Source organism: Tympanuchus pallidicinctus, unplaced genomic scaffold (genome assembly GCF_026119805.1).
Source record: "Tympanuchus pallidicinctus isolate F22 unplaced genomic scaffold, pur_lepc_1.0 scaffold3, whole genome shotgun sequence".
Taxonomy (NCBI): domain Eukaryota; kingdom Metazoa; phylum Chordata; class Aves; order Galliformes; family Phasianidae; genus Tympanuchus; species Tympanuchus pallidicinctus.
Window position 1 is genome coordinate 55,206,388 of NW_026294747.1, and position 283,333 is coordinate 55,489,720.

Genomic DNA, 283,333 nt, shown 5'->3' on the forward strand with positions numbered 1-283,333 from the left:
TAAGCTGATTAAGTGCTGAGGAGTTAGAGCCTTTTATAATTTTATTACATTAGATTCCAGAGATGAAATGAATAGAAATGACCAGACACCGAAGGAGGCAGAAATCTGTGTCCGCAGATTGTAGAGACTATCAATTACATTTGTCCAATATAGCTAGGTGTCTGCTAGAACAAATCTAATAATAGAGCATCCGTCTGTTTGACAACATGGATAAACTCAGGCTGTTGGCATTGTACAGCACTAAAAGGAGAATTGCAAGCAAGAGCACAGAGAACAAGCAAAGGTCATCAGATCCCAAGGATTCATGCTGTCCATCCAAGGGACATCAGTGGCCATAAGTACTACTTAGCGACTGACTGCAGGCTCTTATTACCTTTGCTAATTATCTGTGGTAAAAGATGAAGGTTTGCTGGGCTGAACAGGGGACACACTCAATAAATCCACCATCCCTGCACGAGAGGTCTGAGCTGGATCCAGCTGCACCATAGTTGTATATAAAGGTAGTTATTTGGCTGAGATTGGGAAGATAGCCCAGATATCTCCCAAAATCAACATGGAAACAGCAATATCCTTCTAGACATAATGTAGACATGGATTTGACCTTGGCTGGTTTGACTCATTTCAGACTTCCCAATCATTTCAATGGAGTGTCTTACACAAGTCACCTGGGAATGGCGATTATGACTGAGGCTTCTGCTTCTCAAGCCCCTTCCCATCTTCCTTCCAAAGGTTCAGCTTTGGCTGTATTGACCACACGACCTGGTCTGTAATCACTTGACAGGGTGATTTATGCAACTTCCCAACAAAGCAGGCAGTGTGAGTCATGCGACCCAACGTACAATGTGAAATTCAAGGGATATTCATGCACCAATGCTTTAAATTTTTCTCTGGGCACCGCTGTCAGCAAAATGCTCCAGTATTCAGATGAGGGTCCTATGAAAGGTCAAACTGAAATTTGCTTGCATATCTCAACAAATATTTGTGAACAGTTTTCCCCATTATCCCCTAAGCTTCACATGCAGCCCATTTGGCAGAGCGGTCCTTCTCAGAATATGGGGAGGGACTGCAGCGACTTAAAAGCAGCCTGACATCAATTAAGGAGCTGACTACTCAAACACATTTTCTGCAAACAGAAGTTTATTTGCTATATATAGATAAATGCTACCAGTGGGCTAATTTGGAAGCATTGTTGATTACCCATTGTAATGAGGCCTATTACATAATTAAAAGAGTTTTCTCCTAACTGCATTTTCCTGCTAATTAACATTTTATGCCATCTACAATGGACACTTTGGGCTGCATCAAAGACATTATTATGCAATTTTATCCTAAGAGCAGCCTATGAATTATTAATTAATATTAAATCTGTTGATTAAAGGGTAATTTGTAAGCAAGCCAGTCATAACTACGAACAAGCTTGGCCTATAAGTATTCCCCTGAAATAAGCTCCAAAATAACATGTACTGAAGAGAAGGTTAAACAAAAAAACCAACAAAATCCAAAGGATTGGAGAGTGTGAAACATGGGAGAATGGGGCAATTTGTTTATGAGAACCCCTGATGTTTTTCCAGACATTCCATTTGCTGGTGTTTCAATTAAATAGAGTCTTCTAGGATGCTTTGTCATGTCCCAGCAGGATGCACAACGCAGTCCTTGTTCTTTTTGCACTGACCACAACCTGGAAGTCTGGGTTAGAAAGCAGCCATAGGTGGAGCAATACTGGAGGCAGCAGATGCTGGCTGAGATCAGAGACATCTAAAGACATGTGTGTGCTCGTGCATCACCTTAAAACTTGAAACATGGGACACGTTGCCTTTGTGATGGTCACTAACACAGGTGCATTTATCTACATAAAGGTTCGGATGATTACTGAATCATAGAATCATTAAGGTTGGGAAAGACCTCCACAATCCCCAAGCCCAACCCTAGTCCACCCCGCCGTGCCCACTGCCCACATCCCTCAGTGCCACATCTCCATGGTTCTGGGACACCTCCAGGGACAGTGACTCCACCACTCCCTGGGCAGCTGTGCTAATAACTCACTTTCTGGTCTGACCAAGCTACCAAAATGAGATACTGGGCAACATCTTGGCTTGCTGGAGTCAGGAGCAGTCTTCCTTCAACATCAGCCAATATGTCATCTGAACTGCCCACCAGGGATGACTGTCACTGCACACCAGGCCCCATAAATGTGTTTTCACACCAGCTGCTCCCCTGCACATCAGCTGTGAGGAAACGGGAGGGCTGGAGGAAAACTTGCATTTGGCCTTATTTTATAGGTGAGGAAACAGGCACACGAGGCTGGTAGGACAGGGTTATGGTCCCACTCAAGAGACCAGAACAGGACAATAGAGCAAGTCACCCAGAAAAGTCACTCTGAGGGCAGCAATGAAGGCCAGAACCCTGCAACCAGGGCTCATCCATCACGTGCTGTCCCAAGGCTCAAAGACAAATGCACAGCCCCAACCCCAGCATCTGCTCAGTGCTGCTGCAGCCCCTTTGTGCTCTGCACTCAGGCTCGTATCAGCTGCTTCCTATCTTGAGGTTGGGAACACTATAATTGCAATAGTAGCAATGATAATAATAAGAATAATAATAACAATAATCAAAATAATAATGATCAAAATAATAATAATCATCACCATCATCATCTAACAGCCTGCTGATGTGTGTGCTGTAGCACAGGGAGAGGTAGCCGGGCTGCTTTTTCTCCAACCTGTCAGCCTTGCTTGCCAACACAAACAGGCTGTGGGAGTACCAGGGGTTACATGATGTAATCAAGCCCTTGTGCTTTAATTATTATTGGGGAAGCAAGGAGGGAGAACATGGGGGTTGTTGCAGCCCTGACTGTGCAGTGGATTGTGATGTGTTTCACACACAATGTGATCAGAATGCCGTGCAACTCGGCTGAGAAAAGTAGCAAAATAGGTCAAAAATAGAAAAACAGGTCAAGCAGATGCTCCAGATCTTGGACCTGCACCGATGTCTTGGATGGAAAGGGCATTTTTGGAAACAAAATCAAATCCAGCATATTCCCACTCCCCAGAAAGTGAAAATGTCCCAGATTTCTGATTCAGACAAATCCTCAGCCCCAAAGGCTACTGTCCCATCCACTCTCACTGCAAGAGCTGCTCGTATGGATTCATCCAACCCCTGCAAGCCTGTGCCTGCACACAGGCTGGCCGGAGGCACGTCATTAACTCCTCATAGAAAAGCTAACGAAGCCCAGCATCAATTAGTCGCAGTCCTCCTCCCAAGAAAAGTACACAGAGAAAATAACTGTTGGAAGCCCTTGGATACAGAGATATTTAATGAGAGTAGCTAACTCGAAAGATGTGTAGGAAGAAACAGCTTTGTTTACGTCAGCCTTTCTCATTATGTTTCCCTCATTTTGACTTTTCCCATTATTCCGGGAGACCTAATGCAGAGCTCCTTTTGGTCATGCCATTTTCTTTCGTTTCTGCCCATCAGGGCAAGCATAGAATCACAGAAGCATTCAGGTTGAAAAGACCTCCAAGATCCCCAAGTCCAGCCCCGTCCAACCCCACCATGCCCACAGCCCATGTCCCCCAGTGCCACACCTCCATGGCTCTTGAACCTCCAGGAGTGATGACATCCACATTAACTGGATGCACCCAAAGGCTCAAACCAACCCATTCATTTTTAACACAGAGGGCAAACTCCTCTCCCATCCCAGTAGTAACACCATGCCGTATTTCCTCCTCCTGCCATACGACACTGTGCACTTTCTGAGCCAGGCTGCTGGCAGAAAGCTGCACCACCCTATGCCTTGTAGCATCGTTTTGATTTTTTAAAGTAAACGTATTGCGTGTGAGAGCCTATAAATATCCAGGCAATTTACTGCAGATTTACCGCTCTCCGTTTTTCTGATCTCAGCGCCACAGCTCCAAGTTCAGCCCCCAGCCAAATTAATACACAGGGGTAGCTTTGCATGTCAATTAGAGCGAGAGGGTTATTCTCTGGCCTGACCTCTGATAGCAAGTGCTAATGCACTACAGGAAAACGCAGTGATTTATCATCCAAACTCCAGCAAGGAGCACTTTTTCCTATGAGAAGGGTTGGCAATAACTTACATGATGCTATCCGTCATTTCTTGGCCTTCCTCGCAGGGGCATTTGCAGAGTTACGTCAAGTGCTGCAGGACCAGCAGTAATCAGCCCCAGATGATGATTGAACTCAACATGTTATTATTCATTTTATGCTAGTAGCTTCATGCTCTGGTCATGGAGCAAGACCCAGCCATGGAGAATCAAAGAATCATAGAATCATAGAATGGCTTAGATAGGCAGGGACATGAAGAATGTCAAGTTCCAACTCAACTGCTGAAAAACGCACTGGTTAAGGAAAAAAAATGTGAACTGGTGAACAGATATGGCTGGAAGCATTCAAAACACAGTTTTTAAGCAATCTCACTGCCATCTGTGTATATTAGAGATCAAGGGGCAGGTACAGCATGGCACAGAGATGAGATGCTGCCATCAGCAAGTGATATGGTTTGATTGACGTGGTGTCGTAGGCACTGTGGTTGTGGGTTGATGATATTAGTGGTCTTTTCCAACCTTAATGGTTCTATGATTCTATGATCAGACTCCCCTGAGCTACAAAACCTCTCCCATCTGGGGCTTTGTCATGCCTTTCCATGCCATCATCCACCTTGCTGGTGAGCATGGCTGGGCTTATGGAAGGGCAGGACAAGCAGGATGGGCTCATGTCCTGTAGCTGCAAGGAAAAGCTTTCAAAAAGAAGGTTAAAAAAGAACGTTACCTTTCTACTTTTGCCTTTCTGCTTTTTCTTCTTCCCTCCCTTTCTTCCTGTTTCCCAGAGCCTCACACATATGGCCAACAGTAACATGTCCCCACTGGGTGGTGTGGATGAGGAAGACACCATGAGGCTGAGGAATGTTTCCCAATACCTGCTGTACAGCACATCCCCATAGCAGAGATGCTCCTCCTGAAGCAGTAGTGGGAGAAGACTCGCAAGCAGGAAAGGCTCCATGTCCACGCGTCGCTTTGCTTTCAGGAGCACAACACCATCCCACTTCTGAATGGCTCAGGGCCTCATTTGCCTTTTTTCCCCAATTGCATATTCATCTGCTTAGCCTGTGAATCTCTGGAGCCTCGTTTGTCCAATTAGTGTTCTCTAAGTCTCTCAATACTGGCCAATAATAGGCTCTTCCATGCACTATTGCATTACCTGAAGGAAAATTACTTGGTGGCTGAGAGCTGAGCATCTTAGTGCCATGAGGAATAGAGAGGCAGCTCCTGCCCTTTTGCTGCCCTGACACAAGCCCTTGCAGGGACATGGGGTTATTTAAGGAGACCCTTGCTTGTTTAGTGGGAAAAAATAGCTGGAAAAAAAGCTGTATTCAGATACAGGAACAAGGAGAGCATATCACTAAAGAAATCACCCGTGCTGGAATGTAGCAGAACCACAAAGCTCAGGTTTTCTTCCCTTTAGGCTGACATTCAGGCTAGGCTTATATATATTCCTTGACAGAGGTTTGTGAGCAATTTGACCTGTGCTAATTCTTCACTCCAACTGGGAGTGTGCAGCAAGCCAGAAATCAATCTGCTCGCTCAATTCCTTGTCCAGCTCTCTGCAGTTCCTTAGGAAGAAGCAAGCGTGTCCTTCCTGATTTATCATACAACTGCAGTAAGTGCATTTTATGGTTTAGGGCATATCCTTTCACGACTCTCATTATTTTAGACTGGTATTAAAGCAAAAAATAAAAAAAACAAGCACCGTAAAAGTGTCTTTCTCCAGTGGAGTCAATTAGCCCTTCAGTTTAAGCCCCCCCCCATGACTAGGAAAGAAGGAACTTTGTCAGTGTAGAGTAACACACCAAGATGAGAATGCAAATAAGTGCCTACAAAAGGTGTCTAACATAACTGTGACTCCAGCTGGAGTCTGCTGTACGTTGGTTGCTCCCCAGGATGGGATGGATGTGCTGCCTTTCCCAGATTGCCAATTCACATCCCTAGAGAAGACTCTTCCCATGGCTCTATTTTGGCTTTATACAGGAGTAAGGGAGAGCAGAGTTAGGTCTGCAGCTGCTGGAATACCATCCGTCCATGAGCTGGCTTGGTACTGAGCAAATATGAAGTTGCATCAAAGATTTCAATGGGCACTAGGCTGAACCCTTTGTTCCTCTTCAGAACTGGAAATTAGCCAAAGCCAGAAATACTCGCCCAAATTTCAGAATAAGCTGATCTAAAACTGGGAGTTCAGTTTAAAGTAGAGATTGATCCAACCTTAAACTCCAACATCTGTGCATCCCCACAGGTCCTTTACATGCACAAACATCCTTGTGAGTACTGTATGCTCTGCTGCCTAACCTCAGCTTGGGCGAATCTGGGCTTCCACTTGTGGAGGTTCTCATTAAAAGAGATTTTTATTTAATGATCATGGAGGATAGCAATTTCTGGATATGATCCCCATCACTTTTTTTCCCTCCCCAGTGCAGGGGATCAGCCCTGAGTGCTGATCCTGAGGATCTCTGCTGTATTCCAAGTGATGCAGCCAAGCAGAGACCGAGGACTGGAAACAAACCCATCCTCTGGCTTTTAAAATCTTATTTCCAATTGGTACAGACAGGGAAGGAACAGCTCTAAACTTAAAAAGACATCTCAAATTAACAAACATGAGCCGAGCCAGACTGAAGGATTAAATAAAATAAGACAAAGGCTGCCAGTGCCTGTTAACCTGCTCAGAGCAGGGTAAATGTTTGCACACCAGGTCTATTCTGCACTTCCAGCAAACACCCTTCTGTCAGCTCATGAACCAGGAGATTTCACTGCCCAAATGTGCTCAGAGTTCTGCTTTCACCATGAGTTGGAAGGGACCATTAAAGGCCATCTGGTTCCACTCCCCCGCAGTGAACACGGAAACTCATGGACCCATCAGGTGCTCAGAGCCCATCCAGCCTGACCTTGGGTGTCTGCAGGGATGGAGCATCCACCGAATGGGCTGAATCTCACTGCTACAGAGGCAAACGGAGGAGCACCCAGCATCCATGTGTAGAAATGCTTATAAAAGAACTGCTTTAATTCAGGATCCTGCTGTGTTAGCTTAGAAGAACAGCAGGACAACAGCAACCCCCCCAGGCAGCATAAGATGCCCCGCTGCTGCTTTTGGGGACAGAAAGAAGCTGCTCTGCTCTATTTCTGCCGTGCCATACCAGAGGAAAAAAAATAAGGCCATAAAAAATTCCTGTACAATCCAATGGGCCATGCACGTATCTGCTCCCAAATACTCATCCTTCAGCAAAAAAAAAAAGAAAAAAAGACATCTGCCTTTGAACTGCACACTCAGCACCAAACAGCAATTATTCCTCGTGAGCCCAAATAGGCGCTGAGTGAGTCACGACTCTGCTGTGGAGCCCTTTTTGCTCTATTTTACAAATATTTGCTCTCGAGAAAAAAACGTTCCGTTTGTCACACCAGCAGACTGCATCCTTTGTGCAAGGAGTCTCTTTGTGCGCGGGGAAACATCTGCTAAACGCAGGGATACAAAAGATCTCGACAAGCAAAGGCACACAGATGGAGCAGGGTCCAGGCAACACAAGTTGTGTCACGACACACAGATCCCAAGAGCCGCCAGTCTCCCTCCAGGCTGTTCCCAGCTAAAGCTGTTAATTAGGTGGGTTAAATGCTGTCATCATTAGTGTCAGCCTCAGTTCTGGCAGTGGAGGAGGAGATGCTGAGTCCGCCCGGGTTGGATCTAATTGTTGTTTGGTGTCATGAGCCCATAATAGATTGTAGACAAAGATTCTGAGGTGTCGTGTGCTGTTGTAGGCTGTGTGCACCAAAGTGCTCGGGGAGGCACCAGCTCAAGGATCCCCACGCTTTCAAGGTGCCAACATGTACCTCACTAATGAAACCTCCTTGAAGGACCAATAAACAATGCTGTCCTTGGGATGGGAGCAACACTGAGCCCAGTAGGAAAAGCTTTTCAGGCAGCCCAAATGACCCAAGCATAGAATTCAACATAATGCCACTGAGGCTTACAGCCAACATTTTTTATTTTCCAAGCAATTTCAGCGTGGACCAAAGCAAACAAGTTCCCATTCCCAAAAGCTCTTTATTAATCAGTTCTCTGTTAGGACAGCTCTCTCCAGCCCACAGCTCAAGCAGACTGCAGCGGTGCTGGTTGGGATGGGCGGCTCAGCAGTGGGAAGCGGGATTGCGTTTGCAGGATATTCCCTGTGGGACACAGTTGTATTTACATCCCAGAGCAGACAGGAACAAGGCCAGTTCCTGGAGCAGAGGATTTTCCACTCTGAGATAGACAGAGGTGGACAGAGCCTAGGGTTGTGCTTTTCCTGTTATGTGACCAAAGCTATAGGTGGATTTCTTTGGGTTTTTTTCCATCTCCCTCTGACGATTCAGGCTCATCTGAGAGCACCACACCTACTCACTGGGGTTCTTCACCCTGACCTTGATATGTGCAATGGGCATCCATTTGCTTGTGCAATTGCCTCAGAACAGGAGGAGTTCCACGCTGCTCAGAAAGTGCTTGCTGGCTGGAAGGGGCTGCGCCAAAGAGCCCCAGGAGCAGGAGGAAATGGCACCAAATAGGAAACTGTCAGCTAAAATCCCAGCTCATATACACAAGCATAGAATTCCAGCTTGTGTGCCCAACCACACACACACAACCCTCTTTTTTTCCATATCATTTTTCTATGCCATTACTCAGGGCTTTGTTCACAATGCATAAGAAGCAAGAAGCAGCTCTTTGAAAGCCCATTCACTTGGCACCTTCATCCATATTTCAGACTGCTGCCCAAAATGAAAGCTTGCTACAAGCATGGAGTACTGCTACCCTGCTCCACTCACCAGCTCTGGAGGTGACCAGATGGCAGATGGCACCACACTTAATCACCATGGGGTTGCAGGAGATAAGCCAGGAGAGTTCAGGTCCACCATCAGGTCTTCTGCAAGGGGCTGAAGCATTTTAGTTGTATCCCACAATCAGGAGACCATGCAGGGTGGAAATAATCTGTGTTCAGTAAGGATAGTGTTCTCACTAGCAGATGATGGCATTCCCAGGACATCACAGAGCCATCCAAGGTGACCCAAAGCCCTGGGAAGGTGATTAGCAGCTGATAAATATGGTGCCTGCGATTTATCTCTTTTGCAGGCAAAGAACTGAGCCAAGAGGGCACAGAGAGGGAGATATGGGGGACTGGACCAGTAGGATTCAGTGTTTGCCACCTGCATTGGCCATTTGGAATGTCTCCTGGTGCAGCCAGACACAAAGAGATCTGGGTTAAGCACTGCCTTTTTTTTTTTTTAATTGAAAGCAGGAACATTCCATGATGGATTATAGGGCTTTAATGAATGTGTGCCTTGCAGCCAGCAGAAAGGAATGGAGAAACCTCTTTGCTGGAGGATGGTAAAGCTTTGGAGCAGGGCTTAGGGTAGTATCTCCATCCCTGGAGAGTTTCAATGCTCAGTCAGACCAGAGGAACCAGCAAAATCCCATACATCCTGTTGAAGACTCCACAGCATCCTACCTCACTAGCATGCTGTGGCCCATGGCCAGGTGGTGCACAGTTTGCCTTTAAAGGACATAAAATGAGTTGACTTCTCCTCTGGTAGCAGCAGTCCCATGGCCCCAAGACAACATGGTGGCACACGCCTGGTACAAACACAGAAATTCCCACCAAGAACCCTCTGCCAACAGATCTGGACCAAAGGAATCTGAAGTAGCATTGAATGGTGGCGATGGGTTGCTGGTTGGATGACCGTAGTGATCTTTTCCAACCTTAATGATTCTTTGACTCTATGAATTTCCCCAGGATCTGAGTGCTGGCTCTGTCAGGTCTCTTTGCAAGCCTCACCCCAGTAGCAGCAGGGTTATGGGAACCAGAACAGCCCCAGAGAGCATTGCCTCACCATAAGCACATGTATACCTCATACACAGGGCTATGAACCCAGCTCCATGGGACATACATGGGTGTGTACACACAAATTGTTGACTTGCTGCCACTAATTACCCTTGGTATTGATGCTGTTAAGAGATCATAACCCTGTAATGAGAAGCAAGAGAAGGAGATGAATGGGTGGGGAAAGACTAGAAAGCACAGGATGCAGCGGATCAGCTAGGCAGGCTGGAAGAACATTTGCAGCAAGAGTCCTCCATGAACATCTTTAATCTAAATTTAACTGGGAGCTTGGAAGAAGCCTTTTCCATCTGTTCTCAAGGAGGGAGGGCCAGGGGCATCCAAGCTGGCCAGAACCACATGCAAGGGATGATGGCTGGCCCTGACATCAGATCCCCTTCAAGGATTAAGGACAGTGAGGCACTGGCCCAGGTTGCCCAGAGAGGTGGTGGTGCCCCATCCCTGCTGACACCCACGGTCAGGCTGGATGGGGCTCTGAGCACTTGATGGAGCTGTGGCTGTTCCTGTTCATTGCAAGGGAATGGGACCAGAGGGCCTTTAAGGGTCCTTCCAACTCAGAAGATTCTATCATTCTATGCTTTCCACCATGCTTCATTGCCAGCAACTCCTAGACAAAGAACAGGTATCATGGCACGTACCGACCCACTCCATCTCCTGTGCTTGCTCAGCCCAGCAGCCCCAGGGGAGGATGGATTTCCATCCCCACTTTCAACTCTTGCTGCTGATTATTGGTTAACGTCGTATCAGCCATCAAAGTTCCCATGAAACCAGTGAATAGGACACAAATTGCAAATTAGACTTTAATTAGAAACTGGCACCGGCTTTCTGACCAAGAAATACAATGAAGATGTCTATATGTTACTATGGCAGTCCAGCAACATAGATTTCTCTTTCAGGACCCTTTGAAGACAAATTTACTCAGCACTATAAACTTGTATGCCAAAGTGATTAACACTTTAATGCTAATATCAAGCCGGACCAGTTACACACATTTTATTCATTAGAAGGTATCATTTTTCAACTGTGTCTTATCAGTATGTAAATGAGATTTTGACTCGGTCGTTGTCTGCTCCCAAAAGCACAGCCAAAATGAATTCAATTAATGCGATTTACATCCCAATGTGACACGGGAGGCTGTGCAGGGCTTGATAAGGCAGCCCAGATGGGAGCTGGGCCCTCAGCCCCGCTATGCCGTCATTTCCATCTTGCCAGCTACACTCCATGGAGTGGAGGATGTAGGGGAGAGAGCGAGAAAGAAGCTCAGCTTGGCCAGCTTGAGCCCAAAACTGACGTCCACCTTCATGCTCCTATCAGAATCACAGAATTGTACAGGTTGGAAGGGACCTCTGGAGATCATCCTGCCCAACCCCTATCAGCATCCTTAATCATAAACAACTGATGCCTCCTAATATGTCAATAATCACAAATAACTGGCTGTGGAGCCTCCAATTCTGAAAATTCATGGGCAGAGGGTCCAAAGATGAGCCATGAAGGTGATCAAAGGGAAGGAGAATCCATCCAGTGAAGACAGGTTGAAGGAGTGAGGTCGTTTCACTCTGGAGGGACCTCATCCCAGTGTTCCAGTGCTTACAGGGCAGCTAAAAAGGGACAGAGGCTCTCTATTCATGAGCTGCTACATGAAGAAAACAGGGCAAAGGGTACAGGGTGGCTACAGGCTGCCCCAGGAGGAGTTTCATCTTGATACAAGACAATTTTTCTGACATAAGACTATTTTTTCAACCACTGCAACAATCTCCCCAAGGACATGGTAGAATCACCATCACTGGAGGCTTTCAAGATGCGATTGGACAGGATGAAGGATAAGCTCATCCAAGCTCCCTTTTCTCTAAGAAGGTTGGACCTGACACTCTTCTGAGGTCATTCCCAGCCTGGGCTGTTCCATGATTCTGTGACTTCCAACTACATCCCACCTCCCAACCACCACCGTGCTGCCAAACCTGCTGAAATAGCACTGAAACCAGCCCAGGATCACACTGGGGTAACTGAGGACGAGTTCAGCCTTTCTCTCCAGCCCCTGCAGAGGTGGAACACAGCTGGCCAAGCAGTTGGCACAGCAAAGTCCTGGCTCTCCTTGCCCTCTGTGGCACAGCAGGCAGTTGGCTCCATCAGGGATGATGGCGAACGATGCTGCTCCACCAGCATCCACCCCGAGACCACTAAGTAGGGTTCAGTGACTCTCCTAATGCAAAATGCAGCAATTTGCCCAAAAGAGCTACTGATGCATTCAAGAACACGCACCCCTGGGAGAAAGACAGAGCCATTTCATAAAGTGGCTGAGCTCCATCTACAAATTAAACAGTATTCTGTGCCTCTGCCCTTGCTGGGAAACTGCCCAGATGCCATGTGGCAGCAGCCCCTCCGCTCAGCAAGGGCACAGGGCTGACTTATGGACCACGCTTTGAGTTTCCTTGTGAGGGAACAAGCCCTTGCTAAGATCTCTGAAGCAGGCAGTATTTATAGCTTTGTTTGTTCAGTGCTGCTTGTGTCCAGGTAAATCACCGGCATCTCCCCCGACCTTCGGAATAAATACAAGGGAAAGATCCCTGTCTGTGTGCCAGCAGAGCCTGATTCATGCTGGGCAGTGGCAGGAGCATCACACACACCACCAGTGCTCTCAGAGGCACCATGTGCTGCTTTCCCAAGTATTGAGCCACACTTGGGGACAAACAAGGACACAGCGTGGCCCCAAAGCCTCTACCCCATCAACACCTCGCCCACCCCATCTGTGAATGCTCGTGTCTGAGCATGCCCCTTTCTGCTTTGTGTTGTGTGGGGTGGGAAAGGTTTTCCACATCCAGCTGCCAGTGAACTGTTTGTTATCATACCTGCGAGCTGGCTTCACATTTTTCCACAAAGAGAAACTTTCCACAATAATTATTTGTCATAACAGTTTGATTGTGGAGAGAAGCAAAAAAGGAAAACGTGTTCCTGCAGAACAGAAGCGCAGGAGGGGCTGCAGCAGCCCCTGGGACCCCAAACCCCAAATCAATTCATGCTAAAAATTCTCGTGAGTAGGGCCCAGAGGACAGGCAATAGGTGAATTCACATTACTGCTGTGCCTTAATGAAGTCGCAGAATTACCTGCTTATTCATGTGAATTCTCTGTGACCAGCTTAAGTGCATTATCCGGTGTGGGGACGTGAAAATAAACAAACTGAGTGCCTGGGGGAGATTAGCAGAGGGAACTCAGGACCCTGTGTCAGCACGAGCAGCTGAGGTGCTTCCAAATATCCCGATTAACTGCCAGATTGGCCTGGTATTAAGACAATACAATAGGCCCTTATTGTCTGAGTGCAGACAATAACAGCCTCGTGCTTGGCTGGGCACAGCCCTGGGGTGGGAAAAGCCAGTGCTGGGAGGGAGGGACCAAGTGATGGCTAGGAGATGCCAAAGGATGCCCATGTGCCACCCTCACTTTGTAAGCTACCCACTGGCACCAGGAAAGCACATGAACACGCAGAGCCCAGCTTCATTTGTGCAACCTCCAATCATCATAGCATCATAGAATCATTCAGGTTGGAAAAGACCTCTGAGATCCCCAAGCCCAACCCACCCCGCCATGCCCATTGCCCACATCCTTCAGTGCCACATCTCCATGGTTCTGGAGCACCTCGGGGGATGGTGACCCCACCACTCCCTGGGCAGCAGTGCCAGCAACTGATTGCTCTTTTGGAAAATAAATATTTTCCAACTTGAACTTCCCCTGGTGAAACTTGAGGCCAAAACATGAACAACAAGAAGCACCATCCTCCCACTCTGGGAGGATTTATCAATCTCTGTACACCAATATTGGTGCAAATTTCCATTTCTCCTTCCCATATCACTGGCTTGTGCCATCTCTAAGCCCCCACTTGCAACAGCACACAAGACCACGTTTTACACCAACCAAACAGACTCCAAGTGTTTCCTCCAGAGAAATTTGGGTACTCAGAGACAACAATCCACACCCAAGTAACCTTCTGAGCATGATTCAAGCTCTGCCTTTGGGAAGAAAACTGCAGAGATTTGGGCAGCCCTGGAGCAGTGAAATTAAAGACCCAACTGGGAGAGACCTCATCCAAGCTCCAACACTGGCAACCAAGGCCATGCCAGCCTTGGAGAAAATGGGCTCAACTTGTCCTGTGATAAGTGTGCGAAATAGGTATGTGCACCATCCAGGATCCATCCATCACTGAAGCAATGAGCTGAACAGAGGGATTTGCATGCAGACATCTCATGTTGGTGACTTCAAGTCCAAAAAGATGAGCAAGAAGAAAGAGATCTCCAGAGACAAGAGCCATGCAGAGGGAGCTGGGAATGACATTGAGAACCCCACAGATCTCATTAAACTTGGCATTTCTTACAAAAAAACCCCAAACATATCTATATGGAGATGTAGGTGTGCTTGGCTTGAGGCTGGGGTTTGAAGGGCAAGGAGAAATAGGGCAAAGGAAACTCAGCACAGAACAAAGGGCAATGCCATCATACAGCATTTGCTCCCCATTCAGACCCCTCCTACCAGTAACATTTTAGGGCAGATGGTGTTGGTCTGAAAGCAGAGCTGGGGCACTCCCAGAGCACACAGTGCAGGTGGACTCATACAGAACAGACGAGCAACCTCAGCTCCTGTGTGCAAAGCAATTCTAGTTCAGCTTCAGGAAAGAGGGGCACCTTTGGAAATGTGATTTTTCCATGTGTTATTTTCCTATGTGACAAGGCTGCTGCAGGAACACAAATATTAACTTCCTTTTCCCTTATCAGCTGGGGGCAAAGAAATCAGCAGGCTGCTCACCCCGGCTAACCCCTGCCACAGCAACAGCAATGCTGTACACGTGTGTGCTGCTCCGCATGTAAATGAATGCATTAAAAGTATCAGGTGCCAGGAAACCAAGAGCAGCTTTGTGGCTCTCATAATGCTGAACATGCTCAGGGCTACGTGGTTGTGGATACCTCCTCTCTGGAGGTGTTCACGGCCAGGTAGGATGGGGCCCTGGGCAGCCTGATCTGGTGTCCAATTTAGAGGTTGACAACGCTGCCTGTGGAAGGGAGGTTGGAACTCGATGATCTTTGCTATCCCTTCCAACCCAGCTATTCTTTGATTTTATGAAAAATAAAATGCCAGGGTAAGGTAGGTATAGCTTGTTAACAAAGGACATGGGTGTCACAGTGCTGGTTCTTTGGCATTTTGGCCAAATGAGGACACTGGTACAAAACAAGGAGAGGAGAGGAGAGGAGAGGAGAGGAGAGGAGAGGAGAGGAGAGGAGAGGAGAGGAGAGGAGAGGAGAGGAGAGGAGAGGAGAGGAGAGGAGAGGAGAGGAGAGGAGAGGAGAGGAGAGGAGAGGAGAGGAGAGGAGAGGAGAGGAGAGGAGAGGAGAGGAGAGGAGAGGAGAGGAGAGGAGAGGAGAGGAGAGGAGAGGAGAGGAGAGGAGAGGAGAGGAGAGGAGAGGAGAGGAGAGGAGAGGAGAGGAGAGGAGAGGAGAGGAGAGGAGAGGAGAGGAGAGGAGAGGAGAGGAGCAACAAAGTTCAGAATATTTCAAAACCTTACCTTATATTAGGTGAGCCCCATGTCTGTCCCAGAGCTGACTTCAGCACTCATGCATCAGCAAAATAAGGAGACAATGACAGCGGTTCCTTTTTGCAATTCCTTCTCCAAATAATCAGAAACTGCATTATTTATGGACAGCACCAAACTGTAGAGGAAAGTGCTTTTACAACAAAGCCAGCCCAGCTTGCTAAGGGAACCCACTGCTGCAGAGCAATCTGCCATTTCAAGCTCATGGTGATTTTATTGTAGGCAAGTTCTGATGGTAGATCCAACAGCAAATCCAATGGCAGACCTAACAGCAAATTCAGTTAGAGAGCTGAGGGCTGGGATACCTCCCAGCCTGTTCCCACGGGCAGCTGCTGGCCCAGTCCCTTGACAGTGCCAGTTCCCTTGCCCACCCTGGTGTCACCCAGCACATCACCACCAGCCTGTCCCCAGCATGGGGCTTGCAAAATGCTCTCTCATCCAAAACACCTGCTGCTGCAGAGAGGTTGTTCAGGCTTTTTTTTTTTTTAATTTCTCTGATTTCCTTCTCTGCTTCCCATTCAAAACTAAAAGCAGCAGCTCTCTTTAGGAGCAGCGAACAAAAGAGCTGTAAAATTAGGCGGTTTCATCTGAAAAGCAGCTGTCTGTGCCATTCGGGAGGTTGCAGTGCCCCTGCTTCCCTTTTGAAGCCTGTTTGTAAAACCCCATTATTCTTCACTCAAACACACAAAACAACTACAGTCAGGCCTCTGCTGGAGGAATAATATCTTTGCCTTCAAACTGCACACTGCCGTTAGTGTTTTATTGCTCTTAAAGTACTTCACATCCTCCCTTTCCCCTTTCCCCGACTCATGACATGGGATATGCTTACACCAAGCTGCCCTGCAGTCCTTCATCCTCCTCGTCTGGGAGTCACCAGCAATTGGGAATGCTCAGCCCAGCTGAGGATAAGGATTGAATGGATTAAAATTGGAAGCTCCTAGGACACCAGCCTCTTGACTTCTGTGGTCTCCTGGCTTGGATTCAGCTCTGTCCAGATGAGCCATTTGGTGAACCTTCCTGCAAGGAACGTGATGCTCAAGGATGAGTACATCTGGGATGGGTGAGCACCATCCTCCCTTCTGCTCTTCATATTAAGAAATTAGCAGCTGGGATAATAAGCACCCAGCAACAATACCACTATAACAGCACCAGCCAGCCCCCTCCTCCCTCTTCCCACCACCCCAGAGGAAGCAGGACAATTCCACCTTCTATGTATTCCCTATCGATGTCCTGAGCCTTTCCAAAGGTAAGGAAATCTTTTAATCCTCTACACTCTTATATCTCCATATCTCCTATTACAGCCCATGACCAGAGCTGATGCAGTTACTCAACTTGGTGAATGATGGCACAGGAGGGTAGCAGTGGTGTCACCAACCAGCTGTGGACAGGAGGCTTTGGTGAGGGGGACAGCAGTGTCCTATCCAAGCACAACATGATGGTGCTTTTTGAAGCCTGTTTCTGTCTGGAAAAGGGTTCTGTTTCATAGAATTATAGAATCATAGAATCATCACCATTGGTAAAAGACCATCATCCAGTCCAACCATCCACCTACCAGGAATCATAGGATCATTCAGGTTGGAAAAGTCCTCCCAGATCCCCCCAGCCCAAACCCAGGCCCCACTATGCCCACATCCCTCAGTGCCACATCTCCATGGCTCTGGAACATCTCCAGGGATGGTGACCCCACCACTCCTGGGCAGCTGTACCACTGCATCACCACTCTTTTGGAAAAGCTTTTCCTCCTTGCCAACCTTTCATTGCCCAGTCTGGCTGGTTGGGGACCCTCCATTTTAACACCCCGTTAAAGAAAGACATGTGGCAGGCACAGAAATTGCAAATGAGGTTACGGCCCTCCGCTCACACACAATGCAAATTATTTTAATGCAGGGTGAGGGGACACCAGCTGCTGCCCTGCTGTCAGCCTGAGGCAATAGGGCCAGAGCAGCACGGCTCTGATGCTCCAGACAAGCGCTGTGCCCAAGTCCTACATGATCCCCCCTTAGTGCTGCTCCCATGGGATGCAGAGTGTCTGTTCCCTTACCTGGGCCAGACATTGAGATGTAAGAAAGTCATCAGCAACAAAACCCCCCAACCACTGAGATGTTTATATGTCAGTGGGATTGCTAGCAGCATCGTGTCCCGTATCCCTGGACCACGCTGGTCACGTGCAGGGCAGAAAAATGCAAAGCACAGTAATTATCTGTTGCAGAGCCCTGGTAATGATTAAGTTTGGGAACCACTAACAATCAAGCCTATTGAAAGGACTACAAGGGTTTCAAAGTGTTTCCTCCGAACCATGTGACGGCAAATTGTTCTGAGTAGACGGCTCTTAATTCAAATGCTGGTTGTCATGGGGATGGGATAACACCCCTCCTATTCAAGGATGCCACACAAGAAGCCTACTATTCGCTACAATAGGCTTTTAGTTCAGGCTACACTTCATAAGTAGCCAAAAATATATATATCCAGATAGTGATATTGGCACCGACCTTCCTTAACGCAGCAGAGCCCAAGGGCTGGAGGAAAAGCAGTGAGGGCATGGGCAGATGGATGGATAGACTGAGAGCCCGTGCTCTGCCTGCATTGATTGGGCTCAGCCACAGGCATGTGGGTGGGCAGCTTCGTTTTAATTTCAAAATGTCACCAGTGAGGTCACCTCCCACTCGTGCTGGTGCCAGAAATCAGTCTGGATGTGCCAGGCTCCTGCAGATCTGGATTGGAGGAGCGGGGCTGGAGTCACATCCAGCCTCAGCTGGGAAGCCCACTTGTCGCCAGAGAGCCCAGACATGGAGCCAGCACCCCTAGAGTTCTTCCATCAGCGCACAGCAGGGTCTGCTGAGAAAGCTGGGTAGAGTTATGGATGGGAGCAGAGGATGTGAAGGGGGAAGAAGGCAACACCATGGCACAAGAATAGGAGAGAGAGGAGGGCTGGGGGCTACAAGTCCATCCCATCCCATCCCTGGCCCCATAAGACACCAGCATGCACCATACATGAGGCCCAGCCAATGTGGCCATGGCTGAGAGCAGCTCCACTGACTTCACACTTAGAGAAACTGAACTTACTTGCTTAGTAACTGGGGCTCCACCACAGCACCCAGTAGCATTCCTTACTTTATCCTGAGCAAGAAGACATCTGGCTTGCTGGAGTTGTGCATGACTTACGTCTCCATCAGAGCCACCTATCAGCCCTCATCCCAACAGTGATGCACTGCCCAACATCCCACACCAGCACAGCTCTGCCACGGATCACCTGCATCAACACAGAAGAGGAGACTTCACGTAGCTCATCTGCTGCTAGAGAGTGCCACTGTGACTCTGCCCTTCCCGGTGCTCTGCCCTGCACTGGCAGCTATAGGAGATGCAGGAGCAGCAAGACAAGCTGTATTGTTTCCCCTGACAAGGAAAGAAAACCACCTTCCTGCGTGGGAGCAGCACTGAAGGGTGAGAAGCAGCCTGCTAGACTGATGACTCATTCCATCACCTCCTCCTCCAGAGCTTGGCACCCTCCAAAGAAGAGCACTGGAAAAGAATCCTTCCCCTCCCAGCTCCTGCTTTGCCTGTAGGAGAATACAGAACTGCAGCCCCAAAACTATCCAGCTCCCAAATCCCAGACCCCAAGGCAGCACCCACAGAGGATGTGTGCTGCTCCACAATGATGGGGCAAAACCATTGTGCAGCAGCATCACCCACACCCAGTGTTCCAGCTGCACTTGGAATCATAGAATCACAGCATGGCCTGGGTTGCACAGGAGCACAGCGCTCATCCAGCTCCAACCCTCTGCTGTGTGCAGGTCACCAACCAGCAGCCCAGGCTGCCCAGAGCCACATCCAGCCTGGCCTTGAATGCCTGCAGGGATGGGGCATCCACAGCCTCCTTGGGCAACCTGTGCCAGTGCCTCACCACGCTCTGGCTGAAAAACTTCCTCCCAATATCCAACCCAAACCTCCCCTGTCTCAGTTTAAAGCCATTCCCCCTTGTCCTAAATGCAGTGTGCAATTGCACTGCAGTTTGCATGCAGCAGCACATGGGATCTTCTACACGGGAAGAAATTTGGCAACATTTTCTGCTGTCACGTAGCAAAGGATATTAAAAGACTCCAGGATACCTCATCCTCACTGTTCAGCAGCAACAAGAAAAACTCTGGGTTTCACATTAAAAAAGTTTGGGGTTGTGGGGGTTTTTGATAGAAGAAAAATGATGAAAGCGGGAGAAAATAAACGAATGGGAAACACTGAACATCATTGGGAAGCAGCGGTTCAAAGTGTCTGTGGCTGTTGGTTTATGTAAGCTCAGTGCTTTAATCAGATCAATCGCAGCTCCATACGATGCCCGCTGCCCTGCTCACAGGGTACACAATGTGTTCATTACGCAGCGAATGGGAACAGAGGCCATGTGGGGGAAGCAGCAGCTTTTTAGAGAAATAGGAACAAAGTCATAACACGAGCGTGACAGGAGATGGGCTGGCTGGGAACTGCTAGCCATCATGGTGGCCACAGCCAGGGTGAGTGACTCCAGCAGTGCCCAGCCCTTTTCTCCAGCTGTCACCCCTCCCAGCAGTGGCACCCACCTGATTTGGGAACACGGAGACACGGAGGATGAGCCCCCATTTCTGGTTACAGAAAGGCTCATCGTCTCCTGGGTTAGCGCCCTCCTTATTCTTAACGGACGCAGCACTCCTCCATCCTCCAAACTTGAAGGCTGACAATAATTATCACAGTGAGTCCTCATTGATCCAGACCTCCCTCCCCTTCAGGAGGCACAGATCTAACACCGTAGCAGTGAACATGAAGAGCAGCTCTTCAAAGCAGGCGTTGGCAAACCTGTGGTCTTGTAATGAGCAGATTAACACAGGATGCAGATGTGTCCCTTTTTAAAGCGAGTATTTCTTAAAAACACATCAATATATCACTGCTGTGGCACACATGTAGCTTATTAGCAAGAGCCCCCCTCCTGAGCTGGCTTTTGTCAGCAGCAAACAAAGCCACGGAGATGAACAGTGGCCCCTGTAACTAGAAGTAGCCCTCACATGAACGCTGACACCTCTTAGAGCAGCACATTGCTGTCTGCAACACCAGGAGAGCACCAATGGCAACAGCAACCCTAACAGTAGGCGCTAGGCACATGCATGCACACGTACACCAAATCATAGAATCATTCAGATTGGAAAGACCTCCAAGATCCCCCAGCCCAACCCAGCCCACCCCACCATGCCCACTGCCTACATCTCTCAGTGCCACATCTCCATGGCTCTGGAACACCTCCAGAGATGGTGACCCCACCACCTACCCGGGCAGCTGTGGCAATGCATCACCACTCTTTCAGTGAATAAATGTTTCCTAAAATCCAACTGACCCTCCTCCTCCTCCTCTTCAGAAAGCCATGACACTGGCTGTACCACTCTACAAACAGAGCTGTACCACAACCCATCAAACACCCCAAGGTCTATGACAAATACGCTATAAGTGACAGCATCCAGAATCCAAGGGGAAGGGAAACCCCACAAACCTTATGAGGTTTCACACTTGCCCTGAGAGGAGGGAGGCGTCATTGCCTCCCTGTTTCAGATGGGAAAGATGATGATGATGCTCACAAGATACCCACGTTGCTGGGGACAGGACCCAGCTCCATCAGGTTGTTCGGTGCCCTTACTCCTATATCATCTCTGCAGCACCAAGCCAGGAACTGGGAACACACCGTATAGGTGCTGAACATTGAGACTGGATATCTGTATGGCCCCTTCCAAACCAAACACTTCTATCATTCAGCCCTGCTGAACAGCCAGCAAAACCTCAGTTTTCCCCAAACTCCTTTATCTGGACACACAAAGCTCCTCTGCAGAGCACCCCACTGAGGCTGTGGGGAAGCTGCTCTTGTCATTTCAACTGTCAGGCATCTTCAGCCAACTTACAATTGCATCCATTAAATTAATAATGATGAGCCGGCACTGGCACTGCTGATACAGAACTGCTTGCCCTGCTCCTGAAATATTCATGGACTTTAAAGAACAATATCCCCATGCCCAACATGGCTCAGGTTGTTCTCAGCAGGGTTGGATTAGGACAAGTCAATTTGTTTAAATAAGAGGCCGGGCCTCCAAGGATGTCATCAGCACAGAAGCATGGAGTCATTCCAGTTGGAGAAGACCACTAAGATCACCAAGTCCAACCAACTGCCAAGGGCAGCAAAGCAGCTGGTTCTCAGTGCAGGACTAGATATCATAGAACGGCTTCGAAGGGACCTTAAAGATCATCCAGTTCCAACATATGGACTTGGCTCTTCCCTCTTCAAGCTTTAAGCAGGGCTGGGAGTGGATGAGTGCTTTACCCAAAGGTGCCCTGCAAGTAGCAGAGCCCCTGGATCGCCCAAGATGGGCTCCATCCATCTCGTGGCTTTGGTCCCTCAGAGACATAAATGGACCCGTGGTTGTGTTTGGAGAGGAGGTTGTCAACACAAATAACTGCTGATGAGCCTGGAAAGCAAAGGCCTGATGAGCCCTTGGTGACGTTAACACCAGGTGTCTATAATTTAGTAGGATGCCATTCATCATCCAAAACCATTTCACAGAATCACAGAATAATTCAGCTTGGGAAAGATCATGAAGATCCCTGGGCCCAACCCCAACCCACCCCACCAAATGCCCACTAACCATGCTCCCATTTGCCCAATCCCATCTCTCACCCAGCTGAGCATTGAAGAGGTCTGCAGCCAACTCTGCTCACGGGGCTGAGATTGAAGATTCAATGGGGAAAACAGAAGAAAAAACTAACAGTAGGGAACAGGCCCTGGGCAAAAGCCTGTGTTTCCTACCAGTTTAATTAGCTCCTCAACAACACAAAGGCAGAGCCTGCTTTCCCGAGAGCCTAAAAACATATTCTTAGGTGCAACAGCTCCAAAAATAGCAGCAGGAAGCTGAGCAAAGCCTCCAAGGAGCCACATGTGGGTCGTGCTGCGGATGCAGGAGCCAACAGCTCACCCATCAGCATGGGGGGGATGGAGGCACACAGGGACCTGGAAGCATCCCAAATACGGCCAGGGCAAAACAATGGAAATAAAGGACATGTTAAGAACAGTCTTTTGTATGGAATCAGGCAGCACAGGGCTGCAGGACATCTGTCATCCCAGGATGGCTCAAGAAGGGGAAATGTGGCTGATGGGTTCCAGGCGTCGGGCTGAAGCGGGTCCCAATCTGCTGCAGATCACCACTGTGGATGGGAGATGCTGTTTTCTTTCCTTCTAGGAAAGAAAACAACAACTTTTTTTTATCCTCTCCCAGCCAAAACACAGGAAATCAGTCGTTTTGAAGGGCTGGGGTGGCTCGGCCCTTTTGGCAGAGCCATTTTTCATTTACTACTGCTCTCAGCTGGCTTCTCCTTTAAAAACAGAGCCCGATGCAGTAAAAGAAAACATTGAGTGAGGGAAACATGGGACATGAGTGGCCCAGAGCACCAACAGCCCTGGGGAGAAAACACAGCAGCACCACCACAAACTGCTTTAATGGCAAAAATCATTTGAGGGCGAATGAAAGTTGCACGAGATTTCTTTTTTTAATCGCAGTAACAAATAGCTGAGTGAGTCACGGGCCAAGAAAAGCCAGCAGCAGCTCCAGGAAGATGAGCAGGGAAGTGGGGGGGGAGCAGGAGGAGGAGGGGGAGTCACACTTGGGGACTATGAGGATGCACAGCTCCCGGAGCTGCAGTGGGGACACAGAGGGCCTTCCCCTGCCTTTCTCCTTCCCGTTTCTCAGAGGTCGATTAAGAAACCCGCTCTGAAGCTGGGAAGCTCACAGCACCGCGATGCACGCGATTTCTCCAGGAGCAAATTGCAATTAAAAACCCATTGCTGGCATCTGAGCATCCCAGGGTTGGCCTTTCTCCAGCTCAGCATCCATCAGCCATTGTCTCCCTCTAGCGCAGGCCTACGGCTCGGGGCTGCAGCTGGGAGACTTGGCAGTGATGACCGAGCTCCTTCCAATTGATTTTTAAGCCCTCGTGTTTTATTGTAGCAGATGCCCAGGGCACGGCTTTCCTAGTGACCAAACCACCTTCCAGACTGGAGAGACAGCTGCCAGAGGCTGCAGTGCTCAAAGATTGGGGAGGACACCAAGATGAAAGCATCCCCGGGGCTATCCCAGCACTCCAGAGAGGGCATTGGGCTTTGCTCAGCCGGGCTCTTGCAGCTGCCTTTAACACCTTGGGACATCCCTCCTAAAGCAAAGCAGAAAACCTGCACTGAAATTTATTACAATAAATAAATTGCACGTCCTCTCCAGGGAGGATTTTTGCCAAGAGGAAAGGGAATGACGCTGCAGTTCTCACCCCTTTGAAACTGAGCTCTGCAGCTTAACCCAGAGGAGAAGTTCAAGGACCTGGAGAACGTGCTCCCACATTGCCCCTGCTCCTCTGGATGCTGCATCTGTGGCACCCAGCCCACAGCAGGGGTTGGGATGGGATAGGCTTTAAGGTCCCTTCCAACCCAAACCATCTTGTGGTTCTGTGATTCGGCTGCTGCCTACCCACAAAAACAGGCCTCCAGCTGCCTGCTGAAGGATCAGCACCTGGCCAGAACCTGAAGACCTTCCAGGGCTTGGCTTCCCCTCAGATCCAGTTGTAAGGAACGACCGTGGCACTAGAAAGTGCTTCAAAGAACCAACAAGCAGTCTAAGTTGTACTCAGTGACATAACATATCTAAGCAACACTGGTTTACTTAACTGCAGACATGAAAGGCAACCTCTGCACAGAAATACAGGCTCTAGCTTTTCTTTCCCAATTCGGAGCTATCCTGGCAGGACTTGCGAGAAACTCACTGGTTTCCTGGGTGGTGCAACATTGAGGCTTCTTGCTCTCCTATCTGGCTGTCTGAGTCCCAAAAAGAACAAAGCTCAGCAAGAACATCATGCAGAACTGAAGAGTTCTTCTCAGACACGCATGGAATCACTCAAACTTCCAGAGATCCCCCAGCTCAACCTCACCCCACCATGCCCACATCCCTCAGTGCCACATCTCTGTGATTCCTGCCACCTCCAGGGATGGTGACCACCCTGGGCAGCCGTGCCAGCTCACCACTCCTCGTATTAGGAAATGTTTCCTAATACCCAACCTGAACCTCCTGTCACAATGTAAGGCCGTCGCCTCTGTGCTATGGCTGTTACCTGGGACCAGAGGTTGACTGTTCCCCTTCAGGCAGTTGTAGACAGCAGTAAGACCTCCCTTGAACCTCCTCTTCTCCAGACTGAACCATCCCAGAAAGGAAAAGCACCTGAGCTCCCACACACCCAGAGGAATCCCTGTTCCACCTCTGAGCTCCGACCTGAGCAGACCCCCATCTGGAAGGAAAGTCTCCAAACAGAGCTGGCAATCTCACCTGAGCCCAGCGTGTCCAACACCAAGACCAGAAACAGCACAAATAATAGCATCCCTTTATTTGCTGACACCATTACAAAAACTGATTACATTAGCAACAAAAAAAAACCAAAAAAAAAAAACCAAAAAAAAGGAGTGTTTACTTGAGGTTGAAGTCAGAGGCAGCTAATCCCAAAAATGTATTTAAGTAAAACAGTGTACAACATCAGTATTAAAATGTTATATCCCATTGGTGACTTTGCCACATTGGAGTTTTCTGAACAAGTTTTACTGAGCAAAAGAAGACAAAAGATTACGTGTTTACTGTCTCTCCAGGAATGTCAAGGTCTAATTATCCAAACAGGTTTTCTTGTTATTATAAAACTAAACTCTGGAGGTGTCTACAGAGTCGGGTTTTTTTTTCTTTAAATCAGTAGTCTAACAAGGATTAGAAAAGACAAAATGCTGTTCAGTGTCTCTGACGAAGTAGAAAGGGTGAAAACATAAATAAGGCTTTAATTTGGCAAAATATAATACAATGCCTTCTGCTATCCTCAGATCAGCGATTCGCCGTGACTTCATTCTGCAAGAGAAAGACACAACGCCACGTGAGCCCAGCAGTTCCTGACACGTTGGCCTCACCCACTGCTGGCCCTGGGATGACCTCTGCCAACCCTCGGCTCACTTTGGGCCATTTCAGAACTTCAGCAGCATGATGCAGTCAACCACCAAAGCCCAGGTCTCAAAGCTGGCTGAATATTAAAATGAAAGCCCTGTTGGTGCGTCTGTAAGCGGATCAAGAGTTCATGCCAGGCTGATGCTTTAGGTATTCATATCCCTGTGACCACAGCACACCACTGCTGCTAACTGAGGGAAGCCCAGGGGGGTTACATTACATCCCCAATCCCAAAGCAATCAGAGCTTACAAGTACAGACACTTCAAGTACAGACACTTGGCTCCTGTAACAGGGAAGAAGGAAACAATGCACAGGCACTGTGGGAACAAAACTTTGCAAAGGATAAAGAGTTGTGTGCCTGAACTGAGAGGGTCATGGATGCGAGGTCAGTCCCAGTTGAGTGAAACCTGGCCCCAGAGAGGAAGAAACCTGGTGCCTACCAATACTGCTTTTAATGCAGTGCAGATTGCAGAATATCTCAAGTTGGAAGGGATCCATACGGACCAAGTCCAACTCCTGGCTTCACACAGGGCCACCCAAAACTCAGATCTTATGTCTGAGAGCACAGCAACAGAGATCACAGAACCATAGAATGGCCTGGGTTGCAAAGGAGCACAGTGCTCATCCAGCTCCAACCCCTGCTGTGTGCAGGTCGCCAACCAGCAGCCCAGGCTGCCCAGAGCCACATCCAGCCTGGCCTTGAATGCCTCCAGATAGGAAGCTTCAGGTTTTAACACCCGTCTTGTCAGACCCAAACCAAATCCCACACCATCACGGGGCAGCACCCCAGCCCTGCACACCCACCTACTAGCTGGTAATGTTCTCGTCCCTTTGACAGCATTTGGCTTACTGACACGAGCAGCTTCTTGAGATGACCTACATCCTGGTTAAGATTCACCGCCACATTTAGTCTTTTATCAGTCAATTCCTGGAAGAAGAAAAAAAAAAAATCATTAAAAACTCATTTACAATCTAATTACCAAGAAAGTCTAGAATTAGCTCATCTGTATAAAATTACAGCTCCTCACACAGATGGGAACAATTTCTGTAAGTCAGAGGGTTACAGCCACATTTAAAGGGAACACTGTTCAAAGTCAAGAAGCCATTTCCCATTCCAAGGAATCACCTGCACACAGCATCGCTGCCCCCTGGCTCCAGAAGGATCACATGTGCTCCCTGCTTCCAGGAGCTGTGCTGCTTCAACTGCAGCTAAGCCAGACCCAGACAGCAGTGCCAAGCCACGGCCCTGCAAGCCTCACTACAAACCACAGAGTGCACGTGTCATTCTGTAGGATGGTTTCTGAGCCTGCTGCTGGAGGAATGAGGCTGCAGGACCACCAAGGGCTTGTCTGATGGGGTGGGAAAGGGACGGCTGCTTGGAGCTGTTGGTGATTTCAGTGTACCATGAGCTGAGGTCAGCAGAAGAGATGGCTGAATGGCATCCCCAGGTTGTGGTTTTTTGTCCCGTGTCTTTTTTCAAGGAACTCAAAGCCTAAAAGCCACTGAAGCCTTTCATTTTCTGGTCTGCTGCCCTTTTGGGGATCATGTCCTCAGCACTATTGAGTAACTGAGCTTCAGTCAGCAACCCAGAGAAATCTTTTGGGGATATCTGACTGGACATCCAACCCTTCATCCTCTGCATCGGCGCTGCTGGGCGCACGGTGACAGAGCTGCCCTGCAATGGAAACACCCAGCTCACTTTTTTCTCTCCTTTTTCTTTATTAAAAGGAGTCCAGCAGCTTCATATTAATAGGGAAGTCCTGCAGCTCCAAAGTGGACTCTTCCCCTCCTGCCCGCCCTTCTCCCCAGGTCAGGCGTGCTGCGCTAACGGCGCTATAATCCCTGTTTGATTACCTTTATTGATTGCCTCCTTCAGAGAGGCACCAACTCCGCATCAGAACCGCTCCTCATTCAGCTCCCAAGACAGACGTGCAGACAGACCTGCAGGAGAGCTTCCCCTTGCAATTCATCAGCTAAAAATAAGCAAACCTGCCTCGGTGCCAGCGCTACAGCGGCACCCAATCCCCAACATGAACACGGCAGCGTTTGCGAGCGCTCAGCATCAGCCAACCGCACTCCAGCTGAAAGCAGCTCTCCTAACAGAACAAGACTGATGCATAATGCTGCTGCAAATCTCTCCCTGGGGTTTAAGGGAAATTAGAGCAAGTTCAGAGAGGGCCACTTTCCCAGCTCCCATTTGGCTCGCAACGCGGCTAGACTTGCTGTAACGCAGAGAGGGCAGTAAATCAAACTCAACCACCTGCACCATTACAGAAACTACTCTGGGCTCAGGCAAGAGAACAAAGCAATGTATTGCAGAGCTCTTTGCTTGCGTGCAACTGGTAAACATTTTTCTACTCTAAAAACCATTGGCATTGTACAATAGCTTTAACCCATTTTACCCTTACTGAAGTAGAAAAGCAACTCTGTCAAGGGTGAGAATTCACACAGCAATCTCCTAAGGATTGATTAAAGTGGAAAGGCGAGTGCAATTAGCATATCAGCTAATGAATGGACCACGGCACTGACCAACAGCACTGGGAATGCACACACGTTAGCATAGAAACCACCACAAGCAGAAGCAATGGAGGAGCCCTCCATTTCCCCCCCAGCCCTCACCTCAAGGAAGTGCCCTTCTCACCTACATTTGCCTCCTCCTCCCTTCTATTTTGTGGCTTTACTAATCATAGAATCATCATTTTGGGGTCAGAAGAGAAGCTAAGGCACCCCCCCCTCCCCCACAACCCCACCATGCGCCGTTGCCCCCCATCAGATCAATCTGCCCAGGACTCCATCCAGCTCAGCCTTGCTTACCAATGAATTACAGACATATCCTCAGCTTTCACTGAGTCGAATCCTGACCAGTCTTCAAACGGGCTTGGGCTCAACTCAGGCACACAGCAGCTTCTGTTGGCCCACAGCTGCATTATGGGGCTGGTGCTGCACCCTGGCCCCATAGTTCTGGGGCTTGGGGGAGAACACCTTTGGGATGTGGGGAAGTAGAGAGGCAGTGGGGTGGCCATAGGAGCCTCTCAGAACCTGAATGATTTCATTCCCTCCTGGGGACGTCCCCGATCAGGTGCTCCATCTGACAGGCACTGAGCTGACAGATTCACCCCTGCTGTGCTCCACATGTACGGCATTCTCAGTTTTCAAGGATGGAGTGTTTCACACAGATTCAGGGAAGAAAGCCCATTAGATTGCATATAATCCTCAAAATAAGTTTACTGCCTAAGAGAGCTGCTGAATATAAACGACTTCCTTAAAGCACACTAAAAGGCAGCCTTTAGTCATCATCTAGTCCCATAAGTGACAAGGAAGCAAGCTAATTAGAAAGCCCAAATGGTCTATTTTTAAATAGAAAGAAAAGGAGTCTAACGAAAACACACAGAATGTGTTTGAGGGTTTGTGCAAGCAGCATTTCTCAATTTTGTGGGTTGGTTCCAGTACCCAGAAGGAACAAATATGCTCATTTGCAAGCATGTGTTTTCAGGTCCCTCTTAACAAAAAATAAAAAGTCCCTGTTGCTAGGTGGAAGTGGCTGGAAGACTTTCTTTTTTTAATCTAACAGCTATTTTAAGCTGGGGTTTGAGGCTTCTGGGGAGACAGCTTTGCTGGTTTTTTTGTTCTGAAAAAAAAAAGCAGCAGCAAAAAAGGCATAAGGAAGGAGATAATGTTCTAATTTCAGCCTCTGCCAATGGCTACCTGTTTACAGCAGTGTTTAGACAATTAACTTTTTTTTTTTTAATTCTAATGAAGGCTTAATTACAGGTTCATTAGGACTGTTTTTCCACACTCCTAAGAATAAAGCAACAGATATTCTACAGGAAAACTGGATAGGGCCCCACAATGCTCCCACACAGCCACAGTGGAGCGATACATAAAGCAGAGGGGTTCTGCCAGGCTGAGGTGGTGAGAGCCCAAACAGACAGGGTTTGGCCATAGCAGGGAACATCTAAGGACACCTGGCCAGCATTACCAGCCATGAAATGCCATGGCTGACAGCATCACGGCCTGGCTGACTCTGAGCACTGCAAGCAGGAGGAATAGGCAGGACAATGGATTCCTCTGGTGGTCAGCTTGTGCTGTTAGCCCTGCCCCAAACCCTGCACTTGCCTTTTCAGCAAATTGGGCAGCCCCTGGCATCAAGCCCAAAGGAAGGCCAGGTAGGCATAGCAGAAAACAAGCAGTTTGTCACTGACTTAAAGAGGGCTGCTTTTTTTCCATCCTGCTGCAGACAGGGACATGGAGCACCCAATTGTCACCACCTGGCTTCTGCTGTCAGCACAGGAGAGGGCTCAGCAGACCCAACACCCCTTCCAGGAAAGCAGCTCATAGGGTTGGGACATCAGTGGTTTCCCAAGCCCAGCTGCAGCTCTGGCCCTGAGGTAGGAAGCCCACAACACATGGGTCGATCAGCATCCATGAACAATCACTCTGAAAAAAGCCATCTCTTTCCTGCTAATGACTACAAAAGCTTTAATACTGTGCTCCTTAGAGGACTCCTAGCTTCCTGTCTCAACTGATGAAGCCACATATTTTTAGTGGCTAAAAGGAGTCGATATGAATTACTCATCCTACCAGCAAGTGCTCCTTTCCTCCTCAAATGGCAGCATTTCCTACCACTCTATCCATCAGATGGAAACGGGTAATGAGTTTCACCGACGCCTTTTAGCTGTGTAAAACATGCTGGGAAGACATCTGCTATACCCATCCCAGCTGCCTACTGGAAAGCTCTTCTGAAGCCATTTCGAAGCTGATGAGAATGCTTTTGTTTCCAGAGGTGGGGAAGCCCTGTTATGACACCAGGACTCAGGCACCTGTACTAGTGGTGAGGGACAGCACTCTGGGATTACCAGCTGCAGAAACAGCTCAGCAATCTTCCATGCAAACAGTAACCCACAGGCTCAGGCAATTACTCATCAACATGAGAAAAAGCCACTTTATGGTCCTCCAATTCCAGATCTTACAACTGCAATCCAGTTACCAGAGGACCTAAAAACAGTCAGTCTGCAGAGTTCTGTGCTCACAGCACAAAGCAGCACTTGAGTTGGTTGCTTACTGACAAAGACTAGCATGACCTTGCTGCAGGACCACACCAAGGTCAGCACAGAATGGAGCAGGGGCCAGCTGGAGTTGCATTTAAGCACCTATCTGTGGCTAATGGCAGGCTCCTGCCCACAGCTGCAGAGAACCAAAAGGCTCAAGGTTCTGGCAAGAGATTTTCCCAGGACACTCAAGATTGCCCTCTTCCTTTGGTATTACTTATGCCAACCCAATTGCCAATATTTTAAGCTTACTTAGTAATCAGCAGATTTACTTGTAGCATCTCTTCTTGAAGGGACAAGTTTGGGGAACTTCCCTTAACTTTTCTCTTCCCACTTCTGCTCAAACCAACAGCCAGATCTCACATCCAGAATCTTTTCCCTTCCTTCTTGCAAATTTGACCCACAGGAATGAGGTCATAACCCAGATGACAGTGGAACACCCAATGCTTAGAAAGAAAGCACTGTGACAAGCTGAGAGACAGGAAGTTTCATCAAGCTTTTATCTCCCCATCAAAATCATGCCTAAGCTGCAGCTAACTTCCCAAACTTGATACTGTGCATGAGATTTGTGCTGCTCTGAGCACAAGAGAAACACTCACCGACTCTGTGCGAACGTCGCTGTTTTCAATAACATTGGCATCCCCAACAACTTTTCCAATTTCTCTCTCAAGAGATGCCAAGGACTCCTGGGCCTGCAGGGTGGGAAAACACAAAACAAAACAGAGGAGGCAACAATTAGCAAAGGCTGAGAACTGAAACTCCCCCCCCGATCTCTCCAGGAGCAGCATTAGAGACACAGGAAATCATTGTTCAGCAGGAAATGTGTTTTATGCCAGATTTGCTCAGGGGACCAATACATTTGCCAAGATTGACATGTCTCCTTACAATCAGTACGTCGTGTGTCAGCCTGCCTGCATTTTAAAGCAATTCTATGGGGGAAACTCTAATAGTCTTACATCAAGTTACTACGTAAAAAAATTGCGTATTTTTTTTTTCATTTCATGTGAGAGCAGCTGCACAGGCAGGTCTCCAGAAGCCTGATTGCTGATCTGTATTTACACTGAGCACGCCACAAACCACAGGCATCAGTAGAGCTCCCTTCATTTGTACACACCCAGCATAACTGTCCCAAGCAAAAGGTTTTAAACACTTTATCATAGCAGATCTCCTTCGTCTTCTCACCTCCTGGCAGTGCTTTAGTGACTCTGTCAACCCCACTGGCCCATCACTGACAGGTCTTAGAGTACCTCAAGAGGCAGGACAGCTGTAAAAGACGCCTGGAAGAACTGCTGTTAACCCCAGACCACTAGCAACCTTTATTTAAGGCTTCTACATTCCTTCCCATCTTCATCTCGTACTCGTGGCTGAGAAGACAGCATCACAGAAGGAACAAAGTGTTGTAGAGCCTAGAGCCTGGCCTCAGCTACTCCACAGGCTATTCTTGTCTCCCTCCATTTATCAGTTCTCCCATGAGAGGTTCCTCCCAGGAGTGACAGCACTGAGACCTCACATCCTTAAAGATATTCCACTCCAATCCATCTTGCAAGAGCAACCAACGCAGAAAAGCAGAGGTAACCCAGCTGCTTGTCTCACTGAGCTTGTGTTGAGCTAACTTGAAAGACTTGCAGTCTCCTGGGCTACAGCCAATTTGTAACCACGTGCAAATGGGCAGATGGCTTGTGAGCCAACTTGTAACCATCACCATTTGAGCCTGGATTTAAAAGCTTTAAAAGGCTGTGATGTGGGTGTAGGGCTGTGAGATGGGGTTTTATTAGGCTGGGTTTCTTAAAATAAAGAATTATTTGTCAGCCTCAAATCACCTGTTGGCATAAAATTATCATGGACAAGAGACACTTGTGGGTAATGAAACAAAGCTGTTTGTTGCATTTTTATCATTTCAGAAGACCCACAGGTATCATGCACAAGCTCTTATACCCACAGCCTCAGCCACTTGGGAAAGCAGTGAGTGCAGTAACACCCCAGCAGGCAGGCAGTTGGAAACAGCACATTTTCCAGCACTGTAAAACTACAGATTGAAAGGGCTTCAGCTGTATTTACATCTGTAACTGTTAAGGGTATCTGCTTACCTTGGGCAAGTCACCAGCTACCTTCTGCCTCTCGTTTTGATCAACTTTGAGTTTCGACAGTGTTTCACTTAACTTCGTTTTCAGCTGCAAAACAGTAACAAAGAAAATCAGTTTCCCCCACGTGCAAACAGATGCAATTTGTCTCTCCTCTAGCTTGCCCTAGTGCACACTGCAACAGGAGTAACACTGCTAACGATTACTGCACACATTGGATTAGTGAACACGTATGGTGAGGTTTACAAAGACAGTCAAAGAAGAGAGAGTCCATCTGTAAAGATAAGTGTCAGGAATGGAAACTACAGAAGAAAAGATACAGTTGGAATCAGATTAACTACAAATGATCTCAACTAATAAGACCATTAGCAATATCGAGTGTACATATGCCTCTCTAGCACTCCTATCACAAGCCAGTCCCAGCTTCAACTCAATTCATAGCAAATACCCCAAAATGTAGACTGTCGTCTTCCTAATTCAGACTAAACTGTCACTTCACTGCTGAATAAATTAAAAAACCCCCTGCTTGTCATCTTAATAAAGCACCACTTGTTACAACTCTGTTGACTTAATCAGTCTGCTAATGTCAGATCAGGGAATGAATCACTGGCAGGGGTGTATTAAGTTGTCGATTGTGTTTAGATTCAGTCCAAAAAGTGAAACTATTTCCACCAAGAGGGATGAATACTTTGCACTGCCTGCCCTTAAAACACAGCCTTCCAGAGAAAGGAAATAAACTTTCTTTTTTTTCTTTTATTTTTAAAGAATATTTTGATTGCTCTTCAAGGCAGCACACACAGCCAGCCACAGCACTTCAGACTGGAGCCTCAAATAGGAAAACTAATAAGAAGCTTGAGTGGCAATTTTGTAGGATTTGTGACTCTGAAGTGCACTGCACTAATGTCCACTATTCCTGCTGTCAATCTTCCTGGGAGCCAGCAGGGGATTAAAGCATCCAACAATGGGCTACACAGACAGCCAGATTCTCCCTGGTTCCAAACCTCTGCAATACACATTTATCTCATGCACAGAAGGCTTCCCCCTTTGGAGCACTGGTTTCCACATTTTGGGGAAGCACTCTGCAGTGGTGTCTGTTTCTCTCCATGCTCAACCCACAAATAAATGGAAAGCCTTACAAAATCCCATCAATTCCTATTGCTTAGCCTCCTGCCCACTGCCAAAAACAAAATAAAGAGGGGAAAAAAAAGCCCTCCTGTGCACTGGAGGCTGCTCCTGAGCCATTTGCACACAGGTACTTGTTTACTACCTCTTCCAAATAGCACAGCATCACCACACTGCCAAGTCAAGCTGCCCTAGCAGGGAGCTCAGCTTTTTAAGCTTCTGTTGTTACAGAACATAATAGATTGTTGCCTCCTATATTCAAGAGGTTGGCGTTTGCTGATTAACTTTAAGATATGCATTCAATTCCCATTTCCCTTGCTTTCAAAACAGGAGGCTTTGGTTGCTGAGGAAGGATGCTAATGAGTGCTGTATTAGACTTGCCAAGCATGCCATTACATTTAAGCAGTGTGTGAATTTTTATTTTTTTTTTCTTAAATTGACTATTTTAGCCACATTTGTGGAGGTGCCCAAGGCCATGGATGGAGCCCTGGGCAATGTGATCTGATGGGGGACACCCAGCCCACGGCAGGGGGTGAGGCTCAATGATCTTTAAGGTCTCTTCCAAGCTCGGCCATTCTACAATATGCTTCTATAACAGGTTCTATAACTCCAGAACCCACCGAAGACACAGTGGCAGAACCAACCTTCTCTTGATCGTGGCTCAAAAGCACAAAGAAAGTTCAAACACAACCACGGGAAGGAAAAAAAAGACACTGAAACAAATGAAAGGACTCAGATTGGAGAACCATGCATCTAGGGGTCTACAGGTCTGGCCTCGGGTAATCCAACTGCTTCTTGAGAAAACCTGCAACAAGAGCATTATTGGCTGGATAGTGCTTCTAGCCAAGCATGCTGCACGTGGTGTCTGCCACAAGCCAGAAGAGTTATTCAGCCACATCAAAACACCAGCTGCAGAATGGCTGGATACTCAGAATTAATTCAATATTGCTTTGGATCCATCTGTGCATGTACATAGAAGGATGGAAAAGCCTCTGCCCAGTCAGAGCACGGATATCACAGGTGCATCCTCAAGAGCTTTGGAGAAAAAAAGAAACAAAAAACAACCAGAGAATATTCCTCAAATTGAAGTGATGGGAGCACGTCTGTTGCTCCAAGGATGTTATAACTGCATCTGTCTACACTATATAGCATTGACTCTCAAGAAGGCTCGGGTATCAAAGACAGAAAGACTTTGGAAAGTCTTAAGAACCAGACATGCCGTTGTTAGGAGCAGAGAAAGAGACAAATTGTAGAAGTCAGACTACACAAATGACCGAAATGGACAAAAATATCAAGCTGAAGAGGTTAGCAGAACAGACAGGACTTGGAATGAAGTCTCTGCTTCATAAGTAATGCTGGGAGCCTACGTTGTGCCCAGCAGAGAACAAGCTTCTTACCAAATTTAACTCTTCATTCTGTCTTACTGCTTCAGAATATGAATCATCAAGTTTTTTCTGCAATTCAGTCAACAGATCTTTGAGCTGAAATGAAGTTTAGAGTTTTAGGATTTGTCTCCTTAGGATGCCCACTTTTCTTCTGCTCATTATTAGTGTGCCGCTCTACCCTAAGGTCACAAGCATACAAATTCCTCAGCCATAGGGGCTAAGCATTAGATTAGTTTGCCAGCCAGGTGGAAACCAAACAAAGGAAAAAGGACAGCTTGGTCAATCATGTTTACCTCTCTGACTTCTGAAACATAAGTAGATCGCTCTATTTCTGCCTTTTCTAGTTCACTTTCCAAATGTTCTCTCTCTTTTTTAAGCTAGAAACAGAAAAACAGAGTTAAAACAAACGTTTTCAATGTCTTCCTTGCAGCATCATTTTCTTAATTTATTATTAGCTACAAATTTCTATCAAGTATTCCATGACATTTAGAGAGCATTTCAAATCCAGTGACTGCCTAGCACAGATTTAAACTGTTAGACTTCAAAAAGATCATAAAAAAAAATAAAAAGATCATAAAACAAAACAAAGAATCAAACCCAAGATTACTTTGATATATCTGCTTGTTGGCAAACTGCTTGGTCTCCCAAGAAAAGGGCCCCACTTTCCAGAGACTCAATCCAGTGGATGAGTACTGAAATAAAATCAGAACAGTTTCTAGAACTCTGCACCTCAGCTTCTCAAAAGCATGTGCCAAGAGGTTCAGCTTTAACTACAAGACAAGATGCACACTGCTTACAGAAGAGAAATCCCAGCATACTCAGATTTACAGCACAGGATTAAATTATGCTTTGAGTAACCAAAAGCTTCAAAGAGAAAAACACTTGCACGTACAGTTTCCACTTCTTTGATCTCTTCTTTTAACCTCTCTACCTCGTGCTCCAAAGAGGCGACCGATGAGCGCATCTGCAGAGATAAACACATCATTTGGTTGTGTTGGCCTAAGACAAATTTTCCATGTACACATCTAAAAATGTTAGGGATGATCAAAAAATCAGTGGCTGAATCAAAGCAGGTGCTCACTCCAGTAACTCAACATACTGAGCCTCTATTATAACACTTCTGCTTTCTCCCAGCATGAGAAGTTGCAGTGCATATTTACAGCCAGATGCCCAAAAGATTTGGAGTGTAAGGACTAAACCAGTTGTCTGTCAGTCAGGGAAATACCTTTCCCAGTCACCTAACAGGGAGAGCAGTCTCCATTCACGAGCTAATACACAGCTGAAGCCAGCATATTTAGCCTTACTAAGGTCTGTATAAGCGCAGCAGATGGTGGCACATCTACAGCTCAAGATCTGACAGCCTTTTATAAGCCCCCCAAACAAGAGGTTTATAAATTATCTACATGTATGCTTCAGGCTCATACTCTCACACTCAAATTTGCTAAACAGAAATACTTTTCAGAAATAATTTCTTGCAAAGGAAAAAAAAACACAGTTTGACCTACTTTTACTCTAGATAAGGAAGGAAACATAAAAGGCTTACTTCTTGCCACTCGTGCAAGCAACAGAGCTTTCCTAAAAAAGCAAGCTTCGGAGGCAATCTCAAGTGTAATTAGCTGGCCATAATGGATTAAGTGCTTCAAAGAAACAAAACAAAAGCATCTTGCTTATCATTATATGATATTCAAACCTTAGCACCAGGAATCTGCATCTGCTTACAAATGGACTTGGAAAACAACAGGCACCTAACAGAAACACAGTTTGAGCTGCCCTGATAAGAAACCCTACATTCCTGGGCACTCTAATGGGACGCATACACTTCTGTTCTATTATTTGCAGACTTCACCTTTTTCATCCCTGGTCACGCACAGAACAAACCATGCAGCTGGGGCTGTTCTACACAGTCTCTGAGGCTCTCAAACACCCTCTGCTACTTCAAGCAGAAGCTGCCTGACTAAATAAAAAGCAGATCTTCAGACATACCTGTTTGAGTTCCTTCTGTGATTCTTCAACTTTTATCTTCCACTTGCTTTCTTCCTCTTCCACGCTCCTCTGTAGCCTCTGTAAAATCCCCTCCTAGAAAGAGCATGGTTTGAAAGCTTTCAGCAGAGGAAAGGCAGCGTGCAGCACACAGGATATAAGGAGCAGCATCCCGCTTACCGTCTCCGCCAGAACCGATTTGTATTTCTCACACTCCAGTTGTAACAGTATGTGCAACTCCTCAGCCTCCTTCAACTTCTGCTCCATAACCTGTCAAAAAAGACAACCAGAAGTCACATTGCAGCTTTGAGTTCTACTAGCTACCTTACTTCAAATAGCATTCGATACTGGCCAGTCTGACTTTCTACCCCATGCAAGGATGCCAAGAGAATCACAGAATTATGGAATCACAGCATGGCCTGGGTTGCACAGGAGCACAGCGCTCATCCAGCTCCAACCCCTGCTGTGTGCAGGTCACCAACCAGCAGCCCAGGCTGCCCAGAGCCACATCCAGCCTGGCCTTGAATGCCTGCAGGGATGGGGCATCCACAGCCTCCTTGGGCAACCTGTGCCAGTGTCACCAGCCCCTGCGTGAAAAACTTCCTCCTAATATCTAACATAAACCTCTGTCTTAATTTAAAACCATTCCCCTTTGTCCTCTCACTATCCACCCTCGCAAAGAGCTGTTTACAATAGCAAGCACAACATTCACCTACACAGTCACAACCTTCAGAGAAGGGACTGCATTAACTCTACTCACCCAAAACCAAACCAGTTACTTGAAAAAGGAACCAGGAATTTCAATCAGTGCTTTCACAGCTCAGCAAGGCCTTTTTCAAAGATGCAACCATATTTCCAGTACACATAATACCAATAGTTATAAAAAAAAACTTCTCTCAGCACCTGTTTACCAATTTGAACTTCACAAGTCTGCAAGATTTGTACCAGAAAATAAAGTATGTCATGCACAAGGACTGTCCACTACTTGTGCTTACCTTGATATCTTCAGATCCTGAAGCCCCTCTCAAATACTCTTTAGCCATCTTCTCAAATCCACATATCCACTCGCTATGGCTCTGTCGGGAAATGCATTCAGTTAGAGCAACAGGCAACCTCAGTAAAGTTATCTTGAGGACATCTGTCCTTCAATTGCAGTATTGTGAAGCAGCATTTCAGTCCCCCAGCTCCCACAGACTGACCAACAGCCTGACACTGGTTATTCATCCAGTACTAAGAGGTTTGAGGGGAAATTCAGACTGGATATAAGGAAAAAGGTTTTTTTGCAGTTGTTTTGTTGTTGTTTTTGCAGACATCCACGCTCAGGCTAGATGGGCTCTGAGCACCTGATGGAGCTGTAGGTGTCCTGTTCACTGGAGGGGAGTGGAACCAGATAGCCTTTAAGAGTCACTTCCAACTCAAAGCGATCTGAGTCTACTGCAAGCAGCCCAGACTCAACAGACAGCAATCCATGAGCACAGGGTTATGACAGACACAGCTCATGGGGGTTTGCAAGTACTGAAATACAGTGGGGTCACAGAGGTCTCCCTGCAAGTGCCAGGGCTCTATGATAAATATTTCAAGAGCTAAAGAATCTTTTGCTGTTGTTAGATCTTTGAATGGCTGAAGCAGACATTTGCCATGTAACTCTGGGGATCTCAGCAGGAAGGTTCCTTTATAACCTTGCAGAAAGCCATTTTAAAGACTTAAGCCTTGCAATGTATGGTCATCATCAGGACACTGAGAATACTCAAATAGGGGTAGCACAGGCAGGTGAAAGAGATGTCAGGGAGGTTAAAAGGAAAAAGAAAGGATAAAGAACAAATGCTGTTCTCGAGGTAGCCAAGCTTTGCCTCTCTGCTGCTACCAAGCACACATCTCACAAGCAGGAAGCACTCGCTTCCCACTAGAGAACCCTTGGGAGAAAAGACTGCAGGGACACATTGCAGAGCACCAATGCAGTGGGAACCCAGCTCCCAGCAGGTCAGTGAGCCCCACTTCTCTTACCATATCAGGAGGAAGAGAGACATTGGGGAACAGCTTCTGGAGCAGTTCTCGTGTCTCCACCTCGGCAGCTTCCACATGCTGCTGCTTCTCCTAAATCAAGAAAAGAGCTCATGTGAAATAGGGCAACACACTCCTCTAGTGTGGCAGTAGCCTCTCCTACACACAAAGTAACTTGTTTAACCCAGAAACATGGCTTTCAGTGAGGAAGGCTCTGTGGTCTCTAGAATCACCAGTAAATAGCTTCAAAAATTGACAGTAAATTGCTTCAGAATTTGGCCTTCACGTTTGTTTGTGCTTTTAAGGTTTTATTTTCTTAAAGGTCTCCTCCAGCCTCGCCTGTTGGCATCGTATTCACACCACCACTCACTTGTTCACAACACAACACAAACTACACTGTGCTGAGTGACCGGTTCCATAGATCACACCAACACTTCCACTCAAGTGACCTCAAAACCAAGAGGTTTGGTCAATCAAGGTTTACAAACACTGTACTTTTTTCAAACAATTTTAGGAGGGGGGGCAAAACAAACAAACACTGTAAATTAACATCATCTCATCAAAAACAGAGCATTAAAATCAAAAGTAAACTTTGTGTTAATGCACATTTGAACCAGGCCAAGAAAGCAAGACTGTTCCCTGTTGATTGCAGGGAGGTTGGACCAGATAATCCTTAAAGGTCCTTTCAACTCAGACAGAATCATAGAATCATTTAAGTATTACTTTTATGTACATAAGAAGAGGACCCTTACACTCTCCTTCCCCAATTTGGGTGAAATGGGAAATAATTATTAGAGCTGTGTGAAAACCTTCAGGTTTTTTGCTTTGCAAACTCAAAAAAAAAACCCAAAACAGCACAGAGCCAAGGGGTATCACAGATCCATCACTCCTTCCCAATTTATCTACCATGAAAAGTGCCCAGCCATGGGATGTTTGCTTGCAGTGCCTGTGGACACTGCTCCCCATCAGGCTCTCACTGAAGGTTAAATGCTGAAGCCTGACTCTGCACGAAGGCAGCTTCCAGTAAATGTCTCTTGCTAGCATTTAATTTCTCTTTTCCTTTGACATCACTGTTACTGCTCTGAGTTCCTCTGCTGCAAGAGACCAGCGGCATTACTAGGTTGGGATCCAGAGACAGAAACAGACAGCAGACACAACAGGTTGTGAAGCTGTGCTGGGTGCATTATTTCTCAGCAATTTAGAAAACACCCCAAAGTGTCACGTGGCTGCTTAATGAAGCCTTCAGACTGCACGAGAAAGCAAGCAGGTATTAGAACACAGCAAAAGCACGTACACAAGTTCTTAGAGCACAGGGCTGAGCAAAGGAGCAGTGACATCTCCGGGACACAGACTGGCAGCCCTGAACCAGAGCACAGCTGCTTCTGGCTACCTGACTTTTGTGGTTTTTTCAGGTTATTTGAATGCATTTTTGTTGTTGTTGTTTCCTTTTTGTAATTCTGCACAGTGACAATTAGCATCAAGTCAGGCTCATAACAAATGCAAGCTCATTCCAGGGCAATTCAGACCCTGTGTCAGGTTAAGGATTGGCTCTGACAGGCTCTGTCAAGCTTCAAACAGTTTCAGGGAGGAAATTCACTGCTGCAGCGACACAGTTTTCCTGAGAAGTTCCCAGGTTTTTAAATAATCATCTGGTTCTAATTCTGCGTGGGGCCAATCAATGTATTGAAGCACAGAAGAAGCCCTGTAGATGAAAGCAAGTCGCTGCCCAGCCTGGTTTTGTTCTGGATCTCCTCACCAAACCATTCACGACAGCTCTAACAATTATGCAAACGAATCACAAGTCAGCATGCCCACAAATTAAGGAGAAAAATGAACAAAAGGAACCTGAAGATGACAGGAAGAAGCAGAGGTGAGAGCGTATGAATGATCACTCAGAACAGACGATACTTAAATTGCAGTAAAAGTTAAATGCCTCCATTCCACTTAAAAATAAAAATAAACAGCTGCAGATCTGCTTCTGGCTTAACGCATCGTTTCTAGCAGTTAACATTACAACCTTGGCAGTCTTGTTCACTTTGTCCTGCAGCAATTTTTCAGTTGATGCCAATGCCTCCATTGCTTTCCAGTTTTTCTCCCGAAGGTCCTAATCATTTTTAGAAAGAATCATTTCAGTTCAGCCAATATTGAAACCGTTTCCACTTTTACTTCAGAGATATATTCTGCATTACACTCCACCATTTGCATTTAAATGCTGGTTACTGCATGATTTTGCTGGGTAGGATGACATACGCTAGCAAAAACACGTGTCATGACCCAAGAGTTCAAAGGAAAATGGGGAAAAATAATGCCAATTTCTGCCCAATGTGCCCCATATCCAAAAACTAATCCCAGCCCTACCGGACTGCAGAGCACAGCATTGCAATGCTGGCAACCCCACACTTTGACTGCACTTGTAAGAAGAAAGAGGGAAGCTTCCAAAAGTAGTGAGGAACACAGACACCAAACCACAGATTACACAACAGAGTGTTAGGCATGTCGCAGTGCAGAACCCAGCATGGACCCAAATACACATGGAGGTGCACACACTGACGCTCCCAATCGTGCAACCAGATCTAACGGCGGCCATCCCAATGCCTCAGCACAAACCTATTAAGCCTACTGACAAGGCTCGGGGCCTCAGCTCGCAGCACGAGCCCAAAGGAATCCTGAGGTGCTCACCAGTGCCCTCCTGAAAAGCTTTGGGCTTTCACCAGAGGTGGGCAGGGCTCGGAGTGCTGCATCTTTCTTGGCGAGGTCATCAAACGTGCACTGCCATGAGTACTCAACAAGGCACAGCGAGGCTGAGAGCTCGTACAAAAAGGGCCTTGTGGGGAGGAGATCACAGTGCTTGGGACTTGGAGCTTCTTTTAATCATTTTTTTTTTTTCCCCAATCCTCGGAGCAATCTGCTTCAGCAAAGGACTGGTTTAGAAAGGCATCCAAATCCTTGCATGTGCCTACAGTGGCTTTATTTCCTCACTTCCTCACTCTGCCTGTCTGTCCTAAGAGCTCTTTCACGGCTCAGAAAACAAAATTGGCTAAAATTGCAGCATGGCAAGCTGGGACTTACAGTCACGGTCCACTCTTATCAGCAACCAAGTTTCTGCCTGCACCACCAAGGGTACTTGCAGCTTCCCTGGAGTTGGTAGAAAGCACACACACGTTCTACCTCTCTAGCTCATGTGTTTTCTGAGAAGACCCAACCACTTTCCCCTACTTTATTTCAGCTTTTAAGCAATCCTACTTGCTCAAAAGCAATACATTCTTAGTGTTTTCCTCATGTGTGATTCTTATCATGTCTCACTTTTAAGCAGTGAGGCATATTGTAAGCATTCAGTAGGTTTTATAGGCCATTAAGTGAGCTAGAAATCCCGCATTTTAACAGCTTTCCTCCATATAATTTAAAGACACCATTCTCTTGCTCTTCACAAGTCTTTGTATTAAGGGAGGTACTTCAGAGAACTACAGTGGAAGATGCAATCTTTACTTCCACCCGCAAACAACCTCCCTGGTGCTGCCAGGGGCTGATGCGAAAGGAGGCTGATTGCCCTCACCACCCCCAGAGGATCAGGATTAGCAGCTCCCAGGAGTGGGAAGTGGCAGATCTGAGAGTCTGAAGGTAATATCTCTTCCCATGTACCCACAGGACGCTCGGTCAGAGCACAGCCCTTCTTTCATCCTCCCACCCTTAGCCCCCTGGGAAAGGCTGTGCTTCTGAACGGGGCTGACAAGGTTGAACTCGAGGCTGAGAGCTGCTGCAGGATGTCTCCTCCCTCTCATCAATTCAGCAAGTAATTATAAAGCTGCCTAAACATAAGGGATCCTTACTCACTCCCAAGAAAAAAAAGAAAGAAGAGCGTCCAGAGGACACAATATGGGAAACAAGTGTCAGAAATATTCTCTTAGCAGAATGCCCTAAGAATTGAGGAACGCCATGCATGCAGGTTTCAGGGAAGGCTGTTGTTTGAATGTAGAGGGGGAAAAGTTTCCTTACATTATTCTTTTTCCTCTGTTGCTCAAAAGCATTTCTCTGGCAGGCGAGCTCATTTTGGAGACTGGCAATTTCCTTCTCTTTCCCTGCAACCCTGCAAAAAAGAATCATAAACAAGTCAGGAGACATTTAAAAAGACTTCACTGAAGCAGTGCTGCCCTATTACATATGCTCACTTTCTTCTCTCCTAGCAATGCACCCTCTTTGAAAAACTGCTCTTGCCACTTGGCAATCCCACTCGCTTCCAACAGCTCTATGAACTGTGGGCTGCCAGAGCACAGCCCATTGTAAACCTGCTGTTTGCTTACAACAAGCATCTGCACACATTTATCAAGGCCACAGAAAGGCAACACATTTGTTGAGGATAACTCAGCCAGCCCACGCTAGCACAATACCACAAAACAGGCACTGTCTGCTGGATTAGAGCGTTCCTTTCTGAGCACCTAGTCCACAATTTACAGCATTTAAAAGAAAATATTTCAGCCAGCAAAGAATGCATGACAGTGGCAATCTGTGTTGAGCAGCATAAGCTGGCACGGCATTGGCTTTCACATACTTCTTCATTCATCTCAAAGTTACAGCATTCTCCTACCCCCAGGACCTTGCCTGGAAAGCAATCTCTACCAAACAATTTCACAATATGGACAAGAATCCTACATATGGCTGAAGGTTTAAGGAAAAAAAGGCTTGTTATTTTACTTGAAACACCACCATTTAAGTTTTCAGACACGCAGCCAAGTTGGCATGCACCTAAAATTAAATCAATCGTGGTTTGCTTACTTGTGGTCAAATCATATACTGCAAGCACTGCTGCAGAAGATCCAAAATAAGAATTACTAGCATCAGCTGAATCTCTGTGCTCAAGTTTTGTGAGATACTAAGTTGTGTGTTATTGATTTTTTGGGGTTTTGTTTTGAACTGCAGCTACTGTACATTCGGCATTTATTTCATCTTCTACAGCCTCCAAGCAGCAATTGAAATTAAGCACTTATCTATTGCACTCGACCTCTGGCAGTACTCACACTTGCAGGAGCTCCTCACTTTGGACAGCCAGAGACGCCTACAAACAGATCAGAAACTCATTAAGAGCAGATCAGCAGCAAGGAGTGATGCAGCAAGCATGACGTGCCTCATTAATCAGGCTTTGCTGCAACATTCATCAGCAGCACTCCTGGCCTTCAAAGGATTCCTGCCCAGTCTACTTGAGCAGAAGGACCCTAGCTGTGCCACAGCAGGTAAAGATAGGGGTGGAAAGCTAGACAAGAACACAGGAGACATAAGAAAGAACACAAGGCTGCAAACCCACACACTAAAGGGAAGCAGGAACGGATATGCAACAGCAAGAGAAGCTGGCTTAGTGCAATTCAACCCTGAAGGTGTCCCCGGATTTGCATGGCTAATACAACTCTTGGTTTTCCACACATCCACATAGGCTACAGCAACCCCCATTAACTGTGCTCAGTAACAACGCAATTGAGAGCTGTACCTGCTTGCTGTTCTCCTGCTTTAATTCTTGAATTTGAGCTTTGAAGGATTCATTTTCATTTTGCATAGCCTATTTAAAGGAAAAAGACAACATTTGTATGCATATATAGAATTACACAATATATGCTCTACCCCTTACAACATAAGACACTTCTTCTGAAACTTTACCTGCAGCTGTTTAACTTGGCTTGCAATTTCTCTCTCTTTTTCTTCCAATACAGCTTTCAACTTACTCATTTGTTCTTCTTCCCCTCTCAACCTGCAGAGGAATTTTAGGAAAAAAAAGTGAAAAGGGTTAAATTACTAAGAAGGGACAAATATTAGCTGGAACAGTTCTCACAGCAGCAGAAAAAACTAATCTTCACATACTATGTATAAATAAGCAGCCACGTGGAGAAGAAACCATAAGAGTATGGCTCCAAACCAAGAAAACTAACAGAAATATGTGCCAGATGTACTGCGAACACTTACTTGCTAAGAAGTGGCCTGAAGCAAGCTAACCACTTCATGTGTCAATCAGCAAACAAGTTTGGTCACGACTGATCTCAACAGCATTTGGACTACAAGTGGGAGAGGAGCAATTACTTGGGCCAGTCCTTCGAGCCAGCAGGCTTGGAAGGATGTGCCAAGTATGGGCTCCTAAAAGTGAGCCTAGGCAGCACATGGAGGCTGTACAGGAGCCTCCCTTGGAGGGCAGTAGTGTGCAATAGCTGCATGGAAGGGAAGTGCTAGAGTCACCATCCTGGAGGTGTTTGAGAACCATGGAGACGTGGCACCAAGGGATGTGGTCAGTGGGCACGGTGGGAGCGGGCTGCACTTGGGACCTTAGTGGTCTTCTTTAGTGGTTCTAAGACAAAGTCATGGCACGAGAACGTGCAGCCTGCCTGAATTAGAGCAGCCAGACAAAACAGAGTGAAAACAGAGGGACCTCTGGCAGCGTCTCTTCATAAAACAGGAGCTGGAAAACTAGTTATTGCATCTCAGACTGAAAACGGAAAACTATTCATTGCTTTTACTGACTGAACTGCAGGTACTTAAACGCACGCTATTTTAAACACGCTAAACAGAAGGAGAAATTATCACTAGAAACAAGCAGCAGCAACAGCTTCACTACTTAGTGCAGCCCTGGGCGATCATTCACTTTCACAAAGCATCTGAAGGCTGCAGCTCAGATGCACGAGGCAGGGCCACCAGACGTTGCTATTACACGAGCAGCAGACGTGCTGGCTGGTGTGCATCCATCAGCACTAACAGCTTACTTTAGCAAAGCCCATAACATTCTTGAAACCAAGTCGTACATTCCAATTTAAGCCAGACGCCAGCACTGAGCGCACGTTACAGCAGAGAAGCTGCTATGAAGTGCACTCACCGGCTCTCCAGGTCCTGGACTTGGGATGCAGCAGGTACCTGAAAAACAAGAATTCCCAATCTCATTTTGATAGCACAAGCCATGTCAGAAGTCTTTACGTTAACAGTCACTCCCACTGAGGCACTGAGAAGCCTGCACCGTAACAAAGCACGTTGCTCCAAGAATATCTAAAAACATCAATTTCAGAAGCGTGGCTTTCTCCATGTATCCCAAATCACAGCAAAGCCTCAGCACTTCAAGGGAAAGCACTTCAGGAGCTCCCCTGCTACCCCTTTCCCTACAGAGACACTGCTTCAGTGTGGCAAGGAGGCACCCAGCACACAGCTGTGACTATGCTGATGAGCTCCTAAGTTTCCAGACTGCTCATTAAGGACAGTATCATCCAAGTTGAAGGAAAGCTCATCAGCTGCATTAACATCTGCTTTGGATAAACACAGGTGAAATAGGCTTACTGCATAGTATACCCCACCAGTTTAATCAAACAGAATGTAAAATAGCTCTGTAGATTGAAGCCAATACAAACTTTTTAAGAGGAGTAGAGGCTAAACATCTTCCAGTTCAACCAAGCACCCTCTATAATCACACCACTCTGCAAGCCATACCTGTTGGAGCTGCTGCAGGTTCTGCTGTTCTAACTCCTGAACTTTACTGGTTAATTGTGCAACTGTATCTTGCTGACCCTTTGTACAAACAGAAAAAAAAGGAGCTTAGAAGTATAAATGTAATCCTTCCACATCCAGAAACACTGCACCAGGATTTATTTCCCTTCAGAATACTAAGGAAGCTTACCTTCAGCCATTCTCCTTTCTGAACAATCTCTTTCTCCTTCTCTTCCAGTAAGGCCTCCATGGTTTTCACCTGATTTTCCTTCCCCTTCAACCTGCACCATCACACACACAGACACACAGAATAAAAGAGCAAGGGCTTATTCATCTCAAAAGAAAAGAAATACTGTGCTTTTCAGCATGTAACAAACAGAAGCAGCCTATGTGATCAAAGGCATAACCATAATTCACCTGCTGAAAAATCAATGTGAGAACATTTCCACATCAGACTTGGTTAGCAGGAGAAGCCCTTGATCATGGTACTGATCATTAAGCGAAAGCAGTCAAGTTCTGCATCAACACACATTGCAGGGATTTCAAATGAGTGCTCTCCTCACCTAAAAATAATTCCTCCCCTTCTCCCAGTGGGGAAGGGAGTCCCAGCTGGGGACATGAGGGACAGATGACCACAGCGATTCAATTCTTATTTACCAACCCACCTACTACAGTACAGACTCTATTAAAGTAAGCTTGCCACAGCACCTTGCCTACGTGCTTCCAAGCTGATTTGGATTTCATCCCATGTAAGTTAATTTAGGTCCACAAAGCCAAGCAGTGTTTCCCCCTTTGTTTGCAGGCAAACGCAGTAAAGTTGCACATCTACTAAGTCTGGTGTTGCTTGCTTGGCTCCCTTGATGAGAACCAGAGATATTCTTGGGCAAGGATACTTTAAATTGAAGACCAGAGCAGGGAAATGAGGAGTGCACAGGGCAGACGAAATATGTTAGCAGCTGTACTTACAGAGTCTGAAGTTCTTTGACTTGGGATGTAATTGACACCTAAAGAGAACAATCAGTACTTCAGTTCAATAGCCATTGAGAAGACACATGAAAGCTATAAAGTGCTTTAGGGAGAAACAGGTGGAAGAACTTTAAACACCATTAAAAACAGGCAGTGATGTAAGCACAAACACAGAGTCTTTGTGAGAAAATAAATGATGAGAAGTGAAAGATCTCCGTTCTTTACTTTCACCACTTTTAAAACAGGACTTCCACAGCAGAAAGGAAAAGAGTGCAAGTGGGAACAAATGCAGGCCAACCAGAGCAGCGTTCGCTGAAGGCAACAAAGGAAAAAGCAGAGACTGATGACAACCACCTCACGGGGAAGGGCAGCTCAGGTCAGAGATCACCTCTGGTCATTCACATCTTTGCACGACAAGACTAGACATGAACTGAATAACTAAGACAGAGTAGAGATATTTGCTTTGAATTTTGTATAGAAAACTGACAAAGCACAGAGTTGCTACCTGTGTCGATACCAGCTGTCCAAACAGCTCCGTGAGTTTAGCCCTCTCCAACCCACTTCAGACATTCCCAAAAGCCTCTGTTTCTACTTGCAGGAGACCAAGAGGTGCACATGTACTGCCTCTGGAAGAGGTGGGAGCTTGAACTGGATGATCTCCAGAGGTCCCTTCCAACCCCTGTGATTCTGTGATATGCAGGGCCAGTGACACCAAAATGCATTTTGTCCTGGGCTCTGTGTCACTTCCATGGATGGAACAACACAAATAATTCCTCCAGTTCCTGGGAAACTGCACTAGAGGAAAGGTCCAAACATGTTCTATGAAGTTTTGCCTAGAAAGGACAAAACTTTAACACTAATAAGAAAGTAGGTGACACACTGGAATGTCACTAGAAAGACTGAAAAATCAGACTAAAAAAGGCAGGCACCCCACACAAACAAGCAAGCAAACTTCCTGCCAGCACAATGGATCAAGCTGCCTGCAGAATGGACTCCCTAAGGAAATATGGGCTCCTAGATGCTAGACAGCCAGCATGCCAAAAAAGCCAGCACTCCTCCATTTCTGCATTCCTGATAGCTAGAGCAAAATCTCCCTCTGCCAAGACAGGCTTTCTTTGGACACTGGAAAAAGAATGGCCTTAGCTTTATCCAGAAACCAAATAAAATTTGGGTCAGTGTTATTGTTCTAGTAACAAAGAACAACAGAAGGAGAGATTTCAGCAGCACTGGAGATTTCAAAAAGTCACAAAGCCAACAGACATCCTGGGGTTCCGCTGCACTGCAGGGACAGCACATCCCAGCACACTGTGTGCCCAGCCAGACCTAATGCTACAGTGTTTTAAGCAATGCCAAATCTTGCCAAAAGTCAGTGAGAAATGTAAAAAGCTTTGGCTTCCAGGGAAAGGTGGTTTCTGCAGGACATTAGCAGTTAAATACATATTTACAGCTTCATATCAGAGAAAAGCGTAGCTCTACCATCACAAAGTCTCCTTATCTAATGACATACATCAGTGAAAGAAAACACAGTCAAACAGAAATGAGTGAGCAGTGCATCCAAGGCAAGTCTGGTTCACACTTCTGGCGCTAAGGTGTTTTACCTGTTTCTCCATCTCAAGCTGGGAATTTCCTACTTCTTCTTTCAGAGCCTCTATTTTCTGTGTCAAAGCCTTTTCAATGACAAAACAAGACAGGATTGGACAATGGAAACAAAAACACCACAAAAATGGAAGCTACAAATTCATCTCTACAGAGTGCCATGCAGTAACGAATAAACGGTGTCAATGGCATAGACACAGAAAGGAGCCAAGGTGTTGGAAGGTACTGAGATGGGTACCTGAACAGTCTTTTCCTTGCTTGCTACTTTAAGGATTTCTGCTTGTAGGAGTTCTTCCACTGATTTTATTTTGCCATCCTTCTCATGGATCCTTAGCAAGAGCAGAAGAATAGCATTAGTTGGCTGAACAAATGAGGCTACGTGGGCAAATACAGCTCACATCCCACCAGTGGCCTCTGGGAATCACAGTGGGACCTTCCACTCTTGCAGGCACCATTTTTTCACTGCAGTCCCAAAAGCAGAAGCGACCAGCAGGAGGAGTGTATGAGAATAGTGCAGAACACACCAGCTTTACATAACCAGTAGCTCATCATGCTAAACAGATAGCTTAATTTGCATGCTTAAGCAAAAAAAATACACCGATACCTCTGGAATGAGGCACTTCAGCCTTCACTCAACATTTCAGCAAAGCATTTATTAACTTCAAATGCACATACATACACAGCTTGAACAAGCTCAGTCCTTTCAGAGCACCCACTGCAGAGAAACAATTGTCTGACAATTCAGTGCAATCCCTCGTCCAGTCACAGTTAGACTTATGAAGTTAATGGCTTAGCAGAGAAACAACTGGATTTTCAAAGCTGTTCATCTGACCTGACATGCTTCCAAAGCAACGATGCTCCCTGCTGCACATGCACACTTCACCCAGTTAAAACTAAGCTGTTTCAGGGAAGCAAAACAAGCAGTCATGGAATAAAGACAGACAGAAGTGACAATCAGAAACGGAACCGGTGCAGGCACTTACACTTTCTGGAGTTCTTCCACCAGTGATTGGAAGGAAACCTGTTGAAAACAGATTTTCAACTTAGAAAAACAAGAGAGCAAAACTATCTGCAAATGGTAAGGGGTGAGGAGTAAAGAGCTTGGGCCCTTTGGCACTGGGTAAGAGAGAACACAGCAGTCTAGAGATGTTATCTATCTGGCTGTTCCTGCCAAAATTAGCAGATCTGCAACAAATTACAGCAAAGCAAGACAAAGTCCACACTCCAGCTTTACTAGGAGAAGCTGAGCTTCACTGTACATCTCCCCACAGGGATTCTAACAATAAATATTTAGAGGTTTTTTTCCCCCCTCTCTCAAACGATTTTACAGAAATGCTCTCCTCCATGAGCCACCCATGCAGAACTGGATACCAACAAGGTACTCTGTGATAGGCACTGAGTGCACGTCAAAAACAATAATGCAGTAACGAGCATCATACTGTGACAGTGTCACAGAACACAGATACAAAGAGAAGGGGGCTAAATCACATCTGCACAAGTGTGGGTTAACACCAGAAGTCTCAAATATGCAGACTCAGGCTGATGCAGCAGGAGCTCCCGACCAGCCATGCTTATTGCACCAGGCTGCTAGAAAAGCACAGCCCACAGCCATTGCAGTACGTGGCAAGATAAAACCAACCCACAACCACTGCTGAATTGGAACTTTGAGATCCAACACGTTTCTGACACTTATGCAAAGGAAGCATTTGACAGATATTACAGCTTCCAGACCAGCGCTAGAAGAAAACAGGATCCTTTGCCAACAGGCTTCAAAGACATCCTCGCCTTTTTCCCTTGACTTTTGCAACCACAGCAAGATCCTTTCAGATTTAAGTTTAGGTGTAATAAAAGTTTCAGATGAGAAGTACTACCTGCTCCGATAGCTGAATTTGCAGACTTTGAAGTTCTTTTCTCAAGGATGAATTTTCTGTTCGCAGCACCTTTGAAAGCAGAGAAACAGGTAATGAAAGACTCATTTATTGGGGAAAATGTGTTAAGCTTGACAGAAAAATAATTTATTTTAGAACAAGTGAAAGACTATTTGAAAGCCTGAAAGAGACCCCCCTCTGCAGCAGTTAGAGCCAAATTATTCAGTGGAATAATTATTCTTCAGACCACGGGAACACTTCAAACTTATGTCCAGGGAAACATTAAGATGATGTGCTCACATCTTTGGCTGTTTGGCACCCTGACAGTTTGCTAGCATGCAAGTTCTCCCTGGGGTCCTCAGCAATTCACCTAGAGCTTAGGGACACAAAGTGAGCATTGTTTCAGATACGTCCAGACAGACAGGACAGAGCATTCCAGAAAACTCAGCAGGAAACAGATCTTGGTACTGCCCTTCAGATTACCAGTAAGTAAAACTGATGCAATAGTCTCATGCTGCCAAGTTACTACAAAAAACCCTTTTCTAAAGACAGATTTGCTTCAGATTACACCAAACATACAGCTCTGGAGATGTATTACCTTTACTCCAAAGGACATCAAGATGCTAGTAAAGCCTACTCTAAACTAAGCAGAGAGAAGCACACACACACACATACCAGTACTGCCTGTGTTTAGTCTGTGCCACCAAAAAGGTTTAACCCTATCTCCAGAAGCCTCTCCTACTCAAAGAGAACAATCTCAGATCTCACTATAAGCATTACAGCATGTACTTTGCACAAGAGCACTTAAGCTTTATTTCCCCATAAAAAGATAATACAGGAGTCTTTACCTTCAGCTCCTCCTCTTTATTAGCCATCTGTATGAGTCCTGCCTCAAGCAGCTCTTCAACAGTCTTGATTTTATCATCCCTCTCTCTCATTCTGAGAAATCAGAAGTGAGCATTAGGAAAGCAGTGTAAACCTCTGGCAGCATCTTAGCTATCAATAGCAATCCTGCTCCCAGAACTGGATCTCTACAGGATCCTTTGGTGCAAAAGGAAAAGTGATTTCTTACCCTCTTTCCATCTCCTCTAACAAATCTTTGTTTGCCTGTTAAAAAGAAAAAAAAAAAAAAGCAACAGGGTGATCACCAGTGGGATCAATAATAATTTGGGATTTTAACACCAAAAAGAATTAGAGAGCACCAGCTTCTCCACAAGTTTAGTTACTGAAGTGCACCAATCCAGCAGGTAACAGAGTTGGGGAGAATGTCCTCATTGCACAAGGGTCTAATGCTGATCCTGGACAGATGTCAGTCTTCCCAGAAAGGTACAGATCCAGCCCAAACACCTGAGAAATCTGTGTCCTTTGAGTATCTACCAAAATCACAAGCTCCACTTAAAGCTCACCCACCAGAGCATTTATGACTTCTCAAAGGCTAACAATAATGCACTTCAATAGATCCCAGAAATGTAAACCAGCCCCCAAGGAAAATCAGCTATTTCAGGCAGGACAACAAACCAGCCCTGTCAGGGGAGTAAGAGCTGCAAACCTGATTATCTGCCAGAAGACAGGGAGCTGCTGACCGGCAGATACCAGCATGGGACTAGAAAGGAAACAGTCTCCTGTCCTGCAAGGCTTTCTCCAGCATTTCAGAAAGTTTACTCACTCTACAGCAGCATGAAGTTGGGTATTCAAAGCTGTCTCAGGCTTTGAAACTGGGCAGAATAGCTCTTAACCCACAGTATCTTGCAAGAGCACTCAGACTGATGCCATTGCAAAAAACATGGAAGAAGAGGGAGAAAGAAAAAGACAGCAATAGGAAAAAGCCACCATAATGTGAGTCTGCTCTTTGATTAGTACTGGTTTGAGAACTCACTCTCAGACAGAATGAAAACAAGCAGCATGAAGATCTTACTCTGGTCTCTCCCCAGACCAACAGGAGATCTTTCTCCTAGGAGGGCTGGTTGCTTGTGGGGTTTTTCTACTCAGAAATTTATCATTAAAAGTGGGAGAGATTGCTTGCATTAAGCTAGCATTCTCCATTCTCACATTTTGTATGGATACTCTTTGCTAGATCTAGAAGCTGCATGACTTGGACTTTCCACGTGTACCTAAAAAGCAACAGATTTTGCTCACCCCATAGCCCACTTAAAAGAAAATACCTAAGAAATCCAAAAGAATTAGAGGACGTTTGATACAACCTCAAATGTTGGCTGTACTGGTTCAGATAGGAGAGTCTGCAGCTTCTGCACTTCAGCTTGCAAAGTTTTGTTTTGATCCTTGAGAATCTGAAAGGAAATTCACATTTATCAGCTCAGAACTGCACACCCGAACTACAACATTTTCACAGTGGCAACAAGGTAATTAAATACCACAGAAGCTGTTACAGACAGTTCTTAGGAAGCTACAAGACTACAAAGAGTCCTTTAGTACAGGAAAGCAAGAAAGATGGCTAATACTTCTGTCCTTATGTTCCCATGAGAAATTCAGCTGTTACCATCCTCATTCCCTGGCACAGGATCAGTCAGAGCCAAGTACACAGGCAAGAGAAACTGCATTTTCCTCCTCAAGGAGCATCAGCAGCATCTCAAGATTTGATAGCAGGAAGGGACAGCAAAGGTGAGGTCTGAAGAACTGCTGTTTTGAGCCTGGTTTTTCCCTCTTCCACGTGCATGGGAAGAAAGGAGCACTTGCTCAGGTAGAAGCATTTGGGGCAGACTTACATTTGGGATCAAAGAAATTCCCAGGGCACAAAACATTCATGCTGAGTACACTGTGGATTTCCACACTATCACAAGAACCTTTGCACTCAGGTCCCTGCTCACTTCCTGAGAACTGCCAAATTGCCTCCAGGTGATTTTTGGACACAAAGTACCTTGCTGATTTCAGCCCATAACCACCCCGTAACGCCTCTAAAGTCTTTTTCTATTCTAAATTCACATTATTCCTTATCACATTCACCACTTCTTTCTTAAAACACTGCACCACCTAGAAAGCCCCCGGTGATTCTTGAGAGTCAGATCACACAAGGCAATCAAATGCATAATACAGCTGTCACTTCTTCACACTCACCTTCCACACCTCCCTGAAGGTTCAGCTAATAGCTTACTGTGAAGAACAACCACCTGAAGTCCTACTTTGTTAAGTTATTCTTTAACCAGCTATTAACTGAGGGAACCATTATATGTTGTTCTTTGAGACCTTAGAGAAACTTTGGGGGTTTTGCCACCAAAATCTATTCAAAAATGCAATTTTCATAAGTGAACTGCATTCACTACTTGGTAACAGTTGCAAGAGCTCTAGTAGATCCATAGGGCATGGCCTCTCTTAGAGAAGCTATGCAGCCTACCCACCTGCTCTGTTCATCACCAGCAAACCTACCAACATGGTACTGCAAAGCTCAGACTGAGTTACATTGATCTTCAGCAACACCACTTAAAAACAAGCACCAACTCCGCAGTGCAGACCCCAGATCACAGAACTAAAAGCTTTGGAAATTTAGCTGCTTCCTTATGAGAAACAATTCAGAAGCTGGCAGGAGGGAAATAAGCATTTTTATACCTACCTTGGCAGAAAAATAAAAAGAGGAAGAAAAAAAAAAGATTGACACCATGACAACCCAAGCAAAGGCTCCCACCAAGGCCTTGGAAGTTGCATTCAAATGTAGTATGCAACAAAACTGCAATAGTTTTTACTGAATAGCCTTCTCCTCCACATTTCAAAGACATCACTCTTTGCAACTGTAGACACTACACTTGACTTGAGTTACCCCACATCTCTCACCATCTGTTGTTATTACTCTGATATCCCACCTTACCCTTGCCTTGTAAAAAAAGAATGCTGTAACACAGCTTAACACCTGGAAGTCTGCTCTGTTTTACAAACCAACATTCAATTGTCTGAACTATTCCACAACCTCAGAAGCCTGGAAAACCTGATGTGGTTAAGCACAAGGATAGTTGTTCTGCATCTTACCTTAAATTCTTCTTTTGTGTTCACAGTCTGAGCAAGTTCTTCTCGAAGCTGCTCCTCAAGAGTTCTTATTTTGTCATCTTTGATGTGAATGCTGAGACACAATAGAAGAGTTACATTCATCTTACAAAAAGCATCAATTCAAAAGAACATAAAAGACTGATAAAAACTGTTTATTGAATGCCAGATCTATTTACCTTTTCTGCATCCTTTCCAGCTCGTGTGCAGCAGCAGCCTAGATATAAAGAGGATTAACACAGACTTAAGATACATCACATGATTCAATCAACCTTTCATTCCACAATATTAAAAAGCTAGAACAAGTCGTTTGGCCTCTCAACACATGACACCAGCAAGAAAGAAAGGGATAAGCTTGTCATTATGCACTTGTAAAACACCACTACATACCAGGCAAGCATGCAATTACAAGAAGAAAGAAGATCTTGAAAGGATTCATTTAACAACCAGGATTTTCAGTAATTAATCAGAGCACTTCCACCTCTGTAATGCACTGGCCACACAGTAATAGCAGAGGAGAAAGCATTTGTTTGGTTTTAAAAATACATCTGTTGTCAGGTAGGTTTTTCTGTATATTCTTGGTTTTTTACTTTCTTAGATGCCAGGGCTGCATATTTAACAACAGTTGTGTTCTCCCCTGTGCAATGTCCTTAGGACATCAGCAAATCTAGATAAACCCAACCAGCAAATGCTTCAGTCACTTGGCTATCTTAGTAAGAAACAGATTCGGCCAGTGAAGAAGGGAGGTTAAGAGCAGATCTCTGACCAAAAACAAAACCTCCAGGGAATCGCATATTAACCTGATTCTGTAACCTCACACAACCTCACACTGTTAGTGGTGCCTAGCTCGCTTACACCAACAGATCTGCCTTTGCATTTAGGACAAAACAGGCAATGGGAAGATACCAAAAATGAAGCCTTAAAAATGAATCCGTTATTTTACCTGTTCATTTGTCAGAGCCTGCAACTTCTGTATTTCTGATTTCAGGGACAGGTTCATATTCTGCAAGACCTGAAGGCAGAAAAAACACATCTGCATTTTGCACATAGATGGACTTTCAGCTAAGTCCACTTTTCAATGTAAAATATCCCTGCTTGTTTTTTGTCATAGACTAGAGGTGATTGCAAGGGAAACCCCTAACATTTGTCATCAGCTTTCATCACACACCAATCCTGGCTAGATCAGCTGCCTTATAGTCAAAGGAGCTGGTTCTAGATCTAATGACAGCAACCACCTCACAGGCTTCATTTCATATGCACACCCAATGAGCCCATCCCTCCACCAGCTGGCATTTACATGTGCTTTTATTATACCTTGAGCTCTTCTTCCTTGCTTGTTAAATTGGCATGTTCATTGCCTAATGAGTCCTCCATCTGCTTTAGCTGTTTGTCCTTTTCTGCAATGCTGTATAAATGAGAGTGATGACATATCAGTACTGGAAAGCCTAGAATGAAAGTTGCCCATGAAACAGGAAGCTGAACACAAAATACATGCTAGTCCTTCAGTCCAGGTCCTACCCCATTTCTGCTGACAGCACGTTTTGAGTCCAAAAGCTTTTCCCTCCATTTCAAATGCTATCTGCTTGCCAAACATTTATGGGATGTTTTCTAGCTCCAAAACAAAACTACCCCATCTCCCAGAGGAAGAAATGGTCAAGCACATCTCTGCTTGCTGCATTGATTCCCATAAACAACAGGAGGCACTGCTTTCTGTGCAGCACAGACCCCCATAAACAGGCTACAAATCTGAGATCAGACACAGAAAGGAAGTCTGCAGGAAGTGTTTTCCCAGCTTGAAAATGAATCTCATTTAGAAAGTGAAAAGCATTGACAACAATTCCTTCACCCTTCCCTCCCATACACACTGTGCGTGCACTGAGGAAAGGTGGTGTGTGTTAGCAGCCAGTGACATCTCCCAAACACCAGGGGAAATGAATGCTCACACTTTGTGCAGTTCTTCTGCCAGGACTGAAGCTGAGGTCTGCAGAAAAAAAAAGAAAAAAAAACAACCACAGCTGAGAGTAAAGCAAGGCAAAGAATCAACCTCTGCAGCAAACCAGGAATAGAACTTGTAAGATTTGTCTCATTATTTCAAACTGACCCAGGCAGATTTCAAGTATTTCCTAGCTACAGAACACAGGAAGGATCTCAGCACATACTAATATCATTTCCCTTTCTGCTCAAGGCAACACAACCAGAAGATGCCCTTTGTCAGATTCCAAACAAGCAGTGGGAATCACCAGCACTTGTCTCCTAAACTTAGCTGCCTTATGGGACACCCCACTGTCAAACCACTTCATCAGCCCTGATGTCCACACAGGTACCTATCCAGTCCAACCCTACTTCCTCAAAGGGGTTTTCTGCCAGGTGTTCTGTCCCCAGTGGACTGAACAGAACTTTATACAGCAGCCACCTAAGTCACTATTCCTCAATCTGATGACAAGGGGAAAAACACTATCAGTTGGTTCATGGGAGGACAGCAAAAAGACCAAAGAACCACATGAGAATACCCACACATGAAAAGGTATAGAAAAAAAGGAAATCGAATGGTATTCCACTCCTGGTTCTAAATGAAAGGCAGTACAGGAGGAGACAGGTGGACATCTTCCCTCCAAAGAAAGGAGAGCAGAAGCTTAAGTTTTAAATCAAGTTGAGAACACTACAAAAGAGGATGCTAACAAGTCTTCACTTTCATTATTGCACATCTCACATTCAGCTTAAAAAAAAAGATCTGTCTTCTATAGAAGATTCACAATTAAAGACTACAGAAGAAAGGGAAGAGGGAACATGCTGTACCTGGGCTGCCATTTGTGAATGAAGCTTCTGAAGCTGAGTGTTCAAAGCATCATTCTGCTCTACCAGCTCCTAGTAAGAGAGCAGAAAAAGGAAAGCAAGCTGAGATCTGTAGATGGTCAACTTCTGCTGGTATTAGCTCCTAGTTGTGCTTCTATCAGTAAGAACAGTTTAGCATTTAATTTTCACATATTTTGGAGATGCCATCTTTCTCCCACAGAGATAGGTTGGTTTGAGGGGAAGTGTAACATCCCACTTCATCTGAAAGGAAATATTCCCTACCCCACCAAACACCTGCTGGTTTCCCTGCAGCCAGCAAGGATTATTACATGCTTGCTCCCAAACGGCTCCAGTCCTCCTCCCAACACTGCATGCAAGCTCCCAGTGGGAAAGCTTAGTTAAAGCAGCATTTCAAGGTTATTACTGTTTCCACAGACACAAAGGGGAAAGAAAAATAAGATCAGTGAGCAATACCTGCACCCTCAATTGCATAGAGTCCTCCTTAGAAGCTCTCTTTTGCTCATTCTCAATCAGCTGCAACATCCTCTGCTCCAGCTGCTGTTTCGACAGCATCATATCAGTAAGTTTGCTGTGCAAGCTCTGGATTTCATTGTCTTTGGCGACAAGCTTATTCTGCACATCTGTAGCAGAAACATCAGGATTTAAATTCAGAAGTACATACTTGAACTCTAGGGGGAAGTAACTTGCACTGCAAACAGGGAAGCTGATGGGAAGCCTTGATCCAGCAAGCCAAGGTTCTACTCATCAGCATTTAAAGCTGTATCACAGCACACGATTTCCCCAGGGTGTGCAAGCACTATTGACATCAATTTGAGCTCTATTTAACACTTAAGCCAATTAATACTTTTTTATTTTTTTAATACAGCAAGATCACTGCAGTTAGCACTATGGGGGATTTTCTTGTTTGATACATGCCTTGTTGTGCTGCTTCGTGCTCTGCTGTTCTTTTCCTGAGATAAACCTGGATTTCTTCCCATCGTCTCTCTGCTTCCTGCTGCTGGACCTTCACATGGAAGACAGAATTGACGAAAATAAGTCTGATCTTTAATTTAGTTTTGAAACATTCGGAGTTCACCTCTTCAGTGCTATTCCCAAAACATATGGTAAGGAAGGAAAATTGTTCCTTGTTTTCATTAGGGCGCATCAGAGAGACAGAGCGCCCTGTAATCCTCCTCCCAGAACACTTTATCCCATTAATTTGAAAGGCAAATTGTGAACAGAATTTAATCACTGGCTCTTAACAGGATGATTGCTGTAGTACGGAAGTGCAGCATTTTTGCTCTGCAAGATCAGAATTAACAGCAGGAGCTGGTCTAGCCACATAAAACACAAAAACACATCTGTAAATTAAACCACATCTCGGCCCTAGATATCAATTCTCCACCTGGAGAGGACGGGGTAAGGACTGGAGGCAGACAGAACTTCTGAGCTGACGATCTCATCAGACAATAAAAAAGATACATCACAATATCAGTATGCTTCTAAAAAAAAAATTGTGCATTGAAGCAAAAGTGTGGAGCTTCCAAACAAAGACGACTAATTTTTATGGAACAATCAACGAGTAAAAGAATTATTAAAAAATCCTATTTGGATGAACTGCTCCAAAGTATCATGGAAACCAGGCCAAACCAGGACACAAATCTTGTCTGAATTGTAGAAAACAAAGTTCAACATCACCAATTAAGGTTTTTAAAAGATATTCACCTGGAAGGGCAAGTTTGTTGTCATAGTCTGTAATCACTGAAAATACAGGTACTGAATAAAAGCATTAAATAAGCCCACAGGCTGGCTCAGAAATTATCCACAAATTGATATTTGTGTATCTAAAGACAACGGACAGAGACGAGTGGCCAGGGAAACAGCAAAAGCAATTCTCACACTCCTTCCATCCTGCCCAGCTCAGGACTTGGCTCAGATAAAAACCTCAAGTGCAACTCAGCAAGGCAGAGAAAAAGCAAAGTCACCTTTAGCTGAGCCACTGCCTGCTCTGCATTCTTCTTCTGGAGCTCCTCTTGCTGCAGCTTGCTGTTCTTCTCTCCCAGTTCATTCACCAGCCTGGCACAATCCTGACGCAGTTTGTTCAGTTCAGCTGCCTGCCTAGAAATAAACATTTTTACAGCTTCTTGTTCAGTTCCTTCCCCTCTTCCAAGAAGCATAAGCAATACCAACAGCTAGTCAAACATCAAGTGTTATATTTGCAGCCAGAGGGCTGTGCTGAGTTTCACTCACATTGTTTTACCCTAGGAAAGGGATAAGGTCTGGAATGCTGGCTGTCAGCACAGCAGCTATAACCCAAAGCCAGAAACAAAAGGGAACTCAATAAGCCACAAGCAGCAGCTCCTTCAAAATGTTTGAAAGCTGATGGTTATAATTTGGATGGCTTTATACAAAAAGGTCCAGCACAAGGAAAAGTCTCACAAATTCACATTCTGTTCCTCCTCCCATGAAGGATCCTTGATCTGTAACTCACTGAAGACTTAACTGTGGGAATCTCTCTGGACTACACATTGCCTCATGGGCCTGACTCACTCTCGACTTGTGAAGGTGTATGATGCACTCTCTCACTTAGGGAGTGAAGATGCATTTGCATTTGTATCACACAAGGCAAGAATTCTGAAAGGCTCCTCTCTGTGTATAAGCAAACAAAAAGCATTATGTTATTTATATTTGCCCAAACGAAGCATTTTTTTCAAGATTTGGTAATTACAACACTTCATTTCTACAACCAGGGCATCTCTACAATCAGAGGACTTGCCCTTATTATATGCCATTACAGAAAGTGGGCAGGGAGCAGAAAGTGCATCTGCTGCATCATGCTCAGCAGTTCAGCAGTTGTTGGCTGTTGGCTGACAGTTGTTCCAGTCTCCAACAGTAACAAATCAGCTATCTGAGAGCATGTGAAGTGTGGTTTTGGCTTCCTGAAGGCAGAAGGCCACTAGCAGCAATTCACCCATGTGCCTACAGCCCTTATCAGGCGCTCAGTTTGTCCCTGAGCTGACAGAGGACTGTGTGTATGGTTGTAAAGTTAAGTCATAACTCACAAAAAGATGACACCTTGAGGTGCTTTTTGATTCTCCAAGCCATGGTGGATGAATCCAGCTGTCACCCAGTGGTACCATCACTGCAGCACACTGACATCTTCCTTTTTAATGTAGGACCAATTTATAAGGTCAGAGCTGCTGTCCTCCCAAGAGATCTGCAATAGCACTTCTCCTAAAGCCAGGTGGACAAATGTACCCTACCAAATACACTGGCTATGACTGAGCACTCCTGCAGTTCTTCCTGTCAGACCTCAGACCTCTAGCAGCCTAGGCTTCAACTGATGAAAGACACTAATCAGATTTGACAGCTGTGGCTCAACGCAAACACAAACAGGTACCTTCATGCTCCAAAATCACAGTTACCTAGTTTAAACACAAATGCAAAGACAGCCAAGGAAATGGAAATGAAAGGAGCAGAAGCCAGAGTTCTTCAGGCAAAGCTTAAAAATATGCAGAGCTCCAAGTAGCTGCTAACATACTTGCTCTCCATTTGATTGGTAGAAGTGCTGACAGCATCTCTCAGGATACCATTCTCCTGCTTCAGGTGGCTTATTTCTGCCTCCATCTGCTCACAGCGTTGCTGGAACTGAAGAGGGGAGAAAAAGATTACAGTAAAAGAGAAATCAGAAATCACCAAAATATCACGGCAAATGCAACTATACAACAGTTAAAGGTAACAATATTCAGTGTTTTTCTGGGGAAAAGGACAGCTTTACTCCCCTTCCTCATACCAGTCCTCCACTAAATTGATGCAGCTCAGCTCTACTTGCTTGAATAAAACATCAGTTTCCTTTTACACCACTGTATCAAGGCCACATTTTAAATAGTACACAAATATTACTCAGGATATTGATAACTATCTACAGTTGCACAGTTGAGTTATCAATAATTGGGTACCTATCTCCCTTTCCAAGGAAGAAATAAATTCACTGGATTAATGCCAGAGGTTTACAAAGCCTGTAAATAAAGCAGAAAAGTTGGAAATAACCAAAGATATACAGATTGTAGCATGTAAACTGCAAAAAAGACTTGTCCAGATCTAACATCCTGAAGTTGAGACTACAAAGATCTTTTTCTTTAGGTAAAATTATGCTTCAGTTACATTTCAATGTGCTTGAGAGATGCCCTAAAACCCAAAGCTGCTTCACAATAGTTTAAACATGACCAAAAGACAGGATTCAAAGGGGAAAGAAAAAACAACAAACGGACTTTGCATATCCAGGTGCCAGCACAGCTGGTCCTACAGCCTGCTCTGAAAATCCTGAAGCATGCACAGCACATAACACGTTCTTCCTCTTCCAGCACCAGTTGCAGCTGACACCATTTCCAAGACCCAGTTTCACCACGAGTGACTCATCAGTGAGGATCTTGTAAGCACAAGTCCACAAAAAATAACACAAATACCAAACATCTGAATAACAGCAACAGCAAGAGAGTGGTCCATTGGGGAGCAGCCACATCCAGCTCAGCACCAACACATCCAAGGAGTTGTTCTCTCTGGGCTTTGATGAGCTTGGGGTTGGTTTTTTTTTTTAGTATTTGTTTTGTGGTAGTTTTTTTGTGTTCCTTGTTTAGTATTATTTTTATTTTAAACACCACACAGATGAAGAGGATCTGGAATCTTTGATGGCTATGGTTCAGCTTCTCTGCAGCACTGTGAAACAGCAGCAGGGGGAGCAGGACCAGAGCACCTCTGCACACCCTTCCTCCAGCTGACTGCTATAGACGCTGGTAGAAATCACCCTTTGGTCCCCAGACCTCCTCCACCTCCCCCAGGAAGATCCTCTCACTTTGCAGTTTCCTGTCTAGGTTCAGGTGAAACAGTGTCTGCTCCAGAACTGCAGAGCTGGCATTCTCCAGAGTGCCAAGATACAACAGAAATATCACTGAAACTGGATGTTCACAAACCAGGCTTGGTGCTGTGACAACCTTTCAGGAGAACACACCAGCATGACATATCTAAGCACATGTCAGGGCCTGGTATAGGCAGGGCCATTTTGCTTAAAAATATCTGGTGAAAACTCCTTCTGAAGTCACCACATCATAACAAATTCAAACAAGGGTCTAAAAACAAAAATATAAGCACTGCCCTTCAAATATTCTCAGTAAAGCACCTTCCTAATCAACGATACTTCTTGTGCATTAACTTGACTAATCTCTCCATGCTGAGATTTAAGAGCAAGATTTATCAGCTTCTAAATGATCCTCAGCATTAATGTCTACCTGAAGTTGAGTATTTCAATTAGGTTTCATGCTCAATTGACTAACATTTCAGAATACCACAAAGCAGAAGTATCTAGACAAGCCAGGCTGCCTAGCACTGGCCTTTTGCAGACTGAAACAGCCACCTTTGATAAGACCCTGCCTTACGAATCAGCCATGAACTTCCTTACCCTCATGCAGATGGGTCACACTAGCAGCTATCAGCACACTGCACTCCAGATTCCAGGTAACAACCACTTCCACAGAAGCTGACTTGAAATAACAAATGCTGCACTCTTTGCTAAAATAAAGGTTTCTTAGCACTGATCTGCTTGTAGACGAACTTCAACCCAAACAGTGAAGGATGAGAGGTGATGGCCTCAAGTTGTGCCAGGGAAGGTTTAGGTTGGATATTAGGAAACAGCTCTTCACAGAAAGAGTAGTAATGCAGTGGTACAGCTGCCCAGGGAGTGGAGGGGGGGGAAGGAGGGGTCACCATCCCTGGGGGTGTCCAAGAGCCAGGTAGCACTGAGGGATGTGGTCAGTGAGCACGGTGGGGTGGTTTGGACTTGGGGATCCCCGAGATCTTTTCCAGCCTTAATGATTCCACAAAAGCTTTTACCTTAATCTTCATCTGCTGGGATTCCTGGTAGCTAACATGTATTTTACTCTGAAAAGTGCCATGTTCCTTCTCCAGCGCGTTGATGCGTTCCCTCATTTTCGCTGTAAGCAAGCCGTTCCTCTCTTTTTCTGCAACCAGCTCCTTGGGTGGGAAACCAAAGGAAAAAGAAAAGAAATCACCTACCACTCTCTTCTAGAATCCAACAGACACAATGTTTTATGATTATGAGGAACATATCAAGCATACATCAAACTACAGCAAGCACCAGCATTCACTCACAAATTACAGTACTACACTGGCCAAGCTTTCAGCATCCTTTTGAGGATTTTAAATCAGCAATTTCATCATGTATTAGAAAAGAGGTTTGCCACTTTAAACAACAACCTCCTGTTGTCTTATTTCTATCAAGTTTAGCCAGATAATACAGAGTCCTAACGATTAAAGTCACAGATACCACACAGAGCGTACCTTGGATTTTCCTCCCAGGTACAGCAAAATGAAAGAAACTGGATAAAGAATTGCAGCAAAACTACAAAGCATTTCAGAGCATGTAATTGCTTTATAGTAGGTTGCAAAGCCAATGCTGAAAACAGTTTTGCCATAGGAGATGGGGTATTAGCACCCAGCAGTAAGGCCTGAATTCCACCAGCATGCCACATTATAACTTCCAAATGAAAATAAACAGTTCAATTTGGATTATCTATTAGCCAGTAACTCAACCTGGACACCTGAGAAATCCACAGAGCTGCTAATCTGCAATATAAGTGCATTTGCTGCAGAAAGCAAAACCACTGAGTGCAGGGCTCAGGCAGCTCTGATCACAGGAGTATTTGCACACTCGAACTCCAAGTGCCTCCAGCTATGCCACACAATGTAGCTCCACACAGTGCCAGAGGCTTCTCCAGAGATCCAAAGTGCCCACATTAGCAGTCAGCCTCTCCGACAGCACAGAGAGCCCTGCCACAGCATTTCAGTGCTCCAAATAGCTAGCCTGAACACCTTCCACCTCTTCAGAGTAATTATAAGCTTTGTCCACATTTCATTTTCAATAAAAGCTGTTCTCTCTTTTTAGAGCCAGTGAGTTGGCTTCAGGAAGCTGTCTTCTTCAGAATAAGAAAAAAAAATAAACCATAATAAGCTCCCAAGCACACGTTCATAGAGTAACCAAAGACATTAGGAGATAGTTTAACACAAAGCCTTCTCAAACACGAGTGTCATTGGTCTTCCATCTGCTAGGATACAACAAGAGGGAGGCACCATGACATTTTCTGGCTTCCTTCTACCCCTCCACCAACTTCTGCCATTCATCTACAACCCTCACCAGCCCATGCACCCCACCAAGGCAGTGCCAGAGATGCTGGCAAGACCAGCTCTCACACCCTCAACACCACAGAGGTCAGGCACTCCTTGCTCTCATTCATCCTCTCCAGATATCACTGCACTGACAGCCCCAGGGACATCTCTGCACCTCACCTTCTAAGTCCCTCCATAGCTTTTAACAGTGTATTCAAAGGAACGTGTTAATTAGAAGATAAAAGCTTGTTTTTTCCTTTGCTTACCCTGATGACTTAGCACTGCAGCAGCTCTGCCTTCACCTGCTTCCTCTCAGCTTTCAGGAACGCCTGTTCATTTTTCCTCTTCCCTTTCCTCCCCCTAACAAAACTGGGAAAACTAACAACCACCCCTGTTCTCTGCAGACCCTGCCTTGCTTTCCAACCACCATCCTGTAGATGGCTTTTCCCCCTCCACTGCATCAGTTTCCCTCCACACTCATGCTCTGACACTCCTTCTGTTCAGATCCTGTCCCACAGTATTCCTGATTCTAACATCACTCTACTTCCAAATTACCCAAAACATAAGAATCCTACCCCTGCCAAGTCTCTGATTTATTACAACACTGACATAATTCAGTTTTCCACAGTAACTGATCTCCTTTGAAATATTCAATAGAAAAAAAAAAAAGTAGTTTCATGAAGTTATCTCAACAGTGGTGCAACTGTAAGTCTAAAACCATCAGTGCTGCAATTCAAGGGGCCAAGCAGCATTCAAACTTGCTGCAGCTTTCTCAAAGAAAGCTGATCATTACTGTGCCTAGAAGCAAGCAAGCATCCAAATACTGGAATATGTATACTCAATTAAAGCTGCAATGGAAAAAGAGGTGTTTTATATTTATATCCATGTAATGCTCACGAAAAAAAAAAAGCATTTGCTCTTAATAACCTTTTGAAGAGAAAAATGGCCTCAGTTTAAAAATGCCAGTAAGTGAACTACCTGGAAAAACTACTGGCAAACAGCTCTGCACAAACACACTAATAGCATCATAAAAACTAACACAGAGTCTTGGAACACCTTCCCAATATAAGAGATTCCAGCTTTTAATTTAGACTAACCTCAACAGGCCAGAATTTGTTGCTGCTCATTCTCCAAGCCCCTGCAATTATCCAAAAGCTCTCTGCACACACAAACTTCTTTGCATTTACCTGGGTTAGCTGCTTGCACTGCTCCTTTGCAACAGCTGCCTCTTCCTTCATCGCAGCGAGCATTTTCTCCTTCTCTTGCAGCTGATGCATAGCTGCAGCCGACTCTGCCTTGCTGGCCTGCAGCAAAAGCACACACGAGTGGTCAATACATGCCAGAAGTACAACAGCAGAGTGAGGCTGAAAGGAAGCAACACCCCCTCATGTCCTCACATGGTTTGTGTGCACAGCGTACATGGCACCACGAGTACCCAGCCCTGCTGCTAATGGATCCTGCAGCGCTGCTTTTATCGGACCAGGAAATGCATTTTCAAATGCACTGAAACCAATTAAGAGAATAAATGGGCTCTTAAGGAGCTCCCACATTGGAAGATGGCTGCTTTGGTGGCACTGGGAAAAACAAAGAGCAGTCATTAAAGAAATAAAGGAAAACAGCACAGCCATGCTGAATCATTCGATAAATGAGAGAGGAAGAGATTGCCAACATCACCGGGTCCCACCCATGCTCAAAGCAGGCATAATCCAACCTGGAGTAGAAATACCACCTGATTTCCTGAAAGCTCACTACAAGGGAAAGAGGGAACACTGGTCTGGTCTCCCCTTCCACTCAGGAGAGCCTCCAGCTACAACAGTAACATCTCTACGGGGGGGAATGACAAGTTTTAGAGGTGCTGCGGGACACAGAAGCAGGGGGAATGATCTCTGCTGTCCTGCCACTTGTACACTGGCCTTAGAAAACAAAATAACTGCCACAAGGGGCAAACCTTCTACACATATACATTCAGACTGCGTTAAATAAAGTCTGCTAGTAAAAGAAGCAGAGGGGAGTTGCAGTCCCACAAACCCATTCTCAATTTGGTTGGAAGATCGCCTTCGATAGTACTGTAAGATACTGGTGGTCATCACCCTGTTGTCTTAATACAGAACTGCAGAAATTAGGGAGTAAAGAAGCACCAAGCATTGGAATGGGTTGTCCAGCGAAGTTACTCAGCCTCAGTTCTTCATGTTTTAAAGCCTGACAGGATAAAGTCCTGAGCAGCCCAGGCTGACCAGGGAGCAGACCCTGCTTTGAGCAAGAGAATGGACCGCAGACTTTCCAATCTGAGGTATCCTAAGGTCCTATGAAACACATTCAAAATAGCCAGAACGCTTTAATGTGTAAGGTTTCTAAGAGGGAGTCCTGTTTGTTGTTTTTTTTCCTTAATTCCTATTACAGTTTTTCCTACGTATCTGTGAGAGATGGCTGCTAAAGTCACCAGATAGCCTTTCCCCATGCCAACACAGTGCGTCAGCTGCAACAGCCCTACATTACATAGCTTCTACTGATGGTTATGGCTGCCCTTTACGAGCAGTTAGGAGCTATCAGCCTGTCTAGCCAGCCCTGGCAGATGGCAGATATCTGACAACTGCCTTCTGCATGTAAAAGCAGGCACAGACCAGCTGGAAAAAAGTCTTCCACAGCCATAATGCAGAAACAGCGACAAAACATCCATTAGCTCATTTGACAGTGTCTCCTTCACTTTCTACCCATCTAAAAGCCTCCTCTCCCCCATACCCACACACATTCACCTTTTGTAAGACGTCGTGAATTGCACCAGGTTTTTCCTTCAACACCTCCACTACACAACGGGCCTCATCTTCAGTGAAGATCATATTCTTCATGGCCATCACAAAGTCTTTAAATTTTACTTCAGCATTCTCTGCAACACAGAAGGGAGGATATATTTGCTTTGGATTCAGTACAGAATTATTTATTTCGCCTTGAAACAGCATGTGATGGGGTATCATTATGCATTATATTTAATTTCAGTCTGAAATGCCAAGAAGCAAAAGGTCATGAGCATTCAGCTAAAACAACATAACTCAGATTTAAATCTGATAACAATCTGCCAGCTGACAGTTTTGGGGGAAAAAAATCCCATCGCTTTGTTTGTACAGTTGGTAACATTTATAGTGTTGCTAGCAAGAAGACAAAGCACAACACAGATCTGGGGGGAAAAACAGCACAAATGTGAAAACCTGAAGAGTTCTTCCCAGCATATTATGACAGTAATTCAAACTGAGCTCCCAGTTCAGAGGACAGCCTCGCTCCAAAAGCAATATGCAGATGACAGAGTAATGAATTTACATGGCACATTTCTGATTACAGTACATGGAATCAGAAAGATATTCCATCGGTCTAAGTTTGGAAATGAACTGCTGCAGGAATTCAGCAGCAGGGAGATAAATCAGTGAGATCCATCTTCATCACTGATTCTGTAAGTGTTCAGAAAGACACAAACAAAGCAAGTGCACTCCAGATCTGCCATGCTCTTACAGAAACAAAAGCATTTTTCATTAGAAAAACAGGCTGCACAAGTAAGTCATTAGGTGGCCCCCTAACTTAAGGAAATGGAAGCACAAGTCTGAGGCACCCAATATCCCTACCCAAGAGAAGTATGCCAAGAGAGTGGAGGGGAGTAAAAAGAAAGTAAAAACTTAAAGAGGTTGCTTGGTTCAGAAAGTGCTCCTCAGATAATGGAGAATGGTCCAGCTTTCTCACCACAGCTCTGGACGTGATATCAAACCACAAGGCAAACCCAAACCCCAGAAGAGAATAAAATATGAATGAAAAATAGGATACTAAATTCTGGCAATATTAAGACCATAGGAAAAATTATCGAGCGTGAAAACAGATAACTGAATAACAGTCCAGAGAGCTGTGAGGGAAGCCCTGAGGAATTCCAGCACACCCCGTCCTTGTCCTAAACCCAACTTGGCCTTGGCCACAGACTTCATGTCATCGCTGCACTGACATCAGTGATGCTTTTACCAGGAACATACCAACATCCTGAGATCAGAGTCTGGTTTGCTGAAGGTCTACTGGGCTTGGACCAGACCAAGCCCTGTGCTCCCTGAACACAGGAAGAGCCTTGCCCTTGCAAGAAGCTTACAGTTAGAATACAAGAAGATTTCTATATTGGGAGAGCAAATCCCAGCTGACACAGAAGAATTAGAAGCTCATATAGAAGGGTTATGGCTTACAAAGGAAGTGAGAAGGGACTGGTGCACAGGGGAGGCTCTGATGCCCCACAGCAATAATACACAGCCATTGAGTTGGAAGCACAAGAGGAGCCTCAGGCAAGTGGGAATCCAACTCAGGTACCACAGAGTTGCCAAGAAGACTTCAAAGTGTGCATTTTTGAATACAGGTCTAAAACCAGAAATGGTGGTGAGTCACTAGGCAGGCAATGCAGAGTCTGTCCTCTGAACAAGCCCGAACAGGGAACCACTGCCCAGCCATTTGGCTTCTTCTGCCCACAGATTTAAGGGTCTCAGCAAGCCTATCCTGCTTTGAGCACATCCATGACCTACATGAAGCCTCAGTGGGACATGATGCTCAGGAGTCGCATCAGTCTTCCCCAGCAGAGTATGAAGGAAGGCCCCCTGCTCCTCTGCCAATTCCAAGCACATTGAAAGGAAAATTCAGCATCTTGCTGGAAACCAAAAGACTCACACAGGCAATTTGCTTTCTGTGTTGCACTCAGGTATCTGCTGGCTGGTTGGCCCAAAGTAGCTTCAGAATAGCATGAAAGCACACAGCCTGCACTCCCAACTCAGGCAGGCCCCAAGAGCACACAGGGAAACCTCTTGCTCTGGATTCCAACAGTGTTAAAGATGCCTAAACTATGCTGTACAACTAGGAACAGGAAACAAAACGCTGGCGATACTGAGCCCCTAGCAGAAATTATCAAGCATGAAAAACAAATTGCTGAATAACAGCTCAGGAGGTGGGGGGAAAGCACTGAGAAATTCTAGCACACTCTCTCAAGTGCATCTGTGTGGTCTGTGATCATCCATTTGCTCACTGTGAGGACACAAAAGCCTACAGTCAGCATTAAAAGGATTCAGATGAAGCAAAGCCCTTTCAGCCGTGCCAAAAACAGTAGAGAAGTGAACACAGACAAGAACAAACAGCGTCCTGCAGCCACAAACATTCTCCTCGAATCCTTTCTGTTTTGCTGGGAAGAAAGGATTTCTCTCCTCACAGAAAGCACACTCACTCCCTGGGCAGTGACTGCCTAGAAGTGTGAACAAAGCAAACCACATCATCAGCTTCTTACCTTTATCAGTTTCATTCTTCATTTTCTTGCCACCGCTCTTCTGGATCCCTTCATTCATGTTTTGTTTTGCTACTTCCACCACTTCTCTCTTTTCCAAAGCACCAGAATCAGAGTTATCCATCAAAGGAATGTAAGTAGTGGGCTGAATAAGAGGCTCATCCACCAAAACTGCAAGCAGAAATCCACGGAACAGGTTAAAGCTTTTTAATAATTAACTTCAACATATGGAAAAGAAGCATAACACCTCAGTGAGTTGGATTACCACATATTTAACCTCAGTAGTTAGTTAGTTATGTGCTATTATCCATCACAGCTTAACTCATTAAACCTCTTTAGGTAAGTTCATTAAATAAAGGTCTCTAATTTACAGTTATTAAATAACTCCAATTAAACTCACATTTTCAAAGGTGTTTTTACAGCATGATAAGAAGTAGCAGAGAAGAACCTCAACATTTTGACTTTCACTTCACTTTCTCATTAGAGCTGCACATAGCATCCATGAGACTGGTTTGCCTCGGGCAGCACCCTGAAACATGAGCACGATGATGTCTTTTGCTCCTGTTCTGCTAAATGCTAGTACCTTACTGCCAATGCTTGCACCCACATTACATCACCAGCGACCTCAACCATTTAGGAAGAATGTGTGTTAGGGGCAGCAATCAGGCTTATTTCCCACACAGACTCAGCTGTACCTAATGAGGAGATCTCATCTGTCAGAGCAGGCTCCAGGCACCATTAGCATTCAGACACCCTGAGGTACTGACTGACCTCAGTCCTCACGCACACAGCACTGTATGAAAGCAGTGAGAAAACCCCTGCCCAAAGAGCTGCTCAGTCTGCTCTGCTGAGACAAAAAGTAGAGAAGGGGAGAGGAAGAGCAACAGATGAGGAATGATGGATGCAGCCAGCAACAGAGCTGGACTTGGGGTTTGCCCAGGGCACGCTTCCTGCAGCACACAAGACATTCTGCACAGAGCCACACTGTGGTGAGGAGGTTCACAGATCCCCTCAGCCCAGTCGAAGGGCTGATGGAGATCAGAGGCCATGCAGTGGGCTGGGGAGAGGAGGAAATAGATGGGATACAAGTTTTCAGACATCAGCACAACACCAACGTGCCTTCCTGACAGCCAGAGAGGTAGTTAGAAAATGCTTTCACATTCCATCTTCCTTATTTTCCTCCTTAAAAAGCAGCCAAACCTTCAGTGTAACCTGTAAGTATCTCCCCTCTTAAGCAGCAAGCAAACACCTGCACACACACAACAAGCACAGGAATGAGGAGAGGCCCCCTCCAACAGAAATATCCACCTCCCAATCCTCTTAGCATCCTCAACTTTTTCAGGTTTCTCCTTATTATCTTCCCCTCCATGTTTCAACCCCTTCCTTTTAAAAAGCCCACCTAAGAGCTGCAAGACACTCAGTGCTGTCAGTCTGACTGGAGTCAACATCTACAAAGGACGTGGCCTGGTGGGCGTACTGGAGATAAGCTGATGGTTGGACTGATGATCTTAGTGGACCTTAGTGTTAGACCTTAACAATTCTATGATCCGTGCCCTGATAACCTGACCAAAACACAGGAAGCACAGCGAGTGCTGCTGCTCACACCAGGAGCTGCTCACCAGCCGCCAGCTTCTTCAGAGCTGTCCCAGCGAAGAACAGTTTTGAGAAGCTAACAAGGTGGCCTCAGAGAACTTCATGGTCACGCTCTTCCCAAATGCCACAGACACAACAGCACTCATTGTAAAAGGCTGGAATACAGAGGCAGACTGAGCCAAGAAGAGACGAGAAACAGCATCTTGGCAGAGAGCGAAAGATGACGAACAGTAAAGGCCTTGACAGCAATGATGAGCAGTTTATGTTGGAGCAACAGCTAGCTAACAAAAGGACAGTAAGAGAGGAACGTGGTCAATGCAACTGAGTAAAATAACTGCTGTCTTGTTTGGGGCAGATGACTGCAGCCATGCAGACGTGCCTTGCTCAGAGCAGCTTACAGCCTGTTCAGCTTACTCCCTGCATCAGTATATTACTCCTCAATTCTAGCGTGGATGTTTGGATCTAAAACCACAAAAAAATCAGTGTTATCTCATATTCAATGGTACCAGAGGTTCATAAAACAAAGAACTGCATATCAAGATCTTTCCTACCTGGAATTCCTACTTTTTCTAATTAAAAAAAAAATATTCTTCTACAGTTTCTTTCCCAAAAGTACAGACAAAAAAAGGTTTAACAGTCAGATGTGTCTGAACTGATAAGAAACCCTCAGTATTCTCACCATTATCAACTTTCTGCTTCTTTGCAGAGACTTTCTTCTTTCCCGATACATTTTCTTGTTTTATCTCCTGGTGGAGCAGCACAGGTTCTTGCTTTTTGGCAGGAGATGCAACAGAATCAGTCTTAGTATCTTGATCATCTGTAACAGACAAGTGAGACAACAAGCTCTTCCTTACACTCTTCATTATTACTTGTAAATGAGTGGATCTAAAACACTCCCAGAATAAAAGAAACTCATGTATTTTAAGTGAGAACGCAAAGTTACACACAGATACCTGTTAACACACCCCCAAGCACATACACTTCCCATATCAGATAAGACCCCAGAGCAAAAGAAAGGTTTTAGCAGAGTCAAGGGCCATAGCACTGAGTGGTCTGACAGACAGGAATTTTACCTGCAGAACACAGGTAATGAAAAGTAGTGATTTAACAAATGCAGATTATGCTGCAACAGAGCACACAGCACGTGTTACCTGGGTTAGTTTCTCATCTGCAAGAAGTATTCCCTCCCCCCATCCCATGAACACACTCGTGCACGTTATACACACACACTCCAACAGCTACCAGGACTGTGAGAAGCAGAAAATAAGTGTTTCATGTTAGGGAACTGTTCTTTTTAAGAGTTATTTCAACAGAGAGGGTTGGGTTTTTGTTGTTTTGTTGTTGGATCTGGGTTTTTTTGTTTTGTTTTTCACCTCTTTTGGACAGCAGGTGCTGTAGGGTACACTCAGCAGAGCCGACACCATAGCTATGGTGTTAGATCCCAGCACCGGGGGGAAAGCTGTGGCAGCCCTCAGAGCAGTGGTTGCAGACCACATTTGAACCATGCCACAGAGATTTTTGGAAAGCTCCCAAAAACAAGATTTTTTTTTTTTTTTTGCTGATAGTGGGTGGGTCTTGTTCAGAAAAAAAGAAAAAATAAATCACCACATCAAGCAGCAATGTCACTTTTTTTCTTCACTCCCTGTAGCAAGCCTGTCATATTACCAGTTACACTGCCTGCAAATACTTTGTTTCTCACTTATTTCTGAGCACTCTCATTTTTCTAATCTTCCATTTACAGACACCTACACAGAGACATGCTGACTTCTGCCGAGCATACGATCAAAATGGTCACAAACAGCTCAGACTACAACTCTCCACTTGTTCTAAGTTGGATGCTTCCACTGCTCAGTTGCAATGGCTAATCTGGGGGGGAGTTTAACATCCATTCCATTTGGTTAGGAGGGTGTAAGAAGTGGGAAGCAGCCTGCATCCCAGGCTGGATGTGGCTCTGGGCAGCCTGAGCTGATGGCTGCCAACCTGCCCACGGCAGGGGGATTGAAACTAGATGATCACTGTGGTCCTTTTCAAGCCAGGCCATCCTGTGATTCTACGATTTTAAGTGCTTCTTTCCACAAATCAACCACCAAAGATCTTTTTGTACATTAAGCCTGCACTTAAACAGTGATTTATTTTGCACGCTCTAGTATGGGGTTGCCCTAGAGGTCCTGACTTATCAGAGCAAATGCTCTTAGGACTCCACTTTTTTTCCATAGCTTGACATCAGAATGCACAGAGCAAACACTTAATGACTTTTGAGTTAATCAGAATTTCAACAGCTTGAGAGCAATGTAGTCAAGCCACAGAGGAAAGGAGAGATGCATGCTACGCTGTTTCCCTCAACAGCCTGTAGTGTAAGAAAGCAGGGATGGGAGAAGGAAACCCGGAGCATTGCTGCCAGATGAAAAACAGGGGAAAAAAAGCAATAGCTCATCAAAAGGAAAAAGTTAGAAGTGAGCTTCGCCCCACAGAGATCAGGCAGAACAGTTCTGAGAGAGACACTCTGTGGCCTTGCAAGAAGCAGAGCACAGTTGTGGCGTTCTGTGCAAGAAGCGTATGCAACGTAAGGTACACATGCCATTTTTCTGCTTCTTCTGCCCAGGCTTCTTCTTAGATGCTGCTGATTCGGATGGTGGAGTGGGCTGTTTTGTAACAGGGACTGGTTCTACTTTCTTGCCTGAAGACTTGGATCCTTCCGACTCCTTAGTTACGTGATCATCTTGAGCTGCCTTCTGCTTCTTCTCCTTCTTCTTCCGTTCTCTGATGCCAGCAGATGCCTCAGTCGCACTCAGGGGAACAGGACCAACGTGCTCTTCATCTGTACCCAGGGCATCAGAGAGCTTGAAGTCCCGAGGAGTGCTTTCAGAGTCAGATTCGTGGATGTTCCCATTCTGAGCTTCTTTCTTCTTGTTCTTCTTCTTCTCTGTTTTCTTTTTATCGCTCTTGGTAGGTGGAAACTTTAGGTCCCTTTTCTGCTTCGCAAGGACTTCATCATATAATGTTTCTTTCATGAAGAGCCAGAAGAAGAGAAAGATGACTGTAATAACCACAGAAGGAATGAGGATGATGAAGTAGGTAGACTCGTAAAACTCCATTGTGCTTTTCCTTAGCTATATTTAAAAAAAAAATCTGCAAGGCAAAATGAAACAAGGATTAGTTTTTGACAACGTATTCCTCAAGACTTTTTCCCCCCCCCCCCCAATTACAACAACAAATGACACTTTGATATTGCTTCAGAAAAATCTGAAAAGCAGCTTTTGATGACACTGTCAAACTGTATCAATGATGAATAACTTCTGTAATCATTTAGCACTTCCTTTAAAGCTGTTAGCCTGCATAGGAAGGCACTGCAGGTTGTAAGGCTGGTGATCTCAAAGGAGAGCAGTTCTCTTTCCTCACATTTACCCATCTTCCTTGTCTCCCTTCCCAAATGCATTTTATTACGTTAGAGCTTTTGATATTAGAAACACAGGAGATCACAGTTTCAGAGGCTGTGAAACAAGGACTCACAGATGCTGAGCAACACTGATTCTTTTTAAATAAATTTTTCTTCACCTAAGTCAAGCATCCTGAATTAAGGTTGTCATGGTAAGTGGGAGCTAAGTTCCAATTTTTGCTCTCAGATTTATGAAAGTTTCAGCAGTGGAATGAGGAGAAGGGAGACAGATGTAATCTGTAGTCAAACATGATCAGGTTTCTTATTTTTCCCCCATAACTGCTTTTCAAAGTCTAAAAACCAGCTTTAAGCCCACAAAAAATTCCACACATCCATAGGAAAGCAGGAAGACCTGTTACTTATTTTGCACATGTAACAGCATACAACCTCCATGGTATGAGCAGACATAGGAGAAGATTGTTTAGGTTGGAGAAGAGAAGGCTCCAGGGAGACCTCACAATGGCATTCCAACACTTTTTCACATAGAGGGTGGTGAGGCACTGGCACAGGTTGCCCAAGGAGGCTGTGGATGCCCCATCCCTGCAGGCATTCAAGGCCAGGCTGGATGTGGCTCTGGGCAGCCTGGGCTGCTGGTTGGTGACCTGCACACAGCAGGGGGTTGGAACTGGGTGAGCACTGTGCTCCTGTGCAACCCAGGCCATTCTGGGATTCTAAGACAACTCTTCAAATCAAACTGGAAAACTCACTGGGGTCTGAAGGAATCTAATCAAAGTTGTGTGGCCCACAGCCAACCTCTGTCACCCAACTGCAGCATTCCCTAGCACTGCCAATACGTGCGAAGTTCCCCAACAAAAGCCCCTTTTAGAGCTATAAAGATGGGGAAGGGTCTGGAGGGGAAGAAGTATGAGGAGCACTTGGGGTTCCCAGGTTTGCTGGTCCAGTGCAGAGGTTGAGGGGAGGCCTCATGGCAGCCTACAGCTCCTCATAGGGAGCAGATGGGCCACACCGAGCCCTGCTCTCTAGTGACAGCAATTGTTTTTGAACAGAGTTGCTGTGATAATATATTTGTACAGTGCATTGAACAGCACAGAAAGCAAGGAGTGGGAACTCTAATTTAGCTATTAAGTTATCAAAATAAACAGCTAACACTTCAATACTTTAATTGTTCACCAGTTGTCTTAACGCTAAGTCTCCTCCCAGTTTGTGTATTTTGCTCCCTGAGAGTGCACAGCTTGATGAAAAGGTTTGCATCTGGAACTGCAGCCAGGACAGAGTTTCACAAGGGCTGCACAAGTGGGAGAAAGAGATCAGATGCATGAAACTAAGAGGGAGCTTTTGGAATGGTTAGCTGCACTTGATAGAACAAGCTTTCTGCATTAAGTGCTACAACAATAGTTATCACTTGAAGGAAACAGATCTTGAAAAATCTGCCTCCACCAAAGTCAATATTGAATGTGCATGGGAGAAACTAATCCCTGAAGTAAATATGTGATTAAGCAGATTTTTCACAAGTGTAATTAAGTTGATCATTACCGTACATTACTGCCACAATTACAGTACCCAACCACAAAGAGCCCAGAACATGCCACCTCTGTCTCATCAATACACAAGCACACGGCTGGCCATGGTGATAGTGGTCAGCAAGGCAGGACCAAGGATGAGAGAACCATGGGATGGATTAGGAGGGAAGGGACCTTACAGCTCGTGCAGCCCCAAGCCCTGCCATGGGCTGGGACACCTCTCACCAGCTCAGACTGCTCAAGGCCCCATCCATGGCCCTGGGCATCTCCAGGGATGGGCAACCACAGATCACAAGGCAGCAGCGCCAGAGCCTCACCGCCTCTGAGGAAAAAAGGGTAAGTAGGTGATGGTCGTCATTTTGAGACCAGAGAAGCCAGAAGCTTAATTCAGGCTCAGCTGCAACACACTGGCATGCTAAAGCCCAGACACTTGGCTAACTCAGGTCCCCAGCTGCACCAACCCCAAAAGATGCCACAGCACGCTATTAAGGAAACGAAGGTAAGTCTGATGGTCTACATGCTTTATCCAGTCACCAACAATGCTTTGGGAATTGCAATTAAAGCATGTTTGTTCCCAGAAAAGTGATGTTTTATTTGCCAAACAGGTGTGTATGCAGCTGGGAAAGCCCCAAATCTTCCTGATTAGTTAAACAGTCACACTAACACCTCTTCTGTATTTTTTCTGAGCCCAAAGCGAGCACCAAGTACAAGCTAAAGATGTGACCTCCTGGAACAAACACCCAATTCCCCTTCCCAGCCTGGAGTAAGCAAGGCAATTGCACACTATCCCTGGAGGTGCCCAAAGCCAGGGGGATGGGACCCTGGGCAGCCTGATCCAGTGGGAGTTACCCAGCTCATGGCAGGGGGTGGGACTAGGTGGGCTTTAAGGTCCTTTCCAACCCAACCTCTTAAGCATCACCTCCTGGAGCACACCAATACTGGCTCATAGGCAGGCTGCCAAAGCCACATCCTTTACCACCTGCTCCTCGCCAAGAGGTCTTTGCAAGGTGACACTCACTATGGATAAACGGGCAGGGGTTTGCCTTGCAAAGCTGCCAGCTGTCCTCCAACAATCTCCAATCACTAAATCAACATCTCCATTCCCGCTTATACTTCCATATTTCTCAACAAGCCACCTAGGAAGAGGCAGAAGGAATCAGTAGGGGGAAAAAAAAATCCTATATTGTAATAAGAGAAACAGGACAGAAGTTCTTCCTGTTAAACCTGAAAAAAGTGAATGCTGCACAACCTCAAAACCTCCACACGTAAGCTCCAAAGATGTCAAGACACAGGTTCCACACACACCCTCAGTGGAGGTGAGAAGTGGCACAGAAACCTCGAGTTGCTTTAAATCTTAAGGTTATTCACTCATTAAACACTCATCTGTGTTTTAAACCAAACCTGGAAGAGCATAGGGCACAAATGATGGAGCAGGTCAGCCCGTGCCCACGCAGCACTCATTTTGGGACAGGGGAACAAACAGCATCTGTCCCAGTCTGCACACAGACTCCATTACTGCTCCCATCCAGCATTTCACAAAAGATTGCACTTTTGTTCCCCTGAACAGAGCCCACACTGCAGAAACTACTCCTGAGCTCCAGCACAGTGTTTGCTTGCACCTGACTTCCTCTGCTAGTTAACTCTGGCATGGATTTCATAACACACCCTCTGCTTTCTGCATTTAACTCTCAGGTTTCACTCGGCACCGACACCGCATTTCACGGGGATATTCATTCAGTTTAGGTCCAGGGGATTAACTTACTTGGGAAGACAGAAATAAATTATGTTCCATCTGGCTAATGAGTCACCTGTAGCTTAGCCCCAGCACGTTACGAGCACTGCTCCTACCAACGCCTGGGTCTCGAGACGCACGTCATCTGCAGAGATTTGTGCTTCTAAAAAGATAACATTAAACACGGGGGGAAAATATAGAACCATCTCATAGAATAGCCTGGGTTGCAAAGGAGCACAGTGCTCATCCAGCTCCAACCCCCTGCTGTGTGCAGGTCGCCAACCAGCAGCCCAGGCTGCCCAGAGCCACATCCAGCCTGGCCTTGAATGCCTGCAGGGATGGGGCATCCACAGCCTCCTTGGGCAACCTGTGCCAGTGCCTCACCACCCTCTGGCTGGAAAACTTCCTCCTAATATCCAACCTAAGCTCCCGTCCCAGCTTGAATGCTAAGCTATTTAAGATACACACACATCTTAGCTAAGGCAGCAGTTCCTTTAACTGGGGTTTCTCCCCAGGCATTTTCTCAGCAGCAGCTCTGTGAGACCTGTAGCAGAGATTTAAGACACGATGCACAGAGGACACCCAGCCCACCACAGAAAGTAGCTTTCCTATGCTCATCACCCAGCATACAACACTCAAGTCAGTCTTCTGCCTGGCAAGAGGACAGAGTAAAACTCCTCACATTCAACAGTCACCAGGAGCACAGCAAGAAGTCTGAGGAGCAGCTGCACTGTGTAAATTCCTCAGAGATAACGCTCTAACACTGTTTCCCTTTAATCCACGCACTGTTAGCAACACACTTCATATTAGCCAGCTGCAAAGAGGATTATCCCAAAAACAGCTTCATTCCCAAACTCATCCTCCCACAGAGTTCTGCAAGTAACACGGGCACTGGAAGAAGGAACTTCAGCCTGATTTGACACAGGGAACAAAATGCAACAAGGTTCAGCTCCTCATCCATACAGCAGGGGCAAACAACTCAGGTAATATCTGAGCATCATCTACCCCAAGGCTCAAGACCACGGGAGAAGTGCTGCCTGAAACCCCAGTGATGATTCATTTCATGTCAGCATTGCTACTGAATTGCAGAGTTAGAACATAAGGGTTTCTCTTGGCAGGGGTGGGTGTTTTTATTTATTTACAGCAGTCCTACAACATCACAGAAAAAACAACCTGTTCTTTGTGTACCAAGACACCACACTGAAACCAGGAGAGCTCCTGAAACGTGACACTACAGCAGGCAGCAGTGAAAGCCAGGCCATCACAGCAGGCAGGGATTTCAGTCCATCAAACTTGCTCCAAGCTCGTTAACACCTGACTAATTTCAGCAGGTAATGAGCCTTTGCAATGCCATGTCCTCCACCTCCCTATTCCAGGGTTACACGCTCCCAAAACCACTCTGCTCTGCAGAGGAGCAGACTGAGGAATGGAGCACAGGAACAGAGGGAGGAAAAGACCAAACCCGAATGCCATTTTAAAGGCAGCAGACTAAGATGTTACACATACATCTCACCTACCAGCTGTGTGAAAGGCACAGCTCCCAGTAAGCTCACACCACCTTCTTTCAGGTTGCCTTTTAAGCTGCACAGTTGAAAGGCGTGCAAAAAAGAAAAAATAAATCAGCCATAACCCAGAAAACTCAGAGATCTAAACTGACCTGCAGCTTTGATCCAGATGGCAAAGTCCAAGCACTTTTTTCATATTAAACCCTGCATCCAAGAGCTACACTTGACAGTCTGTTGGCAGAAGTCCTCTCAAAACCCAGAGCTGGAGCAGAGCACAACAAGCAGCAGTGCAAATTCGGAGGGTTTCGTTTAAATACAGCCCTGACAGCTTGACTTACACAGCCAGAGGAAAGCTTTAGTCACCAGTATTTACACACCAAGCCATTCGAGTATTAAAGTAACTCCTACCTGGGAAGGAGATCTATTGAAGTGCAGCTCAACAGTGCTCAAAACCCCCTCCCCACTGTTAACAGCAAGAGGAGAAGACTTGTCAATAAATCTTTCCCTTCTTCGCTTGATTACCCTGATACAATTAAGCCATTTGCAGAGCACGATCTCAGTGCTTCAAATACCCTCTAGGTAAATATTTTCCATTCCAAACGTGCCGCTGTTTGTACCATCTGTTGGGCTCTGCCTGTTCTCAGCTGCTCGATGTTAGTTAACAGAAACACACGATTTATTAAATTCCAGAAAAGAGTAACTTCAACCAAAGCCTTTTTATTTTCTTCCCACCCTTTTTAAATACAGCTTTAGAATCAGCACCTTGGAAAAAAAAAAAATGCAGTGGCAGCCCTGCAGCTGATGAGATACGTCCCAGCTTGGAAATAACTTCAGCAAAAGCAGAGTGAGCAACCTTATGTTGACAAGGAGACAGAAACACACACTCTGTAGGGCTGGCAATCCTCCTGTCCCAGCACCCCAATCCCACCCAGACCCTTTAGTGAAGCATTCTGGGGTTGCTGACATCAGTACATAGACACCATTATCACTCAGGGCTGAAAAAAATCTTAAGAAAGAGAAGTTTTCTTGCAACTTTTACAAAGGGATGATGTGGGATAAAAATCAGCAGCTGATAGGGGTGCCATCAGGACCGAAGGAACACGTTCTCAGCCCCACCAGGCTGCACGTTCTCCCTTGAAAATTCCATCTCCTAACACACAACATTAATGTCAGTTTGAGGTTTTGCTGCGTCCCACGCTGGGCAGCAATACAGCCAAGGTCACTACCACAGAAGCTCCAAAGAGCCAAAATATCCCCAGCTGTATCTCTCGTTTGCTGTCACTTGCATTGCCACAGATTGTGCAGTTTAACTGCACAGCCAGTGACGCTAACAGCAACGATAAGAGGAGCAGCTCTGCTGCCACTGACCTGCCAGCAACCACACTGAGCCAGCTGCACCTCTCAGCTGCACAGAATGGCTTAGGTAGGAAAGGACCTTACAGCCCCCCAGCCCCATCTCCTGCCATCAGCTGGTTGTCCCCCACCAACTCAGGCTGCCCAGGGCTCCAGTCTTGAGCACCTCCAAAGATGCACCCACAGCTTTCTGGGCAGCCTGTTCCAGCACAACAAATCCAACATCGAGTTAAGCCTTAGCTTTAGCTCTACAAGCAACACAAACCTGGGTTTACATTCTCTCTCGTGCCATATTACCTTCTCTTTCCCGGCCATATCAGAGCTGGATTATCTATTGAAAATAAGAGACTGAGCTACCAGATTAATGGCCAAAGCAAAGTTTACTTTACCAGCCTGAAGAGCAAATCCTCAGCATCACGGGGCCTCTAGCAAGATGAGCCAGGCACAGATTTAAGGCAGGATTCTCAGGTCAGCACCTGAAATCTGTGTGCCCTGCATCTGGATGAGAAGGAGAAGCAAGCCCTGCCCGTTCTGCTATTTTGATCAGCTGTTGGAGAATTTAGCAGAGGTTTGTACGAGCCAAGCTGATGCAACAGTCCAGAACAGCTAAGTTTTACTACACACAAAAGCCATTTACACAAATTTTAAGCCATTATGCACCTCAACAAAGGCCTTCTGACATCTGCCCAGTCTGTTGTATAAATACCCATCAGCTCACTCACCTCCATTGCTCACAGCCCTGCAGCTGCAGGTTGGTGAACCTGGCCTCTCATTGCATCCTCCTCATCCCCTCCTCCATCTGCTGACACAATGCAAACATCATCATCCCTCACTTCTGCCAAAACCATGCAGCTCTCAGCTGGGAGGCTATCAGGCAATCTAACACCCATGCATTTTAATCCTCTTCTGACACAGCACTAAGTTGTACCAGCAAGAGTGTATTTCATCTGAGCCACCCACACCTACCTGGCTGGGCTCTGGGGGCTCTACTTGGATCAAACAAGCTCTGCAGCACTTGTAGCCATGATGCTGCTCACTATGGTCACAAATAAGGCTCAAATTTCAAGCTAAAAAAAAAACAAACACAAACCCTAAGATCCTCTCTTGAGCAATTTGAGGCTGCTACGTTCATTTTACTTCCACATCCAATTCAGCCTCTGCAAGCACAGGGGAAAAGGGGAAAGCAGGTGCAAGCAGCAGCTCTATGGTACCCAAATTCCACTTGTGCTCTCACAGCAACCTGCAGAGAAAAAAACTTGAGAGAAAGCTCTTCCCTTTTCCAGCACATACAGTAAGTTTACCTAAATATTCATTCTTGCATTATATACCCTGCTTATATTTAGAAAAAAATCAATGTAAAATAAGGAGACAGAAACAAAAGTGGAAAAGGTCTTCAGCTCGGCTTTTTTTTTTTTTTTTCCTTTTAAAATGTCTCTGCAGATTGCTGTGAAAATATGAATGGAATCCAAGAACTGTGAGGCTCCCTTAGAAAAGTGAAGAAAAAACAACAGGTTTTTATATAGGAGATTGCAACCAGTGAAGAAGCCTCAGGTGTGTTACCTGCCCACTGCAGAAGCAGTGAACAAATCAAGGGCCCTGCACAGCCCCACAGCCTCAGGCACCTCCAGGGATGGGGCACCCACAGCTCTGGGCAGCAGTGCCAGGGCCTCACTGTCCCCTGGTTGAAGAGTTTCCTCTTCATGCCTACCTTCAAGCTCCCCTCTTAATTTAAAGTCACAACACCTCGTCCTAGCACTATCAGACCATACTGAAGGTTACTCTTCTGTATATAAGCTGCCTTTAGGTACTGGAAGGCTGCAATGAGGTCACCTCACAGCCTTCTCTTTTCCAGGCTCAATACCCCCAGCTCCCTCAGCCTGTCTTTGTAGGAGAGGTGCTGCAGCCATCTGAGCATCTTTCTGCCATTTGCTGGACCTGCTCCAACTGCTCCACATCCCTGCCATGCTGGGGGCCCTGCACAACTCAAGGAATCCCTCAAGAAGCCAAGGAGCTCTCCTGGGATATACATACCTGCGATTGCCCCAACCCAAGCACAACAGCAACAGTTCTCATTTATTGCTCGATTCCCCTAATTACAACCTAACTCAACCCTCAGCCGTTGCAGTCGGACGTGTCAGCACACTCACAGGCTTCTCCTCCAACACAAGAAGTGCTGTTCCCAACCTGCCACTCACCCCATAGGACCCACAAGCAGAGGTGCTGATGGAGCCACACAGAGGCTCTGACCCTGCAGGGCTGCTGAGCACTGCACTCTCTCCAGCAGAACCAATTAACCTTTGGCCCTCCCCACCCAACCAAGCAGTCCCACAGCCAGGCTGTGCACACCCCAGCAATGTCAAACTGCAAAGCTCCACCACAATCAAGGTCTTGCATGGAACTGGGGAGCACAGGTAATGGGGTAAAAGGCAGATGGAGCCTCAGCATAAGTGAGAGAACATGGAAGTTTTCCTATAATACGTCACCAACGTTTTCTTGCAAGGCTTTATTACGCTCATAGTAAAAGCATTAACTTCGTTCCTACTAGAATTTCTTCCCCCTATAAAGAAAATTAATCAGGCAAAGATATTTTTAGTACGAATACCATAAAAGCAACTTCACCAAGACATAAACGCGTATTTAGTGGATGACAGCAGAAGTCATCCTCTGCCAAGGCAGGTATGAGCCCAGGAGAATCGTTTTAGCATTCAATTTCTGAACTGAAGCATGTGCCTGCAGTCCCCTACCCTGCTGCAAGAAGAACAAAGGAAAAGGAAATGACTAATCAAAGCAACAGCGCATTAATATATTTTGGTATGTGGAAAGGGAAAATTGTAGTGCTTATTTTTAACATTCCCAACAGGGGAATGCACTTCCATACGTATGCCAGCCACCACGTAGCCTCAGCAGCTCAAAGGAGGGGGGGAAAAAAAAAAAAAGAGACTGAGTCTAGGCAAGGAGTTACGTGTTTTCTTCCATCTCCCTCCAAGCAGCCCGAGGCTTTGCATGTATATATGCACAGAACATACAACTTTCATCCTGTGCTCCCTGCACTCTGTGCCCCCACTGGAGGCTCTCAGGGGCAAACATGGGAATAGATCTGCTCAGCACAACAGGGCAGGAGCCCAAAGAACCCTTGTGATAACCCAAAATGAGAGCTTTCCAAGCCCTTCCTCAAAGGGATCAGAGCCAATTAGTGCAGTAACAGCCTGCCCTGGTCATTTATGCACTGGGATGGCACAGCACAAACACTGTTGGTCTGCTGCCTGTCTGTCCGATTGCAGTTTTTCCTCTACTTAGTAATTAAGGACTACAATTCCCCCTTCTTGCCAAGCCCCAGAAGGCTCATTGTAATAAAACCATTCTAAATGAAGCCACTGCTGTACTGTAACAGTTCAGATCCCCATAGCTCTGACACTGTTAAACGCAAAAGAAGCAGAGAAACTAACACTGAACGTTCTTGCAATGGGCTTTGCAATCACCACCCTACAGGCTGCTGGAATCCCAAAGCTTACGCAGGTCCCCGGTGTTGCAAAATGACAACCTCGGTCACTCCACCAGCAAGATCTTCCCATTGTTTCTGTTCAGTCTGCTATACAGAGAGACTGGACCACTGACAAAAAGACAACAGTGTACTTCGTTAACCTTTCTGCAACTCAACGATCCCTTTGTTGAACAGCAGAGGACAAAAGGAAAAGACACAGCAGAGAGATGCTCCATGTGAGTTCCTAGAGGGAAACGCAATTGCCCTACCTTGGAAACAGGCAACAGGTTAAAGGAGAGTTGTTAATTCATCTGGGGAAATCAAATCCTTTAAGTGATTGCAAATCCTATCTGTCTGAGACGCTTTCATGTGGTTTCTTCTAACTACCTGAAGGTACCTTGTACCTTTCGAGACAAGGCACAGGTTAATATCTCAGCAGCTGAGGGATTTCAGTTGTCTCTAAAGAGAAACAAGGTGTGATTGCTGCATCAAAGTTACTGTAAATGTGGCCTAGCTCTAGCTACATTAATGCATCAGGAGGCAGCAATGAAACACAACTGCTACACCTTACGCCCAGGCTAAACCTTGATAATGCTTCAGTTCAAGCCCTGGTAATTCTTCAGCTCAACAGGCAGGTGAAACCAGCATTTTTCACCCTTCATAACACACAGAGCAAGTTGAAAAAAGTGGGGAAAAAAAACTACCAGCACTTGAACAACCAAAGTTCACAGAATGGTAATAAGCTTTCAGACATGCCAAGAGTTTAAAACTCAGGGGGACGCAGTCAGTTCTCAACCCCACGACTTTAGAAGAGCAGGCTCAGCTTAGGCTTAGGTGATGGGAGGAACGCAGACTTGAGATACAGAAGTCAGAGCTCCTGCAAGTTGGCAGAGGCATCTAAATAGAGGCATCATCAACACGCAGAGCACAGCTTCCAAACTAGGGGCTGCGAGTCCCCCAGCCTCGCACTGCTGCACACAGCTGGGGAAGCCCTCCATCAGCACAGCTATTTTTGCCTCCATTACTACATCCCACAGCCATGGTTGAGGAAGACACAAAGCTGCAGTAGGATTCATACAACCTGGGCTGGCACTGCTTGCTCTCCCTGCTCCAAGCTCCCCCAGTGCCATACCCAGCCGCCAGCTTCCTCCACTCTTACCTCGCAGGGTGGGGCTGAAGCCAGAGAACAATGCTGGCATGGGAACAAATGCATCTGTGGCCTGTTGTTAGCCATTTTTAACTGCAAGTTGGAAATACGCTTTCAGTCATCAAGGCAACGAGCTGCTCGGTGTGGCAGCAGCATTGCCTGCAGCCTTTACGTCACAGGTCCCACAGCAGCCTCCTGCTCCCAGCTCAGCCAGAGGCAAAGCAGAGCCCAGGATTGCAGGGGATGTGCTGTGACGGATACAAGAGGCCTCCAGCAGTCCTTTGCTAGCAGCAATCAGTGAGTTTTAATTCCTGGTTACATTGTTAAGAACGACACCTGCAAGGGATGGCTGGATTTTATTACAAATTGCACGTTACATCTAAAATCAATTGCGAGATTAAAACCCCGTGCTGTATTCATAAACTCCTTCAAATACAGAGGATGGGTCAAAGCACACTGAGGACAGAATCTGTACCACAGCAGCTGATGACAGGTTTGCCACAACACTGCTGCTTTGACTTTCTGAGCCAGCAGACATCTGCACCAAAGCATCCCATCACCAAGACTCACTTCTCAGCCAGGTTAGCTGCTCCCCAGCACAGCTCTCCTTCCACACGTACCCTGAAGCATGGCATTACCCAGCACAGGATAGCACTGGCACAGCTAAGCTGCTGATACTCTTAGAAAATATTAGTTAAAAGCTTCAGAATGGTTGGGGAACAAAAAGCTTTACAAGCAATCCTTACACACAGCATCAGCAGCATACAAATTACTCCAGCGTAATTCAACGTGTAAATTGCATTATAAGGTGGAACTTTCAACTCTATTTCAAAGCAATGTGAAGTTTAAGGAACTGCTGCTGAACTGGGGTGATTTCTCTACTGAGACAGTGAAGCACTGGGGTTTCTCCTTCAAGACAGGAGGCAATCCATTTATCAGAGGGTGGCACTGCAGGCTCACATCATCACCCAGCCCAAACACCTACCATGCTACTGCAGGCACCTCACTGCTACAGCTGCACCAAGACACCATTCTGTTAGCTCTCAGATCACTCCTGCACAGCAATGCATGCAGGAAGCAGCACAGCATTCCAGCACAGATCTTAAAGATCTGCAGCAGAGCAGTCAGCTGCCCTCCAGCTGGAAAGGCTCCTCCACACCTTCCTCATGCCCTTTAATTATGGCTGAGCCATGCTGTGAAGCTCCCTTTGACCATCTTCCCCCTATGGGTGTTGATTCCATAGATGAGCAATGCTGGCATTGCTCTGAGCATTAGCATACTGTTCCCAGTACCCACACCAGTTCACTGCATGATGCAGCCTAGCACTGGGGGCTTACCAGCAAACAAGAACCACGCTGCAGATGAGTTCACAGTGCATCTCCACAGGTTTGCTGATTGCCTCCACTTGTGACCATAAGGACTAAGAGTGATCACAAAGCTGCATTTCATTGTCATTATCAGAGATCTGAGCTCAAATCAATACCCCAACACCCTGGAAACGTCCCCTACAAACAGTCTCATAACACTCCAAAGCAATCAGCAGAACTGATCAGCATGCTCAGATGTGAGCTACAGCTTCCATGAACATGTAGCCTTAAGAACATGCCAGGTTGCTTTAAATAATGAAGAAAAAAAAACACCCTAGTATGCTCAGCAAAAGAAATGCAGAGTAATTTAGGTCATTTCCTTCATGCTTCTGTGGGTTCTCGCTCTCCTTGCTTTACTGCCCCACAGTCTGCTCCTCTTTTGGCATGCAAGGATTTAATAAATATTTCACAGCAACCACACAGATGCAAACTTAATTGCCTCCAACTTTGGTTACACCCCTATTGCTGCCGCAGCCTGAAATGGAGAGGGGGGATTAAGAAATCGATTAAGAAATAGGCATGCCAAACACACAGCCATGAAATTCTTCCTTTGGAAGAATGGAGGGGGAAAAAAACAGAAAGAAAACAGAGGAAACCAGGGGGCTGAGGCATGAAAACACCTCATCCAGAATTTTCATTGGCTTTTACAACTTTTGAAGCAGAACCCATCAGCTGGCACTCGGTGCATGGCTCAGCCTGCAGCCCACACAGGCAAGCTGTAATCGTGCCTCAGCAACCCTCCCACCAATCCACGTGTGTAAGTGCATCAAGGAGGAGACAGGAGCCAACCTATCACCCTGTAACCACCCTGTGAGCTCCCACCCATGCAGGGAAAGCCTCACCCCGTTGTGCATTTTGTACCAGGCTCTAACCCATTAAAAGCTACTTCAAACAAAAATAAATGTGTGTTTACATACACACACATGCACACTAAGCTGTAAAGAGGTTTACTAAATTTAGCACGCAACTCAATCCTAGCAGCAGTGTAGCAAGGGTTGTGGATATGGAAGTGACCTTAAAGGAAGGTAACAAGTGAGGACTGAAGGTAGTGCATGGCAAGCAGAAATCCTAACACACTCCACAAATCCTCCCTGAAGCCTGGCAGTTTCCAAGGCTTTGAGATACTGCCTCTGTCCCTCTTTTGGGCAATGCTTGTCATTGGCAAGGACACTTTCCCAGCAAACATTGGGCCAAGAACTCTTCTCCGGTCAGTCTGAATATGGAGAAGTGAAGCTCTGGTGGATCTTTGCCATACAAAATGAGGCAGCATGGGTAATGTTCAAAAAGCAGCAGTTTTTAATCAATTCATCTCAGTGTAAGCTGCACATACTCCTGACAGGTATTTACCCAAGCAAAGGTCAGTAGGTGTGAGCTGGGATACAACGTTCACTCACGTGCTCCATTTGCTAGCAGCTTCCCAACATCACCCCCACTAAGAACCACAGACACCTCCTGGTCAGCGAGGATGGGCTGAGCCCTCCTCCCTGGGTTTAATGAGGCAGAGAAGTTCCCTTCCAGCCCCAGGAGGAAAAGCCCCTCTGCCACAGCACTGCTCAACTCAGAACTGAAAGTGCCCTTTGAAAGGCTGTGCATAACCTGCTGTAATCCTTGTGCCTGCTGATGAGACCGAGAAGGGCAGAAGTGATACTGCAACATGGTCCACATCCCTGCTCACGGGGCTTCCTTCCGAAAATGGGACTCCACCACATGTAAAATCACAGGCACTAACCTTACTTTCCCTTCTGTTACACAGGAAAGCAGGAACCTCCAACCTCCCTGAGTGTGCCAGGGCGCTCAGACAGAGCTGCAGTGGGCAGGTTTGGGTTCCCAGCAGGAAGAAATCCACCCGACCCAGAGAGAGGAGTGCAGCTGAGTCACAGCCCTGAAATACTTCTGCCACTGGGCACTCGCCTTGAGAGCTTGGGAACTGCTCACTTCCTCCCACGAACCGGGCTGCGCCAGTTTTGGCCTCACTGAATGAAGATTTTCAACTCAGAACTCCCCAGTGAACAGGCTGAGGGGAAATAAAAATAAAAATAGTCGTAGGCAGTGGTCAGATTAAACCAGGAACAACACAGTTATCAGCTGCCTGACATTACAGGCTCTCTTATCAGTCAGTCATGATTTGTCCCAATCCTGGCACTCTCCCCAAAGAGCTGAACCTTGTGCAATAGCTTAGTCATCATCTGCCTCGACAGCTACGCACTTGCAAATGGATTACAAGTCCTTCCCAGTGCCCCTGCCAGCAGCAGTCTCCTTGCAACACCCCTCAGGGAGAGACAGCACTGGAATCGTGCATGGCACGGCCTCCACCACCAGACAGCTCAAGGAGGAGATGCTTTCATCTCCTAGGCTGAGCAGCTTCCTTCACACAGGATGCAGGCAGACCTAAGACACCTTTGCACGCAGTGGCAGGAGCAGGATGTGCTAGAATTTGCCTCTGCCCTAGAATATCCCACCTGCCATTTTAAGTCCACATAGGAGAAAGTAACCAGGAGCAATGGAGAATGAAGCCAGCATTTCTGCTGCAAGAAATGTTCGTGGTGGGGATCGGAATCTGGATGTAAGAGAATGAGGAGCCCAAAATAACCAGGCTGGGTTGATATTGCTGTAGCTGTGACACAGCTCAGTGAGAGGTTACAGACACCGGACCGAGGGACTTTCCCTCTGCAGGATGGGAGCTGGATCACGTTTGGAAGCATCGTGAATCATGGGCATAAATACACCATCCTTAAAAGCCTTCAACACCCACGTAATCCCAAAGCTTCAGTCTCCTGGGTCATTCGCAAACGCTGCATGAGCTGGACACCAGTCAGCCTGAGGTCAGCCATTCAATTAATACGTGTAGCCCAAAAATGAGGAGTCACGTTTTGCTGAGCAGCACTAAAACACCTCCTCTGACACAGCAAAGAAGCCTTCCCTGATGTTCAACTCATCGTTCAACCTGAAGAAAACCAGCAGCTCTGTTCCAGATCCTCGATTCCACAGCACAGAGCTGTTTCCCTCAGAAGGGCAGCAGGTAGCAATGTGCCTGACTTCCAGAGTCATCTGCAGCATCACCCAGCCCTGAGCAACTCCAGCCAGCACAGTGCAGAGCAGACAGCAGGGTCAGCAGTCTGGCATAGGAAGGTGCCAGCCTGCACACTGCTTCCAGTACTGGGACCTTGCCTGAAGATAAGATCACTGTGAACGCTCGGACTTTGCAGCAGCACTTTGCCTCCACTGCTGGGAGAACCCTGTGATAAGTGTCACTTTGCAGAGTTTACTGTTTTGCTTGCATGGGATGTGAAAGTCCTGTGCAGCTGACAGTGAGAGCAGCAGTTTGCTGGTACCGCTGGTGGAGAACAATGCTATTTGTAATAGGGATCATTAAGGCAGGAAAATGAGTAGCTTGCCAACACTGCTAATTTACAGACACTTTCTCTGAGTTATTATGCAGCCTCAGAGCAAGCTGAGATGAAGTTCAACTTGAAAAGTGAGAAAGCTGCTCCTCTTCCACGTAAGCCTTTGAAAGACAAGGGGAACAAACTGCAGCTAATTTTGCTCAGCAAGAGGAATTTAGAGCTGTGAATGCTGATAAGCGAGGTAGGACATGAAGCACTAACAAAAACAAAGCACGTTACATAAAACAAGGGGGAGAACTGCAAAGAAAGTAGTTCTTTTGCTTGTGATTAACCCAAAAATCTCATCCTTCCTGCTCCTCCTTCCCTCCCATCCCCCAAACGCTGCACAGCAAAACCGAAGGCTCAACATTCCTGAGCTACTTCTTTGCATCACATAGAAACAATATTCTTCATATTTGTGTTAGGAAGAGCCAGAAGGAGCCTCCCAGAGCTCTCACGTACATACTTCTAACACAGACCTTTTCTCTTTTTCCCCTGTTTCAGCAGCATCTAAAAGCCTTACTAAAAATCACCTTTTCAGTTAGATGGGAAGCATTAAAAAGGATCATGAGATTTGCATTCTTCAGCACCTCGGATTAGTACAGTTTCCACAGCCGTTATTTCCCCTTCCAGCATCCCACCAAGCTGCCATTAAAGAACGCCCACATTTGAGCACGTTCTGACATTTCTCATACCAACGAGGCGCCGGAGCATCCTGGCCAGAAAGACAGCAAGGCAGCAGAATTTCTGCATTCACAGGCGATCTCCATTCAATGCCGTTGTACTGACAGACACTGCACCAAGCCTGTCCTGTGCCCGGCACCTATTTTTAGGGCCTAAGCTGACCTGAGAGTGCCTCCATAAGCTCATTTATTCAAATTCACTTATTCATTCTAACATAATCTAATTAAAGAGCAGCGCTCCTGCGCACAGGCAGCAGTGTGGCAACCAAGGGAGGACAAAGCTGAGGCGCAGCACCTCAACGGCCACGAGTTGCTCCTGTGTGAAAAACCTTGCAGAGGAATTGCAGATCCTGACCGCATGGGCTGCAGCAGCCTGGCTCAGCACAGGCACGTATCGATGCAACCATCGCTGCTCCCACTCCAAACTAACTGGAAATAAAAGATACAATTAAGCGCCGCGGAGCAAACATCCCATTGCTCTCAGCCAATGCTCACAGCAGAAGGCACAGCATTCCCAAGTCAGAGAGCAGAGGCAACCTTCAAGAAGTGTCAACAAGTCCACATTTTATAAAACATTACTTTGAAGGCTTCACCCTGGCAAGAGCTGCTAAGTTTTCAACGCTCAGAAGCAGCCATCTCTCTGCAGCCAGCTGGAGCTCAGACTTGCAAACAGGAAAAGAATTTTCAGCTTCTACAATATAAATACATATATAGTTAAAGACATCCTGCGTTCTATCTGTTTGGCCATCTCATATAATGACAAGAGGAGAAACAGATTGTCCTGCAAGTCACAATCAGGCAGCCCTCCGATCTATCATCTGTGCAGCTGGTGCACAGTCATTGACAAGAAGAGATCTGCCTGGCACAGATTTAGCCCCTGTGTCATCAGCCCGAAATCATCACCCAAGGAACACCAGAATGTTTGGGAGCTTACGACAGGGAGCAGGCCCCCAAACCACTCCTTTTGTTAAGAATAGTCCAACCATGCTTGATTTGCCAACATAGCTGAGCAGGGTGCTTAAGAACTAAATACAAATGTATAAAACTCCCTTTCTAGTAAAAAGGTTTTGATGGGTAAAAGATTTTTATCAGGAAGGAAACAAGAAGAATATTGATGAGAGGATAGGAAGGAACATAAAGACTTTGACTCATTTACCCTATCAGAGCAAGCAGCTCTGAGGGGATACAACTGCTCCTTCTAATTGCCTCAGGGAGGGAAAACAACTGCTTAAACCAAATGGCAGTGCTAGAACAAACACAAATTATACAAACCAGCCATAAACTGCATTAGGCTGGCAGCACAGCAATTGTTCTGAGACCTACAGGAGGCTCTGGAGCAGCTTTCCTGAGGTGTCAGCGTAGACTAAACTGATCAAGTTTACCCCAAAAGCAGTTATATTACAAGCAGCACTCACAACACAGACGTTTCCTATACACTAAGAAACTAAACTTGATCTTTCCGAGGGCTTCCTTCTGCCCCCAGCCTCTCACCAGACTGCATGCTGGCTCCAGGAAGGGCCCTCCTGCTACAATATTATCTGGGATGGCACTTGCCCTGCTCACCCAGGGGATGGAACTCAGGAGCTGGAGTTCTCAGCACTCAGTGGTGAGAGATGGGTGTCCTGGCAGCAAAGGGGAAGGGATTAGGAGCAACCAAGCTCGATGCTTAAAATAAAACAAGTGCCCTCTCCTGCCACATCCTTAGGGTAAGGGTCTCAGCCAAAAGTGTATTTAAGCTACACCCACAGCCTCTGAAATCCATGCAGAATTTCAGTTCTGGAAGGATTCTGTCAATCCCAGGTTTATGGTGCCAATGCTCAAGCAATGATTAGACAATTTTGAGCCAGAATCTCAGACAGACAGAACAGATGATGCAAGGGCAGGCTGTTCTGTGGTTAACACGACAATTTGACACATACCTGATCAAGCCTTTCCCTTCCCTTTAAGGTGTTTCAGAAGCAGTCATTAGCAGACTAATTTACCCAAAGTATGGTTTTTATGACAGTGGGGTATAAAGAACCAAATTAACAACTAGCTGTATACTTCATACCCTCCTACTACTGCTATTTCTGACAGCAGGAAGCATCTTCTTGAAACTGGTTAGATAAGGAGGGGGGAAAAATATGTAACAAAAAAGGTATGTATGTAGTAACTCTAACAGAGCACCAGCGTTTGCATCCAAACCCCAACCCTTCCCCACTGCAACTACACACAAAAGTTATTTTAATCACAGCATACAGAAAGCAGCATCAGCATATGAGGCAAGAGAAAAAATATGTGGTAAAGCAAGTTGCATAGCCTGCTGGTGGACGGGAATCACAGCACAGTTATGGGAAGGAGAGCAGCGGCACTGCAAGCCTGAACCTCGCCGTGCAGCTGGGAACAGAACTGAGGATCCCCCTCTTACTTCCGCAGCACTCTGAGCTCCTACCAGAGATTTCTGCCTTGTCATATGCGAGGAGATGTTAAACAGGACTTGTCAGCTACACCTGCTAAATGCCATATGGGCATTGTGTGGCAGAGGCGGTGATGGAGGTACTGAAAAGAAAGGGGGAAAGAGAATTTTAAGTAGTGAACGACTACAGTGAAGTATCAGCTCATCGTAGAAGCCAACAGTGGGAGAGACGCTCTTCTTTCAGTTCTCCCACTCGTGACCGTACGCAGCACAGCCTTTCACACGGGCTGCCAATCGATCAGACTGAAAGCAGCATCGGGCACCGCTTAACACAAAAAGATACCAGACCGCGCTATTCTTAACGATGTACATTTAATTAAAACAAGGAGCGGGCTGGAATTAGCTGGGCCAAAGCACAAGGCCTTAGATGGAGCTTCATTCATGAGAAATTGGCCCCTCGGACCTGCCGGGGGGGTTCGGCACCCCAACCCCATAAAACACCTTCGATAAACGCCGTGCTGCCTCCACCCCGCCACGCAGGGCTGGGCGCACGTTGTGACGAGGGGAAAAGCCTTCCTCCCCTCGCAGCGACGAACGCTCCGTATCGCCCTTTTCACTTCCACAGGACGGCCGCTTTAAGGTTACTACAGACAGACAGACACACACACAGACAGACAGACAGACAGACAGACAGACAGCCGGCTCCCCCCCCCCCCCCCCGCCCTCATTCCCTCCCTTCCAGCCCCGCTGCCCCACGAGGCCGCTGCTGGGAAGCCGCCGACGGAGGCCTGGGCCCGGCCTCCCCGCTCGCACCTGCCCGGAGCCCGGCCGGGCCTGAAGCAAGCGCCCCGCAGGTCGCACCGGGACCGCATCGCTCCCAGCACGGCCGGGCCGGGCCTACCGTGCTCCAGGCCGGGACTCACCGGGCTGCGGGGCCGGAGTGCAGGAGCCGGGCTGGTGCCTGCGCGGCGCTGGCTGGCAGGAAGGGAGCGGGCGGGGAAGGAGGAGGAGGAGGAGGAGGCGGTGCCGCACGTCCCCAGCACCCACCCGCCTCCCTCCCGTTAAAGGAGCGGAGCTGCCTCTCCTCGAGCCCTGAGCAGGGAACACCCCGGGAAGGTCGGGATAGAGGGCTGCACTGAGCTTTTTACAACGAGACTGAGGCAGGAGGAGCCCTAACAGCCTCGGACCTCGCATGCGGATGACACGTTGCGGAGCTTCTTAGCTCTGGTTTGTTCACCCGTTGCCCGTACATTTCCCTTATTTGATTTAAAACTCTCAGATCTGCAGCCTGAATCTCCCGAGAAGCAGCCCAGCATGCCCAAAGGATGGGATGCATTCATTGAATCATGGAATCATAGAATCGACCAGGTTGGAAAAGATATTAAAGATCATTGAGTCCAATCATGACCTACCCGCAGAATCACAGAATGGCTTGGGTTGGAAGGGACCTCAAGGATCATGAAGCTCCAACCCCCCACCAATGCAGGGCCACCAACCTCCCCATTTCACAGCAGCCCAGGCTGCCCAGGGCCCCATCCAACCTGGCCTTCAACACCTCCAGGGATGGACGGGGCATCACAGCCTCTCTGGGCAGCTGTTCCAGCACCTCACCGCTCTCATAGCAAAGAACTTCCCCCTGACATCCAACCTCAATCTGCCCTCCCTCAACTTCAAACCATTTCCCCTTGATCTGTTATTATGGTTTTCAACTGAAAGAGATTTAGAGTGGATAGGTTTTCTATAATAAGGGCAGTGAAGCACTGGCACAGGTTGCCCAGAGAAGTGGTGGATGGCCCTGGAGACATTCAAGGTCAGTCTGGATGGGGCTCTGAGCACCTGATGGAGCTGTGGGTGTCCACACAGGGGAATAGGATCAGATAGCCTTGAAGGGTCCTTTCCAACTCATAATGATACTATGATTTTATGAAATGATGGGTTGTGTTGGTGCTGCAATCTAAAAGAGTTTAAAGACATTTTGGGTTTGGCCTGTGAAAACTGTGGCTTTTCCCTCACTCCAACATGTGCCACTCCTGGATTTCTTTCACTTCCAACACCACAACCCCAAACATTAACAGGAAAATAGCAGCCTTGTCAAGTGAAGGTTGAAGGCAAGGCCTCACTACTCAGCACGGTGCAAGCTGCAGTGGTAGCACAGTGCAGAACCACATGCTGTAGGTGCAGGAGGTAGTTTTGTATCATTTCCCTTTGTTTTCAGCAACTCGAAGGCAGCAGCAATGCCAGCATGAGAATGTTGTGTACCATTGCCCAACACATGAGGCAGTCACCCATCAGATTATTGCAAAACCCACCACAGAGCGACCGCAGTGCAGATCAGCAGCAGTGCCACATGCCCCAGCTGCAGGGAGAAGATAATGCAAAAGGTGCTGAAATCCCAGCAGCACTGGGGAGAAAGAAAAGTGTTTGAAGTGCCTCAAGTCTTCGTTTTTGTTGGGATTTTTGCATTCTCAGATGGCAGACCTATGGGCTCGGGGTGATGCGGGGGGAAGACAACTGCAGGGCTAAGGCAGGGAAACTGATTATTGCTAATGTAGCGTTTCATAGGAGAGAAGGAGAGATCCTTATCAATGCCAGGAACAAGTCTCAACACCTCACTGATTCAGCCTCTCTTTCCTGGCTAGGGAAAAACAACGATGACCAAATTTTCTTGTTGCCTCTGCTTATTTGCATTCATTTTCTTTTCATTTACAAGCGCAAATCCCTACAATCAGTTGGAGCTGGAAAATAATATATCACATGCCTGTGTACCAAAAAGATTTCAAATTCTGCTAAAGAAAGTCACAGAAATTGCTAAGAACTTTGTTTATGGGTGCCCCATCCCTGGAGGTGCCTATTGCCAGGCTGGATGGGGCAGCCTGATCTGGTAGGGAGCAACAAGCCCACAGCAGGGGGTGGGGGGTTGAGGTCCCTTCCAACCCAAGCCATTCTGTGATTCTATGGGAATTAGCTTTTCCTCCAGAAGAATTCTCATTCTTAAGGCAAAAGCAACAGCATTAGCTCAAAGAGCTCACTGCAAAAAAAAGAGTATTTTATGAGACTCCTTGGGTCATCAGGGCTGGGCCGCAGAGGTAGAATTTAATTTCTAATCTGGAGTTTTCAAGCCTTCGTTATCAGATATAGCTAAAGAGATCACAGGGAGGCTGGGCAGAAAAGCAGCTTTCCAAACAACACAAGATTAACCTTTGAATTAACATCAGGAATACTGCTTCAAAGGGAATTTAAAATATTCCTCCTCTTTCTGACTCTTTCTCAGTAGCATCGTAGCAGAAGATGAACTTTTAAGAGCTGGTGATCATTAAGTAAAGCAAGTGAAGGAATGTGACAGAGAATACTTCTATTGCTGTAAAACACCTCAGGTGCTGTATTCCAGAAATGGTTCACATATTTTCTTTCATTGATCAGTCAGCTTTTCCAGTTATTATTCATGCTGTTCCACATTGATCTATCGTGGCTTTTTGAATTCTTACCCTTCATCAGTACCTAAGGAATTATTAATATATTATTAATATATAAATAAAATATAAATATATAATTATAATATATTAAAAATAAATATAAAATAATAGTTATAATAATAAATCTAATGTTAGCAACAGAAAAGTTCTGCTCTTCCTAAGCACAAGAACTATTAACTCACCTGAAATGCATCAGAAGCAAAGGGACACAGATGCACCAGAGGTGTCCCATGCCACTTATTTGGGACAGCATGACCACACATGCTGGAAGAAAGAGGACTGTAAACATAGCTGGGGATAAATGTGAGCACATCTTAATGCCAATACAAGAAACCCAAAGGATCTGATGTGATTTGGGGTCTGAGGCACCAGGCTTCAGACCATCCCCAGCACATGCCCATCTGGGTTCCTAATATTCCCAGAAACATTACTGAGCCCTGTCAAATGTTCTGAGCACAGACAGATATCAGCAGAGCTGCTCTTGTATTACTGGCTTGGGCAAACGCTCACTGAAGGCAGCCCAAAGCAATTAAAGCATTTAATTATTTCTGTCAAGCCACAGATAAGAGGACTGAAGAAAAAGGAAAAAAAGAGGAGGGCCACAAAAATGATCCCAGGGATGGAACACCTCCCTACGAGGACAGGCTGAGAGCTGAGGCTGAGCAGCCTGGCGGAGGGAAGGCACTGGGGAGACATGAGAGCGGCCTTTGGGTTTCTGTAGGGGGCTGTAAGAAAGGGGACGGACTCTTAGAGGGCTCTGCTGGGATAGGATAATGGGAAATGGTTTCAAAATGAAGAGGGGAGATTTAGACTGGGTATAAGGAAAAGGTTTCTTACAATAAAGGTAATGAGGCAGTGGAGCAGGTTGCCCAAAGAGGTGGTGGGTGCTCTGCTTCCAGAGATATTCAAGGTCAGGCTGGATAGGGCTCTGGCAGAGGAGTTGATCAGGGTGGTCTTTAAAGATTTCTTCCAACTCAAATGATTCTATGATCAAAGATCGCAAGTGAGAAAGAGCAGGATCCAAATGGGAGTGAGGCTGCACTGTGCATGATTCCAGCTGGGCTCCTGTTTGCTTGGAACAGCAATGGAGATGCAATGCTCTGCAGAGCCACACGTGCATGGCTTCATTACAGCTGAGCTAACAATGGTGCTGGGCAGCCTGCAGCAGAAGGGGCAGAGCGACAGAAACACGTCTATGTTAACAGCTAATTATGAGCATTGAGGCCCAAAAAGGTCGGAGGGAGGGTCAGAGTGTCTGCTAACATCTGGCAGTGGTTTGGGGAAGTCTGGTTCCTCCCGAGGTCCTTGTTGACTCAAGCATGCTGATTTGCTTGCTGCTAATAGGAGGAAGTGGTAACCAGGACTGACTAATCACTGAGCTGCACGCCCCGAGGACTCCTTCCATGTCAGCCACTGCATCTTGCTGAGCTGCCAGACAGCACTGTTCTATGGGGATTTCAGCAACCCATCAGCACTCTTTGTAGTGTTTGCATACAGCGAAGGCATTGCAGGTTGTGCTCTAATTCCTGCAGAACTTGCACCAAAGATGCCACGGGTCCCAGCCCCAATTGCTCAAGTCTTCAGTGCTGCTGTGATCCCTGCAAACTAAATTCATAGAGCTCTGTTAGCATCTGCTACATGCACACCTCTGCTTTTCTGTGCAAACACGCACCACTGCTGTTACTATATTATTTCTCCAGACAGGGCTTAAAGGATCAGTATTTAATTGGAGGAGTAAGTTCAGGGTTTGAGATATGATGCTTGCATTAGAGCCATTTGTCACAAAACTTGGAGGGAAGCATCAGCAGTCAGATGATCCATTGCACGCTCACCTCATTTAAATGCAATTCAATCTACACAGAGCATTTGGCACAATATTTAGGGAGATGACTTAACAAAAGTCATTTCTGCAACCAGGTGTCTGATATATCCATGCGTGAGCTGCCCAAGAAAGCCTGTAGCCATTAATTGCTAGGTAGCAATTAAGGTGTCAGCCAATGTTTAAGGCTCCCATTTGCCTTTTCTAGCCATTTTCAAGGCAGCATAGAAAATAAAAATAGAGCAAAGTGCTTTCTTTTCCTCCACTCTGCAGTCCAAGTGTGAACCGTTCAGAGCGCTGCTGGGCAGGGAGAAGTGGATTTCTATGCAAACAACATACAGAAAGCCTTCGTTTAATCACTTGCTTTAGGCAAATAGGACAATGAAGTGCAGCTAACTGTATGGTTTTAAAGTCACCATTCAGTCCCTCAGCTGAGACAGATGGCTTTTTCTGATGTCGCTTCCTCTGGCATTCAGTGGAGGGTTTGGCAATCCTTTCCGGGTTCGGTTCTCAGCAACTCTCTGACATGGGAGTAGGCAGGGCTTTCATTGCAGACAATGTTCTGCAGAAGGCAGAAGAATGGCTCTTTTCCAGCCAGTTCACCCCTCTTCCCTTTGGCAGACGGGGATTTCTTCCCTGGGCCCAGAAGCCAACGCATACCCAGCACTGACCTCATGTCAGTCCCTACCAGGGATATGGGAGATGTGCAGAAATGCTGAAAGCAAACCTGTGCTTGCAGAGAGCCCAATCCCCTGCCACTGGCATTGGCAGGGAGTAAGGGATATAAGTAAAAAGTTCTTTATGATAAGGGCAGTGAGGCACTGGCACAGGTTGCCTGGAGGGGTGATGGATGCCTCGTCCTGGAGACATTCAAGATCAGGCAGGATGGGCCTCTGAGCACCAGATGAAGATGTAGGTGTTCCTGTTCACTGTGGGGGATTTGGACTAGATGGCCTTGAAGGGCCCCTTCCACCCCAAACAACTCCATGATTCTATGAAGGAGAGAACCTCAGGCTGCCTGGGACAAGGCAGAGGCCTCACCACTGGGCTGACGCAGGGCTGGACAGACAGCACTGGGTGATACTTTACACTGGTGATACTTTACAGCCATCCTTCCCATCATCCAGTGATCCCATAAAATTAAACCAGGCTCTGCCCCAACTTCTAGGCCTTGTGACTGCACTCCTGTAAGAGGGTCACTCCCAGCTGACACAGAGCAAGCCACTAAATGTCAAATCCAGTGGATCTGATTCTGTTCCTCTTTACACCGTCACAGCCCAGTGATGACACACTTTAATTACTCACAATTAAATGTCAAATTACTCACCATTACTCATGGTGCTTTCTCTCCTTCCCTGAAATAAATGTAACATCTACTCTCCCCTTCACAACAAGCCTGGTCCTGCTGCTGGTACCAACATAGAGAGCAGTGGGGCAATTGGAAGATATTGCAGTGGGACATAACTTGCACTTAATAAATGGCTTTTCTTGGAAGGTGCTCTTGCTCTCAGCTGCTTTTTTATCTTCCTCAGAAGCACGGCTTTGATGGTGCAGGCAGTGAGGGCACCAGCAGATACAAGCTGCACCTGAGACACTCTGCTCCTCATAGACAATTACAGCTACAGAAACTTAGCAGAAAGCTCAGGTGAGCAGAAAGCAGAATGCTGTCAGCCATGGGGTTTCATTCCCAAAGTGGTTCCTGAAAAAGATAAGATAAAGCCCAACCAGATTAACTACCTTCAGAGCAAGCAGCAAGACATTTAAGGGGTGCTAGAATAGGTGGCCAATGAGAGCATTAATGAATAGAACAGGTAGAGCCTCCTTACTGACTTGCCCCATGCCCCTTCCAGCTTTTTGGAAATCTCCTGTGAATAGTACCACCCCAGAACCAGATCGTGGCATCCAGATAATGCTGTGTGCAATGGAAACATTTAAGAGACAAATACATTGCTGGGAGTAGCAGCTCTGCAGGGCTATCTTCTTGATCCAAGGAGGAATTGGGCTGATTTTGGGTGGTGCTGTGTGGAGCCAGGAGTTGGATTCTATGTTCCTTATGGGCAGCCCCTTCCCATTTGGGATATTCTATGACCATACAAAGAACGATACTGAATTGCTCTTCAAAAAATGAACCCCACTCATCTCCAAGGGCTTCTGCTTGACACTGCTGGCGTTAGCAAAGCATCACGGCATTAGACTGATGAGAGGATTAGTAGCACAGCTGTGTTAGCACCAGAGGAACACCACAGCCACCACAACGCTCCCAGTTCCCAGTCTGAGCACAACTACAGCATTCATGGGCAGGGAGAGCAACACAGTCCTGCAGTGCTATCTGCAACCACCAGGGAGCCGTTAGGGGACACTGCAGTTTTAGCCATCGTGAACTGGTGCAAGCCAGCTTTACCGTCCCCTGTAGTCCAAGTGCAACTTCAGAGTCCCCTCCTTGCTCTGTCTCCTGTGTAAAGCACACAAACTCACTTGAGGCTCAATTTCACAGAATCATGGAAGTTGGGGTGAGAGGAATTTGGCACCTGCAAACCATCAGGGAAAGACGAGTCCCAAAAATGCCATAGAACCAGCTCAGCAGGCTGCACCAAGGAGACGAGGATGCTCATCAGTCACATACACTCTACTCTGTAGCTATAGGATGCAAACCTCATCTTTCACTGCCTTGGGGCAGTGAGAAGAACCTGACAGCACCACCTAAAGCCCTTCTACGTGGGCTGAGGTTGCCCTGATAGTGAGGTGCTGCAAGACCAGCTGTACCCTATTACACCTGATGAAGCAGGTGGGCGAAGCTAAAGGCCTGCTGTACTTGCTCACTAAAAAGCCACAGCAAAAGGTGAGGCTTTATGTTTGCATGCTCTCCCTTCTCAGCTCTGGCTCCTTGCTCATCCACAACCCTATGAAAAGGCTTAGGCTGTGCTTGTATCCTGATGGGAAGCACCAGGCAGAACCCCAATTTCTCCAGCACATCCCCAAGGTGAAAATTATCTACCAGCCTGCTTGCAAAGAGTAAAAACAATGCTGGAGGTCACAATTCCCCTTGCTGTTCACCACCAGCTGTGCCTCTATGAGCTGCACCTGCTCCAGTGCTGCCCCGTGCTATAAAACTGTGGTTGGGGGGTAGCAACAGTTTTTGCACGCATGGAGGACGTCTCTCCGCTGGAGCAATACCTGGAGCACTGCGGCACGCAGGTACCTATGGGGGGGAGAAAAAAGATACAACTTGCGTTGGCCGGGAATCGAACCCGGGTCAACTGCTTGGAAGGCAGCTATGCTCACCACTATACCACCAACGCTGTGCTGATTGGGCTTTTCTGCATGTGTTCAAATTGCAGAGCAGCAATTCCTGCTTTCCTTTTTCCCCTGGGTTTTTTCATGCTTCTTACTTTCTACATTATTTATTTGTATGGGGGAAATGGAGGGTTCCTTCGGCCAAGAGCGACTGGGAGCACAGAGGAGCCTATGCCCTTCTTGCATGAGATTGCTCTCATCTCCTGTGGAATAGACATTGCTACACTCTAGCCTATGTGCAAGGAGGCTCAATCTCCTCATGCTGGCTGGTAAATGTGTGTAAAAATCTTTTCCTTTCTGTTTAAAATGGCTCTCCTGGCTCCAGGTGGCTTCCTGCTGTTGCAGTTACTGCAGCAATAACAGAGTACAGGGCTGTACTTCTAGCTCTGTGTGTTCACAGCTCCCATAGTTACACGTTTTTCTCCTTTTTCACCATTTTCAGGTTAGAAACTAAGCTTTACCCACACTGCTTAAATTCCAAGACCTCCTGGTAGCAGTCAGCAATGTATGTAGCCCCATAAGGTGTATAACATGGGGAGGTAGAACTTGGATTTTACAGATAAAATGGAATTTTCTATTTCAAACCTGTTGAGATACTTGATAGTAGCAGTTATTTAGGATGCTATTAAAAAAAAAAAGCCAGGTCTGATGCTAAAAGCAGCTGGATTTGATTTACACATACCTGGGCTGCACAAACTACTGCAGCAGAAGTAAAAGGGCTCTTTTCCCCTCACACTGCCTCAAATGTGATGATCTCACACAGGATCAGTGTGGAGTTTCCTTTCTGGAGCTGCTAGGAAATGTCCAAAGCTATGCAGCTGATGGGGCCTTCAGTGAAGTTAATTAACCTGGAGTCTATAGCAATAACCCTTGGCAGCCAGCCCAAGGCAAACGTGGTTTTGTGCCCCTTCCACAGCCTCTGAGCATCTGTCTAACATGAAGACCATCTTCCCCAGCATTTAACCCTATAAAGACTTTTCCTAAAACAGTTGCAGGGAAGATTGGCTTTCTTTTTCTGTCCACCTTAGCAGTTTATTTTGTTCCTTTTATATTATATATTTTCCAGCTCACGCTTCCAATCCCCTTGACTGCACATCCACTAGCTTGTTTCTTTAAGCTATGCCTTCAACTGTTTGCTATTCATCTGTGGTGTTTTTTTTTTTTACCTTTCTTTCTCATATTCTCTGATACCCTTTGCTATGTGTGAATAGTCCTGTATGCTTGCAGTGACAAGGCTTTTATTTGAACCATCTTCTGCTTGTTACGACTTACATGCATTGTGACTTTCTCAGACAAGTCCTATGGAGCTGAGTTTTATTCTGTAGTCAATTCCTTTAGAGCTGCTGCTTGATCTGTTGGAGGTCTTGCAGAGACATTCCTTCTATTGTTCCTAGGAGAAAAATATATTAAAATGCATATTCCATAATACGTTGTCATTTCTAAGTAATTGCTTACTGCTCTAAAACGCTTGTATTTGACTTGGGTGCCTTATGATGTGCATCAGTGAATTCTGAGTGCTCTTGGGTCCTGTGCTGCAAAGGGGGGCTGGGGTTTCCTCCAGCTGCATTCTGCCCTGATGATCTCACCTGGGGCTCTGCATCTAGAAGCCGGTTCTAGGGCTGCTTTTGAACCCACTTCAGAGCTAGACCTCCCTGTATCTATTTACACTAAGAGCCCTCTGTGATGATTGCTCACTCACTGAGAGTTTCACAAGCTGTGAATGTTTTCTCCAGGCAGGCATCCTGCAGAGTAACTGGGCGCAGAGCACACAACTGCTAAGTGAGCTGCTGAGCACAGAGCAGCATTGGCTCAGAGCTGAACACATCAATCTGGAAACCCTTTTCCCTGCAGAGCTTGGGCAGTCACTGCCAACTGAAGGGGCTCCGCCTTGTATGCAGTTTCCTGTTCTGATTTGTGCTTGGGTTTTCAAGCCCTTTAGGCTCTCAGTGCTTGAATTGCCTAAATGAACACAAAACCCTTTGTACAGACAGCCCAAGCTGCCACCTGCTGTGGCAGGTGAAGTCACCTTTTTGAAAGAAGCTTTCCTCTGACTTCAGGCTTGTGGCCCCAATGAAGGAGGGAATAAATTCTTCCCTGAACTCTTGCCTTCTCAATGACGCGATGCCTTTTAAATACTTCTAATTCCTTTTTTAAACGACGCTGATAAAGGAGCGCATTAGTATGCAAGCATTTGCCTGCAGATACGTGGTGTGCTGTAATCACTTGATCTGGGGAAGGATGCTGGCTTTGGCTGCGTCTCGCTTGAATTAGTCTGGTAACCTCCAGCAGCTGAATGCTTAATTTGCTCACGGGTCCGTGAACTGCTGCCCTCTATTGCACAAATCCAACACAGCGCTGACGCTGTCCCTTGGTAGGAAAAGGGGGAGAGCTGCAGAGTGAGAGCAAAAGACAGAAAGTGCTCGTGGTCCTCCCTGGAAAAACTCGGGAGCAATTCTGTGAGCCACGTGCAGAACTGAGGTATGGCAAAGGCCCGGTGTCACCACTGTTCCTCCAATCACTGCTAAAGGTAATCAGTATTTCTCAATTTGAGGCAACAGCAAAGTGCTCTGGACTGCCTTTGGGGTGTAGTGGGGAAATGTGCACCTCCACCAGGAAAAGTTATTTAGGTTCTATAAGCTAACAGCCAAGCAAATGATGGTTTCATACCCTAAGGCTCTTCCTTGCTATAATACTTGAGGGGAAAATGATGGAAAGCTCCTAGCTGAATAGAGAGAGAACCTAAGGTAGTCTCCCAGTTGAAGTCAGTGTTTTAATACAACATCCATATTGATGTTTTTTTCTCCATTCAAGGATGACCTCTCTGCCAGTCCCCAGCTGTTTAATCCTATGAGCCCCTATGATGTGGACCTTCCAATTCAAGTAGCTGAAGATGCATCATTTGGTTCTCAGTTTAATCAGCCCAAAGAGCTTCCTGCAGACTTCTCCTCCGTGGACCTCAGCTTTCTTCCAGACATTACCCAAGATAACAAAGAACAAAATCCATCTGAAGATGGTCATGAAATGCAAGGAGGGCTCAACGGATCAGTGCCGAGAAATGAGGACAGAGGGATCTTCGTGGAGGAAAGCAGCCCGTTGTACCCAGGTGCAACGCAGCCAAGCCCAGGAGAACCTGGTGTGTGTCCTCCCCTGACACCAATGACTCCTATGACCCCAGTGACACCTGCATCAGAGAGCTCTGGCATAGTTCCTCAGTTACAGTAAGTTGATGTTGCATGTGTAGCATGAGAAGAGCAGCACCATCCTCACAGTACCACCATCGCTGACCCAGCTCTGTTAAAGGCTGGAGAGTAGCTCACACCTGTAAAGACAAATGTACTCTTTCCTTAGGAGAGCTCTAGGAAGTCTGTAAGCACTCAGCAGTGGTGCAATTCGAAGCTGTAAATTACTTCAGTGATTTAGTTACTGGAAGACAAATAAATGTAGCACATTGGGACTAATAATTTTGTATCTGGTTATGTTTCCTCTTCTGAGAAATTAATTTTGGTATTGAATGGCTACAGTTTGGCAAAAATAGCTTAGTGCTGAAGTGGGAAAGAGGTGGGCAGTAAATTAAATGTTGGCAACTGTTAACAGGGCTGTGACTCCACATTAGCTACTAATAATTGTGGGGTTTTGCTCTGTAACAGCTTCTTTCTGCAATGTGACAAATCTTTCTCATTCTTCAGGAATATTGTGTCAACTGTAAATTTGGCTTGTAAACTAGATCTGAAGAACATAGCTCTGCATGCCAGAAATGCAGAGTATAACCCAAAGGTAAATCCTGAGGGCTGAGCTTTATTCCTATTCCCTTCTCTCAGTGCTGCTGGACTCCAATATACAGATGCACCCTGAACTTCATCCCTTTTCTAACAGCAATGTCTTGACCTACAGCCCTTGCTGGGGAAAAGAAAGATATGTCCAAAAGCTAAAAGAAAGGGAATTACTTGGGTCAGAGTGGTATTGTGCATCTCTATGCTGTAGAAATGGACTGGGAATAAGTGGGGTTCATGTAGGTGACTCCAGGCTCAATAAAATTTAGGTTTAGTTGTTCTAAATGCCCAAGTCATGGGTGGAGGGAAAGTATAATAATTTCAGGGCGGTCAGTAAATCCTTTTGCAAAGTAACTGCATGCAGTGCTGAGCTCTGTGGTAGTGGGAATTCTTTGAAAGAATGAACAGACGTGGTACGAGAAGGGGTAGATGTGGCACTGAGGGACACGGCTTAGTGGGCACGGTGGGGTGGGCTGGGGTTGGACTTGGTGATCTTAGTGGTCTTTTCCAACCTTTGTGGTTCTGGTTCTATGATTCCTTCAGCTTGACTCTGAGGTTTGCCTTTGAATTTCTAGAGGTTTGCTGCTGTGATCATGAGGATCAGGGAACCACGAACGACGGCCCTTATCTTTAGCTCGGGAAAAATGGTTTGCACAGGAGCAAAAAGGTACTTGTTTCTTTTGCCTCCTCAAAGGTCTTTCAGCTGTACCTGTGCTTCCTCAGCTCAGCCTTGTTTGAATTACCTAGCAAAGGGTTTGCTATCAACTGCAAGAAAAATGAAGCACTAGTCCTGAAAACGTTTTCTTTGTGGCAGGAGTTCTGTAATTACTGACCTGTGTGCTTCTGCCCCTGGATATAGAATAGCTGAGTAGGTATTAGCAGAAAAGCTGCTAAGATGCCCAGGAGTTGTTAAGGGGTTATTTGCATTTCTCACTGACTTTAAAGTAAGTTGAGATGTAACTTGTGTCTGTCAAGTTTCTTTGGTGTCATCTCACTAGATGACACGTATGCCTGCAGTGAAAATGGGGGCTGGAGAAAAGCAAAGATGATTTCTGTACTCTGAAGGCCCTGCTCTCAAATTCAGCAGCTGCCTCAATATGTTATTCTTCTTTAAGACTCTAAACTGCCTGTGAGATGATGCATTGACTTATGGCTCAGGAAACCTCTTCTCCAACCCCCACCTAGCTGGATGGCCACACTGATATCTGTGGTCTCCCTCCTGGATCAGCCCTAATTGAAGGGATGAGATAATGCTGCGAGGCATTACTTAAACAGTGGAAACCCTTGGTGATGTAATGTGCTCATATAAACCACAGGAAAACGAGCACCACAGCACGCTATTCTTTATAGCTCACTGAAGTGCTTCTGGGGATAAGAGCTTACTATTTCGAGCAGCAGCAGAGTAGCATGGTGGTGGCTCTACGTGGAATTCCAGCTTCAGAGCAGACGAAAGCCCACAAGGCTGCTTCCCCCTTCTGCTCTTCCCTCAGTGAAGAGCAATCACGGCTCGCAGCAAGGAAATATGCGCGTGTGGTGCAGAAGCTGGGGTTCCCTGCCAAGTTTCTGGACTTCAAGATCCAGAACATGGTGGGGAGCTGTGATGTGAGGTTCCCCATCCGACTGGAAGGGCTGGTTCTCACCCACCAGCAGTTCAGCAGGTATGTGGGAGAGTGGGTTATGGCCCCATGGAGCTTGGAACGTTCTTTGTAAGCTGTAAAGAGGCTCAAATTCTGGAGCCTGGCAATTTAACGTAATAATTAACTGAGTGCTGAATATCGAGCGTATCTTTGGCTCACCAGAACTGGTTCAGCAGGAGAGAAGTGGCTGTAAATTCCACGTACGGATAGCAAGGCATGCTTGCTGCACTAACTCCTGTTCTGAGCAGGGCTCGGGCCAAAGTGACCCTTGGCTTAATTACAGCAGTGACACAGTTGCAGTAAAGCCTACAGCAGTATGATAGCAATGAACCCATCTTGAACTTCCTTCCCTGTGCTGTTTGCTGCTTTCTCCTTGTAGGATGTCTAAGAGCAGCTAATGACCAACATTTTGTGTCTCCTATTATTGCCAAGTCTGATGCTAAAGCTCAAAGGGAGACTGCAGACCATGTACAAAAGGAAAAAAAATAACCTTGATTAAATAATTCAGGTTTAATTGAGGCAACTCTTAAGCTATTTGAACCTATGGAAAATGGGATTCAAAAGTCTCTAACAGTAAGCACAGGGCACTCCTACCAGCTCTGCTGGGGTTTACTATGTTTCTGTTCAAGATATTTAGACTGTGACCTGTCTTTTTCTGGGTAGCTAGCTATAATCTGAGGGTTTAGCTTCCTGCTAGTACAGTCATAGAGCATTTCATCATGCAACATTGAAACAGCACTTGCATTTCACTAATTTTACCTGCTTGTTTTCAAACAGCTATGAACCTGAACTATTTCCTGGCCTTATTTATAGGATGGTGAAGCCGAGGATAGTGTTGCTCATCTTTGTGTCTGGAAAAGTTGTTCTGACTGGTAAGTGGTCTCGTATTATCTGTAACTGAGAGCTACTACATCTTCTGAGGAAGTGTTTAAATTGAGCATGCCGATGTCATATCTTGCTGCAGTAAAGCCACTTAGCAGTCTTTTTGATGCCTACTGCTGCTTATCTGTGTTTTCTGCAGATAACAATGTTGGTATTGTTGCACTAGAACCTCATGTTGCTTTGTGTAGTGTCTCAAATTTCCATGTCATTAAACTCGAGTATCTTTATTCAAAGCATAATGCCTCATCGCTGCAAGGAATCCCACCAGGAGCCTGATGTGCCAGTACTGCTCACAGTTGCTTAAATATGAGTATCACAAGCAGCAATTGAGAATTGGACAGGAAGTAAACTTCTTGAAACACTTCACTGGCAATGTGTACTTAGGATTATTAGAGGAAAGGGTGGAGAAGTAAGAGCCTGTTCCAGATGGTTTGGCAAACTGGTGACCTAACACAGTGTAAAGAATACAAAACATCTTGGAATTGGAGGAGTGGAGCTCTTTAACTGTGGATGAATTTCCACTATGGGGAGAAATCTCTCCATTTCTTTTTCCACCTTGCTTCTTATCAAGAGGCAGAGCTGTTATGGTTAAGCAGATAAAACCATGATTCTTCGCAGCTGCATTACTTCAAAGCTAATGCATGACACTTTCAGGAAGAACCTTAAGCCTCAGCTTAACCAAAACTAGTCCAGTCTTAGAGCAAGCTAGAGATTGTTGTTTGTGAGGTAGCAGAATTAACAGGGTGGAAATTCTTCCTCCAGTTTTATCAATGTTATCTTAAATTTGCTTTTAAACTCTTGTTTCTTCATGGTGTGCAATCTCATCGTTAGGTTTGAAGTGCACTCAGTTGCTCTCAATACTGTTTCTTACCTTCTTTTTTTCCCCTCAAATGTCTTTACAGGAGCAAAAGAACGTTCTGAAATCTATGAGGCGTTTGAGAACATCTATCCCATTCTTAGAGGTTTCAAGAAAACATCTTAAAGCAGCCTGTAAAGTAGATAAAAATAACGTATGGGTTTGTATTGCTAAGCATGGAAGAGAAGCCAAGGCTATTCCTGGACCCAAATGTATAGATGTGGAGGATGAAAGTGATGTTATTGTGAATGCCATAAATGCTGATCCCTTCCTACAGTTTGTGAAATGTTTTTTGCTTGCAGATTTGCTGTCCGTAATTCACTTTGGTTCTGACAACTTCTGTCAGGCAGAGAAACTTACCAAACCAATGTACCTTTAACAGCATGCATAATGAGGTTGCGTTTGGTTTGTAGTTGAAACCTTCTGCCTTTTCCCTGCTGAACAGGCAAATTGATGCTACACTTCAAACCAACCAGCAACCCAGCTCCTGCAATGTTGTATTTTCATGCTGACTCATTCAAATTCAAAATACATTTGTTTTTTTTTTCCTATACTACAGCTTACAAAATCCAGCATGACTTTATTTCAGTGTTTTGAAGGCAGTGACTGCAGAGGACACCGGACTCCCTCTGATCACACAGGTTGGATCAACTGCTGTGTAACGGTGCTGGTGTTCCCTTAGCAGAGAAGATATTGAAGGGCAGTGCTGGAACACATTCAGAAAGGGGGCTTGCTAAGCTAATTGATTAATTGGTCATGGCATGGGTTTTAACAAAATGCTACTTGTTTGTGTTACTGAAGCCTGATCAGATGATGACTGATCAGGAACAGCCTTTAAAGTGGACTTGAGGAAAACACAAAAAAAGTCCTGGATGCTCAGGGCTTAATTATGAGTTATTTAACTAGATAACAGCAATGAAAGCATTTGGTGATTTTTGCAGCTGATGCTGTGGGGCTCTTCCACTTTCCTCAAGCCAAGGCCTTCTTTGCTAGAGGTGTCTCTCTCAGGTGAAACGAGTAGGAAGTGTGTAGAGATGATTCCTTTACTGTTCTGGTCTCTGCTACGATTCTCTGGAAGCAAGAGTGCTTTTTCTTGTCTCAGAACAGAATTTTGGTGCTGCTGGGCCTCATCTCCTTCCCTTGTTTCCTTCTGAAGATGGGACAGATCTGTCAGTAAGCCCCCAGAGCCGCTAGAGGTTGCTATTTGATGATTTAAGCGCAACCTAAAAGCTGCCTGTCCTCAGTAGAAGCATACAATGTTGGCAATGGTTTAATGCAGGACGGAGTACCTGTCATGTCTTGCTGCCACCAGCTTATTTCTGATTTGGAGAGGCAGTGACTTCAGTGTGTCTGCAATCTCACTCAAGTACTTTTATAACTTTGCTCCTCCGGAACAAAAAGCTTGGAAAACTTCATGCACTTCCTTATGATAAACTGGTCTCAACTGCCTTATCAGCTTCTTTGTCACAAGCAAACTGTGGGTTTCCACACTCAAATCTATTCTAAACAGAGACTGACTTTTCTGTTTGTTTTCCAACGCTGCAGACTTTCCACCGCTGTGGGCTGAACTTCTGTTTGCGCTGTGGCTGTTAAAGCTGATAAGCATGATTTAGCAGAATCCTTGCAAGTGAAAAGCAACGACCTGCTCTTATTGGTGTTTGGAGATGGCTTATCTGAGATGAGAAAGAAAACTGCTTTTTTCATCAAGAGCTGCATAATTTCACCAGTAAAATCAGCGCTCTTTTAAGAAGTGCGGAAAGAGCTTGGCGATAAGAAATGGGCTCTGTGTCTTCTCAGAGCTGCTGATAACCTCATGTTTGCTATGGTAACTCGTCTTAAAAACAAATATTGCTGCTCTTTTTCAGTTTGAGATGATTTCAGACTGAAAGAGGGGAGGTTTAGGCTGGGTATGAGGGGAAAGCTGTTAAGAACAAGGGCGGCGAGGCACAGGGTGCCGATGATGTCCTGCACGCACCGGGGTTCGGGCTCCGAGCGCTGACGGAGCTGTGGGCGTCCTGGCGCTGCGGGGAGCCGGGATCGAAGGTCCCTTCTACCTCCAACTCCGTGATTTTATGATCCTGTTGTTTGTTTCCCCGTGCCGTCGGCTTGCGGAGCGACAGCGCTAAGCGCTCACGCGCCGGTTCCCGCTCCCCGTGAGGAGCGCGGCTCAGCCCGCCCCGCCGCCTCAGCGCCGCTCCCCACAATGCCCCGGGCCGACAACAAAGTCCCACGTGACCGGCGGCGCGCCGAGCCCATCATGGCGTCTCCCAGCGGCTGCCGGCCGCAGCCTGGCGGGCAGGGCGGCGGCGGCGGCATCGGGACCGGACCGGGGGTTCTGCGAGGCGCCGAAGAAGACGCCGAGGGGCTGTATGTGGCGGTGGAGCGCTGCCCGCTTTGCAACACCACCCGGCGCCGCCTCACCTGCGCCAAGTGCGTGCAGGGCGGGGACTTCGTCTTCTTCGACGGCCGCGACTCCGAGAGGTAGCGGGGTGGGGGGGTGGAGGGGGGGGGGGGAGGCGGTGTTCTGCGCTGTGAGGGCGGGGCGGCCCTGAGGTGCCCCGGCCCTGGAGGTGCCCGGTGGATGGGGCCCTGTTTACCAGCGGTGGTTTGTATCGTTAGCGGCTGCTACGAGTGATTCCTTGTGCTATTTCGGGAAGGGTGGTAAGCGGGGCGTTGTGTGGAAGGTCCTCACGCCCGACACCCTTCACATCTGTCTGCCAAATGTCAGAACGGCGGTGCCTTGCTGCTTCCCTCGGCTCTGCAGCTGACCCAAGCAGCTCTTTATGCCAGCAGGCGTTTAATGCCGTAAACTTTTTCTGTAGCTGTTTGCTGGTAGTCTGTACGATTGGACGATGATGTGCCAGTCTCACATTTAAACAAACATGAGAGTCTGAAGCGTAACCCAAATACCAAAAATCGACTCATGCCTCCATCTGTATCCACACGAGCAGACCCTTAATCCTGGCTAAGTTGCATTACAGCCAATGGGAGTGGGCATAAAGGTGTCTGGTCTGGTACTAAATGGGAGGTCAGTGGCCCTGCATGTGGCAGGGGGGTTGGAAATTCATGATCCTTGAGGTCCCTTCCAACCCTGGCCATTCTGTGATTCTGTGTCAGCCTGCAACGTTTCAACTGTGGACTGCAACTTGTTGGGGTTTCTTTGTTTTTGTGTGACCTGGAACCACAAACTGCTCTCTCTGAAGTTGATGGAAAACTGTGTGTCTGTGTGAGGCTGCCCACGGTTACCTGCAGTTTCCACAGAAATCTTGTTTTGGGCATTTGGAATATAAAGCAAGTACTTCGTGTTGCTCTTGTGCTGACTAAAGATTTTGGCTAACCTTCAGGCTTCACTGAAGTAGTAAAGCCTCAATCATCCTGCATTAACCAGGCACAAGGAGTTCCTTAACCCACTGGAAAACCAAAACTGTATAGGTGTAGTCCTGGCCAAGGTACCAGAGGCAACAACAGCTCGTCTTAAAAACAAAACAAAAAACAATTCTCATCTTCCTCCTATTTCTCACATGGGGCAAGGTCAGCTCTTCTACCTGACTGCTCTCACTGCATCTTCCTAAGGTGCTTTAACCATCCTGTTCAGCTTAGTATGTTTAAGCTGCTTTGCTTATTTGCAAGAATAATTTCCTGTGGGTTTTTTCCCCATTTTTTTTTTTTTCTTTCCCCTTGGTCTGAGTGCAGTCTTCTGTCCTGTACCCCCTGGATTTGGTGTCTTGCTGCTCAGAGCTTTTCTAACAGAAACACAGCCGTGCATAGCAGCTTTGCATTCACAAATAAGGGAATAACATCACATGAATAGCATAAGGCCAGTTGATTGCAGTAGGAAAGTTTGCTTTGGGGACAATGCTTCCTAAAGCTTGGATTTCTTGTTCTTTCAAAGCTTTAGAATTGCTGATGGTTTAAAACCATGCTTGAAATGTGTTGCCTGTGCTGGATAATTAATGTTTGAATGACTGATAGTGAAGTAAAGGAATCACAGCATGGCCTGGGTTGCAAAGGAGCACAGTGCTCATCCAGTTCCAACCCCCTGCTGTGTGCAGGTCACCAACCAGCAGCCCAGGCTGCCCAGAGCCACATCCAGCCTGGCCTTGAATGCCTGCAGGGATGGGGCATCCACAGCCTCCTTGGGCAACCTGTGCCAGTGCCTCACCACCCTCTGGCTGAAAAACTTCCTCCTAAAGTGGGAGGAGAGAGGGAGAACCAGCCCTCATCTCAGCAGTCAGCTGCATTGCAGTGAGGGGTTTCCATGCATTCCTTGAGCAGTGAGCACAGGCAGGAGCGACCTTTGCAGCCCGGCAGGGACAGCTGCAGGCACGGGCTGAGCACAGGCTGTGTTTGCTGGCAGCGTTCTGTGTTTGGTCACTTGATGCCTTCGAGTGGGACGTGGGTTAATTTTAGCTGAGAGTTATGACCTGGATGGGGTCACAAGAAGGGTTGCTCTGGGGAAGCTGCTGGGAGTGCTGTCAGAAAGTGCTTTGGGATGCACAGGGACACCCATGCCTCCCACACTGGAGTCCTCCAGGCTGGAGGGAATTGTTGTTGCCTCTCTCTTCTTAAAGAGTATTCTGTAGTATCCAGTGATGTGGCACTTTGGATTTTCTTGTGTATTTTTTCCCTGGTGAAGGTAAATATTTTAATATTCTAACAGCAAGGATCTGCTTTTCATTAGATGATTCTGTGTGCTAAAAGCTGCAGTAAGGTTGAAAATCGCACCCTGTGTCTGTGAGGAGGAGCGATGGAGGAGCTGTTAAGATTAATTATTGAAATAAGACTATAATTAAGGATGAGCAGTCCGGAAGTCCTGCATTAAATAATCGCTGACATTCTTCCTTTCATTAGCAATGTGCTGTACGTTACACCAGCATCTCAGTGCTAATTTCAGCCTGGAGACTCTTTCCTCACAGGAGCTTTTTCCCTCTGCCATAGGCAGAAGTCCTCAGAGTATGTATTCCAAGCATGTGGGCTTGCTTTGCTTTGTATTTCTGCAGGTAACAAAAAACAAAGACAACACAGTTGTGGTGTCTGAGGCTGCCTGCCTGATTTCTCCGGGCAAAAATCGGTGGCTTTTTGCAACAAAAGGGTTTTGTTGGAGAGAATTGATACAGCACTGCCACAGCTGCCCTGGGATGGTGGGGTCACCCTGCATGGAGGTGTTCCAGAGCTTTGGAGATGTGGCACTTAGGGACGTGGGCATGGTGGGGTGGGCTGGGGTTGGGCTGCAGATACACCATGCAACACAATTAAAAATAGGGCAATATGAAGAAATTGAAATGTTTGCTTAAGGAGGAAGTTTTTCAGCCAGAGGGTGGTGAGGCACTGGCACAGGTTGCCCAAGGAGGCTGTGGATGCCCCATCCCTGCAGGCATTCAAGGCCAGGCTGGATGTGGCTCTGGGCAGCCTGGGCTGCTGGTTGGCGACCTGCACATAGCAGGGGGTTGGAGCTGGATGAGCATTGAGCTCCTTTGCAACCCAGGCCATTCTAGGATTCTATGAGAAACCTGCTGAAGGAGTTTGCAGGAGCTGCTTGATGCAGCTGCTGAAGTGCATGGTGAGCTGGAATCTTTGCAGCCCTCCACAAATATTGCCACCTTTCCTCCTTACAAAGAACTTCCTTTAGTCCCAAATTCTTGACAGATCGCTCACCTTTTTGCTGACGTGATTCAGGTAATGGCATTGAGTCAGACTCTGTGCCCATAGGAAAACAAGCACTGCCAAATTTCCTCAGCTCTCCCGGTGCTGAGTGCTGTGTTTGTGGGCTGAGCTATTTCTGCCTTTAGCTCAAGGTTGGAGGTGCTGGTGGTGTGTGTGCTGCTGTGTGTGAACACACACTGGTGCAGCTTACATGGTGAGAATACATAGAAGGAGACAGGGAAAGATGGATTGATGGATGCTGAGCCACCAGGCTCTGGTTGCACTGCATTCCTTGGGTGCACACGTGGCCTCAGGCCCCTGTTCCAGCACCTGCCATTGGGTTGGTGCTGGTTTGGAAGGAGAAGGGATACTTCTGGCCTGCAGACTCTGAGGGCAGCAGACAGAATTTCTGTTGTTTTAATGTTTTTAATATGATTGCATACATCGTAAAGCCGTGGTTGGGGTCCACACTTTCAGGTTTGGGCACTTTGAGAAGAGGAATGAAGCATTTTGAGGTTTAATGTGAAATCCAATCCAGGGGAGGGAGGGAGAGATCCCAGACGCCACCCAGCCATGCTCACTCACTGTGTAATTCCTTCTAAATAAATTGCTGAGTATAGTAAGAGGTTCTGTTGCTATCCCTGGGAGATGGATGCTATACAGTTCTGCAGGAGTTCCATACATTTTGCTATTTACTTCCAAGGGTTGAGAGAGAATTCAGGTTTAGAGACACCTGCAAGCTTCAGGCTTTTTACTGTTTCAGGTAACTAATAAATGCCAAAAAACTGTGCAAAAACTGGAATAAAAGCATTTAATCTCTTCCAGGTTTTCAGACAAGAAAGAAAGGCTGATGCATCTGAAGACCAAACAGAGAGAATTCCAAAAACAGTAAGTTGCAGTCATTAAGTGCAAGTAAATTCCTTTAGAAGATCTCTCTGATGCACTGCTGCTGGAGACAGGTGTAGTCCAGGTAGTCAAATAACTTTCATTCATGTTTTTCCCCCCAGTGTTTTGAAGGCCATGGAAGGCAAAGAGATAACTGATCAGCTGGTGAGTTATTCAAAGCTTCCCGTAGTTTCTGTGCTCTCTGAATTGCTGGATCACATTCTTTAAAGTTACATTTTACCTCGAGGGTGTTGCCTTGCTTTCCTAAAAAGCCTGTTGTAAGCAAAAGCAAAATCAGCTCTGCAAGTGCCAGTATGCTTCATTTTTTATTAGGTATTATTCCTTCAGTAACTTATTATGCTGATTGACTTTAAGCTGAGCTTTCTACTTGTTCATGGCTTTCCTCTGTGCCGAAAGCAGTACGTGAAATGTTTATGTGTTGGTCTGAGCCGATGCAGAACGCCCTGCTCCTTTTGCACCAAAGCTGCTGGCTTCGTTGTTAATCATTACTCAGTGCATTCGAAACGGTTTGTGCCCTATTGCTGCTGAACCTTCTTTTTTCAGAGATGGAAAATAATGTCGTGCAAGATGAGGATCGAGCAGCTGAAGCAGACCATATGCAAAGAGAACGATGAAATGGCCAGGCGTGAGTAGTGCCCTGCTTCTCTAACGTGTGTAACTGCATCTCAGGGAGCAAAAACTCAATTGGTGTGCATTTGAGGGCCAGCTCTTAAAAATAGCGGATTTCCAAGGCAAATCAGCCAGTGGATTTCAGCCTTTTTATGCTTGGATGTTAATTAGCAAGCAGTAGGCATTATGCAGCTGGATGGAGATCATTTTGCAACGGCTTAAAAAGTAAATGCTTAGCAGCCTATGAATTTCTCCCTGGAGATGGTTTTATTCAGTGCAGCGTTCCTGATCACTTCCTCTTGATAAAGAGCAGCAAACAGCTCTGCAGCTGTTATGGATTTCACGTAGCCGATGAATTTTAACCCACACCTGCCTAGAAATCCCAAATTCCTGCTTGAGTAATACTGTCATTGAAGGATGGCACGAGCTGGCGAGTTGCTGACATTCAGCAGCTTCAGTCGTGAAACTCGTTAAGCATTTTACACAGGAGAGATTTGTAGTGTCATTTTTCAGGAGAGAACGTGCAGCTCCTCAGTCTGCTCCTTACAACCTCCATGCAAAGGTGAGATGGGAAGCAGATGCCAAAACACACTGACTGAATCAGGGGTGCTGTGATGACTTCAGATTCAACAGGAGCCATGTGAGAAGTGGTAGCAAGGTCATGTAACTGAGAATAGTTATAAAAGAATGGCACAGGCTGGCATTAATAGCATCCAAACCAGTGAGGTGCAGGATGGCTATGTAGTAGGGAGGATGGATAGTCACAGTAAGCAACATATAATAAGAAAAAGATGAAGGACAGGTGAGTCTGTTAGTTAAGAGGAAAGTGAATTCAGCACCTTCTTGCTTCTTCTAACAAGGAAAACGTGATCAGGTGTTGAACCAGATTAAATTTTACATCGTGAGAGGACTGCAGGGCAAGGAAAGGCATCAGGCAGTTAAAGGTTGTTTTGGTTGTGTTGGTGCAGCCTTATCAGATTCACTGTAGGGAACTTGAGGAACGGGCAGTGGAGCACTTGAGAACACGTGAGGTGGAAAGGATGTCTGAAGGAATAGAGTGCAAACAGCATCTGTTGTCAGAGGATGGATGGAGGGGGAACCTTAAACTGATGACACAGTCACCCTCTTGTAATCTTACTGCATTGTAGGGACACAGAAAATAGCAAAAAGTGATGCCTGCTTTTAATTAAGAATAGGTTAGGCTGAATTGACCCCTTCTCTGGGGTCAGGTGCTGCAGTGGAGGAAGCAAAAGATGCAAACATATCTTGTCTTTGGGCTCTGCCCCAGACTACCTCACAAGCAAGCAAATAAATACAGACTGGATGTAATCACAGAAAGACTGCATTCAGAGAGAGGTGATACTTGTCAAACCAAGGAGGTGAGACGGGCAGGGCTCCACAGGGAACAGTTCCTGGCCCTGTTGTCTTCACTGTTTTCCATAATAGCTTTCTCAGTAGCACAGAAAGTGGAATGGAGGAAGCCAAGGGGGATGACAGCATTGAACTCTGTGCACAATGGGGTCAGATTCAAAATCGTGCAGATAAGTTGATTGAATCATCTGAAATGAAGGAAGTTAAGACCACGTTGTTTAAGAAAGAGAAACTATAACCTCATAGCAGGGAAAGGTGGTAGAGTTTGACAGGACAGAATGTGAGGAATTGCAAATTAAATAAAAAATACCAATGAAGTGCTGTTCCAGAAAGGTTCGGACCTCATTCTGAGTTATACTAAGGTAGGCTTTGTATTTAAGAAGGAAGCAATTATCCTTCTGTTCTCTGCATCAGTGCTGCCTCAGTGGGAGCCTGGAGCCCAATTTGAGCAATTGAAGAAAGATATGAATCAACTGGAGAAAGTCCAGGAGGAAACATTAGGAATAAAACACAGAGTGGCTACAAAAAAATGGTGTTTGGTTTGCTTTGCTTTGCTTCTTTAAAAAAAAATAATAATAATAATAATAAAGAAATGAAGAAGAGCAGTTTCCAGGGACCAGTTAGGGAGTGAAGCTCCTCCACCTTTCTGTTATTCTCAGAAATAAATGCTTACATGTTCTTAGTGTGCAGCTTTTACTGCTTACCTGATGAATCCATGAACTGACTCTTACCCAGCCAGCCTGCTGTTGGCTCAGTAGACCCAAAAGGAACTCTTGCAGTGAGCGGCCAACAATTCCTTCAATTGCTGTGCTCCCCTGTCTGGGAAAGGTAGCAGCCTGTGTGCGTTGAGGCAGATAGAACTGCTTGGATGTTTTCTTGATTGTCTTTTCAATGGTATATAATGTAGTTCTATATAATGTAGTTCCTTCTTGGAGCAGCAGAAGCCACAAAACATTCTTACTGTACCTCTGGTCTCCTCTGTGCCTTGCAATCAAAATATATCAGAGGAGCAATGTCAGGGCTTATTGCCTGCCTTCTGTGCGAGGGGCAGTTATCCCATTTCTTGATTACAGGGAAGTGAGCGCTCTGCTGTGTGCAGGGCATGACTAAAGCTGCTTCCTTTCAGCCATAACAACCGGCACTGAGCACTAGAAGGGGGCTCTTATTCAAACTAGGATACATTAACATTTCTCCATACGTATTTGGAGGCATTTTCCTCTGCTTTTGAACGACGGAGGCGGTGAAGTCACCCTCTGCAGCACCATATGTTTGTGGAAGCGTTGCTGCAGTGAATTATTTTATAGAAGAATCAGCAGATGCTCTTGCAGGAATTTTTTTCCAGCTCTTTGTGTGCCTGCTGCACGGAGTGCATTTGGGCAGTCGCAGCATTTCATAAGCATAAGCACATTTGCCATTTTGTGCTAAGGAGAGGATTGTGCCACTGGGATCCAGGAGCTTTACGAGGCCATACGTGAGCACAAAGCCCAAATAATGTATGTTAATAGGAGCAGTGGTGCCAGAAATTGTGAGTGGAGATGCTATCTGCTCTTGATTTTGGCTGCAAGCAGCTCGTGCCTGTTTGGCCAACACCATGCAAGCATGTAGAGTCAAGCAATTTCTGTCATGATGATCAGCGTAGAAGCTTAATTAAGCTGTGAAATCTTGGCTTTTCTGTTCCAAATCCAAAAATAGCTGGGTAAAAGATAGGGAGAGATTAATCCCAATGTCAGTCTCTTTGGAGCTCTTTAGAAAAGATTAAAAAGTTGTACCACTTAGCAGCTGGAGAGCGTTAATAGCGAGGCAGAGTTTTCTGTTCTAAGCCGCTGTAGATCTCATTTGCTATAAATATTAATAAAGCTTTTCTCAGGCTTACTGCAAGTACCTCGCAGCTCCTTTTCCTAGCTAACATCTGCTGCTGCCTTCACAGATGCAGAGGGGCTTCTGAGAATTAAAGAGGAGAACCAGAAGCATTATCGCAGGGCTCAGCGGCATCAGGAGAAGAAGGAGAAGATCCAGAGGCACAACCGCAAGCTGGGGGACTTGGTGGAGAAAAAAACCTACGACTTGAAAACCCAGCACGAACACCTGGCAAAGCTGCGCCGGACGCACATCCTGGAGCTAACGTCAGTCATATTTCCCATTGAGGAAGTGAAGACGAGCGTGAGGTACGCGAGGCTCGTCCTTTCGGCCTTGCTTTTCCTGGCTTTGGGCAGCCAGGTGTGAGCTGTGTGAGTCTGAGCTCAACGCCGCGGCTCCCTGGGCATCTGTGGGGAGGGAGGAGGTGTTTCCCAAAGGCGTAAGAATCTGAGAGGTCTGAGCTGCGTGTCCACTCTTGAAATGGATGATAAAAAAAGGCAGAAGGGAGTAGTGTGGCGATGGAGGAGCATAGCGGGGCTGTTTGTACAGGTGTTCTGCTCTCTGAAGTCTGGCTGTGTGCCTGCCAAGCACACTGCTGGCTGTGTTTTTTTGAACTAACTTAAAAATGCTCTGTTCTTCCTTGGGTGCTGCAGGGATCCTGCAGATGTGTCTTCTGAGAGCGACAATGCTATGACCTCCAGCACTGTGAGCAAGCTTGCAGAAGCCAGGAGAACCACGTATCTCTCTGGGAGATGGGTGTGTGATGACCACAATGGGGACACCAGCATCAGCATCACGGGGCCTTGGATAACCCTTCCTAATAACGGAGACTACTCAGCATATTACAACTGGGTTGAGGAGAAGAAGACTACACAAGGACCAGGTAAGGAGAGAGGTCTGGTGAGGCGTCCGGGATGCTCCAGAAGCCATAGAAGTTGCAGCTTTGAATGCCAGCAGAAAGCACTGGGGATCAGTAGCCCGGCCCTTTGGTTCTTTCCTGGGCAAACCTGAGTCACAAGTAAAGAAACACCAGTATAGGGAGTAGTCCACTGCCAGCCTCTTTTGCAGGAAATGCTCATTGGGACACGGTGCAAAGTAATAGAGAGATAAAGTTAATTATTCACAGTTTTGACATGGTTTGCATGCTTATCGATTTAACAGGAATCCCAAGGATTACTGTTTTGTACCAATTTCTGACAGATCTCACTGTAAATGATTGCTGGATTCAGGCAGCTCTCAGTACTGACAAATGACATTTCCAGAGGAGACTTCAGAAATGCATTAACACACCCACTGAGGCTTCATTTAAAATGAGACTTTCGTGCTGTTTTTATTCCTTTTAGATATGGAGCACAATAACCCTGCTCATACCATCAGTGCTGCACTGTGCTATGCAACCCAGCTCGTTAACACTTTGTCTCTCATACTTGATGTAAATCTTCCCAAGAAGCTCTGCAACAGGCAAGTAAATGCAAGCCTCTGAGAAGATGAATCAGTTACCAGTGCTGAATAACCTTAATTCAGTTTGGTTTTGTGAATGAAGTCATTGCTTGGAACAGCCTTTATGGTAATGGCTGATGGCTCACAGATTTTTTTGTGCCATTTAATTTCATGGGGAGGTCCAGTAGGAATTTAGACTGCAGTTAATCCTCCCTCCCTCCTTTTCTACCTTCTGAGAGCACAGACCAGCCATTCAGAAGGACAACCTTCTAACTGCCTTAGTCAGCACCTCATATTGGAGTGAAATACAACAGTGTGTGAATAGCACTTTTCATTTGATCAGAGCCCACTGTGCTTTACAAAACACCAGCTCAATTCAGCAGCTCTTAGTCATCCTGAACAGCTCCACTGCAGTAAGAGATGTAAAATGGGACCTTATGATATGGTATGACAGCAGTGTAATTCTCTCTGGATTAAAACACTAGTGGGGAACGTAGCTGGCTGCCAGGTATCTGGGAGTGTGTAAGCCCAGCTGTGATGAAAGGCACCATTGGGTTTTTAGTGCCTACACAGAGCAGATGGGACCTGTACAGAAGTAATTCAGAGGAAGCTGTGAGCTTGGTTTGTCTTCCAGGGGTTTCAACTGTACTGCTGAGATTCTTCTAGTGTTCAAAAAACCACAGAATTAGAATCATAGAATCATTAAGGTTGGAAAAATACCACTAAGATCATCTGGTCCAACTGTCAGCCCATCACCACCGTGCTCAGTGGAGCAGTGATTGCCAAAGTGAGGACGCAGTGGTTGGGTAGAAATCTGCAGGTTTTCTTGTGCTATTATTTGGTTGTTCAGTCTTCACAGGACAAAAAGGTTGGGAGCAGGGAAATGAGGCAAGATTTAAAAGGAGAACCAAAACAATTTGGCTGTGTTGAAACCTTGAGTTTGCATATGGTTCACATCAGCTGTCCTGGTGAAACCACTGAGGCTCGGGCAAGCCTTGTTTGCTGATAAAATGCTAACAGAGAGAATGCTGATGTCTGCAGTAGGTGTCACAGCACTTTTTGTGTGCATGTATGTGTATGTGGTCCTTCAACAGCGAGTTCTGCGGGGAGAATCTCAGCAGGCACAGGTTCACGCGAGCAGTGAAGAAGCTGAATGCTAATATCCTTCACCTCTGCTTCTCCCAGGTAAGGGCAATGCACATATGGATCCTTTGAATAGCTTTTAACTTACCAGCTGCAGGTTTCCTCCAGTAACTGGTTGTCTTTTTCTCACCTTCTCCGTGGCAGCATGTCAATTTAGATCTGCTGCACCCACTGCACACGCTCAGGAACCTCATGTACCTGGTCAGCCCAGACACTGAGAACTTGGGCAGGTAAGAAAAGCAGCACGTCAACACACCTGTGCCTGAATCCCCTTGGGAGTTATTATGCATTTGCACTGTGGCTCATGAGGGAAGTTCTTCTTCTTTTCTGCTGCACCTATGCATAAATCCTCAGCACATCAGAAGTTAGGGTGGCTACGTGGGGAGGACAGAGGGAGGGGATTCTGAGCAGGGCATTCCATTTCAGACACATCTGTGTGTGTGGCAGGGCTCAGCTGGGGGCTTTATGACTGACTGTATGGACTGGTTTCTCTTGTGCCCCAAAGCAGGAACTGCTTCCCCCCAGAGCACAGCAGCACACATCCCATCAATCTCAATGTGCTCTGAGCATGGCCCTGCCCACGTCCTGCAAACATGTATAAGAGCAGCCAGCAGTATCAGCCTTAAAGTAAATACCAAGTAAAGCTTTCCCAAAATAATTCCAGTCAATGAGCACCCTAGACCAAAGTCCACACTCAAATAATATTCATTTATGTGTACATTAACAATTTTTCTGTTAACTTAGTAATACTAAGAAAGTTAATACTCATTTCCTCTTGGGATAATCCAGTCACTTGAGGCTGAGGCAGTCTGCAAATGTTTGTGAATTCCACTCTTTTATTCACTCTCAAATGCACCAATGCTTTGACATCCACTTTTCCACTCTGTTCTGGTGTACAGCTCTAGTCTGACTTTAGAGCCTGCAGTGTCACTGTGTCTTCAGATTGATGTTCTTTGGGTATACCCCTACTTAGTCAGCCCAAACATACAGGGAGCCAACTTAGCTCACTGTGGAAAAACTGATGTGCTTGTCTGCAAACAGGCAGGGCAAGAAACACCCAGAAAGTGAAGAGCTGTGTCCTGGGAAGGATGCTGAAAGGGATGTGAGAGCCACAGTGGGCAGAAAGCTAAACCTGATGGGTGCCCGTGATGGGAAGTAGAAAGGCAGAGCAGAGAGATGGGTCTCATTTCTCTGTGCAACTCACAGGAAATAGAGGCTATGCATGGCTTTGTGGTCCTGCAGAGACCACAAGCACCACTGAAAGCAAAGAGTCAGGGCTGGGTTGAAATGAGGTGCATGCTTTTAACACAGAGATTTAACTTCCAAAAGAACGGAGTGGAGAAGTTCTTTATTTCCTTGTGTCTTCTTGTCAAGGCGGGATGAGTTTCTGGAATGGATGTGTTCATCAGGCAGGATTCAATGGGGGATGTGGAATGCAGTGGCCTTTGTTAGAGAGGAGGTCACAGCAGATGATCTCATGGTCCCTCCTGGCCTCAAACCCGATGACTCCCTTCTTGTGTTGCCTTGTTAAGCAAAATGCTGTGCCAGAGGGCAGTGCTCCCATTCCTTTCTGTATGATGAAAGAGTTTACCTCCAGTTTCTTGGCTGTCTGCAAGGTCTGCAGCAACTAGCTGTCGTCATTTTCCTTCAGACTTCTAGGCCTCTAGTTGCCTGATGGCCTCCTTTATAAGCTAATATTTTCACATATGTATAATTTTACCAAGCTTTAATTGTTCAGGTTAACATTTCCTGTGCTAAACGGCTGCTTCAGGCTGCTTCTCCGTGTAAGGTTGGAGAACCACCATGAACTGTGCTAAATTCTTGCTCCTGTCTCACTGAGAACCTGAAAGACCTTTGTGCTTTAGAATTAGATTTGTTTAACAGAGACTCTGCTTGTGGGGAACCGGCTTTCTCCTGCCTTTGTGAGCACCTCGCTTCGTCTGACAGTGTCTCAAAGGCCTCTGAAACTCTGCAGGTGCTCTGGGTTATCACAGAAATCCTTTGAGTTGCAAGGGACCCTTCAAGGCCATCTGGTCCAACCCCCCTGCAATGCACAGGGACACCCACAGCTCCATCAGCTGCTCAGAGCCCATCCAGCCTGACTTTGGGTGCCTGCAGGCTTTGGGTGCCTGCAGGGATGGGGCACCAGCACCTCTCTGGGCAACCTGTGCCAGTGCCTCACTACCTTTATTGTAAAAACGTTTTTCCTTATATCTCATCTAAATCTCCCTTTAGTTTGAAACCATTTTCCCTCTTCCTATCACAATAGACTCTGCTAAGAGAGTCTGTGCTCTTCTTTCTTATAGCCTCCCTTTAGATTTTGACTCGCCACACTCTGGTGCAAGGCTGTGGGACTGGGCAGAGTGCAGTTGCTTCTATTGCCAGGCAGTGGCAGCAGGGAACTCAGAGTCACTCCCAGCAGAGCTGGGTTTGGCCGGGACATCAGGAGATCTTATCCGAAGCCCCACTCAGAGCAGAATGAACTACAACCAGTTACTGAGGACCAGCTTTGAGTATACTGAGGGGGGCTTTGAGTATCTCCAGTGATGGAGACTCCACAACCTGTCTGGGTGAACAGTTTTATCACTCTCACGTGAAAAAGAACTGCAGCTCTTGCTTGAGATGAAGTGCTGCTATGGACAGTCTCTGTTAGGGAGTTGTGCCAACCATCTCCACAAGCTGTAAAGCACACCCTTCCCCTTGCTGACCTGCAGCTTTCCCTGCAGCATTCTTGGCCCGGTCAAAGCTAGCGTTAAAAATCAAAGCTGTTCCACATCAAGCTGAGATTTCCACCAGTGGAGCTGTGAGTTACTATCAGTAGCTGTGTGTGTGTTTCACTGTGCACTGCCGAAGCCAAACAGCTCCTCCGCCGTTCCTCCTCATCGCTCCCTTGGCCAACTGTTCTACCATTGTCACAATGCGGTTGTAGCCAGGGAGCCTCTCTGTGCCAGCTGATAAAGGCAGAGGTTTTCTAATGTCTGTTCCGTGTGCACATGACAGAGCTGGCTGCTTAGGCACCCCTAGGACAGCCCCTCTTCTGCGCTGCACTGGAAGCACTGACAGCGCTGTGTCCGTGTCCACAGGTCTGGCCCTTTTGAAATCAGTGCTGACCTGGAAGACTCCATGGAGTTTGTGGATCCCAGTGCCACCGGTGAGACAGATGAGAGCGGAGATGAGCACGTCAGCGACGAAGAGACGGATCTGGGGACAGACTGGGAGAATCTGCCGAGCCCCAGGTTCTGTGATATCCCTTCCCAGCAGGTGGAGATGCTGCAGAGCCAGAGCACGCAGGTGTCACAGCCCATCGCCAGCAGCAGTGCTGGCGGGATGATCTCCTCTGCTGCTGCCTCAGTGACCTCGTGGTTTAAGGCGTACACCGGGCATCGCTAACGAGCACGGGAAAAGGATCACAGGATTTTGGAAGGAATCCCTCCCCAGCAATGCTGTAGTAAACCTTACATATTCAGTTAAGTAGTGCCTGGAACAAAGAAAAGGTCCGACTTCGATTTTGTAAACCAGAAGAACCTTTTTATTGACCCAAGATGACTGTGATGGTACCGTTTTGTACATTAGCTAGCTACGTAATTCCGACAGATTCTGTGCTGGCACTTTGTGTCTTGGTTCTGTCTGCATTGTTGGATATCAAAGGAGGACCCAGCGGCCTCCAGCTCTGTCTCCTAAAGAAGAAACAGATTCTGTAGTGTTTGGATCCAAACGAGTACAGAGGGAAGGCTGCTCAGTATTCAGTCTGGACGGTGGTGCGAATGCGATTCACGCGTTCTTAACTCCTCACAGGGTTTATGTTTGTGTTTTAAATCTGTCTTGCATAATGCAAAAATGCACATTTCTAAATTTTCCTTTCTCATTCAGGACATGACAATGATGCATTTTTAACATGTTTTCTAATCTCTGTTGCCATATTTTTTTAATATGGAGAATCAGCATGGACAAGAATCCACACAGCAGGTTGCTCTTGTTTCAGGTTTTGGTGTGGATCTTGACCCAGTTTTGCTGTAGGAAGTTGGCTTGCTCCACCAGTAGGCAATCTATACGTACCATGTTGTGCTCTCCAGGCACGATGCTCTTTACTCTTGATGCCACACACCAAAGAAACACTGGATGTTCTCTTAGCTAGACCCACATCTGACACTGTTGTTGCAATAAGACTCATGGGTTACACCGTGTTGCCATTTTTAATATTAGAGAAGCCTCATTTCAAGCTAGCTTCACGAAGTCCCATGTTCTACGTGCCACGTGCGTTTTAAACCCTGTTCCATTCTGTGTTGCTGGTGGGTTTTTCTTTCTGTTCTTGTTTGCTGATTGCCAAGGAGCTGATTTCATCTTGCTGCAGCGCTGCTCCCAGGGCAGCTGGCGTGCTCACAGAACTGCGGGAGCTGCGATGCTGACAGGGGTTTGCTAACAAGTGCTCCTCCACTTCCTCTGCCTCGTGGGATGCATCGCTTAAGGATGGTTTTGCTCAGTGAGGCTTCCACTGTATGGTTTGCATTTCATGCAGCTGGGATGTTGTACATCTTCGTGGGCATTTGTGTGAAATCATTCTCCCATCCCTCTCAGATGGAAGATTGCAGTCTTCCCTGTTGAAGCAGCTGGGGATGCAAGTGAGGCACATAGAGGTGTAGCACAGAGAGGCAGCATCCTTGTGCACAGCAGCGAAGCAGCACCAGCCCTGCTGAGCTCTGCACCCAGTAGTACAGCCCAGCTCTGTCCTGCACAGCAGCTCCTGGTCTTTGGGATGGGAATCTATTTGGGGTTTCTTTGGACCGAAGACCCTTAATTCTGCACTAACAGTATGCTGTTCTGTGAAGACACCTTGGTCCTAAACCCAAGTTAGGTTCATTCTGGGAAGTTAAACAAACAGCACAGACCCCCTTGACAACTGCAATCTTGGCCCTACTGACTGCTTTCCCCTTAGATGCTGTTGGTGTCTGAGCAGCCAGCACCCAGCAGTGCCCTATGCTGGCTTTTAGCATCACACAGCCCATCCTGCTTCCCTATATACATATTTTACTACACCTTTCAATCACTCTCATTGCTGCCTTTGCGTTACTTAGAGCCCTAATGGCCAGGCCACGGTTCTGTTTGGATGCTGCCATTTATGGATTCTGAGGGGGGTGAAAAGCCACCACAACACCTTCTGAAGCCATATCCCCATTTTGACCATGGTGTTTTCCAAGTAATTTATTTCCCACCACATCATAGAGTGCACAGTGGCACTGTGAAGGCATGAATGCATCGAGACCTTTCAAGGAACAATTGTGTAACAGGATAGAGTGTTGGTTTTAAAGTGTTTTGCACACGTGTAGCTCAGGGAGAGTTACATGTGTCCTAACCTCCAGTGCAATCAGTGGGATTGGTTTTCCAGGTTGTTTGGGGGTGAGGGAAGGAAGCACTGTCCGCTCATTGGAGGTTTCTGTAGGCAGCCAGCTGAGTTTGCAGAACAGTTGGTGTGGGGTGAAGACAGCAGTTTTGGCTCAGGCTGATCCCTGCAGCTGGATTTGGCCATTGTGACTTCCCAATGAGATGGAACTAAATACAATTATTATTATTTTTCTTTTCTAAGTTTTATTGTATTATTGCAATAAATCTTTAACAGTAGTTTTCTTTTTTAAGTGGTAGAATTGTCACTTCTTCGTGGTTTGAAATGCTCTGGGGGGGGTACATGACAATTTCCAGCCTTCAAAGCATCACAGGCACCAGCCCTGCTACAGTGCAATTGGCAAGCAGCAAAATATGCAGCAGCAAGGTAAAAGAAAGAATACTTTTGCTTCAAACAATGGCATCTCCATTGAGGCACACCCCTCTCTATGCAGGGGATTCAGCAGTTTACACGCAAGCTTGGAGCTTGTTATTCTCATTTTTCTCCATCCCCTCCAGTGGCCTCAGTCACTGAAGGTGACCAGAATCTCACAGCTTGTTCTAAGCAAAATGACCTCACTGTTTCCTTATCTAGGTACAAAATATTTTCCTCCGCTGCTTCTATTTCAGCCCAGCAGTGACTTTCCTCACCCCCGTCAGCGCCACGCATTTATCTCCACTTTTCCAGAGTCCTGGGCAGGGGGCAGGAAAGCTCTTTCTTCTCCCTCTTCCTTAATTGAAATTAAGGTGTGGCCTTTGATCCCAACAGTTTTGGCATGATTTCAACCACAGGGCAGTCCTGCTCATCCCGGCCCTGCGCCCCATTATGAAACCAAGCCCCAGCCGCCCAGGGGAGGCCACTTCTCCTCCATCAGCTGCCCCTCCGTGCAGCTTTCTGCTCTCCTTCCTCCTGGCTGGCACTGCAGAGGGCAGAGCAGCACCCAGGTGTAGCTACAGCAACAAGAGCAGCAGCATCCCTTACAAAGCTGAGCGCAGGCTGCCAGGGCTCTGCCTTCTCTTGCACAATAACGCACCATAAACAGCAAACCAAAGCCCCCTCCTGGCTGCAGAGCAGAACAGCCACTGCTGGGGGTTCTGCCCCACATTTCAGCCCCCCTGGGCACAGGGACAGAACTGCAGGAGACAAAAGCAAACGCTCCAAGAGACGCCATGAAGAGTTCAAGGAATCACCACCATTCAGTTGTGCTTCTGGCAGCCCTCAGAGCGCTGACACACAGCAGAAAGCAGCAGGCAGGGGCTGGAGCAGAGCTCTACCAGGAAGGGTTCTGGTTTCATAGGATTAGGCTGCAAGTCTGGGCTCCAGCACAACACCAAGTGCTCACCTCCTGTTTCACAGCATTTTCACAAGACCAAGGCAGCTAAGGCAGATCTAGAATGCATGTTTTATTTAAGTAAAAAAAAAAAAAAAAAAAAAAAAAAACCAAAAAAACCAACCAGACAACATGGATAAGGTAGGCAAGAACTTCTTTTATATTCTGACTATACAATAATATTCCTCTCTTTTTTTTCCTCCACTGCCACCACTACTGTCATGTTTCTGTTCTAGTCTAGTTTTAAGGTTGTCCAGTTAAGTTGTTTGAAGATTCTTTAACCAGGTTGGCCTTTACCTATTTAGAGTTTCTTCTCAGAAACATTCATATATTATACAGGATATACAGATTTTGAAACAAGACACTTAAAAACACACACACCTATAGCCGCAACACTATCATAGCTGCATTGTAGTGATTACGTTGTTCAGCCAGCTGTAGACTCTGTATGTACAATTAGTTTTTATAGTGTTATTTACATAGATGGACTAAAAGCTTTCTTTATTCTAAAAGGTAAAGGCTCTTGTGTTGAAGTATGTGCAGTTTCATAGCCCTGTGAAAAACACGACAATTATATACACTGTAAACAGCACAAGGCATGAGAATCTCCTCCTACCCCAAACCATCTCACAGGAAAGTGTATGTGCACTAATATTCCTCTTCTCCTTCGGCTCCCGCTCCTCTGGTCTTCTTATGGAGAGCACGGTTAAAGCTGTGGCAGGCAGGAACCCAATGATTGTCATGGAGACCCAACTTACAGCCCGGGATGCCCTTCTGGGACCTGTGACAGCACATCCAGTAGCCAGGCCCGTAGGGTAAAGCTTGGCAGTAAGGTTTGGGGTGCCAGCGGCACAGCGACACGTCCCCCTTCACGTACTTCTTCTTGCACTGCTTGCAGGGGTCTTCTCGGTAGCGGGGGTCGCGGACCCAACGTGAGTCTGCTGGCCTGATGTTGTAGTACTCGATGATGAACTTGAAGTAGTAGCAAGTGCATTTTAGGGCCACCAGGCTCCTCGTAGGGAGCAAGCCGAAGATCTTCACTATGATGTGGTGAGGCAGGAAAGCCATATACTGCTGAGGTTCCAGAAGCTGCTGGATTTTAAACCTGGTCTCCAAAAAGTCATGCGAGACCTGCCGTTTCAAGCAGGAAGCATCGAGTACTTGCAAAGCACCTTCTGGAGGGGGAACAGAAAGGGCTGATGGCTCAGGAGAGACACTGGTCCCGACACACGATTTGTCAGATTCCACAGCCTCCTCATCCTCGTTCTGCACTCCTTGTCCTGGCTTCCCTTGGGTACATTCCTGCAGCGGCTGTGGGGCAGGAGCGGCATTCTGTTCAGCCTGCAGAAAAAACAACCTCCCTGGGAGGGGGTCTTCACTCAAACTGGAGGGAGGGAGCTTCTCTTTCCTATCACTCTTGGAGACCGATATACTGATGCACAAGGGCTCCTTCCTAGCAGGATGCAGGCTCTGCTTCGAGAGGATCACAGCTTCTTTCAACGTACAATCAACACTCGTGCTCTTGCTCGGCAAGGAATCCGCCGGCACCCCAGCCACAGCCGGACACAGGGCTGGCAGAGCCCTGGGAGGCTCAACCCGCCTTTCAGCATCGCTCCTTCCAGCCGCAATGGCCAACACAGCGTGAGCAAGTCCCGAACCCGCGCTCCCCTCCAACCCAGGAGGGAACGGCTGCGGAGCAGAGGCAGCGCCATCCCACAGCCCAGCATCCCCACACCTCGCTCCGCAGCCAGCCCCCGCCGCCCCTGGCTCTTCACCCACACTGCCTACAGAGGCCCTGCCAGGCTCAGCAGCGGGCTGCGTGCTGCTGGCCAGGAGCACCCGCCCCACGTTCCTGCGGAAGCTGTTGTTGCGCGACAGGCTGCCGCCGTCCCGCTCGCTCTGCCGCCGCAGGCACTCCGACTCCAGCTTGGCCACCATGTCCAGGACGCGCACCGGCTCGCTCTGCTGCTGCTCGCTGCTGCCACAGCTTCCCCTCTCATGTACCTCGCACGGCCCGGCGGCGGAGAAAGGCTCAGAGCTGGGAAGAGCACCTTTAGACACAGCGCTCAGCCTCGCCGTGGAGGCGGACGTGCAAGTTTTAGCACAGTCTACCAGTAAAGCACTTGCTCGCTGCTCCAGAAACGCAACCATCTCTATGACGGAGAGGGACCTGCCCGGGAACACCCCCTCACCACTGTCATTCACACAATGCACCGAGCAGTGCTCGATGCCGCACGCGAAAGGCTCCGGCTGGGAGCACCTGGCGTTCGCCTCTCTCATCCTTTCCAACTGGAGCTTGGCTTTTTTCAGATCTACCGTTTTTTTCCGGCGTTTCACCGTTCTCCCATCGATATCCCACGTGCTTTTGAGCTTCATGGAGCCCAGCCGGTTGTTGCTGCTGCACTGCTGGGCCGCGAAGAAAGCGATCTTCTCCTTCGTGTTGCCGGGCTTCACCACGGCCCACACATCCAGAGGCCCTTCCCCTTCTTCTCCCTGATGGATCGTTGCCGACAGGACGTTTTTCTTCTCCCTGGCGCTCAGACCATCTGCCGGACCTTTCCCGTTCATATTGCACATAGTATTTGGATAAATAATTCCCAGAAGCTTTCGAGATGGACTCACAAGGGGGGGTTTGGGGAAAACGCTCAGCTTGGTGCAGTTGGTGGCGTATTTGTCTTCTCGGGGTGACCTCTGATGGGTCATAGGTGGGCCTCTGAGGGAGTCCTGGCTTATTTCTGATCGCTCTTTCCTCTGTAACTTGAGATATGGCTTTAAGTGCATACCAGAAACCCTAGAAAAACAGAAAGGGAAGAAATTATAGTTGCAAAATATGCCTGCCTGGAACAAGAGAAGGTGGCTCAGGGTAGGCACCAGCGTGCCTCCTACCCTTCATCAAGCAGCCCACACCTCAAAAGGAACCACATGAAAAAGGAAAAGCAGCAGCCAGGCAGCTACAGTCAGCCCTCGGAGAACAACTCGCATCTTGCAATGATTAAAATCTTAAGGACAGCAGAGATCTTCCCAATAGAGTAATTTGTGTCCAGGGAGTCCCGAGGTGAAATCCTATGCTTAAGTTATGACCACGGTGCAAACGCAGTGGCTCATTCTAGAGTCCAAGCAATCCTTCCATCCGTTCAGCCCCAACCCTGCTGTAAGGCACTCAGGGGTCACAGCGCTTACCTTGACCTTACCTACCAGCTACAAGGACTCTTTTCAGAAGACAATTAAAGCTAAGAAGGGAAATTAGCAAGTGTAAGTACGCTGATCAGACATCCCAGCAGATTGCCAATCTCATAACACCACCTGAAATGATCACAGAACCATAGAATGGTTTGGGTTGGAAGGGAGCTTTAAGACCATCCAGTTCCAACCCCCTGCTATAGCAGGGACACCTTCCTCTAGAGCAGGCTGCTCACAGCCCCATCCAGCCTGGCCCTGAATGCCTCCAAGGAGCAGCATCCATAGCCACACTGAGCAATCAGTGCATCACCAGTTCCAGTGCATCAGCACCCTCACAATAAAGAATTTATTCCTAATATCTAGTCTAAATCTACCCAACGATGCCTATTATCCTTGAGTATATCGACACTGGCAGATTTGGCACGCTCCCCCTTGTGCTGCACATCAGATGCCAAACCAAAAAGTGACAGAAGCACCAACTCTGGCTGGACAAAACCACATCCAAGCAAGCATTTTTATGGTTAAGATCTAAGAGCTGTGAAGGAGACATTACTTGGACACTGCTGCCCTAACAGCAGCACCACTCAGGCAATGGCCCTACGCCCCTGGCCCCACTCGATTCATCCTTTCTGTTGCACCTCCATCATAATCTCAAACACAAAGCTCAAAAACACAGAAGCCCAGGGCACTGCCACATGGGATTCAATCATCAGGTGACTTCAGGCTCTTCCTCCAGGGTGAACAGATAAGCACATTGCTGAACTAACTACAGATTGCGTTTCCATGGCAATCTCTGAACTGTTACATTAAATGCAGAACTTCTTGAAATGAAGATCATCCATGACTGTTAGTTTAAAACCAGCACACTCAATGCCATCACCAGCTGGTGCAGACGCCAAACAATTTCCCCTTGCAGCCACCACCAAAATACTTTCTGGTACTGCATTTCTAGTCCTAAAAACAACTTTGAACTCAAAGTTCCCACACAGCCCCATGCGTCAGCCAATGCAGTCCCTCCATAACTGCTGAGCAGCAGAATCACAAGTTGGAAAAGTCCCCCAAGATCCCCAACACAACCTCAGCCCACCATGCCCACGTCCCTCATGCTGCAGCTCCATGGCTCTGAGCGCCCCCAGGGACGGTGACCCCAGCACTCCATGGGCAGCTGTGCCACTGCAGCACTGCTCCTCCTGAGAGGAAACAGCCCCTAATATCCAACCTGAGCCTCCCCCAGTGCAACTCGAGGTCATTCCCTATCACTAGGAACCCAGCAAAAGAGCACAACGTGCTCAGCAACGAGCATCTCTTCCTTTTCAGTTTTACAGGCAGAACATGACGTCACCCTTGCAACCAGTGCTAATGTCACCTTCCCTTCAGCAACAGACTGTGGAGATAAGAGAGCTCCCACTTCTGCACACACACACACCCAGTTGCTGGGTTAATTCTCTCCCCATGCCTTCTGTGCTAATTCCAGCTCTTGCTGGAATTGGGTCACCTCCCAGTTCACTTTCCTCTGCAGAATGCAACTGAGCTATTTTGTTTCCCTTCTCAGTTGGATGCTAACAACTAAAATAACCTCATAAAAATAGAACTTTGGGGTGATTAAATAGAGGAGGAAGAGAGGATAGGAAATCAAGGCTGCTGCAAGTTTGCTCGAGCCTACTTTTCCACAATCCATAGCTGCTCAGTCAGGCCACCAACACACCTGGGTCAGTGTCCAGGCCAGAATCAAGGTGCAGGTGAAAGGCAGCAATCTTCCCTTCCCCACTCAGAAGGGCGTTTTGGAGGTGCTTCCAGGAGAAAAGCTGTGGTAGCTGCTCACAGCAGTACCCTGGGGGAAGAAAAGGTGAAGGCAATGCAACACACAGCTTTCCACCTTGAAATCCCAGGAGCTGGGAACGAAAGATCAGATTTCCTTGCTGAGTTTTCACGCCAGGGTGCTTGAAAGATGAGCTGAATTATGTGCTAAAAAGGCTTTCTTCGAACCATTTTCAGGAATCCAGCAGGACAAATCACTTCAACACCCTTCATTAAGGGAAAACTGTAAATGAAGGTGAGCTCAGGTATTACATGAATGAGAACAGGACTGAACTGGTTACCCAGCGGGCTCGGAGGACACGTTTAGCCAGCAAAGTTGGTTCAGCTGCTCACAGCTATTTCAGGTCTACGGAGAAAGACAAAGGATAAAGTTATGCCTCACCTACTATGGATTTCTCATTTAAGGTTATATTTCCTCCTGTGTTTCAGTTGGTCTCCAGCTAGGCCAACAATACCATTTAAGGTTGAAAAGTTACAATTTGCATAACAAAATTATGCCTTAGTCAGAAGTTTTACTGCCAGAATAATTGCCTCATTTGAATTCAGCATTCAGTTCATTGCACTGTTTTAATGGATCCAGATTTAAAGAAAACCTTCCTTTAATAGTTTCAGACAGCTACAGACAGCTCCATCTGAATGGCACTGCCACTTCCCTTCAAGTTTTCAGGCCAAGAGGAAGAGCTTTTAGTGGCAGATCTTACCTGAAAGCATCACTAAGAGAGAAGCAAATCCTCACCCCCACCACTGACACACTTTGCCATGAACATTCAAAATTCATCCTTCTTAAAGACGAAGAACATCTTCCCCATGCATCAGCAGCACGTTTCATTCCTAGCTCCAGGAATCAGAGCAAGGATTTCCAGCAGAAAATGCTCTGAACGCAAACCTGAGCCCAATCCTCTCCTCTCCCCCCAGTGCCCACCCTATTTCTGCACCACTGCAGTGCTGGCATGCAGAGAACTGTGGCAGCTGCAGGTTAAGTTTTTAAGTTTTTTAATAAACACCAAACATAACTGTTACAAGGTGAAGTCACTGACAATTCCCTGTCATACTTGAGAATAATTCTGTTTCTTTTCCCCTAGTCTGTAAGCCATCAAGCTTTCTCATTCTATCTTTAGAGACAGTGATTCTTCAGAACTTCATGGAATAAACATAAAAGATCCTCAATCCCACATGTGTGGTTTTGAAATGCTGATAAGAGAGAATTCTGCCAAGAGCCATCAGTGCTGAAACAACTGGCAGTGCTGCCTTCACACTGTTATTCCATCCTTAAGCCAACAAAGTGAGAGGACCAGGTTGTTTTTTGTTTTAATTTCTAATCAGCCATGTCTCAGGCACATAAAAACAGGATACTTACAGTTCTGGAATGACACTGCTGTTTTTACAAGTTTCAGTACAGCTCGTTGTCACTACAGTTGGCTCCTATGCTGGACTGGTGCATAAATGCAAGCCTTCATACATGCACACACCTCCCCTCTCTGTGTGGAAGGGAAGATCCATTAGCTACTGCACCAAGCCAACCAGAATCTTTCTGCATTTATACATCATCTACATCACAACGGCCTAAAAACCAAAGTATTTCCTTCAATAGAAACTGGAGGAAAAAAAATAATCAATACAAGAGGCTCTACTTTCACAACTCACAGAATTGCAGGGGTTGGGAGGGACCTCCAAAGACCAAGTCCAACCCCCCCACTACATCAGCACCCCACCACAGGTCGCACAGCTCAGTGCCCAGCCCTTGGCTACCTGCACAAAAGGAGACTCCACCAGCTCTCTGGGCAGCCTGTTCCAGCACTGCACCACTCTCACCATAAAGAAGTTCTAGATGATTTTGAAGGTCCCTTTCAAACCATTCTATGATTCTTTGTTCAACAAGACCAGACCCAGCACCAACCCAAAGTCCTTCCTGGGGTCTACAGAGAGCCTACAGATCCCATCCTGCGCCTCGATCAGGACTCCCAAAATGCCCTGTGAAGCACAAAGATTTCCTCTGGCCAGCAAAAACAACAAAACCAACTATGCTCTCAAACAGCACGTTCACACCGTATGTTTTCTGGGCAAAGCACCAGAAGGTTTTATTAAGAAGAATATTTCAATCAAAACCCCAACAGTTCCCCTAGAAGTTCTGTAAGCACTCCAGTAGGCAAGATTTCCTAGCGCTGCTGACTCCGTGTGCAACTCTGAAAAACCCCTCAGGACACACAAACACAAGGCACCAGCCAGAAAAAAAAAGGCAGCAGCAATGAAAAGCCACACCAAGAGCAACCTCTGGCAGGGCACATCTCTTCCCTGGCATCCCATCTCTCTTATGGGAAACTTTGCTCCTCTGCAAAGAACACTGACAATTACCAAGGACTGAGCACTGCACGTCAGTTCAACCACGGTCAACCACTTGTTATTTCTGGAAGTGCTCAGTGGCTGCAATCTCCAGTACCACTTCCATCCCCTTTGCACTGCTGGGGCAGGCAGAGCAGACAGAGAGCTGCTTCAAAGGCATTCTGCAGATCCTGCTGCGGTGGGAAAGTCCCAGCTAAGAGCCAGGGTGGACGACACTCTGCTACTCACTGAAGCTTGTTCTGGTGCATGGCAAGCATCCAAGCCTGGAGAGAGGTGGGTTGGGAAGCACGGTGCTCCAGAGCAGGGGCTGGTGGGACTGTAGCAGCTGTGGAGGCATCTGGTTTCTTGAAAAAAACACTCCCTTGCAGCACTACCTTCAGACTGAAGCAATTGCTCCCAATCCCTTTGTGCCTGCCTAACTGCAACACAGCATGGCCTGGGTTGCACAGGAGCACAGTGATCATCCAGCTCCAACCCCCTGCTGGGTGCAGGTCACCAACCAGCAGCCCAGGCTGCCCAGAGCCACATCCAGCCTGGCCTTGAATGCCTGCAGGGGTAGGAACAGAGAACAAGCAAGGAGTATCACAGACCACGCAGCTAAACAGGTCTTTTCACAAGACTTGCCAGTGTTTTGGATGTAGGTCGCTCTGAATGTACTGCCTCCTATTTATTTCCATGGAAACTCCAAGAGATACAAAGAGCACACTAACACTATGTGATAGAACAAATTCTCAGCTACAAAACACTGTTTTTCAATGCAGTCACCACCATAAGCTCTGCAGGTTTGCCAACGATGCACAAGATCCAGAACCAGCAGAGGTGACCCACTGTCACTGCTGCCACATCCACTGTTTGGTCTCCAAATAGTTTGGTTGTGGATGCCCCATCCCTGCAGGCATTCAAGGCCAGGCTGGATGTGGCTCTGGGCAGCCTGGGCTGCTGGTTGGTGACCTGCACACAGCAGGGGGTTGGAGCTGGATGAGCACTGTGCTCCTTTATGGCTCCATAAACATTCACTGATGAATGTCAGTGGGTGCCATTATTTCTGCATGGAGGAATTCAATGACACACCTTGGCTTCACACTCACTTCTGTGTCAGATGCCATTTCATCAGGCTGCCCCTCCACTGCCCATCTGCCAACAAAATTTAACAGAATATTGGTTGAAAGGTTCAATCTCTACTGCCATACCATCAATTTCCACCTGCAATGTTGTGGGTCAACACAAGAAAAATAGGATGCATTGCTCTGGGAACAGCCATTGTATGAAGGCACTTACCAGATGACATACAATCAATTATTCATTGGAGCCTCAGGAAGCTCAGATCTCTGTTCCCTACTTTCCAATCACACCACAGATGACACAGGGATGACAGAAAGAGAGAAGACAACAACTGAAAGAGCTGGAATTCAGAGTCATCTCCAAAAGCATCTCCAAAGGCATTCAGCACAACGATGATGGCAGAGCAAGCATCCCAGACAGACATTCCCTAACTTTACAGAAACTCTGATGCTTCCTTTTGGAAGCATTATCTTTCCACAATGTTCATCCCCTTTTTTATTAATTACAACTGGACCAAGGTCGTTTTTAATACAATGGGGTAAGAAGTTTCATCAGGTAGTTAAACCAGCAGTGACACTATTCAGACTTTAGTACATACAGAATGCACACGTGAAAGGCTGTAGGAATTAACCTTAGACTGAACTATCATTAAGAAACACAGGAGCTCAAAAGGAAGGATAAGCAGAAACAGAAGGAAAGTCACCAGTTTGTTCTTTGAAAGTCAAGCCTTAAAGGATCCAGTTCATGAAGCTGGCCACACTGTGGTATAGAAGATTTCTCTGCAGACAGAGTGACCCAAGAGGCATTCTTCCAGGAGTCAAAAGGTGTTCTCATTATAATGAACACATCCCAACTAAGAAAAACTCCAACTGAACACGTTTCTTCTTCAGGAAGGATACAAGAAGTAGCCATAGGTTTCAAGTCTTCAGATCAATACTGCCTGGAATGCAGTGCTGCATTGGAGAAAGACTGTGGCATCTCCAGGCCTGCTGGTCTTACTTTGGTGTAAAACAGTGCTTTGAAAGAAAAGGGGATTACAAAGACATGGGGAACAGGGAAAAGAAATAATACAAGATGTCAGACCAATCTGAAGGTTTTCAGAAGAAGAGCTTTCTTGAAAAACACTCTGATGTGGTTTATTCATATGGTCTCAGGAGGCACACGAAGATCTACTGGGTAAGACAGATTTGACAAAAAACTGTTGAAAGGCACAAAGAAACTGTCTTAACAGCAGAGAGCCCCAGGTGATGAACAATAAAACACCAGCCTCAAAACCAAACACACTCCTCAAGAATCAGCCTGGAGAACCACTGGTTTTTCTTACAAACGGCCTCAACAACAAAGCTACAGAAATGAAAGGCAAAGCCAACAGGGATGAGGTGCAAAGCACTTGGTTAACAGAAACAGGGCAAAATTCTGAAGTACAGATGGTGATACAGCAGAAGGCTGAACACCAAGAAGCACAGTTTTCACTGAAAAAGGTGCTGCAAAGACACATCCATGACACAGAGGCAAATGAAGGCAGATCTGTGACACTGAAAAGCACTCCTATAAGGTCTCCCTTGGAAGTCAGCACACAGTTATTGTCACGGCTCAGAGGAGATTTACCTAGACTAAGAACAGGCACTGTTCAGTAAGCTACTAGAAAGCACGGGGCCACTGGGCACAGCAAAACATAGGTGAGGGGATACAGCTGCAGTTTACAGAACACAGCAAAAAAGGTAATACTGAAAACGAGAGGAGGTCCTTATACAAAATAGGTAACACCACCAGCTCAAATTAAGCTGGCATGAACATTCGTTCCGGGGATCGAAACGTTCCTAACTGCACAGTCAGAGCTGTCAGCTTCAGTAATGGTTTAATCTATGGGAGAAGAAAAGACAGAAGTCCAGCCTAAAAACAAGTTCACCCAAAGGATTACGAGACACTCCTTGGGAAAGCAAGGAGCTGGGCAACCAAGGGAGTCCTTTCCAGCCCTAAATTACTATGAGACTAACATAGCAAGTATGTGTTGCCTACACAACCACAAGGAACAAAGGTTAAAGTTTACTTTAAACCCACATGAATTTTGGAAATGAGAAAGCTGCCTCTCTTCCTTCAGATTGAGGAAGTCTAAGAGTCTTGGTTTCAAAGGAGATACGTATTTTTCTGTTGTTCAAACTGGCATGTTCTTCCATTTGCATAAGCACAAGTTGTTCTGTACGGCGTTCCTATAACAAGGCACAGTGAGAGGCGTTCACTTCATTGTCACATAAGCACAAGTGTTTGAAATCAGTGGTGCATTTCTTCTTAGCAAGAGACACAGGAGAAGGAGCAATACAAAACCTCAGATTAAGCCAATCCAGTTACTTACTCCATAGTAAGACAAACCACAACAATGACTGCCAGCATTTCCACTGGCTGTAAGCTGACTGCATATTTTAAAGCCTACTGTGACGAGCTACTCTCCACAATACTTCAAAGCCACATTCCCAAATTAATTTACAGCTGTTACTAAAAAGAATTATAATAATCAAAGGTTTCTCCAAGTACAGTACCACCTGTAGTTGTCATTATCAAACAACAGTGTCAAAGAACATTTCTGCCCTCAAGCCATCACATTTTAGTTAAAGGCTATCAGAAAGTAAGGATTGAGACCAACTAAGTGACACACAAGACGATAAGAAAGCAAGGAGAAGGCCAAATGGGTGCTACATGTTTAGCTAAAGGCAGGCCAGCTGCTCTGCTCGTACCGTTTGACTTGATGGAAGGTAGAAGATGCAGAATTCAGTGGTTCCCTGTGGAGGCCAGCTCTGCAGGAACTCTTCATCGTAACTCCCCCTCCAGCTAAGGCACGCCGTCACAGCCAGTCCATCCTGGTTCACATGCAAGGCTCCCTCCTCAGCTCTCCTCGCCCTGCACAGAGCTTCACAGTGTCTCTCCCACCTAGAAACTGAATAAACATGAGAAAAGTAGCATCATGTCAGAGTACAGCAGGGCACAGATATCGGGACAAGGATCCCTTCCCAAAAGAAGGTGAAGAAGGATAGAAAATACGCATAGATATAAATACTCCACTACACATCGTAGATATTCTGCGTATACACAAACACACACCACACAGACATGTCCACACACATAAATATAAACAGAACTTATAAATATATAAAGAACTTATACAACATCATGCCATTACTGCAGCTGGAGTTTCTGAACACCGTTAAAACAGAAATGAAAACCCCAACATCACGTATGCTGCTGTGCTTATATGCAGCTCCAGCCCTACCTGGGTACCTCCCATGGGACACGTTGTCCTCCAAGCTCCATGCAAACCACACACGCAAGCCCTTTCCTCTTGTTAGCACAGCATCAGGCCAGCAGTAAGATCTGATGCTGCCAGACGAGTTACGTTAGCGTTCTAATCAAAGTAATGTGTCCCCTTCATAGAGAACAAAATAAACATGCCACCACCAAGCTCCAAACCTTCTCCAAACTGCCCTGTCTTTGCATCACGCACAGATAAGGCAGCAGATTTCACCAAAACAAAGCTGTTCTGTATCTCACTTGCCTTCTATGCCTTGTCCTTGGAGCTGACCTGGCAGCGGTGCTGCAGCACGCTTTGACAGAGGAAGAACAACCACCACCAAATTGGAACATGAAACGTGTGACGCAGTTCAGGTGCCCTGGAAAAACTTGAATATTCAAGCCTGAGTTGCTGGTAGACTGCTTTAGTGATTGCTTCCTTCCACCTCTCTGATTGACTACGCACAGCAATGCCGTAACGCAGAACACTAACGATAAAGCTGTGGCCTCACAGTATTTGGGATTCAGTGCAGGTTGTTCTCAGCTCCAAGATGAGAGCCTCTCCCATCACCTTCTGCCCAGTGAGGTTCTGAATGCCCCCTCCCTGGAGGTGTTCAAGACCAGGCTGGATGGGGCTGTGAGCAGCCTGCTCTAGAGGGAGGTGTCCCTGCTATAGCAGGGGGCTGGAACTGGATGGTCTTAAAGCTCCCTTCCACCCCAAACCATTCTGTGATTCTATGATGATTCTGCAACACCTGGGGACTTCAGAGCAGCACCCACCTTTGCACTGTGCAAATCAATGTGGCTTACATCTCAGTGCTGCCACTGAATGCTCCTGGCCTGGGAAGCCCTCTCCAACTTTGCAGCCAAGCTCGGCGAAAGCGGTTAAGGATGATTTTCTCAGCAGAGAGAGAGAGAAGTTGGTTTACATCCAGCTAGAGTTGTGTGTTAAAGGAATTTCACGATTCCTCCAGTGATGGGAAATGAGAGGTTAATCATTCACCCATGTTTGAGTAACCAGGAGCCTAAAATAATACATAAAATATTATACAAATACATTCCAGCCCCTCACGAAGAAGTCTCTGCTGAGCTCTACACAATGCAAAGAAACACACTGAACTGAGAAGACAGAGGCATTGCACAGGCAGAGCTGGAAGGTGAGAGTGTGCCCTCTGCTCCACAAGATCAGAAAGACCAGCAGACAGAAGACATGGTTAAGAGCTACATGCATCACAGCTTTGTACTTAAACACCATCCTCACTAAACTACCCAGAGCCTGCAACAAGGACCTACCTGCACAAGTGAAATCTGAGCACCAAAAAGAAAAATCAGGCATTTGGGATGTTTTTAGAAAATACATTTCTATAAACGTATGCCCACTGCTTTATGAAAAATGAGAAGTTCAACAAAATCATTCCTTTCCCAGGAACCACCAGTAAGAGGCATTGAAATTCTGACTTCTATCCAAGCTTTTGTCTGGCTTCGCCTTCTGGCTTTACTGACACCAGCATTTCAGACTCAGCAGGAACTGTATCACAGAAACATTATTATATCCACACCCAAATAAATGCAAACATACAGTTTTAAGAATGCCAGTCACTTTTTCACTAGCTTAAACCCTGTTGATGTACTCCTGGTTGAGAGCACCGTGTGTTTTGTTGCAGTCCTGCTGCTTCATAAATCAAGACGTAAAAAGAGAAACTGAGAAGTGATTAAAAAAAAAAAAAGATAGCTAAAAGATAAGGAAAAAAATCTCATTTATAGCAGAGCCTGAAAAGCAAAAACATCATGCAAATTCACTCCAGTTGGGGTAGGCACAACCCCAATCCAAGCACAGGTATTGTATCATGGGATGCCATGCATTTAAAGAAGGGCCTAGCACCTTCTAGAGGAAGGCAAAAGCTGACAAAATCCATACAGACAAGTTCACAGTGCAGCCCAGATGAAAACACAGCTCCATACAAAGCATGCTTTTTCCCCTTCTTTAGCTGCTGGTCTATAGAAAAGAGCTGAAATAGACTATTAATGGCAGCAACCTACTGACAAATTCCCACTGTGTGAGTACTAAAAAGCTGTGCTTGTGAATTAAAAAAAAAAAGGAGAAATAATCAGCATCCAAGCCAGCACAGAGATACTTACTGCCTCTTAGCTACCACAGCATTTCTTAACAGAGGCTGATCCTTATCAGGAGATGCTTCCCTTCCTTGCTTAGTTTTGCAGAGTTGAGTGCAGCCTGAAAATCAAAATGCAGATGCACAGAGAAACAGAACAGAAAGAGGAAAATAAGAAACTAATCTTCTAGCTCTCCCTTCCTGAAACCGCCCCCAAACATATGCCTGGATGCATCAGATGTGGGAAGGACTCAGATCTTGGCAGCAGGAAGCATCACACTCTCAGCAGCGGACAGCAGATTGCTGGATGGTCTCACCAAACTCCCTACCTTACCATCATTTCTGAACTGCTCCTGCAGTATTAAATAGCATGGAATCAGGGAGAAATGATCCTTGAGGTCCCTTCCAACCCAGGTGATTCTGTGATTCTGTGTGATTCTGTGAAATTGTCTGTGCAGCAATACACCACAGCTTTTGTTATTTACAGGCATTGCAGCAGTTAAAGCTTTACTGCAGGCCCAGCGTGTTTCAGCAGCACCAGTAACTGCTGAAGTGTTCCAAAGGATGGGCTCGCTCCTTGAGAACATTTGCTTTCTAGGAAGGAGGCAGTGGCACAGGGACTGGCTCTGAGCAGAACCCCCGCCGTTGCTAAGAGCAGAACAGCCTCTGCCAGCCTGAGCAGCCCACCTCCAGACAGGGACTGGCTCTGGGATGCCCTCCAGCCACACAGCATCGTGGCACTGGCTCAGCTGGGCAACAACCAGCATGCTCAGGAGGCAGGAGGAAGCAAAGGCAAGTCTTTCAAAAGAAACTCAGAAGAGTTAACACAGATACAGTCATCAGAAGGGACTTTAACCATCGCTGAGGCCTTATAATACAGAGCTTTGTTTGGTCTATACCAAGCAGCCAGCGACAGCTCCTGCATCCCAATGTTTCTGCTTTTTCATCCAATGCAGCCAGAATCTGGGATTCTGCACAGTGGATTCAACATATGCACTTCTAGCTCCTCTTTAATCATAGCTTCTTTCTAAAGCCACTCCTTGAAGCATACCGTGAAAGGTGCCTGCCCTCAAAGGGGTTTTTATATTCCTTCCAGTCAATGGAAATAAACTTTTGAACACACAACATGTAGTGTTTCACTTGTAAGAGGAGAACAAGCACGTGAGCTCCAAAGCCCTGAAGCTGGATTGCTCACTGCTGTCAAACGTCAGAACTTGAAGTCACCATCCCTAGAGATGAAAGGTGGAGATGTGGCACTGAAGGACAGCTTGGTGGGGCACAGTGGTGAGAGACTGGCAGCTGAACTAACTGATGATGGTCTTTTCCAATGCTAATGATTCTATACCTTCTGCATTATCAAGTCCTCATTGTAATGAAGCACCACAGGGAGAGCCTGTCTCCCTTTCCAAGATCATGTCAATAAAGAATGAAAGGTTTTCAACTTACAGCTCCGGTGTTTTCCCCTCTTCAGGTGTGCTTGGTGTTGGAATGAACTAGCTATCCCCTTTCCACTCAAAAGGGAAAATCTCAAAAGGGAAGAAGAAAACAAGCTCCACTGCACCTTACTGATGCTCCGTTTTTGTACTGGAAACGATCACAAAATGTTTCACTTGTTCAACTATTCCTGAAAGGCTTCAGCTGTCTTGCTCTATTTGGTTAGGGATGTTATCTGTTGCTCAACTGGGAAGAACTGGCTTACTGGATTTGTTCTGCTCGACCCAAGAGAAGAACAAAACAAGCATAAATCCATTATTTGTCAATTCTGCTGCAGCGCTGATGACAAACACACAGATCACACATTACTTCACTCTCTAGAAAGCAACCACCTCCTTTGGCACTAACTGTCACTGCTTAACCCATGCTGTGTCCCGAATGATAAGCAGAGGGTAGCTGAGCACTGTTGCTACAGCTGCTGTGCTCTTGGGTTACTAGGTATGGGTAAAGACACTGCAGTGCATTTAGGGCCACGTGATCCATGAGCCACAGCTGAATTATTCAGCATATAAAACTAGATTTGTTTTGCCATGCAGATTGTGAATTAATGGAAGCTCAGCTGAATGGCTACTTTCTTGGGGCGAGGGGAAGGAGAAAGCTTCCAGAAGCCTTCCTATTATAGAAGCAATAGAGCTAGTTCCAAAAATAGTAGGCAAGCACTCCAAGAGCTCTGGAGACGTCGTGCCCTGGTTTTATGAGGCTGAAGCCTCACTCAATTGCTCCTCTACATGCAGAGGATGCTGGAAACGTCTGAAAGATGCAGAAATGACATTAAATTGGGAGTTTCAGGACAAACACCAGAGAGAAATCTAGACAGTCTAGATGAAAGAGATCAACCTGAATACCAACAGGGAGCAACCTGTCCCACTTTAGAGAGAAACAGATAAAACCAGAAAGCAGAATCCTATCTTTCCTCAGGAACACAATGTTAGTTTGCTAAAGATCATGATTATTAGAACAGTGATGTTGCAGATTGAGATTGTCAACAGCAATTGCATCACTCTGTTTTGCTTTTTGGATATTAGGGACCCTGGCTAGAGAGGTTCACTTGACTCATTTTGGCACGCATTTGGTAGATGTGTTTTTGCTGCAACAGCTAATAAATAGTCCATCACATGGCCTGGCTGACAGTAATCATGCACTGGTTAGCCAGCAATGGTTTGTTAGTGATCCAACAGGACAGCATAACCTACTCTAATTCTTAATTTTCAGTTTCTTTGTCCGTTTTGCAGCAGCACTTACACTACAATGAGAATAAACTACTTTGCAGTACTCCTCTTACTACAGATGTAACTCTGCACCTTTGTACTCCAGCACAGGACTACTTTTCTATTGGCACATCCTGAAATAGCATCAGGAAACAAATCCTCCACTTGACGCTCTAAGATAAAGTCTCCCCACAGCACAGCACACAGTGCATAGTGCTAAATAAGGTATTAAATGCTTCTAAAGCCACTAGATAGGCAAACACAGTTCCTTCTTGCAAGCTTTGTTAATGAAGAGAACCCCACAGTAAGTGACTTGGTATTAATCACTGTATTTATCAGCTTTGATGTTTGCTGAATATGGCTCCTTCTGGCGTGGACGAGCCTTTGGGATGACAGCTGTGCTCTGATGCAGACTGCCCCAAATGCTGTGTGCACAAATCCAGCCCCAGCAGCTCAGCAGGGCAAGCTGCAAGTGATTTTTGTTCCTTTCTGCAGAATCCCTCCCCTTAACCAAAGGGCTATGCAGCAGATTTCTCTGTCCTGTATCTTTCCCAGCAAAATCCAGTCTTTGAAAAAATAAAAGTGGATCCATTCATCATCCAACTCATAGGAGAGCTGTCAACTTACAGTATTCACTTGCATTCCAAAAGCATCCCAATTTTTCTCAGTGGGCTCCAAAACCACACTCAGCAACTGGAAGCCCTGCTAGAGCAAGGGAAATAGTAGGTTAAAGATGACAGTGCTCACAGAAAAGTGCTTTATAAGTAACTGTGACATTTCTGTGCAGTATTTCTGTACTTGAAAATACCCATTTTTTGTAGTATATTCCTGAATCCAGCCTGTTTTCATATATGGGTATCCCAGGCTGGATGTGGCTCTGGGCAGCCTCGTCTGGTAGGTGGTGACCCTGCACACAGCAGGGGGATGAAACCTGATGATCATTCTGGGCCTTTTCAATCCAGGCCATTCTATCTTGGAACAAATTTGCACCCATGTGCCCCATGATTCGTCAGGAAATCTTAAGATCCTTTCAGATTTTCATTTGCTGCTGTGTAAGCCTGCCGACGGCCAAACTTCATACATTTATAGAAAACTATCTTTCATCTTGCCAGGGTAACATAAAACACTGAACTATGAAATGTGCAGTTTCCATGTCAGCAGCTTTCCACACTTAGGAAAGCAGTTAAACTAAGTACACCCAACTTCAGAGCAGCTGACACTCCATAGGAAGCTCAAACGCTTTTGCACCTAACATTTCATTGCTCAAGGCACCATTAGTTCTACTGAGGACAGCAAACTTTCAACAGAACAGATTTGTTAAGAGCATTTAGAAACAACCCACCCACAAACAGCACACCACCACCTACACCCTCTCAACAAGCATTGGATTCACTCCTTTCCAGAGGTATCTTTCTTAACAAAAAGAAGTTCAGGAAGAACAAGTTGCAATTTCTGACCGAAAAAATAAACTGCTCATTAACATGAGGTTCTAACATGGTCTACAGATGCACTAACGAAAAGAAAATGCTGTTCTGATATGTAACTTGTTTCAGGTGTATAGCTAGCACTATGCCACAAAACATACCCTAAAACTCAGAACATTTTCAGAGCATTAACTCCAAAGCAGCCTGGTCTTATACACCTGCCAGCTATGCAATCTGGGCAGCAACAAGGCACAACACATCCAACTCTGAACTGATGCATTTGCCTACACCCAAGTAACAGCTCTCAGAGAGAACACAGCCTGGATTTTGAACAGAGGCTGTTTCTATCAGTTAATCTCATGCCACTATTCCCCAAAACTCTTCACTGTGCTCCACTTAAAGGATCTCAACTCTACCCCAGCTGATCTGAGAACCCACCAACCTGTAATGAAAACAACTTCAAACTGTTATCGTTTCCTTCACTGCTTGTATCAGATGAAGATGGCAAGGTGGGAGGGACAGCTGGGGTGCTCTGTGTGGGACACAGCCAGCTCCACGATGCCTCCATACAGGGCACTGCCCAACAAGTGGCACTTCCAGGAGAATATACTGAAGAACGGGCAAAAAACACCAAAAGGAAGGGGGGGAAAACACAAAGATTAGAGAATGAATGCCTGTACCTCCTAACAGCGTGAGGTTGAGCATGGGAAAAGGGAAAGGCATTCGTTTAACATTTCTCTTTCTGTTGCTAGCTCCTTACATCTATTTGAACCAGGAACAATTTAATATCCCCCCACACCAATAGGCTTTGCCCAGAACAGGAGCTGTGAAGCAAAGCCCCCAGGTTTTCCAGACCCACAAGCAATGAAATTCAGGAAGATGATCTGGAGAGCAGCATCAGGATGCAGGCATGTTTCTCACTGCTCAACTGCTTCAAGAGTGCAAAACAAAGCGTGGTCAAGGAGACCAGAAAAGCCTTGGAGAGCCCAAAAGCACAGGCACACCACCAGTGACATGCTAAGGCTACAGATGACGACAGAAGAGCAATAGCATGTGCTAAAACTCAAAGTATGTGCTTGTTGGGTTTTTCAACAAATTCTTCAAAGAAGAATACACATGAAACATCTTCTACTGAAATAACTCAGCTATGGATAAGCTTGTTTTCTTGGCAAGTAAATGGCAGTACAGACCAGCATTAAACACAGTGTTTCTGGATGACTGCTTCAAAAGGCTGTTGAAATATCCAAGCTAATTCTGAAACCTACCAATCCTGTGGATCTTCAGATATTTTGTTACATTTTAAAGGCTTTTTCCATTAATAACTCAAGAGTTCCTTGATGCAAAAAATAGTTTCCCCATTCTTCAGAGCCCTGCAGTCAAAACGCCTTGCAACACAATTAAATTTTTAGAAATTCTAAGCATAGCACAAATTCTGCCATGAATTCTTTTTTGAAAGGAACTAAAAATAGCATCTGCATTTTGGTATAGGTTGTGCATATTCAATTACCTCGTTAACTGCGAGGAGCTGTGCTGCACATCTCTCACTTCTCACCCTCATCTTCAACATCCAGCGACCTGTACCTGCACTTGAAGGCTTGTTAATGTGAAAGTATCTTCATCAGCAAGAGGAACAAGGAAAAGCATGCTCTTATATAGCTCAGTGCTCCCCCCCCAGTACCAACAGAATCCTAGAATGGCCTGGGTTGCAAAGGAGCACAGTGCTCATCCAGCTCCAACCCCTGCTGTGTGCAGGTCACCAACCTGCAGCCCAGGCTGCCCAGAGCCACATCCAGCCTGGCCTTGAATGCCTGCAGGGATGGGGCATCCACAGCCTCCTTGGGCAACCTGTGCCAGTGCCTCACCACCCTCTGGGGGAAAAACTTCCTCCTAAAATAATCCTGTTTTTCAAGGTCCCACCTCTAGGACAGAACATTAGAAATGCAAATGAAAATAAGGAAACAAATCAGCAGGAGATCAGAAAAGACAGAAAAACAGAGCACCCCAAACTGTTTTTTCTGCAGAAGGGTGATTTAACTGCACCAGATATCAGGCTGGGGACTGTTAGTTTGCTGTGAAACCACTCAGCACATTTTTAGGCTTCCCAGCAGAGCAGCTGTTGTGGTGCTCGCAACAGAAGAACATAACCTTGCAAATTAAACATGCCAGCTCCAGAGGTCCTGCTCATTGCACTGCCTTTTGTCAACACGTTGCTACCAAAACCCTTCCCTGCAAGCCAGCTGCATTCTGCTAGCCTGAGAACTGAATTACCAAAGTAATAACCAAGCTGTATCAGCTGCATCTCTCAGCGTTTAACATCTCGGACTAATTTTCTGTGAGCCTGCAGGAAATAGTTTCTAACAGCTCCCTCAAGAAAATAAGCTACAAGCTGGAGTTGGTGTGGGTTGTTTTTTTTTCCCCATTCTGAGCCATCTCTGCACTATTTCATAGCTCTGATAATTGTACCACTGACTAACCTCCAACTGGGAATAACTGTTTTTATCATCACTATTAAAAACAGTCCCTCACACTGTTAGGAATCTGGAAAGTCACTGTAGCTGCATCCCACCCTTCAGCCTCTCAAAACACTACAGAGCAATGAAAATATGTGCTGAAACCAGAGGATCCCTGTGCTGAGCACCTCCTGTAATTTGGGGGTAATTACAGCTGCTTCTCAGAGAAGGCAGCCGTGGAAATTTGATTATTGATTTTAGAGGGGCAAACGATGTGAGATCTCATAAAGGAAGAGTGAACTTTTAATGTTTCATACTGGACTGGGGAAGTTGAATTATTTTCAGAAGTGCAAGGTGGGTGCTATCAAACCTCACACATTCACCTAACCTCACAGCTGATGGTTGGTTTGGGTTTCAAAGCGTGAGATCCATCTGCAGTTCTCATCTCCTGATCCCACACTTCCTTGGTTTTTACAGACTGATGGCATTCAGAGAAGCTGCGAGATGCAAGAAAAAAAAACCACAAAACAAAACAACAGCATCAAGAACAGCAGATTTCAAAAACAGCTTTTAATTATTTGAAGGTGCAGCTGCCAAGCAGACAGCAGAGGCTGTGCATCACGTACAGACAGGGAAGTTCCCATGGGCTTATTCCTCAGCCAATTACAGCGGATTAACCTATTAGTAAGAGTAAAATATTTCTGTTTGGACTCAAATTTCAGTGACCTGAAAAAAATCCCTGCCACTCACAGTCTGACACGCAGGATCAGCAGTCTGTTATATCACACTTCCAGTCATCACTGCCCATAAACACACCCTACAGGAGACCCCTCCCTCTTGTTTAATGCATCTTCTGTCATCAGTTCCCTCACGGAGATTAACGTTCTGCTTCAACTACCATTTATATACCTGTTAAAATCAGTGCCAGTATTAAAGAGCAGCACCAAGTGCCCCTCAACCTTTATGCATCCCCTCACACAACCCCCCAGATGCTTCATATTACACACTTCTGCCTCTGTGCCATGTCCTTGTCCAACATCTGTCAAACAGCAAAGCATCGCCGCAGAGCAGAGCAGCTTTCCAGGATCCCTGTGCTCAACACTGGGTGTGCCTACTTTTGTTTGGTATCAAGTTCATTCTGCTGGCTCCCTTACATGGATAGTTAAGCTTTTCCCCCACCTCCAAAAACATCTGTTCTTTTTCTAAGTTCTCCAGACTTCCTTCCCTTTGACCGTATCACAAAGACTCTCTTTTTAGCAGGGCTGCCTTCTTGATAGCCCATCACCATTATCTTGTTGTTCATTGCCAAGCCATGCAGAACACTAAATCTTGCCGAGCTTCCAGCCCTTTCAGCTCCAGGCCAGGCACCAAAATTCAAGCATTCTGATGTAGAGAGAGGGTTGCTAAACTCCTTCCCTGTTTCTTAAAAGCTCCACAGCTTCCTGTCCTGGGAGGCAACCAAACTGCTGTAAGAAATGCCAGGTTCTGTTCAACATCCTCGATCCCTGTGACACTGAACCTGAAAACAATTAGGTTCCTTCCAAATCTTGCCCTGTAACAGCTTTTATTCCAGGAAGTGTAGAGATGAGTGTAAATTACTTCAGCACGAAGGAGTTTGAGCTGGTCACTTGCTAAATCCCACAGCAATTCAAGTGAATGTTCAGGCTTGGCACAAGCAGCCAAGCACACAGCACAGTGTTACCCCTCAAATCCCCACTGTTCAACCACAAGGCACTCCCCCCCCCCTCTTTATTTTTTTTAAGGATGCATCAGCTGATGACTGAAAGTGGAAATGCTTCATTTAGCACTTGTTCAACTGCTCACAGCATGCAAATAAAACACCGCATTGTGCAAAAGTCATTCAGCCTCCCCGTCCGTAGATATGAGCAATGGAACTGCGTCCAGGAAAGAAAAACTTGGAGCAGCATGCAAATATTTCAGTCCTTCACTCCCAATATTCACATACCAGGCTGAAGCCCACATCAGTGTCACGCAGAGGGGTGACCACGTTGAGAAGCTGTTGCACAGAATGAGTGGGAAAACAACCATTATCTGTCTTTGCCCCAGCACTGCACCCTTTTATTTGTAGTTATTACTGCAAACTGCTTTCTTTTTTTTTTCCTAGACAATGGTTGTGTTATTATAGGTACCTTCATGCCGTGCCAAAGCACATACACACAGCAATTCAGAACAATCAGCCTTGTTTTCATGGGAGCAAAGGTTGCGGCCAAATGAAATGGGTGGAGATCACATTAAACAATCTTGGAATCTGCTAATAGGATATAGGAAAATGTGACCATAATGCAGATGCAGAGTTCCCCCTTCCACCTTCCAATATCATGGATAAAATAAAAGCTTTGGAAAACCAATTAAGCTATTTGTACACTATGCAAGAAAAAGCTGTCTCAGTACACTCACAAGTATGCCAACGAGAAGCTCTCTGAAACAACACAACCAAACAGTGACCTTTCAAAGGTCTGAAACCAACAAGCAAGTTCCCCCAGCCCAGAACACCACCTGCTGAAAAGAAACAGGATACCTGCTGGATGCCTGCTCATCCCCTGTAAACAGAAGCTCACTGCGCCGAATGTTCCTGCCTTAAAGACATCATCACATCCTCCTCTGCCTGCCAGGGGAGTTTTCATACTGAAACACCTCGCTTGGTCAGCCGTAACCTGCACTCCCCTTGATGGTTTTTGAGATGTGCATGAGTCAGCTGTCACCTTCACAAATCTGATCGTGCCTCCGCATGATCGTACACTGAAGTCATGTCCTTGAGCCTGTGACATCAGTCTGTTGCCATGGAAATGTACAGGGCAGTCCAAAATTCAGTATTATGGCATCACTGCAGGATCAGGCAGCAGATCAAGCCAACGCCCCAGAGCTGGTTAATGCAGCACAAACAGCTGAGACATTGCAATCTCAGTGCTACAGTCCAACTGCACTTTATCTTAATATTCTTCCCAAATAGGGCTTGAAGCCTCTTGTCAAGAAAGATGACCCAGGCTGTCATTAACATCATGACAAACAGGCCAGCCATGACGCATCACTGAAGAAGGGCAATATGTTTCCAGGGACGGCTACGAAGGACGAGGGAAGTTCAGCTCTGTGAACAGAAGCTACCATCTGTTCCTACAGCAATACCAGACCTGCCTGGAAAGATCTATCACAGAGAAACAGGGGTGGTCCCCTCAGCACACGGATCAGGTAGTAGTTTACACAAAGCTTTTCTGGAAATAAAAGAGTGCAGTGTCACACTTCTGTCACCATTTTGGAAAAGAAGGCATTACATAAGATGTGGATCTTCACATTGAGCTTTGGCTGTGAACCAAAGATCAGTCCATCATTAACCCAACCTATAACAGAGTAGTTTATTAGTTAAAAAAGGGTGGTACCTTCAAACAGCTGTTATTCCGTGTAGTGTTAGACATTACAGTTCTGTAGGTTTCCTTGCACACTCACGAGAATCACATTTCTGAAGAGCAAAAGGGAAGGAAAAAGGAAATTAGTTACAAGTTAATGACTTGCCAGCCCCTGAAACCAAAAAGTCTGCCAGTTTAACACAAAAAGCCAGTCCAGGAACACTCTTCATTCATCCCATTGCTAATGGTATACAGGAACCACCAGGACAATGCTGACAGTCAGAAAACCACCAATTACAGAATCACAGAATGGCCTGGGATGGAAGGGACCTCAAGGATCACGAAGCTCCAACCCCCCACCAATGCAGGGCCACCAACCTTCACATTTTACAGCAGCTCAGGCTGCCCAGGGCCCCATCCAACCTGGCCTTCAACACCTCCAGGGATGGACGGGGCGTCACAGCCTCTCTGGGCAGCTGTTCCAGCACCTCACCACTCTCACAGCACACAACTTCCCCCTGACATCCAACCTCAATCTGCCCTCCTTCAACTTCAAACCATTTCCCCTCGTCCTGCAGTTGTCAACCCTTTCCAAGAGTTGATTCCCCTCCTGTTTGTAGGCTCCCTTTAGGTACTGAAATGCTGCAATGAGGTCAATTAGAAGGAGTCCTCAGTGTCAACTGAGCAAATACACCCCAAAGAGAGTCCAACTGCCATCAAAGGCAGCTGCCTTGCCACCAGGGTAAATCCTACTGGGAAAAAGCTGCTTCAAATCCACAGGTACCAGGCTGCAGGGACTACAAAGTGGAAGTAGAAAGCTTGAAGCGGCAACTCCAGACCCCTTCCTTTAGCTGCTCCTCCATTCACACTGAGCACAGACAGGGGTCTGGCTGCTGATCTCAACACCCAAACCCAGGACCTTGCAGCCCCATTGCTGCTGCCTACTAGGTCTCCATGCAAACACAGCCACTCCCTGTGCACTCAGCCCGTTTCAGTTCACCTCCTTCCGCTTTTTCTTAGTAATCCACACGACTTCTGTAGTAACTCAATGCTTCCTCCTGCAGAGCTGACCTCCATCCTTCCCATAACCTCAGACGCACCCATACTTTCTTCACAGTGCCATTAGAGAGCTGTAGGCACAACAAGGAACACTCAGTGTTCTCGGCACCGACGTAACCCTTACCTGCTCCTAACCCCCCCCCCGCCCAGGTCCCTGGCTATAATTAACCCATAGTGTGTTATCTAACACTAAACGCAAGCCTCAGGGCTGGGAACCATCATTTATTTGTCTCTGCAATGCCACACACCCCAGTGGTGTTGTATAAATAAATTCCACAACCTGTTTGAGCGTGAGTCTGAGCTTGATTCAGACCTGAATTATACCAGGTTTCTGAATGTACAAACAGCTCTGCTCAACTCCCTGCTCTCTTCAGCAATGACAACTTACGCAATTAGCCACCAGCGCCAAACATCACGACAGCTAATTGCTGCTGTGGACCACAACTGCAAGGAAAAACACAACGTTTAAATCCCTTCGCTTTTAAATACAAATTGCAAATTATGAAGGGATGAACAGCCTGCTGTCATCCAGAAGTACGCGCCCTGACAAGTGCCACGTGCCAATGCCACCTCAGCCACCAAAGCACTCAGACCTGCCCCAGCCTCAGCCCTCACACACCCGATTCGTTACCCAGTTCCAAGGCTGAAGCACTGCAGGAGCAGAGATTCTTGTGGCAACCTGAAGCGAAATGGATTTCAGACCAAAATAAAGCCAGTAGGCTTCATCTCCATGGAGCTCCTGCAACATAACACAGGCTGAGCAAGTTACTTAGGCTAGAAGTCCTTCTCATTAACGACCCAGGAATTTACATTTAAGCCAGATAGTGTTTTCTCTTTCCTAGATCACTGATGCTGTCCAGCCCTGAAAAATCAACCCAGCTTCTGCAACAAGGAAAACTTGCTCACATGTACGTGCCAACAGAAATATATGTGATTTCTATCTATCCCAGATCCACGTTAGACTTTTTCCCAATAAATTCTCTGCTAGTAGATAATTTAACTTCAGCTTACTTTCTACATTCAAGACAGCTCACACCCCAGTGATGGATGCTGAAGCTTTCTAGTAGGCCCAAGCATCCACCCCAGCTGACAAGCACCAAAATGCAAAGACCTGCAGCCACTCAGCATCCTTTTCCCAGTCTGTACGCTGACTGCAGCAATCCCACATGGCTTCAGGTTGCTCGGCAGAGCAACCACACCTGCAAGGCAAATACACAAAAGGAAGGAAATGCTGAGGGCACAGTTCAACCATCAACAGGTAAATAAAAGCCTGGGAAGATCCAAGCCTGGAAGGCTGCCTGCAGAAGTTTAGTTAACAAGCTTCAAGAAACTGATCACAGAGAAGGACAACTTCACCATCCCAAATAGCCACGGGAGCCTTATCAGCTCGCACAGACCCCAGAGCAATTCCCAAATACCAAGTGCAGCGTTGGCAAGTCAGACAGACCATTTGGGGAAGCAGGACTTGCATAAGGATCACGTGGCCACCAGCTTTCTGAAGCAGCAGTGGCCAAGAACAAGCTGCGTCAGGGAGCCCTGCTTCCAGAGTACTTATCAGGCTTCAATCTTGTTCCTCTTGATAATGCCCAACCCAACCTGCCAGCCTCCTGTCCCTGCAGTATCCATGGACAAAAGCAAAAGCAGAGCAGCGTTCAGCTACAGCTTTCCATAGTATGTCATTTTTTCACAAAAAGCAATAAATGCCTCCTTAAAAAAAAGGTGATGCAGTTTGTCTCATTAAGAGACCCATATTGTTCTTATCAAAGCATGGACCCACTCCAGTGCACTATGTATGCAGCAGCTTGCAAAGCACGTGTGGGTCTTTTTCTCTCTGAAAGCCACTCAACCAATGCAAGACCTGACCAGGGGGCCTCACACTCTCTAATTATTTGAAATCCACCATCCCTTCACCTTCAGCTATTCCAAGAGCTTAATGCTGCAGCTGGATCAGTACAGTGTTATTCTACACGACCAACCCAGCAGCCAAGTTACAACCAACACAACCAAGCCCAAAACTTCAGAAAAAAAATATAATAATCTATCAACATAAAAAAGCACATTACACTTTCTTTCCCAAGACACTTCACTCGTCATCAAATATCTGTCTTAGTGCGTTACCATCCTCCCATCATCCTGACTCGAGTTACCATGCTTACAGCAAGAAGCAGCCAGAGCCAAGAGCACTGCCTCGAGTCCAAGCACAGCTTGCAAGAACAGACCCCCTTTGGGGCAGTGACAGTTGAGTTCAATTTAATTAAAAAACAAACTACATTTCCATTCGAGTCAAAGTCAGAGACAAAGAACTGTACACAGCTCAGACTGCACAGTCAGCTGTCTCTATAGGAATAGATCAGATTAAACAGCCCTGCAGCAGTCCAAAAAGAAAACGTTACTCGGACAAGAGTTTAAGCACTGACCAGTCCTACGCTACCCAAGATCCAGGCATTTCTCTGTGGTGCCTCATGGCCGTAAGCAGCAAATTTCAGAAGCACCATCTTTCTGAATCATCAGTTCCAAGGAGCTGTTTTATCAGGATTCAAACCGATGCACAAACGCACTGTTATCCTGTTTCAAAGGAAGACAAGGAGTCCTCCCTACAGCTCTGCCACTAATTCTCTTTTGCATCACATGGGATGCATTGAGGGCCACTTCTCCCTCCGCTGGGGAACAGAACCAATGTGGTTCAGGTACAGGCTGTTCCCCAAGCCCACTCACACTGCAGGGCTCCTGTTCTATGGCAGCAGGCTGGTGGCAGAGGCTGACTCCAGCTGTTCAATTTGGCTATTCAGGACCTAATGCAGACAGAAATTCATTAACGCATCTCTGTGGAAGCAAATATCAACCAGTTAGCATTCCGTTTTCATTTAAATCTTTTAGGACAAATAACAAGAGCACTATGTATCTTCACCTGGCAAAGCTCTAGGAGAAACCTCACCTGAAGCTGCCAGGCAAGAAATTTTAGGATACCTTTGCTACATACCACTGCAGACACACCTCTAGCACACACAAAACCCAAAGAAGCATCACGACAGCTGAAGAAAACTTTGCCCTGGCTAACATTCATGCAATTAAATTACAGTTTCACTCCAGGGAAAAAGGAGAGAGCACTTAAGTTTTGTTTAGATTGAAGTGCTGCAAGCCATGCCGCTTATCTGCTATCAGAACAGACTGCAGGGCTGCTCCGGTGATAATTCAGTAATGAAGTAACTGCAATTGGAAGGTACGCAATTAGGCCCATCTCCTCCCCTCCTCTCTCCACCAAAAAGAAAAGGAAGCACAGTCGTTATCACATCTCCTCCTAGCTCTGCTACCCCCACCACTTAAAATACCTACAAAGCAAAGTAGAGCTGTCACAAGCTGCTAACAAGCCTGGCTTGGCCTGGCTGGCAGACCAAAGGAGGCATTCTCAGCATCTCCTCAGAAAGAAGTTACTACTTTACTTAGTGGGACGCCGTTCTCAGGCACCCACACACATTCATATATTAAGGTTAACATGCCTGTTTTGGGCTGCTCCAGGAAAAGCACTAGGAAAATGAAAAAACATGGCTGCTCCTGCTAATTTTAACTGTTAGCATCTGTCACCAACCCTCCGGGAGCCAAACATGACACAGGTGGCACTCCGTGGCTTCGCTGACTCCAGCCTGGACACTGTGCTGATGGGTTGACAGCTGGACTAGGAGATCTCAGTGGTCTTATCCAACCTTAATGATTCCATGGTTCTATGGTATGTTGGCTTATTTTACCTGAACAACCTGCACCCATTTTCCCTTACAGAGCTGCACATTGCTGCCTAGGTTTTTACCATTTACCCTGAAGCCTATAGCTGCCATATCACTGGACACCTTCTAGCAATCAGGTCAGTTGTTAAAGCATAACCAACCAATCGTTAGGAGAACTGCTTTAGTCTCCTGTCTGTGATATCTCATGCACCATCAGCACAGGGAGCATCTCATCACTCAAACCATTCCGGGCTCCCATTCAGAAGCCTGCAGTGCTGTATCAAAAATGAACTCTCCACAAGTTAGAATCACAGACTCATTAAAGGCTGGAAAAGAGCTTAAAGTTCACCAAGTTCATTGCTATCAGTAACCCTTCAAAAGTAAGCATTTCAAGAGCGGTGGCAGAGGATCCCCCAGGCCTGCTGTTCTGGGCATGAGCTCAGAAAGGCAAATCACACAATGGTTCGGGTTGGAAGGGAGCTTTCAGACCATCCAGTTCCAACCCCCTGCTATAGGCAGGGACACCTCCCTCTAGAGCAGGCTGCTTTAAGTCCCATCCAGCCTGGCCCTGGATGCTTCCAGGTAGGTGGCATCCACTGCTTCTCTGGGCAATGCTGAACATCTCAGGCAGTGCAATCAAAGCAAGAGCAGAACAACACTGACACACTGGGAAAGGGCTGCTAGAGGGGACAAGGAGCAGCCCTGCACACATTTAGCAAAACACAAAACAGACCAAGAGCGCAGTGCCAGAGCTGATGCTGCACCAAGGAAGGCATCCTGACATTTCGCAATAAAAGCTTAGGTGAGGCAAAGCTCAGAACAAAGACCTCAGTTAAGAGCTTTATAAATCAAAGAGGAGCTGGGCTGTCTTGTAAAGCAGCACACAAGGCAGAGAACGAACCTCCAGCTCAGTGCTAACAACTATCGCTTCAGCCACCCCAAGTCTTCTTCCAACCCAGAACCCAAACTCACTGTAAAACATAACCTCCAGTACAGCACACTGCAGTGTGACTTACAGGCAAGATTTTATGCTTGACTTTCTGCCAGCTCGAGACAAACCAGAGCCCAGCAATACAACCCTGGTCATCCCTGAGAAGGAACTCCCCAGTTCTTCATTCCATCCAAGAGGATATTAACCACTCCAGAACAGTCCAATAAAGCCAATTCCATTTTCCTTTATAGATTCCTTACTAAAAAAAAAAACAATCTTTTTCATATTTTACAGATTAGAGGCCTCCCCTGCCTGGCACCTTGCAAAACCACCTTGAGATGGTGAAAAATAAAGCAAAACAGCAACCTCTTACTAACAGAGAGTGTTCAGTAACTACATGCAAGGAGGACTTGCTATCAAACTCTTTAGAGCTTAAGAATTCACACAATGGGAACAGCTTTTCACAGAATTAGGATCAGACTTGATGTGCCCCAGTTTCCCCAGGGTTACTTTTAGAAAACCCACCTACACCTAAAACACATCAGCTGCTCCTCATGCAGTGCAACAGAATGACTGAAACCTCATTTTTAACAGTACTGTTTCAGCATTCACTTGAATTTAATGTCAAAGCTTTGTTGGGGCTTTTTTTGCACTCAAGTGACAGAAGGAACTGTGTCAGATCCCAGGCTGAAAGATACTGGAATTGCAGCAAACCGCTGTTAGATGTGCAAGTCATTGGGAGGAGGAAAAAGACAACTGAAGCTTACTAAATCCAAGCTGGTAAAGCATCAAAAGCATAAAGTGAGCTAGAAGTGCCTTACAGTTGCTAGGGATGGTTAAAATTAACAAAATCTTAAGTTATTTCCAAAGTTCACACTTAGTAATTAGCACAGCAATAAGGAGGCCCCAAATAAGTGAAGTCAGCCTCGCTCTGGCTGTTCTGACAGATGGAATAAGCTGTGTGCAAAGTTATTTTTGCAATTAGCAATTATACGTATCCTAAATATCAATTCTGCAAGTACAGCATGCAATAATGCATATATGGTACCAGAAATATTAAAGAAACACCATCTGAGTACTTGTTTTCCATCATTCTAGACATAAAACTAAAGAGACTGGGGTTGGATTTCTATTTAACACCTCATTTTTCAAATCAATTGACTATCACAGAATCACAGAATGGCCTGGGATGGAAGGGACCTCAAGGATCACGAAGCTCCAACCCCCCACCAATGCAGGGCCACCAACCTCCCCATTTCACAGCAGCCCAGGCTGCCCAGGGCCCCATCCAACCTGGCCTTGAACACCTCCAGGGATGGACGGAGCATCACAGCCTCTCTGGGCAGCTGTTCCAGCACCTCACCACTCTCACAGCTCAGAACTTCCCCCTGACATCCAACCTTAATCTGCCCTCCCTCAACTTCAAACCATTTCCCCTTGCCCTGCTGTTATCTACCCATAATTTCACTGAAACAATTTCTCTCCATGAAGTACATTTGCACAAACAGTCCGAACAGTTTTCTCCAAAGAAAAATGGCTGCTTTGTCTAGAAACACATCCTGCTGATGTGCCAACTGTCAGAATGAAAATGAAAAGGTATCTGAATTTCATGTTCAAACAACGTGCTTATTCTGGAAAGTCTCCACATTCTGCCCATTACTTCTCCAAAACCCAGCTTATAGGCATATCTATCCTATATTGTGCATCCTATAATGAAATGGAAGATCTGGATTTGTGCATTCCTACTGATTTCTCACTCACTTCAAGCTAAAGAGATCCAGCCTCCTCCTAAGCCCGGCAGTTCTCAAGCTCCCTGCAGCAGCGTGATGAAGGATGGCTGAACCCCAAGTGCCCTTGACCAAGATACTCAACCTGTGTTCTACATTCTGAATTTAGTTTCTCTGTGCACGAAAGTCTACAGCTGCTCCAGCGTAGGAAGTTTGTCTCAAAGGCACCCAAAAACCCAGCAACTTCCCTCAGCGGTTCACCCTGACCTCAGTGGTTATGCAGTGAGCAGCCCTGCAGGCACATCCAGTCCAGAGGGCATCTGCCAAGGGATGCCCAGCATATAGTGCCAGCCTGAGCACATATACAGCCAAAAAACACTGGGAGGTCAATCAAAACCAACCCTATGCTCACCGTGATGTGATGGGAAGCTTCTCATACTGGAGAAGAGGCATCAGCTTCTGAAGAAAGCGAGAACAAAGCACAACCTTGATGCATTAATGCTGCTTTGTAGCTCCAGAAAAGGTATCCAGAACCCCTGTGTGTTGCTAGAAGAATGCCAAAGCTCTGCATGTTTAAAAGAATACTGGGAAGAGAAAGGATAATCCAAACCGATGTCATTTGCAAGGCAAATATGCAACACACAGGACTGCATGCTATTAAGCAACATTGAGCAACACTGCAAGCAGAGGTTCTGAAAGCAGCAGGAAGCTCTGCCTGAAACAAAGCGAAAATGCTTTCACAAAAATACTTCTGTGGCCAAATGAAATACTGAGTTCAACGAAGCAAGCAAGCACTTACACCTATCGTGGTGGGGTTTTTCCCTTTCCTCTTCTTCTCAACCAGGGAGTCATTTATCTCAAAGCTATCAAAAGAAAACACTTTCAGAGTCAAAGTGAGAAAAGCTGCAGAAAAGAAAGCCCTGCCTGGCACAAACAGATAATATTTGAGAAATAAAGAAGAGAACCTCCAAGCTAGAGGAAGGAAGAAAACAGTTCTGAATAATTTACTTCGTGTAGCTCAGTTCCTGCCAAAACAGCTCTATAAATCCCATGGTGGTTCTGATAATCTCCATTCTTAGAACAAAAAAAGCTAAGACTGAACATTAGCAACAATAAGTGTGCGATATGACCTGAATGATGCAGGAACAAGTAGTTAAACCAACCACAGCATCTGCTGAATTTTTAATCACTACTTGTTTTGCTGCGAGGCAGAAGAACGCTGCATACTGGCTTGCAAGCACTGTAAAGAAAAGCACATTAGGACAGCAAGATTTCAACTGGCAGAAATTCAGCCTCTGTCCTACCTACATGCCATGACTTTGCTATGAACTGCAGACATAGCAGCTTCTATAGCAGGAATTTTTTGTTAATCGCTTGGAAAAGACCATGCTTTCTGCACCCCAAGGTAACAGTCAGCCATTTCTGACTAATTAAAGAAATGATGTTTCCTGAACGGCCATTTGCATGTCCCTCTGTAGGGTATTTCTGCTCACAAAACATTACCAGGCAGCCGCACAGCCACCCAGCAGCAACTCCATATGAAAGTAGCAGCTGAACCTCAGACGTGTAGGAAGGTGGTCTGTGTAAACATGTACTGCAAGAGGTGCAACTGCAACACCTCGAGGCATCCTTGAGCTATATTTAATCCATCTGCCTCCGATACCCTCTGCACTGACACTGCAGAAACCCACACCTCACAGTGGCTGCCCAGGTGATTCATCATTGTAGAATCCTAGAATGGTCTGGGTTGAAAAGGACCACAATGATCATCTGGTTTCAACCCCCTGCTATGTGCAGTCGCCAACCAGCAGACCAGGCTGCCACCAATGCAAACTGCACAAGGCCCCAAAAAGGCAAAGCCAGCCTTGCTGTGCTTTCACTGCTTTTGAAGCCCAAAATAGCTTGATTAGAACTAACCACCATGCCTACAGTGACACATGCATCTCTAGTGACAGTACAGGCATGAGACTGCAACAGCAGGATTAGCAAGTGATACAGCAAACAGTCAAAAGGGGGCAAAAAAACAAGTTATTTGGGGAATAAAAACATACAAATTCCACAGCTACCCCCAGAATTTGCATGACAAGCAGTTATCCTGATTCTTATTCTGATTCAGTGGGGGGAGAGCGACTTTTCTTTAAAAAAGACAATATTTACAAACACAAAAAAGTAAAAATATTGCCTTTAATAAGCCTGTCATAATGACTCTACTAGATTCTAACTTTGGTAAGTTATTAAAGTCAAAACAGCTTAGAAAATAAGACCAGAAAGTGTGGTACGAATAAGAACCGAGCAGCCACATATACCAAAGCAGCATTCCTGTGCCTCCCCCACTGCAGAGCTCCCAGATCTGAGAAGCTGGGGTCTGACCAGCAGCTTTCACTGAGACCTCCTTCCAAAGCTAAATAACACTAGATGTTCCCATCTGTACATTTGAGTCCAAATAACTCACGAGAGGAAAGAAAAAAGCAGTAGATTGTGACAGGAGATAGGCATGCTTCCAGAATTGCGTGATCTTGAACAGCAACCTTCAGACCAGCGCTACGTTTTCCTTACAGGCTCAGCTATAATGGGGGCAAGAAAAGCTGCCACCTTCATTGCACTGCACTGATGGGAGAACAGATTAAAATCAGCAGCAGAACTACTGAAATACACAATACCTGAGGTTAATAAAGTAACTGGCTTTTGAATGCTGTACTGAACCACCCGTGCTGTGAAGGTACAGGGTGGCAAGAAGCTAAACTGGCACGTCACGCTGAACGTGTCAATTCTTGGAACCTTGGGGCCAGTCAGCAGCCAGGTGGTATCTTGTGCATTCTACACCATGTTCAGCTACACAGCACATCAATCAACACAGCACCTCCGTACCCCAAACCGCAGCGCTTCCTGGCACGGAAGCTGCAGGCAGGTCTCTATGCACAGCTTGCTGTTACAGAGTCGCTGCCCAGTGCCACAGCACAGACCTGCAGCACGAGCTTCCAGCTCTAAGGGACACGTAGAGGTGTTTTATGCACCTGTAAGAAAATCACTTGCAGCTTAGAGCTTGACAAGTCACTCCTGCACGCTCACAATCCTTATCTGAGTAAAGATTTTAACGAGCGTTTAGAACATAAAGCTGCTTCTTCAACCTCTGCCTGTCCTCCAATTAAATAGGAAGGAAACAACTTAATCATCCAGAGCCTGCAAGATGATTTTAAGACAGCAGCATCAAATCCCACAACTTTTCACACCTATTAAAATGGAACTTTGTCATCTGAAGGGGAGATTTTGATCAGTGCAATGCAATTAACAGATGCTGCCTTTGTTACCAGACTGCTCGTGACGAAGCGCAGGCTCCTTGACATTCCATCTCCTTCCCTCAAAGGCGCTGCGCTGCAGCAAATTTATGGTTTTACCACGTAAAAGGAGAATTTGGGCAGGTTACCTTCAGAATCACTCAATAAGGCTCTTTCACTCCAGGAAGGCGGGTGGCTGCTGGAAAGCCATAGAGGCACTCCCTTCCCCCTTCCCTCAGGACCAAAAACGCTGCATGGAAAACACTCCCACCCCCTGCAGCAAGGGATTAGGTATTTATTAAAAAGGAATCAAAATATTTGAAATAAAATAAAATAAAAGGCTTCCAGTTATGATCTCAGGGGTAAAAAGCAGCTCTGGTGCAACTAAAGTGGGGCTGCGTTAGGAATTCTTCTGCTCACCGAAAAGTTGCTGCTCCCATGCAGGCAGGATGCCCTTCGTCCGCCTGCGCTGCTCACACTGAGCGCAGAAATAGATGTGTTGAATTCTCTTTCCTCCCAGTGAGTCATTTTGCTACCACCGCGTTAAGCAGTAACAACATTAACAACCTACAGGCACCTACGGGTTCAGACTTTGGACTCCCAAAAACGACTGCCTACCTCCACCAGCGGGGTTTTTCAGCTCTTCTCCGGGGGTGACAGACAATTACAGAGGCCAATTATGTAAAACCTTTCATCCGAGAAAACGCGGAGCGCTACGCAAACATTCATTAAGCCTCGCAACTCCTCGAACTCACCAGTTCAAAGCCAGCTCGCCTATCTCAAGCCACCAAAACTGGATCCCGAGAGCAGCATAACCGAGATAGCATGCAGCACAGCAGGGCCAACCACTCGGCTATTTACGCAGCTCCACGGGCGGGTTTTACAGCCGTCAGCCGGTTCTATGGGAGCAGACAGGCACACTGCTGCAGGAGCGCTGCTATCCCCACGGCTCCTGCTGACGAAACGGGTTTGGTTTTTTTTTCTTCCCCCCCCTCAAATAAAAGCCACACGGTCACCTCGGTTTGCTGAAGGAACTGAAAGCTGCGCTCGTTGCTCCAAGCGAGGCCTCGGAGGAAGCAATGTTGAGAAGAAATCGTTCCCACTGCGTTGGGCTGTGAAGCTTTCCCTCGGTCCTTACACAACTCCCACGTGAAGGCGCAATCAGAAGCAACACCCACTCGACCCAGCCGTATTTTCGCTACACTGACGGATATTCAGAACCGCTTCCCCGGCAGGCTGCGGAAAGCCCCCTCAGGAAGCGGCAGCACGCACAGCCGCGGGCCGGCCGGCCGTTCAGGAGGCCCCGCGAGCCCCGCACGGGCGGCCCGGAGGAGTCCGGCCCCGGCCCCGCAGCGCGGCCCCGTCACGGCCGGGAAGGCCCGGAGCGAGCAGGCCCGCGGCCGGGACGCAGCCAACCGCCCCTCCACGGCCCCGCAGCCGCCATAGCCGGCCGGGAGCGCGGGCGCTGCGCGCGGGGCCTGCTCGCCTCCCGCTCGCCTCCCGTTGGCCGCTCGCTCTCCTGCCGCCCACCTGCCCGCCCAGAGACCCCGCCGCGCCGCCAGAGGCCTACCCGCAGCGCGGCCCACAGCGAAGGGAATCCCGGCGGCGCGCAGCGCGAAGCCGCCAGGCTCGGCTCGGCGCGGCGCGGCCGGATCCCCCGAGCCCAGCGGCGGCGGCGGGAGGAGCTGCGGAGGCCGCGCCAATCCGCGCCCTGGGCGGGGCGGGGCGGGACGGGTCTGGGCCCGCCGGGGAGGTACGCGGAACGCCGCCCCCGCGCCGTGCCAGGCACCGCGCCGCCCGAGTGCTCGGCGCCTCCGCGCCTCTGGAAGGGCCGGGGCTGCCGCGGAGCGCAGAGCCTTCCTTGCGGAGCCTTCCTTCCCTGGGCCCCCAGCTCTTTGTAGGACCGTGGTGCCCTACACGGGGCTCGCGGCTCTCCGCTGCTCCCGAGATCTCCGTAGTGTCCAGAATTCTCTTCAGGACATCGGTGCAGCCAGGCACTGACAGATCGTAGAACCACTCAATGATTCATTGCATGGCCTGGGTTGCAAAGGAGTGCCCATCCACTTCCAATACCCTGCTGTGTGCAGGTCACCAACCAGCAGCCCAGGCTGCCCAGAGCCACATCCAGCCTGGCCTCGAGTGCCTCCAGGGATGGGGCATCCACAGCCTCCTTGGGCAACCAGTCCCATGTGTCATGGAAGGATCCTGACAGGTCTTTCCCCCCAGCAGTGCCCATAGGTTCCAGGCCTGGGATGTCTGAAAGCAGAACCCAGGGTTTGGAGCTGCTTGTTCACCCTGATGCCTCGAGGCTTGTGCCTTCATGCCAGTGTGCTGGGTGCTGTGAGGTTGAGTAACCAACATGATGTGACACTGAAAGCAATGGGATTGCCAGCTTAGAATCACAAAATTGGAACAGACCTCACAGATCCCAAGTCCAACCCGCCCCCACCACACCCACTGACCATATCCCCCATTGAATGCCACATCTCCACTGTTCTTAACACCTCCAAGGATGGTGACCCACCACTCCCTGTGCAGTTGTGCCAAACTTTCACCGTGATCCACGGCACTGATAGCTGATAAGCAGCTTGAATGCATCAATAGGCTAAAAACGAAACAGTCCACCACAAGCAGCCAAAATAATTAATTTGCCTTTAAAAACTACCTAACTCCTCCCAGAAGGGGGTTAGTGCCCGAAGAGGTGTCCTGGCCATGGAGGATGTTAGGACCATCATCAGCGCAGTGCCAGCCATTTCAGCTGGCTTGCTCCACTGTTTCCTCCTGAGCACAATAACTAAATACATTCTGTCATTGTTTGTGTGGTTGCTACCGTCAGCTGACAAAAACACAAGCTGTTTTTTCTGCTGTGGATGTATCCACGGGCACTGCAGGCCCTGGGCTGCAGTTGGTCACACCAGCATCACCCCAGGCATTGCTGCTGTGCTGGCCTGCACAGGGAAACCTCAGCATGCTGGGTGAAAGGGATGGCAACCAGAGAAATCCTCTCAACCAAAGGCATTGAGAACAAGAGTGAAATGCAAAGGGAATGCACTGGGAGAAGGGGAATTAAGTAGTGTCACCAGATGGTAGTGTGAGCCTCAGTGTTCCCTGTGAGGAGCCTCCCCCCTCCTCAAAAGATTTCAGCAGTTCATGGCTACTTAGAGAGAAGTAGGGAGCGATGCAGGTCCCTGCAGGGGACCACAGATGATCAGGGTGAGATCAGGACTGAAGCTATCTGTAAGCAAACCAAAAAGGGGTGATTCCTGCAGGAAAGCTGCAATGGAGAGATTACTACTTCTGCGTAATGCAACACTGCAAAAAGATCCCTGAGACCACTGTCAAGCTAAGAGCAGTGTACTGCATCAACACAGCACCGTGCCTCAAGAGTCCTACCGAGCAGCAGAACTAATCAGCCAAGGCACAGATGCACATTAACATGGCATCTCAGATGGCTGAGGTGAATCTCCCAAAGCCTCTGGGGGCTCTTGGCTACACAGACACTGTTCACAAAGCTGGAGAGAGAAAAAGGAAAATGCTGGTAAAATGTGCTCAAGGTCAAACACCACATTGGTGAGAGGACTGAGAACAGAACCTGCACTTCCTCGCCCCTCCACTTTCTTCACTGGATCATAACAAAATACCAGAAGAACAATGGGGTTTTGCTGCTGGTGACACAGTAGCTTCACAGTAGGTATTCTGGTATAGAATCAGTGATTTCTTTCCCCTATCCTTTGTACTAGCCCAGCACAACATTTCAGTGACAGACACAAGAAGATACCACCAGATGTCTTAAAGGGGAATGAAAACTGTCCTATTAGTCCCCAGCACTGTACAGACCCAATCTTTTGTTGTAAGTTGATAAAAGACAGCGAAATGCCATTTGCTGCTAAGTGACTTGTAATGATTAAATAAGGTTTCTCCTTCCATCATCTCCACCCCACCCATGGCATTTAGTGATAATATAAGACAGATTTTGCAAGTTGTTTAGCTTATATGGCCATCTGGCACTTTTGCATTTCAGTAGCCTTGAACATTGGAAAAACAACAGATAAAGAAAACCAGTTTTATCTTATCAGAAACCTGGAGAAGTTTAACTCTCTCAGAGTACAAAGGATTAACCAGGTCACTATAGCTCTTCATTTATAGTTCCCATCTTAATTAGCAGTCATATTCTGCAAAGGTTTTCCACTCTAAACCCAGTTGTTCCTCATCTCCTTTGCTGTTGTTTAGGTGGTGAAACACTTCACTCCAGCAGTTGCACCCAGCTTCTAAATAACACTCTGTTGCTGGGTGATGGAATCACATGCTGAGAAATAAACCACAGGTTCTAACCCTGAATAAAAAACGAAGGGTGTCTTGTCAATGCTTGAGGGGAGGATGCTCTTTTCAAATGAAAACATAGTGGTCCTGACTTAACTCAATTAGAAGCCTACCTAATGCTGCTGAAACATCAACTAATACCACTGCACTAAGCAGTTTCTTCATCTGCTTTTGCTAAAGGGGATAGCTGTACAGTTCACCCACAGTAACCTCACTCCAAGCAGTGCCTGGAAAGAACTCAAAGTGTGCTCCCCGCTCAGCGGTGGCTTAGGGCTGATCCTGCATTTGTTCTTGGGTTAATTCCTGCTCCCATCTTCCTTGGGGGGGGGGGAAAGAAAAAAAAAAAGTGAATCTCTTTGGAAGTGAATGTAATTTCCTTAAGAATATGGTTTTAATACAGCTTTTGGCCTCGGAGCATGAGACCAGCTGCAGGATGCTTCCACCTGTAGTGCTGAGTGAGAAGGACTTTTGACTGGAATCTGTGACAGCAGGGAATGTTCATTGTAAACACAATGTAAATAACAGAGGATGTAAAGATATGCAGATAAAAACTACCCTTGTCGTTTTTATAGACCTTGTAGTTTTGTAGACCTTGTTTTCAAATACACCTCACATTTTCTGATTGCTAGTTTGCATTTTAGACTCCATGCAGTGAAAGCTGGGATCTTATAAATGTGCTACAACATCTGACTGCTAGGTATCAGGCTGCCAGAGTGCAATTTAACACCTCGAGTCAGGTACCTCGCCTTGCTATTTATAACCCAGTAAGTGTGAGACAGCTCCCAAGGGTGAGTGGAAACTCCCACCTCCCTTGCAGAGACCTGGCTGCAGGAAACATTACAAGAGGGCTCGTCCAATGGAGCGAGGTTACCACTTTATTTTTAACACCGTGGGCTGCAGGGACTGTGCTTGATGTGGTTTATTGCATATAGTTGAGGCAGTAGAGAAAACACCCCAAAAAAGGGAAGCTCTCCTTGTCCTGGTGAGAGTCCCAACATACATCTCCTTCTTGGCCCAAGGAAGGACTGTAGGCATGCTCCCCTCCCAGGCTATAGGCTGACACATCAGGGGGTTCGTGGGTCACCGTCACTGCTGTGCTACTTGTACTCCTGGTGGAGGCCTTCTTCCTATGACAGCAGCAGCTACGTGATGCTGTGGACTACAGCTTTGTAACTCCATTTGCCTGAACTTTTGCCAAAAATATATTCAGAAATTGCAATTTCTACTCTATATTTAAGGATAGGTTTCTCTATGTATTGCTCTCCAGTAATGGGCATTTATGCAAAGGTGGTAAAAATTACCCTCACAAAACACAATATTTCACACGAAAGAATGAAAAGTAGAGTAGGAAGAGCACTTTAGCAGATTTCCACAAAATGATTTCTCTGGTACAAAATGTATCCGATAATGACACTCACATTGTCAAGAAATGGGGAAATTCTAATTGGTTCTCAAAGCTTCAGTGGCTTAAATGTAAGCATATTATCACAAAATCATCAGGACTGCATGAGAATGACACATTTAATCTTTTGGGCATGGATAATATCTGTATAAGATAATGGGTTTATGTATTCATATTGCTTTTTTATCTCTATTAAATGCTAATGTGCTTTTTCTTAACACAGTAAAATCAGTAGCAATCAGGAATTTGGCTGGAAAAAAAAATACCATGCTTTATCTTAACGTGACATTGAAATACTTTAAAATTGTGGCATTATTCAAATACAAAAAGACCACTGCAGTGTCCTAGATATCGTTAGTGGAAAGTGTAATTGCAGTGCGTTAAGGAAACTCATTCTGGCTGTAGCCTACCCAGCTCAGGTAACAACCAGTGAAGCTGCAGGCACAGTCTGAGCTTGCCAAGGACCTAAGTTACGTTCTCACCTTACCAGTTTGCATGGAGTGTGCACTGCTAGGCTATCACTGATGTTACCTGAGCTGGTGAGGTTAAAGCCCAGGCTGTAGTACAGCCATGCTGCCTAAACTCAGTACTTACAGACACTCAAGAAGAAATTAACTGAACAATGGCTCTGGTCTAGATGCTCTCCCGGTACGAAATAAGAAAAAATGATTTTTGGTTGGAAAACTGTTTGTTGGTGTTGTTGTTTTTTCTGAAAGCCAGTGGTTCAGCATGATTCAAATTACTGGTCTTTATTCTGATATCATAGGTTAGAATTCTTAAATGCTCTCAAATTCCACTGATCCAGGGGGAAAATGGCAGTAATAAAATGCAGTAAAGAGTCAGGACTACATTGGATTCCATGGGCAGAATCAATACAAATACAAACTCCTGTAGCTGTTGTTTAATAGGGTCTTTTTTTATACCACTGGGCTACTTCGGAGCCTCAATAAACTCCAAACTGTTTATTATTATTTTACAGTAAATGAAGAACTTTATGGCCAGGATTTTCAAAGTTTCCAAATCTTTGCTGTATCCCTGGGCAGCCCACAAGAGGAAAACGTGTGGTGGCATTTCTCTGCCAGCTGCATTCTGTGATGCACAGAACCAGTAGCAAATGGTGCAAAGGAGATCACTGCTGCAAGAAGCAGCTCGGCACTCAGACTGTGCAGCCTTTAACCCACTTCTTGCTGTCTCCATTTACTGTAACCGCATTTAAATAAAAATTTACTGATGTTTTAGCATACCACCATTAGGAGATGCTACTTGCAAGACATGGCTGTTGACCAGTGCTGACCACTGTACTCAGCAGTTCCCTGTATGGTTATATTCATACAGTGTCCACATTTTTGCAGTGCCACCAAGTGGCTGATTTCCTCATCAACATTTCTGCATTTTTATCGCGATAAAACAAGTGGAGAACAAATCACCTTGCATGTGAGAGGCACCAAACACAGCTGCACAAGGAAGCCGGGACACTGCTTTTGGATTTATACTCCTGCATATGAGAGAATGACCATGAATGATACATAACAGGTAGGGAATATATTAAGTTTCTCAGAAAAGCAAGGTTATCCTTGACATAGCTGAAAAATCCTATGGCGCGTTCACAAGTCTCAGACAATACTGAATTCATGCCCTTACAGGGCAAAGTTACCTCAGGAATTCCTCATGCAATGGTGGCAATGCTCCATGTCACCTTCTTCTCGCTCACAGAACCCTCTGAGAACATCAGTGCTTTTCTGTCACAACACAACACAACCGGAACAACGCCCCTAAATCGGCTCCCTGAGGTGGCAAGCACAGCAGGTAGGCGTATGCTGGCAGCAAGAGCTTGGCATGGCTCCTCAGAAAGCCTAAGCGAAGTCCAGAGGGCACAGACCCCCCCCCCCACCCAGACCGCCGAAATAAAATGATAAAAACCCCACAGCGCCTCAGCCCGCCGCCATCTTAGAGCCCCTGCACTTCCAGAGGACTCCACCCCGCGCAACTCGCCAGCCAATGAGCGGCAAGCGCGGGGTGGGGCAATGTTCAGCGCAGCCAATGAGCATCAAGCACGGCGATGACGCTGACCAGTAAACAGCTCACTACGCGAGTTAGGCTCTGCCCATCAACCGTCCGTTAGGAGGGAGCCAATGAAAGCCCGGTGATTGGCCGGAGCTAGCCAATCAGAGGCGCCAGGTGAAATTTGAAAGCGAGTGGAGGCGGCAGCGCTGAGGCAAGCGGAGCGGCGGGCCCGGCAAGGTATGGCGGGGCTGGCAGCGCGGGCAGCGCGGGAATGGCATCGGGACGGAGCACCTGAGGCAGCCCTCAGGGGGGAGCTGGGAGGTGGTGTGCGGTTTGCTGTAGTCCCCGAGGATCCAGGTCCTGAATCGGGCCGCGTTCCGACTTTAAAATGTTATTTGTGTTTGCTGTGATCTGTAAGCACCGGGGCTATAACAGACTACTGCTTTCTTCCTGGCCTTTCTTAATCCAGGATGTGGGATGAGGGTATCTTTGTGTTAAAAGTGAGTGGGGAATCTGTCTCTACCTACATTGCATTTGTGTTCTTCAGGTTTCACACGATCGTGTCTGCAAGATTAATTGTTCAAAAGCAATTAAAAAGCTTAAAAAAGCTTTTTTTTTTTTTAATCCTAAAAAGCTTAGAAGTTTGCTGTTAATGCTTATCCGTGGCAGAAGGACCTAAGAAAGCCTATAGTACAATAGCTGGAGCCACACTTTCTTAAAATAGAAGGCAAAGCATGAAAGTCCTTGAAATGTGTTAAAATCTTTGCCAGGTTTTTGTAAGCTTGCCTGATACCTAACAGCTACTGTATGGCTCTGGTACCTTCCACAATTTAAAAAACATGCGTGCAGTCTGGATAGGCTGCTGTGTTTATAGAGAACAGATAAGGAGACTCAAACATTGGAAATTTGACCTATAAATTGTCGGAGTCCTGAGGATTCCCTGTGTATAGCATGTATTTTTTCTGATAGCTCAGGCAGAAACTTCATGATCTCTGCTCATACTTTGGTACATTTGGATGGTATCTCCCTACTTTGCTCCCCTGTTCTTTGCAGATACCCAAGCCTAAGTGCTGCTACAGAGTAATTAAAGAGATAAGGAGAGAATCATTCTGATGTTAACAAAGCCAGGTACCCATCCTTGGGCAGACGGACTCCTCGAGTAGCTTGCTAGGTGTCACAGTTCTAAGGAGGAATCAAGTAAGGTGGGAGTCTGGAGGGATGGCTCTTACAGGATTGATGCACCCTGTATTAATCTTAGAATGGCCTGGGTTGAAAAGGACCACAATGATCATCTAGTTTCAACCCCCTGCTACGTGCAGGGTCGCCAACCAGCAGACCAGGCTCAGAAGTGAGCAGTTGGGATCATACACAGACAGCTAGCTTTTAGTTGAAAGAAACGTCTGTTTAGTTTGGATAAACTTCTTGGCTGAGCCTCTCAAATCTTTAATATTATCATCTTCACCACTGTGATGTCCACAGAGGATGGCTGTAGGGTCTTGATGGTAACTGCTGCTTTTAAGAATGGTTTTCTTTTGGTGGGTATAAAAAAAACTGCCTATTGTAGGAGGTAGAGAGTAGAGGTATACTTCCACTATTTCCTGAAGGGCTTTTAGTAACACCATAGAAACTACTAACAAGATCAGCCCAAAGATGATTATTGGAGAAGTTCATGGATTAACATTCCTTAATTGCTTACCTGTAATTTGGAGTAAATATGACCTGTGAACTATGGTAGACTCCATCTGGTCATTTGCAATCCTTAACTGGCATCTTTAATGAATTTCTGAAAGTTGGAACATGAAATGAAAAGACATTAACCAATGGAAGATATTAACCAATCAGTTGGTACTGACATGCACCAGGACATGCTTCCAAGATCATATGGAAGACATCTGGTCTCTGACTTGGGTACTTTAAGCTGAGTTTTGCTTTTTTATTTCCATTTGATCGTTTAAACTTCCTTAAGCTGTTTTGTCCTCCTGCAGTGCTAAGCATATTGGGGAGAAAAAGATGCAAAGCATAGCCATATAGATTTCTGACTCATTCATTGTCTCTAATATCTATCCCAAGCCCTTCCAAATGGCTGTGCAAGCCCTGCTGGTGATGTGCAAGTTATTCTGGGCATAGCTACTGCCATGAAGTTGGGCACAAGGAGCTGCCACTGCCCACCCCAGAGCACAGACTCACCTTATATTCCCCTCCCCAGAAGCATGAGAACTCTCAAAAAGGCTTCAGTAGGGTGCAGGGATTCGTGCTTTTTGCATTGCAGTAAGCACAGCATGTACAGATCAACTGTTGCTTTCATCAGGTCTTCCTCAAGTTAAAAAAGTAGGCAGAAATCCTGCTGGAAATAAATGCTATTGTGTTACAGTTGCATCCTGGAAACTCAATTAGGAACCAGAGCCAAATACTCTGATGCACGACAAAAATGCCTTGCCATCAGATAGGGCATAAAGTAAATGCTTAGTGGCAATGCTGCTTCCAAGTATTGTCCTACAACCTTGTCATTTGCTTGCTTGTCTCCTTAACGAGAAAAACATCTGTGTTGAAAACAGGCTAGTCAGTCCCTGGCAATGACAAAGCCTTCCCTGCTAATTCTTTCTCAGAGCTGTTGATTACTTAGCAAGCAAACGAGCACCTTGACTACATAAAATGAAGAGTCATTGCTGAAACTGTTATTTGTACATGTACCAGAGCAAATGCAGCAATGAAGAAGCTAGATCTATCTTTGTGACGTACAAACTCGAATAAAAAGGGCACGACAAACCTTGTCTCCTTTTTTCCTGTCGTTACCATTTTTGTCCAGGATAATCAAGATGGCTGCTACCTCCCACTTTGTCAGTCGGTACAAAAAGGATTTGAGCACAGAAACCATCAGAACAAAAGTTGCTCGCAGAAAATCCATGCTCCAAAAGGAGAGCAGACACAAGTTGTTTGAAAAGGGCAGACAGTTTGGACTGACAGATGTCAATGTTCAGGTGTCAAAAACGAGGGGGATTTCTCAAGGAAGTGGGGCAAGCGAAACGTGCTCACAGGAGAACAGCAGTTTGAAACAGAGTAAGTAAAGCCTTGTTATATAGCTTTTTAATTTGTTAAATGTGGTCTCCATGTTTTAATTTATAACTATCAAGAAAATAGACTTAATACCATCCTTTATGACTCCAGGACTGTTTTTAGTCTTTACTTAATTTTGTCCACAGCCTCCTAAGGAAGGATGCATTGTGCTGTTAATACTCACTAGGATGGCTTTGTTATTCAAGAAGTGAACCTTCGATTTATAATTTCATCTCTGTAAAACTGCTATCTGTCACAGGCTTTAAGAATGGTTAGAAATTGACAATGCATCTTACAATTTTATTTTTAATTTGCTCCTTTTTGTCAATTCCTCCTTTCTCTGGGAAAACGAGTCTTGCACGTTCTGGATTCTGCCTGTGTGGCTCTTCTGTGTGCTGATGGCTAAAGAACTAAGTAACTCTTTAAAGGTATTAAAGTGTTCTCCACCTTCAGTATTTTGATAGGAAAAAATAATTGAAGAAAAGACTCAAATCCCTATGGAATCACATCAAATACATGACTTGAGAAATTACAGCCTGGTCATCTTTGATGAACTTTAACATTCAGTAGGTTTGTTTTGTTTTTCCAGACAGACACATCACAAGGTTTTGTTCTCTCACATTTCATGTCACTTACTCTGAGCTTCCAGCAGACTTCAGTATTTGGTATCTAAAGCTGACTTGATCTTCAGCTTCCAGTGATAATTACACAACTGTAGAGTTGACTGCAACTCATTGAACATGGCCATACAGTCCATGCAAATATTTCAATAGAGAAGCTGGTACAAAACAGCTAATCAACAATCTAATGCCTAAGTGTTTACTTTAGTACTAATAGCCTTGCAGGAGCAGCCTGTACACTATAAAATGGCATGAACTTGCAGCACTTTTATAGAATCCTAGCATGGCCTGGGTTGCAAAGGAGCACAGCGCTCATCCAGCTCCAACCCCTGCTGTGTGCAGGTCGCCAACCAGCAGCCCAGGCTGCCCAGAGCCACATCCAGCCTGGCCTTGAATGCCTGCAGGGATGGGGCATCCACAGCCTCCTTGGGCAACCTGTGCCAGTGCCTCACCACCCTCTGGATGAAAAACTTCCTCCTCATATCCAACCCAAACCTCCCCTGTCTCAGTTTAAAGCCATTCCCCCTTGTCCTGTCACCACCCACCCTCAAACAGCCATTCCCCTCCTGTTTATGCACTTTTCAAGTACTGGAAGGCCACAATGAGGTCTCCCTGGAGCCTTCTCTTCTCCAAGCTGAACAAGCCCAGTTCCCCCAACCTTTCCTCACAGGAGAGGTGCTCCAGCCCTCTGATCATCTTAATGGCCTTCCTCTGAACCCGCTCTAAAAGTTCCCATCCTTCTTGTACTCTTCTTGCTGACCTGGTGTGTTCATCTTGGGTCTTGCAATGTTTTTCTAGCAGTTCTCCAACTTGCTTAGTTTCTGACTTTGACTTGGATGAAAAATATCTCCAACATAATAAATGATGTCTGTCTTTACCTCAGAACAATCTACAGATGCAGCCACCAAGAGGGTGAATGAACGCAGAGAAATGCTTCAGCGCTATAAAGAAGAGAAGGAGCTCCGAAAACTGAAAGAACAAAGAGAAAAAGCAAAAAAGGGTGTGTTTAAAGTTGGGTTATATAAACCTACTGCATGTGGATTTCTTTCACTTGCACCTGAAGTTCCCACAACAACAAAGCCAAAAGAAAAGGTAATGAGAGTAACATTCAATTTCTAAATGAGTCTTATGTAGCGTATGACATTAAAATTTATGGTTATGTAAGCTTTATGCAAGTTATGTGAAGTAAATATAGTATAAAGAATTCATAAATATTTTGTAATAAGGAATGGTAAGGGAGTAATTTCATTCTTTTTTAACAAAGCAGGAAATATAAGAGATGTGTTAATTTTTGTAGTTGTGACTATGGCCTCAGCTCAAAAAATAGTGATTCACCTGCAAATAAAAGAGCTGAGCTGTTTTGGAACTGGTAACTTGTTTGTATTCAGTCCATCTGACTTTTTCAAATCACTCACTCGATATGTTTTGACTCTCAAGTGCACAGGCTTGTTGCTTTACCTAACTTAGGCTTCTTGCTCACTCTGGCAGTGATGGCAGGGAGAGAAAGGAGTTATGTTAACCTTGTTTCCTTGGGAATGTTTCCAGGCAGCTCCTGCTTTCTCTGAGAGGATTACTCGATCAAAGGCCAAGAACCAAACAGAAAAGGCTGCGATATCAACTGCATTGAAGCCCTCTACGGTTTGTCCCTTAAATGAACTTTAGTGAATTAATTGGGAGAAAAAGATGCTATTATCCTTGAGCATGTAAATCAGGGTTGTATTCTGATGTGAAAAATGATACCTCCAAGCAGGTTTTCCTGATGAAAAGGGCAGATTAGGTCAGAAAAGCTTTCAGCAAGCTGATAGAATTTATTGTGGTGATTTGAGCGTTGTGTTGAACTGAGCTACAGAGTTTGATTGAGTCAATACAGAGAAAAGTGCAATGATCTTTCAGATTTCTTTTTCCCTGTGAAATATTATTGCAGTCAGCAAGGAATGCAAGTAAGAATAGAGGCAGTAATGAGACTGAAAGTAAATACTTTGGCTTGGAGAACCTGTGAAGCTCTCCTGGCCGCAGAAAGTCTTTTGTGAATGCAGACTATGAAGTCAGTTCTTCTTCTGCATTTCACTGCAGCTTCAGAAAGTTGAACCCAGCAAATGGACTGCTTGTTACACACTGTGTACGTTTTTGCTCTCACAGTGGGGAAGAGCACTTGTTCTTAAAATTCAACCTCAAAGCATTATTGTATGTTATGCCATCTTATTTAGCTACCTGTTTAATGGTGTGTGATTGAGATGTCCATCAGACCCCATACATTTGATTACATGGAGCCTGTAGTGACAGATCTGAAATCTTATTGATTTGGCATCTTAATTTCATACTGATGAAATACCTAACTTGTAGAATATTTTACCCCACATTAATGTATGTAAGACTATCACTGCCAAATGCATTATTTTCAACAAGCTGGGTATGAAGCTGTTTGATTTTGAGAATTCCCTATGCAAGAAGATCTTTGTCTTGTACTTTCCACCTATTTTGGATAATAAGTAAGTAGAACCAGTGGCTAGAAGTCCAAGAAGACGTAGCAGTTGTGCAATCTTCCATTTAATGCTGCAGCCTTCAAGCCTTATAAATGAAGATGTATGTTGTTGGAAAGCAATTACTGTAGGTATCACCCATGATTAATCTTTACTGCTAAAAGTTGGAATCAATTCACTGTTGGCATATTTTACTAGGAATCTTGATAGGCTCGTGGTTTTATTTGTATTAAAAAGTAGGTTTTCTGAGGAATGTCATCTGCAGTAATCTGCAAAAGGAGCTATAATTTGCATCTAGCAATCTTGCCTTATGTAATTTGAATGCATTTGGAAGGTTTCCAATCCTGGCTGCGTGAAGGGAGAACTGAGTTAATTCTGATCTTTTTTTTTCCTGAAAAGTGGCTTTTAGATCACACAATATGTACCAAGATGCAACAGTAATTACCATCTACTTTCAGAGTAAACTGAGTAATTTTCTTCATTCTGTTAGATAAAATCTTAATTAGTTGGTATTTTAATAACTGAAATGAGCTATTCTAGTTATCCTTAATATCACTGGCATTTTTACCTTTGTAAAACCTTTGTAAAACAAATACCTTGGTTCTAAATTACCTGCCTTTTGTTTTACTGGAGCCTAGGAGAGCAAGATGAGGAAAGAAGCTGGGCTACTTCACTTTGGCAATCCTGGTGCTTCATGAAATGTGATGTTCCTTTGTAGGTCTGTGCCAATGGGCAGAGCGTGCGCCCCACACAAGCAGCACGTAAGCAGATGAGCACAGAGAAAATGGCTGCAAAGGGCAAAGGTATGAAACTAGAACGGTCCCACATCTGGGTCTGAAAGGACATGGCTGTTATTCTTTTGAGCCAGTAGTTGTAGCACTGTGAGAGTGAGGCAAGGAATGTTTTTAGGAAACATCCCCAGTGTGTGTTGTTGGGGTTTAGGGAACAGCAGAGTTTTTAGGATGACAGTTTCTTGCAATTAGAACAAAGGCAACTGCTGAAAGACTATGGATCATGTGGCTGTAGGTATTTTATGTGCTTGTAGCTTCTGTAGACTGGGGGAGGTGGAATGCAGGATATTTAATACACTTGTGGTTACTGATGATCACTGCAGGAAAGGGAGAAGGAGGTCAATAGGCAGAATTGCATGGCTGCTAGCTGTCTGACAGCTGGAGCAATGCAGAGGTTCCTATTTACCTCTAAGGGAAATATCACACGTTGCTGCTGTTATTATAGATTAAATGACTGGAAAAAAGCAAGAGATAGCTGATAGAAGTAAAGTATGAATTTTGGTGTTACAGCTCTCCCCCAAAACAGCTAATTATGTGAGCTGTAAATATTTTGAGGGAAGTTTGATACTATGCAGTAGTTATGCTACATGAAACTTGTTGCATAACGTGACACTGAAATAGGTTTAGAAAGAATAGTCTTCTGGCAGAGCATGTGGGCATACAGCACAGGGAGCAAGAGCCCCAACTTCTGATACACACTGGTGTAACTGAGTACATGTGTGGTTGTCTGCTTCCATAGATGACAAGCACAATCTGTTGTTTTCATATTTCAAAGCAGCTCCTTCTGTATCTGTCTAGCTCTTGCACTTCCAGAGTGAAGATTCCATACATTTCTCGAGAAAACAAAACAAAATCAAACAAAACCAACCCAAGCCATCTCTGTTTAAGCGAGTAGAGAACACATTTAATAATAAATTCTTCCTGGTAGTGCTGCAGTGTCAAGGCTTCAAGTTGTTAATGCTAAGTCATGTAGAATAGTTAACACATGATATTCTGTAATTCAGTGTGAAGTTATTTTCACGTCACCCTGTAATTAAGTCAGCAAGCAGCAGATGTCTATTTAAATAAATTTCATTCATGCTTTCAGTGAATGCTGAACAGATTTCTCATCAGTGTTTGAATAACAATTAAAACATTAATTTAGATTGATCACTAGATTTGATAATGCTTTTGGGGAATGAAGACTATGCATTATGTGCTTAAACACTACCATGAAAACGTTAGGGAAGTGTCTGTTTGGGTAAATCCAACGTTATGGTTATTCAGCAAGTAATTTTTTTCCCAACTTTTCAAATAGCAATTCTGTGGGAAGCAGAGCAGCATTGTAAGAGACAAATATCATTAACAATAACCAAGTGGGCTCTAGATTTCCTGCAGATATAGAAAGGCAGAGCATGAAATCAAGAGCTGTTAAATTTTTGTGTGCATGTTAATGCTGCTGGTTTTGAAGGTAGTAAATAAAGGTACACATGGATGAAAATGATTAAGATGGCAGTGCATGAACTTGAGTCATATTTTATAAAAAAATATTTCAGGTATGATTAAAATTAAAGGATACTTTAATGTAGTTTAATAAATTCACACTTTAGAATGCTTTACTGTAATGACCAAGGCATCATTGGGTGTTACAGAGTTGCTTAAGATTCCAGCTGTGCAGATAACTACCAGTTATTCCTCCAGAAAGCTTCATCTGAAAGATAGGATGATGTCAACTCAGTGATTGCAGGAGCACTGAGGAGGGTTCCTTAAGCCTTGTGCTTAGCATCTGGCACGCTGATATGTTGCTCTTATCGTGACACTGGAAGCACTACTGTACAATGGAGATGTTTTCTGTCAAGGTTCTGCAGAGCATTGCCTTGGTGCCAAGGCTGAGCTGTGCTGCCTTTGTTTAGCACAGAAGTGACAAAACCACTCCTTGATTCTGGTTGGTAGCCCTGCCTGTGGCAGGAAGGTTGGAACTCGATGATCCTTTGGGTCCCTTCCAACCCAAGGCATTCTATGATTCTAACAAACTAATGCAACTGATAGTTACTTGTACAGCTTTCTGATTACTGCAAAACCAAAACTTTGTATTATACTACTTAAACACATCACCTGAGCAAGCTTTGTAATCTCTGGAATTAATATTTCTTAGTGTTGCAGCCTTCAGTCCAGACAGCATCAAATGTAAGAGTCACCAGAGCAGCTGCCTCTGCAGCTAGACAGGTGCCAAAAACAACTGCAGCTGCTAGTGGTAAGTGAGGCAGTAAGTATAAGCCATGTGTGGCTGGTATCTAAGGATTTCATATGGTGTACAGAGGTGTCCTGGCTGATGCTGTGTGCGTGAGTACTGGAAACGATGTGTGAATTTGCACTGCTGTTAAGATCACTGTCAAGTCATACACCAGGACAGTGTTGTCTTTAGGGTCTTGTTTATCCCAGTCACTCTGCTCTAGAGATACATATCAGCTTGTTCTGAACTGGCTTAGCACACTGCATTCTGCTTTGTAGTATCTCTTTGGAATAGATAGACCAAAGCAAACGTGCTAAATTGTCACATAAGAAAATGAGCAAATACCCATGACTTAAAATTTCACCTGGACCTCTGTTGGAATATTTAAATAATGATGTTGAAACCAACGTTGGGCAGTTTGCTGTAAAAATCCATCTGTGTGGGCTGTCAATATCAATATAATAATTACAGATTGAAAGAACAAAAACTGGACTGGTAAAGATTTGCCAGTTTGGTGCATTACTGCTTCAGGATTGATAAGACTCATAAAGAATAGCTATGTCTGGACAAGATGGGAGCCCATATTCTCCAACTCAGGAATTTTTGCTTCATGTTTGCTTACTCAAGTAGGGGAATCTGATGGTTTAATGAAGGGGATATTTTTAGTAGTATGATCTTGTCCTCATGATAGTAATGGTTTTGATCCATCTGTAGAAGTCCTGTGCCATGCATAAAGTCACAATCTAAACTCATTTGACTTCAGTCACTTCAGCCTTTAAGGAAATGAGGTGACTCTTTTGAACGCCTGACGATGTGTGAAGGCTAATGGCTTAATGAATCTCTTTTCCCAGTGATTTATCTCTTATTAGGCTGTTAAATCCTAGGCCAGGTTTTCTTTTGAATGAACACTTGCAATTAGGTATCTGCCCTTTAGCTCCCTCCCACTCAAGAAGCAAAGCCATCTCTCCCTGTCTTTAACCACCAGACTTTTGCATCAATCTTTTGAAAATGCTGGTGAATGATTCTTTTAATCAGATGTGTTTTGATTTGGAGTTTGTTCCTCTTCAGGTAACGTGTCACAGAGAAAGCCAGCAAATGCAGCAAAGCAGAAGAAAGCAGTCAAACCTGATGTCATAGAGGTAGGTCACGAAATATTTGAAATGGAAAAGCTGATTTAAGAGCCAGTAAAAATAGTAGTGCACGTGTTTCTTAAATATAGTTGTACTCGTGTGTCAAAGTAACAGGAAGCTCACTAATAGATTTTGGGACAAAACTGTACTTATGTTGTACTATTAAGACCTAAGACTAAATTTGCTTTGCAGGTGTGGATGACTTGTTTACCAGTCCTCCAGCTTTGGACAGTGATTTAAACTTGAGGTCTTGCATGACAAATCTTTTACGTGATGTTTCCACTACTTAACAAAAAAAAAAGACCTTTTTCATTTTTCTGGTTGTATCGAATGTTTGTAAACTTCATACGGTGCGTTTATTCCTGCAGCTTACTTTGAATGCATCCCTTCAGTGATCAGGGAATTATAATGTGAGGCTTTAGAATCTGAGGATGAAATGCATGTTGAGTTTTTGAATGCCGAGAACATGGCGAATATCATAGGGGAAAAGATTCCCAGCTATAATTAAAGATGGTCACTTTTGTTATCCCACTGAAAATGCAGACCAAACTTTACTGCTTCTGTGTAGAGGCCACTGTATTTGAATGCAGTGTGTCCTCCAGTTCAGGTTCCTAAATGATTCACGTATGCTTTCGTGCCCTGACAGTCCTGTGCAGAAGCATGTTTCCTTCCCTCTCCCTACACTCCACTCTTCCCTCTCACTTAGTTCTTCCCTCTCACTTAGTTCTTCCCTCTCACTTAGTGCTTCCCCCACAACTCCCTTCTCCAGTTCTATTTCAGCAGCTGCAGCTGTGTACAAGCGAAGTTCTTCAAGCTGGTTTCTTTGTGCACAAACACTGACAGGAGGTAAAAGGCACTTGTATCTTAATTCAGATAAGGATCTTTTCACAGCAGGAGTTGCTGCCAGGTGGTAAGCCCTTGCTGTAACCGTAGTCATATTGCCACAAGAAATCTGTTAAAATTCAAAGCTTACATTCCAAGCAAGGGTATCTAAAGTACAACAAAACTTCCAGTGTCTTGAAGATACATCTTTGCTCAAGAAATAGTCTCAGATCTTTTGGCTAATTTGAGCTAACAGTATCTCAGTACAGGTACCTCAGAAACGTTCTGAGCAATTGCCTTGTTGCTCATCTCTTAGGAATGTGAACTTCCTTCTCTTTCAACAACATTCTCTGCTTTTAATTGCACTTGTACTCTCCTTTTCTTGGGCTGCATTCCTCAACTATCACAGAATCACAGAATGGCCAAGGTTGGAAGGGACCTCAAGGATCATGAATCTCTAACACCCCTGCCACATACAGGGCCACCAACCTCCACGTTTAATGCTAAACCAGGCTGCCCAGGGCCCCATCCAACCTGGCCTTGAACACCTCCAAGGACAGGGCATTCACAACCTCTCTGGGCAGCTGTTCCAGTACCTCACTACTCTCTGGGTAAAGAATTTATCAACTTTTGTTAGTTTGTTCTTCAGCCTTTAAGTTAGGTTGTGTGTATAAACGGATTATTCCACAGGCCTAGTTGGATTTGGAGCCAGTATGCTACTCAGCTCTTGAGGAGCTCATCACCTTCAAGCATTTTCTTCTAACAGTGAGAGAAGCATCTGCTGGTTTGAATTACTGCTCCACTAGGCCAGGTGTTCTGCTGCTCTGGCCCCTTCAGTGGATTATTACGTTCCTCGTAGTCAATTGCTTCTCCTGCTGTGAGAATGATTTGCAGGTGTCAAAAGCTAGTTGGCCTATGGTAAATCAAGACTTCTGTACATGCACACAGTTGTAGAAAGCAAATTACCTGAAATTGTTCCTTTTTTGTTGGCTTTCAAGCAGTCATCTTACAATTCTGCTAACATCTGTTAGTAAACACTTTGTGATTTGGTAATATGGTGCTTCTTTTGTTCGTGCAGATAATTCCTATTAAACACGAAGTGAACGAAAACGCTCCACTGGACCCAGTGATTTGTTCAGCATCAGAACTTAAACAGGAACAGACATCTGTAGAAAAGAACAACTCTGCTCCTGGAAGACCCAGAACGCGCTCCTTTGCACCACAGAATTTTGTGTTTCAGCCCTTAGAAGGACTAACAGCCTACAAAGTTACACCCATGACTCCATCTAGAGCAAATGCATTTTTGTCACCTGATGCCTTCTGGGATTTCTCCAAATCTCCAGTGTAAGGTTCTTGCTTCTAATAACCTAAAATGCAATGCAGCTTTTGTGATGCTACAGAGGAAGTGGTGTTTCTGTAGTGAGATTCCATGTGTAGCAAGTTGTTGATACACCTGATCACAGTTGTTGTGTGAACCAAAAATAGTCTTCAGAATTTTGAGGTCTTGTGTGTTTGGTCATATTTGAGGTCAGTTTCTCAACATTTCTTAATTCTTAAGCTTATCTTTTTTTCTTTTTTTTCCCTTAGTAATACAGTTGAAAAATCCAGTGAAACTAAGGTACAGGAGCCTAATTTAAGAAGTCAGATTTCACCTTCTCTTCAAGGCATTCAAGAACAGCAAGTGACTACAAGTTTGCAAGGAGAAGGTATCAAGTTCACGTATGGTTTATCACTGTACCTTTTCTAGTTTTTACCAGATTCTGAGTAAATGCCTTCCATATTTCTCAGGAAATGAATCAGATAAGGAGGCTTCCATTCAGAGATCCAACGAAACAATTCCTGTATCTACAGAAATGGCAGTGACTGAAACAAAGTCGGATGATATAAGAGAGCAAGAGCATGATGTGCCCTATTTCAGGTTTGTGTCTGTTTGTTTGCCTTCCTGGTTGTCTGTTCTGGGTCCTGAACGAGTAACAACTTGCAAGCAGTAGCTTATGATGGTTGATGTCTGTCAGCAGCAATTTTGGTGGTCATCATTGCTGTCTTTCCTTTCCTATTGTTAGTGCAAGTAAAGAATATAAAATTCTGAAGACTAATGCTCCATCCTGTGTACATAAAGCTTGAAAGTAATATAAATTACCTTACAGCTAGTCTTAACTGAAGCAATCTAATGGGTTCTGCTCAAAGACTGTGTAACTTGTCTGAAAGCAAAAGGGGAATAATAATTAACAGTTACAAATAGTGACAACAGTTGGAACATCCTCAAATTACTTTTCTCATTATTTTAAGAAACATTCTACAATCTGAGACAGAAAGACTGATGTCTCAGTGCCTTCAGTGGGATGGAAAACTTGAGCTGGACATTCCAGAGGATGGTAAGACTGAGCTGTGATAGGCACAATTAGTAATAGTAGGCTCATCTCCTAATGTTACTTCTTAAGTGTGATGTTTGAAGTGACAGTAGTGAATGCTGAGCTGCTGGTAGTTAATGTTAAAGTGCCTCTTGCTTTTCTGTAAAGTCTAAGTATGTCTGAATGCATGAGATTTAAGAAATATATATAAATGTTTTAACTTGCCTGTGCTTTTTTATTTCAAAGACTTGCAGAATTGGTAGCAATTTTATTTTTAGTTTGTTTCAAAGGAAGGTTAGAGGATTTCAGTGGAGAGATGGGCTGCAGGTGAACTGCATTGCAGGTCTGACCTTAAAGAGCAAGCAGAATCCAAACTCTTCAGTTACTTATTTATATCAGTTGAGGAATGATGGCTTATTCCAGTATATTCTAAATATATTCTAATTTCTTCTCTTGGTTTCTTGTTACCATCAGCTAAAGATCTCATCCGCACAGCAGTTGGTCAGACAAGACTGCTTGTAGCAGAAAGGTTTAAACAGTTTGAAGGACTGGTGGATAACTGTGAATTTAAGCAGGGTGAAAAGGAAACGATGTGTACAGACTTGGATGGATTTTGGGATATGATTAATTTTCAGGTATGTCCTTGCAGGTTTACCTACTGTAACAAATGCACAAGATGGAGGTACTTACAAACAATGCAGTGAATCTATTTTATTCATTTGAATATTCAGACTCAGATATTTTTTCCTGTTAAAAATATGCGTCCTTGCTTAACGTTTTGTAACAGTGAATAGCACCAGCTGGTATGCTGTGGTTTTACACTTCATGGACCAGTTAAGCAATCTTTTGTAGAACCAGTTACTGGAAAAAGATGTCTTTCTTAGGCTTGCTGTATCTCTGGGGGCAGTTCAGGTTTCTTCTGGTCATCTGCTGGTTTACACAGAATCACAGAATTGTAGGGCTTGGGGGGGACCTCTAGAGGTCATGGAGTCCAACACCATTGCAAAGCTTTTGCTTTGGTGTTTGAAGCAGAAGTATTTAACAAATATAAGCATGGCTGTTCATTTCATCTAACTTCCTAAACCAGTGGTTTTTTGTGTGTATGAATCTTGTAAATCTTGTAAATTAAAGTTGGACTTCTCTGGGATTTCCAATAGATTGAAGATGTGAATAAGAAATTTGATAATCTGCAGAAGCTTCAAGATAACAAATGGCAACCAATTGCTGTGCCAGGCAAAGAAGCTGTCAAGGTACGTATGGCTCCTAAAGCATTCAGATACAACGATGTACTGAGATATTTAAAATAATTGGTAAGCTATTGGAGTACTGAATACTTAAATGAAAGTTCCTTTTAATGCCCTGCTTATAGATGTTGGTGATGATCAAAAAGTCCAGCGAAATTCTTCTCAAATTTCACCTTCCTTCCTTGAATCTTGCATGTGTGCTCAGAATTGGTGCTTTTGGTACTAGCTGCTCCTTTCTGTTGGGAAGATTAGAGCTGAGAATTAGCAATGGCTCATGGAGTCCTCGAACTCTTTGTTAGTAAGGCAAATGAGTTAAATTTGGAACAGAAATTTATCCTTTGGATGTGAAACATTTTCTCTGAGCTACCAGTGTTGGCAATGATGTGTCACAGGAATTTAGAAGTGCCTGGCAGTTTGAAGCAGTGAGTGCTAAGTGATAAAGGTGACTTATTAAGGTAGGACCATGGGCAGCTAATCCTCTGAGCATTAATAGGTCTGACACTGCCCCAAATGTGGGATTGATTATTGCAAAATAGGCTTTAATGTAGGTTATTTTATTGACATTTTGGTCTGGAATATAGAATCCTAGAATGGCCTGGGTTGCAAAGGAGCACAGTGCTCATCCAGCTCCAACCCCTGCTGTGTGCAGGTCACCAACCAGCAGCCCAGGCTGCCCAGAGCCACATCCAGCCTGGCCTTGAATGCCTGCAGGGATGGGGCATCCACAGCCTCCTTGGGCAACCTGTGCCAGTGCCTCACCACCCTCTGGCTGAAGAAAAACTTCCTGCTCATATCCAACCCAAACCTCCCCTGTCTCAGTTTAAAGCCATTCCCCCTTGTCCTATCACCATCCACCCTCATAAACAGCCATTCCCCTCCTGTTTATCTGCTCCCTTCAAGTACTGGAGGGGCACAATGAGATCTCCCTGGAGCCTTCTCTTCTCCAAGCAATATGTAGCTGTTCTTAATCACTCAGCATTAATCAGCATTAAGAATCATATTCACATTGCCTGAACTCCATGCTATTCCTCAAGACTGCTCAACTGATCATAACAATGATGTGAAGATCAATAAGAAACTCCAAACATGGAACTGGTGGAAGTGTAGTCTTACATCAGCTGACCATAAATGTCTCAACTGTAGTTACTGTACACGACACAAAACTTCCTTTGAAATATGAATGCCAGGAGAGACTTCACTGCTTAACGAGTGTCTGCCCATGAGTTACTTTATGTCCGTGCCACTAGGAGTCCCTGCACCCCACTCTTTTCAAAAATGTTAACTACAGCAGGTAGAGAAAGAAAATTTATACCAAGTATTTGTGAGCTGAGAACTTGGTGTGAGAAACTGACTTAAGACTGCCATTGTAAATGAACCTTGGCAGGATAAATAGCAGACCAAGACTTTCTGGAGATAAGCAGAGATCTTGTCTCTAGCAGAGGCCTGCTGCTGTCTGTGTCCAGCAGCCTCCTGGACGTTCACGTGCAGCTATTTGCCTGAAGCTTCTATTTTCTTTCTGTTTCAGAAGCAGACTGTTCCAAATATGGTCTGTAAACCAAAGCTGGGGGCAGCTGGAAGGACTGCTGCCCGAAAGAGGCTTGCTGCTGTGAAAGCTGCTATGAGGGATAAAATGAAGCAGGATGGAGTTGCTGATAGTGCGTATCAGGATAAGCAACCAGAAGTAGAAAAAGTGGTTTTTGAAGCAGGATTTTTCAGAATTGAAAGCCCTGTAAAAAGCTTTCCAGGTGGGTGAAGCTTAATCATTATTTCTCTGACCTGAAAATGCTGAAGAGATTTGAACCAAGCTCACTGCAGACAGATTATGCTGTTTATACTGGATATAACTCCAGTGCTAGGCACAATTAATGTTTCATCTAGTGATTTGTTACATCAGGGAACCAAAGTAAACTGTTCTGCCTGATTGCCATAATTGCTCAAATCAGCATGATGTGAAATCTTTACCTTGGTACAGAGTTACAAGCAGTTGGACCCATTTTTTTTCTTAACATACATTTAGCAATGAAATTTTAATCTGGGCATTCCTAGACTTAGCAGGCAACACGTTCAGAGTGAGTGCAGGCTGATGGCTTTTATTTGTAAGATAGGAATTGGAATTAGTGTGAACTAAATTTTGCTGGCTTCCAGCTTGCAAATACAGCACATCTGTAATCAGAATTCATGTGCAACAAGATTGCAGTATATTCCAATCTGCTAGGAAAGCTGCTGGAAGCTTTTCTTGAGCAGAAGCTCCAAACAAGGCTGTAATTTGGGCATTTATCTTATTGCAATCTGTGAAGCTCGTGCTTTCTGTGATCCTGGTTTGACAGCTGCGCTTTCTCTCCCTTATTTCAAGTGCCAAAGATGATTCTGAGTTTCCAAAGATTCTCTCAATGAGTGTTTTAAAAATCAATTAGGAATTTATCTTTAATTCTATCAAAATTATATAATATGAGATATTGTGTTTCATGACAACAGCTTCCACCGCGTAGATTTAATGAGAACAGCAAATCTCATTGTTTCAGGTTCTGTGTGAAGAGTAGTAGTGCTAAATTGCTTAGCTGGTGTTAAGGTAGCTTTGTAACTTATTGCTGTGGTTGCCACCACATCATTTTTTCAGTTTCTGCTTGCAGTGTACAGAGCAAATATAATATTTATGTAAAACACACAAGAAAAAGTAGAGTGTTACTAGCTAGAATCCTAACCATTCCATCCTCTGGAAATTGCTGTTGTAACTAAGCTTTAAATGCTCTTTTTCAGGTTCACTTTCAAAGACACCTCGCAGATCAGGGCAGCAGACTTGGGAAGGTCTGACAGCTCCAAGATCATCCAGAAGAGCTTTGCTGCAGGGCAGCTCTGTGCCTTGTAACCCTGAGGATACAACTGCAAAACAAACTACACCACTGCTCAAAGGCTGCCACCCAGCACAGAGTTTGGAAGTGCACCCATGTCCCACTGAAACAACTCTCCCTGGTGGTTTTCTTGAACAAAGGTAGCCACGTTCAGGCAGCTGTTAATTGAGCTTTGTGCAACTAATTGTCCAGTTTCAATTAGAAGAATTAATGTCCATTAAGTGTTAACCTTCTTTCAGTGGGGGAGGGACAAAGGTTGTGAAGTCGTTCTGTCTTTTCCATCCCTCAAGCAGACGTTAAGAGCTCTGCCCAAATGTCACCTCATTGCAGGCTAGGAGTTTGGGATTTTTTTGTCCAGAAAACTTTATATAGCTGACTTGTGCCAAACCAGCAAACACAGTTGGAGAGCTCATTTCAAATCAGTTGTGCACGTCACAATCTTTTGATTGAGAAGAATTAAAAGATTGTTGTTTCTCTTTCAGCATTTCCCCAGCTGCAGAAGAACACAATCCTGTTGCTGGCGCAGCAGAAGGCACCTGGGTAAGTCATGCTTAGTTCATGTATGTCCTTTAAACATCTTTCTACTATTAGCTGAAGGCAAAGAGTGACAGATATTCACATCTTAAGTGGGTAGGCACCTTGATTCATCATGCTTGAGTGCAGAACAGTGATTTGATGCTTCAAATCTACCTATTGCAGCAGCTCTCATTGCCTGAGGAAATTCAGCGCTGTGTTCAAAGCTTTTCCACTTGCTTCTTTCTTGCCCTGTCCCACTCAGGATAAGGGTGCCCAAACCTGATCTGCTGGTTTCACAGTTGGTTTTTATTAGCCCTGGGTACCTGGGTATCTGATCAAACATTCAAAGTACCTTTGGTGTTCCTCAGGATGAGGCTTTTTCCTGTTCTGTAGGACACAGATTAGGACTGCTGCAGCTTTCTTGCATTCTCTCTATTTTTGGAGCTATTCTTTTGGAGCTCTTGTTGGCTCTGCTGTATGATGCTCATCACTTGTCCCAGCACTGCTCCTTCAAGCCCCCTCCTGTTTTTCTGGTGTGAATTTTTAAATGGATTTGCATTTAGGGGGCTGAGCCTGAAAGGAATAATAGTCTCTAGCTCTCTGGGTCTCTGTTGCCACATCAAAGCACGAGGCTGTTAAACTGTTCAAAGGTGCAGCAAGAGCATAGTTGGTAACACAGGCATCAGAGTTTGGGAATCTGAGTCCTGATGTGTCTGTGGGCTTGGTGACATGCCAGCTTCTGAGTAGCCATTAAAGTCCAGAATGCAGCCTCCACAGTAGTTCCTTTCATTGGGAATCTAGGGTCTTCATGTTTGTTACTACTTGGATCTGTACATTGCTGCAGCAGTCTTTATATATACATACATGTGCACGTGTAATGCTTGTGTTTTAAAGTCTGTTACTGTTTGCTCCTCTTCTTTTTTTCTGCTGTTTTTACAAGTCACATGAGGAATTGGTGATGCTACTATCTGGGGAATCTGGCAATCTAGCATTTGGTATTGCTGGTGGTATTTTTCTGAGGTAAAGTCTCACAAGAGAACAACCTCAGAATGCTTTCTGTCACTTTAAGTTCAAAATCCATTTGTGGAGGAATTTCCTTATATACTCTTTAAAAGATAATCCCATTTACGAGGGTGCTTGGCAAACAGTTCACGGGAAATAAATCGCAGTGTTAAGCTCACAGCTTTGCTTTTCCTGACCTTTGTACAAGCTCAAGTTCAAAAGCTCTCTATCCTAAATTGCCAGTGAGACCTGTAGATGTCATGTATGAATTGTTTAGCACAATACATATGTGTTGGTTTTTGTAAACTCGCTTCCCTTGAATGTCCTGGCCACCTCTTCTCCTTTGTGCTTGCTGCATCAAAGCTACCAAGGTGCCTTTTACAACAGACAAAATAGAAAAGGAAGCTTCCTGGTGTCATTCAAACTGCTTTATGTCCTGATTGCACTGATGTTTTGCTTCTGGCTCTCTGGAAAGCAAACACAGCTGACATCTGAGCTCTACAGAGGGTTGGGAACAGTTAAAATTCCTATTTTTTCAGGTGCTGGGAAACTGTAGCAGTGAATTAAAAGCAGTGGATGACATGGAAGAGATGGAATTGTCTGCTCCAGAGCAACAGGGCCAAGATCCCACCATGTGCAGCCCAGAGAAGGGTACGTGCACTGGGTTCAGCTTCACTCAGCCTGGAGAACCAAAAATGCTTCAGATGGGTACACATCTTCAAGCTATTGCAGTCTGTGGTATTGCTGGGTTCTTATGTTTGTTCTACAGACTTTATAGTCTAAATATTACTCTTTGAAATCACTGCTGTTGTAGCTTTGTGAGTCTGTGCGTGCTTGTAGCAAAACCTGTGTTTGTTAGCATGACTTATCTGTGCTCTGCATGTGAACAAACAGTTCCCATGGCTTTTCTATGTAGTTGCCCTGTGGTACATGAAGCAGAAAGCTGCTAGAAGAGGCTTGCAGTAGAAATAGTTGCCAGCTGATCTGTTTTGCTTCAGTAAATGCAGGAAACAATACTGTTTTTTCAGCCTTAGCAATATCAGGTTAACCCTCAGAAGAAAATAACAAAGTGTTCTTATTTTTCAGACATTTTCTTGAGAGATTTGGCTTCCATTGACAGAAATCCTTCAGATACAGTAAGTTGACCTTTCAGTTTATTTGGCTACAGTCTGCTTGTTAACAATACCATTAACCTTTTCTGCAGAATCAGTTTCTACATGAAGTAAATTAAGCTCTGGAGGGTGATGTTATCAAACCAAAGCACACAACTTACTCTAATAAATGCAGGCCACAATTCCTGTCCCCTTGTCCTGGCTCACACTCATTCCTTGTTGCACACATAAAACAGGACAAATTGAGACTTGTAACAGAAGAATGACTGATCTCTTTAGGCTGATCACTAAAATGACTTTTCTTGTGGATTTCCTTGTAGATATTTACTAACATAATGAACCACCTGACCTCTTCCTTCCACTTACTTGTAGTTTTCCAGCTCTGTTCCTTCCCATCTCCATAGTTTTATCTTCTGCAGACAGAAGCAAGGTGCAGCAAGGAAAAACAGACGTACAAAAGCTTTCAAGCAGCTAAAAGAACTTGGTTGTACAGCTTTCTTGCTCTCAAATAGGAAAAAAAATCCTCTTTAACTTATAGATTACTGCATTAAGTAATGACTGCCTTCATAAAGGACCACCTACTGGTTCCTTATTTTCTGCCTAGAAATAAGCTTGCAGGATTCCTTAGGAAGGCCGTGGAACTTGAAGTGGTGAATGACTTCTTCAAATCAACATGCACAGCTCCAAGCACCACATAAAGACAAGGATGTGAGCATTTCTGCATCCACCAAACTGCTGTGCATTTCAGGAAGGGTTTCAGATTTCCCTGGCAGGTCTTTGCTGTGCATGTAGTGAAGCTGCAGTGTGCCCATAGGGGATTTGCCATTAGCTTGTTTTGTGTGCCCTGGCAGTGCTGGTTTGTAGAGCAGACACCAGTTGCTTTTGAGTGCTTATTTCCCACTGATTTCTCCCATAGCCCATGCTGGATGCTGAGCTTCCCTTCACTCCACTCAAGAACAACCTCCAGAAGTTCACAGCAGCTGAAACGTTCAGTGACCTGATTGTATTTTCTCCTCTTTCTCCCTCTGGAGAAAAATGAATGACTGGAAATTTGAAATGAGTAAATTCTATTCAGTAGAAAACAGAAGCTGCCTGGAACACCATCTGCAACCCCTGGGCTGTGTTCTTTGTGACACCTGTGGTATTTTCGAGTGGAACTTGGTAGAAAACTTGGTAACACATCTGCTGTGAGCAGTGGTGCAGTCACTGCACTGTGCATATTGCTGTGCAGTTTGCTGGCTTTACCTCCTGCATCCAATGAAATATTCTGAAATATTCTTATTTGTTTATAATTTCATGTATTTGTTGTCTCCTTCGAGTTATAAAACTGTCCACCTTAAATCTCTCCTGTCTTGACCTTAATTACTTTGTGAGTTGTTTTTATGAGAGATTGGATATGGGTTGTGTAACAGACATGTTCCATTAGCTGCTTCTATCTCCATTTGTGATGAGGGCACCTCCAGAAGTGCCTGTTATCTACCCCAAAGCACTGTTTTGTATTCAGTGCTGTTGCAGCCTTTAGCTCCAGTACTCTGTGCATTAACTGCACCTAATCAGCAGATGGGATGAGGTTAGATTCTTTCCTTTCCTGTGGGATTTTTCCTATTGCCTAACAATCACTTGCTTGAATTTCTGCTGTTACGAAGCATCTCAAAACCAGATAATATCTATTCCTTACACTGTGTTAATAGGGATGGATTTTTGAAGATGCTCAGTGCTGAGCTGTGTCATTAAGTACCTTCAAGCTAAATTCCATTTTCTTTTTCATCTGGCAGTCCCTTAACCAGTCTCCTTGAACATTTGGCTGTTAACCTCAGCTTCCCCTCGCATCTTTCTCTCATCTGGACTAATCTATTTAAGCACAAGGAGTGTGCCAGTTCCTGCTACTCCAACATGGAGTTTATATGTAGTAGAGTACCTCCAGTTCTTATATTTTTAAGAGGTGCCTGATCAGCCTGCTTCTTGTGATGCTGTTCTTTGTGTGCTGCACACATTCTTCCACTGGCCTTTATTGTCAGCTAAGCAAATGCCACACAAACCCTTCAGCAGAAGGCATTGATGTTACATGTGGGGCCTTGTTGTTTGACTGCAGTTCTGACTTAGAAGTTGTGTACTGATAGCACTGAAATAAATGGAGGAAGCTGACCTGACCCAGGTTAATGTGCTGGAATGAACTTTTGGTTTTATAGATAGCTTCAAAAAGATAAAAGGCAAGTCAGTAAGAGCTCTTCACAGAATGGCTTGGGTTGGAAGGGACCTCAAGGATCACGAAGCTCCAACCCCCCACCAATGCAGGGCCACCAACCTCCCCATTTCACAGCAGCCCAGGCTGCCCAGGGCCCCATCCAACCTGGCCTTCAACACCTCCAGGGATGGACGGGGCATCACAGCCTCTCTGGGCAGCTGTTCCAGCACCTCACCACTCTCACAGCACACAACTTCCCCCTGACATCCAACCTCCATCTGCCCTCCCTCAACTTCAAGCCGTTTCCCCTTGTCCTGCTGTTATCCACCCTTTCAAAGAGTTGCCCCCTCTTTATAGGCTCCCTTTAGGTACTGAAGGCCATACCTCTTCTCAGTGTTCAGAGCTGCAATGAACAGTGGTAACAGTGGCTCTACTAGAGATGTGCTGGTCCTAGGCAAGAACTTTGAATACTGGGGTTGTTGTTTGGCAACTCCATGGATAAATGAAACAACTGTTACAAAAGGGTATGGGATGTGTTGGAGAGATCCTAAACAACTCCAGTAGTGGCTCTTATGTTGTTCTGCAGACAAGACTGGAAGAATGTTCCCTCTTCTGTGAGTCATACTTGATTTACCAGCATGACTCATGTGCTGAGCTTGCCAGTAAACCTCCACCCCACCCTTGAAACTGCTCTTGGCTGATGGGGAAGTGCTGAGGTGGGAGAAGCACCACAGGGCTCGTGCTCTGTGTGATGGGGATGCAATGCATGTAAGGAGTGCGTCTCCCTCGGCTTGGAAGTGTGACAAGGATATGCAGATTTAGGCCACTCTAAGCAGCTGTGCAGGCAAAACAAGTCTGAAATGGAGAAGGGGGGCAGTTTTGCTTCCTCCAGCCTTAACTCTGAGCCCCCTCCTGAAATGCAGTGTCTGATCCTGACCAGAACACTCTTGAGCTTTCAGTGTTCTCTGGTGTTGCTTAGTTGCTTAGGTCACTGAAGTGGCACTTTGTCACTTATGCACAAACCTTCCCAGCCTGGCCATGCAATTCCTATTCTTGTGTTTCCCCTTTAGAGAGAACCAAAGCACCACTTTGCAGCACTACTTTGATACAAAAAGGAATGACTGCTCTACTAGCAGAGGAACTGAGGCTAAAACATTGATCAGTTATCTGGGACTTCCAGCAGTAATCTTCAGCCCTATCTTAACTCATTCACAGGACAACTGCCTGTAGGCTACATACAGCTTTCCCACATATTCTTCTTGCAAATCAGAAATGACTCATAGTCATTATCCTCTGGCCGAGGTTCAAATTCTAAAGCAAGAATTCGGCTTCTTCCACATCCAAATACAGCTTGCATCTTAACCAAAACCAAATTTTACTTGTGAAAATGCTTTATTGCTTCAAAATAATCAGACAGGAAGGCACTCCTGTTACAATTCTCTGAAGAGTGCTAGACTTGTGTTCAAGGTACAGCTTGCTAATTAAATCATGGAGGTCAAAACGCTGGTGAGAGTGATGTCCCCAGCAATGCAGAGCTTGGTGATCTCATTCAGCTTCTTCTCACGGAAGCTGTACTGCAGCAGGTGAGCATCGTTCACTGCTACCTTGAAGTGATCCCCCTCACAGAGCACCTGGAGCTGAAAGAGAAATGCAAAGTGAGCCAAATTGGAACCATCAGCTGCAGGAACACCGGTGACCTTTGCCTTCCCCAGAGCCCTGCTGTGCTCATCTTCCTTGATGATTCAGCTGCAGTGTCTGCCCCATGACTACGCCTTTCAAGCAGCATGAAATGCAGGGAGGGCAGAGTGCACCCGTTTGTTTTGCAGGAGAAACAGACTGGGGAGAGAGCTGGACTGCACTGCAGGTTTTAGGAGGAAGTTTTTCCCCCAGAGGGTGGTGAGGCACTGGCACAGGTTGCCCAAGGAGGCTGTGGATGCCCCATCCCTGCAGGCATTCAAGGCCAGGCTGGATGTGGCTCTGGGCAGCCTGGGCTGCTGGTTGGTGACCTGCACACAGCAGGGTTTGGAACTGGATGAGCACTGTGCTCCTGTGCAACCCAGGCCATGCTGTGATTCTGTGCAGAAGGATGCCTTACAGCAACCTGCCCAATAGCTGCTGCACAATGACAGCACCAGTAGGGAGAATGCAATAAGAAATGGGAATAACAGAATTTTTTTTAATTTCTTTTCTCTGTTGTTACCTTGAAGGGGGCTCCAGGTTCAAATGGAAATCTAGGAGCTGTTCTCTCCTCTTTTCCCCAGCTATTGTGGAACATTGAATTACAGACGATGACCCTTTTGTGATCTTCATTGAAACGGGGGTTAAAGTGGAAGGCAATGTCTTGCCCCCTCTTGAAATCCAGTGAAAACCTGCAAAGGCAATAATCAGTGAGCTGCTTTTTCTGCAGAAGACACGAGCTGTCTCCCAGGGCTGCTGGAAAGCAGCTGGAAAGCAGCAGCAAGCGGACATAAATGCACAGGGCCTGCTAGGTAACGACAGGGCAGGTGTGGAGGATTTGCACGGTCGTTTTGAGTCACGATTTCACAGAAGGTGGGTGCTATTCAGAAAATGAACTCTGCCCCTTAACGCTGTCGCAACCCATCCATACCTGGTGGGGTTTGGGTTCACGGTCCCCGTGATGGTTATGAGCATGCGAGGCATGAGTCCTGCTGGTAGGGGCAGATCGTAGGGGACTTTCTGGAGAGGACAGAGATTTTGGTGTTAGCAGAACAGCATGTTGGCGAGCAGCACAGGCCTGACGGTCAGGCAAGGGCTGGGTGTTGGTGTGACTGTGTGGCTGCTCATGCAACTCCTAAGGACGCGCAGCCCCAGGTCCCTCCCACAGCCGAGCACAACGAGCAAAAGCTTTCAAATATGTCTGAGCTGTTACCAGTGGAGCAGCTGGAGCTCCGGAGAATGGTGCAGCCGGTCCTCCAGGATAGGGTCCTGCTGCTGCCGGTCCTCCAGGATAATGCCCTGCTGGTCCTCCAGGATAATGCCCTGGTGGTCCTCCAGGGAATGGTCCGGGCGGTCCATGATGCGGTCTAGGTCCCCCAGGGTATCCAGGGTACGCCGGGTAGGCCCCAGGACCTGGGGGCCGGTTCCAGCCCTGGGTTGGGGGGGCACCAGGGTTGTGAGTAGGCAGGGCGTCAGAGAGCTGGGGATGGAGGGGAGAGTAGGAAGAGAAAGACAGACAGCATCCAGTAGGGCTGCCAGCACCTGGCCTTCATGGCCTGCGCGATGCTGAGCGCTGCGTCTGGAACGGCCAGGAGCCCCAGTGGTGCTGAGAACCCAAAAGTCCCTTAATGCTCCTTGATTGGAGTTACACGGATTGGTAACGACGCGGAATCACAGAATCACAAAATCATTAAGGTTGGAAAAGACTTCAGAATCACCATTCTCACTGCCCACGTCCCTCACAACGGTTCCTAAACGCCTCCAGGGATGATTTCCTCACCGCTCCCTGGGCAGCTGTGCCAAGTCCCACCACAAGCCCCCACCTTCACGCAATGACCACCACGGGGCCCCTGCGTGTTTGTTCAAGAAATCAATACTCACAGAGAAACCGTCCGACATTTTTCCTACAACAAAAAGACAGAGGAGATCGTGAGGTCGTTTTGTGGCCCTCCCAGGTGACACGGCTCTTTGTGGGTCACCACCTCCATCATAACCGCTGCCGGGCCGAGAGGTGCCACAGAATCCCAAACCCAAAGGCCCGGCCTGCAGCTGGGATGGGATGGGAGAGGAGGGGTCCTACAGGGGGACCCCCTGTGCTGTTCCTATGGGAGACGTGTGGTCTGCAGTGGGGTTTGCAGCCACCCCAAAAGGCGAAGCTGCGCCATGCAGGAATGCTGCGGCCTGGGGCTGAGTTCCTGCTATCAAAGAGTGCATTCATAAACCAAGAGAGGAGAAAAAAAACCAAACAAACAAACAGGGAGAGGCAGAAATGGGAGGGAAAAAGGAAAATTCCAAAGGGAAAGCGGAGAAGTCTAATTCTCTTCAAAAGAAACACTGAGCAACACAAAGGTCTGAGAGAACCTGCTTCAGCAATAAGGAAATCATGCTGAGTTTCCTCAGCACCAAACCCTTCCCCCAGCAAAAGGCAGCGCAGAGCCTGCGTGACTTCCAAGCAGTCCTGCAGGCACCGGCCAGGAGCAATGACTTTCAGCTGCCCCAACCTGGCAGTGCAGATATTTGCTTTCTGCTTTTTCCATCCCTCTGCTTCCCAGGGTGCAGGACCCAGTGCCCCACTAACTGCAGGCAGTCCCAGCACAGCCAGGCAGGTGCCAACGAGCCCCACGAGTTCTGAAAGTCCCACTTTATAATTCGCTGGGTGGTTAAGGTTGGAAAAGACCTCCTAAGATGGCTGAGTCCAACCATCACGTCGGCTCCTGCCAGGCTCAGCCTTTGCCACGCATTGGGAAACCATTTGGGAAAAGGATTTCGAAGCAAAGCAACCTCGATACGTGAAGGATGGTGGGCAAAGCCGTACAACCCAACTCACAAAGGATGGGAGCTCTGTCCAACCCAGGAACCCCAGTGCCAGCGCTCAGCCCCTTCCCGGAGCTCCCTTACCTGCAGGTGTCGGGCCGTGTATCAGGGCCGGGTGTCGGGCTGCGCTCTGGGGCTGAGCAATATCCCCACCCATAGCTGCCCCAGCCCCGGGGCGGAGCACCGAGCGGAGCCCAGCCCCGCGGGCAGCACGGCACGAGGACACCCGCGGCGTCCCCTCCCAGCTGTTAGGAATGCCACCCCACTGAACACGGAGCAATCGGATGCATTGAAGGTTCCAACTCACTGCTGGGCCATCGCCCATCCCGGCGGCGCCCGACGTGAGTCATAGGATCATAGAGCCATAAAACCACCGAGGTTGGAAAAAGACCTCAAAGATCGAGCAGCAGGAGCCCAGCACAGCACGCTGAATCCACTCCTGGGGCGATGGCAGCGCTGCTTAAAGCGGGGCGAAAGGCAAAGACGTGCGGGAGTGCTGGAATGCCTTTACTGTGCAGGCAGGCTGAGGGTGCAGCCCAGGACAGACGGCTTTTCCAAGAGGTTCTGGTGTTTTTCATCTCCTGCTGCAAAAGTGTTGCAGCTTCAGTTACACAACAGACACAGCGTTACCAAAGCAGAAATGAAAACAGGAAACAGATCCCGAGCGTGGGTTCATTCACCGAATCACAGAACGGCCCGGGTTGGAAGGGACCTCAAGGATCACGAAGCTCCAATCCCCCACCAATGCAGGGCCACCAACCTCCCCATTTCACAGCAGCCCAGGCTGCCCAGGGCCCCATCCAACCTGGCCTTGAACACCTCCAGGGATGGACGGGGCATCACAGCCTCTCTGGGCAGCTGTTCCAGCACCTCACCACTCTCACAGCACACAACTTCCCCCTGACATCCAACCTCCATCTGCCCTCCCTCAACTCCAAACCATTTCCCCTTGTCTTGCCATCATCTCCCCTTTCCAAGAGCTGACTCCCCTCCTGTCTGCAGGCTCCCTTTAGGTACTGCAGGCTGCAATGAGGTCACCCCGCAGCCTTCTTTTCTCCATGCTGAACAAGCCCAGCTCCCTCAGCCTGTCTTTGTAGGGGAGGTGCTTCATTCATCTGAATGGGCTCAGAAAGCCTTTGCACGCAGTGCTGTTGGGCAGCTGCAGCATCAAGGAACTGGAGAACTGATGGGTTGGACCACGAGGGCCAGAAACATTCTCCAAACACAACTTGCTTCCTCCTGAGTTTATCTGACAGCATCATTTTGTGGTAATCCAGAAACAAAGGCAGAGCTGATCTGTGGAGCTGAGTGCTCACCCCACCCCTGGTGCTGTTTCACAGGACATCCTGGCACCACCCGCCCTAAGACAACACAGCACTGAGCATTTCCCTTTGATAGGCTGCCCTGCAATCATCCACAGAGCTTCAGTCTATTTAATTGTGTTTATTGAGGAGATTTCGTGTCATTGCCTCGTAGCAATATTTACTGTATGACTGCCATCTGGGTCAATTAACTGCATGCTCTGTTAGCTCAGGTTAAAAAGGGAGGAGAGGGCAAACAGGTTGCTGACACTGAAGAACTGCACAAGACCAAGCAGAGGATGCAGCTCTGGGCAGCCTGGGCTGCTGGTTGGTGACCTGCACACAGCAGGGGATGGAACTGGATGAGCACTGTGCTCCTGTGCAACCCAGGCCATGCTGTGATTGTACGAAAAATGAATTCAGAGACTGACCCAGAGCTCCTGTGCCCCTTTGCAGCCACCAGTGACCACAGACTGGAATTACCAACCCCTTACCATCGGTCCCAGAATGCTTCACACTGACCTATAGCAAGACTTAATGCCTTGTAGAATCATAGAACCATTCAGGTTGCAAAAGATTTTGAAGATCCCCAACCTCACCCAACCCCTGCCGTGCCTGCATCCCTCAGTGCCACATCTCCCTGGTTCTGGAGCACCTGCAGGGATGGCGATCCCAGCACTCCATGGGCAGCTGTGCCACCGCATCGCCGCTCTTTTGCAGAAGAAACATTTGCTCACATCCAGCACGAAGCTGTGTGCTGCTTTCCATCATTCCTGGGGACACCGAGTCCTGCAGAGACAAAAATCCCAACCTCGATGGCAGAGCTATCTACATCGGCTTAAATCACTTCAAACCAAGGAACTGCTGACTGGAAATGAACAATTCCTGTCTACTTTATAGGGCTGTTTGTTTTTTAGTGAGCCATACAGTCAACCCATAAAATTGTGAACCATCCAGGCTGGCGAAAATCTACAAGGTCATCAAGTCCAACCATCAGCCCTATCACCAAACCCCACCCCTCCACCACCTCCAGGGATGGGGAACTCCATCACTGCCCCACGCAGTGCCTGATCCCTCATCCACACGAAGGAACTCCTCCTGATGTCCAACCTAAGCCTCTCCAGCACAACCCGAGGCCGGTTTCCTCACATCCTATCATTTGACACCTGAGAAAAGAGACCAACACCTCCTCAGCGCCAACCTCCTGCCTTTGTGGCTCCATTCTAGAAAATGAGAGCGCAGGCAAAAAACCAGCACTTTGTGGGAGCAATTTGTGTCAATGGAGACTACAGGAGCCCCCGGCCCCCTCCAAATCCAATGCAGTTTGATGCAGGTCTGTGCAAAGAAGCAAACTTACAGTGCCATCTCCCAACCAACCCAAAGGCGCTGTGTGAAGAATCACAGCATGGCCTGGGTTGCAAAGGAGCACAGTGCTCATCCAGCTCCAACCCCTGCTGTGTGCAGGTCGCCAACCAGCAGCCCAGGCTGCCCAGAGCCACATCCAGCCTGGCCTTGAATGCCTGCAGGGATGGGGCATCCACAGCCTCCTTGGGCAACCTGTGCCAGTGCCTCACCACCCTCTGGCTGAAAAACTTCCTCCTCATATCCAACCTCAACCTCCCCTGTCTCAGTTTAAAGCCATTCCCCCTTGTCCTATCCCAGAAGCCACCACCATCCCCAGCACCACCCCACACAGCAGCCCTCCTTACCCCAAACAACGCTGCCAGGCACTGAACTGCTGCAATTGTCTCCTTCCTTTTTAAATCCATTGAGCACGTCCAATGAGGATGTCTCAAAGCAGAGGTCCCCCAGGAGGGCTCTCAAACAGCAGCACTGCCCTCTGCTGACTCCGGCGAGGCTCTGTACGTGCAGCCAGCAGCTCGTTCACTCGGCATCCGAGCCGTTTAGAGCAGGTAGCAGACAGCAGCTTTTGCTCGGTGTCAGACGCTGAGGAGCAGCAGGAGAGCACCATTCAATGATGCTACAGAGCTCAGCGGCGCTCAGCTCCTGTGCTGAGAGGTGCCTCTGCTACCGCGCGGTCCAGTTCAATCTCCAAGGATGGAAACTGCACGGCCCCTTTGGACACAAGCACTGCAGCACTCCACCAGCCTCGTGGTGAAGAGGTCTCTCAGTCTTACAGCAGCACCACCCGCTGCTTGCTCTAAAACGCTCTCCCCACCAGCTGGAAGCCTTCTTTAGACCTGAGCTGTGAGCAATGCCCTCCATCCCACACTGAGGATTTCAGCCGTAGCCTCAGCAGAACACAGCTGGCCATAGGAACATCGGGTTGCTCGGCTCCTTCCCAACCTCCCCCCAGGGTCAAACCTTCCCCAGATCCAACAGCTCACCCCGGTGTCCCTGGTGATGGCCAGGGAGCAAAGTCAGCTCCCAGGAGCGGCCTTCAGCCATTCTGCGATGCTGCAGGGGCTGCTCTGGGCACACGGCGCCCTGCTGAGCAAACCTGTGTGGGATCTGCATTTCCTATCCCAAATCACAGAGCGAACTCCTGGCCTGCTATTAAGCACAGAGGTTGGTGGCCCTGCCTGCAGCACGGGGTTGGAGCTTCGTGATCCTTGAGGTCCCTTCCAGCCCAAGCCATTCTGTGATTCACGCACAGCCACGCAGCCCCTCAGCACTTGTGAACGTGCCGAAGGCACAAAAACCACAAAAGGAAGAGGAAAAACACACAAGTCCAATAATTCTGATTTTATATTCAGTCGTTGCAAACCAAGGACGTCCTGTTTCTTTACTATTTAATTCAAGGCTAAAATAAAATAAAGTAAAATAAAAATCTACACAAGCATGCCAAGGGCTGTGAGTGAAGAACAGTGAACACGACAGTCTTGAAAATACGTTTAATGTCTAATCTTATACAAAAGTGACAGCATCTTCAAAAAAATATCAAATCCTGTATTTATAGCTTCTCACTATCATACAGCAATATTTGTTTCATCTAAAGAAAATACAGCAGCAGGTGATAATCTATACTTTAAAGATGTGATTGCTTATATTTCATATTGTAAACAAATGCAGTATGTCAACCTCAAAGCACAAAACGAACTCCTCAGCAATTTAACTCAAACGATGCATAGAAATGGACAAATTCCATTGCAAAAGCTTCAGGCCAGAAGTTGCTCACACTTGACATAACATGTGATAAAGTTACTACACGGCATATAGTGACAACTTGAGTTTTTACACAATAGATTAACAGGGATACCCTTTTTTTCACTGCTATGCAAAGAACTTGGCTCACAAAAACAAAGGGGTTATGAAACAGTTCTCATGACCTCAAGAAATACGAATATACATTGAAAAAACATCCCATATATACTGAATTTTAGCCTAAACGTTCCGGTAATTGATCCTGCCTACTTCAGGAAGAACCTGGAAGCCTGGTTACCAAAACAAATCCCCTTCCAGCAGTCATTCCTTGCTACGTTTGCTGCCCTCTCCTTTCCTACCTCTTCCCATTCCGCACAGACACAGAGTGCAATGTGGAACTGGAGGGTGCTGCACGATCCGCTCCTTTGGGACAGGTGTTGTTCATCACATTGGTTTATAACCTAAGGCTGCAGGTATTGAAATTAAAAGCACTTGAGCAAATGTAGGCAGTGTTCTACTGTGTTTATTTGGAATTGGTCTCGCCAAGATCTAAGTGAAGTGCGCTGCCCGGGGGGCCAAGGGGTTTGCTTAAGGTAATACTGACACTTTGGGTTCTGATTCCTAGGGTCAGAGCTGGCATTTATGCTGAAGTGTTACGCATTTCTCTTCAGCTCCAGTGCCATCTTCCTGTAACTGAGACAAGAGATGCTCGTACCTTCAGTTTTCATGGCAGACTCAAGGAGCCCCAGCTCTCCCCTGCAGGGACACCGCAGTGCTCTGCCATGGGCCGGCGCAGCCAACAGGCACCACTGCCAGCTCAGCCCACTTGTTCTGAAGTTCATCACATGCATGCAGGAAGCCATGGCAAGGTACGGGAAGCGAATTAACTTGCTTTCACAGTTCCACAATACGAAGACTCCCTAACGAGCTACACGTTAAGCAACACTGATTCCTAATTCTACCTACAGAGGCTAAGTTAGGAGATCCCCACCCGAGGAGAAGCGAAACGTCCACGCTCAAATCCAGGCTATGAAATGCCACCAGAGCTCCTCAGCAACGCGTGGCTGTGCCTCAGTAACGCCGCACCAGCAGTCACCCCAGCACAGATATGGCAAGAATATAAAGCTTCCTGCAGCGCCCCTTCCAGAGCAGGGGCAGCCACACAGCAGCACACAGCTTCTAAACATCCCAAATTACGCTCTCAGTGAGGTATGCAGGCACCTGGCCGGGAACGGAGCGCTGCTCTCCATTCCCACGTTCAGTGGAGCCCCGGTGAGGTTTGCTCGTCCCCAGCTGTGGCAGTAAGGATGGCACAAGGGAATGGCTGGAGCAGATAGAAAGAAAAGCCTCGCCAAAACCTGCTGGGAAGGGAATGGCCAGGCTGGTTTTCTTCACCTTTTAAGCTCAAGTTCAGTTTCTAGGGACTCTGAAAACACCCGCTGAGTTTACACAACTCGGCAGACAAGTCAAATTTAAACAACCAGAACCCAGGTTAGATATAGGGAAGTACTTTACCTACGTGGGAGTTAATGCTTTACACAGACCAAGTCAAACCTCCAACCACCACAGAACGAGAACTGGCAAAGCGAAGTCCTCATGGGCATGCATGAAACTCACAGCGGTCCGTGAAAGGGAACGGCAACATCCAGCTCTGCACTGCACAGACAGCAGCAGGGCGCCGGCCGCTCACAGCCAGCATTTCAACGCACGCCTCCTCCTCCTCCGCAGTCCCAGACCGGGCCGTTAACTGTGTGCAGGATTTACAGAGTGCTGAGAAAGCCTTCGAGTTCACGCGCTCCGTCTCTGTCGTTTCCATTACTGCAGCACGTTCAAAAATTACATTTCTTGACCAAAAAAAAAAAAATCTTGAAATACTTTTTATTGACATTTTAGAATAACCTGAAAATAGACAAGATACGACCATCCATCCATTCAACAACCAGCACGAGTCCGGCAACGAGACTTAAAGCATTCGTGGAAATTTAAGCTGTTTCTGATTCGCAAGTCCTTGTGCCTGATTCTTTAGGATCCTTACTTGGCAGCTCTCACTTTCCCAAGGAATATTGGCCAGAGTAAGAACCACGGATTTCAGTTTTACTTCTGCTCTCTGTAGCTCGTTTCATTAAACCAAACAATTACGCCAACATACGAGCAAGTTAATGTTATGCAAATTGCTAAATTGCTCCTTCATACCTCAAATGCACATACAAGAGGCAAGTATTCTTCATAGCCCCAAACATTACTGAAACAAAAACTGTAAAAATCTCTGTAAGTAGTGGATGAAGGTGGAAAGCTACAGTACTTTGTTGCCCAGAACGTGTTCAACGGTAAGGCTGCAAGAGACAACGAGAATTGGTGGTCATTGCAGGGCTTTCACAAAGCAGTTCATTAGCATTACAGCACTTCTTAGCTCAAGAACATTTGACCATGGGTTGTTATTCCCCGTGCGTCCTGAAAAGCAATCTCTCCAGACTACACACTACACTATCTTTCATCCCTGAACATTCTTACAAGTCTCTTCCCCTTTATTTTTTCTGTCTTTCCAACAAGTGGAAGACCACTACAGCGCAGTGCTCAGACAGGCTCCAACCAGATGGAATGTGACTCTCTGGTGCACGAAGTTCAATGTTTAAGCAGAAAATTGCCTGTTATCCCACTGACTGCGCAGACGAGCCCTTAAAGTTCTTACCTGCATTAATAGGTCTTTTGCTACCCAATTCCCACGCTTAAAAACGTATCGAGAATAATTCACCGATAACAAAAAACGAAGTCAAAGAACGGGTTGAAAAGGACAACAGTGAGCATCCAGTTTCAACCCTCCTGCTGCCTGCAGGCTCGCCCAACCACCAGAGCAGGCTGCCCAGCGCCACATGCAGCACATATACTCACATGGGGGCCGCCCGGCATGGACGGAGCACCAGCAGGACCAGACGGCACTTGAAAAGGATTAGGGGGCGTAGGATAGAGTCCTGGAGCCGGGTACGATCCTGCGGGTGGAGGAAACGGACCTGGCGGCGAAGGTCCCCACGTTCCAGGTGGGACTGTGCCCCACGGTACCGTCGGCGCCGCTCCCGGAGTCTGGGCAGGAGCAGAGTACGGCCCTGGGGGGGGATACGGCATGCTGGGTGCGGGATACTGCCCCGCCATCGTCGGTCCCCATGCTGCAGAGGGCATGGATCCCCACGGCCCGACGGGAGCGGGAGGCGCAGCCGGCTCCGTCGGAGCGCCATAAGGTCGTGGAAGCTCTGGAAAGGGCATGTTTGGCGGAGGATACTGCCCAGGAGGGACGGGGCCCGGCACGGCTGGGGGCGGATACGGACCTCCGGGAGGAGGGCAAGAGGGTCCGCTAGGAGGAGGAGGAAATGGAGCAGGCGGTCCGGGGGGCATTGAAGGATACATTCCTGTAGGAGGAGGTCCGAAGGGCACGCTGGAAGCGGAGGTGTTGGGCGGCAGCGCCGAGGGCCCGGCGGGGGGAGCGCTCGGGTTGTTCCAAGGATTCGAGGGCGGCCAACCCTGAGGCGGCTGGGAGGGCTGCTGGCCGGGCTTCGCGCCGCTCACTTTGGGGGTCTTAGCGGGAGACTGATCGGGCAAAGCATCTGCCAACTGAGAGAGAAAGGGCCGTGAGCACGGCAGATCCCTGCGGGAGCTGCTGGCTGCCCACCTTCACCCACTACACAGATGCACTGCAGCTGCCTGAACGGGAGGAAAAGAGCATCTGCCGCTGCAGAGGGCTGCGTTCACTTTGAGCAGCTTCTATGGTTAAAGGAGAGAGGCATCCTGACGTGCCACAGTTCTAAAGCCAAAGATAAAAGGCAACCTGCAGCAGTGGAATCATAAGCAATTCTGGTATAAATCCAGGAAGAAGAGTTGTAAGTTTCCATTGTAGCTATTCTGATGCTATCAGGACAACGGTCCTCTGTGAGCACCGCAGCAGAAGAGAGCCTGCAAGGCACACCTGGAGGCCACAGACTGTTAGCTCTGCCCCAAAGCAAAGAGCTGCTACTGCAATGCCAAGGCAATCATCTCAGCTGAGAGCTGCCCCTCTTCTCACAGAAGTGCCTGAGCAGAACGAAGTAATACAACTGGCAGATGTTCAGGAACAAAAAGCCATTACTTACCGAAAAATCATCAGTTCCAGACATTTTGCTGAAAAGTAAGGTAAAATAAAGTGAAATTCCTTGAAAATAAAGTACATCGAGGAAGAGTTCGATAAAGAATAAAGAATTTGACATTTGTCTCATTCAAACCCAAAGGGATGTCCAGCTGGCAGAGCTTCTCACCAATGGTTCCATCCCAACCACTGGGGTGCAGACGGACAGCAGCCACCCAAATGCTCTCCCTCAATACAGGAGCCAGGAAACAGCAGAACTGCAGCCTCCATCTCATCTCAGATGGGAGCAACGCAGTGTAAATGGGTCACAACACCAAGAAGAAATATTTCAGGTATTCGTGCCAAACAAGCAGCCTCTGCAGCAATGCCAGCAGGTATCCAGGCTCTATTCTAAACTGGGACTCGGAGAAGTTGGTGAAGTCAATGCCCCTAAAATTAAACACGATTACACCCCCATTCAGATCTTATTTTCAGAAGTACCAAACGTGGGTTTTAAATACACTGAAGTCGGTGGATGCTCCGATTTGCTTTCACTGACTTCAGCCAAGCAGTCTTGAATGCAGGCACAAGGAAAGCCTCTAACAAGTGCCTGATTCCTGACCTCTCAACACCTCATGAGAAGTGTTGCAAGACGGCCCCAGCAGAAAGGCTTATAAGCCTCCCACTGAATTCCAATCTACATAATGCAAATATTTCACATGGAACTGAACCTGTTTTAGTAAGGTCTGTTTTTAAATCGACACAATTTGCTAATGGTAAAACAGCACTGCTGTGGGCAGTGGGACAATGAGCTCAGCCCCCATTTCATCTTCAGCAGCGTCTGCAGGGAAGAACAGCAGCAATGACAGCTCAGTGCTTCCAACCATCCAAGGCACCTCTGTCACTTTCAGGTGATGCTCCTTCGTTCTGCAGATCTGTTCTCACCCAGCCCCTCTCTGTGCTGCTCATTACTGTGTGTTCTTCCCATTTCTTCCCATTCTCTTCCAGCCGTTCCTCCTCCGTGCTGAGATGGAGCCGATTCCACTCCCCCTTGCACAGCACCTATTCCATCCCCTCCAGTATCCTCACTGCTTCTCTTTGAGGTTCCTCCAATTCTTTTGTATCTCTTGAGATGAACGACAAGAAAAAGCCACAAAGAATCCAAAATGTGGGAGAGCCACTGATTTATACAGTTCCATAATTATGTTCTGGTTCATCCTCTATTTCCTTCCCAATACTTCTTCACGTTTGATCTTCTTTTTGCTCACTGCTGAGACTGACTCCCACAGCAGTACTTTGTTCTTCAGTGTTAAGGGTCAGCCCATCATTTTATATACGAAGTGATGCACACAATTTCACATTCAAGCTCTCTGAATCACATCACATTTATCTACATTGAATTATGTTTGCCATTTTATTACCTAAGCCTTACTTTCCTGACAGCACGACTCTGCTCATTTCCCAGCAACGATCCATCAGGCAACCAAAGCCCTGCAGAAGCAGAGTGAACTCCTCAGCTGTAGGTGAAGTTATGGGATGGCAGAGACCATCTGCCATGGTTTATGTTGGATATGAGGAGGAAGTTCTTCAGCCAGAGGGTGGTGAGGCACTGGCACAGGCTGCCCAAGGAGGCTGTGGATGCCCCATCCCTGCAGGCATTCAAGGCCAGGCTGGATGTGGCTCTGGGCAGCCTGGGCTGCTGGTTGGCGACCTGCACACAGCAGGGGTTGGAGCTGGATGAGCTCTGTGCTCCTGTGCAACCCAGGCCATGCTGTGATTCTGTGACAACGGATGGCTGCAGCAGAAAGAGGCCTGCATGCAAAGTGCCACCAAAAATCCCCAATATTTATCAGCTGATTATTTCAAAAGACTTCTGTGCTATGAAAATTAAGGAAACAATTCTGCTGCATGGCTGTTAGGAGAAAACCTGCAGCAAAGCACAGCTTCTGATAGAGATTTAGTGGCTCTCTCACTTTGGCAAGCAGACTGGAGCAACATTTGCTGGCAACATTTGGCATAACTGAGACAGTGCCAAGCATGTCAAGGATCCTCTTGCAGACAGGATGGCCTTGTTTGGGGACCTTCCTCAAACACCCATTTCATCTGTGCAGTGCCACCTCCATTTATTAAAGGAGTGACTCTGGTGCTGATAGACACACTCACCACACAAACCCATCTAGAATCCATATGCCATTCCAGCTGCACAGCACCGAACTCCAGTCAAAACCTCCCTGAAATACCAGCTCTATCTGCAGCACTGCCCAAGGCATCCACGTGTTCAAAAAGAAACTCTGACATTGTTGGACCCAAGATCTCAGGGTCCCCACTGCCAACCTGTGGGCTCACCATCTCAGAAAACACACTGTTGCATTGATGAGGCTTTTAGCACAAGTGGGCTTGGAGTCTCCCTTTGCAGTTCTGTGTAGAAAAGCCAGTCACAGAATCACAGCCCACAGATCAGACATCTCTTCCTGCTGCATTTAAAGCCTACTTCAGACTGCACTTTCTTGGGGCGAGGGGAAAAAGAAGAGCGAGTAGAAGGAGGAGGATTCAAGGAGTTTAAGTAATTTGGCAGGCAGGAGAAAGGCCACAGAACTGGCAGCATTCAATCCAAAGTCCTGCTTGCATCCACACTGCTGCAAGACAACATTTCCTTTGTGCTGTGCAGGCCAACGCCCCTGGCAGCACCCTGTGCTTCACAGAAGCACTCAGCCTGCAGCTCCAGACACAGCATAGGGCCAAAAACATCAAACTGAAGTGAGGCAAAGAGGGAACACCGGTGTCTGGGATAAACAGAAGGACAGCATGAGGAGCAGAATCTCCCATCCTTTATCCCGAGCTGAAACTTGGCACGGAGGACTTCCAGCACACCTACCCAGAAACTACAGAAACAGCCTGCAGACAAGAATCCAAGGCCTCCTGGACACCCAACAACTCACCTCTAATTACTAGGAATTAACAACATGCAGGTGAGAATGGCAGAGGCCCAGACGTGCTCCTCTGCAGCACCGCCAGGCCAGTCCTACCTGCAGCACCGAACACCAGCTGAATACACAGCAAGCTTCAGAGCTCTGTGGAAACCCCACTGCTGGGCTTGATGCTCTGTAAGGCAAACCAAACCCTTCAGCCTCCGCCATAAAACAGCCCCACAGCGTTTCTTCAGCTCTGTGTCCTCTCTGCTCCCATCAGAACCAAGTGGAAATGAGCAATGCAGGAGCATTTTTCCCATGCTCTTGCCCTCCCGGGCTTTTCTTCATCACTGGTCCCCGGTGGCTGCCATTAGAAAGAGCCGCCCCAAACCCTGCTTCCTTCTTTTGCTAAAGCTATTCAAACAAAGCCTCGACTGTTTTCATAACTTCATCAGCTGCACAACATTTTCTGCACTCTTGATGTGACAGATTGAGTTCCCATCTCCAAGATCACAGAATCAGAATCACAGAATGGCCAGGGTTGGAAGAGGCCTCAAGGATCACAAAGCTTCAACCCCCCACCAATGCAGGGCCACCAACCTCCCCATTTCACAGCAGCCCAGGCTGCCCAGGGCCCCATCCAACCTGGCCTTCAACACCTCCAGGGATGGACGGGGCATCACAGCCTCTCTGGGCAGCTGTTCCAGCACCTCACCACTCTCACAGCACACAACTTCCCCCTGACATCCAACCTCAATCTGCCCTCCTTCAACTTCAACCATTTCCCCTCACCCTGCTGTTATCTCCCCTTTCAGAGTTGATTCCCCTGAGATCACCTTCCAAAGAGCAACAGAAATCCTCAATGCAACAGGCACAGCTGCATTTCCACCGGGTGGCACAGCTCTATCAGCAAAGAGCTTCTTTTGTCACTGTGACATGACTAATGCCTACCAGCAAAACCTCAGCTACAACAGGATTCCTGCCTACATAACTCTAACTACCAACACAGCTACGCAGATCAAATGCAAGAGAGACCACTGCCAGCTTCTACTGCAGCTTCTCCCTTCAGGCATTAAGCATCAGCAGTTTATAGCTGCCCTTCTCCATTTTTAGGGTCTTTTGGATGCCACAATCCAGCACCATGCAACAATTTCTCCTGACCTTTATCCATTAGGGAAATAAACGGCAGGGAGACCGAAGATAAAAAGCAACAGTTGCATAGTTAGCAGCTGCTTTAAACGCAGTGATCTTTTTGTTCTCTCCTCCGCCTGTTTTGACGGAAAAGAAGGCAGGAGGAGGGTTTTTAGTCTTCAGATTGTCAGCACTGATCTCATCGTGAATGACAACCACAACGACGCTCGTTAGCGCGTTTGCTATAAATTACCAACGACCAGAAAAAAAAAAACACAATTCAAAACAGAAGTCTTACCAGTTTCCAAGGCCCACAAAATACACGGCCATAAGGAACTGTAATCTGTTCCGTTTCTCCACACAAAACAAGCCGTTCTGTTTCACAGCTGCCTCCCCTCCTAAGATGAGACCTGATCACTTCGGGTGGCCCCAACATCACAAACAGAAGCTTCCCAAACCAGCAAACATACATCAGTGCTGAGGTGGCTTATCTGTGTGCCAGCTGTGCTGCAAACCAGCAGAAAACTGCAATTCTCCACTGCCAAAGATCACTCCTGGCCACAACAGGGGGTGGTGAGGCACTGGAACAGGCTGCCCAAGGAGGCTGTGGATGCCCCATCCCTGCAGGCATTCAAGGCCAGGCTGGATGTGGCTCTGGGCAGCCTGGGCTGCTGCAGGGGGTTGGAGCTGGATGAGCACTGTGCTCCTTTGCAACCCAGGCTGTTCTGTGATGATTCCATGAAGATCCTACCCTAGGAGTTTTACAGAGATGTGAGTCGAGCAGCTCCAAGACATTTAAAACATCTCTTCCATAGCAGCTTCTGAACATTCCTCAGAGACATGCAGTCCATTTTCACCACATTGTCCTTGTTTTGAGAAGCCTACTTATGTATTTCCAACTTTAGCTTTGTTATCAATTCTTTGGAAGCCTTCCTGAACTACCTGTAAATGTTAATGAACACCTACATCCTCCTCCTAACAACGCTACATACTCACCAATTACCAGCTAAATGTGAGCAGTTATTGAAGGTCCTTCTTGTTTTTAAAGCAACACCAAAACTATGTGTCATCTTCCAGTATCAGCCCCACCGATGACAAACAGAACTCCACACCCTTCTGCTTCTCTGCAGAGATCCTTCTCCAGCATAACTGCTTTTCAGAATACAGCCTCACCAAATGGACACAGCTGGTGCCTTTTCATTCTCGATTCCTCACTGACAGGGTATGCTTGAATGAACTTCAGCTTCAAAATTACCTGAAGTGCTCTCCAGGAGGAGCTTGATGGTTGGCACACATTTTAACATCAGTCATTGGTCCCACTGCTCTAGGGAAGGGATGCTTCAGGACGTGCCTTCTTAAAAATTATTGTTTAAAAAATAAAGACCCCTTGTTTCCTACATCCACAGACAAAAAGGTTGAACTGCACGAGGTGATCATTTTCCTTTGAATGCACCTCAAAACCCGTTTCCCTGGCAAATAGGCAGCTCGGTCTCCAGGAAATGCTCTCTTCAATTTTGTCCCTTTGTCAGTGAGTCACCCACCTGAAGGATAGCAACACTCGAGAAAACAAAATGACTTCTCACAAGCCACAATCACAAACCTGATTCGGGACTTCTCTTAATGAGAAACGTTTAACGGTTATTTATACACCGCATTTATATATTCATTTATAAGCTCAGATCCTAACAGTGGAAACCGACCAAATATTTCACCCAGCCGAAGCAGCACAACCCGCTCCCCCGAGGCCTAAAATAGGGATCGTCACGAACCAGCCAGCTCGGCTTCCCAGCCCCCAGCCCCACCTAGGCGCAGGCGGCCGCAGCCAACGTGCAGCCCCTCCCCGTGACCTCGGAGCCCTACGCCCACCCCGCCCCGAGCTCCCGCCACTCCCCTCAGGGCAGCGACCACCGGCGCCGCCCCCGCGTGGCTCCACGGGGCCTGGAGGGGCGCAGCCGGCTGCGGCCCAGCGGTCCCCGGAGGCGGCTCCGCGGTTGAGTTGAGAAAGGCGGCGCCCCGCCGCTCGGGCCCTCCATCCCCCCCTCCCTCCTCGTGTGCCGGTGCCCGGGGCCGGGCGGGTACCTGCGGGAGTAGCGCGGCGCGGCACAGGCCGGAACAGAACCAGGCAGCAGGCGGCGGCCCGCAGCACCACCGCCTCCCCTACGCCCAGGCGGAAGCGGAAATGCGTCACACGCCCCGCCCCCGCGCCGACCGGAAGGGTGGGCGAACTAAGCCCCACCCAACCCACGTGACAATCCCCCATTCGTCCCGCCCTTCTGCGGTCACGTGGTTCTGCCCCTCCCCCACCGCCGCTGAGGGGAGGTGGGGGTGGGCGCGGCTCTTCCGGCCCTTCTGGGCGCCGCGCGGCAGCAGGGCGCCGTGGGCCGTGTCCGCGCCGATGCGCGCTGCTTTCCCGTATTCACATTTATTCACATTTATTCACATTCACCCCCATCTCCTGTCAGGGAGCTGTAGAGAGCAGTGGGTGCTCCCCGAGCCTCCTCTTCCCCACACTGACCCACCCAGCTCCCTCAGCCGCCCCCATCAGCCCTCCCCGCTCCCTTCCCCTCCCTTAGCGCACTCCAGGGCTCCGTGTCTCCCTTGCATGCCGCCGACCCACGGTAGTGTCAGGAGCAGTGCTTGGAGGTTGTAACGCACAGCCCTGGCTGCGTCCCGTTGGAAGACATTGGTACACGCTCCGAACTGTGCAGTGGGAAAAAAAAAAAGAAAAAAAAAAGTTGGGATGAAATTACAAGTTCAGAGCCTGCATGCAATTCTTAGGGAAGACAATGGAAGCTGTGTGTAAAAAAATTGGCTCCGAATTGTAAGAAGCGTTGTTTTCCATCAGTCCACTTTGAGTCCTGCTGTGGGATTATTTCAGTTATTCAGAAAGGGAGTTTTGTGCCTCTGTGAGAGCAGCTCTGCATCGTAGGGCCTGTGCTGTTGCCTCTGCATTACAAACCTGGGCCACTGTTTTTTATCATATAACATTTGGGCTGCAAAGCAGCAGTGCTGTAACCTCCTGTTCAAAACAGGGCCAGCTTCGAACCTTGGCCTGTTGCATTTTGAGCATCTCCAAAGAGAGAGATTGCACGACATCTCTGGATATCCAGTGCAGTCCTTACACACCAGCACAGTGAATACCACCATTATGCCCCGTAACAGTCAGACTTTCCCTTGCTGTGACTTGGGATTCGTTGTCCTTTCGACACGTGGGAGCATCTGTCTGCTCTGTAAGCCCCCAAGCACTGTGCCCTCCCCAGCTGTATGAGTGAGCTGCCTTCTCAATGGATCAGGATCCCTTTTGTCTTTCAAAGGCCAAACTGTGTGCCTGAGAGCGACAGACCATACCAAAAGTAGGTCTGTTATTCTGTACTACAAGCAATACGGTACTATTCACCAGCAGGCTGATCTCAGGTGGGCTGAGAATGCAGTGGTGTAGGCAGTGCGAGCATCCGGATCTCTCCTGTTGGATTCTTGCTTACATGACACTGGATTTCACTTGATAACTTTCCAGCCTGTCAGATTTAGTATTTCGCAGGGACAATAACAGAGGTTTTGAAATGTGACAAACATTGCCGTTGGGAAACTTTATTGCACCCAGAGGGCAGTGCATGCCACAGGCAGTAAGTCCAGAGGAACAACAACAGTATGGATTTTGTACCTTCTGCTTTTACAGCAGCCAGTCAGAAGGTGGAAATCGAACACATGGCGGAGGCGTCCCTTTTTCACCTAACTGGAAAGTGAAAGGATTCGTTTTGTGGGGTTTTATTCTTTTTTTTTTTTCTTTTTTTTTTTTAATAGGATTAAAATGATGGACTGTGACATCAGTCTTAGTGAAGAAAATGCCAGCCTTTGATCATAGAATCCTAGAATGGCCTGGGTTGCAAAGGAGCACAGTGCTCATCCAGTTCCAATCCCCTGCTATGAGAAGGACACCAACCAGCAGCCCAGGCTGCCCAGAGCCACATCCAGCCTGGCCTTGAATGCCTGCAGGGATGATGATGGGCTGGAAAAGCGAGATCCGAGATAGAAAGCTTCAGTTGCAGTGTTGGTTCTCTCTGGGTTATGTCACTCCGCTTTTATATTCATGCTTCAGTGTACATTGTGAACATTATGCACTCGGAAGAATGAGCTGAGCCACCCTGAAGCTCGATTTTAAAGGATACCAGATGGTATGTTCAGTGCACGTGGTAAGCTTTTATATGCTTTCCCCTGTGGCCAATCACCGACTGATAATTTATTTCAAAGCCCTCATAAAATAAATCACTTTGAAAATGACGCTGTCTCTAGTTAATAAGCGCTCCTTCTCAAGGCAGAAGGTTGTTGCCATGAAGATAAAATCATAGGACTGGTTCAAAGTGCGTGGGGATGGCAAATGCACCCTATTGAGAAGATGAGATAAACTGGATTGAGCTGGAAAGGAAGCATTGCTGCTTGCTTGTTGTGAAATTATGAGCAGGTGAACTGTCATCAGAGGCACTTGGACAGTCACTTAGGTTCCAGTATGGGTGTTCTGTGACAAGGAGTGAATTTTTGGGGTACGTTTTCTTTGCACAGTGGTGGATGTGTAGAGCCTTGATCGTACATCAAGCCACCGTGTGAGCTTGTTTTCACAGTTCAGAGCTGCTGATTATGGCTGGCGGCAGTAGAGAGTTCTCTTCACTTGTTCTTCAGTGAACAGGAATTAGCAAATTCCTCTCTGTGTGACATCAGTGAAGCCCACCTGACTTCTCCCAAAGAGGCCCAAACCCTCTCCCTTCCTCATGGCTCCAGGCCTTTCTCAATTCTGTTTCTGTTCTCCCCTCCCCCCTGCCCAATTGCTGACTTTGTTTTCTGTCTGGTGTTGCAATCCTCAGTCTCTCAATGAGTTTTGTGCCATTTGCTGCTTGGCTTTCAGCCTCAGATCCCGCTGACAGATGATAACATGAAATCACGGCCCCTTCATTCTCTGGAGGATCACATTTTCAAGTGCTTGCTGCAGTGGAGACAAGCTGGAAAACTTTTCTTAGGCCAGCACTAAATTAAAGGTATTGCTCCTGCCATGGGATGTCCGCTGATCATCTCTGCAACCATGTGAGCAGTTCCAAGCAGGAAGAACGTGCCTGGATTGCTAAAGCTCCATCACTGTTTTTCACCACCGCCCTGCCATGCCATCTGTGGCCATATATTCGTGCCTCGTTTTATCTTTCTGTGCAAAGCACTTGGGATCCGTGCGTTCATCAAGAGATGCTTCTGTGCTCAGGCTCTTTTTCTCCATCTGGCACTCTGCACTTCCTCTGCAATCCCTCTGGGGGCCTTTGAGATCTCCAGTTTTGCACAACCCCTTTCACATGCATTTCCATATGTGAAATTAATCGTTCAATACCAAGTCACTCATGTCTCTGCTTCAGATGCGTATTGATGGCATAATCATACTGCTAAGGTCAACGATCTGCTGATTGGTGCCAAAGAACCCATTTACAGTCAAATGGCTTGTAGTAATTCAGGGAACGATGCACGTAAGGATCATTTGGGCTTGCGAGGGCTCAGTAAGTTACTGATAGGACAAAGGTGCTACTGAAGGGCATGTGATGAATTACTATTCAGTGCAAGATATCGTGTATGAAGGGCTACATCCAGATCTGATGCAGTCAGTGTGAGCTGAGCTTCTTTTTCTCTTTGCATGAGGTTTGGAGGCTGGCTCCTCTGCCTCCTGCTCTACTCGTGCATCTGGGAGTGCCTTTCTATTTTAGCAGCACAACAAGTCAACCACCTGACCCAAACCTCTCCAAATGAAGACCAGGTCGATGTTCACCTGCTGTCTCTCATAGTCAGGGTATTTCCCCCAGTGCTGCCATGACGAACCAGGCTGAACATTTACCAGATACATGGAGCAGCTGAGAGAGCGCAGTGCCTTCCCCACCGACATCAGTGCTTCTCACAGCACTGATACAGTGGGACCCACGGCAGAGATACATCATGCCATGAATCATTTCCTCCATCCTCACATCGTGGCTATCAAGAAAGTTACTCCGCTAAGAGTCGTTTTGCTCTGGTGCGGTGTTTCAGCTTTTTCCAGCAGTAACACGAGCGTTCCGTTAGCTGGATGTCCCACAGTGATGGACCAGGGAAACAGAAACAAGAGATTGATCAAGAAGAATAGATAGGGTGGAGTTGGAGGCGAAAAAAAAGCAGCTTCAAAGAGGACAAGTTTGGAATCTTACTTCCTTCTCCCTCACTGAAGATAGGGACTTGATGACTTGATGCCGTGTTAGTTTCAGGCTGCCCCATCAAAAGAGCACAGATCTCATCCACTGCAGCTGTAATAGGGGAAATTCTTGTCGCTCAGCTAACAGTCGTTTAACGCTCCGCCAAAATCCGCGGGAATAACACCCATGTCCTTCCTCCTCCTCTTTCTCTTGAGCTTTCAGCCCCTGATTCAGCAAATAGCTGAAGTGCCGTGCTGAACTGGTGCCTTTGAGTTGCTAATGCCGTGCAAAAACGCCATGAGAATAAAACAGTCTGCATGACCGCTGCTAAGAATCCACTTCCTTCTTTGGGTCTTATTTTTTCCACCAGCCTGCTGGAAGGGTACTGCTGGAAAAAAGCTTAGCCTGGGAAAGACTTCTGAGCTAATAAACCCGCCACAAAAACATTTCTGCAGTGATATTTGAGGTCAAATGGATTTGTCAAGTCAATAGCCACCAAAGTCTGAAGGATTCCTATAAATAAAAGTGACTTGAAATGTTTTTCTTGTCTGACAGAGCTCCTTTAAAGTGCAAATACGGCTGGAATGAATTGAAGTCCGGATGAAAAGAAAAGAAACACCTACTTCTGAACTTTTAAACCTTGGAGTTCTCTCCAGTCACATCCTCAGCTGATAATGAATGTGGCAAATTCAATGAAGAATCTCTGCTCTTTGGGCTCTTGAGGCATTCAGCATGATTTCACAGTTCCTCTATTCCTCTTCTGAAAACAGGAAGAAATTATGCAGGGCAGTAGCTGTTTAAATACTAGAAAGTCTCTCCGGGGAGAATTACAGACATCTGAGTGATAAATTGGAAGTGAGATAACGGAAGGTTTGGAACGAACCTGATGCAAAGTTCATTTCAGTCAAAGTTTCCTCACTGATGTTGGAGCTTTGTATGAGAGTCCTGTGACGAGCAGTGTGTGGGGTGATGGTTTTGTCATGGCAAAGGGTTCCCCGTGCAGTTTCCACAGGAGCAGGGCAAAGGAGAGGGGAAAAAAGGGGGGAAAAAAACGCCAATTCATCCAGCACTGGGTTTTGTTCATGGAAGTCGTGCATCCAAACTGCACCGAGTGATCCTTGCAGCCAGGCTGCTGTTCTCCTGCCAGACCTCTCCTGTAGCTCCGGGCAGTGTGGGTTTGTGTTATGATTCCATGTTATGCCAGAATCTCCCCTTCCCAGCAAGCTGAATTAGCAGAACCACTCCACACAGGCAGCCATTTCGAAGGAAAGGCACAGACTGCTGGGATAAAGTGCCTCACAGAACACGCTGGGCTGCTGGAGCAGCATCGTGGCACCCGAGGAAGGGGACGCAGTGGCTGTGCTGCTTTGTGCTCCCTGGGCACTGCTGGAGGTGGCTGAGCAGAAGGGGTGCTTGCAGGCTGCCTGCAGCACAGCCCATTGCCACATCTGCCTGCCTTCCCAGCTCGGCCTGCCTTCGCCCAGCTTGGCAGCAGTTCCTTCTCCTCCTCCAGGAAATTCCTGTCCTTTAATTCCACACCCTGTGACTGCTGCCCCACGCTTGGTTAATGCCAGTGCTGCAGAACTCCCTCCCTTGGCCACCGCTGCTGTATTCCTGAGCCTATTTTAGGCTCAGACCTGACGCTGTTTGGGACGTGGAGCATCTCCTTGCTTTAGTTTCCAGCATCCTGAACAACGAGGTAATAGCATCGAGCCACTGTTGTGACACAAATAATGAAGACAAATGACTCTTTCTCAGTAGTATTTCGGCTCAGTGACCCGAGGTCCAGGCTGGTTGGCAACCTGAGAAAACCAGTCTCATCCCGGACTGCTTCACACCCCTCCCTCAGCCCTCCTTCAGCTAAACACATTCCGAGCAAACAACAAAATGTGCTGCCAAAATACAAGAAAGAAGCAACTCCCTAAACAGGAGTTTCCCCGGCCCCGCGGTATGAACCACAGGTTTAACGAAGAGACAGGCAGCAAAAACAAGAAGCACGTTGCTGTTATAACCTATGAACACAGAATGAATCACATAAGCAGTTTCTAAGGAACAAGTAGGTGGTGAGGACTGCGGGATCAGACTCGGAAAGGATCGCGCTGAAGCGCAGGAGAAATGAATGGACTCTCCCTCTCTGCAAAGATTGAACAGCTTGCGTCGTACTTAGGCCTGGGATTGCTAAAAACTGCTCCTCATTTAGATGAAATACATATGGCATGCCTGCTGAAATGTGTTTTCGTGATTAAAAATAAGCTGCCATTGGCCCATGAGGTAAGCAGACGTGCGGCGGGGTACCTCATTCATTCACCACGTCGCGGCCAGTTCTGTGCAGTGATTGTCCCCACGGCTGGAAATTCACAACTGCAGCCACATTTAAATAGTAGAACCACCAGCATTTAGTGCCTCTTTTGGAATAGTTTCATAACACTGCTATTGCTAATGCTGATTTTGGTAGAGACAAGGCAATTAAGGTCTGCTTCCATCATCTGTGTGACTGTCCCTCAGGCATTTACCAGCGCTCACCGGTACTTGGCTGCATGGATGCTTGGCCAGTGTTGTGCTTTATATCGAAATAGAGAAGACATTATGAAGGTATTGTATCAGAATATGGATACGATGAAGCTGAAGGATCAGTTTTCTGGCCAAGAAATGAAATGAAAGAACTTTGGCTTTGGATGTGTGTGGTGGTACTGCAGCCAGTATGAAGCGGAAAGAGGCACAGACCTTTTTGCTTGACTTCTTACCACTGTGCTTTTCAGGTTAAGGGGGTTAAGATATACTCAGCTGTGTTTTCAGCTGCTACAACACCGTGTGTTATTTGCTAATGCCATATGTTGTCTGTGCGATAACAAATGTCCCTTTCCCTTCCCTGCCTGGAATCACAATAAAGGAATGTGTCCAATACAGCGAGGAATTATTTACTTCTGCTTTTGCTACTAAAGGAAGAGCAATACCCACCTTTCAGTCCATCTTCTCCAGTACAATATTCTCCTATTTTCCCTTCACATTTGCCCTCCTTTTGGGCACGGGATCAAGATGACTTGTGTACAAGGGCCAGCAGCATTACACCAAGATGCAATTTGGCTCTGAGCATGTAAAAATGACAGGATAAAAATGACAGGATGTCCCACACGCCAACCTGGCGCTCCCCTGATGGCAGCCAGATCTCAGGCATCTTCTGGTCTAGTGCCAGCATCTTTTTACTGTAGAGATACAGTGAAGAAAACCCTCCAGCTTGTCCTTAGCATGCAGCTTGTCAGGTCAAAAGCGTCCTGGGAAGTGAGGAACTTCAGGGAAGGCTAAAGTTGAGGCAGTGATGTTCTTCACCAAAACCACGAGGGTGGTGTTGTTTTTTACTGAGAGAGCTCGTGGCCATGCACACAGAAGAATGTTTCTGCTGTACTCTGGCACGGGTTCCATCCCTCAGTTCAGCTGACACCCCAAATTCCCCTTTCTCGGTGCAGTTTCCCACTCAAGTTCCCTTTGTGCTCCCACAGACGTGCTGGTATGGAGGTACCCTTTGCTTACTTGATTTATTAGATGCCTCAGGAATAACACTGGGGTGCAGATAAAGTAGAGAAATTAAGTTCTGGGGCTTGTCCTGTTACAATCAGACAAATATCCACGAGCCCTAAATTACCTCTGTGATTTTGCAGCTGTGTTGGTGGAGAGGCACTCCACAGTAGGGCTATGCCCTTTCCCCAACCCCCCATCAACCCTGCAGTATTTTCAGGAGACCTTTCCTCCTTCCCTAAGAGAGAAGAGATGAAGGCTTGGGTGGCTCTGGCCAAGCTGTACGGCCACGCAGCTCAGGCTGACTTTTCTTGAGTGAATTTGCTGGGTTCAGGCTTTGGATATCAATTAAAAGAACACTACTCTTTTGTCTCGTGTGTTGCCCCTCCTAAAAAATAATGAGCTGTTTAATACACTAGAGGCAATTTCAAATTATCTCCCTTAATGAGGAAGGTTGTGACAGAAGATTTATTACCCCTTCTGATCTGCTGATGTATTTCCCTAACCGTTCCAGCAGAACCAATTGCTGTATTTGTATGATAGGCTCTATTTTCAGGGGTTCATTAGTTGTAGGCTAAAAATAACACCAAAGGTCTCAGTCTGAGAGCTAATCCAATTCTTTTAATTGGAAATAAAATTTGATAAGACAACATTCGAATCGTAACAGCATCAAACATTAAGACCCTCACTGGGCGTTCTGTCCAAATTGGAACTTCATGTGACTGCACAGAAAGACCTGACCTAGAAACACCATTGCATCACTGCTAAAAAGGACCAAACCCAGCCTCCTCATTAAAAAAAAACCAACAAAACAACTCACTTTTGTACAAGCAATGGATGGTAGTCTAGTCCAATGGATGCACTCAGAAAAAAAGGTTTGGCAGTGAACCTGTTCAGCTGAAGCAAACTCAGGGATGCTCTTAGCTAGAGGCTGGTTTAATGAGAACGGGGAAACGACTAGGATTTCTTTTCCCATGGAAAGAATTAAAGAGAAGAGAAGGAAAGTAATATGGAACAGCTCCCAGCTGGGCGTCCTACCTCTGTGCTGGATTCAAACCTTGCTGAAGCTGCTACAGCCCAGCGATGGCGTTGTGCCGGGACATGAATGACGGTGCGTAACACGAGCCCAGGGCTCTTCCTGCTGCATCATTCCAACGGCCACAGACCTAACAGGGAGACAAATGCTGTGGGTCTTACAGGCTGTGCTCCTTGCAGAAAAGGAGAGAAAGCCTTGCTTTGGAGTTCCCAGGGAATTCACGTTCCCTGCGGAATTCGTGGCAGCCAGCCTGAAGGGAGCTGGGGCCGAGGAAGCCTTTGGGGCTGCTGGCGCATCACAGGTAGCCGGGGGGTTGTTAAGATGGATGCAGGGAACAGGGAAGTCGTTGCGACTCACTTCAGCCTCACCCTATAGATTTTATATGCATCAATTATATATTTACATCTCAAACTCTATTATTCATCGAGTGGAGTAAACAGGCATTGATTTTTGCGCTGCAGCACAGCCGCGTGTTTCTGAGGGTGGTGTCCTCTGTAACCTCGTAACCCTGACCTCATCCGCGCTTCCTGAGAGCAGGATTTCACGTGGGTCATCAAGCTGACCAAATCTGCAAGCAGCCACAGTCTGAATGGCAATCGATGGGCTTTCCGTTCTGAACGGGCTCCTCCACCCACCCCACGTCACACACAGCTGCCAATGCACCTCTAGGATGCAGCAGCAGCCAGAACGAGACGGAAAGGACGCCTGCCGTGGTCTTGGTTTGTCAGGCAACAGCAGCTCTCCCACCTCAGGGAAAGAGAAACGTGGTGGCTGTGTGGATGCAGCACCAAGAGCTCACACAGTGCAGCTCAGAAGGCTCCTGCAGTCAGCAGGTGAGCTCCCTACAAACCTTATGATGCTTCCAGGTGCACGTAAGGGGGGCAGAGAGAAACCCTGAATTGCATTCTGGAGCCCTGCCTTATTTCAGAGGTGAAGAAAAATGACCGACTTCATAGCTGGCTTGGCTATATTGAATCAATGTACAAGTTCCTTATTGGATTTTTATTGCAGATAAAATTGACAGAGAAAATCACTGGGATATACTTAAAAATGGGAAGGAAATGTGCGTTCCCAATAAAAAGGTCTCTGAAGGTCTCTTGTTTCATAGGAAGGAAGCTGTCTTTATATTACATGAACTATAAAAAATGATTAAAACTGAAGAGAGACAGGAAGCTGATAATTTGATTTATCATCTTAATGGCTATGATTCATGAATAAATAATATAATGGTTTATGTCTCTCTTGTAAAAGAAGTAGAGAAGAGCAATTTGTCTAACAAATGACTTCAAAAATTACAGCTGAGCCTTGTTTGCCACATTTGTTCTATTTAAAAAGAATGAGCCAGTATCTTACGTCTTATTACTTACTAGGACATTTGTTGTATTATTTATAAGAGTCAAAAACCTTAACTAAAAGCCACTCATCTCTGACCACAGTCTCCCATTAGCTTTAAATCCAGGAAAGAGAAAGGGATTGATCACTGGATCAATAAATCTAGCCTTCGAGCTGACTAAAAGCTTCCTTTAGCCTCCTTCCTACAGCATCCTTTTTCAAAATTAAAGCATCCCCCTTTTTAATTATTGAAGAAGGCATCGGTTTTACAGTAAGGCCACGTGTGTCTGCATCACACAAGGATTTCTTTTTCACGTTGGAAACAAACCAGCATCTTTAAAAGAAGAACATTTCAATTACGGTCGCTAGGTTCAGTTTTTTAAACGTCTACTAAAGATAGACACATCCTTCCCAAATGGGCCTCAGATTTAAGTGTGACAGCTGTCGAGAATAGGAAATTGAGAAGAAACGTATACTCCAAATCACTGGACAGACAAACTACCCCAAACCCATCCTGGGAACAGAACGAACAGTGTTTGATGTTTTCAAAGCACCCTGTAAAAACAGCTTGTAGACGCCGTTTGCTCAGCCTGCATCAAGGAGTCCCTTTATCAGAATCATTTATCAAAATCAGATCCCTCTTCCTTATCACAGTCGGTTACACTGATGTAAGGCATCACCCTCCCACAGAACCACAAAATAACGTAGGTGAGCCTTCAAAGCAACAGAAACCACTTGATGGACAGAATTCCTGCATAGAGTTGGCTGGGTGTCTCCTCTCCAAGCAGGGGCCTGAAGCCAGGGCTGCTACTGAGGGACGACTCCATCAGCTGCGTGCCTGCTGGCACCTCAAGCACTTGTATTTCTCCACACCTTTCTTTGTTCCATGTTCAATCTTTATCTGACAAGAACCTGGGATGACAAAACAGAAGTCCTTACCCTGTTTCTGAGGCTTTCTGAGAGATCCGAAGGGCTTCACTGCTGATCTCCAAGACTTGGTTATCTTTGGAATATCCTTCAGATGGATGATGCGAGGTGTTACAAAGGATTGTTTGAGCACCAGTGAGACTGTTATTCACAGAATGATAGAATGGCCTGGGTTGCACAGGAGCACGGTGCTCATCCAGCTCCAACCCCTGCTGTGTGCAGGTCACCAACCAGCAGCCCAGGCTGCCCAGAGCCACATCCAGCCTGGCCTTGAATGCCTGCAGGGATGGGGCATCCACAGCCTCCTTGGGCAACCTGTGCCAGTGCCTCACCACCCTCTGGGTGAAAAACTTCCTCCTCATATCCAACCTAAACCTCCCTGTCTCACTTTAAAACCATTCCCCTCGTCCTGTCACCATCCACCCTCACAAACAGCCATTCCCCCTCTTGTTTATCCACTCCCTTCAAGTACTGGAAGGCCACACTGAGGTCTCCCTGGGGCTTCTCTTCTCCAGGTTAAATCCAGTTAATAAGAACAGCAGGAAGAAACTTCTGGATGACCATGCTTTGCACATTGTAAAATCAGTTAATTTCTACAAAGCTTATTAAAAAGAAAAACAAGGAGAGAGGGGACATAGGTTTTAGCAAAATAGAGTTTTTGATTTCTCACATCTCATGAAAAACTGGGTACTTCATGAAATACATCTCTCAGACTGCATGCACACACAAAATTCAGACTGCACCAAGGTCACACTCACAGTATGATCTGGACGATTATAACAGGAAAAAAGCACAGGGTGAGCTTCCACAGCCTGTTCATTAGGACTTTCTGTGTGATTTCAGATCATAGAATGGCCTGGGTTGAAAAGGACCACAGTGCTCATCTAGTTTCAACCTATACGCAGGGTTGCCAACCACGACACCAGGCTGCCCAGACTCACACCCAGCCTCGAAAGGCACTATTTTTACTTGCAGCACCTTCATCCCTCATCTGCTATACTACATAGGGCTCCTAAAAACAGAGAGCTGTAGACATTTTTGGGGTAAGCGATGCATCAACACCCTGTGGCTGCCAAAGCAGTGTAGGCTGCAGAAGGAACGACACTGAATTGACAGCAAGTTGCAGACCTGAGCCCTAAAAGGTTCTTTCATGACCTTTCATCCTGAAGGGACATTTCTCAGATGGCTTTGAAAGAGCTGGTGGCCTTTGATACGTTCCAAAGCGGATGAGACTCTTGGCTGAAATCTACGTTTTGTGGACTTGTAGGAAACATAATAATGGGAACTGCCATCTGAAACTGAGCTGAACTGTTTCTGAAAGACTGCTTGTAGCTCTCGAATCACTAAAATCAAGTCAGATTTCAAGCCAGTTACTACTAATTTTGATTGCAGCAGCGCTTTGTATTGACAGGCAAAAACAGCAAATTTGTCCCCTGCTATTCTTTCATTTTGTGTAAGGAAAATGGCAGGGATAGATCAAGAAGAAATAGATTTACTAATAGGAAGCTGCTCTTGAATAAACACAGCTTATGCAAAAATTAGTATCAGTTGAATGGAAGCAGCACAAGGAAAACATTGCCCAAAAAAAAAAAAAAAGAAGTAATTTTTCTGACATCAGTCATACAATTATCATTTGCATGTGGAGGAGGGAGACTCTCAGCTGGTATAAACTGTTCTAAGTGCATCAATAAAGCCATGCTGATTTATAGCAGCTGAGAGTTTGTCCTGCAGCTCATTCATCCATGTGCGATGCGATAGATTGATGCGTTTGCATTTTCTCCCTGGAGACTTTGGTTCAAAACCTGTTTAAAACACAGTGAAAACAAACTGGCTGGTCTCTAAGCAGATGTCCCTGGAAATCTATTTACATCACAGTGGCAGCAGTTCAGGGGAAAGGGTGTTCTTGTGCAGGGGCAGCGTGGGCAGGAAAGCAGGTCCCCAGTGGAGCTGTATTGCAGAGCTTCCCTGCTAACTCCTCAACAGGCAGCTTCCAGGACAGATCTGCAAATTTACAGCATGCAGCACCAGGTGAAATGGAAATATTCAATGAGAAATATTGCTTGTGCTCCTGTAGCCCTTACTCTGCAACCCAGGAGCAGGACTGGGCTGTGCTGCGTGCTCCCTCTTTTATCCTGCGTATGTATTTTACGAGCAACTGCCCATTTTGGATCTTTTCCACACATAAAACCAGTGACAGCAGCAGATCTGACTGTCCATCACTACCTCAGGACACAAGATCAGCTAGTTTCATACCCACAAACTGCAGGGTCCTTAAGGAGGTGTCTTCTTCCTCCTCCTCCCACGCTGTGCTTTATCGTTTCAGAAGCAGCAGCTCCTATAGAAAGGAGTTTGTTCCTGTACTCAGCACTGGCCTCAGCTTGAATTGTTTTTCCCCCTCCCTGGTGTTCAGTCCCCTGATGTATTTATAGAAAGATCATATCCTCTTTCAAACTTCATTTTGCTAGGAATAGTAATGTTAGAAATAGATTGATGAAATTACTGTATTAAAGACAGACATACACACAGACACAAGACTAGAGACTCATTTTAAAAGAAATGCAGAAAATACAGATGAGTCAGTCTTCAGTTAACAGTGCATTATTTCAAACATGTCAGCAACAGATGGAAATACAATATAAAAGATGGATCAAGTTCAAATCCAATTTCTAAGGTTTTTCGATCTAAAGACTATCCATCTATAGAAATACCAGAAAGCCTACCTGAAATTCCATAAAACTAGTTTAGGAACAGTACCAAAAGCCCACAAGGAATATCATTTCTAAAAGAGAGCTGGGAAGACTCAAAGTACAGTTGGATAAAAAAGCCTTAAGCAGAGGCCTGTTTGGGTTGAATGATCTGCAGAAAGAGGAAGAAAAACGTCAAACTGCCATTGAAAAGGAACTTAAAGGGAGGAAGGACTGACCACACAATTCACCTGTTTAGAGACCATTTCATTCTGTCACAAAAATAGTTTCTAGCTTTGCTGCTCTGGTACATCGATCCTGAGTACTCTAACTTTTGATTTATAATGGTATTCCTTCAGATACAGCTTCACTGATGGAGGAATAGGCAGTGCATCAATACCATCGTAGGTCGTACAGTTGCAAATAACTGTTCTACATATATGCTGAAGGGAGAAAGGGAAAGTCCTGTTCAACGGAGTGGACAAAAGCGGTTCGAAGAACATACAGGAGCTTGGATCCTTATAGTGCTCTAGGAGTCCCGTGATGTCAGGAGAGTGGAAGACACAAGGATCGTGGGCATCAAAGCTGAAGTTATGATTCCACTGCTCTATCCGCGCGTGCAGAGAGCGGCTGTAGCGCCTGAAGCTCACGGAAAACAAGTAGTCTTCCTGGGCAGAATCTCGTAACAAAAACGTTCCCTCTGGCTTTCCTTCCAGCAGTGCTTCGGCTGCATACTTATCCATGACTCCCCAGTAGCAGGGGTTGTTGTTGATCTGCAGGAGGTCTGGGACTAGGCAGTGCACATAATCGATCTGCGTATGGTATTTCGGAGGCGTTTCCATCCGCAGCAGCTCATCGTCGGTTTCCCATTTGGGCTTGTTTCTTTTCCTAGAGCTTGTGCACAGCGTTACAACTTCATCGTCGGAGTCCATGTCGCTGTCGTCTTTACTGCTCCTTACCACCTTCCCTGCCGCCAGCTCGGACCGTGAGTCCCGCCTGGAGGGAATGCCATCAGTAAGGTCAGAGGATGGGGAGGGAGCCGATGGGGGATCGGACTCTATCGCATTGTCTCGTAGGTCCTCCTCCTTTTCCTCATTCTGGGATAAGTCAGCAATTGTCCAGTCTTCTGCTTTTTGGCTTATAGGGGCTGTATGCCTTTTAATCAAGTGCCACCGAAAAGCGAGCTCCGAGCGTGGAGGAAAAGGGCACTTATCTAGCATCAACTCACTGATATGAATTTTTCTCTTCGATTGAAGTCCTGAGGCGTGCCGACTGGTACAATTTTTGATGGGAAAGCACTGACCCACAGCATCTTGCAGTTTTTGTTTGAGAGACCGGCCTAAGAACCTGTGTCCACACGAACGATCTAGATCCAGCTCGATAGAAGAGCAGCTATACTTTCTCTCCTGGCTCCTTAAATTAGGCCCTGACCTTCCTGCAGCGTTCGCCATCTCAGTGTCAGAACAGCGCTCAGTCTTTTTCGACCAGGAGAGTTTCTTTCCACTCCAGACATAACCATCCTTTCTGTCTGCACTCCTGCTCCGGCTGCTCTTGGGTCTCACATCTGTGTTTTTAAGGTTACTGTCCTTATTCTCTGCCATTTCGACAGCTCTGCTCCCCAAGTTTCCAGAAAGCGCAGTTTTTTCTTGCAGGGTTTTCTACCCAAGGAAGCTTCTTTGTGGTGCTTTCTGAAAGTATCTGAGGACAAAGAGAAGACAGCTAAGTTAACAGCTTTGCATGCACACAACACAAGATGAATGCCTGTGTATGCATGACAACAGCGACAATTAATTGTTAGCCACCTATAAATAATGATCAAGCTGAATTCTTGAGAGCCCTCCACAAATCCTGGTCCGATCCCAGCCAAGGATCTTAAGCCTTCCTTGTAAAAAGCATCCTCCAGAATAAACAATTTGATGTATCTTTAGAGCCCCTATTCTGACTATGCAGCAGAGCAGAAGGTTGGAGGTGCTGGTAATTCTCTTTTGCAAGGGAACATTTGAAGATGAAGCACTTCACATGGCAGGTGACGCTGCTTTAGTTGTTTTTCGAGCAAATTCTGCATCTCTTCCAAATATCCTTTCAAGAAGAAACAAGGCAGTGCAGAAACAAGTAGGTCAGAGTACAAAGAGCTACTGTACCTAGATGATACGCCTGTTTGCTGCTAATCCACAGAGTGGGATGCCAGAGATCTTTTTCTTAACTGACACTTTTGGGTCACTTTCTGGATAAAAAAAAATAAATTCTATCAGTCACAGATTCTGCCAATTTCTGAAAGCTGTTTTCCTTTGCCTTTTAAACCGGAGCAGGAAAATACTGAGCCCCCAAGGGATTGAAATATCTGGGGCTTTACATACTGAAAAGGATTAAAACAAATCCAGTCCTTTACTAAAAGCAATTTTAAAAGGCCATGAAAGATGGAACCGCTTATTACTCATTAGAGAAGAAAGTTTACATTATTAAAATCACTGCTGCTTTGAGACCCACAGTTGCTGATTTCATTCGCTTTTGTTTTCAAAAATGCAGTGAATTCTCAACTAGATAAGAGATCTCCTTTTGAATGTTGCTCTTTGAAGAACAAAAATTCCTCTTTTGATTGCTCAGTTGAAAGTAGAGCAGAGATATTTCTTTTTTTAAGGAACATAGGCAGCAATATGCTGTGTATGATACACCCTGCTGAGGCATGGCAGGATGCAGAACTGCTTTCCATCACACACCACCATGCCTTTGCACCAACATGAGATTCCGAGCCTGCTGTCCACCGTTGGCTTTTAAAACTAATTGACCTGGTAAATATTAAGCAGGAAAAGAAAAGGGCATCCACTTCCTCTCTCCATTCAATTCGTCCTCATCATTAGGATTAGCCAGCATGACACAATCTCCCTGCAGTCCCCCAGGGGCTGAGCAGGCTGAGGTCTTGCCTCTGCTTTCAGTAAAGAGAAAGCCTGCTGTGCCAGAGGCTTACATGCAATCTGCAGACCAAATGCAACCCAGATGGAACTTGCACTGAGAATTTTTGACATTGTGTTCATTGCTTACAATCCACAAACCTGGGGGGGGGTGGAGAGGAAAAGGGAAGGGAAAGGTGGAGCAATGTGAGGAGATGAAGGAATGTGGAATGATGGTAAGAGAGAAAACATTGCAAATATGTGGGAAAAAAAAACAACCCTAGTGTTAGAGGCAGCTGGATGAACAATCCCTCAGTGGTTGTGGAAGCAGAGAATGTGTCCACATTTCAGCAATTACAAATCATCAAATATTAAAGACTGTTTTCTTCTCTCAAGGTTTTACACACCACTTTTCAGTGAAAACACTGCAGATGTAATACTGACAGAAGAAAGACTGCATTTAAGTGAAACTTAAACTGCCTTTATTTGGACCAAAACTCAGTGACTGCTTCTGCACTATCTCTATTTTTCATCCAGAGTGGAGCACTGAGTTTTCTACGCAATGACTGAAAAAAAGCCCCATAAACCTCTTCTAGATTCAGTCTGTAGGAATCTACTAACTCTATACATGGCATTTTTAATTGGAAAGGGAAATCTCATTTCATAGAATCACAGAATGGCCCGGGTTGGAAGGGACCTCAAGGATCACGAAGCTCCAACCCCCCCCTACAGGCAGGGCCACCAACCTCCACATTTCACAGCAGCCCAGGCTGCCCAGGGCCCCATCCAACCTGGCCTTCAACACCTCCAGGGATGGACGGGGCATCACAGCCTCTCTGGGCAGCTGTTCCAGCACCTCACCGCTCTCACAGCACAGAACTTCCCCCTGGCATCCAACCTCAATCCTCCCTCTATTTAGGGTACAAAGTCAGGTACTTAAAAATTAGGATATGACAGTTTGTAATTGACTTTGAAACCTTTAATTACCTCATCCTGCACGCCCAGACCGTATAAGGAGTAAGAAGATGCAGAATATGGGATTTTAATTAAAAACTTTGAAACATACAAAACCCAAAAGTACTGAAAAGGTCTGATATCCCCCGGCATGACAGCACAGCATTACCACTGAAATTACTTTGGTGTTTTCTGTCATCTCTGCCTTGTTGAGCTGTTCTTGTATTTAATTGCAAAGCCATGTTCCACTTCCTACCTTTCCTCCATCACGTCCCAGTGGTATCTGAACCCTGCAACTCAAAGTGAAGCGATAGCACATGATGTTGTAAGACATGCACCATTAGCCAGCAGCACAGAAAGCTGCTCCCAGGGGCTGACGGCTGCTGGGAGCAAGGCACAATCCTGCCACGTCACAGAAGTAATCATTTATCAGACATCCATGGAAAGAGTGCAGAGTGGGTGAAGAAAATGGGACATCATCCTACTAAGGCCAAATCTGAATCTGACCTTGTGGAAGAAGAGTGAAGGATAGCTCAGCACGCATCCCAGCACCACATGGAATGCCCAAATCCCTCTGTCTCATGTTCCAACTAGGAGTCGTGCCTTCATACTTTTCCCAATCCACGACTAAGAGCCTTGTCTGTAAAATGGCAACTGAAAATATTTTAGGTACGCAGACATAAAGGACAGTGGTGCATTCAGTGCTGTATTACCCTTAAGGCCACCTACCTAAACCGACCATCCCCTGCACTGCACACTTGAGAGGAAATACAATGTTGTACCTATATCCCTTAATGGCTGAATGCAACTGAAAGAGCAGAAGAGGAAAGGGAGAATAAAAACCAGGGAACACAGAGTGTATTTTTCCCTACAGGCAATGCTAAATGGGAAAGTCGTGCTCCACACAGCTTACATACGTCAGTTCTGAGATCTCTCCTTCTGCAAAAAGTGAAGAGACAAGCACTGGTAGAGAATGAACAGCACAGATACGATTAGTCGTCTGCCTACAAAGCTTTCTTTGAAGTGGGGATACCTCAGGCATCTCAGAAGCAGATGTATTTGACAAAAAACCTGATGTTCGCAATTCTAAGCGAGCGGCAGAACAAAAGCAACACGCAGGGATAAACAGAGTTCACATCAGGCCATGGGATCCGGCTTGCAGTTCAAGGTTATCCAACAGTGCTGTGGCTTGCAATCCCCGAGGAGAGGCAGCGGGGTGGGTTCTGTTGTTGTTTTCACCAGGGCACAGCTCCCTGAACACGCAGAGCCTCTCTGGCTCCGTCCGCAGGCTCTGGAGTGGATGGGGCAGCAGCTGTTCCAGGTGCTCTTTCCTCCCAGCACCGATGCCCTGACACTAAACTTCAGGCCTCCCAGCCAGCTGCAAAATGCCATCTCAGTGCCTATCTGTGAGAAGGCACATTCAGCCTCACCATAAGCCTACTTATATCACTTGCAAAACACCCAGTAACTCCATCAGCAGAATCAAAACTCTAAGCGTAGGCAAATTCCCCCCCCCCCCCCCCCTTCCAATAAATAGTGAATTGCTTTAACTAGATATTTACACCCTGGACCCTTGCCTCAAGCCTCCAAGTCCCTTCTGTGAAGCTGCTTCAGTCTCTGTGCAAAGAAGAAAGAGAATGTCATAACATCCCCTGGGTGCTGGTTGAAAAGCTGCCTGCAGCCCAACCTCCAGCCCTCCAGAGCTGGAGAGTCTGTCCTGGGCACCACAAGGACAGAGGCCCCATTGCCTCTGTGGGCAACCTGCTCCCATCTGCGTGACCCTCATGCAGAAAGCACTTAGCAGGTTTGCTGTTCTTGTACAGAAAAGCCAAAGGGTCACTGTATGATAACTCTAATCGTTTCTAAAAGGGAAGATTCATACGCTAAATTAAATGAATCTTGTTATTTTTTTTTCTAGTCTTTCTTTCTGACAAAAGCCTGACAAAGAAGCGAAAAGAAAAAATGCTCCAATTTATTACAACTTACATAGAAGTCATTTCAAAAATCTCTCAGCGATCACATGCTGTTTTCATTACTTTCACCCAATTAAATTTTGGCTGCGAGACCGCATTTTAAAACCTGACCTTCCACTGAAGTTGAGCTGCTATTGACTTTCTTTGGAAAAAAGCCCAGCCTATTAAGAGTAACAGTGAGTTTCAACTCCTCTTAACTTATTTTTCTCCGTTTTGAATGCGTTTATTTTGATTTATGATACAGCATCCAAAATACCTAACTCTAGAATGGAGCTCAACTCCAGCTTTCAACTAATTAAAGAAATTATCACATGTACGAAACAGAAATTACTGCCTGAAGATACAGCTGGTAAACCAGAATGACAGAAGCAATTGCCTGGAAGTACGCCCGATCCCCACTGAGTCTGTATATTCCCAGAACTACAGGGCATGCAGCAACACCTCCCTCAACCCCAAAGCAGGGCTCTTTTATTCATACCTGAGATGTGGAAGAGGCTTGGAAAGCTCAGACCTGCTGCTTTCAAGGCACCCTGTGCATGGGTTGCAGGAGAGCCGGGCAGAGCGCTCAGCAGCCTGTCAAGCACTAAATCAGGAACAGCTTTATGTCCCATGACCAACACCTCACTCGTGCTCCACCCAGAAACCCTGCAGGTGAGCAGCACGCTCCCACCCTGCCACTTCTGCCCTCCCAACCAGCTACACCTCCCTCATAAAGCCAGCTGCTTTAATTTCCAACTGGATTTAAAGGCTAACCTTGATGCCTCGTTACTTCCAATGGGACAGAGCCAGGGTGCCCTGTTCCCTTGGCCAAGTGACCTACAAACCCACAGACCCCAAAAGCTTTCCCAGGAATCACAGAGCTCTTCCAGCAGGCAGCACCTCTGGACTGTGAACTGGGACATCTGCATGAAGCTGAGCTTTTATACCATAAAATGTTTCAGGTGCAGTTTGCACGAGACATTCTGCAAACTAAAATAAATAATTAGAGGCATAATAATACAGCTGGCACACGCTTCTCTCAGCCCCAGGAGCTTGCTATAAGAATAGCTTGGCCTTCCCACTCATCTGGTAAGTGGTTCAGCTAGAATCACGGTGCTAGCACACATTATCCTCTCCAGAAATCACGCTTTGCTGAGATATGTCAGGGTACACCCATGGAAAACATGTCTTCACACAGCTGCCACGGGGTTTAATAATGAAATCCGGGCATATTCATTAAAAAAATTAAGTAAAGGCAAAAACAAAGCATGCCTACTTGGCAACGCTTCCTCACTCATTCATGAAAGTAGCAACACAGTGCTAGGAAGAGCCCGGTCGCGCTTCCAGCACAAATAGATCCAGTGCTCGCCCAGCACCGATCGCAGGGTGAAACTGAGGATCCAAGGGCTCTGCCTGCAAGCCATTTTCCTTAGAAGAAGGAAGAATTTGGGCCAGAACGTTAAAATTACATAAAGGAAAAGCAGAGAACTACTATTTTTTTAATTTTTTTTTTGGGGGGGGAAAGATTATTTTCCGTTTATTTCAGGTACGCCAAGCTCTCACACGTCTCGTCCTTTAAGAAACATAAAGAAGCTCAGCTCCTATTTTGCAGCCTACGGACACGCTTCATGTCGTATCGTATCGCGACCTGCTTCCAGCCCCAGCTGTGCTGACAGAGGCACGGCACAGCTCTGACCCGCGCGGATGGCAGCAGCCCTGTGCCACCATTCGGGACCCGCGAGCCCGAGGAGCTCCTACAGCACGTTCACTGAGGCAAACCGTGCAGGCGAAGAGGAGGAAGAGAAAGAAGGAAGGAAGGAAGGAAGGAATGCAGGCAGGCCGCCCGGCTCGGTTCCGCACCGCCGCGCTCCCCGCGTCCCCCTCGCCGCTCACCTGCCGCTGCCGCCCGGCAGTCGTGAGGAGGCGGCCCCGCTCCGGCCCCGTCACCTGCCGGATCTCAGCCGCCTCCGAGCGGTCCCGGCCTCGCCCGCCGCCGCCATCCCGCTGTCTGCCGGCCGGGCCCGGCCCCCACCGCTCGCAGCTCCGCCCCGTGTCCTGACGGCGCGCTGACGGAGCAGGGCCCGGCCCCGGCGCGGGCGGGAGCGCGGGAAGGCTCGAAGTGGAGGTTGGGACGGGCCGCGTGAGGTAAGCTGAGCCGAGCCGAGCTGAGCTGAGCGCGGCCTGGGCCCGGCGCCCGGCCTGGGACGGGGCAGCTCTTGGTCCGCACCCCGAGGGGCTGCGCGGCTCTGGGGCCGCTGCTACGGCGGTGAGGCCGCCTGAGCCTCTCTGTTTTCCTCCCCGTTTTGGGGTCATGCTGGGTTACGGCCCTATTGGGGTGCAGCGCTTCCAGCCACCGTGGGCGGGATTCCCCATCTGGAGCTCTTCCTAAAGTCTTTTCACGCTGGATGTGGTAATGCCGAGCTTTTCTTTCTTTCTCTTTTTTTTTTTTTTTTTGGTGTGACTGTCATGTGAGGGGATGCTGCTTTTCTATTTGCTGTAAGGAAACGGGATTGTTTTTCTACTCGGGATAAACATCACCTCATACAGAAAGAGCAAAAAGGGCCCCGTATATGAGATAAATCCCGCGGTGAGGTATTAACTGTGCTTGACAGAGGTCTGTGCTTCTTCCTGTGATTCTGTGATTCTTTCTTTAAAAAAATTGATGTTATTTCCCACCCTTGTTTGACAGGGAAGAAGAAAAATGCCGTCAGCACAAAAGCCGATGCGGTACGGACACACGGAGGGACACACGGACGTGTGCTTTGATGACAGCAGCAGGTAACTGCCCCCAATCCTAGAGAGAAGGGGAAAATATCATCATAAAAATCATTCCAGGGATGGGACACCTCCCTGCGAGGACAGGCTGAGAGCTGGGGCTGTGCAGCATGGAGAAGGGAAGGCTTCGGGGAGACCTGAAAGCCAGCTTTGGGTATCTGAAAGGTCTGTAAGAAAGAAGGGGACGGATTCTTTAGTGGGGTCTATTGTGACAGGACAAGGGGAAATGGTTTCCAACTAAAAGAGGGAGAGTTAGATTGGTCATAGAAAAGATGTTTTTCACAGTAAAGGCTGTGAAGCACTGGCACAGGTTGCCCAGAGAGGTGGTGGATGGCCCTGCAGACACCTGAGGTCAGGCTGGATGGGGCTCTAAGCACCTGATGGAGCTGTGGATGTTCCTATTTATTGCAAGGAGTGGGACCAGGTGGCCTTGAGGGGTCCCTTCCAACTCAAACAACTCTGTGACCACCTAGGGGATGGATGGTCACATTCCTGTCTGTTGCTTTCTGAGAATTATCTCTTCAGCTGCAATACTGGACAGGTGGACCTATGACCTTGCTTGGTCTGGCACATCCTTTATTCGTCTTTGTTGAGAACAGTAGGTGTGTAGGACATACAGAGTCATTAAAGTTGGAAAAAGACCTCTAGGATCAACCATCACCCCCAGTATTGCCTACTAAACCATGTTCCTTAATAGTGCATTTCCATGCTTTTTAAACACCTCTAGGGATGCTGACTCCACCACCTCCCTGGGCAGCCTGTGCCAGCACCTCACCTCTCTTTGGGATCAGTTTCCTATCCTATTCCTATTATGTTTCCTAATATCCAACCTGACTCCCCCCAGGTGCAACTCAAGGCCATTACTTCTCATCCTATCACTGGTTACCTGGGAAAAGAGGCCGACCCCTACACACACACATGTATAAGATCCTGTATATATTCTCTTTTACAGAAGTGATTTCATAGACTCTAAATGTATCTTGGAAGAAAATATGTTTGCATATGCTGTAAGAAGTCAAAGCTATATCTGTCTCCAGCAAACTTGACAGTTGAACACCATGTTAATATTTTTATGGTTCTGTAGGTCTGAAACGTGTTAAGCTTGTTAAACTTAAGTCAAGTGTGTGTTAACGCTCTTAGTTCTGCCCTCAGCTGCAAGGTAGATTTTCAGAGGTTTAAGAAGCAATTAAATGCTCAGCTGGCAGTGAAATCAGTGCTCTGAAAAATTCCATCTAGATCCTGGTGAGCATGGATTGATAAGTAAAGTTCAGTTCAGTAGTGCCAGGCCTAACGGGTTCTCAGAGACAGCAGCACCGTGTTGTGCTACCAGACTTGTATTTTTTGTCATGTTTATTAAGTACAGTGTTCAGTGAATTATGATTCATATGTATTGTGTTGCAGTAAATAAAAAACAACCTACACTTCGTTTTCATTTGGTTCAAATCCTGTGTCTTTGAACAGCTGCATCGTAACTTGCGGCAGTGATGGAGACGTTAGGATTTGGGAAAACCTGGATGACGATGATCCAAAGTCCATTAATGTTGGAGAGAGGGCTTATTCATGTGCTCTGAAGGTATGGTAATTAACAGATCTGTTAAATTGTGTCGTGCTGATGTTGATATTTGTCTGTTGAGATACTGCTGGTGTTCTTAAGTGACGTTTACACGTAAACTGAGGTAATATCTGGAAAAGGCAGGAATGATATTGTGTGCAGCACATCAGTCTGTTTGTCTTCACATCAATGTATGGGAAACAGCATTGAGTGGGGGTTGATCAGTGGCAGGTTTTGTTTAAAGTTGAGCATACCACCACTTGGTATCTTTGTGTCGGTGAAAATATTTAAGTAATACTGAAAAACACTTTTCAAAAAGCCTCTAGAATTGTTGAATATTTTAGCTAAATGAAGTACTTTATGTAAACAAGAGTACTTCTAACAATTCATTTTTCACCGTGTAGGCTTGTAGAGGAATTATTCATTATACTAAATCTCTGTAATGTTCTTTTTTTCCCCTCTCCCCTCACAGTCAGTTATAATTATTCCAGACTTTGATCTCCTTCTTGAAAAACAAACCAAGCAGATTAAACTCATTATTCAGTGAACTCTGTAGACTGTTTCAGCATTTTCTCACAATGTCAGTCACTAGAAGTTTCCCAGCAGTTTATGGTGCAGCTGATTCCTGCTCTTCTGCCCATCCCAGCTCAGAGGCTCTGCACTGCTGTTGAAGGGTATATGAAAATAGAAAGCCAAAAGCTTGTTTTGTGTGGCTCTGTTCTGAGGTCCAGGGAATTATAATATTTGTTAATCAAAAAATTACTTTCCTGAGTCAGTGTCTGGTAATGCTTTGATTTTATATATATATATATATTAATTTTATATATATATATTAATATTAATATATATATATATATTAATAATTAGTTGATATTTAGCTCTCAAAATTGGTACTAGACCAGAATTCAGACATTTTGCTCCCCTTTGTCCCTTCCCCTCCCTTTCCGAGTCGGAGGAGAACAAGATTTGTCTTTAATAGTAATTAATGTAAGAGCATACAGATTAGAGGCTCTTCTGTCACTTGGCTGACTTGTTCTGCTGTTTGAAGTATGGCCTGCTCTGTTTATTTCAATGCTAAGGCAGTTCCTTGTAGTGAACTAGATCTAGATCTAGAAACTGTGGTTGTAAATAAGAAGGTAAATAAGTTAACTTTATAAATTTGTGTAATAGAAAGTAATTCTCTTTAATACACTTCTTCGTGTATTTAGCTTGAGAATTCTCACACAAATTCCTTTGTGTGCAATTATTGTTATGTTATGTTAGTAATGGAGGGTCCAAAATGTTGTCTTTATGGCAGAAAGGAATTCTAGAAGTCTCCATCTGTTCTTCAGGTATCATAAAATAAACTTTGCAGGGATAAAGGAGAATTTAAAATTGGTTTTCAACTCGTTGTGGTTTTGAAGGGGAGTCTAACAGATGAAATAAATGAGAATTCATACAGATGTATGATTTTAAAGCTAATTGTTTGAAAACATATTCCGAATTACTGCCTTAAAACATCTTTCTTCTTTTTCAGACATTCCTTGTATCTTCCTTTTAACATAACTTGTGCACATTCCCCAGTCCCCACTGCTTTGAGTGTGTTTTGCTGTTGGTTTTCATCAAGTCACTTCCAGTTGCTCACACAAAGTGAGGGGGTTTTGAGTGAGTTCATCAGTGTCAGAAATGGTGAAAATTAGTGCTGAATACAGGAGGGAAACATCTTGGTTGTAAGGTTTGGACATCAGTGGGAACAGTCGTGTGTTCTTAGTTTATTTGAAAGGACTTTTAGCTCTAATCTCTTGTTTTTCTTATTTTGTCAGGTTATTTAGCACTGACCACTGCTTTCTTTTTGTTCAACATCTTCACTGTAACTTTAGGCTTCTTTAAAAATAAGGAAGAAATGCAGCATTTTTCAGTACGCTGCCAAAACTTGTTGCTGCATGCAAGTGAGGAATAATATTGTCACTTCAGGAAGACATGCTACTGTTCCAAGCTTAGGATAATTATTTCTTTGTTTTGCAATCAATTTTAACCTGGAATAATTTTTTAGTAGACATCTCCCTTCTGTTTCTGAAAAGGACAAAGCTCATGAACTTCTCATCTTTCCCTAGTGAAGTTTAACTGTCAAGTTTGGTCCAAGGCTGCCCTCTCCTGATGATGTAGCATATTGATCGACACAGGGTGCAACATCCTTCCTGTTCTAAGAGCTTTTTTACCTATTTAAAAGGATGGGTTTTTTCTGTCTGACTGAAGAAGAGCAGACAGTTCTCTGAAATTCATTAGTGACTTTTCAGGGTATTTGTTATTTTAGTGAATATGCAATTACAGAATCACAGAACCATAGAATAGCCAGGGTTGGAAGGGACCTCAAGGATCACGAAGCTCCAACCCCCCTGTGCCATGCAGGGCCACCAACCTCCCCATTTCACAGCAGCCCAGGCTGCCCAGGGCCCCATCCAACCTGGCCTTGAACACCTCCAGGGATGGACGGGGCATCACAGCCTCTCTGGGCAGCTGTTCCAGCACCTCACCACTCTCACAGTGCAGAACTTAAGTTGGGAAGGTCTCGATGATGTAAATTGCCATATAGTTAACATAATGAATTTTAACTGTACTGAAACAACTGGAGTGTATTTCTACAGCACTGAAACAAGGAGAATCATTGTATTAGTTTTTAAGTAGTTGGGTTAATGTGAGAAAGTAGTAAAGTTGTTGTGCTACTCTGTATTTTTAATGGAAGAAATACAAGGTAAAAGAGTATTTCCCCCACTACTTTTGCTGTCACATGTCTTTTTGGAACTACTAAAGTCAATCTGCCCAAATATTGGAACATCAACTCATTTCTTTGGCTTCTTGGGCATAAATGTAGTTTCACCAGTACATTTTATGTTGTTGCTTGTTTTTCTTTTGTTCACTTTTTAGAATGGCAGATTGATCACAGCAGTATCAAACAACACTGTTCAGATACACACGTTTCCTGAAGGAGCTCCAGATGGCATCCTTACCCGTTTTACCACAAATGCAAACCACGTTGTCTTTAATAGTGATGGTACCAGAATTGCTGCTGGATCTAGGTAATGTGTGCATCATAAGGAAAGGCATTGCTGTCGTTCAGAGTGTGGCAGCTTCCTCACACAGTGATTTTTACCCTGGGGTTATTAATCCACATACCTCTGAGGTTTTAAAGTAATGCGTAATGCCTTCCAGGGAGGGTGGCATTGGGGGAATGAATGAAAAGAACTGTTAAGCAGCAATTCTCTGGGAGGCATTTGATCCACTAAATAGTTTTAGGAAGGAAGTGTGATGTTGTGAAATAATTCCTGCTCTTGAGGAGCTTTGAATGTTTTCAGCTTTCAGTCCTGTAATGCAGAAGCACAAGTGTTTGCCCGCATGGATCTCACTGCAGCATCAAGGATTTTGTTACTGCGTGCTAAAGATAATGGCCTGTCTCATCAGCGTCGTAATGTGGCAGATGTATGTATGCACACATGCAGAAGTTGGCTGAGTGCTGATCTGATGAGCTTTTTAGGCACTGTGGCTAATCCAGACTGCCTACTTGCTTCTCTGTTGGAATTTGTCCTCCATCCCTGCAGCAGAGATGGCTAAACATTACATCTGCTGCCTGCCTCCTCGAAGTGTGAAGTGAACTAGAAAGCAGTTTGGATCGATGCTGGGCTGTAAAGCCTGGCAGCTGCAGAGCAGACATGCCAGCTCCACCAAAAGTGGGAGACTGGAGAGCTGGGGGCAGTAACTGCTTTAATCTCTAAATCTGACAGAGATCATGAATTTGGGCTCTTTGCCAGTGCTCATTTCTGAGGGAACAGCTCTGCCCCAGGCTGTGACTTTGATTTGAGAGATAGAGCAGACAGGAAATTCCTTCTGCTTCCAAAAACTTTTACCCCCCAGTCAGTACTTCTACAGCCTGATCAGGGCCCTCACATGAGATGCTGTAAAATTGAGCTCCCCCCTTGATGAGACCTTCTGTAACACACTGAAGGAGGTCGACAGCTGTGGCATAAGGGAGTACAGCTAAGAAGAATTGCTTTTGTTATCACAGATTTCTCAGTTTTTCAGTGAAGTCTGTACACTTCAGTTTTGTGGCAGCGTAATGTAGTTAAAGGAATGGCTAATCTTATAAAATGAGTGCCTAAAATTAAGTTCCCCTTTGAAAACATAGCAGTGAAGTAGCACAGGGAACAGTACCGAAAGATTCTGACAGGAGCTCTTTGGCTTAGAAGTTATTAGCGTGGCTGCTTTGAATTCAACTGTAGTGATGTTTGTCATTTTGGAGGAGGGAATAAAGTTTAAAAAAATGTAAATAAGTGATAATAATAATAACAAATATGTAGATCTGATACTGGTCTTAATAATCTTGTTAACAGCTTTACAAGATGAAGCATTTGCTCTACCTTTTTTGACCAAGAGAATTATTTGTTCCATTTAACAGGTAGTTCTTGTAAAGTCAGCTTTTGGTATCTAAGCACCAGTTTTCCCTCGAGTTCATAAAATACTGTGTTTAGCAGCTGTGTGGTCTGTATGTATGCCATGTCTTCAACCATATTTCATGAACTTTCATTTGAAAGAAAATTATCTTTTGATGAAGATAATCTGTCCTTGCTCTTATTGTAACAAACGTTCAGACTCTTCTCCTTTAGGTTGTTCTTCCCAGCAGATAACTGTTGTCCAAATTGATGTTTATTACTGTAAACAAATACTCTGTCACCATTGATACCAATGCTAATGCTTTTATCTCTGTGCTGCTGTAATCTACAGTGACTTCATGGTCAAAGTTGTGGAGGTGGCTGACAGCAGCAAACAGAAAACGTTCCGAGGACATGATGCACCTGTTTTAAGCCTGTCTTTTGACCCCATGGATATTTATCTGGTAAAAATACTTCCTTGTTTACTTTCTACCTTGAATTTCCTTTTCCCTGTGAGAAAAAAAAAAAAGAAATATTTGTTGAGTGAAATGAACAAACAGACAGAACCAAGTGAGTGGGCACATAAATCTTCATTGCAGTTAACTACTGAAACTACTTGGAATTACCAAGATGATTTGACAGAAGGTTTTAAGTCTTAAAACAGTTTAAACAAGGAGGCTTTCTTTTTAAAAGTGCTTATGCATTCTATATCTGAATTGTTGGTTATAGCATTTAAGTTCATTTGCAAAACTCTCTTCCATAGGCATCAGCAAGCTGCGATGGTTCTGTCAGAGTATGGAAAGTGGAAGATCAGGTAAGAGGCATTCCTTTCTGAGTTGAGTGTTTCATGGGAAAACAGGGATTTCGCAGGCAGCAAAAGGAACTGGACTGAAATAACCTTGCTGGAATAAATGCTGCTTATGTTTTTATGTGCTATCAGTAACAGCTGACAGCATTTACAAAAACTGTTTATATAGGGGGGTTCATATGCATGTGAAAGGACAGCTATACTTTAAAACACCTGGAAGAAGACATGCTGGATGTTGAATACTGGCTTTTTTTAGTAAGAAATTTGAGTGTACTTTATAGAATGCTTTTATCTATTTCTGGGAGAAATTCTGAGCTGGAGCATGAAATGCTGCCTGGGCTCTGGGCTGTTATCCTGTGGAATCCCTGATTTTTTTTCTGTCCATCTTTCTTAATTGGCCAACATCATGTATTTTGTCCTCAGCATATTCAAAAATAACCCTCTGTGCAAAGGTGACAGCACTGGATGCCTTTTTGTCTTAGAATTACAGAATCACAGAGTGGTTTGGGTTAGAAAGGGCCTTAAATATCATCTAGTCCTTACTCCCCTGCCATGAGCAGGGATACTAGGGTTTCAGAATATCATCTGTTCCTTTCAGGATTACAGAGTAAACTTTATGCTAATAAACTGTTGTCTAGGTGTGTTTTGTTTTCATTTACCTTTCCTGAGCTCTCTGTGAATTACCAATCAATTTTCAGACTGACTAGTGGCTTCTTTGACTTGGGTTTAGGAAGGGATTTGGGATTCACATGCCATGATCTCTTCTCACTTGTGACAGGTGACAGGATGAGGGGAAATGACCTCAAGTTGCACCAGGGTAAGTTTAGGTTGGCTATCAGGACAAACTTGTTTACAGAAAGGGTTGTTAAGCACTGCAATGGGCTGCCCAGGGAGGTGGTTGAGTCACCATCCCTGGATGTGTTGAAGAACTGTTTTGGTGTGGTGCTCAGGGCCATGGCCTAGCAGTTAGGGTAGTATGGTCAGGTTGTGGTTGGACTTGATGATCTTTAGGGTCTTTTCCAACCTGGGCAATTCTGTGATTCTGTGTTCAGTGAGATGATGCCCACTTTCCTTGGTAGAGGTCTTTGTGCAGTGGTGCATTCATCTCTCTTGCTCTCTGCCTATGGCGCACAAACCTGGTTTGCAAAGGACTCAAAGTTCAACTTACTGCATTTCAGTCTTTTTTATTTGTGGAGATGGGGCCATGTTGTAGTGAGTCCAAGGCTATTGAGAAGGGACTTGGTATGCTGTTTTTTAGAAACAATCAAAAGACAACAGCAAAAATAATCAATTGCAAACTTTACAGCAGTTTTTCTCACATAAGAGGGATGTAAATCACAGATTGAAGAACATAATACTTAAAAATTACAGTCATTGGGCTCAGCTTAGCAATATTTATGTATTCAGGGCACGTAAGCAATAAGATTTGGTGAGCCTGCTGTCTCTGCTGGCCTTGCAGTCTAAAGAGCTTGAGAAGAAGCTTTCAAGTGAACCTATAATAAAGCAGTTCTGCATATACATATGGGATTGTTTTTGCTAAATGCTATTACTGACTGGACGAAGTATCCATGCAGAATTATTCCTGTAAGTATAATTAGGAATGTACTTTGCTTGTGCCATTGCTACTTTTTCAAACAAAAACATACTTCTAATGTGAATTTCATACTGACAGTGGGTGCCTTTTAGGGCACTTAGGCTAACTGTGTCCTGGGGCTGTGTCAGTGATGTATGGCATCTGTGCTGTAGGAAAACTTAGCAATGCATTCATCTTTACATTGCTGTTGTAAGATTCAATCTGCTGTGTGTCACCTTGCTGCAGTCAGTCTGGATTTGACAAGAGGAGTTTGGCCAGATTTCTCTCTTTGTAACCTAAATGTATGAAGCTCTTTTGTTCTGTATGTCATTAAAAATACTTCTGCTGTAATCTTAACTCATAAGTACTTGCATTGTAATTAAATATTTTCAGGTCTACATTGGCAAAGTATTTTTCAGTCTTTTTGGATATATATATATATATATATATATATATATTTTTTTTTTTAAAGTAGTAGGTACTTGTATGAAAGAGTTTATTTCAGTTCTAAAAATTATATGCCTTTTTTCCTTCTAGCTTTTTCCACAGAATCACAGAATGGCCCAGGTTGGAAGGGACCTCAAGGATCACGAAGCTCCAACCCCCCACCAATGCAGGGCCACCAACCTCCACATTTCACAGCAGCCCAGGCTGCCCAGGGCCCCATCCAACCTGGCCTTGAACACCTCCAGGGATGGACGGGGCATCACAGCCTCTCTGGGCAGCTGTTCCAGCACCTCACCACTCTCCTTTCAGGCTTTTAAAAATACAGTAGATTTTCATAGAGCTGGAGAACTCATTTTTGAATATTTTGTTTTCAGACATGCGTGACAAACTGGCTGCTGCTGCAGAAATGTAATGATGTGATAAATGCTAAATCCATATGCAGGCTTGCCTGGCAACCTGGCAGTGCCAAGGTAAGTGACAGATTGTTGTAACCACATCTTAATCCTTCGTTTCTCTTTGTACAGTAGAACTGAATCCAGGCAAGTCCAAATTCCAACTCCAGAGAGTAAGGAAAACATTTGGGGTGAAGTTCACTTTTAGGAAAAACAACAACTTGGAAGTGTTTGCTCGCTTAAGTGCCAGACTGTGTTTGGCAGCAGTCCATCTGTCAGCCCCAAACAATGTTGAACAGTCACACTGTGCTGAGTAGGAAGGAACATTGTGCATGAGGGAAATGACCTAATTGTTCACAGCAGAGCGTCAAAGGAGTTCAGTCTCTCTCTGGGTAAATTTTATCAATTAGTAATCTTGCTCTGCAAATGTCACTGAAGTAGTAAACTATTCCTGACTTAGTGGATGGTATCCCTGCCTGTGGTAGGAAGGTTGGAACTGGATGATCTTTAAGGTCCCTTCCAACCCAAACTGTTCTATGATTCTTTTCAACTGAAGAACAGAGTTAGTGCTGCTGTGGGTAATGGTGGTGCTGATGATAATACATACTATGTATCCAGTGATTGTACGTGTGCTGATGCAAGAGCACTATGTACAGATCACTTAGCACAAAGAGGGTAAGGAGGAGGGAAGTTTGCATAGCTGTGTAGATGTATCATATAACCTAGAGCACACCTGCCCCAGCTGGTAACACAAAGGAGAGAGGAGCAGATAGATTCAAACCTGTATGAAATGAGGCATGCTGCATCATACTTCAAGTAAAGGACAGAGAATTGAGCAAAAGGTGGTAATTTGGGAAAAATTGCTTGGTGGCTTTTGTTCTTGCTGTCTGGAAGGATGAATAATAGGTTCTGTCAAACTATCGACATTCTAGTATGCAGGGTCTAAGGTGTGTTTTCCAGTGGTTTCTCAGAGTTCTGACTTGAATAATCTTCTATTTCCCCACCTTAGCCTTTTGTGAGCAGTGTCTACACATGTCCACTCTCTGAAATACCTAGCATTATAGATTGCTCTTCTGTGGGAGACAGAATGTCACTTAAAGCACAGGTTACTTTGTACACATATTGCATAAAAGCACGGACTTCAATGTTTACACGACTTCACTGTCACACAAATGTCATCAGCTGCTTCACTCCTATTATTCAGCAGATATTAGGAATCTCTTTAAAACAAAAATAAACAAAACCAACTAACACACAAATCCCATGAAGTAAACAGGCAGCAACAGCTATGCAGGCTTGCTAAATACCAAATGGACTATTTCAGGAACAAGCTATTCAAGTAAGATTTATAGAGAAATTGTCATCTGATAAGAAGAGGGATGGGGAGGAAAGAAGAGGGAGAACATAAGATTTGTGCTCAGAGCACCAAAATTTATTTATGCGTGTTTCTTAGCTGTTACATAAATAAGAACTTAGAACCTTATGTTGCAGCTGTCATCAGTTTTCTGCCAGAAATAAATGAAGATTAAAATAAAAACAAACATTCTTTGCTGTGTTGCATATGAAAAGCATTGAAGAACCTTGTAATTCGAGATTATTTCAGCATTCTTTACTTTCTCTGTTGGTATTGCTAGGATGCCAAGAGAACTGCTGGACATGTAGGCTGACACTGCTGTAATACTTTTGAATGAAGAAGCTATGCTTTTTGCTTGAATGTTTTCTTGAAAGATAACTTGTTCTAAATTGCCTGATTCTTGTTTCCTTTCAACAGCTGCTGGCAATTCCTGTAGACAAAGTTGTTAAACTATACAGAAGAGAAACCTGGGATAATCAAGTTGATCTATCAGATACTTCCATCACACAGGTAGGTACACAAAACAGCTGCTTGCTATATCTTCCATACTCTTAAGTGTTCTTCAGCTAGAAATTTACCTTCTGCATAGGATTTTTTTCCCTTCCCACTTTTATTTCTGATCCTATTAACTTGATGTCAGAAACCAAGGCAAGAGATATTAGATGAGTGTCAAACTTGTCTATGTGTCTCTGTTTTTTGTCATGGGTTGTTCGACATGGTTTGTATCACAGCATTTAGTGACAGAAGTTGAGTATTCTGAAGGAGAGTAAGTGTGCTGTCTTCAAAGAATGGTTTTGCTGGGAATTTTCTGAAGGCAGTTCTGGTTTGGGAAGCTGGATGTGGTTTGCTAAAGATATTTTTTTTCCTTCTAGAACATCCATTTTATGCTTCAGAATATGAATGCTTTGTGTGCATTGGTAATACTTCTCCCTATAATTTTTCCTTTTTCCTAGCCCCTGAATGTTGTGGTGTGGTCTCCCTGTGGGCAGTACCTGGCAGCTGGAAGTGTGAATGGGAGTATAGTGGTGTGGAAGGTGGAAACCCAGGAGTGCATAGAGAGGTAAGTAATGCTGTTCCACAACGCCCATAATACATCCTTTTTGTTACAATAGAACTGTTATATCTCCTCCTTAAAACTTATTTGTGCAAATTGAGAACCATTGAATAGTCTACTTGAGATACACAGGGTAAAACAGTAAGCTTTCTGCTGAAGTTCCACTGCAAACTGTACAATCATGGAGCATCCCTTGTTGGAAGGGATCCACAGGGATCATCGAGTCCCAGCCCTTTGTCTCCACACAGTACCACCCAAAATCACCCTGTGTCTGAGTGCATTGCCCAAATGCTCTTTCCAGCAGCTTGGGGCCATGCCCCCTGTCCTGGGCAGCCTGTTCCATGCCCATCGCTCTCTGGTGCAGAACCTTTGCCTAATCTCTACCTGGCCCTCCTCCAACACAGCTCCATTCTGTTCCCTTAGTTCTAATTGCTGTCACCAGAGAGCAGATTTCCCAGTCCACAGCTCCTTCTAATTAAGTATCATCCACAGACTTAGCTACTATGTATTTGAGTGTGTGTCCAGATTGTTTATAAAAACTTTGAAAGGATTTTACTATAGCCCTTCGAGTCTGAGCCATCAGCCAATTGTTCACCCTTTGTGTTTTGTATGTTGGGCATTTTGTTTAGAGGGATACTGTGAGAAACAGTATCAAAAACTTTGCTAAAATCCAGAAAGATCACGTCTATTGGCTTCCATTTGTCATCTAGGTGGACAACCTTTTCATGAAGGGGAATTAAGTATATCAAGCACTGCTTTCCCCTTTGAAGACTGTGTTGGCTGTGAGCAATGACTACATTGTCTTTCAAGTGTTTTTCAGTAACTCCCAGAATAATCTCCATAATTTAACCAGGCTCTGAAGTGAGACTGACAGTCCTGTAATTATCAGGGTCTCCTTTCTTGTGCTTCTTAAAAACTGGGACATCTGTCAGCTTCTGGACCTCTCCAGATTTCCAAGACCCTATAAAAGTAATTGAGAGAGGTCTCAGGTTGACATCAGCCAGCTCCCTGAGATGCATCCCATTGAGCCCCATAGGCTTATAGGCTTTAGGTAGAGCAGCGAATCCCTCACAGCTGTGGGGTTGGCTGGGGTTTTATTGTCACTACATCACAGTCATCCAACTCAGGGCTCTGAGGATTCCAGAATCCAAAATGCAAATTGCGTTGGCCGGGAATCGAACCCGGGTCAACTGCTTGGAAGGCAGCTATGCTCACCACTATACCACCAACGCTGTGCTGTGCTTGCAAGAACTCCAGGAGGCAGCAAAATAAAGGCTTTAGCTAAAAAAATCCCATCTATCTGATCTAGATGGTCTCTGCAAGCACATCAGGAGAGAGGGAGAACACAGGCAAGCACAGGTTTGGAAGAGTGGTGTCAGGTCTGGGTGGTCCTTGCTGTGATGCAGGGCCACTGTTCAGGCTAGGTTTGAGCAAGGGAGCAAGAGGAGGGCTCTTGCCTTATGCAATTTGGGTGAGGCATGCTGATACCTAATTTCTTGTGCTGATGGGTATTCAGGGGCTGCCACATCATTCCCATGTTCTGCCAGGAAGCAACTTCCACTGATGTCTCTCAGGTAGGAAAGTGGCACTGCTTTGCCTTCCCCCACCATATGTAGTGTGCATAGCTAAAAGAACCTGGAAGCATTTCAAAGGCATTATTTTTTTATTACATTTTAATCTTCTAATTGATTAAAGAATAGTTTTGATGGAAACAGATCTTCAAGTTACAGAGTTCAAGATAGTTGGCAGTAAGATGCAACTGAGGAGAAATACTGACATGTCAGTAAGTCAGAAGGCAGAAAAAGGACAAATAGAACTTTATGTTGGTTAGTTACAGTGAGGAACAGAAGGGGGGCTTTATCTATCTTGAGTCAGAAACATGATTGTTACTCTAGTGCATATGTAAGGCCTTAAAGACATCGTGTAAATAATTCATGGGAGGATTGTTTTCTGAGAATAAAGGGAGGAGAAGATAAAGGACTAAATCATCAGTTTGGTACAAGAGAAACAGCCTAATGTTCTTTTTATAACTGGATGGTTCTGGAACATACTGTCTGCTGGGGAATTACTTTGTATTCTGCATGCATCAGGAAGCTGTTGTTTTATGAATATGAATCTGATTGATTTTAAAGCTTAAATAATTTCCTCCATAGAAAAGGAAGATCTGCTGTATTTTTTTAGCATAACTATTTATTCCAAAGGTAATTTATTAATTATTTGGTCACCTGTATATATATACCTATGTTATTTTCATTAGTATTACCAGTGCTTACAATAGAATCATAGATAGAATAATAAAACTTGAGGGTGTTTGTGCTCTGACAGCCTTAATAAAAATAGGGAATTTTCATGTTCTTTTTAGGATGAAGCATGAGAAAAGTTACTCGATTTGCGGACTGGCATGGCATCCCAAATATGAGCAAATAGCTTACACAGATACTGAAGGAAATCTGGGCTTGTGGGAGGATATCGGTGGTGGAAAGAAACCAAACGACGAGGTGATCAGCACCAGTTATTTCTTACATTAAACTGATAGCTTATGTCATCAAATTGCATGAAACGTTCTCTACTGAGTGTTGAAAGCTCCTTCTTGTGCATGAATTCATTCCTTGAATTCTGTATTCAAAAGAAGATGTAATCATAGAACCACAGAATGGTTTGGGTTGAAAGGGACCAGACCGTCTGGTTCCAACCCCTGCCGTGGGCAGGGACACCTCCCATCAGCTCAGGCTGCCCAGGGCCCCATCCAGCATGGCACTGAGCACCTCCAGGGGTGGGACACCCACAGCTCTGGGCATGCCAGGACCTCATCACATAGTGATGATAGTTTAGCATTTTTTCCTAATGCCAAATCTAAATCTACCTTCTGATAGTTTGAACCCATTACGCCTTGTCCTATCGCTACGCTCTGATAAATTCCCTCTCCAGATTTTCCCTCCTTTATATACTGGAAGGAATTAGAATTGTTAATAATAATAAAAAAAATAGGTAATAATTGTCAACTGATAATTAATTATAATTGATAACATGGTTTTAGGTTGCCAATACTGTTACGAAAGACTATGAAGATCTCTTTGATGGAGATGATGATGACTATTTAAATGGAGATATGATTGAACCACAATCTTCCCCAAACACTGGAGCTAATGAAGATCGTGGTGATGATGATGACCTTATGCCAACATCAGGCCATCCAAGACGGGCAATAATTGATGATGATGATAACTCATTAGGTACAGAATAAGCTAATTTTCCAGAGCTCTGTAATGCTGTTATTGAAATGATTTCTTAGCATCCTTTCTTGGCATCATCTATTTACCTACATTGTCTTATTTTTCCAGATAAGTTTTCACTGTTTTAATATTTTTACCTATTTTGTGCTGCAATAATAATACTTGGAAGATATCAATATATTTGTATGTGTTTGAAACTTTTAGATATTGGAATGATAAAAGCTAGTTCCAATCTACTTGAAAAGGAGGAGGATGATGATGATGATCAGATTGGTGGCTTTCCAGCTTTGCCAACATCATCTACACAGCAGCCTTTCTATGATGGGCCAAGGCCAACCCCCAGGCAAAAGCCATTCCAGTCTGGCTCCACTCCTGTGCATCTCATGCACCGCTTCATGGTAAATCTCACTTCTCTGTGATTATGTAGATGTAGTTGCTTTGTTAATATTGTCCTGGTTTTGCTTGATCTTAATCTGATCTTTCTCAAATCTATATTTGTATGTTGTGGTTTTGTTCTTTTTTATTTATTTCTTTATTTTTTAAATGCTTCACAGTGTGAAGCTAACTAGTAAAAAGCAGGCTTTGTGTTAATGCATAATTTTCTGCCTTGTGTTTTGGTTGCTTTTGATGTAGAAGTAAATATGTGGCTTCAAGACAGAAATACAGTTTGTACCTGTGCTGTGGAAGTGAAATGAATCTGTTTTGAACTTCCTTTTTAGTCAGAATTTGTGGATATTTTTATACTTCTAAGACTTGTACATTCATCATTCATTATTTCTTTATATATATATATATATATATATATTTCTTTATATATATATTTCTTTATAATATATATATATTCATTATTTCTTAACTGCAAGCTGTTAACGTTTTATTTTGTAAGGAGAAACATGGCTAAGCAATGAGAACAAAACAGTTTTTTGACCTAATTGAGCTGTTTTAGAACCAAACCCAGACCCGCTTGTGTAACTCTTCAGCCTTATTCCAGTTTCCCACCTAGTGCTGGTTCAGGTGGTTATCTTACAGCAGGCCATTTGAGGGCAGTCAATATGATGCACGATTTTGTTATTTCTTTTTAATAGGTTTGGAATTCTGTTGGTATCATTCGTTGTTACAACGATGAACAAGACAACGCTATTGATATAGAATTCCATGATACCTCCATACATCATGCCACACACCTCCCTAACTCCCTGAACCACACCATGGCCGACCTCTCTACTGAAGCTATTTTATTGGCCTGTGAGAGTACAGAGGAACTTGCAAGGTGAGCCATGGCTTTGCTCTGTCAAGCTTGTAGTGTGGAATTACGCTTACCACGTTTCATATAGCTCAGCTTTTATCACTTCCGTTTAGATTTTTGGCTTTTGATCTTGTTCTTTTATTTATGGGGCTGCTTTTGAGGAGGATTTTTCACCCCCACCCACGTGCAATCTTCAGGATATTTAAAGATGTATTTTGTTTCCTGTGGTTTTTCTTCAAATCCTTTTTTTCTTTTTTCCCAAACACACACATACTAGAAAGTGCATGCACTGCCAGCACAAAGGAAACTGTAAACGTGAACAATAGTCTTTCAGTCTGCTCAGATCAATGATAAATTGTGAGGTCTGTGCTATTTCTTTTCATAGCGTTGCTAAGGAGAGATGTTTGGAGATACCCACAGTCTTAGAAGAAAAATTATAATGTGAAGAGCTTAAGAACATTTAAGAGCAGCAGCAATACTATTGCTGGGTTTTTTGGTTGTTTTTTTTTTCTGTAGAAATATCTTGAAGGAAGAACTTTTTTACTTACTCTGACACAAATAGCACTGTGACAGGCTGAGAAGCAATCTTTGCCTTTGGGAGTATTATTTGTATGTATTGATTATCTGACGTTGGACTTTTTTTTTTCCCCAAAGTGAGGTGAACATGTGAGTTATCTATCAAAAATAATGGTGTCTGTGAATTGGTTACAGACAATTTTCAATTATTAAGATGTCAGAAACAAAGTTCCCTTTTTTTTTCTCCTGAAGGACAGCACGATTTGACAAATATGTAATAAAGGTTTGTAGTCAGGAGTACTGAGCACCTTCAGTTCTTATTAACGCTAATTAAGCACAACACTTGTCTATTTCCATCTGAAAATCTCCTTTCAGACCTCTAATGTGTCTCTCATGCTTCAGAGGCTCTAAGTCTACAGTGCTGGAGTTCAGGTTTGTTCTTCAGTTTTTGAATAGTAAGGCAGGGCTTTGCAAATGACTCCTTGTAATCTGTAGGATGACATTGTTCCTTTCCAGGAGAGCCACAGATTCAAGGGCTCTGATAGAAACTTATTAGCTTAGTGTAGTTGAAGTGCATGGTATATTTTCAGATATTTTATTTATTTTTTCTTGTTTAAATACATACCTCTTGTTCTTTTTCTCTCTTTCAGCAAACTCCACTGCATTCATTTTAGCTCCTGGGATGCAAACAAGGAGTGGACAGTAGATATGCCAAAGGATGAAGATATTGAAGCTATCTGCCTAGGTCAGGGCTGGGCTGCTTGTGCCACTAGTGCCTTGCTGGTTCGACTGTTTACAGTTGGAGGAGTTCAGAAAGAGATATTCTGTCTCCCAGGTCCAGTGGTGTCTATGGCAGGGCATGGAGAGCAGCTGATGATTATTTACCACAGAGGTATTTCTCCCTTCTGTCCTTTTTATGTCCTGAGTTCGTGTTTTCATTCCTTGTCTGTTCCTGGCTTCAGATGCTGTATTTGTGTAGTCATCAGAAGTATTTTACTTTTCCCCCTTGTCTTGATGATGGTTACACTGTCACAACCTGTAAGTCTTCAGCATCTGACAGTAAAGCATATGTTTTATATTAGGATGCCTAGATTAACTTGTGGGGAACAGGAGAATTTTATAACAGTAGCACAAATAGATTGAACTTAGGTTTCAGTCATGCCATGATTAATTACTCGAGGAAATTAAGGAACTAGTTGTTATGCATACTTTGTATGTCCGAAGTGGCAAGTAGTCTCTTGTCTGGGAGTTTGTTTGTGAATAACACTGCCTTTTGATTCAGAAGTTACCTAAATCTAGCTAAGTGACAAAGACTATTTGCTTTCTAACACAGTCTTTGACCAACTTCTTCCTAGGTACTGGATTTGATGGTGAGCAGTGCCTTGGGGTACAGCTGATGGAGCTAGGAAAGAAGAAGAAACAAATTTTGCACGGAGACCCTCTTTCTCTTACACAGAAGTCCTATTTGGTGTGGGTTGGATTCTCAGCAGAAGGTATGAAATTAAATGAAATGCAAATAGAATTAATAAGATAAAATTAATTGAAGTCCTGAACTGGGATCAGTTCCCTTGCTGTAGCACTGGCTGTCAGAAGGTGGCGCTTCTTTCTAAGGAAAGCAGTTTGCCAGCGCTGTCGCGCTGCTTGGGTGAGAGGATATTGAATTTGAGTTATGTAAAACGTCATTTCCCAGCAGTATCCACCAGTTCAAACTCAGCCACGTCATAATTAGTTGCCTGTCAGAATAATGCTCTGCATTTGTATCCAACAGGTACCCCGTGTTACGTGGATTCTGAGGGAATTGTGAGGATGTTGAACCGAGCACTTGGGAACACTTGGATTCCGGTGTGTAACACACGAGAGCATTGCAAAGGAAAATCTGATCATTACTGGGTCGTTGGCATCCATGAAAACCCCCAGCAGCTGAGGTCAGATATACCCCAAAGGAAATGCTCTGTTTGTCTTACCTTCTAGAAAGAGAAACTGGAAATGAGTGTTACTAAAACAGATACACAGTAATGGCTCTAGTTCCCGAATGTAATTCAGCATGGATGTTTCGTTACTAAGTTTGTTTTGAGTAAACTCTTGGTTTTATAATGTGTGGCAAACTAATATTAGCTTCTTGCCTTGGCTGACAGGCATGTGCACTTTGTTATGAAATCACGTCTCTGATGCAGGCACATTTGTAAGACTGCACTTTGCTTATGGTTGCTCTTAGGATTCTGCTTCTGTTGCTGATATATTTTTTTAAATTTCTGAGTTTTTAGCTATATTTTTCCCTTTTGTCCCTTTGAGAAGACTCAAATCCTGTAACTAATCTACATTGTTAGGCACAGATAAATAAGAACAATCTGGTACTCTGTTAATATTTAAACTGTGGCCACAAGAAAGATTCTGGAAAAGTGCTGATGTGCTCAAATAATTATCTAGCTGAGAGTGACCCATTACTTTCAAAATGTGAGTATTCCTCTTAATTGCAACAAGCACCAGAGACACTTAGTTGCCAAGCTTTGTGTGTTGTCTCATTCAGTGATCCTTTTCCCACTGGATCATAGAATCCTAGAATCATAGAGTGGCCTGGGTTGCAAAGGAGCACAGTGCTCACCCAGTTCCAACCCCCTGCTGTGTGCAGGTCACCAACCAGCAGCCCAGGCTGCCCAGAGCCACATCCAGCCTGGCCTTGAATGCCTGCAGGGATGGGGCATCCACAGCCTCCTTGGGCAGCCTGTTGCATTTTATTGAAATTTAGGCTGTCTCACTTTGCTGTTCATGCAGTTCACCACGAATGTGCAGGACACGTTGCATTGGTGAGGTGATCAGCTGCAAGTCAGTCCTCTTGTCTTTCTGCTCCAAGTGGGATGGTGCTGACCTCTGAATTGCAAAGGGCATTCGATTCAAAGCCACCAGCACACTGAAGATAAGGAGTGGGGAGGGTTATTGTAGGAACAACATGTGCTGTAATCAATGTGGATAGCCAGAGCACTAATGCTTCCTGTTCCTTTTTCCCCTAGTGTTTGAAACAGCAGCTTAGAGCTATGAAAGCAGACATTTTTGTCAATGCTTGTTGGTGCTGCTGGAAGCACAGCTCTTCTCCAATCACTATGTTGCTTAAGTGATAGTTACCAGAGCACTAGTTCAATGAAACATTAAGACTACGTTGTTAGTATCTGTGTATCTGCATGCCCTCCCTTTTTGTTTTCGCCCTCTGTGTGCCTACATACATCACTGTTAAGTCCAAAACCTTCATCAGAAAAAGCAGTCTGTGCCTGCTCTTTTTCCAATGGCCTTTTGTTGTTTGGTAGGTTGTGCATTTGATAAACTGCACTTATGTTTTGTAATTGCTGTCAAATTGTGTGTTGTGTGAGATAGAGATCTGTGTCTGTTCTGTGCCATACTTGGAGTTTCTGATGTGAACAAGAGCAGCGTGTGCCTTGCTGCTTTCAAAATCTTTTATTGGTTGCAGTGTAAAAATAACCCTTCATAATGCAATCTTACATCTTGCTATATTTAAGTCAGTAATTTAATTACTACTTTTTAAAGACCAAATCCTCTTAAAGTGCCTTGCTTCTTAGGAGATGTGGTTTAGATGATGAGGATCACATCTGCTTTTTCTTTCCCGTGCACAGGTGTATTCCTTGCAAAGGAGCCCGATTCCCTCCGACACTTCCACGTCCTGCAGTGGCAATATTATCTTTTACACTCCCTTACTGCCAAGTTACAACAGAAAAGGGACAGATGGAGGTATGGAATGATGTTGAGACCACAGCTGATTGTCTTAGACATCCGCATAGCAGGGATTATACAAGCTTTCTATTAATCATCTCTGCGAGGAAGAGAGTGGTACAAACTCTGCATAAGGCACCTGGCAAGGGAGGTTATCTGAGTTCAGGCTTTTGGGTGGCTTTTTTTCTGTTTGTTTTGCTTTACAGCTGGTTCTAGAAAAATACTTAATGAGGCTGTTAGAGTTGACACAAGGTTTATATTTACATTATAAATTATGTATATTGTATACGTATATATAAAATATTATAAATTACATTTAAAATATTTATTTATATTTATAAATAATCTCATTCTGATCAATAAAGGAGAATACCTAGAAAAGTATATCAATTATCCAATTTTTAATTGATTTGTGTATTACGGTGTCGTGGGGTTCAGCTGTAGTACACAAAATAGAAATGAATATGAAATGCTGGCTTCAAACTTAGAGACTGTCTAGTGCTGTTGGAAGTTTATTCTCATTGATAGAAGTGTAAAGGGTTTCAACAAGTGCTTTGCTTCTATGAACTCATTGGAATTCATGTTGAGGATCTATTTATTTATTAATGTATTCTTTATTTGATGGACCATGGTGGTTTGCTTGTTTTGTTTTGTTTTTCCTGTCCTTTCCAAACAATAAAAGGGAAACTTTGGGAACTGTCAGTTTAGCCTGAGGGAATGTGTACTTTAGTGTGTGTTGTGCTTATGAAGAAACAGATGATTCCTAATAGATCTAATGAGTGGCTTTGAATGAGCTATTTTTCCACAGAGCTAGGCTGGTGCAATAACCATACCAGTATTTCACTGGAAAACATCAGCTATGAGGGTTTTTTTTCAGCTGTCTCACAAATGAGTGTTACTCCTACAGATCCAGTGTTACTGTGGAATCCTTCCACTTTGCTGGGGGACAGAAATTACAAGATAAAACAATCAATTTGTTCAAGAATTGCCTGTGCTGGTAGCAAAGTGATAAATATCTAAGAATCATCCTACTGAAAGCTTGTGGTGCAAATGGGATTTAGAATACATGGAGTCTGTTCAGTTTGTAGATGGATGTTAGTGTGGTCTGTTCATCCTGAGGTGGCACTGGCATTTGAGGAGAGCTGCCTACCTTTCACCATCGTTATAAAATGAAAAGAAGACTTAAGAATGAATGATAAAATCCTTTGTAAGTTGTTGGGCATTGAGCTCAGAGCTTCCTTGTTTCCCCCCCACCTGACCTCCAGAATGTCTTTCTTTTTTTCAGGAGCAATACTGGCGTTCAGTTGTATTTCACAACTATGTGGATTACTTATCAAAAAATGGCTACGAGCTTGATGAAAATGCTAAAAGTCAGCCAGTGAAGGAACAGCAGGAACTTCTGATGAAATTGTTTGCTGTAAGTGCAAGGAAATCAAAAACAAAAACGATCCCTGAAACTTGGAGTAGATGGCATTTGATTTAAACTCTGATGTGATTCTCTGAGTGGAAGTTTGGCTCATCCAGTGGAAGTTGGTGCTCCCCAAATGCAATAAGAGGTGGATGGCAGGTCATGTTGTTATTGCTTATCACAGGATAGAAAGAAGGAAGGCTTCCTAACCAAAAATTAAAGAAAAAACAACCCTCTAAAAGAAGCTTGATGATTTTTGTCTTTATTCACAAACCTCATCATGTTCAGGTCCTGTAGTCTTCAGAGGGCTGTGTCACTGAGCTGTGTAACTCTCAAGGCTTTTCTCCTTCCAGCTTGCTTGTAAACTGGAGCGTGAATTCCGCTGTGTGGAACTTGCTGACCTCATGACACAGACTGTTGTGAGTTTAGCCATCAAGTATGCATCCCGCTCGCGAAGACTCAATTTAGCTGAGCGACTCAGCGAGGTGGCTGTAGAGAAAGCAAGTGAATTGGCAACAGCTCTGGAGGATGAGGAGGAGGAGGAGGATTTCCCAGCTCATGTGAATGCTGGGTAAGGCAAATTTCTGGGATTAAAAAGCTGGGAATGTTTTTACTGATTTCTTAACGGTGGCTTCAGAGGCAAAGTGGAGCTGATTCTGAGTTGCTCTGATTATTTTTTACTTCTGTTTTCTTCTAAGCTTTTGTTGTTTTGATCGACTCCAACCTATTTTTCTTCTCTTTGCCTTTTACCTCTTTTTCATCCACATCCACCTTAAGGCCTTTTACTTCCCTCCAGCTCCCTCTTCTTTCAGCTACCTCAGGGTATCCCACTGTGTCTTGTTCCCTCACCTCTAATCCCAGCTCTTCAAAACGAATGAAACATTACAGGTTTGCAGTTCATTCATTTCTTTATATCTGTGCTCCTACCTTTCCTCCTATACCTACGTCTGTTTTTCTGGAGGCAAAAGAAGTTTATTTTCCTCTCTCTGTTTATTGTTGTTTTGCATTTGTTTTGAACTGTGGAACATATGGGAAGAGCTGTGTGTTCTTGCTTGGCATCTGGATGATGCAGCTGGAAGGAAGCAAGTAGCTAACCACCAGTCAGTTAAAGCAGAGAAATGTCATAATGTTTTATCAGAAGCAGTGTCCTCCCACAGCAATTTTCTGTATGCAATTTGTAACTTTTTTAGGCAAGAGGAAGCGATAAGCTGAGGGATTTATCTATAGCCTTTCCCTTTTCTCCTGTGTGAAACTGCATGTTTAAAACTCCTTCCCAAATGGTCTGCCCCCTTCTGGAGCATGAATGGGAGTTGCTATCCCATGTCTGCCCACTCCGAGGGCTGAAATACACCACAGACACTGCATTGTTCTTAGCACCCAAGCAATTTAATACTGGCATTCTAATTAAGAGAAATGAACCTTTTGTTTACATGTGCGTGCATTTTAGTAATCACTAAAGAGGGAAATGCAAGAAATGTACATGCTATAATTTGGGAATTTAGAATTTAACTGGGTTAAACATGAAAACCTGCTGCCTAAATTTCAGGCTGAACATACGAGCCTCTGTTGTCAGGTGTGCATTTGTTTATGCAGAAAAGTAGCCTGGTATTTCTCACCATAGTGGAGGTATTTATATTTAAATGGAGATTACAGAAGGTGTCTTCTGTTTGTGTTTACCTTTGTGGCAAAGTGTCCTTAGCAGCCTTGTTGTGAGCTCTGAAGAAGGTGGCAAAAGCTTGCTCTTCGTGTTTGAGTGTTTGCTCTTGTGTGCAGAGCTGTTTGAAGAATGGTGCCTGCACTTGTACTGGTGTGAGGCTCAGGTGGTTTGGTAGCTGTGTGGTCTGTCTTAGAGCTACATGAGAACCACTGCAAGTGCTTTGTACTGAACTGCAGTGGTTAATGAAACTTGATTTTTAGTAATCACTGCATTGTAATCGGTGTAACAAGTGCCAAGTGTTATTCATCTTATTTCCTAAATTAGTTAAGTAAGTTAGCCTTCGTTTCAGTTTACTGTGTGAATGTGGTGGAGTTCCAGGCACCTCTTCCTTCCTGATGAATTCCTTCCTTTTAGTTACAGCACCTCTGCCACAGAGTGGGGCCGGCTGCCAGGCAGAAGTGCTCAGCAGGACCAAGAGATGGAAGAGGCTGAGGAGACCGATGGGTGTGAGGAGGCAGAAGGAGTGCCTGAAGTGCCTAAACAGAGTAAGAATAATCTGTTCTCTGAGTGGGATGGAAGCTATAGAATCATTTGAGTTGGAAGGGACCCTTAAGGGCCATCTAGTCCAGCCCTGCTGCTATGAGCAGGAGCACCTTGATCAGAGCCCCATCCAGCCTGAGCTTGGGCAGAAACAAAACAGAAGCAGGGCATCAACCACCTGTCTGGGAAACCTGTGCCAGTGCTTCACTACCCTTATCGTAGAAGACTTCTTTCTGATATGCAGTCTAAATCTCCCCTCTTTTAACTGGAAACCATTTCCCCTTGTCCTATCAAGGCATCTTATCTGGATGTGTTCTTCACAGACTTGATAAGGAATTCTGGAATTTCCCTGATAACTTTTAGTTTGGATAACTCAGCAGTATATAGCACCAAACAAGTAATCATAGAATCACAAGGTTGGAAAGGACCTGCAAGATCACATAGTCCAACCATCCTAATGGAGTTTTCTCTCTGTTTTTTTATTTTATTTTTTATTTCTTACATAAAATTTAGGAAAGGCAGGCACACCACCTGACAAAGAGGTGAGGTTCAATGTAGAAGCCAGTATAAATTAACTGTTTCTTTCACTGAGTTTTGACAGCTTGCAACTGTAGCAGGGGCTGTGTTTTCTGCAGGCTAGTTAGAACAGGCCTAGTGGTTTCTAATCCCTCTTGGCTTTAGCACATGAAAAAATATGCAACAGGTCTAACAGGGTGACATACAGAAACTTCTGACCCTGAGCTTCCTGTTGCCAGAATCCCCTGCACGACAGAGCCCACCTGATCAGGGTCTGTAGTTGCTGCAGAGTAACAGAATGTGTGTCTCCTGCTCTGTCACTGCTCCTCGTGTATTGTCCATAACTGCTTAAAGGGATCCCTGGGGAGTTTTTTTGTTGTCTGACACTGTTTCTAATGTGCTAGGTCACTCTGTGATGCTATTATTTGATTTCAGTTCAAGTCCTGCAGGAGATGAACTGATGGACCAACAGTTCACTGAGTATTCCCTCTTCAGCATCTGGGCTTTTACTTGCAAAAGAATTGTCAGGCAGTCTGCAGTGTTCTGATGTTCCTATCATTACCAAAGGCAGACTGTTTTTTTTTTTTTCCTTTACTTTGTCTCCATTCACCTCCTCATCTGTCCCATCCTGCTGTGTGTTTCTACGTGCTGAAAATATTCATTTGGGGACTTTTAAGTGGTGATCTGGAGGAGAAAAGCAAAATGAGTTTAGTGATTATCTATAGGGTATGTTAGCTTCTTACCTCCAAAGAAAGGAGACAAAGGATGGATGGATGGAAAGATAGCTTTACCTGTAAAACAGAACTACTGCTTTCTGGTTTACTATAGTTATGCCAATGCTGTAAAAAGTAAATATAAATATCTTATAGTTGTCTACCCCTTATTGTTAAGCATTTATTTAAAAATCATGCTTCTCTCTTTCAGACATGACTAGCTTTTCTAATTCAAAAAAAATAGGTTGAAGAAATAAGTATAGAACTCTTAAGATAAATCCAGTTAAAGAAGATGGATGGCTTTGTAAAAGCGTGTGCACAATTTGGAAATGCATGCTTTAAAGTACAGACTGGTTCCTATGACTTGCTTGAGTGTTTAGGATTTTGTTTGTAACTGGTTCTTACGTTTTACTGTACCTTTTTGTTCCAAAGGGCCAAATCCTTTCTCCAAAGCAGTCTCTGCAGCAGAGGTGATTACTCCTAAGTCTGGTGAGTAAATCTCCATTTATTCCACTGTAAGAACTTTGCCATGCCTCACCACCTCTGTGCCTGTTTTTATTTTCTGTCCTCTCATTGCTACTGAAATACAGTGCCTAACAGTGCTGTCAAGGAGTAACTTATGCTGATTGTTATGTTCACATTTTCAAGAGGTTCCTTATTCCTGTTGATGTCATCTTTACCTAATGATGCTCTTCAACACCACGCTGATAACCTTTCTTGTGCCAAGTGCTGAATCAGTTTGTCTGCCTGGCTGTGTCCTAAAGGTGTTCTTTCAGACAGGGAAAAATTAGAACAATAATCATTTGATTTGTCTTCATAATTACAGATATGTTCCTTGATTGCACTCACAGAGCAGAGTTAGTAACCCTGCCATAGGACTGTTAGTCTGGTTTAACAGGCAGGGCAGAATACGGTCCTGCATTCTTTCTTGCTGCTTCCCTCCTGCCATCCTCCAGCAAGATGAATAGGAATGGAAATGGAGGAAATAGTGGGTGTTCCTATGGATTTGTACTTGTAGGTCCAGTGTGGCTTTTCTGATGACTAATAGCTGAGGATGTATGGTATGACCTTCATGCAGTTAACAAAGTGCTTTTCTTTTTAGACAAATGCTTTCAAGCCTAAAGGGAACTTCTTTGCTTTGGTGTGGGATAATGAATGCCTCTGATCCAGTCATCATCTTTAATTTTCAACCAACAGAGGCTGAAACATGAAAAATGAGTGTTAGCCACGTTTTTTTGCAGATGAGGCTAATGATCTTTCCTCTATTTATCTACAGTGTGTGTGTTGTGTGCGCACGCATTTTTACATTCTTCTTTTTCTTTCCTATTAAATAGCTGTAATTGCATCAAGCAGCCAAGGACGAGTGAATCCCTTCAAGGTAAGAATCTTGAACAAGCTGGTTTGACTGTGGCGTTCTGAAAATCACAGCAGATGATTATATCTAAATAAACAGTACAACTACAGTGGAAATCTTGGAGGGACAGAGCATAAAGGAAGTGTCTGTTTGTTTGTTTTGCTAGGTCTCATCCGGCAAAAAGGACCCATTGGTCCCCTCAGCAAATGTTCTAGACACTATGAGCAAATACTCAAAGAAAATTTCTAGCAGTCGAGCTGTAAACAAGCAGAGCCCTCCAGTTATAAAGCCTCTGATTCCTAAGCCAAAGTCCAAGCAGGTAATGCTTCTGGTCTTTTCATGTTGTTTCAATAAGCAAAAAACAGTCAATTGAGTTTCACCAGCTTTCATCAAGTGTGAAACCTGTTGATTTAGTAAATCCTTGTAGATGGCAGTGTTCTTTTAAGCATAATGCAGAAATTGATGCAAACACAGAACAGGAATAAGAAAGTGTTTCTTCATTTGCAGAAATTATATTCTGCAGTGAATCTCGTGCTTTTCTTTTAAATAATGTGAAGTAAATATCTGCTGTGCTGAAGTTGAGCAGTTTATGTAACATTCTTTGGATTAGTTGTTCCGTTCATGGAAATGATTGCTATGCCTTTAGGAAAAGCTTTTTGTTAGGCTCTGTGATGTGCCTTGTTTGAGGGTGGCACTGCTGCATTTTTTCACTCACCTTCTTTTTTTAATGCACCAACTTCTGCAGGCTTCAGCAGCGTCCTTCTTCCAGGTACGCACAGCCAGCTGCAGTGAAAAAAGAGTGGGAGAAAGAGAAGAAAAAGCAGGAAATGAGCCCCCTGTGGTCCAAGTCACTGCACAGGACAACACAGAAAACAAAAGGTGAGTGAACACTTGCTGCTCAGTGCCATAGTCTGATCTTGATAGAACAGCAAGTCCAACAACTGCTTGTTTCTGAAGACACAGGGCTAGCCAAGGTGCCTTAATATCAAGGTTGAAGTTTTAGCTCACAAGTTGTCACATTTGGGGGTTTTCTTCAGAAGAACAGCAAACTGGTACTTATGTTGTGGCAGTTTGATAACATGCTTATTACATCCACAGTGCCAGAGCAGAGAAAGTTCCTGTTTATTCAATCTTTCCAGTTATGCATGGCAGCTTTATTCAAGGTGTAAGTTTTGCATCAGCCTGAAACAAATCCATAGAGTGTGTGCATGAATGTGTGGATGAATAATAAACAAACAGTGTGTAATGCACAGTGTGTCGTTTCAGGGCTGTAAGCAACAATTTCTGCCTTGATGATTTTGAAACTGATAATAACCTTTGAAAGATAAGCCATGCTGCTGTACTCTTTCCAAATACAGGGAAAGCTTAGCATTAAAACATGCCTAGGCAGACTCAAAGATCTGAAAGCTAAACGTTGTATGTGGATGTGTAAACGGTTAATTTTAATATGGGAGCTGCTGGTTTGCTTTGTGCTGTGTATTTTTGTTTTACAGTTTTATTCCTATACTTTTTAAGGAAAAACAGAAAGCCAAAAACTGGCATCACTGAAGCAATATATCTCTTTCTAGCTAACACTCTTAATACATGTTATTCCTCTGCAGCAGGTGTATTTTCCACAATCCCAGTCCTCATGAAACTTGCATTATTATAATGACTTTTCATTCAGACTTCATTTAGCTGAGGAAGTCAAATGTAATTATTATTCATTTGGACTACTATTCTCTTCATTGGCCTTAACAGATAAGGTTCTAAAGCATGGGACAAAGAGAACTGTGAAAAGGATTAGCTGAAAGGTGCTACAATGTGCTCTGCTTTTAGGCTGAGGAGACCTTGTCAGAAAGGAAGAGAACCATTATGCTTTATCATTCTGAACCTGAAATGTTAATCTCCACATCTATCACAGAATTAATAAACACACTTGGATTAGCCTTGCCTTGTCAGCATGTTCTGTTAGCATACAGCAAGAGGAGAAAGTGAGCTGCTGACTATATATGCTGTTGCTTTGGAGAACAAAAAACCTTCTCAAGTGCTGTTTAGAAATGATATATTGGGGCATCTGGTTTTCTTGTAACCTTCATTAGCTGACATTCTTTCTGTGCTTGTTTAAGACCAAAGACAGGTTTCCAGATGTGGCTAGAAGAGAACAGAGCAAACATTTTAACAGATAATCCTGGTCTGAATGAAGCAGAAGTAATAAAAGAAGGCATGAGTCGGTTTAGGATTCTGTCAACAGAAGAAAGAATGGTAAGAAATGTTCTCTAATTTATTTTTATTTTAGATTTCTTTCTTCCCTCACCAATTTTTTGGATTATTTCCACTTTTTTTTCCTTTATATTCCACTGTTGTCCCTCCTCAGGAACTTCAGTTTTGAATTGGACCATGATCTAAAACGTACACTTTGTGAAAATATTGCCTGTGTTGATGTCTTAAGAATTAACAAAACAGAAAGCTGCTTTCCCAAAATGGGGCATCTGGGAGAAATGTAATCAATGGAGAAATAACAAGTGAGAAGGGAAGGAGTTAAAAGTGATACAGTGAGACTTAATTCATTGGGGCTTGGTTCTAAAGCCTTTTGGCTTTCTTATGTGTCCAGAAAGACCATTAAAGCCTTCGGTTTCATTTGCAGGCTCAAAGGAATTGTACTTTTGAAGGTGAATGCTGTTACAAAAGAAAAGTGAGGACATTTTACTCAACTCGATTAGCAGCCTCCCTTAGTTCTTAACAGGAATTACTCCATTGCTCCCTTACAATCAGAGAAAGAGGGCATGTAAAATAATGCAGTGCATTTTGTGGCCTGCTGTGTCCTTTTCTACTTAACGATGTGCTTTCTTCACAGGTGTGGACTGAGAAAGCAAAAGGTGGAGCAGGAAATGATTCCACAGAAGATAAAAAACGGAAGCGTCCCACAGCTGCTGAAGATGAGGTGAAAAGGAATGAGGAGCAAAAATCGGAGGAGTCGAATGTATCCAAAAAGAAGAAGCCTTTAGATCAATCAACCAATGTCAGACTGTCATCTTTTGCATTCAAGCAGAGCTAAATAATACCAGCAGAGCTGGTACCTCCTCAGCATCTGCTTTCTCAGTGCAGTTATGCAGTGTTTTCAGAAATGTGCTGCTGCACTCAAAGAGCACTAGCAAAAAGGGAGTGCCTTGCTCCAAATGTTTTTAGAAAGTATTTTGTGATCGACTCTTTAGAGAAATGTTGAATCCATTCATCAGGTCTCTTTGCAAGTTGCTAGTGTAAAGACAGACAGAAGAACTAATGCTAATGGACCTGTTACCTAGAAGTGCAGTGCCACAGTTTTGGGCAGCCATGTGTCTGCACGCTCAGAATATTTGGTGCTAAATATGGGTGAGTTGTTTTGGGGAGCATATGCTATGTACAGAACTGTCCTGTGGTTTTAGAGCCGTGGCTTCTCTACCATTCCTTCTGCCTGCTGCAAACACTTGTAAGAGAAGGACAGTGCAAGGAATGAGAAGGAGGGGAAGATGATGACTTAACATCTTGATGGTCAGCTGCAGTGTCAGCATGTGAGGCAGTCGCTGAGAAGCCTGACCCAGGCTGGGACAGCAAACCAGGGCAGGTAGGACCGAAGCTGAATTAGGAGTTAGGTGTGCAAAAACAAGCCATGCCAGACTGTGCAAATGTGCTTTCCCTGTCTGTACTTCAGTGCTCAGAAATTGTGTGCATTGTTCCACGTGTTTGTTTTTAAAATGAAATGGGATTGTTCCTTTCCTTTACAGTTTTTGTAATTAAACAGACTTTAAGGCAGTCATATTTACCCTTCTTTGGGGAAGAGGCAACGTGTCTAGTAGATACATTTGAAAGAAATTCAAGTTTCAGAACTTTTTTTTTTTTGAGATAAACCAATTTAACATAACAGCATCCTGTTTGTTTTTTTTTTCTGGCTTTACAAATCTTTTTATTCTTCATTTCTCTTCATTTTATTACTGAAAAGCCAAATGATTCTCCATTGGGAAGACATTTTTAACATTAAAATATGTAGGTTGAAGATCCAGAGCGATTTTTGTACATTGCAGAGGTGTTCTGCAAAGAAAAACCCCTCCTGTTTTCCCTGTACTTAGAAAATAGAAGGGTCATGATGTCAGCTGGGATGGTAAACACATAGGGAAAAATCTTAAGACCCGTTAATTTAAATCCCTTTTTTAGATCCACTGTTCTTGTAATTGTTTCTCATGTTATGGTTCAGTGCTGACAGTAAGTAAGAATTAATGTAAGTTTGTACTTACACAGAGGGACTGCATTGACACAGCAGAAAATCCAGAAGAGTAGTGGGATATTCCAACAATTGTCTGCATACTTTGAGAAGAATTGATGGTATTGATGGCTGTACAGGATGTTTTAGGCAGCAAGGCATATTTCAGCATTTGGGTTTACTGAAGAACAACAGGATAGCAGTGGTAAGAAAAACATCCTGATAGAAAATCACTATGGGCTTAGTGAACTGTGTAATGTTGTTTTTCTGCTGGACTGGGTAATTGTGATGACAGTTTAGAGTCCTCATCATGGTCCTGGGAGATGGGGTGAGTGGGAATGGACAACGTTTCTTTTTTTCTTCATATTCAAACTGAGCTACCTGCCCAGTGTCCTTTTATGCAGGCCAAAATACAAGAAGAAATTAAGTCTCCAGGGCTCCCTTATGAAGGCTGCATCGTGTACTTGTGCAGTGCATTGATATCTTGGGCTCATGACATTGAAGTCCTTTGCAGGCTCAAAAGGTGAGCTGAAAATTCAGGTAGATAAGAAAAGAGTCTGGAACTGGCTTAGAAATGTACTCTGTCTCCCAAATTATGATGGGGAAAAAAAAAAACACCAACAAAACATGACTAAGATGGAAATCCTTTGAAAAGCAGAATGTTCAGATTGGGTGACTTTGGGAACATCTGGGCACATGTCAGTGAATTATTTCTACCTTATTCCTCCTGAGCAGGATGCTGACTGGTAGCTTCTGATGCAGTGGCATTGTTTTGGAGGGAAAAAGAGTGCTGCTGATGAAAGAGAAACAGAACCAAGCTGGTCTGTAGATCCAGCTGTTGGGTCTGTGTCTGTTTGCTGTCTCACATCTTCAAATTGCACAAATCCAGCACAGTTCCTGCTCTGCAATGGAAGCAGGTAGGTACAGCTGGTCCCACGAAGCATCCAAAGTCCTTTTGGCTCCTGTAGGAGGGAGGAAACATCCAAAGTAAACTTGCAGAAAAGTTTTCTGGCTGGTTTCAGAGAGCTGGATCTTTGCAATCGCGTGGCTCTTCTGAACAAACATGCCAAAGGTCTGTTTTGAGGGAGACTCCTGGATTTAGTGGATGAATTCATGGAAATAACTGAGAGGACGTCAGATTCCATTTGCAAGTCCCCAGTTCCTGTTTGCTTTTCTCCTGGCTTAATTTTTGTTTTATATTTTTTGTGGGTTTCATCAGACCCAATGTCCACAGCCTGGAGGCCACAGTCTGAATCTGACTGCTGTGCACGGGGCTGGAAAGCAGCAGCAGAACTGCTTCCTACATTACAGCTGGGATCTCAGAGGTAGGGGGCTGGAGGTGGTGGTGTGCCCTTCTTGCAGTCCTCTACTTTGCAAAATGGTGGAGAGGTGCAAAAAGGAACAGCATTTTAGCCCTGGCATTTAATTAAGCCTTAACTAAGCACTGCTGCTGGCCCCAGCACCAAAATTAGCAGCCAGCAGCAGCACCTGCCTTGCTTCCAGACCCCAGCTCTTTCATCACAGCTGCACTCCGCTCCATTGCCCAGCTGCAGGCAGAGCTGCAAATAACCTCCCAGTGCCAGGAGGCTTCCACCTGGCTGGGCAGTGCCAAGCAGAGCTGGGTGTTTACAGAACGATGAACTCAAACCCACCAGAAAACATGGAATGGATCTTTAAAGAAAACTTAAAACCTGACTAGCTGTTTTTCTTTCAAAATAGGACTTAATTCCCAGCTGTGGGGCTCTGTGCTCACCCCACGCCTGCAGTGCAGCAATGGAAAACGCTGCTGCATCTCAGCCTGCTCCCCTGCTACTGTCACAGCTCCTTTCCACATCCCAGGAGCACAAAGCATCTCCTCTCCCTCACTCTGCTTCTGACTGCTGCGTTCTTCCATTTCATCGTGTTATTTGACCTTAAAGACAATCCCATGCCAAAACCTGCTGTCTTGTTTTGCACGTGGGGTATTCTGTTGTACATCAACAGATCGAGTCGTGCAACACATCCAGCTTTGCAGGACAGATACAACTGCCAAAAACCAGCAAAAAAGACTCCTAGCAGAGGGTGCAGCCTGCTGGCCTTTCAAAGCAGTGAGCATCCACCTGAGCTCTGCAGCTGGAGAGCATGGCAAGCCCTTTATCTCTGGAGAAGATCTATAAATGGACGACTTGGCGTGCTGGAGCATTGCAGACCTGTTTGATTTCAGAGGGAGTGCCAGGCTCACAGGAAGCCAGTCATTTATTCCGAGAAAAGAACACTTGTACTGTAAAGCAATAAGGTTTGTATTCACCTCCCAAAGAATATTTTCTTTGGCTTTCCAAGCTTTGTAATATAATTCTGCTGCAAAGGAAAACAATGGCCCAACTCATTCGTTTACTTAGAGGCAGGCACCATGCTGATCTTTACCTGAGCTGTGAAGAGCCACTTGACGCAGGACTTGAGTGGACACAAATGGTCAGGAAATGGGGGTGAACAATTTCAAGTGCTGTGTTGCCAGAGAGCAGCCTGCTCTGCAAGTGGCTTTATTGATCCTGGGCTAATAATGCTGGGAAGCAATGGAGTGGGGAGATGCACGGGCACAGCAAGCTCCACTGGTGAAGCTGAAGCCATCCGTGGTTCAGAATTGGGACGGAGAGCTCAGCAGGGCTGTGCTGGGGCTACGCTCTGGCTCAATGCTAATGGTGCTATTGATCTGCATTGCTCTCCTGCCTGAGCTCTTAGCAAGACATCAGGCCGACACAAATCGCTGCGGATGGGTTGAGGAGGAGGAATTTGTCAGCTCAGACTTTAAGTGCTGAGTTCAGTGGCCAGTGCTCCTACTTGAATCAATGGCAGAAAAAATACAGCGTGTGATTTAATTCTGCCTTTTAATGGCTGTCAGTGCAGAAATTGCATTTAAGAAATGCTTTTTAGATGGCTTCACTTGGCCCAGAGAATACTGCCCAGGTTCTTCCTCAGCCATTCTGGCACAGCAGTGGTTCCCTTAAGGAGTTCTTAGTGGTCGTTGTTGCCCAGTGGGCACTGGGGTTAATTAATAGAGAATTGTTGATAAAATCTTGGCCCGAGGAGTACCGAGGAACATAGGCACCTTCGGAAACTCCTTTGGTTCCAACGACTAAACCCAGCAGCACATCCCCATTGAATGCAGGGCTGCAGGTGGGAGCACAGAAACACCAGCACATGGAATTATCCCATATGATGGGAACATACTGATGAATATGTAATTGCATGTGGAATGAATGACGGATTTCCATCATGGAAAAGCGCTGTTTGACATATCCCAAGACCCCCTGGAGGCAGCAGCCAGTCGTTTTTCCCTTTACCCCCATCCCTGCTTTTGCAGCTCCGTGCTCCCCACGGGCGGTTTGCGGGTGGTTCGGCCCGCGCCTCGAACCCGGATCCCGGCGGCTGGCTGAGCGGTGACGTAAGAGCGGCGCCAGCCAATGGGAGCGGCGCGGGCGGTATAAAGCGGGCCGCTGCGCTCAGTCGGGCGGGAGCCTGGTGGGGTTGAGGGAGGGCGGTGTGGGACCGGGGTTTGTGTAGCGCTCTCGGCCGGGCCGGCTCTGCCGGCGCCTATGGCGACGGCACGGAGCTGCAACGGGTACGCACGGCGGGAGGGACCGCCATCCCCCACGCTGAGCACGGAGAAGCCGCGTGTGTCCGCCGCTAGCGGCGGCAGCGGGGACGGATGGCGGGGCGAGCGGCCCCGCAGCGAGGAGGACAACGAGCTGAGCCTGCCCAGCCTGGCGGCCGCCTACACCACCATCCTGAGGGCGCTGGGCGAGGATCCCGAGCGGCAGGGGCTGCTGAAGACGCCCTGGAGGGCGGCCACCGCCATGCAGTTCTTCACCAAGGGCTACCAGGAGACCATCGCGGGTAGGCGGCCGCGCCGAGCCCGGAGGGGCACCTGGGGCGGGGGTTCACCTCGCCTTCCTTCCTCCTAGCCGTGCCAGTAAGGGCTGCGCTCGGTGCGTGCTGTAATGCGGGGCTTGGGAAACGAGGGAGTTCCCCTCCGGTTCCCCTTCCGCTCCTTCTGACGCTCGTAGGTGAGTTTCGGTTGGAGGATGAGGGACGCGAGCGCTGAGCCGGGCGCTGCTCAACCCGGAGCCTGCCTTGCTGCTTCGCTTTCCCTTTTCGTTTCCCCGAAGCCCTTCCGCGTGTAACTCGCGGCGCTAACTCGCTGAGCAATTCTTCCTGTTGCGATGTCACGTCCTAAACTCGCCCTGGGAGCTGCTGCTCCGTCTCTGGGAGCGAGCCTGGTGTTCAGCTTCACGTCGGTGCTGGGTTGTCCTCTCGTTCGGTCTCGCCGCTCGCCGTGTTTGGGATGGACTCTCATCGAGGTCTCGCACAACGACACTTTGCTCAGAGTCATAGAATGGCCCGGGTCGGAAGGGACCTCAAGGATCACGAATCTCCAGCCCCCCCGTGCCACCCTGCTCGGGGGCTGCATTTGTCTCCTTGTTGCTCTGTGATACAGGAGCTCTCACGCCCAACCTGCCTGGTTCAAGCAGGGTTTTCTTCTTCTGAACACATTTCCGTGCTGAGAGGTTGCTCACTCTCAGCTTCTCTCTCAATATTACTGCAGCTAAACCAGATGGATTCCTGTTAATTCACCCCAAGCTTTTGCTCTGCTGGATAATGAGGGATGCTGGTTCATCTGTCCCAGTCTCACATGTGTTTCTTAGAGCAGAGTGGTTCTGGGTACCCCCTTCTGAATGGTCAGCCTTGGTGGCACTGGCACAGGCTGCCCAAGGAGGCTGTGGATGCCCCATCCCTGCAGGCATTCAAGGCCAGGCTGGATGTGGCTCTGGGCAGCCTGGGCTGCTGGTTGGCGACCTGCACACAGCAGGGGGTTGGAACTGGATGAGCACTGTGCTCCTTTGCAACCCAGGCCATTCTATGATGATTCTATACGCTGTTTCTATCCACCTGTTACTCTCACTGTTAGGTACTGTGCTCCTGGGCTGCTTTTTGTTTGGCTACTTTTCTAGGAAATAAGAGGAAGCTGTGATGCAGGCATCCTTTCCTGTGCGGGGTGGGTTGTCTCTTGTGCTTCTGGTCTTCCTGCTCTTAGTAGTGAAGTGGGGGGGGGGGGGGGGAGGGGGGGGTGAACTGTAGCTGAAGAACAGTTTGTTACAAGCCAGCAAAATATCTGGTGGTTGGAGTTGTGAATTGGTGTGGAGTTCAGTTCTGCATGGGAGGTCCTAAGTGCATTGTGAAACACAGAGCTGAAAACCAGACAGGCTGAAGCAGGGAATGCAGTACAGCTACGGGTCTTGAAGTCAGCCTTCTGCTTGGGTAACCACCTTGGGTAGGGAGGTGGGGGGGAAAGCAACTTTAATTTTACTTTTCCATATGGTACAGGAACACAAAATGATGTAATAAACGTATTTCCAAGCTGTGAAATCTAGGGGAGGATGGACAGGGTGCAGTGAAAATACACTAGAGGAGATCTGCAGTGTTTGGTGTTTCTGACTCGAGCTTCTCCTACAGTAAGCAAGAACAGAGTTATGTGGTTGGTCACAGCTCAGCTGCCTGCTGTTTGTTAATGAATGGTGCCTCGCTTTGATTTGCCACTGAGTGTTTCTGAGTGCAGACGGGGTGCTGGAAGCTGTTGCACTTCTTTATCCTTCATAAATAAATCCTGTGTTGCAGGGAGGATTACATCTGAATTCTGCCCTTTCTCTCCATTCAGGTTTCTGTGAGTAGCAGAGAACCTGACGTAGCTTCTGTTGCAGGTGTATTTCCTGGCTTGACAGTGCAGAGTAACAGTGTTCCTGCTTTACATTTATTCATCCTTATCTGTTTTCTGCAGCTGTCAATGTTGCATTTCAGAGCCATCAGTAGAGTTGATTTGCTGAATATCTGCTTTCAGCCTTCTTTCTGGATGTGTTCTCCCTTTCATAGAATCATAGAATGGCCTGGGTTGGGTTGAAAAGGGCCATAATGATCATCTACTTTCAACCCATGCTTTGTGCATTAATCCTGGTTGGGCTCCTAAAGGCCCAAGCTCTCACCTTGACAAAAGATGTTCAAATTCATGCATTGATCTCATCTTATGGTGGAGACCACCAGATTTTTATTGGAGGAGCATGGATACCCCTGGGGGTTTCAGGTAAAATCCATCTGGGAAGCAGAGCTAAAGAAACTAGCAGTTTACTCTTGAGTTTGTGTATATTAGTAGCCATTGCAAGATACCAGAAGTTTTACTTCTTCATTTCACTCAGTGCTTCTGCATGACCCCACAAGAATGTATTTTCTTTCCCTGTGCCAGGGTCAGATTTATTGGCTTGTTCATTCTGGAAGCAGATGACAACAAAACAGAAAAGTGTTCTTTTGATTAATCAAAGTAATCTGAGCTGTTAATTGCTGGCTGGCAGCCTTCAGCATCCTTGTAGTCGTTCAGGCAATTGTCTATCAAACACTCGAAGGCAGAATTTGGGGAGATCTGTCCCTCCTTCAGTAAGTGCTTGATGTTATGCTTGGAAGTGCTGTTCACTGGACTATGAATGCTGCACAGCATAAATGTGTGCATAGGGCATCCTGGCCTAGTATTAAATGTGGAGGTTGGTGGACCTGCATGTGACAGGGAGGTCAGAGCTTCATGATCCTTCAGGTCCTTTCCAACCCAAGCCATTCTATGATACACAGCAAATGGGTGAATATGTGGAAATCAAAACTGCAGACCAACTTGTAGCTGAAGTCTTCAGTTACAATTTTGTGAGTTCTAGAAACAGCACACGTTGGAGATGCCTCAAAACAAAACACGGGACAGCAGATCCTGCTCCTTTACAGTCCTGCAGGAAACATCAGACAAAGCTGAACAGGCTCCCTACATCTGTAGGGGAAGTTAACTTGTCTTCATTGTACGTAAGCACTTCAAGCTGAGAGGTGTGTTTGCTAAATAGTTGCTGGTAATGATGGTGGTTGTATAAAAAAAAGCTGAAAGACCTCTCCAGTTGGTGTGCAGCTTTCAATCAAGTTCAGCTGTCCTTCTGGTGTGTTGAACCTTGTTAAAATCATAGAGTCAGAAGATGGTTTGTGTTGCTGGAGACGCAAAAGCTGCTCCAGCCCCACCCCTGCCATGGGCTGGGTGTCCCCCATTAGCTCAGTTGGGCCTTGTTGAACCTCATTAGATTCATCTGGGCCCTCTTTTCAAGCCTGTCTCAGTCCCTTTGGATGGTGTCCTTTTCTTCTTTTGTATCATCTGAACCACTCAGCTTGGTGTCATCAATCAACTTGCTGAGGGTGTCTTCAGTCCCATCATCTGTGTCATTGGTAAAGGTGCTGTGTGTGGGGTGCACCACTCACCATCAGCCTCTATCTGAACGTAGATCATTGCAATGATCCAAGCAGCTCTTTACTCACCATATAGCCCACCCTTCCAATCTGCATCTCTCCAACTTAGAGACAAGGTAATGATGTGGGACTGTATCAAACGCCTTGCAGAAGACATCAGTTGTCTTTCCTTTGTCCGTTGGTGCCATCACTCCATCCTTGAGCACCACCAGATGTGTCAGGTGAGGTCTAATACCAGTATATTAACACCTGCTGAGCTGTGTGTGTCTGCATAGTAATGGGCAGTGCCTTAAACAAACAAGGCTGACCGAAAGCACTGCCCTTTGCTGAGAGCTGAGGAGTTGCTTCAGTGATTTGTCGCTGGAGGCAAAGCACTGCTGGTTCTCTTACTTTTCACTGGTATAACAGCCTGATGTATGAACTTAAATATCAGCAGTGTGGCAGTGGTTTGTTTCTTGAACTGAAGGCTGGGGAGGAGGGATTGTCAAGGGTAAGATGTTGGGGTGCTTCTCAGCCCTGGTGCTGAAGGCAGTGAGAATCCTGTGCTCTAGCACTGGGTCTTCTCAGGATGACCTCCCTGACCATCAGTAGTTAAGCAACACCAAATTTCATACACTTAGATTTTTCCCCCAGAATTTATTAACCATCTTAATCTCTTGGATCTTACTCTATTAAAGACTTCTGGTCTCTTCACGTTGCTTTTTCAAAGCATTGTTACGTTGTCTGTCATCTCCATTTGTTTCATTTTCAGAAAGAAGCGTGGATGGGAACTTCCAGCACCTTCTGTGAAATGAGGTGTTCAAATCCAGATACATATTAATGAGCTTCTCCACGGCCCTGATTTCCCTCTTTTTAAGAAATATATTGGCAAAAAACAACTTCCAGACCTCAGCTTAGCTTCATCTGAGAGTCTGCCATGACTCGTGTGAATAGACTTCAGTCTCTGCAATGTGGAGTGTCTTTGTAAGAGGGTGAATGAATCCATAAAGTTGATGGCTAGAATTAGCGGAGCAGCCCTGGTGCTTTTCCTCCTTATTTAATTCTTCAGTGTGAGTTGTAAAAGAGCTGGACCAGATGTATCATTTCTGGCAGCTGGAGAATTAAGTTTTGCTTCTGAAAAGAATGTTCCTTTCTGAAGCAGAAGGTCTGTTTCCAGTCCTCTGGTGTGACAGTGATGGAATCGGAAATGTTAGTCATAAACTTGTAAATCCTTTTTTCTGATGCTTTGCTTCCTTCCTGTTGGGAAGGTATACGGTGGCAAGGAAGCCACGTGGTGCTAATGCCTATTTAATTATTCTCTGCAGGTTTGGAACTCTTATTGCCAGCTAAAATAGCCTCATTACAGCTTAGGTTGAGTCTCTTCGTAGAGCTGTTGAAGACTTCTGAAAGCAGATGGTGATTCTGTTGGGAATTGGCAAACCCAGTCCACCCTCTGCCTTAGCAACCTGAAGTCATTAACTTTCTGCAGGAGTACAAACTCTCTTTATATGAATGAGTTTTCTAGCCTGATTTTCCTCTTTTTATGCATAATAAATTCCTGGTACCATTCAGGGCTGAAAAGCTGCAATAATTCTCTTGTGTTTCTTGGCTGGAATGTTTTCTCTAGCTTCAATTCTTGTGTAGTATGGGTGCATGAATACGAACAGTCAGTTTTGACTCTCAATCTCACCACTTAGCAACAACTGAAAGATTTTATAGCAATTTTCTTCTTGGCTTGCCTACCATGCCTTCATCTATTAGCTCAGGTCTTCTGCTCTGTCAATTCCATCTCTTCTCAGATTGAGAGGAAGTGCCCAATAAAGCCAGCCGAATGTATCTGCCGTTGTGCCTCAGCTGGTTCCATCTCAATGAACAGTTTGTCTGTGGTCTCTGGGCTCTTTGGAGCATCCTCCACACCTACCATGTGAGTGAGAGCAGTCTGGAGCCTTGCAGAACCTTGTGCTTATGGCTACCAGGATGGCTGAGCTCAAGGAGCTGGGTTGCTAAATCTGAGACCGCCTCCATCCCTCTTACAGTGAGCAATCCTCAGCTTGGCTTCCTCCTTGGAGTGAAGCAACCCAGCTCATACTGAGAGCATCCTACAACCATCTCAGGCTCTTATCTGAAAGATCTAGCCAAGACCAGGCATCTGAAATGCTGCAGTGCTGCTCTACAGAGGGCTGTCATCCTCCATTCCCCTCACCTACGGAGCCAGCTGCTGGGTGGGCTCCATCCTCTTTGGTTACCAGAGGTGCATTTGCTTTCCTGTGTCACATTAAAGCTATGCAAATAGTTTCTATAGCAACAGGTCTTTTTGCTGAGCTCTGACGCAAAGTCCTGAAAGGTCTTTCTCATTCTGTCTTTATCCGGTTATGATGGTTTTTTTTTTAAAATCAACTCTTGAGGAAGATAAAGGGGGAAATTAATTCTGATCTGTTTCAGGAGTTGCAGCAGGAATGACTGCTTAGTCTTTAACAGCCCAATGAAGTTTCTATATCAGAACATGGGATCTGGGCTGGCGGATGTACCGACTGGAATAACTGTCCATAACTCTGTGCTTGCTCTTGTTCACTTCCTTACAGCTGTGTATTTTTATCCAAACCTTTGCATTCCCTTAACGTGATGCACCTGGGCTTAAGCAACAAGTTCACTCAGCCTTTCTTGGGTGGCAGAGGATGAAAGTGGTGATGCTTGCAGGCTCCTTTGGTGCGTTGACAGCGTTTGGTAGCAGCTCTCAAGCACAGCTGTGACTAATAAAAGCAGGGTGAATTGAGGGAAAGTATCATTCATCCCAAGGGGCCAAGAGACTGTGGATGGGTGTGCCAGCCTCCTTGTAAGCAGAGGATGTGCAAATCTTGTCCTTTTCTTGATATGGAGGATTACACGGATGGCACTTGGAGGGAGTTTTTCCTTGTTGAATTAAGGTGCAGCAGGATACAGTCCAGCATCTTGGCTCAGCTACCTTTACCTGACTCATCTGATACCACTCTGGGCTTGGATTCGGAAGAATATGTGTGTATGGGAGGTGCTGAGACAGACACAGACTTTGAACGGTGCTCATTTTTCAGGAGAGGCAGCTTGTAAAGTGAGCAGGAAGGACTCGAGCAGGACTGGAGCTCTGCTCTTACAGCAGAGGTGCTGGCCTTCTGTCTCACCTCTTGTTTTGCCTCTGTCTGCCTGGTATCGCCTGGCAGTGGTGAAGGGGTAGCAGAGGGGTTAACACGAAGCTTCTTTCTTCCTCTGTGGGTTCTGGCCCTCCTCCTCAAGGTGCTGGTTGTTCTAATTGACACAGCTTGCTGTGGGCACAACTGGAGAAGTTTTGCAGCTGAGCAGCTCTCGGCTGTCGCCTGGCTGCAGCTTGCTCAGTAATATTCAGAAGATCTTGTGCAAAGTTGACAAGATCTGTATAAATGAGAAGTTTGAAATACTCTGCAGCTCTGTGGTTATGTTCTTGGCACAAAGATCTACGTGCTTATTTGCTTCTAAACTTCCTTCGCTGCCCAAGCTGCCATGACCTGACAGAGGATGTGCAAAAAGGAGGGATGACCTTTGTGTACCTATTTAATTGCTTTGGCCATGGGGAGGGATGTATTTCTTTTCCTGAGGTTGCCTGTGTGACACTTGATGGGTCTGTTGGCCTTCTTTTTCCCTGCCCTACACTATGGTAACAGCTGCCTCCATAACACAACACAACTCCTCCTTCTTCAACTCTTTACAAGGGTAGATAATGGCAGGTCAAGGGGAAATGGTTTGAAGCTGAGGGAGGGCAGATGGAGGTTGGATGTCAGGGGGGAAGTTCTGTGCTATGAGAGTGGTGAGGTGCTGGAACAGCTGCCCAGAGAGGCTGTGATGCCCCGTCCATCCCTGGAGGTGTTCAAGGCCAGGTTGGATGGGGCCCTGGGCAGCCTGGGCTGCTATGAAATGGGGAGGTTGGTGGCCCTGCATTGGTGGGGGGTTGGAGCTTCGTGATCCTTGAGGTCTCTCTCAACCTGGGCCATTCTGTGATTCTGGTAACTGATCTTGGCCCCTTGGATGAAGACTCTAAGGATCCACTTAAATATATTTCATCAATGAGTTTGTATATGCATACGTTTATATGTGTTTGTATACTAATATGAGACTTTTCCGTGTCGAATTACCTTCTGCTGTGTGACACAATGCTGTCACTCATTACGGTGGCTCTTAATGAGGATGTGAACATTTCTGATTGTCCTGAACATTCTGCTCCACAGCTGTGCTGACGTAAATCCATATCTAACATCAGGCCCCGATGTGCTGCTAGCAGTGCTGGTGTGAGCCAAGCTGGTAGTCTAATAACAGCATCAGTTGCTCTGGAGATGCTTCTGGGATCTGTTTGGCTTTTGTTTTATCAGTGCTGGGCATAGCAGCAGGTTTTGTGAAACCACTGTTTGCCTTTCTGCTGTGGGAATGGCACATCTGTGGAGCGCAGGGTGAGTGCTGAGAACCTGCATTACTGCTCTGGCTTCTCTTTGTTGTCCTCCAAGCCTGCTCTCTTCCAAATTCTGTCTCTTTCTGGCTGCATTCATAATACAACAGCATGATGCTTCCCATGTAATCAAAAACCTTCCCAACAGTGTCTGGTGTAAACTGGGCTGTAAAATTTGATGCACGAAATCATGTGCCTTTATGGGATTTTTTCCTGGCCTCTTTCGTGCCCTCTGTCCCTGCTCAGAAACCTTCTGGGCTTCAGCCCTGCCGTTCTGCAGGTCGCCAGCCCTTCTTGGGAAGGACGTGCATAGCAGGCAGAACATCTTGCACACAGTTTCCAGGGTTACCTGTGTAGTGCTGATAGCAAGCAGGAAATTAAAATGCTCCGTGATGATGATAGGTATCGACAACAGATGGTGGCCATTAGGTGTGCGTGCATGTCAGGGGAAGGCACAAAGGCACAAAGCCAAACAGAGTGGCTCCTTGTTCCCTTACTGCCATGGTGGGTCTTACTCTGCTTCTTGGAAATGACTCCAAGTGTGTGTGGCTTCAAGCTAACTTCTTTGCAGAGCTCCTTGTGCTGATTGTCAGCCCTTCTGTCCCTTCCCTCACTCTGTTTTTCCCTCTGTTTTCTCTTGTCTCTTGTCTCCTAAAAGGCTCCCTTACCTTGGGGCTGTTCTACTTTGAAACTCTCCAAACATGGTCTTGCTCACTATAGCCTTTCTTTGTGGAGACCACAGTGATCTGCTGTAACCTGAACTGAAGGATCCTGGGGGACTTTAACATCAGGGGGTTGCTAAATCTGGAAAACCAACTGAGGATCTGTTGTGCTGAGCTCTGGGAGTAGCAAAGTCTCATGCTACATGTTCCTTTCCTTACTGCACCAACTCTTCCTCTTCGTGGGTTTCTCCATATTAAGTCTCCATTAAATCTGAGATGCAGAATTCAGAAGCAGTATACAATGCGTGCTAGCTCTCAGTGCAGAACAGCAAATATCCCCCTGATCTTTGGCCACAGATCTTTCTGACTGCTGCATGTGCCTGATCAGCTGCTGGCTGATGTGCTTCAGGGTGAGATGCAAAGCTATCGTTTGGGCATGGAGCATCCTGGAGGATAGCAATGCTGGTGTTGGGGCTGCAGAAACCACTGTGATGGCTTAGCTTTTCTCAAACCTAAGGTTCAGCTTTGCTCGTGATATGTGCAAGCACAATGAAAGCCCATCTAGACGTGTGCTCTGCTCCTTGTTGCTGGCTTAATGAGCTGTAGTTTTAATTGATATTAGATGCTAGAAGATCCACAAAGGCTGGATTTGTTCTAACCTGGGCACAAACTGTTATTCAAATAGAACACTACAGACTGACTTTTGACGTAGTGTACATGTGGTTGTGATTGTATCCAAACCAAAGTGTGCTGGTGATGCTACTCCTTGCTTCCCATAACTCAGCCCTAAAATCCATACTTTTGAGCCACAAATCTGCTGAGATATTGGCTGGAAGAACCTTCCATGCTCGTGCATGTATTTTTCTTAATGCAAATGTTTAATTTCAGATGTTCTGAACGATGCCATCTTTGACGAAGACCACGATGAGATGGTAATTGTGAAGGACATAGACATGTTCTCATTGTGTGAGCATCACCTCGTTCCATTTGTTGGAAAGGTAACTCTTCCTCGTCAAACAAACGTGGGAATACGTGATAAAAGACACATGTAAAAGACTTTGTAGCTATAACTGCAAAGCTTTTAAAGCTGTAAGTATTTACTGCTTACGGCTATGATTCTAAAAGTCAATCTCCAGAGAATGCAAATAAGAAAGACCTTCTTAATGTGAGTTTTATTTGGATTTAAAGCTCTATGCTCAACCTTTCCTAGTCTAACTAATCTAATGGTTTCTGACATTTCACATTAAAGCTCTTCTTTGTGAAGCAGCAGCGAGCCTCGAGGGCAGACATCTTGATATTAAACCAGCTCACCCTGCACGCTGCCTCCGTCACGGATTTAGTTGCTGGCTCAGAGCTATCCTGTGCCTCTGTGAATGGAGCAAACTTCTGATTAGCAGCCCTCTGTTAAATGGGCTAGCAGGAGGCTGCGTGGCTTGGGACTCCCAGGTACAGAGCTGGTGTTTCAAATGGTGCTGCCAACAGCTGAACGCTCCCCCCTGATCCCCACCACCAACCAAAACAACTCAACGTCTGTCAGCTTGAATAGTTGGGTGTTGGTAGTTCTGAAAACCTCAGCCTCCTCACTCCTGTAAGAGCACAGGAGGATGGACCTTATTCTGATCCATCTGTTCTCCATTGAGTGCTCCCAGGACAGAGGAGCAAGTGCTCTTGTAATCTGTCAAATTTGATCAGTACCACAAAATGTTCTGAGTAAACTGTCCCCCAAAAATGAAACACCCCGACAGAAACCAACTGTTTATTGAGTCAACTCATTTTCCTCCGCTTTCTTTTCTTACTGTTAGCATTTTCTGCCAGAGAACAAAATAACTTCTGTTCCTGTGAAAGCTTTCTATTTCACCTGTTATTCTTGGTTACTCGGTCTGTGTGTGTTCACTTCATTACTTCTGTGGCAATCCATGCGTTCCTTTTACATCTAGCAGTTTAGCCTGTGTGCCTTGGAGAAATCTCACAAGCACTGAGTTGGTCCTGCTCATACAGTGGTCTGCTGAATGCCTGAGTACACCTCTAAATGTTCTCAGCCTAACCATTCTGCTGGGTACATCAAACAGGCTGCAAATCCCCATCAGCAGATCGTGTATTTGCAGCTCTATGTTGAATAAAATCCAGAAATTCACACACACACAAATTACTCTGTGGGGAACAAGATTCAGCACTTATTTCTGAGTTATGTCTCTTGCTTTATCTGAAATGTTTCGTGTCTTTTCAGGTGTCAGTGGGTTGATTACCCAACAGAAGTGATAGGAAAGAGCGAGTTAGCCAGGTAATTAGGTGTGCTGTGGTGCCTCTACCTGCAGGTACAGCAAAACAGGACTGTGAGGTGGGGCCTCCAGGCAAAGCACGAAGGCAGAATCCTACACTGATGCTCCCCTACCTTATCGTGGCTAATTTTTCAAGTCTCTGATACAGTGACATAAGTGCTGGTTTGTAATCTGTCACTGGTGTGAGCCCACTTGATTTCAGCAGCCTTCTGTATAGCTGGAAGCTGAATGCCTTTCCTTCTCCCTTCAGATCTGAGCACTTTTCTACTCCATAACTCATTTCAGCCTAGTGCAGTTACATGTTCCTGATGAGTGTTCAGTCAGTCCATGGTCAGGCAGGACAGAAGCTGGCTGATTCATACAGTGATCTGTGGTGCTACTGGTAGCACATGAGTTGGCATTAAAACAATAATAGTAGAGAAACAACAGTAAGTGCAGCCTGGTTTTGGTGGCAAAGTACTTCTTGCCATCAGATCCTTTACTGGAATGGCAGTCCTTCTCTCTCCCTTTATCCACTGTAGGACTTGAAAGAAAAGCATGGCTATGTCAGATGGACAGGGCTGTGCTGGGTAGTAACAAGTAATGCTTTTTGTGCCTAAAGACAGCAGTACTCTGTGGCATTCCTGAGACTTGGAACATAAGCCTTGACTTTCAGAGAACTGATTTTCCTCTCCATCCTCAGAATGTTCAACTTATCCTGCACCAGGACACTGACCTCACGAGGCATTACAGCCTTTGATAGCTCCACAGTTAATTTTTCAGGCTTGTTCCTCCCACATGTTAAGATTTCTGGGCTGTTCACACTACTGGGACATATGCACATCTCACTCTCTATGCATGGGTTTCATACACGTTTGGAAGTTTGGTTTTCATTCTGCTAATGGCTTGTTCTCCTCTGTCTAGGTACATATTGGCTATCTTCCTAACAAACAAGTACTTGGCCTCAGCAAGCTCGCTAGGTAAGTGCTAATGTAATGAAAGTGATGCTAATTTGTAAAAAGGATTCCAAGCTGTGCTAACTGTGTTAATCTTGCTAATCTTGTCCCCCTCTGAAGCTCAGCACACTTTGTGTCCTGGATTTGGATTTAAACCAATCCTCAGCATTACACATTTGTGTGTGTGTGTGTGGAGAGGACAGATGAGTCTGTGTTAATTAATATCACAGTTGATTGGAATAGAGCCATAACACTTCTGCACGTCCATCTGTACAGAACATTGGTGTTGAAAGAGAACACAGAAGCAAGAACAAGTGGAGAGTCTTGGCTGTGTTATAAGGCAGATCAGCAGGCAGAATGGGGATCTCCAGCAGCTGGAGATCTGCGTGTGTTTGGACTGATAAGAGCAGGGATCTCAAACTGCAGACCAACACACCGTCTGGATCTGAATGCAAAGCTTTCATTAGATAAATCTGGCATTTCTTTCCTTCTCTCATGGCCTGCTGAGAGAGTCATGGGGTAGACTTCTTTGCTAAGGCTCCGCTTTAGAAAGAAAGGATTTAAGATACACTTGAGAAATCCACTTGTTATGTAAAATATTGTTTTGTCTGGCAAGTGCCCTTGGGTCAGGGCTGTTGCTGAGTTGTGTTGTAAGGTGACAATTTAATGGGGGATGGTAGATCCCTCACCTGGGCAGATGATTGAGCACCTGAGTGGAAGGATGTCTTGCAGCTTGAAAACATGGGCTGTAGTCCAGAAAAACCACATAGGACACACTTATACTTTCCTGATGCATCTGTTAATCTTTCTGTAGTTCCAATCACACCAAGGAGAATTAGCCTAGTAATTCTGCATGCCTGTGAGTTTTCTTAGTGGGTAAGAGATGTGTGGTGTGTGACGCTGAAGTGCTTTAAAATCAGCCATCTCTGCTCTGTGCTCTGCTTGCACAGCAGTGAGTTTGGGCTGGAAGCAGAAGGGCCCTGGGAGGTCACGTTTTGAACCTCGTATTACAGGGCAACCAGCTTCACATCTTCTAGCAGCGCTTGCAGGAGTGGAATTTGCTCTGATCAGAAGGCTGACACAGTTAAACACTTAAATTCTAGTGGCAGACATTTGTTATGCCTGCACTTAGCTGCCTCCTGATATTGTAGGATCTGCCATTGCCTCTGGATTTGCTGGTTTAGAACTGTCTCAAATGGTCCTTAATGCAAGTGGCAACATTGTGCTAGAAGAGTCCAGTTTTCCCACTGTTTATTCTCAGTATGAAATATGTTTGGGTGTGTGCATGTCTTCCTGCACTGTTCTCTGAATGTTAAATACTGCTCTTTTTTTCTCTTCTCAAGTGAGGGTAAAACTTCCATATCCTTCAATAATGAAAAGATTAGATTCTTGTATAACCAAATCTTCTCTATCCTTGCTTGCTTTTCTGTGCTCGCCATGAGGAGATCTGTAGGCCAAATAGTGCTTCCCTTTCTCGCCCTATATAATGCAACCAGTGTTCACACAAAGATTTGTGAGGCTGTTGGTACTGGAGACCTAATCTTTCATAATAGGATTAGTCTAATGTGGTGTGTTCCTGCCATTGGGATGACCTGCATTCAGCAGACAAACACTTTTCCTTGGATTTTAAGCTCAGGTTTGATAACACCACCTCTGTTTTCACGCAGACATGCTTACAGGACACACACAGAACAAACCCCAAGCATCAATTGTGTTTTTAAATGTCTAAATATTATGTTGCTTTGTTCAGAATAGCTGTAACACGGCCATTTCATTTCTGGAGGGGACTTTCTGCATGTAATTCTCTCTCCAAAGCAGCAGGCCGGTCTCATTGTCAGAAATGTTTCTTGTAAGTGATGCCTCAGGCTGCCAGCCAGGGTCTGGCTTTTGTCTGCTCTGACCAGATGGGTATTGAATTTTTCTGCAGCAACTTTTAACATGGCCACTTGACGTGTAATTAAGCATTTGGTCTGCATGCATAAGGACTGCATGAATAACTCGCTGAGT

At 45.8% G+C, this 283,333-nt stretch overlaps 10 protein-coding genes, 1 long non-coding RNA gene and 2 other non-coding genes across 53 annotated transcripts in view; 5 read left to right on the forward strand and 8 right to left on the reverse strand.

Moving 5' to 3' along the window:
• Positions 1 to 24,903: 24,903 nt before the first annotated feature.
• Positions 24,904 to 94,845, reverse strand: KTN1 (kinectin 1). Of its 9 annotated transcripts, none has more exons than XM_052696518.1 (44): positions 94,731 to 94,845; positions 74,522 to 74,973; positions 72,524 to 72,661; positions 70,255 to 70,422; positions 67,721 to 67,851; positions 66,155 to 66,271; positions 63,675 to 63,815; positions 61,330 to 61,436; positions 59,774 to 59,906; positions 58,725 to 58,812; positions 58,263 to 58,429; positions 57,792 to 57,860; positions 56,939 to 56,976; positions 56,310 to 56,400; positions 55,939 to 56,007; positions 55,175 to 55,212; positions 54,981 to 55,071; positions 53,207 to 53,293; positions 52,078 to 52,112; positions 51,854 to 51,944; positions 51,009 to 51,077; positions 50,121 to 50,158; positions 49,376 to 49,466; positions 49,140 to 49,208; positions 47,542 to 47,579; positions 46,766 to 46,856; positions 46,579 to 46,656; positions 45,977 to 46,014; positions 44,776 to 44,866; positions 44,609 to 44,677; positions 44,145 to 44,182; positions 43,126 to 43,216; positions 41,150 to 41,236; positions 39,136 to 39,225; positions 38,127 to 38,207; positions 37,312 to 37,401; positions 37,135 to 37,227; positions 36,044 to 36,115; positions 35,445 to 35,528; positions 35,164 to 35,247; positions 32,651 to 32,734; positions 31,163 to 31,255; positions 26,320 to 26,443; positions 24,904 to 25,421 (listed from the first exon to the last, which is right to left on the reverse strand). In XM_052696518.1, exons 2-44 carry the CDS (start codon positions 74,937 to 74,939, stop codon positions 25,417 to 25,419), a joined length of 4,005 nt encoding a protein of 1,334 aa, XP_052552478.1. In that variant the 5' UTR covers positions 74,940 to 74,973; positions 94,731 to 94,845; the 3' UTR covers positions 24,904 to 25,416. The 9 variants fall into 9 exon arrangements, with proteins under 9 accessions (XP_052552478.1, XP_052552474.1, XP_052552475.1 ...); XM_052696514.1 differs by having other exon boundaries at positions 74,423 to 74,973; XM_052696515.1 differs by lacking the exon at positions 49,140 to 49,208 and having other exon boundaries at positions 74,423 to 74,973.
• Positions 94,846 to 101,958: 7,113 nt separating this feature from the next.
• TBPL2 (TATA-box binding protein like 2) lies at positions 101,959 to 109,814 on the forward strand. Of its 3 annotated transcripts, XM_052696656.1 has the most exons (8): positions 102,247 to 102,294; positions 102,836 to 102,898; positions 105,205 to 105,611; positions 106,080 to 106,167; positions 106,739 to 106,830; positions 107,654 to 107,821; positions 108,578 to 108,672; positions 109,585 to 109,814. In XM_052696656.1, the coding sequence occupies exons 3-8, from the start codon at positions 105,241 to 105,243 to the stop codon at positions 109,662 to 109,664; spliced, it is 894 nt and encodes a 297-aa protein (XP_052552616.1). In that variant the 5' UTR covers positions 102,247 to 102,294; positions 102,836 to 102,898; positions 105,205 to 105,240; the 3' UTR covers positions 109,665 to 109,814. The 3 variants fall into 3 exon arrangements, with proteins under 3 accessions (XP_052552615.1, XP_052552614.1, XP_052552616.1); XM_052696655.1 differs by lacking the exon at positions 102,836 to 102,898 and having other exon boundaries at positions 101,959 to 102,294; positions 108,614 to 108,672; XM_052696654.1 differs by lacking the exon at positions 102,836 to 102,898 and having other exon boundaries at positions 101,960 to 102,294.
• On the reverse strand, positions 102,327 to 102,398 carry TRNAG-UCC (transfer RNA glycine (anticodon UCC)). The gene has a single exon. It is a non-coding gene; the product is annotated as a tRNA-Gly (tRNA).
• Positions 109,815 to 109,923: 109 nt separating the features above from the next.
• On the forward strand, positions 109,924 to 128,123 carry ATG14 (autophagy related 14). Of its 2 annotated transcripts, none has more exons than XM_052696620.1 (10): positions 109,924 to 110,179; positions 116,007 to 116,069; positions 116,189 to 116,231; positions 116,631 to 116,712; positions 119,995 to 120,232; positions 120,578 to 120,807; positions 121,268 to 121,389; positions 122,463 to 122,549; positions 122,652 to 122,737; positions 125,591 to 128,123. In XM_052696620.1, exons 2-10 carry the CDS (start codon positions 116,032 to 116,034, stop codon positions 125,895 to 125,897), a joined length of 1,233 nt encoding a protein of 410 aa, XP_052552580.1. In that variant the 5' UTR covers positions 109,924 to 110,179; positions 116,007 to 116,031; the 3' UTR covers positions 125,898 to 128,123. The 2 variants fall into 2 exon arrangements, with proteins under 2 accessions (XP_052552580.1, XP_052552579.1); XM_052696619.1 differs by lacking the exon at positions 109,924 to 110,179 and adding an exon at positions 111,727 to 112,019.
• Positions 128,124 to 129,263: 1,140 nt separating this feature from the next.
• On the reverse strand, positions 129,264 to 171,330 carry FBXO34 (F-box protein 34). 19 transcript variants are annotated; one of them, XM_052696585.1, is made up of 6 exons: positions 171,033 to 171,330; positions 152,979 to 153,058; positions 143,036 to 143,129; positions 141,677 to 141,921; positions 140,347 to 140,546; positions 129,264 to 132,005 (listed from the first exon to the last, which is right to left on the reverse strand). In XM_052696585.1, exons 5-6 carry the CDS (start codon positions 140,421 to 140,423, stop codon positions 129,863 to 129,865), a joined length of 2,220 nt encoding a protein of 739 aa, XP_052552545.1. In that variant the 5' UTR covers positions 140,424 to 140,546; positions 141,677 to 141,921; positions 143,036 to 143,129; positions 152,979 to 153,058; positions 171,033 to 171,330; the 3' UTR covers positions 129,264 to 129,862. The 19 variants fall into 19 exon arrangements, 18 of the variants coding, with proteins under 18 accessions (XP_052552545.1, XP_052552551.1, XP_052552539.1 ...); XM_052696591.1 differs by lacking the exons at positions 141,677 to 141,921; positions 143,036 to 143,129; positions 171,033 to 171,330 and adding exons at positions 134,100 to 134,225; positions 135,570 to 135,690; positions 165,227 to 165,270; XM_052696579.1 differs by lacking the exon at positions 141,677 to 141,921.
• Positions 171,331 to 171,494: 164 nt separating this feature from the next.
• Positions 171,495 to 193,720, forward strand: DLGAP5 (DLG associated protein 5). 4 transcript variants are annotated; one of them, XM_052696548.1, is made up of 20 exons: positions 171,581 to 171,619; positions 172,436 to 172,510; positions 174,189 to 174,439; positions 175,940 to 176,148; positions 176,602 to 176,694; positions 178,255 to 178,339; positions 180,462 to 180,560; positions 181,608 to 181,678; positions 183,570 to 183,835; positions 184,079 to 184,197; positions 184,280 to 184,409; positions 184,781 to 184,866; positions 185,317 to 185,477; positions 186,000 to 186,092; positions 187,612 to 187,831; positions 188,844 to 189,075; positions 189,418 to 189,475; positions 190,993 to 191,191; positions 191,540 to 191,589; positions 192,482 to 193,720. In XM_052696548.1, the coding sequence occupies exons 3-20, from the start codon at positions 174,199 to 174,201 to the stop codon at positions 192,602 to 192,604; spliced, it is 2,535 nt and encodes an 844-aa protein (XP_052552508.1). In that variant the 5' UTR covers positions 171,581 to 171,619; positions 172,436 to 172,510; positions 174,189 to 174,198; the 3' UTR covers positions 192,605 to 193,720. The 4 variants fall into 4 exon arrangements, with proteins under 4 accessions (XP_052552509.1, XP_052552508.1, XP_052552510.1 ...); XM_052696550.1 differs by having other exon boundaries at positions 190,993 to 191,161; XM_052696551.1 differs by having other exon boundaries at positions 171,582 to 171,619; positions 190,993 to 191,104.
• Positions 193,721 to 195,123: 1,403 nt separating this feature from the next.
• Positions 195,124 to 198,416, reverse strand: LGALS3 (galectin 3). Of its 2 annotated transcripts, none has more exons than XM_052696661.1 (6): positions 198,326 to 198,416; positions 197,309 to 197,331; positions 196,641 to 196,907; positions 196,359 to 196,447; positions 195,951 to 196,119; positions 195,124 to 195,387 (listed from the first exon to the last, which is right to left on the reverse strand). In XM_052696661.1, the coding sequence occupies exons 1-6, from the start codon at positions 198,396 to 198,398 to the stop codon at positions 195,232 to 195,234; spliced, it is 777 nt and encodes a 258-aa protein (XP_052552621.1). In that variant the 5' UTR covers positions 198,399 to 198,416; the 3' UTR covers positions 195,124 to 195,231. The 2 variants fall into 2 exon arrangements, with proteins under 2 accessions (XP_052552621.1, XP_052552622.1); XM_052696662.1 differs by having other exon boundaries at positions 196,641 to 196,859; positions 198,326 to 198,413.
• A 3,966-nt stretch (positions 198,417 to 202,382) lies between these two features.
• MAPK1IP1L (mitogen-activated protein kinase 1 interacting protein 1 like) lies at positions 202,383 to 239,096 on the reverse strand. 5 transcript variants are annotated; one of them, XM_052696679.1, is made up of 5 exons: positions 211,774 to 212,215; positions 206,766 to 206,793; positions 205,968 to 206,250; positions 205,537 to 205,748; positions 202,383 to 204,980 (listed from the first exon to the last, which is right to left on the reverse strand). In XM_052696679.1, exons 1-5 carry the CDS (start codon positions 211,845 to 211,847, stop codon positions 204,969 to 204,971), a joined length of 609 nt encoding a protein of 202 aa, XP_052552639.1. In that variant the 5' UTR covers positions 211,848 to 212,215; the 3' UTR covers positions 202,383 to 204,968. The 5 variants fall into 5 exon arrangements, with proteins under 5 accessions (XP_052552639.1, XP_052552635.1, XP_052552637.1 ...); XM_052696675.1 differs by lacking the exon at positions 211,774 to 212,215 and adding an exon at positions 238,927 to 239,096 and having other exon boundaries at positions 205,537 to 206,250; positions 206,766 to 210,198; XM_052696677.1 differs by lacking the exon at positions 211,774 to 212,215 and adding an exon at positions 212,857 to 212,965 and having other exon boundaries at positions 205,537 to 206,250.
• SOCS4 (suppressor of cytokine signaling 4) lies at positions 224,319 to 234,276 on the reverse strand. Of its 4 annotated transcripts, none has more exons than XM_052696635.1 (3): positions 232,751 to 232,847; positions 228,599 to 228,681; positions 224,319 to 228,155 (listed from the first exon to the last, which is right to left on the reverse strand). In XM_052696635.1, exon 3 carries the CDS (start codon positions 228,056 to 228,058, stop codon positions 226,748 to 226,750), a length of 1,311 nt encoding a protein of 436 aa, XP_052552595.1. In that variant the 5' UTR covers positions 228,059 to 228,155; positions 228,599 to 228,681; positions 232,751 to 232,847; the 3' UTR covers positions 224,319 to 226,747. The 4 variants fall into 4 exon arrangements, with proteins under 4 accessions (XP_052552595.1, XP_052552597.1, XP_052552596.1 ...); XM_052696637.1 differs by lacking the exon at positions 232,751 to 232,847 and adding an exon at positions 231,333 to 231,351; XM_052696636.1 differs by lacking the exon at positions 228,599 to 228,681 and having other exon boundaries at positions 232,751 to 232,870.
• On the forward strand, positions 234,417 to 265,392 carry WDHD1 (WD repeat and HMG-box DNA binding protein 1). Its single transcript, XM_052696529.1, has 26 exons — positions 234,417 to 234,661; positions 234,941 to 235,029; positions 236,488 to 236,599; positions 239,483 to 239,634; positions 241,334 to 241,445; positions 241,745 to 241,795; positions 244,184 to 244,279; positions 245,973 to 246,065; positions 246,509 to 246,615; positions 248,972 to 249,107; positions 249,647 to 249,842; positions 250,047 to 250,240; positions 250,928 to 251,112; positions 252,255 to 252,496; positions 252,960 to 253,097; positions 253,373 to 253,529; positions 255,228 to 255,342; positions 256,610 to 256,741; positions 257,086 to 257,303; positions 258,804 to 258,934; positions 260,591 to 260,647; positions 261,493 to 261,536; positions 261,679 to 261,831; positions 262,258 to 262,391; positions 263,621 to 263,756; positions 264,349 to 265,392. The coding sequence occupies exons 2-26, from the start codon at positions 234,953 to 234,955 to the stop codon at positions 264,547 to 264,549; spliced, it is 3,369 nt and encodes a 1,122-aa protein (XP_052552489.1). The 5' UTR covers positions 234,417 to 234,661; positions 234,941 to 234,952; the 3' UTR covers positions 264,550 to 265,392.
• Positions 247,770 to 247,841, reverse strand: TRNAG-UCC (transfer RNA glycine (anticodon UCC)). Its single transcript has one exon. It is a non-coding gene; the product is annotated as a tRNA-Gly (tRNA).
• LOC128087278 (uncharacterized) lies at positions 257,134 to 268,231 on the reverse strand. The gene is made up of 4 exons (XR_008209755.1): positions 267,828 to 268,231; positions 265,763 to 266,690; positions 262,228 to 262,295; positions 257,134 to 257,221 (listed from the first exon to the last, which is right to left on the reverse strand). It is a non-coding gene; the product is annotated as an uncharacterized LOC128087278 (long non-coding RNA).
• Positions 268,232 to 269,223: 992 nt separating this feature from the next.
• Positions 269,224 to 283,333, forward strand: part of GCH1 (GTP cyclohydrolase 1) — a 19,074-nt gene continuing 4,964 nt past the window's right edge. Inside the window, exons 1-3 of the mRNA XM_052696683.1 lie at positions 269,224 to 269,601; positions 279,001 to 279,110; positions 281,295 to 281,350. Coding sequence (XP_052552643.1) covers positions 269,301 to 269,601; positions 279,001 to 279,110; positions 281,295 to 281,350 — 467 coding nt within the window. The 5' untranslated portion in view covers positions 269,224 to 269,300. The remainder of the gene's footprint in view (positions 269,602 to 279,000; positions 279,111 to 281,294; positions 281,351 to 283,333) is intronic.

Coding starts and splice junctions, on each gene's coding strand:
- KTN1 (XM_052696514.1), bottom strand. CDS start 74,939: ATGGAGTTTTACGAGTCTACCTACTTCATCATCCTCATTCCTTCTGTG. Junction 53,294..54,980: donor ACACAAAAGAAGAATTTAAG/GTAAGATGCAGA, acceptor ATTTCCTTTCAG/ATTCTCAAGGATCAAAACAA. Junction 46,857..47,541: donor GTCAAAGAACTTCAGACTCT/GTAAGTACAGCT, acceptor GTGATGGTGCAG/GTTGAAGGGGAAGGAAAATC.
- TBPL2 (XM_052696654.1), top strand. CDS start 102,244: ATGGAGGACGTCTCTCCGCTGGAGCAATACCTGGAGCACTGCGGCACG. Junction 105,612..106,079: donor GGCATAGTTCCTCAGTTACA/GTAAGTTGATGT, acceptor CTCATTCTTCAG/GAATATTGTGTCAACTGTAA. Junction 106,168..106,738: donor ATGCAGAGTATAACCCAAAG/GTAAATCCTGAG, acceptor TTGAATTTCTAG/AGGTTTGCTGCTGTGATCAT.
- ATG14 (XM_052696619.1), top strand. CDS start 111,742: ATGCCCCGGGCCGACAACAAAGTCCCACGTGACCGGCGGCGCGCCGAG. Junction 112,020..116,006: donor GACGGCCGCGACTCCGAGAG/GTAGCGGGGTGG, acceptor AATCTCTTCCAG/GTTTTCAGACAAGAAAGAAA. Junction 122,550..122,651: donor TTCACCTCTGCTTCTCCCAG/GTAAGGGCAATG, acceptor TCTCCGTGGCAG/CATGTCAATTTAGATCTGCT.
- FBXO34 (XM_052696588.1), bottom strand. CDS start 140,423: ATGAAGAGTTCCTGCAGAGCTGGCCTCCACAGGGAACCACTGAATTCT. Junction 132,006..140,346: donor ACCTTCCATCAAGTCAAACG/GTACGAGCAGAG, acceptor CTGTTTTTCTAG/GGTTTCTGGTATGCACTTAA.
- DLGAP5 (XM_052696549.1), top strand. CDS start 174,199: ATGGCTGCTACCTCCCACTTTGTCAGTCGGTACAAAAAGGATTTGAGC. Junction 186,093..187,611: donor CAGGCAAAGAAGCTGTCAAG/GTACGTATGGCT, acceptor TTTCTGTTTCAG/AAGCAGACTGTTCCAAATAT. Junction 191,192..191,539: donor TCAAGCTATTGCAGTCTGTG/GTATTGCTGGGT, acceptor CTTATTTTTCAG/ACATTTTCTTGAGAGATTTG.
- LGALS3 (XM_052696661.1), bottom strand. CDS start 198,398: ATGGGTGGGGATATTGCTCAGCCCCAGAGCGCAGCCCGACACCCGGCC. Junction 197,332..198,325: donor ACACGGCCCGACACCTGCAG/GTAAGGGAGCTC, acceptor TTTTTGTTGTAG/GAAAAATGTCGGACGGTTTC. Junction 195,388..195,950: donor AACCTGGAGCCCCCTTCAAG/GTAACAACAGAG, acceptor TTTCTCTTTCAG/CTCCAGGTGCTCTGTGAGGG.
- MAPK1IP1L (XM_052696675.1), bottom strand. CDS start 206,888: ATGAGACAAATGTCAAATTCTTTATTCTTTATCGAACTCTTCCTCGAT. Junction 206,251..206,765: donor CTGGAACTGATGATTTTTCG/GTAAGTAATGGC, acceptor TTTCTCTCTCAG/TTGGCAGATGCTTTGCCCGA.
- SOCS4 (XM_052696636.1), bottom strand. CDS start 228,058: ATGGCAGAGAATAAGGACAGTAACCTTAAAAACACAGATGTGAGACCC.
- WDHD1 (XM_052696529.1), top strand. CDS start 234,953: ATGCCGTCAGCACAAAAGCCGATGCGGTACGGACACACGGAGGGACAC. Junction 261,537..261,678: donor GACGAGTGAATCCCTTCAAG/GTAAGAATCTTG, acceptor TTGTTTTGCTAG/GTCTCATCCGGCAAAAAGGA. Junction 261,832..262,257: donor CTAAGCCAAAGTCCAAGCAG/GTAATGCTTCTG, acceptor CAACTTCTGCAG/GCTTCAGCAGCGTCCTTCTT.